The 204,506-nt window shown below is 37.9% G+C and overlaps 2 protein-coding genes across 3 annotated transcripts; both read left to right on the top strand.

Moving 5' to 3' along the window:
- Positions 1-36,813: 36,813 nt before the first annotated feature.
- On the top strand, positions 36,814-64,612 carry EIF3B (eukaryotic translation initiation factor 3 subunit B). The gene is made up of 19 exons (XM_007498332.2): positions 36,814-38,850; positions 45,882-46,074; positions 48,213-48,332; positions 48,444-48,501; positions 48,701-48,829; positions 49,170-49,327; positions 50,993-51,124; positions 51,213-51,279; positions 51,631-51,677; positions 52,745-52,955; positions 54,839-54,911; positions 56,449-56,571; positions 58,658-58,736; positions 59,547-59,685; positions 60,218-60,343; positions 60,944-61,021; positions 61,669-61,777; positions 62,173-62,291; positions 64,096-64,612. The coding sequence occupies exons 1-18, from the start codon at positions 38,286-38,288 to the stop codon at positions 62,274-62,276; spliced, it is 2,511 nt and encodes an 836-aa protein (XP_007498394.1). The 5' UTR covers positions 36,814-38,285; the 3' UTR covers positions 62,277-62,291; positions 64,096-64,612.
- Positions 64,613-70,466: 5,854 nt separating this feature from the next.
- Positions 70,467-194,317, top strand: LOC100029348 (kinesin-like protein KIF19). Of its 2 annotated transcripts, none has more exons than XM_056806488.1 (20): positions 70,467-70,889; positions 71,777-71,857; positions 90,093-90,203; positions 92,981-93,068; positions 102,230-102,366; positions 105,131-105,256; positions 110,358-110,552; positions 120,634-120,786; positions 124,015-124,137; positions 124,885-125,035; positions 126,372-126,543; positions 127,583-127,748; positions 139,536-139,806; positions 156,320-156,441; positions 159,974-160,110; positions 167,028-167,136; positions 170,800-171,222; positions 189,046-189,199; positions 192,452-192,551; positions 193,033-194,317. In XM_056806488.1, the coding sequence occupies exons 1-20, from the start codon at positions 70,785-70,787 to the stop codon at positions 193,043-193,045; spliced, it is 2,937 nt and encodes a 978-aa protein (XP_056662466.1). In that variant the 5' UTR covers positions 70,467-70,784; the 3' UTR covers positions 193,046-194,317. The 2 variants fall into 2 exon arrangements, with proteins under 2 accessions (XP_056662466.1, XP_056662465.1); XM_056806487.1 differs by having other exon boundaries at positions 126,369-126,543.
- The last annotated feature ends 10,189 nt before the right edge of the window (positions 194,318-204,506 follow it).

Here is a 204,506-nt window from a genome sequence, read left to right as displayed (position 1 = left end):
TATGAGCTCACTTTTTTTTTAAAGCCCTTACCTCCTGTCTTAGAATACTATGTATTGATTCTAAGGCAGAAGAGCAGTAAGGGTAGGTAAAGGAGGTTAAGTGACACTATCACACAGCTAGGAAGTGTCTGAGGTCACATTTGAACCCAGGACCTTCCATCTCTGCACCTGTCTATCAACCCACTGAGCCACCTAGCTTCCCCAAGTTCACTTTCTTATTTGCACTGACAGTTGATGACTTCCCTCAGGGCTCCAAAAGAAATCCTGAAATTTTCAGGAATCCAAAATTGTCCCTTATAAGCCCCCTTCTAGTGTGTCCCATTCTCAATTAACCAGTGGAAATCTCCCCCAAAGTCCGAGACACATTCTACCATAAGAATATCCTTTATCCAGGGTGGAATACATTCAAACTTTAGAAAGCACGTTGGGCAAAGGGATAACTCATGGATCTTCATCAGAATTTCTAGTTTATCAATAGCTCCAGAGGCAATTGCTACTAGAAACCACTGCTGTTCTTCAGACATCTTACCCCTGCCAACTCTCAAAGTTGTCGAAGAGAAGGAAGGAGTCCCAGATTCTTTCCTTCCTTACTGAATGCCCCTACCTCTCTCAGGAAACAAGTCCCTATCAGGGAGTAGGCTATACCTGTTCCATGACTAAACTAACCTACAATACTGGATTCTGAATTGTCTTATTGTTTTATCTAAACTCCACTAGGGCATGATTAATTCTCTCCAACCAATCCCAATAAACTCCCTATATAGCATCATCTCATTTCTTTCTATGGTTTGAAGCATTTCTCTCCTTCCAAATGAAGGCCTTTTTTCTACACCTACTTTGTGTCTTTGACTGATTAACTGATTCAAAAGAGTCCTCTAGGAACTGTTCACCCAGATGTTATACTTTTAATTGATTCTGTCATTCAATAAAAGAGGTGTTCTCACCTGATAAAGGTATCAGGGTGAAGATCTTGTTAGTTACATAATTGGCACCCTTCACATTCCATTACTGTGCTTGTCTTGAAGTAGCCACTTGATAAGGAATTGCTAAATGCTCTCCACAGTCATGGCAGATATCCTAGTTGGAATCTAGCTGAATTAAAATTTTCCTGTAGATGCTGAAGTTTGCCAAACACATTCTTACTTCTTTTTGGCTAATGTTCAAATGCACCAAGTCCCAGAATACTCCCTCCATACAATTCATTGCTATTCAAAAGAGATCAGTCTAGCAATCTTATACAGGAAAGGCTGTATAAAGACTGTATATTGTCATATGATCAAGAAAGTTATATGACCAAAAAAGACCGGTAGCAAGAGCAAGGAATAAGAGATAGGGAATCTTTATGCTTAACTGTTAGCCAAAAAAATGTTAAAAGTCCTAGGAGAAGGCTTCCAATTTAATTCAATTCGATAAATATATATTAAGTAACTAATGTGTGCAAAAAACTATGAATATGAAAAGTTTAAGAAAAAAATAATGAAGACCCAAGAGACTTTGACTTCAGGGTACTTATATTTTATGGGGTAAAAAATCATGTTTACCTAGAAATGTAACAAAAATATTACATGTAACAAATATAAAGGGCTTTTTTGTTTTCATCACTAATGTCCTAATCTCTGTAACCCAGTTTGGGGTTTTCTTGTGTGACATGGAAATCAATTTAAAAGACTGATATATATTCATTTAAGGTCGCCAAGGAATTCAGCTATGTAATTCCTAAATGAAAACTCAAGTCAGCAGTCAACTTTTGGAGTTTTTAATTACAAACAGGAGGAAGTATGAGAGAGAGAGAGAGAGAGAGAGAGAGAGAGAGAGAGAGAGAGAGAGAGAGAGAGAGAGAGAGAGAGAGAGAGAGAGAGAGAGAGAGAGAGGGAGAGAGAGGGAGACAGAGACAGAGGAGAGAAGGGAATAGGACTTAAATACCCCCTCTCCTTAGATAGCTGAGGCAAAGAAAAGAGATCAGTCCCTATCACTCACGTGACCAAAATGGAGAAACAGTCTCAGGGGCCTCCACCTCCAGACTCCTTCAGAGCAAAACCTCTCAGAGCAAAACCTCCTCAGAGCAAAACCTCTCAGAGCAAAAAACTCTTCTCCCTCTGTCCTCAGACCCCGCTATCTTTAAGGAAACCATCTAAGTTCCCTCCCCTCAGTTCTCACATCTACCAATCACTGTCAATGTCTCCCCTGTGCCAATGGTGGCTCTAGTTTAACCCAGGACCACCCAGAGGTCTGTGGCTTTGCACATGTCTGTTGAAGGTCATATTCTCAAATAATTAAATCTTGATCTTTGCTGCAGCCCTTCCTAAATTCTGTTACTCTGAGTAGGGTGGAGATTGTAAGTTCCAAGACCTGGTTCTGTCATTCCAAGTATCTCTATTGTATCAATTCTAAAATCAATCATGACTCAAAGAACTTCCTGTTCTATGCTTAAGCATAGGTCAAAGCCCTTTCCATTGTTCAGCAAAAGGTTTCTGTCCTAAAGTAGTCTTAAGTAGGGAGGAAAAGGATCCTCCCATGCCAAGGAGTTTCACATTCCAATAGAGTTCTTACTATCAGTAGGAAATATTTCAAGTATGAAATTTCCCAATGGGGAAATTTCCTACATTCATAAGTCTAAGAAATTTTAAGGTTTACACTTGGCAAAGACAACAGAGTAAGGGCAGCTAGATAGCAAAGTGGAGAGAGTGCTAGGCCTCAAGTTGAGAACATCTGGGTTCAAATTTGATCTCAGATACTTCCTAGATGTGTGATCCTGAACAAGTCACTTAACTCCAACTGCCTAGCTCTTCTGCCTTAGAATTAATACTAAGAAAGAAGGTAAAGGTTAAAAACAAACAAACAAATCAAAAATAATGGAGTAGTTTGCCATTTGCTTCTCCATCTCATTTTATAGATGAAGAAACTGAGGCAAACAAGTTAAAGTGACTTGTCCTGGGTCACATAGGCTAACCTTGAGGTGTAAGGCTGAACTAGAGCTCATAAAGATGAGTCTTCCTGACTCCAGGACTGGAATTCTATCCACTGCACCACTTAACTGTTTAATAAAGGGCTTATCTCCCTCATGTAATATATGACTAGGGAAGCTAGTCTTGTGGGTCTCATATATAAGTCTGGTCTCATTGGTCTTATTTATCCCGTATGTGGCTCATTTTATACATATTTGCTTGTGTATTGTCTCCTCCAAGAGGGCAGGGACTGTCTTTTGCCTCTTTCTTCTGTCCCCATTGCTTAGCATAGTGCCTAGCACATAGAAGGTGCTTAGTAAATTGATTGATTTGTTGTTAAGCACATCTTATTTGCCAGACATTTTGCAGCATACTAGGAATATAAATATAAGCACAATGGAAGATAATCTTTACTCTCAAGGAGTTTACATCCTAATAGGGGTAGATAAAACATAAAAGGAAGCTGAAAGGTAGGGTAAGAGGAATAACCAAGTAGGGCAAAATATAAAAGTTAGGAGAGGCAAAAGAGAACTAAGCATGACTGCCCTGAATACTTCTTCAAAGGGAAGATCTGGGCAAGAAGTCACTAGTTGGAGGAGGGGAACACTACAGCAGAGGTATCCCCAGGGTGGATTTAAAGTATATTTATACTATTCTAAAACCTACCTTCCTTGCTCCAACCTCTCTGCTGACCTCCAAACTCACATCTCCAACTGCCTTTCATGCCTCTTAAAATAGATGGCTGTCTAGTAGACATCTTAGATTTAACATGCTCAAAATCAAACTCTTATTTTTTCCATTCCATTTCCATTTCTTATTTTTTTCATTAAATAAAACTTCTCTTTCCCCCTAAACCTTTGCCTCCCCCAAACATCTCTATTATCATCAAGGGCACCACTATTCTACCAGTCCCCAAGCTCAAATTTTATAATCATACTGGACTCCTTATCTCTCCCATCCCCTCATATACAAGCTATTGCCAAGGCCTGTCAATCTCACCATTGTAATATCTCCTCAATACACCCCCTTCTTTCCTCTGACATCATCACTAATTTAGTGCAGGTCCTCATCACCTCACACCTGAAGTAATTCAATAAGCCTGAGGGTGAGAGATGGAATGCTATATGCAAGGAACAGCAAGTCTGCCATTTGGGCTATTCTGTAGAGTCTATGGAAGGCAGTAAAGTGCAAATCTGATAGATGTATAGGCTGGAACCATATTGTCAAGGGGTTTTAAAACCAGGTAGATGAGTTTGTGTTTGATCGTCAAGGCAAAAGGAAACCACTTCAGTTTTTTGACCACAGAAACGACATCGTAAGTTTTAGGCTTTAAATACATAATTTTGGAAGTTGTGTAGAAGATGGGCTGAAAAAAAAGAGAAAATTTAAGCAAAAAGATCAATGAGGAGTCCAGGAGAAATGTGATCACAAGAGATGCAGAATAAGGGAGCAAGAGATGTTGTAGGGGTAGAAACTGATGTAAGTTGACAACTGATTGGACATGGGGGTAGGGTGTGTGATGGAGAATGGAGAATCCAGATGATCCAGGGAAGAGAAGGGTGATTCTGAAGCTGAAAATTTAGGTAACTGAAAGAATGACAGTACCCTTGACATAAGAAAGAAGTTTATAAGAATAGTGGATTTGGGAGGAAACATAATGAGTCCTGGTTTAGATGTAATAATTCAATAACAGCAGCTAGCATTTATATAGCCCTTTAAGGCTTACCAAATGCTATCTCTACCATATGCTTGATCCTCACATCTCCATGAGATGGGTGTCATTATTGTACTCATTTTACAAATGAGAAAATTTAGGTGGAGAGAAGTTAAGGGACTTGCGCAGGATCACACAGCTAGGAAGGGTCTGAAGTAGGATGTGAACTCAAGTCTTCCTGATTTAAAGTCAGTACTCCATACACCATAGCCATTGATATGATGAGTTTGAGATGCTATGGAACAAGCAGTTGAAAATGTCACATAGGCAACTGGTGATATAGGACTGGAGTTCTGGAGGGAGACTAGGGCTGTAAATAAAGATATCAGAATTGTCTGAAAAGACATTAGCAATTAAATCCATAGGTACAGATGATGAAATCACTGATAAAGAAAAAAAAAACTTGGAGCAATTAGGGTTTAGGAGCAGTTAGGGGGTTAATTTGAATTAATTTAGGGATACTAGGAAACTAAAATTAGCTAATGAATTCTAGGCATGTAGTACCATCTTTGCAAAAAGAAAGAGGCAAGAGATAAAATGTACAAGAAATAATTTGTCATATATTTTAAATGAATGAATGTATGAGCTAATGTAGCATTTATTTTTTTTTAAACCCTTACCTTCCATCTTAAAATCAATACTGTGTATTGGTTCCAAGGCAGAAGAGTGGTAATGCTAGGCAATGGGGGGTCAAGTGACTTGCCCAGGGTCATATAGCTAGGAAGTGTTTGAGGTCACATTTGAACCCAGGACTTCACATCTCTGGGCCTGGTTCTCAATCCACTGAGCTACCCAGATACCCCCCCTACTTCATTTATTTAATTTATTTATTAAGCACTTATAATGTAGAAAGTTCTGTGATAAATTCTGGGGATACAAAAAGAGGAGTTAAACATTTCCTGACCTCAAGGAGTTCCCATGCTAATAGGAAAGACATCTTACATGGAAGATTTTAGCTGAAGTCAGATAAAAAAAAATCCCATGGTCCTTAGGGAATATTAGCAAAGCAGATGGAGTTGCCTCTTTTTAATGTCATTTCTACTGAAAAAAAAAATCATATCAGTTTCTAATCATATCAGATAAACTGTTTGACAGCGCCAAGAACTTTGGTGGCAACAACTTTTCTGGGTCTTCAGTGTTTGAGGCTGTAGCATCAACAGGAGTAACTGCCAGTCTGCATCTTGACAGGGGTTGCTTCCCAGGATAATGCTTAAGGGTATTGGGCTGGGAATATTCCTATTCTCCAGACTCCTGGGTTCAAGGTCCTAGGATGTCTCCATCAGGATCTGAGGGGAGATGGTAGTCAACATGGTGGTTGTTTGACTTGCCTGGGATATGCTGCCTCCTCTCTCTCCCTCAGAGGACTTTGCTGCTTGGGCTAGGTTGGCTTGATTGGGAATTGTTAGAAAGGGCTAGTCCTTTATCCCACAAATATTGCATTTCTGGAGGATGATTATGAAGGAAGTTTTCAGGGTTCCTATGCCTATCTTGTAGGTGTCAGTTGCTTACTAATTGCTGCCGGTGGTAATAAGGAAGTTGGGGTCCCTCTTCATGATTTTTCCCCTCAATGGGGAACAGACACTGAAATATTGTATAATTATTATCTAATAATCAACTGTGAAAACTTGGCAACTCTTAGCAATGCAATGATCTGGGACAGTCCTGAAGGACTTATGATGGTAATGCTATCCACTTCCAGAGAAAAAACTATTGGAGTTATCTTTCACATCTTTCACATCAGTGTATTCATCATTTTATTTCAGGGTTTTGGTTTTATATGAGTGTGCTCTTATAACAATGACCAATAATGGAAGTATATTTTGCATGATAATATCAATTTTTTTAAATTTTTAAAGGACAGTGGAGGTTGGGCTGACAGCAGGTCTACTAGTTCCCAAAGGTTTGAGGTTCAAGGTCTTGCGCCGTCTTCATCAGGGACTGAAGGGAGATAGTGGCCAAGTTGTTAGTGGTTGTTTGACTAACCTCAGGAGGCCTTGCTAATTCAGCCAGCTTGCCTGTGTATGGTTTGTGAGCTTGTGTTTCTCTAGAGCAGCGGTTCTCAACATGTGGTTTGTAGCAATTAGAATACATAATGCATATCAGGTATTTACATTCTGAATCATAACTGTAACAAAATTACAGTTTTGAAGTAGCCACCAAAATAATTTTTTGGTTTGGGGTCACTGCAACATGAGGAACTTTATTGCTGGGTCATGGCATTAGAAAGGTTGAGAACCACTGCTCTAGAGGACAGAGTTTCTCTAGAGTTCTCTACCTCTTACATGGAAAGATTGAACCAGTAGCAGATTACTAGAGCCAGCTGGGAACAGAGAGAATGGACCAGTAGGGAACAACACAACTAAGAGCAATAGATACCCTGAGAGGAGGGAGCTTTGGGAACTCAGCCTCTCTGACTGAACTGACCCTGGGAACCTAGCAGAGAGAGAGGGAAAGAACATGAATCATGTAACCATGGAAAAATATTTTTAAAAAAATAAAATTAGATTAAAAATAAGAAAGTTAAACCTAAAGGGAACCCCACACATACTTTATAATGGGACAAAAGAACTTCAATAACCAGGACTTCTGAGTTATATTTCTTTGTCATACATTCTCTCTTGCTTTTGAACTTCCAACTCGTGCCCATTCTCCCCATGTATCTGTGGGAGAGTGTATATAGTCAAACTTGTACTTTAAGAATATCAAGGGGGCAGCTGGGTAACTCAGTGGATTGAGAGCCAGTCCTAGAGATGGGAGGTCCTAGATTCAAATCTGGCTTCAGACACTTCCCAGTTGTGTGACCCTGGGCAAGTCACTTGACCCCCATTGTCTAGCCCTTACCACTCTTCTGCCTTGGAGCCAATACACAGTATTGATTCCAAGACGGAAGGTAAGGGCTTTTATTAAAAAAAAAAAAAGAATATCAAGTTAACAGAATGTGCAGTACAGCTTGGTGGGGAATGCCTGGAAACTAATTAAAGAACCCTTTTAAATAGGGAGAATTTTAGATAATGTAAAACCAAAATATATCAATAAGAATACATTTCTATTTTATTTTTCTTTAAACACTTACCTGCCATCTTAGAATCAATATCGTGTATTGATTCTAAGGCAGAAGAGCAGGAAGTGTGGAAGGAAAGCTGAAGCAAGTTTTGGACTTTCTGCCAATGAGATGGAACAAATAGCAATTGGAATGTTAGAGAGAAGATATTGACAAGAATGACAGTTGGTGGGGGGAGGGGCAACTGGGAGTGGCAGTTGGTCCCCTGATACTCTCTTTCTGGTCCTTGGACTAGAAGGAGCCTCTCTACCTGTGTCTGGATAGAAGTTCCTTTATTCCTGATTTTCTCAACTGTGTGCTCTACCTGGATTCCTGTGATCGTGTCATCGAACAAAAGGACTTAAGGGAAGCATTTTGAACTGTAACGTTGGTTTTTAGGGGCATCAGCCTGAGGAAACAGGCCCAGCCAGCTCTGAAGGTCAGAACTTTTCTTCCTCTTGCTGTCTACTGCTAAGACTTTGAACTTAAGAAAACTAGCACAGATTAACACAGATAGGAATAAAAGAAACCCTCCACCAGCCTGTGAGGCCTGGCCTCAGCTCAAAAGCTGAGAGAGACTCAAACCCAATCTAAGGAAATCCCGATTCCCTCTTCCCTGATACCTCCCAATCCAAATTTGTTATTAAGATTCATCTTTATTTAAATAACTGCAGCTAGATAAGAGGACTATCATTTCAGGTGGACATAGAGGGAGCTGAACCTCAGGACAGTCATTTAACCATAGATGGTCCTCACTGGACCCCTGCTGGGTTACCTTGGTCTGGGGGAAGGCTTGTCCCTCAGGAGGATCCTTGCTTACCTGCTCTGGGGTATCTTCAACATCAATCCATAGAGAAGACATCTCTTCAGGCTATCATAAGTGGCCCATTTGTTGGGAACCCCATTTTTCAAAAATAGCCTCTCAGCAGGGGTCATCTCTCTCCTTCTGCCTCACCAGCAGCCATATTCCCTCTCTCCCTTCAACTACTCCATTCCCTGTTATAAAACCTTCGTTATGCCCTGTTCTTCAATCGCCTACACATTTCCCCATAAATATTACAGAAGGGCTAGGCAATGTGGGTTAAGTGACTTGCCCAGGATCATAGAGGATGAATTTGAACCCAGGACCTGCCATCTCTGGGTCTGGATCTCAATCCACTGAGCCATCTAGCCTCTCTCAAAAATGTATGCTTTTTTTTAAAAAGAAATTTACAATTACCAATCTCAATACAGTACTAAGGATGACAGAAAAATGGTAGTGGAGAGTAAGATATAGATATTATGTGATCATGTATCTGATATGATTATGTATGTGATCAATAAGCAGATATGAGTTAGGGATTATGTCAGCTGATGTTGAAGTAAACAGTCTCAGCCTAGAATCAGGAAGACCTGAGTTCAAATTGTCATCTTGCACAATCTCTGTATGACTCTGGGCAAATTCCTTAAACCTTTGTCTGCCTCAGCTTGCTCAACTATAAAACAAGGCTTATAATAGCCCCTACCTTCCAAAGCTGTTGTGAGGATCAGATGAGATGATAATTGTAAAATGCTTAGCACAGTGCCTGATATAGTTTATATACCATAGCATGTCAGTTATAAGTTATTGTTAGCATATGAGCTATGTAAATGTTAACTATTTGTTTTATTTTTTTCTTTATGTTAATTGGCCACAGGAAGGATTTTATTTTTCTTGGAACTGGTCAGGGAGAAGAGCATTGAGGATGCATTTTAAAAAAACTCTTAGTATTTGTTCCAAGGCAGACAAGTGGTAAGGGCTAGGCAATGGGGGTTAAGTGATTTACCCAGAGTCCCACAGCTAGGAAGTATCTGAGGCCAGGTTTGAACCCAGGCCCTCCCATCTTTAGGACTAGTTCTCCATCCACTGAGCTACCTAGGTGTCCCCTAAGTATTCATTCCACTAAGTACCTCAATGGATGGAGAGCCAGGTCTGGAAATAAGAGGACCTGTGCTCAAATCTAGCCTCAGACACTTCCTAACTTGGAGACCCTTGGCAAACCACTTAGACTTATTGTCTAGCCCTTATTGTTCTTCTCCCTTAGACCCAATATATGGTTTTTAAAACATGCATAAATCTAAACGGGAAATTTGGAGGGAAGTACCAACAGGCAGAACATGCTGAGTTTAGCATATGCAGGGTATGTTCCAAGAATCTTAGTGCAATTTTAAGTTTTAATACCTATCATTCAGCTCTGCTGGTCAACTTGCCATTCTTCACAGGCCCAGAATCTTCCACTCTGCCCCTTAGAATTAAACCATGGCTTGTGCAGGTCTTTCTTAGTTATCCCTACTCCAATACTTTACTTCTGAAATAAGCTTCCACTGACATGGTATTTATCTTGTATGTACATAATTACTCTTATGCTGTCACCAATCAGAATGTTCCTTGAGAGTAGGTAGCCTTTCTGAGTATCTCTAGCACTTAGCACAGTGCCTGGCACATAGTCAATGGTTAATAAATACTGTCTGACTGACTCATTTATAATTAACGTTTATAAAACACCCATTATGGGCAAGATGTTGTGCTGGACACTGGGGACAGTTACAAAAACAGTCCTTGCCCTCAGAAAGCTTACATTTTATCAGGGGATGGGGAGGGGAATGACGATGACTATTAATTTATAAAAATATAGAGAAAATAAGTACATGGTAACATGAGAAGTGAAGACAGCAGCAGCTGGGAAGATTAGGAAAAGCTTTATGTAGAAAATAGGTTGAATTTTGAAAGAAGCTAGAGTCTAACAAGAGGAGCATTCCAAGCATGGCAGACAAAGACATGGATGCAGAGGGAGTTTCATGTTCAAGGAACAGTGAGAGTTTAGTGACACCATAAACTATAGTACAAGGAGCAGTGTATCACTAATGTGTTCTAGATATTCTAAAGTAAGACTTTCTACTTTTCTCCCTTAGAGTTCCGGGAGCACCGTTGTGTGGTAGGCTAAATATCTTAATTCCTGCGCCCATGCAGGTTGGATTAGTTTTTCCTTAAAAGGTATTGCAAAAAATCTGGTTGACTCAGGAGATGAAGGGCTCAGACTGTTGTCATTATTTCCTCATTAACTGTGTACAAAAGCAGTCACAAAGCAAAAGAAGGGAAGGGAAAATGGAAAAGAGAAGGGAGAGAGTCTTTCAGATATTTGACTGGTTGATCGATTTTGGGGTGAGCCAGTTGAATCAATTTAAGGTATCTTCTTTGCCACTGCACCCTAAGAACCATGTCACCTTTCCATCTGACTTGCAGTTGAATCTTCTATTTGAATTGTTTTCCCATTAGAATCTGAGCTCCTGGGGAGCAGGGGCTATTTAACTGTGTATTTGATTCACCAATGATTAGCACCAAGTTTTGCACATAGTAAACCAATAATAAATGTTTCATTCATCCCTTCATTTATTCAAGTAAATCTCATTTTGGTAACTGCTGATTGATCTAGTAGTATCTTATTCTGTTTCATTATCAAAAATTAAACCAAACTACTAGGGGACTACCCTGAGTTCTTAGAGGTTAATTTCTTCCCCTAATGCCACTGGCTGAAGCTTGAATTCAGATATGTTCCTTCCACTGTTCCCACACAACAGCTCAGTTCTTTTTTAAAAATTAATTAATTTATTTATTTTTAAAAGTTATTTATTTAAAATGTTGTTTTCTTGAGACTTCCAGGTAATCATGGCTGCAATCTAGACACCACACGCTTCCTCTCCCCGGCACCGAACAAAATAGACTACATCAAAGGAACATAAAAATCACCTTTGGAGGAACAGAAGGACACCCCAGTACTCCCAGTACTCCACAGAGGCAAAGGTACGTGGGGTTTGAACATTTCCACACTATAATAAGGAGGAAAAGCTTGCACAGAAAAGTGAACTGAGCCGCCCTTCCCCCACCCCACCTCCCCCACTAAACCAGAGTGAGCTACCTGAGAGCTCACAGGGACAGCGAGTGAGTGGGGAACGTCTCTATCTGGGGGGCACTCCAGGGTCCTTGGGATCTGGGGACTGCCAGGAAAAAACGTCTCAGGGCGGTTTCACTGGAGAATCCAGTGCTTCAGCGGAGCTGTACTTGGGGCGGCTGCGCAAAACACCAGGGGTGGACCACACATTGATTATCTGGGCGGAGCTGAACACCTGGGCAGTGTGGCTGTGATCAGGGACCCAGTGCTCTAAGAAACCTCAGAGGCTGGGAAGAACTAGTCTGAAGCAACTTAATTCACAGAAAAACCGCCCATATAACCCAGATCCCAGACCAAAAAGGAAAGGGGAATAAAACCACCAAAGGGATGGCTCACATGGCCCAAAATCAAGCCTCCAGGAAGAAAGGGGAAAAAGTGACTATTGAAAACTTTTATGGTGGAAGTACCCAAGGAAAAGAGGAGAATGAGGAGGAAATCCAAAAAAATTCAGAACATGCCTCCCAAAATGGAAACTATCAACAAGCTCTGGAAGATCTCAAACTGGAACTTATCCAAAAGATGGAAACCTGGAAAGAAAAATGGGAGAAAGAGATCAGCTGTCTGACAGATAAGAATGCTCAATTGGAAAAAGAACTTGAAGCATCCAATAGAAGGGCAGACAAGGCTGAAAAGCAAAACCAGTCCCTAATGACCAGAATTAAGCACCTCGAAGAAAGCGAGATGATAAAACAGCAAGAATCAATAAAGCAAACCCAAAAAAATTAATGAATTAGAAGAAAACATAAAATATCTCAGTGAGAAGGTCACAGATCTGGAAAACAGAGGGAGAAGAGAAAATCTCCGAATTATTGGTCTCCCAGAAAAACCAGAGATAAACAATAAACTCGATATTATTCTACAGGAGATTATAAAAGAAAATTGCCCTCATGTTCTGAAGCAAGGGGGCAAAATAGAAATAGAAAGGATTCATAGAACACCTTCTATACTAAATCCCCAAAAGACAACCCCTAGGAATGTAATTGCCAAATTCAAGAGCTTCCAAGTAAAGGAGAAAATCCTACAAGAAGCCAAGAAGAAGAGCTTCAGATATAAGGGGGCTCCCATAAGGATCACACACGACTTAGCAGCTAACACACTAAGAGACCGCAAAGCATGGAACACGATATTTAGAAAGGCAAGAGAGCTGGGTCTCCAACCAAGAATCAACTACCCAGCAAAACTGACTATATACTTCCAGTGGAAAGTATGGGCATTCAACAAAATAGAAGATTTCCAAGCATTTGCTAAGAAAAGACCAGAGCTCTGTGGAAAGTTCGATATCCAAGTACAGAAAGCAAGAGAAACATGAAAAGGTAAATATGAAAGAAAGGGAAAAGGAGATAAATCTTATCTTTTTCTTTAAGTCAAACTCTCTTCTATAAGGACTACATTTACATCAAATTATATATATTAATATGTGGGGAAAATGTTTTGTGTAACTCTCATAAATTGTATCATCATAAGAGTAGTTAGAAGAAACATGCATAGGGAAAGATTGGGGCATTAAGAAGATTTCGGGAAAGTGGGGGCAAAGAAAGGAAAAGGGAGGGGGGAACCGCGATAATACTAAGATTAACTTCAAGAAATAGGGGGGGGATCAATAGAATAATCTTTCTCATATAAAGATACACATGGGAAGGGGAGGGGAAGAACTCTCATATGAGAAGGAGAGGAAGAGAGCGTGAAGTGGAATTACTTAAAGCTTACTCTCAGTGAAATCAAATCTGAGAGGGAAGAACATCTAGATTCAGTGGGATCCTGAATTCTATCTTATCCATTAGAGCAAGAAAGAAAGGAAAATTAAGGAGGGGAAGGGAGGAGGGAGTACAAAAAGGGAGGGAAGGAGAGGGGGGAGGGGAAGGGAGCATAAAAAGGGAGGGGCTAGAAAGGGAAGCATATCAAGGGAGGGGACTAGGGGGACTGACCTAAAGTAAATCACTGGTTCAAAAGGAGAAAGCTAAAGAAGAAAGGTCAGAACTAGGGGAAGATATCAAAATGCCAGCGAATCCACAAATGACAATCATAACTTTGAACGTGAATGGGATGAACTCACCCATAAAACGTAGACAAATAGCAGATTGGATTAGAACCCAAAACCCTACCATATGTTGTCTTCAAGAAACACATATGAGACGGGTTGACACTCACATGGTTAGAATTAAAGGTTGGAGTAAGACCTTTTGGGCCTCAACTGATAGAAAGAAGGAAGGAGTTGCAATCATGATATCTGACAAAGCCAAAGCACAAATAGACCTGATCAAAAGGGATAGGGAAGGTAAATATATTCTGCTAAAAGGGAGTATAGACAATGAGGAAATATCACTAATCAACATGTATGCACCAAATGGTATAGCATCCAAATTTTTAATAGAGAAACTAGGAGAATTGGAGGAGGAAATAGACAGTAAAACCATATTAGTGGGAGACTTGAACCAACCACTATCAAATTTAGATAAATCAAACTAAAAAATAAACAAGAAAGAGGTAAAAGAGGTGAATGAAATCTTAGAAAAATTAGAGTTAATAGACATATGGAGAAAAACAAATAGGGACAAAAAAGAATACACCTTCTTTTCAGCACCACATGGCACATTCACAAAAATAGATCATACACTAGGTCATAGAAACATGGCACTCAAATGCAGAAAAGCAGAAATAATAACTGCAGCCTTTTCAGATCACAAGGCAATTAAAATATTGATCGGCAAGGGTACATGGAGACCCAAATCAAAAATTAATTGGAAATTAAATAACATGATACTCCAAAAACGGATAGTTAGAGAAGAAATCATAGAAACAATTAACAATTTCGTTGAAGAAAATGACAACGGCGAAACATCCTTTCAAACCTTATGGGATGCAGCCAAGGCAGTACTTAGAGGAAAATTCATATCCCTGAGTGCATATATTAACAAATTAGGGAGGACAGAGACCAAGGAATTAGAAATGCAAATCAAAAAACTTGAGAATGAACAAATTAAAAACACCCAGAAGAAAACCATACTAGAGATCCTAAAAATTAAGGGAGAAATTAATAAAATAGAAAGTGACAGAACTATTAAGCTAATAAACAAGACTAGAAGCTGGTACTTTGAAAAAACAGACAAAATAGACAAAGTACTGGTTAATCTAATTAAAAAAAGGAAAGAAGAAAGGCAAATTAACAGCATCAAGGATGAAAAGGGGATCTCACCTCCAATGAAGAGGAAATTAAGGCAATCATTAAAAACTACTTTGCCCAACTATATGGCAATAAATATACCAACCTAGGTGATATGGATGAATATTTACAAAAATATAAATTGCCTAGACTAACAGAAGAAGAAATAGTTTTCTTAAATAATACCATATCAGAAAAAGAAATCCAACAGGCCATCAAAGAACTTCCTAAGAAAAAATCCCCAGGGCCTGATGGATTCACCAGTGAATTCTATCAAACATTCAGAGAACAGTTAATCCCAATACTATACAAACTATTTGACATAATAAGCAAAGAGGGAGTTCTACCAAACTCCTTTTATGACACAAGCATGGTAGTGATTCCAAAACCAGGCAGGTCAAAAACAGAGAAAGAAAATTATAGACCAATCTCCCTAATGAATATAGATGCAAAAATCTTAAATAGGATACTAGCAAAAAGACTCCAGCAAGTGATTAGAAGGGTCATCCACCATGATCAAGTAGGATTTATACCAGGGATGCAGGGCTGGTTCAACATTAGAAAAACTATCCACCTAATTGACCACATCAACAAGCAAACCAACAAGAACCACATGATTATCTCAATAGATGCAGAAAAAGCCTTTGATAAAATACAACACCCATTCCTACTAAAAACACTAGAAAGCATAGGAATAGAAGGGTCATTCCTAAAAATAATAAACAGTATATATCTAAAACCATCAGCTAATATCATCTGCAATGGGGATAAACTAAATCCATTCCCATTAAGATCAGGAGTGAAACAAGGATGCCCATTATCACCTCTATTATTTGACATTGTATTAGAAACACTAGCAGTAGCAATTAGAGAAGAAAAAGAAATTGAAGGCATTAAAATAGGCAAGGAGGAGACTAAATTATCACTCTTTGCAGATGACATGATGGTCTACTTAAAGAATCCTAGAGATTCAACCAAAAAGCTAATCGAAATAATCAACAACTTTAGCAAAGTTGCAGGATACAAAATAAACCCACATAAGTCATCAACATTTCTATATAATTCCAACACAGCTCAGCAGCACGAACTAGAAAGAGAAATCCCATTCAAAATTACCCTAGACAAAATAAAATACTTAGGAATCTATCTCCCGAGACAAACACAGGATCTATATGAACACAACTACAAAACACTTTCCACACAACTAAAACTAGACTTGAACAATTGGAAGAACATTAACTGCTCATGGGTAGGACGAGCCAATATAATAAAAATGACCATCCTACCCAAACTCATCTATCTATTTAGTGCCATACCCATGGAACTTCCAAAAATTTTTTTTACTGATTTAGAAAAAACCATAACAAAGTTCATTTGGAAGAACAAAAGATCAAGGATATCCAGGGAAATAATGAAAAAAAATACAAAGGAAGGCGGTCTTGCAGTCCCAGATCTCAGACTATATTACAAAGCAGCGGTCATCAAAACAATTTGGTACTGGCTAAGAGACAGAAAGGAGGATCAGTGGAATAGACTGGGGGCAAGCAACCTTAGCAAGACAGTCTATGACAAGCCCAAAGATCCCAGCTTTTGGGACAAAAATCCACTATTTCATAAAAACTGCTGGGAAAATTGGAGGACAGTGTGGGAAAGATTAGGCTTAGATCAACACCTCACACCCTACACCAAGATAAATTCAAAATGGGTGAATGACTTGAACATAAAGAAGGAAACTATAAGAAAATTAGGCGAACACAGAATAGTATACATGTCAGACCTTTGGGAAGGGAAATACTTCAAAACCAAGCAAGAATTAGAAAGAGTTACAAAATGCAAAATAAATAATCTGGATTACATCAAATTAAAAAGTTTTTGTACAAACAAAACCAATGTAACCAAAATCAGAAGGGTAGCAACAAATTGGGAAACAATCTTCATAAAAACCTCTGACAAAGGTTTAATTACTCAAATTTATAAAGAACTAAATCAATTGTACAAAAAATCAAGCCATTCTCCAATTGACAAATGGGCAAGGGACATGAACAGGCAGTTCTCAGCCAAAGAAATCAAAACTATTTATAAGCACATGAAAAAGTGCTCTACATCTCTTATAATCAGAGAGATGCAAATCAAAACAACTCTGAGGTATCACCTCACACCTAGCAGATTGGCTAACATGACAGCTATGCAAAGTAATGAATGCTGGAGGGGATGTGGCAAAGTGGGGACATTAACTCATTGCTGGTGGAGTTGTGAACTGATCCAACCATTCTGGAGGGCAATTTGGAACTATGCCCAAAAGGTGATAAAAGAATGTCTGCCCTTTGATCCAGCCATAGCACTGCTGGGCTTGTACCCCAAAGAGATAATGGACAAAAAGACTTGTACAAAAATATTCATAGCTGCGCTCTTTGTGGTGGCCAAAAATTGGAAAATGAGGGGATGCCCCTCAATTGGGGAATGGCTGAACAAATTGTGGTATATGTTGGTGATGGAATACTATTGTGCTCAAAGGAATAATAAAGTGGAGGAATTCCATGGAGACTGGAACAACCTCCAGGAAGTGATGCAGAGCGAAAGGAGCAGAACCAGGAAAAAATTATACACAGAGACTGATACATTGGGGTACAATCGAAGGTGATGGACTTCTCCATTAGTATCAATGCAATTTCCCTGAACAATCTGCAGGGATCTAAAAAAAAATACTACCCACAAGCAGAGGATAAACTGTGGGAGTAAAAACACCGATGAAAAGCAACTGCTTGACTACAGGGTTGGAGGAGATAAGACTGAGGAGAGACTCTAAATGAACACTATAATGCAAATTCCAACAACAGGGAAATGGGTTCGAGTCAAGAACACATGTGATAACCAGTGGAATCATGTGTCAGCTATGGGAGAGGGAAAGGCGGGGGAGGGGGGAGGGGAGGAAAAGAAAATGATCTTTGTTTCCAGTGAATAAATGAAAACGACCAAATAAAATAATGTTTTTTTTTTAAATATATTTTATTTGATCATTTCCAAGCATTATTCGTTAAAGACATAGATCATTTTCTTTTCCTCCCCCCACCCCCCATAGCCGACGCGTAAGTCCACTGGGCATTAGATGTTTTCTTGATTTGAACCAATTGCTTTGTTGTTAGTATTTGCATTAGAGTGTTCATTTAAAGTCTATCCTCTGTCATGTCCCCTCAACCTCTGTATTCAGGCAGTTGCTTTTTCTCGGTGTTTCCACTCCCATAGTTTATCCTTTGCTTATGAATGGTGTTTTTTTTTCTCTTGGATCCCTGAAAGTTGTTCAGGGACATTACACCGCCCCTAATGTAGAAGTCCATTACGTTCGATTATACCACAGTGTATTAGTCTCTGTGTACAATGTTCTCCTGGTTCTGCTCCTCTCGCTCTGCATCACTTCCTGGAGGTTGTTCCAGTCTCCATGGAACTTCTCCACTTTATTATTCCTTTGAGCACAATAGTATTCCATCACCAACATATACCACAGTTTGTTCAGCCATTCCCCAATTGATGGGCATCCCCTCGTTTTCCAGTTTTGGGCCACCACAAAGAGCGCGGCTATGAATATTTTTGTACAAGTCTTTTTGTCCATTATCTCTTTGGGGTACAGACCCAGTAGTGCTATGGCTGGGTCAAAGGGTAGATATTCTTTTGTCGCCCTTTGGGCATAGTTCCAAATTGCCCTCCAGAATGGTTGGATCAGTTCACAGCTCCACCAGCAATGAATTAATGTCCCTACTTTGCCACATCCCCTCCAGCATTCATTACTTTCCTTTGCTGTTATGTTAGCCAATCTGCTAGGTGTGAGGTGATACCTCAGAGTTGTTTTGATTTGCATCTCTCTGATTATAAGAGATGTAGAACACTTCTTCATGTGCTTGTTAATAGTTTTGATTTCTTTATCTGAGAACTGCCTATCCATTTCCCTTGCCCATTTATCAATTGGAGAATGGCTCGATTTTTTGTACAATTGATTTAGCTCATTATAAATATGAGTAATTAAACCTTTGTCAGAGGTTTCTATGAAGATTTTTTCCCAATTTGTTGTTTTCCTTCTGATTTTAGTTATATTGGTTTTGTTTGTACAAAAGCTTTTTAGTTTGATGTAGTCAAAATTATTTATTTTACATTTTGTGATTCTTTCTATATCTTGCTTGGTTTTAAAGCCTTTCCCCTCCCAAAGGTCTGACATGTATACTATTCTGTGTTTACCCAATTTACTTATGGTTTCCTTCTTTATGTTTAAGTCACTCACCCATTTTGAATTTATCTTGGTGTAGGGTGTGAGGTGTTGATCTATTCCTAGTCTCTCCCACACTGTCTTCCAATTTTCCCAGCAGTTTTTATCGAATAGTGGATTTTTGTCCCAAAAGCTGGGATCTTTGGGTTTATCGTATACTGTCTTGCTGAGGTCGTTTTCCCCCAGTCTATTCCACTGATCTTCCTTTCTGTTTCTTAGCCAGTACCAAATTGTTTTGATGACTGCTGCTTTGTAATATAGTTTGAGGTCAGGGACTGCAAGGCCCCCATCATATGTGTTTTTTTTCATTATTTCCCTGGATATCCTTGATCTTTTGTTCTTCCAAATGAACTTTGTTATGGTTTTTTCTAAATCAGTGAAGAAGTATTTTGGTAGTTCAATGGGTATGGCACTAAATAGATAAATAAGTTTGGGTAGGATGGTCATTTTTATTATATTGGCTCGTCCTATCCATGAGCAGTTAATGTTTTTTCCAATTGTTCAAGTCTAGTTTTAGTTGTGTGGCGAGTGTTTTGTAGTTGTGTTCATATAGTTCCTGTGTTTGTCTTGGGAGATAGATTCCTAGGTATTTTATTTTGTCTAAGGTGATTTTGAATGGGATTTCTCTTTCTAGTTCTTGCTGCTGAGCTGTGTTGGAGATATATAGAAAAGCTGATGATTTATGTGGGTTTATTTTGTATCCTGCAACTTTGCTAAAGTTGTTGATTATTTCAATTAGCTTTTTGGTTGAATCTCTAGGATTCTTTAAGTAGACCATCATGTCATCCGCAAAGAGTGATAACTTGGTCTCCTCCTTGCCTATTCTGATGCCTTCAATTTCTTTATCTTCTCTAATTGCTACTGCTAGTGTTTCTAGTACAATGTCAAATAGTAGAGGTGATAATGGGCATCCTTGTTTCACTCCTGATCTTATTGGGAATGCATCTAGTTTATCCCCATTGCAGATGATATTAGCTGTTGGTTTTAGATATATACTGTTTATTATTTTTAGGAATGACCCTTCTATTCCTATGCTTTCTAGTGTTTTTAATAGGAATGGGTGTTGTATTTTATCAAAGGCTTTTTCTGCATCTATTGAGATAATCATGTGGTTCTTGCTAGTTTGCTTGTTGATGTGGTCAATTATGTGGATGGTTTTCCTAATGTTGAACCAGCCCTGCATCCCTGGTATGAATCCTACTTGATCATGGTGAATGATCCTTCTGATCACTTGCTGGAGTCTTTTTGCTAGTATCCTATTTAAAATTTTTGCATCTATATTCATTAGGGAGATTGGTCTATAGTTTTCTTTCTCTGTTTTTGACCTGCCTGGTTTTGGAATCAGTACCATGTTTGTGTCGTAAAAGGAGTTTGGTAGAACTCCCTCTTTGCTTATTATGTCAAATAGTTTGTATAGTATTGGGGTTAACTGTTCTCTGAATGTTTGATAGAATTCACAGGTGAATCCATCAGGCCCTGGGGATTTTTTCTTAGGAAGTTCTTTGATGGCTTGATGGATTTCAATTTCTGATATGGGATTATTTAAGAATTCTATTTCCTCTTCTGTTAGTCTAGGCAGTTTGTATTTTTGTATATATTCATCCATTTCTCCTAAATTGGTGTATTTATTGCCATATAATTGGGCAAAGTAATTTCTAATGATTGCCTTAATTTCCTCCTCATTGGAGGTACTGTCCCCCTTTTCATCTTTAATGCTGTGAATTTGCTTTTCTTCCTTCCTTTTTTTAATTAGATTGACCAGTACTTTGTCTATTTTGTTTGTTTTTTCAAAGTACCAGCTTCTTGTCTTATTTATTAAATCAATAGTTCTATCACTTTCGATTTTATTAATTTCTCCCTTAATTTTTAGGATTTCTAATTTGTTTTTCTGCTGGGGGTTTTTAATTTGATCGCTTTCGAGTTTTTTCAATTGCATTTCCAATTGATTGATCTCTGCTCTCCCTTGTTTGTTAATATGAGCTTTCAGGGATATGAATTTGCCTCTGATTACCGCTTTGGCTGCATCCCAAAAGGTTTGAAAGGATGTTTCGCCATTGTCATTTTCCTTGATGAAATTATTAATTGTTTCTATGATTTCTTCTTTAGCTAAACGGTTTTGGAGTATCATATTGTTTAATTTCCAATTGGTTTTAGATTTGGTTTTCCATGTACCATTACTAATCATTATTTTTATTGCCTTGTGATCTGAGAAGGCTGCATTCATTATTTCTGCTTTTTTGCATTTGTGTGCTATGTTTCTGTGACCTAATGTATGGTCAATTTTTGTGAATGTGCCATGTGGTGCTGAGAAGAAGGTGTATTCCTTTTTATCCCTATTTATTTTTCTCCATATGTCTATTAATTCTAATTTTTCTAAGATTTCATTCACTTCTTTTACCTCTTTCTTATTTATTTTTTGATTTGATTTATCTAAATTTGATAATGGTTGGTTTAAGTCTCCTACTAGTATGGTTTTATTGTCTATTTCTTCCTTCAATTCTCCTAGTTTCTCCATTAGAAATTTGGGTGCTATATTATTTGGTGCATACATGTTGATTAATGATATTTCCTCATTGTCTAGAGTCCCTTTTAACAAAATATAATTACCTTCCCTATCCCTTTTGATCAGGTCTATTTTTGCATTGGCTTTATCAGATATCATGATTACCACTCCTGCCTTCTTTCTATCAGTTGAGGCCCAGAAGGTCTTACTCCATCCTTTAATTCTGACCTTGTGGGTGTCAACCCGCCTCATGTGTGTTTCTTGAAGACAACATATGGTAGGGTTTTGGATTCTAATCCATTCAGCTATTCGTCTACATTTTATGGGTGAGTTCATCCCATTCACGTTCAAAGTTATGATTGTCATTTGTGGACTCCCTGGCATTTTGATTGCCTTCCCTAATTCTAACCTTTTCTTCTTCGGCTCTACCTTTTAGTCCAGTGATTTACTTTGAATCAGTCCCCCTTGTCCCCTCCCTTGATGTTTCCCTTTTTAGTCCCTCCCTTTTTGTTCCCTCCCCCTCCCCCCTCTCTTTCCCTCCCTTTTTGTTCTCCCTCTCCCCCTCCCCCCCTTGGTTTTCCCTTCTCCTTACCCTTGTTGGGTAAGATAGAATTCAAGATCCCAATGGATCTGGATGTTTTTCCCTCTCAGAGTTGATTTCCCTGAGATTGAGGTTTAAGTAAACCCCCTCCCCCCTCTCTTCCTCTCCTTCTTATAGGAGTTTTCTTCCCCTCCCCTTCCCCTGTGAATCTTTGTGTGAGAACCATTATTCTATTTGGTCTTTCTTTACCCCCTATTTATACATTACATTTTCCCCACATATTAGTATACATAGGTTGATATAAATGTAGTCCTTATAGAAGAGAGTTTGAGTAAAAGAAGATAACATTTTTCCCCTTTCCTTAATATTTACCTTTTCAGGTATTCCTTGCTCTTTGATTTTCGGTATCAAACTTTCCACAGAGCTCTGGTCTTTTCTTTGCAAAAAGTTGGAAGTCTTCTATTTTGTTGAATGCCCATACTTTCCCTTGGAAGTATATAGTCAGTTTTGCTGGGTAGCTGATTCTTGGTTGGAGACCCAGCTCTCTTGCCTTTCTGAAGATCATGTTCCATGCCTTACGATCATTCAGCGTAGAACTTGCAAGGTCTTGTGTGACCCTGATTGGCATTCCTTTATATCTAAATTGTCTTTTTCTGGCTTCCTGTAGGATTTTTTCTTTTGTTTGATAGCTTTGGAATTTGGCAATTACATTCCTGGGAGTTGTCTTTTGGGGGTTTAGTGTAGAAGGTGTTCTGTGAGCTCTGTCAGTGGCTGTATTGCCCCCTTGTTCTAGAATCTCTGGGCAATTTTCTTTGATTATATCTTGTATCACCATGTCCAGTTTGGTGTTTATTTCTGGCTTTTCTGGGAGTCCAATTATTCTTAAATTTTCTCTTCTCCCCCTGTTTTCCAGATCTATCACCTTGTCGGTGAGATATTTTATGTTCTCTTCTAATTTCTTGGTGTTTTGGCTTTGCTTTATTAGTTCTTGCTTTAAAGCCTGGTTTTCTTTTACAGTTTGGTCAAACTGGTTTTGTAGATGCGTGAATTTCTTTTGCATCATTTCCCACTTTTCCTCCCAGAGGGCTTCCATCTTTTTGGTCCTTTCTGATTCAAATTCTTCATGGGTTTGTGGAGAGTTTCTATTTCCTTTGGAAGATTTTGGAGAATTTTCTTGTATATCTTCTTCTATCTGCTCTGTATTTTGTATTTTGGCTCCATAGAATGTGTCCAGAGTCGCCCCTTTCTTCTTATTTTTCTTGGTATTTTGGGGCTTCTGTGCTTCTGTGGAGTTTGTCATCTCTGAACGTGGAGGATTGGCTTTTCTTGTCTTTGTCTGGTGATCAGAGGCTTTAGTCCTGGGCAGATGGTTCTATGACTTTCCCTGGGTTAAACTGAATATGCCTCACTGGAACTGGAATGGAAGGGTCGGACCACGAGGCCACACTCTCCCCCTGGCTCGATTTCCGGAAGTTGCCTTCAGAATCGCTGGCCGTGAGGCTGTTTCGTCGGCCTGCGGGGGGATGGGCTGCCGCTTCCCCAAGCTCCGAGAGCACAGACTTTCACTGAGACTTGGATAGCAGGATCCAGCCCGTGAGGCTGTCTTGCCCGCCCTGAGGGTTGCTGTTGTTTTGACCAGCTCTCTGCAGCGGAGGCCCCAGGCAGTAACTTTCACCCGGACCGAGCGGCTCTTTGCAGCGGAGGCCCCAGGCAGTAACTTTCACCCGGACCAACTGGCTCTTTGACCGACAGGCTCTTTGCAGCGGAAGCCCCAGGCAGTAACTTTCACCCGGACTGGGACTTGGGTAGAAGACCCTGAGGGTTGTTGTTCCTCAGACCCTGCTCTCTGAGCCCGGCGCGGCTGCGGCTTCCGGGAGCCTTGGACTCTGCGCTCCTACCCCTGAGGTCCGAGGGATCTCGGGTTCTGGCTTTTAAGGGGAGCCGTACCTTTTGAACCGGGTCCAGGTCCAGGAGGAGGGTTCCCAGGGTCTGTGCTGTTGATCGTTTTGAATTTCGGCGCCTTAGGAGCTTCTAGTTTGAGATCGGTCGGGAAGGGTTTTCCGGAGATCTGAACTTCAGCTTTCTCTAAGCCGCCATCTTCCAAATAAAATAATGTTTAAAAAATAAATAAAATGTTGTTTTCTTTTAAAATTTTGAATTCTAAATTCTCTCCCTCTTTCCTACTCCCTCCCCTACCCACTGAGAAAGCAAACAATATGTTAATTATACATGCAAAATCATGCAAAACATATTTCCATATTAATCATATTTGTAATAAAGCAAAGAAAATAAAATTAGGATATTTTACTTCAATTTGCATTCAGTGTTCATCAGTTCTTGCTATGGAGGTGGATATCATTTTTTTTTAAATAACAAGTCCTTTGGAATTATCCTGGACCATTGTATCTATTAGAGCAGTCACATTTTTCACAGTTGATCATCATCATAGCCTTGCTGTCACTGTGCACAGTAGTCTCTTGGTTCTTCTCACTTCACTTTGAATCAGTTCATATAGATTTTGCCATGTTTTTCTTTTCTTTTCTTTATTTTTTTTACCTCACCTTCCATCTTGGAATCAATACTGTATATTGGTTCCAAGGCAGAAGAGCAGTAAGGGCTAGACAATGGAGGTGAAGTGACTTGCCCAAGGTCACACAGCTGGGATGTGTCTGAGGCCAGATTTGAACCTAGAACCTCCCATCTCTAGGCCTGGCTCTTAATTCACTGAGCTACCCAGCTGCCCCCCCCCCTTTTTAAACCCTTACCTTCTGTCTTAGAATCAATACTGTGTATTGGTTCTATGGCAGAAGAGTGGGGGTCAAAAGACTTGCCCAGGCTCACACACCTAGGACATATCTTAGTCTAGATTTGAACCCTCCATGTTTTTCTTAAATCCTCCCTCATCATTTCTACCCTAGTTCCATTTAACCAATTAAAATCAATTAGCTTTCAGAAAGGGAATGGATGGTTGGTTGGTTGTCTTCCTTTTTACTTAAGAGGACAAAAATGACATCATAAGGTGATGTTGTGACTAGCTCAAGAATTAGATTGAAGTTAGGCAGAATTATGCAAATTCACTTTTTCCATTTTGCTCTCAGGGTTCTAGGCACACTCCTATTCAAGAGGGTAGAGAGCTTCACTCTCTGTTCCAGAGTCATCTATGTCCAGTGGCAAGACAACTGGCGACTGCTCAGGATGTGTTGAATGATCTTAGCTTCTTTGAGTTCTGACCAAGCGCTGTAACAGTTAGTCTCTAGTAAATAAAAGTATTATATTTTTATGAGGTTTATTAAGACTATTAGAAATCAAGGATACAAAATAATAAAACACTTGCCTAGGGCACATTAGCCCATTCACATCTTACTCACTACATCTTGCCATCTTCGAGTACAGGAAGAGAGAGAAAGCTTGGGAGGCAGAGAACCCTTTAAATACTAAATTGTGTTCTCGCACTCAGGTGAGGACTCAGGTGAGATTATAGGGAATTCTGGGAAGTACCAAGGACTTCTGGGGATTGAAGTCCAGGGTTCAAATCTCCATTTTACAGCACCAAACACTCCATCTGTTTCAGCTACCTTCATAGTAGTTGGAACAAACTGTTCTCATCTCCCCATTCATCAGGGGGCAAGTCTTCATGTGCTTGGGGTAGACATCTCTCTCACTCACCAATGGGCTTGAGGCCTGTTGGTTATCCTCAGTCTGGTTTAGCCCACCTGCCAAGGCAGTTTACCTCAGTGTGGCTACTGAGCATGCTATAGCTCCTTGGAGCCACACATGAGAGGGTGGCAGGTGTATACCAAGGGAGGATGAGCAGCCCTGAGAAGGCTCAGCAGGCCCTCACACCAGAAGTACTAGTCTTCCCTGAACACCCCTTACACTCTATTCTATACACTCTGTATTTACTTTGAAGATATAGCAAGAATAGAAGTATAAGCATTTCCCCCTATCACCTAAGGGGCACCCTCCCCCTGTACTGCTTCAGTCTCTACCCTGAATGGGTCCTTTATAATAGCATTGGTCTCAACAAGTTTAGATCCAAATGTGGTATCATTTCATGATTAGTCCTCATCTTAGTTACAGTTGAAATGTTCCTCGTAAGACTAATGCTGCACAAGATCACATATGTAACAGCTGGGAACTGAACCTATATCCTCTGACTCCAAATCCAAAACTCCTTCTACAACAGCTAAGACTGATCTAGTTATTCCTGTCATTTTCTTTGTATCTATTCTATTTCCTTATATATAGCATATTAGAGACTGAGATGAGTCCAGATGTAGTGGTCCAAGGGTCAATAATGATAAAAATAGTTTTTGAGTTGGGCCCAAATGAATAGGAAAAAAATATCAAAGGATTTGTATTTAGAAAATTGCTTGGTATTTTCTATGATTTAAATTGCTCAATAAGCCAAAAACATATTTTTAACACTAAAATTCTCCCCACGGTATTATGGGGCTGAAAGTTCTTAAATATTGAAATTTATTAAAAAATCAATGTTGTATATATATATATATATATATATATATATATATATATATATATATATATATATGTACCTTTTGGTCAAATGATTCTTTGATGGGAAGGGAGAAGAGAGAGGGAGTAACAAACAACCAAATTAATCAATTAAAAAATAAAGCTAGATATTTTGATATTGAATCTGAAGATAATATTGAATCAGGGAACAAAGTTCAAAATGACAATAGCACTTATAAAGCAATTTAAATTTTGCAAAGTATTTTATAAATAAAATCTTATTTGATTCTCACAAAAAAAAAATCAATGTTGTAGGTGACTTAAAGGGCAATGGAAAGATCTATGGTAGGCAAGATTCTATGAGTACCCTTTGGGGCTTGTGATACTTCTCTAATGTTATTGGATCAAACCCTCAAAAGACATGGCTACCCCATCCCTATCTCTATTTAAAAAAAAACCTGTTTGTCACCAGTGAATGACAATCAGGCAAGTTCTAGTTCATCAATTTGCATTTACAAAGGTATATTTACTTTGAAGATATGTCAAAAATAGAACATTTCCCAAATTCCTTGGAATATACTCTTGACTTTAAGAATAATTCTGGACACCTCCTTCATGCTCTTATTTTCTATATCCAATCTGTTGTCAAATCCCTGAGATAACCCTTATTCTCCTCTGACTTCTACCTCTCTAGTGCAGGCCCTCATCATTTCAAGCCTGAACTATTCCAACACCCTGCTGGTAGATTTCCCTGACTTCATTCACCCCATGACAATCCACCCTCTATTGAGTGAGCAAAGGGATTTTTCCTAAAGTGTTGGTCTGATCATTTTATTCTCCTTTTCAATAAACTTCATGACTCCCTATCACCTCAGGGATCATATTGAAATCTTCTTTTTTGCCCTCCATATACTCTACAATCCAGTGACACTGTCTTCATGTTGTTTCTCACACAAAACACTTCATTTCCTGATTCAGTCCTGTATTACTGGCTGTCCCTCTCAGTTCTCTCCTTCCTTATTTCTGCCTCCTGCCTTCCAAGGCTGCCTTTAAGTCTGTGCAGGTGGAAAATATGCCACACCTAAGCTACATTCCCAGCATCCTTTTAAGTTACGCCCTCAATTTATGTACAGAAGTAGAGGCTTGGGAGATAAATTTGGCTGAGACCCATATTTCAGCTCTTTTTGGGAGCCTGTGCTTTTGGTAAAGTGCTGCAGGTTCTCTTTGTCTCTGGTTCTCTTTGCTCTGCTCACTTCACTGAAAGAACCCTTTTTCTTTTCCTTCTCTTTTGATTATTATTAAAATCCTATATGTTTTTAAAATACTAAGAGTATTTATTCATTCTTACTCCTACAATTTTTTGGCAATCATGAAGGGATTTCAGAACTAGAGAAACCAGATTTCTTCTCCTGCCATGGTTTTCCCTCTCCCGTCTTCTTTCACCCTTCTCCCTCTGGGAAACCCTTCAAAGCTTTCTCAGGGTTTCTGCCTACACCTGCCATCAGGAGAGCTGGGTAGTCAGGTCTCTCCCTCACAGAGGCTGTTGCTGCTAACTCCTGCTGCTGTTACTGCTGCTTGCTGTTGCTGCTACTGGTAAGCTTTAAATTCCCTGCCCCAAACTCCAGCCCAGCAGAGGGGAATCCCTTTTCCCTTTTCAGGGGGGTACTGACCCTCTCTCCTAACTAAGTCCTTTTCCAAAACACCCCACCCAGCTTCCTATACTCCCTCTTAGCTAAAAAAAACCTCTTCTTACTCCAGCTAAGAAGAATCCTCACCCCTAAAACCAGCCCATAATCCTTGACTTAAGCCTCCTCACCCCTGCCACTAAAGGCTAGTATTGCACATTCAGTTTTGTCTTTTTATTGAACTGCTAATAATGAATGCTACTCTACAAGAAACCTTTTTGCCTTTCCTTCAATTGGAAACCTTTAAATTTTCAGAATGCCTCCTTATGTTGTTAGGAAATTTTCTTTATCAATTCTTAAATATTAAGGCACAAAAGATTATGATGCACAAAATGCAAGCTAAAATGCAAGCTTACATTCAATTTCAACTGGAAAATTTTAAACATTCTTTAAATGGTCCAATGGAAAATGAAGATTCCATCTAAAAATATATCTGACTTTTTCCAAACCTGTTCCTGAACTACTGAGAGAGGAAAATTCTATTTCTCCTTAAATAGAAAGACCCCTCTCCTATGTCTTGGATGGAAAACCTCCTTTCTTGTATGGAGCAACTCCTGGCTAAACTTCCCTCCCCTGCTCCTTCTCCCGATGTCCCATCCTGCCCTATCTGTTCTCCCACCAAAATAACCCTAATTGAATAATAAACAAATCATGTTAAAATCCTGCAAACTTGCTCCCTGATTTGCCAACTTCTGGAGAACCTTTACACGACTGTACATCTTTGATGTCCATTACTGATAAACCTCATAATGACTTGTTGGACACCCCTTTGGATAATACAGGTTTAATATTATTTACAGATGGTTCTTTGTTTATGAAGGATGGTATGCACTATAGAGTAGCAGTGGTAGTTCTTAAATTTGCCACTCTGTGGTCAGCTTCCTTACCCTTAAAATGTAAGCCCACAAGTTGCAGAACTCACAGCTTTGAAACACACATGTGTCATTACAAAGGATAAGAGTCATTATTTACATGGACTCCTGTTATGCATTTGGCATATGCCACGTCATTGGCATGCTACGCCTTAAGAGGGGATTCTTAACATCAGCTGAAAAATGTATTGCCAACGCAGACCTTATTGCTGACTTTCTTTCTGCCCTCCATCTCCCCAAAGTCATAGCTGTTGTTCACTTCTCTGCCCACACATGTGGTACTGGCCCTGTCTCCAGGGGAAATGAACAAGCAGGTGCCTCAGCAAAGCTAGTGGCCTTGGAAAGGCCTGGAAATTACTGATGATTTGGATCTATCCTTTTCCTACAATGACAAAGAAGTGGGAAAATGGAAGAAAAAATTTAAAAGCCAAACAAATTAATGGAGTTTGGGTATCATCAGAAGGCAAACGCCTGCTCCCTAGAAATTTCTATAACCAAATTTGTCACTCCATCCATAAACATGATCATTTTAGCACTCAAGTCATTGTAGACTCTGTTAAAAAAAAAAGCATGGATAGCACCTGGAATAACTATAATTGCTTCCAAAGTATGTACAGCTTGTCCTATCTGCCAGGCCTTTAATCAGCATCCTTTTCATGGAAAAGCCTTTGGTGGACATCCTCTTGCTTACACACCATTTGAACATTTACAAATTGATTTTATGTCTATACCAAAATCTGGACAGTATAAAATTTTTTTGGTCATAGTTGATCAGATGACCAGGTAGCCCTACTGCTCAGGCCACATTGGTTTTTGTTACCAAAATTCTTTTGAAAGAAATTATTCCTTGTTTGGGCCTACCAACACGAATTGATTCAGATAGAAGAATTCATTTTATAGATTTGGTCTTATCGCCAATTTATTTATGTTTGGGAATAACGCCTAAATTTCATACACCATAACATCCCCAGAGCCTTGGCCAAGTTGAAAAAAATGAATAAAGAACTTAAATCTATGATTGAAAAATTGTGCACAGAGACTCATTTAAAAATGGCCTGAAATTCTACCTCTGGCCCTATTTTATCTCAGAAGCAGACCCTGAAGTGATCTCACCATTTGAGATGCTATTTGTACATCCACCTATTCAGGTACAACCATTTACCCCTGCCTATTGTTAGGAGGGGATACAATTGCCACATATATCATATAATTGCTGCTTTTCAGGCAGGTCCCATAGACTTCTCACTTCATAATTTAAACCCAGGTGATAGTGTCTACATAAAGAATTTCAAATGTACTGGGTCGACTGAACCTGCTTCTAATGGACTGTTTCAAGTCCTATTAACTACACCAATAGCCATTAAAATTGGGAAGAGGGGCTCATGGATTCATTGTAGCCATGTAAAATGAGTACCTTCTGTTGATAATGAATAATTGACTCTATTGATTTTATTTGACTATTGATTGTGATAAGACGCCCCTATTGCTGGATCTGTATTATTTTGTTGCACTGTATTTGATCCTTCTACTTGAACAAATTGCCCTTATAGAATAATACATATATTACCTCAAAAAAAATCAAACTGTATTAGTGCCCTATATTGACCTGAGGTGCCTTTTTTAAACATTTTGTACCTTCTATAATTTTTTTTCTCTTGAATGTATTATTGCTTCTATACCTCCATTGCTTTATCTACTTAATTTGTACTCATACTGTGTATCATGACAAATTAAAGAGGAAATGAATCTTATTTTTCAGCAAGTAGCCTCTATATTTTGCCTCTGTAATTGTGAAATATATACAATTTTGATATTTTTCATTATTGTTTTTCTTCCTGCATGTGCGAGGTAGTATTTGAGTTTTTCTCTCATTTTTATATTTAAAGCTTATGTCACCAATATGAAAACTATTTTTTAACTGTTTTACTTTTTGCAACAGAATAAGCTAAGAGGTTCATTTGCCAAGCATATAGATGCATACCCAAAAAGCTTTGGACAACCTGCCCCTAACTTATCTCATGAGGCTTTTGCTTGATGAATATATATGAATCAAGGAAAAATGGACCACAAAGGAGCACAGAAGTTGACCTAAAAAGTGACACACAAACACAAAAGGTAAAAACCAAACCAAACCCCTGGGGATTAATGACATTTTGCGCAAAGAGCGCAAGGACTTGATCATGTGTGAGGCTCGAGGTTGTAGAAGTTTAACATGTGTTAAATGCAGGACTTCCTTGTACCACACTCTTTATCAAGTATATAACATCAATTGTTCTGACTCAATTATCCTTAAAAGTGAACAAAAGGGTCAAACTAGGGGATGCTATTTCCCATTTCTTTTGAGATCTAGGTTTTTTTTTCTATTTTCTTTCATGATGTGACAACTTACTGTAGTCCAGACTGCTAAATTGGGTTAGTGAATGGTTGTCATTGCAGGCTTATGGGACATGGATTATGAACTTTAAATTTACTCCACTCTGCTTATTCTAACAAAACAGAAATGTCTACACCCCTACTTAAGGATTAAATATTGAGGAGGATGGCCTATGACAGACATGTTCTAGCAAATGACAAATCAGAAACAACTGACAGACCCCTGGGCCATCCTAAGTCAAGCTTAAGTTACCATTGGTACATGTGAGATGCAGGAAAGTGATGTAAAAACGGTCTATATATTTCACATCACTTCCTCTCTCTGGCCTCTTTTTGTGGAGAGGTGGCTCTGGCAGCAGCGTGCTGAGGGTCTTAGCATCTTGGCGTGGCGGCAGCTGTTGTCCGGGTTTGGTGTTGAGTTTCCTTGATACAATACTGGGAGAAGCTTAGTAGCCTAGTTCAGGTGAGGTATCTTCACTGAGCTCTCTCGGAGTTTAGGCTGATTCTTTTCTCCTTTACCTTCCAAACACTAGCCTCTTAGGAACGTCTCTAATCTTCTACAAAGACCTTGTGGTGGAGGTCTTTGAATTCCCCCTGGAAAAGGCCAGGTGGTAGAAATCCTATACCCTCTCCCTCTCTCTTCTCCTTAATTCCTTCCCCCTATATTAATTAAACCACCATAAAACTTCCAAACTAACTTTGGTATTTTATTTGGGATATTCTCTGGTGACCAAATTAATTTAGATTAAATCACAACCCTAAAATTACCCTTACGGGATTACCAAAAGAATATGCTGTGATTTGTGAATTTTTTCTTTTTTTCCTAGAATTTTTCATGTTTTTGATATTCTTTATTTCAGTCACTGGTTATTTTGTAATTTCTTTGGATTCTTTGATGTTTTTGATAATTGATTCATATGCCTTATGACTTGACCATGTATCCCTGTGTTATTCCTATGTGTATCCCTATATCCTCGGGGGGGGGGGGTATTGATATCCTCCTCAGGGGGGAATGTATTTTTATTTTGTAATGAAAAGTTTTAAGTTCCTTTTGAGAAATTTTTTTTTAAGGGTAAGAAATTTGCTGCCTTCTAGAATCCAGAGACTGAACTCCTGGCAGAAGATGCCATGGAGATGCCCATGAAGACTGTATACTGCTCCAGGAGTTCCTGAGCAAAACTGAATATGCAGAATTGAACTCTGGGGGGTTGAATACATTTGCTTATATGTACTTTGTTGTACCAAAGGGGATTGCCCCCAATTGGTCTTGTTCGTGATTCCCTTTTTGGTTCCTTCTCCCTAAATTGTATTTTCCCTGTGTAAAATTGTATGTGCCTTAGTTAATTATGTTTAAAATGATCTATTGGGGAGACTAGTCTCCCAAAGGATCACGGGGGAATTGCAGGTGGAAAATTTGCCACACCTGAGCTAAATTCCCAGTATCGTTTTAAGTTATGTCCTCATTTTATGTACAGAGGCTTGGGAGATAAATTTGGTTGAGACCCACGCTGCAGGGCTCTTTTTTGGGAACTTGTGCTTTTGGAAAAGTGCTGCAGGTATGAGTCTCTGGCTCTCTTTGCTCTCCTCACTTGACTGAAAGAACCCTTTTTCTTTTCCTTCTCTTCTGATTGTTATTAAAATCCTGTATATTTTTAAAATACTACGAGTATTTATTCACTTTTACTCCTACAAGTCTCAGAGAAAACTATACCTTCTGTAAATAGCCTTTATGGAATCTCTTAATGGGAATGCATTTACACTGAGATTCTCCCTAATTTATTCTCCATATATCTCACTTATACATATTTGTTTGTGTGTTGTTTTCCCCATTAGATTGTAAGATCTGATTTTTCATATCTTACAGGAACTAGTTTTGTTTTTCTTTGGATCTCCAAAATTACCATGGCACTGGCACATAGAACATACTTAATAAATATTTGTTGCCTTTTAAGACCTTTGATAAAGTCAATACTCTTAAGGACAGTCATTTACAGAGTACCACATAAGGAAAATACAACTTGTTAACTCGGATTGCCTCTGACCTCCTTTTTTCCAAGGGAAAGTATATTCCTAGAAATAAGTAGAAAGATTATTATAACCACAATAATAACTAGCATTCATATAGTGTTTCCCATGTGCCAGGGTTGTATGGGTGTTCAAGGAAGTCTAGCACCTCTGGTGTGAGAACTTGCTGAGCCCTTCTCAGGACTGCTCATCCACCTTTTGTATCCCTGATAACCAGCTCTCACTGGTGGCTACAAGAAGCTAAAGCATGCCCAGTAGCCATACCATGGTAAAAACCATCTCAGCAGATGTGCTAAACCAGGTTGAGGGTAACTAAGGTCTCAAACCCATTGATGTGTTAGGGGGATGTCTAACCCAAGAACACTCCCCCTGAGGAATGAGTGGATAAGAACAAATTGTTCCATTAGCCATGAAGGTGGCTGAAGCAGGTATTGTGGAGTGCTTGGAGCTTGGCCAGACATTGCCATTGTTTGAACTCAATAAAAATTGTGCCTCTTATTTGGTCTGAATCCATTTTGGTTGGTATCAGCCCATGTCTGGGCATGTATTATGGGGAAGACTTCAGAGGCATTGTGGCTCCTATTCATCTTAGAGGCTGGTCCCTGTGACTCCTGACATCTGGAAACTTGGGCTCTGACCTAGTCTGAAGACAAATCTGTCCAGCTAGAGATTCAGAATGAGAGACATCATTGGGCATTTTAAGGGATAAAGGTAGAAGGAAGAGCTCTCTCTTGGAGATTCTTGTTGACGATGCCATTTTTGGCTAGCAAATGGAGATAAATGTGGCAAAACTCAGATTTGTTGAGGTCATGTGATTATGTGATTCATTCTGGTTTTCACTAATAATTACAAACTAATTTATATAGTCTCAGGAGAATTTTAATCATAATATCATCCACTGCATCCTGAGCCATCACCAGTTGTCCTGACTTGTCTTGCTGCTGGACTTGGATCATTCTGCAAGAGTGAAGCTAATGACTTGGTATAATTCTGCCTCACTTAAATCCAATTTACAAGCTAATCAAGACATCACTCTATAATAGGTCTTGATCAATGACACATATAAAATCCAGCTTGTTGGTTTGGCTATAGGAGGAGGTAAGGGAAAGAACATGAATCATGTAACAATGGAAAATATTCTTAATTAAATAATATTTTTCAAATTAAAAAAAGACATCACTCCATGATGTCACTAGTCTTCTTCAAAACTGAGGACAAACAAGTATATGCTAGACATTGTGCTAAGCACTTTGAATCTTAATCTGATTTGATCCTCATAACAATCCTGTCAGGCACTATTTTATAATCTCCATTTTACAATTGGAGAAACTGAGGCAAACAGAAGATGCCTTGCTCAAAGTTACGCAGATAGTTTCTAAAGCCAGACTTGAACTCAGGCCTTTCTGCTACCATGCCTAGCATTGGGCCATCTAGCTGCCTCAATGAAAGGGCTATGCAAAAGTCAAAATATTTACGTGGATTTTATTCTTCTCACAAGGCGTGGGGAAGGAGTCTTTTTAAGGGATCTGTGAATTTGGATGAGAAATAATATTACATCTTTATTTTTAATAACCTCTAAGTAAATATTTATCATTTCTTTCAATTATTTAGAAATGTTATTCTGAGAATGGGTCCAAAGGCTTCTGGACTGTCAAAGGGATCCACACACAAAATCAAGTGGAGGAGGTGGACAGGTGGCTCATCAGACAGTGCTAGTGACCTATAGTTAGAAAGACCTGACTTCAAATTCAGCCACAGACACTTGTCAGACATGTGACCTGGGGCAACTCAAGTAACTTTGTCACAATCACTCCACTTTGTAGCAGACTAGTTTCAACTCCAAGGAATAAGATGGCCCTGTTCATCCATTTAAACTCAGTAGCATGCTTTAAACTCTGACTCTGATTGACTGGCACCATCTCCTTTAGTTTCTCCTTCCCTTTGATTAAAACACTGGAGGAGAATTCTGAGGGACTTATGAGAAAGAACACTATCCACATCCAGAGAAACAACTGTGGGATTAGAAAAGCAGAAGAAAAACATATGCTTGACCACGTGGTTCAATGGGGATATGATTGAAGATTTAACTTTAAACAATTATTCTTATTACAAATATTGATAATATGGAAATAGGTTTTGATAAATTATACATACAAAACCCAGTGGAGTTTCTTGTTAGCTCCCAGAAGGGGGGGGGGGGAGGGAAAGAACATGAATCATGTAGCCATGGAAAAATATTCTAAATTAATTAAAAAAAAAAAAGACTGGAGAGCAAAGTAACAAATTTGTCCCAAAGTCTTCCCTTGAGAGCAGAAACTGGACTCACTCCATTTTGCATTTGCTGCCTCATCTGATTTCAACTCCACAGAACCTGATGCATTTCCCTTCCCTTCCCTTCCTCTTTTTATCTGCTGGGCCCCCTTTAGATTGGAAATTCCTTGAGGGCAGGAACTTTTTATAAATGGGATCTCCATCATTTTCATAGTTACTGAGTACTTCATAGACCCTTAGTAGGCACATAGTAGGTACTTAGTCTATTGGATTGGACTTAATTTTTGTCTGCCTGGGGATAATAGTACTTATCTCCCAGGTTCAAATAAGATAATTGTAAAGTGATCAGTATAGAGCCTAGAACATAGTAGGCACTAGATGAATGTTAGTTCTCATTACCATTATGATTATTAGGATCAAATATATAATTGGAAAGTGCTTAGCACAATGTCTGTCACATAGTATGCACTAGATAAACATTAGTAACTATTATTATTCTGAGGATCAAATGATATAATTGAAAAGTGCTTATCGAAGTATCTGGCACAGAGCAGATAAGATATAAATGTTAGTAACAATTCTTGCTATGAGGGTCAAGTGAGATTGTAATTGTAAAACATTTAGCACAGTGCCTGGCAAATAATAGGTGCTATATGATAGAATTATTATTTTGAGGGTCAAATAATATAATAATTGGAAAGTATTTAGCATAATATCTGGAACACTATTATTTAGGATCAAATGAGATAAATGGAAAGCACAGTGCCTAGGTCACAGTAAGCACTATATACACATTACTACTGCTGCTTCTACTACCCCCACCACCATGTGCCAGGTTTTGGGCTAAGCTCTAGGGTAAAAAGCAGACTTTGCCCACAAGGAGCTCACAATTCTAAGGAAGTCTTGACTTCGACTACGAAGGTCCAAGTGTTAGGGTCTGAGTGGAAGTACCCCGCAAAGGAACACGCAAAGACAATGCAAAAAACAGCAGGAAGAGGTTTATTTACTAGCGCTCGAACGGTTCCCCAAAAAGAACCTTGTGTGGGGTAGGATCGGGAGTGCACATATATATAGCAGCTTAAAAGAACAGGATATCTGTTGTAGCCTTGTCTGTTTCAACAGTTGTGGCCTTGGGGAGGACGTCTTACAGTTTTTCCAGGTTATCTGTCTCGACTGTGGCTTTGCAGTTTTTCCCAGGATATCTGTCTTAACTGCGGCCTTGCAGTTTTTCAGGAACTGTTCATTTGGACATAGTGCAACCCCCCTTTCCCTTCACAAGGATTTCAGACAAGCCCCTCCTAGACAGCCGGACCTGGGTTTTCAGCGGGAACAAAGGGAAACTCTAGAAGAGGAAACACCCCTTTCGAGCACGGATCAGCAATTCGATAAATCAAAGGGATTAATTAAATTACTAGTCCCCGGCCTTAGATTCTGAGATGGGATCCTCCCTCCCAGAATAACGTCCCTGCCACAAGGAGACCCTTTAAAAGAATTACGTCATTTCCTCCCGGCCTGACCTGGGGCCTCCAGAAGGGTCTCTTGCTCCACTACCAACTCCCAAGATTCCACACCAACCCGTGCGCTCCAGTTCGGCCCCGGGTCCTGACTGCGGGGAAGGAAGTGTCTAGTGGGCCGTTCCATTCCGGAGAAACCATTGATTGTGCGAGCAAAACGAAGGATAGAGGCAGCCACAAGGCGTGTTAGAGGAAAGGGACCACCACCACCGATCTAACTATTACAATAAATTAAGCAGAATACTCCTTATTGAGGTATTGAACCTTCCTGTCCCGCCCAAAATTCCTTTTTCACTTTGGAATCGTCCATTTCTTTGCCTGGTCAGTAGACAAGTCTAAAGTGTCTCACGCGAAGGGGTGTGTTACAATTATAACCTGGTGAATTTTTCCTTTTGAAGCTAATAGACCACTACATAATACTATTATTGAGTTTTGTATTTCCTCTGTGATTGGTTAGTCGGTTACATTTCCTTTTCTTTGAGTTATTTCAAGAAAGCAACTTCTGCCTCTCCTTTTCAGTCCCTCAAATGGTTCAGGCTATTACCGTAGCGCCTAACGGGAGACGTGCGAGAATGACTGCCATTTTGGACTAAACCAAATTAGTTACAAAAAGGGGGGATTCAATATTGGAAATTATTTGACATAGAGGATTAAGTGACATCAAGGACGGGAAGCCCGCCACTTGTGTCCTTAATGGAGATATTTGAGAAATCTCCCAAGTAGGTTTTGGTGGCTCTGAGGTCTCCCATGCAAGTGGTGGCACACTAGGGCGTGGGACCTTCCCCTCACCGTCGGTCCATTGGTACGGTCCTTCCTCCTGGTCGGGCGCACATGGCCTGGTAGTAGGAGCCGGCGGGCCCCGCGGAGGCACCTGGGAGAGTTGGAAGCTTGGCGGCAGCGGAACCGGGGGAGCAACGAGAGCTGAGCGGTGGTGCCCAGGCCCATGCAGGACGCAGAGAACGTGGCGGTGCCCGAAGCGGCCGAGCAGCGGGCTGAGCCGGAGCAGCAGGCCGCCGAGGAGGAACCGGAGCGGCCTGCTGGGCCCGGGGCCCAGGAAGCGGCGGCGGCCGCCGCTGCTGTGCTTGTGCCGGAGGTGAAGGGAGAAAAGGGAGACACCACAGTGTCTGTAGTCAAGCCGGGGTCTGAGCCCGAGGCAATCGTTAAGCTTCTCGCCGAAGAGAAGGCCGTGGTTGAACCGGCTTCGGCCGAACCGCCGCCACTGGTATCACCGCCTCCGGGCGAGTCTCAGCCGCCACCGACCGATAAGGTTCCGGAGCCCAAGGCTGAACCCCCGGCAGCTAAGGAGGAGAAACGGGAGGAGAAGGAAAAGGCAGAGGAAGGAGTAGGGAAGGAGGAAGAGGAAAAAGAGGAGGAGGAGAAAGGGGGCGAGAAGGAAGACGAAAATAAGGAGGCTGAGGCCGAGCAGAGGCGCCTGGAGAATAGCAACGAAGAGGACGAGATCTCCTTCAGTGATCCCGAGGGCTTCGTGGACGACATTAGTGAGGACGGTGAGAGCCTGGGCCTGGTGGAGTCGAGGGGTACCGCGGGGGGGCCCCAGGGAAGGGCGGATTTCCCTCACTCTCCTGCAGTCCAGCTAACTCACCCTTGCTATAAGCAGTCCTTCTCAGTCTGGAGTAATACTATACTAACAATAAGCCCTTTCTCTCGTAAATGCCTGAGACCCAGGGAATTTGTATGAATTATCCCCTTCTTATAGGGGAGGAAACTGAGGCTTGGAGAGTTGTGACAGTCCAAAGGTTACAAAGTGCCTCTTTCTTTAGCGCTTTAGACTCTTTTGGCAATCCGGTGAAATTTACACAGTGTTTCATAAAGTGACAAAGGAAATTGATCATGCTGAATGCAATCGTCAGTTTCAGGGTTTTTTTGAACATAAGTTTTAAGAGGTTTAAACATCTCAGTAATATAGTCACGATATGAACCTGACTCCATATCTCAGCAGCATTTCTTTTTATCTACTTACTGCTTATTCACATTTCAATTGCTGAAGGAACTCTGGTATATGTAATGAGTGGGTGGGAGGGATTGAGGAAGAAAGTTAGTCAGGACAACCTGCACAAGTTACATTCCCTCAATGCTTCAGTATCCTCTTTTGTAAAATAGTACTGGTTTCATCATCTGCTTCACAGTGGTGAGTATCAAAATAATGTACATTACAGCACTTTACAATTTTTTTAGTGTTTTAGAAATGGGAACTTTGTTCCATATTGTAATTTTCCCCTGGGGGGGGGGGGAGAAAGAGATCTTTAAAAACGGTTTCTCTTTTACACAGATTTGAGTCCCAAATGGCCAAAATGCAAAAGGTCAGTGGTCTAGGTATTTGTTTTCTTTTTAGAAAAAAAAGATTGAATACATTCTGTGTTTTCACTCACAGGGATTTGACTGGAAGAACTATGGTTAAGGTTGCTGCTCCTTTCGGATAATTGGGCATATTTGCTGTGCTGTATTGTTAGTCTTTGGATTTTACAATGGATTCTCCACTTCAAAGGAATACCAGGATTTATGAGTGTCTTAATTTCTTCTTTTTTTCCTTAATAAGATTTTAATTGACACACATTGGAAACCAACTAATTTCAGATATCCATCAGAAGAACTGGTAGAAGGATAAAATTGTTAAGGGGCAGCCATCTGTCAATATCTGCCTTGGTAACCTGCTTCTCTCTCTTTTTTTTTTTTTAAACCCTCACCTTCCATCTTGGAATTAATACTGTGTATTGACTCCAAGTCAGAAGAGTGGTAAGTGCTAGGCAATGGGGGTCAAGTGACTTGCTCAGGGTCACACAGCTGGGAAGTGGCTGAGGCCATATTTGAACCTAGGACCTCCTGTCTCTAGGCCTGGCTCTCAGCTGCCCCCCTTTCTCCTTTTTTAAATTCCATAAATGACATTTCATTTAATAATAATTGGTATTCACATAGGATTTTGTGCTTGCCTTAAAAAGCTTGAGAGTTTAAAAATTACAGGTATAATTATTCCTATTTTTACAATGAGAACACTGAAGCAAAGGTCATAATATGTAAGAGTTTGAAGAGCAGATTAGGGAAATAAGGGTGTAGGATTCCAGTATAGATTTGACCTATGATTTAATAGTTGTTTTATCCTAAGTAAATTATTGTCTTTTTCATGGCCTTAGTTTCCTTGTCCATTAAATGAGGGGATTGGTCCACTCTTCCTTCTGAAATTTCAGCTTTAGATCTATGATTCTATTTAGTGTGTTCAATTCCAAAACTGCTACTTAATAAAACCTATTCGATTTGAGGTATTCTTGACTCCATTGGCTTTAATTTCAATATTTCTACTCTCCCAGCAGGTAATCTATGATGGAAGATAACAAGATCCAAACTCCTCAACTTTTTCCTGATTGTGCAGCTTAAGAAAATTTAAATATTTTTTCTAGTTTAACAAGTTTTTATTTTCTTTCACTCTTCTCCCTTTTCTTTGAACAGGAAAAAAAAGAAAAAGAAAGACTTTGTAACAAATATCCATAGCCAAACATAATACATTCCTATGTTGGCCACGTCTGAAAAATGCCTATCTCTTCAATTTGAGTCTGCCACATCTTTTGGCCCTTTGGAATTGTTATTTGCCTTATATTAGAGTTTTAAAGTCTTTAAAAGTTGTGTTTCTTTGTTATCCAATACCCTCATTTATAGTTAAGGAAACTGATATGGGAAGAGATTAAATAGATTCCTCAAAGTCTCTTAAACTTTTCCTTAAATCTAATTGTTTTTATAACTGACAAATCTTGACTAAAATTAAAAAAAGTGCATTATGCCCAACTATCAAATTTAAGCTAAAAAGCAATTCAAATTCTATGCTATTGGTACTGCAATTGAAATATATCAAAAGGAAATTCTTTTTCATAATACATTTGTAATATTTATGAGTTAAATAAAGGCATAGATGGGGTTGGACAAAGAAGTAGCCAGCATAGCAAAATGTTCAATTGAGTAGCTTTGTAATGCTGATTTGCAATAACCATGAGTTTTAAGGTACTTAGATATTAGGACTACATCTTGGTGAATCCCTTTAAAGTTTGAAAAGTACTTTTTATAAGTCCATCTCATTTGTGAGATTGGTGCTACTGTTATCCCAACTGAGGCAAACAGGTTAAGTGATGTGCCCAAGGTCACTCAGCTACTAAGTATCTGAGTTTGATTTTGAACTTAGGTTTTTCTGATTCTGGAGTACCTAACTCAATGGAGCTAATCCAATTTTGTTCTATAGAAGATGCCTATGAGAATTGGTAATTTATAGTCAACAAGTGTTAATTAAACTCCTACTATTTTTAAGGCCCTTTGCTTTGTGCTTGGAAACCCAGCAGAGCCCTTTGAACACAGATCTTCTGGCACCAGATCTCCTGCTGTCTTTTCTTGAGTTTATTTGGTTATAATAACCTCTCTCGTCAAGTGCTTTTAGTTGCTTGGATGAATGAATATTTTGTGTAAAACTCTTTGCAAACCACAAAAATACTTTATAAATGCTAGCTACTTTAGAGAAACTAAACATTTCTGACTTAATAGTGGAAATTTATTTTCTACACATCTTACACCAAACATTTTCAGTATTTTGTATGACTTTTTCATTGGCCCTTATAAAGCATCACACATTATTTAATAGCAGCTCCTTGAGACTTGCTTTATGCTTTAAGTGCTTAGTTAAGCAAATAGTGATAAAGCTAAGTCTAAATGTTTTCTTTTTAACTCATTGTCTCTTTAATTTTTTGTTTTAAGAATTTTTTCCTTCTATTTTTCCAGAGCCATCTCAGGAAATAGATCATCAGGTATTAGTGGTTGTAACAATTAAGGAGATTTGAGGGACTTGATCTGTGATTTCATTAATATATTAATTGAAACTCTAAGATCAGAAAGTTTTCTACCAGTTCAGGTATCTCACTTGTCTTAGAGCAGAGGTCCTTAACCTTTTTGAAGGGGTCATGGACCACTTTGGCAGTTTGAAACATTTGGACCTCTAAGAAAAATGTCTTTAAACTCAAAATATTTAGAATCACAAAGGAAACCAGTTAGATTGAAATGCAAATAATCTTTTTTTTTTTCAAATAATCCATTCTCCCAGGTGTAGAATCCTAGGGTCACTAAAATCACTAAGAAGTTAAAGGCTTTCTTAGGGTCTCACAGCTAGTATAACTATCCATATTGCTCCACTTTCTTTTCATCTATTACCTTTTTCTTCTCTTCCTTTTTTATTTCCATGAGCTACTTATAAAAATGGCTGGTGCTTATAATGAGACAGTCAGGTCTTTATGATTATGGGAAAAGTTGCATCAGTTTGTATAAAAGCTGGCTTGTGTAAGATATAAACCTTATAAAAGAAAAGCAGGCTGAACAGGCAATTTAATTGTATAGTATGTATGTTTTAAAAATAAACTCCAGGATTTAGTTGTATTTTATGTAGTAAATGTTCCAAGTACTTCTCTAAAACTAAGTGGCATCCTGTTTTATGTCCTTTAACTCTTTCTTTGACCCTAATTTTAACTCTTATTAACAAGTTTTAAATTTAAAGTATAGTGTTAGGAATCAATTTGAAAGGGTACATTTTAGTTATTTGTCTTGAAAGTTTTTAGATGCCCTTTAATTAAGAATAAAGATGTTTTTCCTTTAGTATGTCCTTATATTTTAAACCCTGCCCAACTCTTAGAGAAATATATTTGAAACAAATGAAATTATATCACTCAGTCTTTTTCTGACTTTTGTGATATTTTATGATATAAAGGTTATATGTTATAAAGAGACATTTGAATTTGGTTTATTATAAATATGTTTATGGCAAGCCATTCTTAAAATGTTTTAAAATGTCATATAATCTCAATTTCAATTGATTTACTAATTTGTTAAGCTGAGCTCTTAAATAAAAGCTTTGGCTAGAACTATGGCTGATGATGCCATTCTGTTTGGCAGGCCCCTCTAATAGTTCTGAGGAAGATCTCTTCTAGTACCAGCGCATACTGGCAGCTAGCTAATGGGATTCTTGATTTGTGCTTCAGACATGTCTTCTCTAGTATCAGGACAGTGCTTGTTTTCTGTACATTTTAACAATCCATTTTGTTAATCCACCAGAAGTAGAATTTTTTAAATGACTTTTAAGAAAAGAAAGGATTATTATAAGAAAGTATGTTGATTTCAATATGGAAATAGCAAAGTAGAGTACATAATTTATTGAGATTCTTGCCAGGCCTATTACTTAATAAGTCTATTGCTATTATGCCATATTCCATTTCCATTTCTTCTGCTATTGTAGCACATTACGATTTACAAAACCCTTCATAAGGCTGTGAGGTTGGTGCAACAGATATCCTTATTTTCTAAATGAGGAAACTGAGACTTAGTAACACGTAGTGACTTCCCCAAGGTCACAAAGCTAGAAATAGGATGAAAATGTTGCCTGACTGGCCTCTTTTCTTTCTATGACTACACTGGTAATGAAGCTTTTGTGAGGTTTCTGAAGTTTTAAGGCCTGGAGTTTGAAGTTTGAAGGCTTGGAGAGTTGTGAATGGAGGTTAACCATTTTAAAGCTAGTTAACAGGTGATTACACTGAAGCCTTCATTCCAATTATCAGCTAAACTAACACTTGTCTCAGAATTTACTGAACATCTCTCTTCACTTCTGTATCTTGACTTTCAAAAAAGGGATTATCAGTGCTTTTGTTTGGGGTTTTTATACTCGAGTCATTTTCCAATAACTTGTCCCCTAATAGAATCCTCCCTTCTTAGAAAGAAAAAACCAGCCAACATAGTGACTAATCTCGTGTATCTACAGAATTTTGCATCATTTACCCCGACTCTGCCAAGAGGGTTCTCCTAATACCAAGAATACTTGATCACATTTATTTTGAATTTTACATCTTTCTGTTTCTATTCTAACTTCTTAGCTCTATTTGAGTTTATATAGATATTCCTGTTTGTCTGAATTTATCATTTTTCTTTATGTCTTCTAGCAGTGTAATTCCATTACTTTTTACAAACCACACTGTTTAGCCATCCCTATAGTTGATTCTAATTTGTTTCTAGTTTATCTTTTCCTTTTTTTTGTCTTCCTCTCCCTTTTCATAGTCTGCCTTCTTCAAGAAAGAAAGCTTCTAAATTTGCTATGATTTGAGTGAATTTTAGTGGCTCCTACACTTAAGATCTAGTTAGTTGAACATTTTACATTTCTCTGAGAAAATAAAATGTAAGTTCTCTTAATGTGATAGCCTTAGACAAACTTTCTATAACTCACTTGGACCTTGGTTAAAATTAAGATTTCTTCAGCACTAGACTTAAAGCTCTGCATTGGCATTAACTAGAAATTGTTTCAAATCAGAAACAGAAACAATAAAACTGTGAGCCTAACCCATTACCAGATTAAAGAGAGCTAGTCATCCTAAATGAACAGCAAGGGTCAGGTTTCCTAGTCAAAATGTCAAGAAAGGGCAAGATTATATAGGTCTAAGAAAATTCCCTTATACAGCCAGAAGTTATTTGCATGTTTCACTGCATACTTTGCAATAACATTGTTTTGTTGATCTGGTTACAAAGAACTCTACCCCTGAATACAATAATGTATCTTTTTTTATAAAGAAAATGTATATTTTTGCTTTATTGGTGGAGGAGGAATGAACTCAGTTGAAGTAGCACAGATTGTACCATATGCTACCTCCAACATGCCAGGACCCTCCTTGTTATCCCTCCCTGCTGAAAAATCAAAGCAACAGTCAAAATAAAAGATTTGGTAACAGGCAATGTGGTAATATTTCCAGCATGCCTCCTTTTTCACTATTAAAATATAAATTATTCATGATTAGCTAGAGAATAATTAAAATAACATTTGCTGATTGAGAATGTGATTTCTAGCTGTATAATCCTTATAACCATAGGCAATGCACTATAGCATGGGAAGTCTCAAACCATCACAAATTTTTTACTAATGGAACATTGTAATTCATATTTTTTCCCTATATATAGGTAGTTTGAAATTCAGTTGGTCTGTAGAAGTTCAAAATGTTAGTTTTTTCCTTAGACTTTTGTTCCATATTTATATTACTTTATGTTTCTTTTCTTTCTCTCCTGTACCTTCTGTTTTAGAATCAGTACTAAGTATTGCTTCCAAGGCAGAAGAGCAATAAAGTCTTGAAAATAGTGTGCTACCTTTGTCAGTAATTAGAAATCTGTGTTCAGAGTGTAAGAGTTCATCATACTTTAATAAAAACTAGTGGGGAAACTGGAAAGCTGTCTGACAGGAATGAGATCTAGACTGGCTTATAGACTATACCAAGATAGGCTCCAAATAGGTACACGATTTAGATATAAAGGGTGACATAGTAAACAAATTAGAGGATCATGGAAGAAATTATCCCTGTGGGTAGGAAAAAAGTTCATGATCAAATGAGATAGAGGATCACAGGAGATAAATTGGACAACAAATTCTAGAAGACATAGTAATTATTAACTCTGATCAACACAGTGACTAATCACAGTTCCAAAGGAGAAAGAATGAGAATGAAATTTTTTCATCACTTTATTACAGAATTGCTGGGAGATGTACTCAAAGATAGACCACAGGAAGCTGATGGAATTGATTCTGTGATAGTGGTGGACAATGTTCCTCAGGTAGGACCTGACCGTCTTGAGAAACTAAAGAATGTCATCCACAAGATCTTCTCCAAATTTGGGAAAATAACCAATGATTATTACCCAGAAGAAGATGGAAAGACTAAAGGGTAGGTGATGAAAAACGTTTTTATCCTTTTCAGGGTTGCTTGACAAGTGTATAACATTGTATTTAATCTCAGATTTTAAGGTGAACAACCACCCCTTACCACTCCATCAGTCTGCCAGTGGGCTAGAGGTACAAATTATCAGTGAACCACTTGTCAGACAAGTAACTAGAAAAAAGAGAGAAGGAAATAACAGTGTGGATCTTGAATTATGATTATATAAACTGGTTGATCACTTAACATCCATTTAATGTTTTGTTTTACTGCTTTACTGTTTACAAATACAATTCAAGTATTCAGTCACAAATCCTGAGAAGAGGCTTTCATAGAAATCTAAGTTGGATGACTTAGGAACGCCAAAAAAAAGCCTTATCTTTTTTTTTAAGTAAACAAAAAAATCTAACTACTTAAAGAATATCAAGAAAAATAGGTAGCCTGGTAGTTACTTGAGTATATTTCACAGTGCCATTGAAATGTCAGGTAAATTTGAATAATCTTGCTATCTTTTTAAAAGATTAAATCTTATGTTTTTCCCTTCTCTCCTTCCCCCAACATGAGAACAAAAGAAAAACACAACCTTTGTTTTTGCAAACATGTATGGTCAAGCAAAACAAATTTCTGTATTGGTCATGTCCAAAAGGATTGAGGAAGATGGGCACAGTCAGGACTGACCGACCAATCAGTTACTCTGATCAGAGTTCCTAAGACCTTGTATACATTCTTCTTTTGATTCATTACATCAATTCATGTCATATCAGAATTCTGTCTGAAATCATACCTTCTTAAGAGTCAGACTTGGTGACTCAACTCTGGCTTCTTTCTCCACCTTTTAGCAGGAATTTGATGAATCTGACCTATCCATTGTCCATTTCAAATTCATCTAAATGGGCTGCTTGCAGATGCCAGCATTTGCTGTATGAGTAAAAATTTTCCCTGGCAAATATACATCTCATGTTAGTCTCATAAAACCAGAATAATCCTTCTTTGAAAAGAAATTTGTCCTTGGAGAAGTTTGTATCCTGATAACTAGACAAATATTGGCACTTTTTAGATTGTTGAACCTTGTATGCAAGTTAAAAGCTGTTCCCATGGGGTGTACATTTTAGCATACCTCATACATATCTTTGATCTAAACCCTGATGCAGGCCATTTCATTTTGACAGGTAAGGCTAAGTTAATTTCTGGAGAGAACTGACCTGCAATAGGTCATGGCAATATAGTATCAGGTTGGTTGACACTCTTGACAGCTGTATAGCTTAGTTCCAGAAAGCATCAGATCAAGACGGTATCTAAAGAGCTGATGCTAAGGTTGGCAAGAGTTTATTAAATGTGTTTTACATCTTGCCATGGTCCTAGCAGGCATAATGAATTCAAGCCTTAGGAACCAGTTTTTTGTTTTGTTTTGTTTTTCCTTTCTCCCAACTAGTCTTGGACTCAGAAGACAGAAAAAAACATACTTACTTTGGGAAGGTGGCAAGGTAGGGCAAGGAGAGAACTGTAGGCATTCAATGTTACATATATGGCAATTGCCTTGTAAGGAAAGCATTTTGGGAAAGCCATTGGTTTAAGAAAACTATTACAAAACATTTTTGAGACAAATGATAACATTTGAGGAAGCAGAAGAGAAATACAATCAGTTGATAGACTGAATTTTGAGAGAAAAGATCAACAAACAGTGTATTATAATTAAATTATCTTCTTTTGAGAAATAGGTTGAATGGTCTTCCAATTGTTGGCTGTATTGGTTATATTGTTTCAGTAAAACATCCTTTGAATATCTTAAGTTATTTTATAGCCTGTAATCTGCAAATATTCTAATATTCATCAATTGGCCTTGTTTTCAGTTTATTAAGTATGAACTGTCTGGAGAGCAAGAGTTTTTCTTTGTGTTTCCATTTTTCAAGTTAAGAGTTATGTTCTGATAAGGGATTTGCTCTTGCTGCTTTGGCTATGGTTATCTGTTCTGTATATTGTAAAATTTTCTGCCTTTGGGAGACATCAGATAAATGTATACTTAGTATTTAATCTTTATTCACAGTGTTGAAAGGATTCCAAATGTTCTGCCATAAAAGGTTTAATAATATGTCTAGACATGCAAAAGCCTAGTTTTGACAATTTTTGTACTTTTTATATTTGTACAGTTACATTTTCCTAGAGTATGTCTCCCCCGCTCATGCCCTGGATGCTGTTAAAAATGCTGATGGCTACAAGCTTGACAAACAGCACACATTCAGAGTAAACCTTTTCACTGACTTTGACAAGTAAGTACAGATTTTTGACTAATTTTCTTCATACAAACATACTCATACAGCCCTGTGATCTACTCAGTGAACTCTTAATATTGTTTACTAATAAGTCAGTATCTCTTTCAGGTATATGACAATCAGTGATGAGTGGGACATTCCAGAGAAGCAGCCTTTCAAAGATTTGGTATGATGTTTTGTTTTTTAATTTAGATTCAAAGAGTTAAAAAAGAAGTGCCCAGTAGCTAAATGCTATTTTATTAAATTTTTCAGAGAAAATAAAGGTGTTACTAGACATTTATTTGAACAATTTTTTGTGATTAAATTTGAAAATAAATTTTTTGATGACATGTAATAAATATTTTTATCCCACTTCATTATTCTAGGGAAATCTACGCTATTGGCTGGAGGAGGCTGAATGCAGAGATCAGTATAGTGTCATCTTTGAATCCGGGGACCGTACATCCATATTCTGGAATGATGTGAAGGATCCAGTCTCCATTGAAGAAAGAGCGGTGAGTGTCACCAACTTTGGGGTTCCTAGAGTAATAGTGATCAGGAACTGCAAGACTCTCAAAGAATACTATTATATATAATTCTGAATTTGGGCTATTGGATGGAGATCTTGCTTGTAATACTTTTGTACACTTAAATTTTTTTTTAAGTCCTTAAGTGTCATCATATGAAAGTACTTTCTCAGTGATTAATAACTAACTGTCCATTATAATTCTGCCAAAGTAAATTGGGTCTTTAAAAAATGAAAGTGATTGAGCAGTAATCTTAAATCCTGTAATTCTGTCTTTTATATGATTTTTCTAAATTTTTGCTTGTAAATGTTGGTGCTGATTTCCACAGAGATGGACAGAAACCTATGTGCGCTGGTCCCCAAAGGGCACTTACTTGGCTACCTTCCATCAAAGAGGAATTGCTTTATGGGGGGGAGAAAAATTCAAACAAATTCAGCGATTCAGCCACCAGGGGGTGCAACTTATTGACTTCTCACCTTGTGAAAGGTATGCTTTATAAGATCTGATAAGATTCGTTTCAATGCTGTTGAGGCTTGTGATGCTCTTGTGATAGTGTCTTATCAAATGAGAAATCAATTCTTTCATTCAATATTTCTTTATAAAAGTGCAAGAGATCTTACCTAGCAAAGGAGGATAAAGTTAGATGAAAACATTAAATATGAAAGCAAATGGAAACAACTGAATCTAAAGTAGAAAAACTATTAAGGCCAGGTTCAGGTCCTTGTCACTATGGGCTGTCATGGTCAGAATGTAGTCTTTTTTTGTGTCCTGAATATTTAGGAGGAATGTGTAGTCTTCTTGACCTACTTTCCATTTTCTTTCCTAATTCTTTAAAACCTTACTTTCAGGGCTTCTAGTCCCACTATTTAATTAAGACTCACTTTGGAAACAATTTAATTTGTAAATCATCTGGGAAATTTTCATCTTTAACCTCTAGCATTTGATGTTTTGCTTTCTAATATTTGTAACTTTTTCTTCCCTTAGCTTCTTGGTTATTAATAGTCTCATTTTTCTATACTTTTTCTTTCAGTAGTTTTTTTCCCCCATCCCCTATGTGTGTCCTCCTAGACTCAGTTTTCTATCTCCTGCTCTTTCTATTTTCACTGTCTTACATTGTTCATGATTTTAGCTATTATTTGGGTGCTAAGTGACTCCCAAATTAGTATCTTCAGGCCCAACCTGTCTTAATGTCTCTCCTTCAATGTAGAAACAAGACAAAACAAAAGCTATTTAATACCTCCCCTTTTCTCTTACTCTCCACTGTAAGGATAATTCCACAAATTTTATGGTGTGATATGACTGATTTAGACACGGCTTACATGTTTCAGTTTGGAATATAATTTTAGTGTTTAATAGGGTGAGGTGATTAGTGTATTGGCACAGTTTATATTTAGTAAGGGCGTTCTGACTCATAATAAAGAGGCCTCTCAGAGCATATATGTAGGTAAAAATCAAAATTGCATGCCAAGATGAACCGTGGTTTGGAGTCAGTCCTTAACAAGGCCTCAGGTAGTCCTTCAAGGAGTGAAGCATTCCCTGAAAGTAATGTTTTCCTCTTTTATTTTGTCATCTCCTTTTAAGGAAGCTACCTGATTTCAGGGTTTGTTTTTTTGCTATAAACAAAATAAATAGGCTCTCTGGATATAGACAATAGTATGTGAACAGTCAGGCCTCTAGGCATAGAGGTCTCTCAGCTGATGAATGCTCAGACACCAACCATATTTGACCATCTGTGGTTTTTTACCTTGTTAGTCTTATCAATTCCACAATAATTGAGGTTTATGAGAGTTTTCTTCTTCCCTGGCCTCCAGGGCAGACACATTTTATTTGGATGTCATATTTTTTCATCATCTTAAGACTTCAAAGGAAAACATTTTTCAGTTAGCACTTAGCATCAAGAAAGCCTATTTAGAGCTCCTGAGCCCATCATCTTTGAAGCCCAGTAGTAGTAACTGCTGAAATGTGAGCTGTTCTCTGGCTCCAGTTGGAACTCTTATTGTAAGCAGTGTGGTTATGCCATTTATTTTTTAAATCTCAGTTGCTTCTTCTCTAACTTGGGGATATATAATACCTACTTTTCATGGTTATACACATCAAAGAAAGGAACATACTGAGAAACTTAATAGAGTGTTTTCCTTTTCTCTCTTGTAGGTATCTCGTGACTTTCAGTCCTCTAATGGACACACAGGATGACCCTCAGGCCATAATTATATGGGACATCCTCACTGGACAGAAGAAACGAGGATTTCATTGTGAAAGCTCTGCCCATTGGCCCATTTTTAAGTAAGTTCAATATTAGTAGCAAAGATGGCCTTTTATTAGACTCTTAAAATTGTGGAACTGACAAGACATGTCTGACTTTTTTGCCTAGGTGGAGTCATGATGGCAAATTTTTTGCCCGAATGACGATGGATACTCTCAGCATCTATGAGACTCCAGTAAGTGAATATACTTATCAAGGCAAGGCAGTATTTCATGTCTAATTTTGTTTGATGGTATTTACTTCCATCCTTTTTATCTTTTTAGCTTAGTTAATCCTCTGGTTTCTCTAGGCTCTAACAATGAAGGCTGACCACTGTTTGTTTTCTAGTGTCTGTCATCCAGCAAATTAGTGTTACTTTCTAACCTTTCTTTAGGCAGAACTAATTGAGGCCTTGTACTAGATGTTTTTTAGTGGTAGCTATATTTATATTTTCATATTGTTCCTTATCCTCTGGTTGTATTTGGGTTGACTCATAAGAGAACTGTAATTCTGACAAGTTTTTATTTGACTATCTTTTTCTTTGTAGTCTATGGGCCTTTTGGATAAGAAGAGTTTGAAAATCCCTGGAATAAAGTAAGTGATTTACATTTTCCTATTAGCTTTCTGTCTTTAAAGAAACTTTGCCTCTTGTTCTGATCATTTCCCCCCTTTAATTATAGAGTTAACATTTCCTATTTATTTTATCTTTGAGAATGACAGAAACTTAATGCCAAGCCTAGTAATTATTTTTCATAATTTCATAGTGGATGGTTCCAGAAGGAATCAGGCTAACCCAACCTTTATATTATGGAAGAATTAGTCATACATCATTAAAATTATTTCTCTTTAAGATTACTCAGAATATGACTGTAAAGATGTCATAGTTTCCAGCTTAGTTTCATAGCTCATTTTTGTGGGCACATATTGAACTCTAAAACACAGTTCTTCTTGCTGTTAGTCATAAGGAGATTGGGTGATTTTCTAACTAAGCAAAATCCAGCACTCTACTATTTCAACAAATTAAGATGCATTTCCTGTTAATAATCAGTAACATTTATGAACACCTCAGTACATATTGTCTTCAATTTGTGTTATCCTAATCTCACTTTGCTGCAATGATCAAATACCACTGTAATTGTAGGACATTTGTGGTCAATATTCTCGTCATCTGGTGGAAACATTTTTGAGATATATGCATGTTATATTTGTCTTCACAAATTATTCTTTATAATTACTACTTCTATTTTGAAGAAAATATTGGATAAAATGTTTTATACCATCCATAATTCTTGGGCATCTAGGTTTGTTGTGTTAGAGCTTTTCTTGCTCAGTTTCCTCTATACAATGATGGGGTTGGACTAGATGGACCTTTTAAGGTTCCTACTAGTTTTAGATCTGAGGCCCAATAATGTAAGTGTTTGAGAAATCATCAGATTGTAGTAGGACCTGTCCATTTTTACTTAAACTACATGTTCTGTCAGCTAGCCTTGTGGCTTCTGTATTTACCTTATTTATCTAAATTAATAACTTGACATACCATCTTATATTCTTCAGCAATTTCCTGGAATAGTTAGAATAGATTAAATGATCTTCAGTTGTTATATTCACAATCAATCATAATTACTAACATTCTTTTGATAACATGATATCTTCACTCACAGAGACTTTTCTTGGTCACCTGGTGGTAACATAATCGCTTTTTGGGTGCCAGAAGATAAGGACATTCCTGCCAGAGTGACCTTGATGCAACTCCCCAGCAGACAAGAAATCAGAGTTAGAAATCTGTTTAATGTTGTTGACTGTAAACTACATTGGCAAAAGAATGGAGATTACTTGTGTGTCAAAGTAGATAGAACTCCAAAAGGTACCCAGGTAAGTCAAAATAGAGATCATCTCTTTTCCTTTTACTCAGACATTTCAGTTCAAGTTTAAATAACCCCGTTCCCTATATAGATCTACTATTTTTATTTTGCCTAGATTATCACAAGGGCTTTCTCTTTTAATAATTCATTTATATAACAATTTAAGGTTTATAAACTGCTTTTGCCACAAGATCTTTGTAGATCTTTGTGGCTTTATAGATGAGGAAATTAAATTTCAGAATTTAAATGTGACTTGTTCAGAGAAAGCCACAGTGCTAATAATGTCTGAGCAGAGATTTGATTCCCCCAGGTTTAATGCTAGCCATTTTTCTACTGCATCAGGTTCCCTCTCTGTTAAGAGTAATTAGCACTTTTCTGTTATATGTCATTGAGTTTTGTGATTTAGCAACTGCAGGTGATAGAAAAGTATTTAATCCTAAATGTGTAGCTGCCAGGCAGCTTACCTTTTGTCTTAGAATCAATACTATATGTTGGTTCCAAAACAGAAGAGCAGTAAGGGTTAGGCAATGGGCATCAAATGACTTGCCCAGGGTCACACAGCTAGCAAGTGTCTTGAGATTTGAACGTAGGACCTTCTGTCTCTAGGCCTGACTCTCAATCCACTGAGCCACCCAGCTGCCCCCCAGATTACTACATTCTAGGAGGAGAAATAGTTTTAACAAAAAAGGTTGATTTTTTTTTCTTTCCTTCCCCTTTAAAAAAAGGGGGGGAGAGACCAATACCTTATAACTAAAACTATATAATTAAAGAAAAGAAATTCCTGCATTAGCATATCCAAAAATGTATCTCTCATTCTGAACCCTTAGTCTTATCACCCTGTACCATCCTTCATTTTTTTTCTGGGAAAGGCTATTAATCAGAGTGCTCATGTTGATCAGAGGGGCTTATTTTTATAGTGCCGTTATTATATAAATTATTCTCTTGGTTTTGCTCACACTACCTCAGTACTTACAAGTCTTTCTAGGTTTCTCTTAAGTGTTCCCTTCATTATTTCTTGTTGCATAATAATATACCCTACATTCATCAGCCATAATTTATCCCCTAATTGATGGTCACTCCTACATTTCTAGTTCTTTGGATGAATGAGTAAATAAAGCATTTATTATGTTTTTCTGGGCTGAAGGTCCTAGTAGAAGAGTAAGACAGTTTTTGCTCTGAAGGAGCCTGAATTATAGTACTTTGGCACTATAAAGGAGTGTCTGTTATTGATATTTTTGTATATTTTGTATATATTTGTATATTTGTATATATTCCTTTTGATCTTGCTAGTTAGGTCAAAAAGGACATTGTTCCATATTGCTTTAGTGTTTGGCCCAGTTCACAACTCCACCAACAGTTATTAGTATTCCTAGTTTTCCCACAGCTCTTTTTAGTCTTGATCATTTTCCTTTTTTGCTAATCTGTCAGGTTTAGAGGGGGACAACATCAGAGTAGTTTAAAATTTTTTTTTGTTTTCTCTATTAGTGATTGAAGCATTTTTCACATAGCTTGATAAGTTAGATTTCTTCCTTTATAAAGATCCCTATTCATATTGTTTTTTGGCCATTTGATAACTGGGGAAAAATGTTGATCAAAAACCCCCCACTACTTTAAAACTTTACTTATTTACTTATTAATGATCCATCTTTAAGTTCTGGTCATCCTTTGTGTTTTAGTTGGGCAGATAATATGTACTATTTGGGGGCAAATCACTGAACCTCAGGTTTCTTACCTGTAAAATGAGAGGGCTAGGCTTAAAGTAATCAATCTCTGGCTGAATGTAGAGCTCTTTCCGAGTCATTACAATCATGGTATTATGCTATTTGTTTATTATGTACAGTTATTCTTTTACTAATTACTATTATACTGCTTTATTCCCTTACTTCTGTACAGGGTGTGGTCACCAACTTTGAAATCTTCCGAATGAGAGAAAAGCAGGTGCCTGTTGATGTAGTAGAAATGAAAGGCAAGTTTAACTTTTTTGTGTCATCTTAATAAGGAACAAGCTACTGGCTTTTAAAGCTTAAGTGAGAATTCACATGTAAGCACATGTGAGTCTTCTACAAAAATTTCATTTCCAAGTCATATGTTGAAACCTGTCAAAATGTTTAGGGGGAAGCGTTTCAATGAAAATAAGGTAGTGCTTCATAAGGACTATTAATAGTTCCTGTTTAGTACATGCTGTCTTATAAAAGGAAACTTTGTGGTAGGTTTACCTTAAGAAAAATTTCTTTGTGATTACATTTGACTTTCTAGCTTGAATATTTTTCTTTTTTAAAAAATGTATTGACATGCTTTCTTACATGACAGATTTCTCCCATTTTATCTCTTACCTCTCTCTGAAAGCTATTCCATATAACAGAATATTTCTAAAAAGGAGGGGAAAGCAAAAACAATAGAAAAGGAAGAGAAAAAAAGGAGCAAAATCATTCAGTACTCAGTATTAGTTGTATCTGTGGGTCTCATCTCTGAAGGAATGCAATTGGGAATATAATGTTAAGGACATAATTCCCTTTTTTGCCCACAATGAGTTGCTTGTTTTTACTATATACTTTTTTCTTTTTAACTGTGATTGGAAATAGAATTTTGCTTCATTTCAAGGAGCAAGTGCTACATTTGGGGGACACTTTCTCTTTTTAAATAATAACTAGCATTTACATAGTACATTAAGGTTTGTAAGCCTATTATATATTGCCTGATCCTCCAACACCTCTGTGAGGTAGATGCTCTTATTTCATTTTACATTTAGTAAATTGAAACACTGGGGTTTAGAGACTTGGCAACTTTTAAATGGTTTATCTCCAGTATTGCTAGAAACAATTCCTGGTCTTAGAAAGATTTAATTTCTGTCTGGTTTATCAATCTCCTCTTACAAAAGATTACACATCCATTAATTTGCCAAGTTAAACATCCCATTTTAAGGATAACTATGTCTTTAATTTTGGTTTAACTTGGCAATTATATTGCATAACAGTTTATGCTGTTTTTAAAAATTTTGTTTTTATTTTTATGTTCACATAACAAAGGGCATATAGGTGTAATAGTGAATATAATACTGGATTTTTACTCTGGACATTTTTTTCCTGCCTCAAACATTCAAATCACTGAAACTCAGCCTCATTTTTTTGTCTTTAAAATGGAGATATTTGCAACACCTGCCCTCCCAGGTTTGTGAGAACCAAATGAAATATTGTATGTGAAGTGCTGCACAAGCCTTGAAGTACTTTATAAATACCAGCTATTTTTATTTTCAACTTTAGTTGTATGTCGATATTCATCAGTGATTGCAGAAAACTTGGGTTTGACCTTATCTATACTTAATATCTTCAAGCCCCAGTTTTGTCATGTGCAAAATAGGAATGTTGTTACTGTGTTTACCTCACGTGATTGTTCTAAGGCTTAAATGAAATAATGTTACTCGGGCTGCTGTGAACTTTATATCACTATATAAATACCAACTTTTTTCATGTGAAAGGAGTTGTGACCCTCTTTGTTTCTTCCAGAAAGCATAATTGCCTTTGCTTGGGAACCAAATGGAAGTAAGTTTGCTGTCCTACATGGTGAGGCTCCTCGAATATCAGTTTCCTTCTATCATGTGAAAAACAATGGAAAGATTGAACTTATCAGTAAGTAGATTTCGCTTACCTTTATTGGGGATAGATGCCTTTTCTTTACTGTGTGTGATGTTGTACTGTTTGTCCTTTGTGAACAGTGCTCGTTTTACTTATGTAGGAGCCAGTATTTCCAGCAGCTTAAGTTCATATACTACGATACCCTTTAAATATCTACAAGATAAAAAAAATGGTAAAGAACATTTGTGAAAATCACTGTGGATGAGGAGGGTGGGTTGTTTTTTTTTTAAACCTGTGTATTATGTTTTATAAGATCTGCATATAGAAAGTATAATCAAGTATTCTCAGTCTTATTTTTAAATAAGTGTCTTCTAAGCAATACTTTCTCTTATTCCATAAAATGTTTTTCCAGATAGTCTAGATTTCTTTGCGAAGTCAATATTTGACTTCATAATAGTTGAGACTCTTTAAGTAGTTGAACATATTTATTGACTTGGATAGAAGACAAAAATAAGCTGTTTGGGAGATAGGCAAGGGTACTTTTCTATTATACTTTGCTCATTGCTTGTATGATTTACATATTGTTCTTCCCCAAAGTATTAGTTCAAATGTAAAAATTTTTTTTAGTTCATTTTAGTGAGGTGAACAAATTTAAAGACATCATATGTAACCATAAAGACTGAGAATGTGATCTTTGAAAAAGTTAAGCATTTAAGATTGCCTTTTTAAAAATATACCTACCACACTGAAATCTCTTCAGCCCATAATTTGGCAGCCAGTAATATTGCAGAAAGGAAAAATAATTGGTTAGTCTCTGTCTGGATGCCTACCATCCCTGTTATCTTTGCTTTTTAAAATTCCTCTGTGGTTAGATTCTATCTTTTTGAGAAGCCTTCTCTGATATCCTCTGTCAGAAATTATCTTTACTTCCTCAAATCTCATCTAATGCTTTTGGTTTTTTCCCCAATGTCTATTTTGTCCTATGGTAATTGTCTGAAGAGTGCATTGTGTGCGTGTGTGTGTGAGATATAATCCTTTCTGTCAGTCTTAAGTTCTATGGGGACAGAAGCCACAAATTTATTATCTTTGTGTCTTTCCCAGTGCCTAGAAAAATACTTTGTCATTTAAGAAATGCTTAAAAAAATGATGATTGAATAGATGGATGAATGAATGCTCTGAATTAGAAAACTGTATTGTTTTATTTATTATTGTCTTAGAATTTTTACTAAGTATTGTTCCCGAGGCAGAAGCTTGGTAAAAATAAAGGCTAGGCAATTGGGATTAAGTAATTTGCTCCAAATCACCTAACTAGGAAGTGTCTGAGACCAGATTTGAACCCAGGTTCTCCCTGGTCTAAACCTGGCACTCTTATCCACTGTGCTACCTAGCTGTCCTTAGTCTTATTAACATTATTTTTTAAATTAACAAATAAACTCCATTTTCTAATAATAACATAAAAGGACATGTACTTTAGAGCACAGACATTAGGCATTATTTTGGCTACTAGAATTTGTTTTTGATTATTTTTTATTTATTGATTCTGTTTCAGATAGGTAACATTGCCAAATAAATGCCCTTTGGAAAAATGGTTCTCTGAATTTCAGAACAATATATTTAATAGGTGAATTTGATAAGCAAACAATTTTTATAAATCCAGAAAAACGTATTTGTACTAATATTTAATTAGAAAACAGAGTAGGAAAAAGTTAGCAAAAAAGAAAGTATAAATGGAATTATTTGCCAGGAGTATTTTTTTTTAAGAATTTTCATGGGAAAGTTAAGAGTTCATCAACTTAGGCAGTATTATTAAGGTTTCCAAAATTTTCCCCTTTGTTAAAAGGAATTTTAAAATAATGAATATTAAAATTAATAATAATTTAAAAATAATACATAATAAAAGACTTGTTTATTTTAACTTTCGGTCTTTTGTGAATTTCCTAAAAACTCTATAGACCTTTTTTGAAGCATTCAGAAATTTGTTACAGAACTGATTAGTTACTTTTCTAGTAGATCTGTAGGGGACAGCATAAACTCATCACTGAACCACCTTTGGTTTACCATAATTTGTCATTTTTCTCTTCAGGTAAAGAAATAGTTTTTTAAAAAGTCTTTTTTAACAAAATATTTCCTTCTTTTTTAGAAATGTTTGATAAACAGCAGGCAAACACAATCTTTTGGAGTCCCCAAGGACAATTTGTTGTTCTAGCTGGTCTAAGGAGGTAGGTTTCTCTAATTAAATGCCTTCTTGTCTAATTTGCAATGCATGCTAAAGACAGAAAAGACTTATACTTCCTATTCTTTGGATTCCCTCTTTGTAACATTTGTAATAGTTCTTCCAATTTTCCCTCATTTTGCAGATGGGAAAAATGGGGCTCATGGATAGAATGACTTTCCCCAGGTCACAGCACTAATAAGTGGCAGAAAAAGGAACTAAGCTTTTGTCCCCTGATTACAGATGTCCTTTTTTTTTCTCCTTCACTCTATTGATGCCTTTCTTACTAGGCAGTCGGTCATCAGCATCCTTAGACTTGAGACTGAGAGAAGCAAATTAAAAGTGCTATTTGCAAATGCTAGGAGACTTAACAGACATGGGTACTAAGCTACCATTTTCTTCAGTCATAATACTTTCATAGTTTGCTTTCAGCAATCATACAGTAACTAAAGAGTTCCTCTTCTTTCTTGTCTACATATTTGCCATTATCACAGAAGGTGCAGTGTTGCAAGTAACATGATTGTCATGGCACTTTACATACATATTATTAGAATATACTCTAGTTGTTACTTTGGTTCTTTATTTTAGTATTGATATTTACATATTTGATATTTTAGTTTAATATTAAAATCTTTGACACAATATTAATACTGTGTTTATTGCTCTATGAAGCCATAGACTTACATTAAAAAGAAATTCTACAGGTAAATCTGAGAGATATTAGAAAGGTGCTTTAGTGGTTTATTCCATGTCTTAACCTCTAGCTTTCTCAGGGTATTATAGCTACTCTTAAGCAATGCCCATTTTATCTCCACAGCATGAATGGTGCCCTGGCATTTGTTGATACATCAGATTGTACCATGATGAATATTGCAGAACACTATATGGCTTCTGATGTTGAGTGGGACCCTACAGGCCGTTATGTTGTAACTTCTGTGTCCTGGTGGAGCCACAAGGTAAATACAATTGTTTCTAGGCACTTGAAAACAGGCAATGAGTGACATGGGTGATGATGGACTCCCTTGAATGTCTTGTATTGTTGGTCCAGTGCCTACTTTCCTAAACTATCTAGTACCAGTGAAAGAGTAATGTGCATGAGTTAGAGGTCATTCGTCTTTATTTAATAGAGACCTTTATGCCTTGGAACTTTGAAAATCATATCCTACAGCCTATCGGCAATCTGACACAAAACAGGACTTAATTCTTTTTGGTTGGTTCTTTCAGTGGATAACTATTTCAGTGGAAATTTAGGGAGGGCTACTGCCAACTTTTACTATGGAGGACTGTTGTCTCTAGGCTACTGTTGGACAGAGTTAATAGTACTTTTGATTAAACTCATCATTCTTCCATCACCAAAAATTAAGTGCCGTGTGTGTGTGTGTGTGTGTGTGTGTGTGTGTGTGTGTGTGTGTGTGTGTGTGTAGAGAGAGAGAGAGAGAGAGAGAGAGAGAAAGTCATATATATCACATTTACCATGCTTGTCTTTAGGTAGATAATGCCTACTGGCTATGGACTTTCCAAGGACGTCTCCTTCAAAAGAATAACAAGGATCGTTTCTGCCAGTTATTGTGGAGGCCTCGGCCCCCAACTCTGCTCAGCCAGGATCAGATAAAGGTATATTCTCTCCCCCCTCGAAGATACTACTTTTGCCTTGTATTTTTATTGCTATTTAAGGAATGTGAATGATGGCATTTTAAGATGCCACTCTTAAGAGGGAATTCTTTGTAAACTGATTGTATACTGATTAGATTTTAGGGCAGTGGAATTTGAATTAAGTCTTAGAGGAATATTTAGACTTTTGTAGCTTCTCACTTTAGCACTTTCAAGAGGATCTTGGTGGTTTAAAAGTATGTCAGCACAGTTTGAACAAGTCCTTTGTAAACTGAAATGTGAAATAAGTGTTATGGGCTGTTTAAAAAACTTTGGTGCCTTTTAAAGTGACACTTCTGTAGGATTTACATAATTATAATGAAATGAGTTAGTGATAGTAGGTCATAGCTAAGAGGGAGACTCAGTAAATCCCAGAGCTAGAGAAGAAAGTCATTCTTAATGAAGGGGAAATCTTTTAAAGGAATATAAGATCACTTGGATGCTCAGGGGGAGTGGGTGTCTATTTAATCTTTGTTGGTGACAGTTCATCCTGGTAATTTTGAAGTTTGCTTTGTGATTTAGACTTTGTATGTTTAAATCCTGAGTGATTTGTCTTTGTTTTAGCAAATTAAAAAGGATCTGAAGAGATACTCCAAGATTTTTGAACAAAAGGATCGTTTGAGCCAATCCAAAGCCTCAAAGGTAAGCTTTATTCCTCAATCTCAATACAAAGTTAAAGGCAGCCTTTTCATGGTACAGAAAAATGAGCATGTTAAGTTATTGGGGAAGAGAGCAAGATGACTGCATTGGGAGAAAAGATGACATTGAAATATTTTTCTACCTGGCTGCTACATGTTAAATACCTGTAAGACAGGGTTTGAAGTATTAAAGGGATTTCATCTAACTGATATACTTGAAATGGCTAGTTGTTGGTACAAGAAGGGTATAACCCAATTGTTATTTCAATCCTATAATATAATCAAAATTTTAGTTTTGACCTGACAGTAAAGATGCTTTGAATACAGAAATACTCTTCTGTATGAAGAATCAAGTTACAGCTCCAGAATAAGATTGTTTCTCTTCCCCCTTCCTTAAAACCAAACCAATATTCCAGTAAAGGGAACTATATTCTGAAATAGATGACAATCAAGAAGAGAGAAAGGCATAACCCCAATTTCCTTTTCCCTTTGTTCTCACCTTAGGAATCTTTAGATTGTTCTCACCTTAGGAATCTTTAGTTTTATTTTCTCCGGTTGCAATAACCAGTATTTTTCAGGTGATTATGGTATGTATATGATGCCTCAGGGGTTTTCCAGTTTAGCGACTCACTTTACCTGTACTTTCTCTAGGAATTGGTAGAGAGGAGACGTACAATGATGGAAGATTTTAGAAAATACCGGAAAATGGCCCAAGAGCTTTATATGGAGCAGAAAAATGAGCGTCTGGAATTACGAGGAGGTAAATCATAAATGCTCACTAAAATGCCAATTTCCTGATGCTTAGTAAATTTGTTCTGTGTTATAGAGGTTAATGCTCTAAAGCTTTTGGGTGCCAGGGAATGGAGGCTTAATTTAAAATGTGTTAAAAGCACTGTCTATAGTGTAGACATGCATAGTCTTTCACTCTTAAGTATCTTAGAACCAAAAGTTTGTCATTAATTCTTGTTTGACTATAGAGAAGTGTTTTTATCTGTTGAGCAGTCATGTATTTAAGTCATTAAGTCAAGAAGAAGAAAAGATAAGACTCCCTCCCCCCCCCCCCCATGATTTTATGAGTTCTTTTGTAGCTGTTAGTTCACTACAAGCAACATTGCAGTTGAATATTTATTTAACAGTTTCTCTTTCTTTTTATAGGGGTAGACACTGATGAACTAGATAGCAATGTAGATGATTGGGAAGAAGAGACAATTGAATTTTTTGTCACTGAAGAAATCATTCCCCTTGGAAATCAGGAGTAGTCTGATAGGATCCTGGTAAGAGTGATTCATTTTGTTAAATATTCTTGCCATCTTTCTTCTTTCCCTTTTGAGTCATTATCTTATAAATTGCAATGTAAAATAACTGAGTACATATGACTAGAGTCTATCTGTGCCTAGGCAGTTGGTGTGTGCTAGACCTAGAATAGGAAGAACTGAGTTCAAATCCTGTTTGCCTTAGTTTCCTCAACTGTAAAATGGGGATAACAGTATCTTCTTCTCAAGCTTGTAGTGAAGAGCAAATGAGATAATCAGTGCCAGGCTCCCAGGTTTTCCTTATTTCAGGCCTCTATCCATTGTACCATGGTTCTCTCTTTGTGGCATAATCTGTTTAGAGTATGGTGATTAATTGGATTGAGAACAACTGTCAGAACTTTGATGTGTGAATTCCTGGATGGGTACAATACCCATTTCATAAAAAAAGGTGAACCTACTTGAAGATTATTAATGACTAAAATATCAGTTTTAAGAGAGGCAAATGTAAGGTTTAATGATGTGTTTAAAGTACATGGTGGGGGCAGCTGGATAGCTCAGTGGATTGAGAGCCAGACCTAGGGGTGGGAGGTCCTAGGTTCAAATCTAGCCTCAGACACTTCCTAGCTGTGTGACCCTGGGCAAGTCATTTGACCCCCATTGCCCAGCCCTTACCACTTTTCTGCCTTGGAACCAATACACAGTATTGATTCCAAGATGGAAGGTAAGGGTTTAAAAAAAAAAAAGTAAAATAAAGTACATGGTGCTCCTAGCCAATTTATAAGGCATAGCTCTTGGTGCACTTTTCTACATTTATATAGTTCTTTAAGGTTTGATAAAGGACTTTATTCAAAAGAACCTTTAATTTAGTCATACTGACCCTCATATGGTTCACTGTCCCCTTTTTCTTTTCCCTTTTTTTAAAACCCCCACCTTTTGACTTGGAATCTATACTTCAGAGTGTTGGTTCTAATGGCAGAAGAGTGGGCTAAGTAATTGGGGTTAAGTGACTGGCCCAGGGTTACACATTTAGGAAGGGTCTGAGGTCAGATTTGAATCCAGGTCCTCCTTTCCCAATGTCTGACTGCATTGAGCCACCCAGTTGTCCTTCCATTGTCTCCCTTTTCTAAGGAGGTGTCAGAGAGTTTGAAGGGGTGGGTGGAGCACAAGATCCAGGTATAATTTCTCGGGTAGAAAGCACCTTGCTATGGGCTCCTCTGCCTCTAGAGATCATTGGGGGGACGTTGACTCTGGCAGTGTTGATGTGAGGCTGAGTATCCCTGCTAGGATATGTTGGTATTACTCAGTCTTGAATTCCACGCAGAGTTTTAGTCATTAACTCTGCTTGGAAAGCATTCCTTTCCTTCAGAGACAAGGCTGAGTTATTCAGCATCACAGAGGTTAACTTTATAAAGATTGTTTAAGAACATGTTTGAGTTTCTATCAGTGATAATAAAGCATTTATTGCTTTATTATTGACTCATGAGCAGTCTTGGTTATAACAATGTTTATTTCATGTGATAGACTCCACTTAATTTGGTAACTTCTGATCTTCTAGTGTGTTGAATGAGGTAGTGAGTTTACTACCACCAGAAGCCTTAATGCTGAGGCTGGAAGCTCATTTATCAAAGGTTGTTGGGGATAGCTTTCTGAGAGATTCTGCCATGCATTTCTAAAATTTCTGTAATCATAATTGCTTTTTCTGTTTGGAATATTTCAAGGGAAAGGGAATGACAGTATTTATTGTAATTGCATATAGCCCTTTTTGTAATAAAAAGTACTTTTGCATGTTCAATAAAGCAAATAATTTTTTTTTTAATCATTGCAGCATTGCCATATCTCGTGCCAGGAGTGGAGTTCATCCTTTTGCCGAAAGCCTACACAGCTCTTGAGTTATTTGTGTTTTCTCTTGCTCTCTGGACAGTGGATACACCTGGATCCTTCCATTCTGACACATTTTGTGCCTTTAAACCCCGGTGTCTGCATTGTGGGAGGTTTTTTGGCACGGCTTTTAAATTTTTACTTTGGGGGATTTTTAAAAAAATCCAAGACTTTTATGCAGGGCTACTGGCAGGTAACTTTTGATTACTGCTTTCAGTAGCATTTCGTAAGTGTATCATCCCCACAGTCACACAATGTTGCCATTCAAGGACTCTCTCTATGTCCCAAGTGCATGGACTGGTGTTTTTTTTGTCCTGGAAAAAATCTGCAGGAAAACAGTGTATCATTCATGTTTTAGTGTGCAGAAGAAGCACTACAGCGGGCTGTATCCTCCACCCTTCAGATTGTGATAGGGTTTCTCAACAGGTTGAACATGGAAATAAAAAGCAGACCTATGTTAAAAAGCTGTCTTTCTCATCTCTTTTAAATCTAGAAAACTACTTTAGATTTACTTCTATAATCTCTTTGGAAGTGGAAAATATTTTCAAGGCAGTACTATGTTGGCATGTAGCATTCTGATTCTATTATTTATTCATCATTTTAAGGAGAATGAATGATGAAACAACCTAGAAGTTGTGTACTTTAGGTAAGAGTTCTTAAGAAAGTTCTACTACTACAAATGTTGGTCTAAAATACATTAGTTAGAAAATTTTAGTTTTGTGGACAGTTCAAGTTTTCTCACTTGATGAGCTCCTTCCGACTCAGTCTCAGAGACATATAGGGACTTGATTGATGTTTCATCTTAAAATTAGTTTTCTCTGAATATTTTAATTGCCACATTCATTCTCAAGGGTTAATGTGCAAACCGTTTCACTTTTAAATTGCCTTACTAAATCCACCATAATACATATTCTCCTTGTCCATTTTTGCCTCCTATCAGAAGTTAGGGGTCAAGGGATCTATAAGACTGCTTTGTGTAGGGTTGGCCTGGAATCATCTTAATGGCCAAGCACAGTTTACACTCAAGAAACAAAGTTCTTAATGGTATGAAAAACTGATGGTAGGTTCACCAAGAACTAAATATTATGTGTGGCACAATACAAAAGCAAAATATCCTTGAAATGAAACCTATTGGTGTTGAAAGACATTTTGGGGGTTTCATAATGGACCAGTTTTCTCCCTTTTTTGCCAGCTGCCCTTAGTCCTGTCTAAGGTGACCAGTAATGTTTGTTACTACCTTCTTCTCAAGTACAACAGAAAGCAATAATGTCAGGTGGCTTTTAAACTGTCCTTTTGACTTCCCTTTTGACCTACTACTTACATAAGCCTTTAAATACTTCTGACATCTACTGTTTCCTATATAATTTTGTGATTTATCCTAAATTCTCATAACTGCGATGAATATTCTGATCCTATTTAGTTAGTCTTATTGCTACTTTAGGGTGCATATTTCATAGTCTCTCAGGTAGCCCTTTTTACATTTTTTAGATCTCAGTATGCCAGTACATAATTAGTTTCTTGAGCCTTTCCAGAGAATAAAATGGCATGTTGTCTTATAACTGATGGATTTTTAAAAGGACTGTTCCAAGATTAGCATTTGATGTTTTTTAACTTCATAGTTGTAATTGTTTTACATAATTTATATAAATAAAGAATTTCTGAAATATTTGTGCTTGGTTTAATAAGCTTTCATCCTATTGGATTTTGTAGAGGTTTCCTAGCATTAGTGATAGATTTGTACTAATGGAGCAGGTGACTCCAGAAATTAATAAGTGACCTTATTAATACCAATCTACCAGTTGAACCAAGCAGGTAGGGCCTACTATACAGTGTGGCTGCTCATTATGGGATTTATGTAATAACGGGTGAGAAAACAGTCATTCTGAATGATCATCTGGTCTGCATCTGTTGCCTTTATGCATTCTGCTTTGCCTTTCCAGTGTCCTCCTAAAAACATAGCTCTGACAACTCTGAGGACAGAATTCCATGTGTGGATTGGCCATTGCAGAATGATGGGGTGGCTCCCCTTCTATATCTTCACAACCCGGTGCTTGCCTCTAGTGTTCAACTGATTTCCCATGATTCTATCTCACTTATTCCAGTTCTTGCCAAACTGCCCTATTTGTTATTCTCTGTGTGGCCTATTGCTTTGCACAGGCTGTGCCCCATACCTAGAGTGCTCTCAGACCTCACCTCTGCCTCTTGTTTTGTCTCCCTTCAAGGCTCAACTTATGTCATCCTGTCCTATAGAAGGCCTTTCTGATAAGCCAGTTCCTAGTGATTTTTCCGTCCCCAAAATTACATGGTATTTTATAGGCTTTATATTTTGCTTTACTTAAAAAAATTTTTTTGTAAATTATTTTTTATAAAAACTTTATATTTGCTTACTTATGGACCTGTAGATTGCAAGCTCTTGATGGCAGAAACTTTTCCCTTTTGTAGCTGTATCCTCAGCACTTAGCACTCACCTACCATATGGTTGGTGCATAATAAACATTGTAGTCTTAACTGGTATTTGACACAATGCTGACAATAAACAATTAAACATGATTGGTTCAAATTTGACCTCAAACACTTCCCTAGCTGTGTGACCCTAGGCCAAGTTACTTAACTGCATTTACCTAACCCTTACTGCTCTTCTGCCTGGGTACCAATGAACAGTATTGCTTCTAAGATGGAATATGAGGTTTTGGGGGGAGTGAGGGGGAAGGACACCTGATCAATAAATTGTAAATGTCAAAAAATGTGTACAGTGTACCATATTTTTTTAAGATTTCCCACCTCTACTTATTGGTGGTGAGGGGGTCTTCTCATACCTCCTCTTTGGAGATGTGCTTGCTTTTTGTAATTTTGTAACAGTCACTTTAAAAAAAGATTTTATTTTACTAATTATGTGTAATAATTTTCTACATTAAGTTTTCTGAAGTTATAAGAACCAAGTTGTCTTTCTCCCTTCCCTCTCCCTTCCTGGAGTTGGTAAATAATTTGCTCTAGAATATACATGTATTATCATGTAAAACATTTCCATATTTATTGTAAGAGAATACTCACAAAACCAAAACCCCAAAATAAAAACCAAATAAACTAAAGTGAAAAAAATCATATGCTTTGATCCGCATCTGACTCCCAATAGTTCTTCCTTTGGAAATAGATTATTCTTTGCCATAAGTCCTTCACAGTTGTCCTGGATCATTGCATTATTGATTGTAGTTAAGTCTTTCACAGGTGATCATCCCATAATATTGCTATTACTGGGGATATATTACTGGGTATGCTCTCCTGGTTCTGCGTATTTCACTCTAGCAGTTCATGTAGGTCTTTCCAGCTCTTTCTGAAATCATCTTGTTCATTTCTTACAGCACAATAGTATTCCATCACCATATTCCACAACTTGTTCAGTCATTTCCTAATTGATGGTCATCCCCTCAATTTCCAATTCTTTGCCACAACAAAAAAGGCTGCTATTAATATTTCTGTACAAATAGATCTTTTACCCTTTTTCTTTTTTTTTTAATCTCTGGCATATTATTGGATCAAAGGGTGTACAGTTTTATAGCCCTTTGTGTATAGTTCCAAAGTGCCTTCCAGAATGGTTGGATCAGTTCACAACTCCATCAGAATGCATGTGTCCCAATTTGCCACATCCCTTCGAACATTTATCGCTTTACTGTTACATGGGCCAATCTGATAAGTGTGAGGTGGTACCTCAGAGTTTTAATTTGCATTTCTTTAATCAAGAGGGATTTAGGGAGCAGCTGGGTAGCTCAGTGGATTGAGAGGCAGGCCTAGAGATGGGAGGTCCAAGGTTCCAATTTGACCTCAGATACTTCCCAGCTGTGTGACCCTGGGCAAGTCACTTAACCCCCATTGCCTAGCCCCTACCACTCTTAACCAATACATAGTATTGATTCCAAGATGGAAGGTAAGGGTTAAAAAAAATCAAGAGGGATTTAGACCATTTTCCCATATGATTTATTAATAGCTTTGATTTCTTCATCTGAAAACTACTTGTTCATATCTTTTAACCATTTGTTGTATTCTTATAAATGTAACTTAGTTCTCTATATATTTGAGAAATCAGACCTTTATCAGTGAAATTTGTTATAAAATGTTTTTTTCCCCAGTTTGTTGTTTCCCTTCTAATCTTGGTTGCATTGGTTTTGTATGTACAAAACCTTTTAAATTTAACGTAATCAAAATTAATTGTTTTACATTTTGTAATGATCTCTTATCTCTTTATTTGGTTCATAATTTCTTCCCTTCTCTATAGATCTGATAGGGAAACACTTCCCCTAATTTACTTTTAGTATCACCCTTTATATCTTGTAACAGTTAAAATTTAGGAATTTGAGGAGACAGGGGAGACTGAGGCAGGTAGAGATTAGTTTCTCTCTGCAAGGAGTATTACATTTTTTAGAGGTTTATTGAAAATTAAGGATTAAAGAAAATACAGGATAAGAGACACGTGTCCAGGCCATAGAGAGGCCTAGACACAACCTCCCCTACATTATGAAAAAAAGCCACGCCTGCCCCAAAACGGAAGTCCCAGAGCCCGAAAGAGAGAGACCCTCAAAAGCCTTTGAATCAGCTTAAATACCTTCTCATCTCGGCCCAGGTGAGATTACAAGGCATTCTGGGGAAGTGGAGCAAAGGCTCATGGGGATTGTAGTCTTGTATTCGAGTCTATTTTTTACAATCTAAATCATACCTATTTTGATCTTATCTTTGTATAGGATGTGAGATATTGATGCAACATTCACTTTTTACTTTTGTGGTTGTTCTTCCTATTTGCCCTGTTGTAATCTATTTTCTTGGCACCATTTACTTCCCTGAATCAGATCATGTAAATCCATGCTTTCTAGCTGTTGTGTTAGTAATCTAACAGCATAGTAATATATTCCATTGCATTCATTTACCACAATTTGGCCATTTCCCAATTGATGGGAATATACTTTGTTTCCAACTGTGCTATCACATAAAGTGCTGCTATAAATATTCTAGTGTATATGGGATTTCTTCCTTAGCAAGGCACCCTAAGGGAGAGACAAAAGGCAGCAAGTGCTAGGCAGATAGGCACAGGAGCCTTAGGATTAGCTGCATTTGCCAGATCACTGGTCCTGCTTCCTGTCCAGACTTCAGAGCCCTTATCTAAGGAAATAATTCCTGTAGAAAAGGGGCCAAACATCTCTGCCAATTGCCAAAAAAACTGCCATAGCTAGGGCAGTTCAGCCATCTAGAAACATTGAGGGAAAAAATGAGATGTGCCAGGCAAAACGAACTATCACTGAAAATCTCTCCTCTGCCCCTGATGGAAACAGGCTGGAATCACTGAACTCAATAGCTTTGGGAATAAGAAAAACTTGGGAATAAAGGAATAAGAAAAGACCCATGGCCTCAGCCATCATCCTTGGGAAACCACCTGTGTGGAGACGCAGTAGGTACTAGAGCCACAGAAAAAAGAAAGAAAGAAAGGTTCTTGCCATCAAGGTCTTTGGTGGTGTCAAATAATTCAACCTTAGAAAATGGTATTTTATCAGTGGGAATGACATTTAAAGAAGCATTACCATCTGCCTTGCTGTTGCACCTTAACGACCATGGAACTTTTCCATCTGACACAGCTGAAACCTTCCATGTATACTATCTCCCCCATTAAATGTGAGCTCATTGAGATCAAACCGTCTTTTCTACTTTGTATGCCCAGCACTTACCATAGTGCTCAACACATAGTAACTAATAAATATTTCATTCATTCATTCAGTCATCATCAGTAGCTTCACTGGGACACACACATAGAAATAAAATTTCAGGGTTAAATGATATGGGTATTTTTTACCCCTTTACATAATTTTAAAAATGACTATTGATCAGTATTTCCACTAATAATACATTATTGGATCTATCTTCTAATAATCCCTCTAACATTGACTATTCCCACATTTTTTCATCGTGACCAATTTGCAGGGTGAAACTTTAGCATGTTTTGATTTGCTTTTATTAGTGATTTTTTTCACATGACTTAATAGTTTCCAATGCTTTTAAAAGATTGTTTCTTTTAAAATCAATATTGTATATTGGTTCTATGGCAGAGGGAGCATAAAAAGCTAGGCAATAGGGGTTAAGTGACTCCCTTCCCCCCACCATTTCTTATAGTGGCAATAGTATTCTATCACATTTATATACCGTAACTTGCTAAGCCATTCCCCAGTCGAGGGGTGCCCCCTCAGTTTCCAAATCTTTGCCCAAGAACAGCTGCTACTTTCTACATCTGTTGATCCCACTTCCCTCCTGATATGGCTCATTACTCCATCAGTTCTTGAGTACTGGGTTCGTTCATGGTCGTTCTAACGCGATTATTTAAAAGCAAGGCTGCTCCAGTCCAGACTTAAGTCCTTCTCACTAGGGAAGCCTGTAAAAAGTGAGGCGAGACTCGCGGCTTTCTGCAGTGCAAACCTTTCCCTAGCTGCCTATTGCCGGGTCCATCCCACGAGAACCCCTCGAGACCCCTCGCAGTGATGTCATCCGGAGCCAGCCAGGGATGTGATGAAGCATATCTGTGGGGACTGCAGGATACCCAGAGGCGCCGTCGGTGACTGGGAGGGAACAGGTGTGTGACTCCTCTCCTTGCCCATTCTTCCTATGCTCTCCCGGCTCAACGCGCCCTCGGCGGAGGAGCGTTCATCTCGGGCCAGCAGCCCGGCCATGAAGGAGCTCCCAGCGGAGCCTAAGGACCAGCAGCTCATGGTGAGTCCGAGCCTCGCTTCCTCGCTTCCTCCTTCCCTCAGATCCCTCGTAGGGCGGGGTGGGATTCTGTCTCTGGCCCCCTGCTCCCTTCCCGGCTCTCAGGACTTTCCGAATGTTCCCAAATCCCGCATCCTGCCTGCCTGTCTCTCCTTTTGCGGAGAGCTCTCGGGTAGGCTACTCCATCTTCCGGCTTCTTCGCTTCTTTGACCTCCTCCACAGCTCCCCTATAGGTTTCCCTGTCTCCCCAGCTTTAGCACTCCCGCTATTTCTTCGTCTGAAAGGAAGGGATTTAGGCAGCTTCTCGCTGCCCCCATCCCCCATGCCCAGCCTGGGATGTGGCACATCGCCCTCCACACTTCGGGAAACTCATCCCCCCTTAATGAGTGAAGAAATGCAAAAGCAAATTGAGGGAGCTGGACTATTGCAATAGATTCGGAACGCCCCCTCATGGGCTCTACAAAGTGCACCCAGACTACAGAAAAGCAATGTTCATACCTCTTGGGGGGGGGCACTTTCAGCAGGCAGGGCATAAGAAACTTGGGCACTGAGCAGAGCCACACACCTGTGCCCTCTCAGTCACTGACGGAAATGGAAGAGTAGAATTGGAAAATGGTTTTTCAGCAAATTCACAAAACGGTTTATACTTCCCTAAAAGGCTCCCCACTTTTTTTCGATGAAGATGTTGGATTAGGGTTTGAAGGATTAGTTGTGTTTTTTTTTTTTTACTTGAGGGGGGAGTATCTGATTTCTTAGTATTAAAAAAGAGTGAAATTGGGGTCATTAGATAAATAGTTAATCTTTAAAGTTTAAGGTTTATATAATCAGAAAGAAGGAAACTTGGAAAAATTGTTTCTAAGAAATAATCTTTCTTCTTTCTCTCTATGCAGGTAGCACTTCGGATTCGTCCAATTAATGACACTGAGTTGGATGAGGGAGCTGCAGTCATTGCCCACAAAGTGGGTGATCAGGTGAGAATCAGAAATACGGTCAAAGCAATTTAAAAAGTAGACTTAATTGGATTCTAGTGACTCTACGAGATTAATGATGCTCTTAGGTGGCATCTAGATTGCATAATATAGAGAGAGGGTTGAACCTGGAGACCCAAAGGTCTGAGTTTAAATTTGGCCTCAGGCACTTAATAGTTGAATGACCCTGGGCAAATCGCTTAACCTCAGTCTCCTCCATTTCCTCCTCTCTAAAATAAGGACAAAACCCTTTAACTCTCAGGGTTGTTGTGCAGATAAAATGAGAGAATATTTATTTGCAAACTTTAAAGCACTACATGAATGTTAACTATAATTGCTATCATATCTTGATAAGAAAAAGCAAATATCTTTTGCTTAAATAGTACTATATTAAAAAAGTCCAAAAAAATTACAATTACTTTAAATGCACAGGTGGGGGAGGGGAGCAGCTAGGTGGTTCAGTGGATGGAGAGCCAGGCTCCGAGATAGGAGGTCCTGGGTTCAAATCTTCCTAGCTGTGTAACCCTGGGCAAGTCACTTCACCTCCGTTGCCTAGCCCTTACTACTCTCTTCTACCTTGGAGCCAATATACAGTATTGACTCTAAGATGGAAGGTTAAATAAATATAAATAAATATAAATAAATATAAATATATATAAATATAATAAATATAAATAAATATAAATAAATATATATAAATAGCAGTTAAATAAATAAATAAATGCACTGGTACAGAACTGTAGAATACCCAAGCACCCTTAGTGTCCTCATCCTAAAAATATGAAGAGTAGTATTCTTATCACTTGGTAAGGGAATCAAATATGATCATGGAGGTAATGTGTTTAACATGGCATAGAAAAGCTCATCTTTATCATTGATGCTTGCTTTGACTGGTTTAGAGAGCTGAGAAATGTTGGTTGATGATAATGGTTGTTAACCATACTGGAATTTAGTAATAAAATAGATTTCAAGATAATGTTCCTAGAGCTGAAGGCAATCTCAGGGAAAAAACAGCAGCAAGGGATTTCCAGATTTTCTGTTCTCTGAATTAACTTTTTACTTCTAATTTCACTTTTACATTCTGCCTTGTTTCCTAGATCTTTGTGCCCATCTTACCTCCCTCATTACATTCCATGCCCCACTAGATTAGGGACCATGTGTCATATTCATCTTTTGTGTATGGTACACCAGAAGGAATACAGAATTTGGAGTCACAGGTATTCTGTTCAAATCCTAGACCTGCCAGTAGTCCTGTTTACCTCAGATAAATCACAAAACGTGACATGTGGATGCTGGTTTCTTATCTGTAAAAATGGAAAGGTTGCACTGAGATAACTTCTGAGGTCCCTTCCAGTGTAGCCAGGTGGCACAGTGCCATTACTGGAGTCAAAAAAGATTTCATTTTCCTGATTTCAAATCCAGCCCCAGACATTTAGTAGCTGTGTCACCTTGGGCCTGTCACTAACCCTATTAACCTCTGTCTCCTCATCTGTCAAATGAGCTAGAGACGGAAGTGGCAAATTGCTCCAAGATCTTTGCCAAGAAAACCTGGAATAGGGTCATAAAGAGTTGGCTACAGCTGAAAAAACACCCTAACAACAAAAAAGGTCCCTTCTAAGTCAAAACCTCTGATCTTAGGAATGAAAATATGAACTTCAGTGAATTTTTGCTAAGTGAGACAAACACACACTTCTCCTTGGAGGAATGAGACTATTTTTTTTTAAAAATAAAAACCCTTATCTTCTGTCTTGGAATGAAGACTGTGTATTGGTTCCAAGGCACCAGAGTGGTAAGGGCTAGGCTATGGGGTGAAGTGACTTGCTCAGGGTCACACAGCTAGGAAGTGTGTGAAGTCAGATTTGAACCTAGGACCTCCCATCTCTAGACCTGGCTCTCAATCTACTGAGCTACCCAGCTGCCCCCTGGAATCAGACTATTTCTGCATGATGACCAGACACAAAAATAGTGATGTGGCTGTTTGCAATAAAAATAAATAGTTAATATTTAGATAGTGCTTACTTTTGTAAAGATTAAAATTTAGGGGAAACTGGGAGACTGAGGCAGGTAGAAATTAGTTTCTCTCTGCAAGGAGTATTATATTTTTTTAGAGGTTTATTGAAGATTAAGGATTAAAGAAAATACAGGATAAGAGACACGTGTCCAGGCCATAGAGTGGCCTAGACACAACCTCACCTACATTATGAAAAAAAGCCACATTTGCCCCAAACGAAAGTCCAAGCCCCGAGAGCCTCAAAAGGATTGTACAATACAGGATTGTAGTCCTGTATTCGAGTCTATTTTTTACAGGACTACAATCCCCATGAGCCTTTGCTCCACTTCCCCAGAATGCCTTGTAATCTCACCTGGGCCGAGATCGAGGAGGTATTTAAGCTGATTCAAAGGCTTTTGAGGGTCTCTCGGGCTCTGGGACTGGCGTGGCTTTTTTTCATAATGTAGGTGGGGTTGTGTCTAGGCCTCTCTATGGCCTGGACACATGTCTCTTATCCTGTATTTTCTTTAATCCTTAATCTTCAATAAACCTCTAAAAAAAATAATACTCCTTGCAGAGAGAAACTAATTTCTATCTGCCTCAGTCTCCCCGTTTCCCCTAAATTTTAATCTTTACACTTTGTGCCAGGCACCATACTAAGTGCCTTACAAATATTACCTCAGCAGATCTTCACAACTACCCTGGGAGGTAGGTGCTCTTATTATCTCTACTTTACAGATGTGGCAAACAGGGGTTAAATGACTTGCCCAAGGTCACAAAGATAATATATGCCTGAATCTGCATTTGAATTCTGGTCTTCCTGCTCTCTATTGTGCCACCTAGCTGTCTCTATCTTGAGCAGCTAAAGTTACTATTCATATTTGTTAACTTATACATCTTTGAGTGTGTGATATGAATAGAGCACATGTGTATAGTCATTTAAAGAACTTTTGACTATCATCTGTATGCAAGGCTTTGTTCTAGGTTCTACAGGATATCTATCTCTATCTCTATACACACGTGTGTATGCATAAACACAATCCTACCCCCAAGGAGTATATGGTCTCTTATATATGTCTCTATATATTTAAGGATATATGTATAACATATCTTCTGTAATAATGTCTATATATGTATGTGTGCAGCAGGAAGGAGAGGGAGAGAGGGAGAGACAGAGAGAAAGGGAGAGAGAGATAAACAAGGAGAGAAAGGGAGAGAGAGATAGAAAGAGAAAACAAGGAGAGAGAGAAGCAGAGACAGAGAGACAGAAAGAGGTTGGTACCATCCAATATGTGGAAAGAAGAGCAAGATCAAAGAGATCAAGAGAATGAATAATAGGGGCAGCTAGGTGGCTCAGTGGATAGAGAGCCAGACCTGGAGATGGGAGGTCCTGGGTTGAAATGTGATTGCAAATACTTCCGAGCTGTGTGACCCTGGGCAAGTCACTTAACTCCCATTGCCTAGCCCTTACTGCTCTTCTATTTTAGAACCAAGACATGATTTTAAGAAAGAAGGTAAAGGTTTGTTTTTCTTTTCTTTTTTTTTTCTTAGAGAGAATGATAATAATATCACTTTAGGCTTACAAAGTACTTTGTTCAGCAAATATCTTGTAAGACAGAAGTGTAAAAATCATTATCTCTATTTTACAGATGAAAAAACTAAAGCTCAGAAAAATTGACTTACCTAAGGTCACACTTTTAGAAAGGATTGGAGTTAGGCCTTCAAACCCAAATTCCTGAATCTAAACATAATGATAATTAGATAAAAAGTACCCCCCCTCCCCCTCCCGTGCAAATTTGACTAGCAGCATCATTCTAAGAAGCTGTTTTGTTCACAGTAATTTTGGAAGAACTCTCTTAGAAGTGTGCTTGGTTTTTTTTTAACCAAGGTATATAATGAGTCTGTATATACAGTATGTAATATAGATATGGACCACATCGTGTTTATATGTCAGTTGTTACCCAGGGGATGGTACCCAGCTGTTCTCATTCTTAACTGAATTTGAAATAAAAAGGGCTTCATTTAACTGTCTGGCAGTATGCCTTGCTAAGCACTGAAATGAATTGTGCGTAGACTGAAGCCTCCTCTCTCTTGGTGATCTTTAAGAACAAAAGATAGACCTATTTGGCTGTCATCAATTAGAGGCAGCCTGACCCTTACTACCCGTGCTCCATGTTTCTATAATGAAAAGGTTTTGTGACATCTCCCTGCAAATGGAGGCACAAACTCTTGGCATTGTAAGCTCCAGGTTTGAACACTTTAAAATTAAACTCTTTCTAGAGCTTATTTAGAGGCATTGCCTCCCTTAGTCTATGCAAAACAATGTAGACTTTTTCCAACTCTCCTGTTTTTATTTTATCCTTAGAGCTATTATTGCAGCCTCCTAGGGAGAGATTATATCAGCCATTAGATTTTTTTTTAGCCCAAAGGTTGTTAACTCGGGGTCCACAGATGAATTTCAGCAAGCCCTGAATTTGGATGAGAAAAAAATACCTTCATTTCCAGTGAACTATAAACCGAAATTGAACATTCTTTGTCAAAGGCAACAACTATTATCCTGAGAAAGATTCCATAAGCTTCACCAGACTGCCAAGGGGGTTCAGGACACCAAAAAAAGTCAAGAAACCCTGCTTTAGTCTATAAAACAGTTTTAGGCAGGAAACAAATGCTTCCTCTGTCTCCAATAGAAAGTATGGAATCAGAGGATACTGGATAGAAGTCCAGGTTTTCCACTTACCACTTGTTTGTCCTTGGGCAAGTCACTTAATAACAATACTAAAATAGTTCAAAAATATACATTTTAATATCTGTATCTGTATTTATATCTATAAATTAAGATAATTTATAAATAAATAAAATATCGATATATTTGTATTTTTATATATACGTGTATATATATATGGAGAGAGAGAAATTTATATTTGCATGTACATAGGTAACTGGGTGGCATAATGGATAGAGGGCTGGAGTCAGGATGAACTGAGTTTAAATCTAGCCTGTCACTTAAAATCGCTGTGTGACCCTGGGCAAGTCCCTTAATTTCTCTTTGCTTCAATTTCTTCATCTATAAAATGGAGCTAATAAGAGTACCTATCTCCCAGCGCTGTGGTGAGTATAGAATGAGATAATATTGGTAAAGCACTTAGCTTAGTGTGTGGCATGTAGTAGGCTTTATATAAAGGTTTTCTATTATGATGATGCATATATATATAAATAACATATGATATACATGTAGTTATATACATAGCATATATAGTTATATAATTATATATAATACATATATAGTAGATGTTGTTTTCAATCATGTCAGATTCTCTGTGACTCCATTTGGGGTTTTCTTGGAAAAAAATACTGAAGAAGTTTGTCATTTCCTTTTCCAGTTTATTTAAAAGATAAAGAAACTGAGGCATCAGGGTTAAGTGACTTGTTCAGGGTCACACAGCTAATAAGTGTCTAGGGCCATTCATTTTCTTTTTTCAGTGATCAAAAATCTATTTTCTTTGCCTCCTCTCTTCTCCTAAAGAAGAATGATCAGCAAAACCCTTTCACAAATAAATGCTAAATATACATAGTCAAACAAAAATACCCCCATTGACTGTGTCCCAAGATATATCTCCATCTTTAGCCCAAACCCATCACCTCTCTGCAGGAGGTGGATAACAGGTTTCATTACAAGCTCTCTGGAGTCATGGTAGATTGATCAAAGTTCTTAGGTCTTTCAAAGTCATTTATCTTTTAAGATGTGATTGTTAGTGAATAAATTTTCCCCCTCCTGGTTATTTTCTTCACTTCATTCTTCATTATTTCTTACAATTTACATAGATTATCTCATTCAGTCTGCACATCCTCTCTGTGTGATAAACACTAACCTTGTCACCATTTTACAGAGCAGCTAGTGACTTTTTGTAAAAATTAAATTAGTATCTCTATAATAAAAAATATTTTTTGAGGTTTATTAAGGATTATTAGAAATCACAGATACAAAATAATAACCAGGTGCCCATGGCTGATTAGCCAATTCAGAATCCCTGCTCTTAGCTTACTTACTATATCATTGCAATGGAATGGAAGAGAGAGAGGGAGGCATTACTGCCAGTTAAATACCAATTGTGATCTCGCCACCCTGGGGACTCAGGTGAGATTATAGGGAATTCTGGGAAACACCAAGGACTTCTGGGGATTGAAGTCTGGGGTTCAAAAATCTCTATTTTTACATTTCCTAAGGTCACTGAGTTAATCTGAGGGAAAGTTTGAACTCAGATCTCTCTGACTTGATTTCCTCTACCTTGAATTGTGTTGCTTCCCTCTTTGTCTCTTGACTTTTCTGAGTCTCGATTTTTCTCCTCTGTAAATTGAAGAGAATCGACTAGCTGGCCTCTGTGGCCCTTTCCAAGTATCTGGATTCTCTCTGGGCCCTGCAGGGACCTGCCTCATGCACTCTTTAGGCCTTGGTTTCTTTATAACATAGTATATGCCAGTGATGATGAACCTTTTTAGAGACCATGTGCCCTTCCCCCTCCCTAAACTGAGTGCCCCTTTCCACTCTCCATTGACTGCTGGGCAGAGTGGTGTGGTGGAGAGGGGGAGGGGAACAGCTCCACCCTGAGTCCCTCTGGCTTTCTAGTAACAAATTCTAGTGGGGGACAGTGCATGTGCTCACAAAGAAAGCTCTATGTACCCATATTGGCACACGTGTCATAAATTCACCACCATGGCTATATACTGTTTTGCTTTATTTTCATAACCTGAAACTGACCTGGTTTCCAGTCATCACAAACAAGCCCATAATCCATCAGAAAACAAATTCCAGGTGATGATTTAAGCCTGCAGGGCACCTAGAGAGAAAGTTTGTCTGATAAATCTTCTATCCAATAGAACTGTGTACTTAATAAAGAACCAAAGCATTTAAATGTATTTCACTTTCAGGAGATATTGTTCATCTGAATTTGTAAGAGTTTTTTTTTTTAAATATATTTTATTTGATCATTTCCAAGCATTATTCGTTAAAGATCATTTTCTTTTCCTCCCCCCCACCCCCCATAGCCGACGCGTAAGTCCACTGGGCATTAGATGTTTTCTTGATTTGAACCCATTGCTTTGTTGATAGTATTTGCACTAGAGTGTTCATTTAGAGTCTGTCCTCTGTCATGTCCCCTCAACCTCTGTATTCAGGCAGTTGCTTTTCCTCGGTGTTTCCACTCCCATAGTTTATCCTTTGCTTATGAATGGTGTTTTTTTTCTCCTGGATCCCTGCAAGTTGTTCCGGGACATTACACCGCCACTAATGGAGAAGTCCATTACGTTCGATTATACCACAGTGTATTAGTCTCTGTGTACAATGTTCTCCTGGTTCTGCTCCTCTCGCTCTGCATCACTTCCTGGAGGTTGTTCCAGTCTCCATGGAACTTCTCCACTTTATTATTCCTTTCAGCACAATAGTATTCCATCACCAACATATACCACAGTTTGTTCAGCCATTCCCCAATTGATGGGCATCCCCTCGTTTTCCAGTTTTGGGCCACCACAAAGAGCGCAGCTATGAATATTTTTGTACAAGTCTTTTTGTCCATTATCTCTTTCGGGTACAGACCCAGCAGTGCTATGGCTGGGTCAAAGGGTAGATATTCTTTTGTCGCCCTTTGGGCATAGTTCCAAATTGCCCTCCAGAATGGTTGGATCAGTTCACAGCTCCACCAGCAATGAATTAATGTCCCTACTTTGCCACATCCCCTCCAGCATTCATTACTTTCCTTTGCTGTAATGTTAGCCAATCTGCTAGGTGTGAGGTGATACCTCAGAGTTGTTTTGATTTGCATCTCTCTGATTATAAGAGATGTAGAGCACTTCTTCATGTGCTTGTTAATAGTTTTGATTTCTTTATCTGAGAACTGCCTATCCATGTCCGTTGCCCATTTATCAATTGGAGAATGGCTTGATTTTTTGTACAATTGATTTAGCTCATTATAAATATGAGTAATTAAACCTTTGTCAGAGGTTTCTATGAAGATTTTTTCCCAATTTGTTGTTTCCCTTCTGATTTTAGTTATATTGGTTTTGTTTGTACAAAAGCTTTTTAGTTTGATGTAGTCAAAATTATTTATTTTACATTTTGTGATTCTTTCTATATCTTGCTTGGTTTTAAAGCCTTTCCCCTCCCAAAGGTCTGACATGTATACTATTCTGTGTTTACCCAATTTACTTATGGTTTCCTTCTTTATGTTTAATTCACTCACCCATTTTGAATTTATCTTGGTGTAGGGTGTGAGGTGTTGATCTATTCCTAGTCTCTCCCACACTGTCTTCCAATTTTCCCAGCAGTTTTTATCAAATAGTGGATTTTTGTCCCAAAAGCTGGGATCTTTGGGTTTATCGTATACTGTCTTGCTGAGGTCGCTTTCCCCCAGTCTATTCCACTGATCTTCCTTTCTGTTTCTTAGCCAGTACCAAATTGTTTTGATGACTGCTGCTTTGTAATATAGTTTTAGGTCAGGGACTGCAAGGCCCCCTGAATTTGTAAGAGTTTTAACAGATCCATTTTTGAAAGATCAATAGCCTCTAAAATTTGTTGTAGATTAAAAGAAAAACAACCTTTATCTATTATCATAGTATCGATTCTAATACAGAAGAGGGGTAAAGGTTGGGGAAAATGGGAAATGTCTGAGGCTAGATTTGAACCCAGGTCCTCCTCACTCCAGGCCATTGTGTTACCTAGCTGCCCCCATTGTAATTTTCACTCAAGTAGAAGCTTTCCTTTCTTCTTCTGCCAAGGCATTTTGCTTCAGAAAATCTAGACTAATTAGCCACTTAGTAGACCACAGAGGATACAAAGACACTCAAAGATGATCTAGTTCAATATGCTGCCCCTTCAAGTAGGTATCTTTTTAAAAAAATTTAGGGAGCAGCTGGGTGGCTAAGTGGATAGAGAGCCAGGCCTAGAGACAGGAGGCCTTAGGTTCAAATCTGACCTCAGACACTTCCTAGCTGTGTGACCCTGGGCAAGTCACTTTACCCCCATTGCCTACCCTTTACCACTCTTCTGCCTTGGAACCAATACACAGTATTGATTCCAAGATGTAAGAGTCTAAAAAAAAAATAGATGGAAAAACTTGCCAATACAGGTTCAAAACTGTTCAGATACATTTGATAGATGTAATCAAAAGTATCTTCAGTGATAATGTGAAGTGAAGCTCAAATGTGAACTTTCCTTCAGGGCCAGGCACAAGGACACTAAAGAGACTCTTATTATAAGAATAAAATATTTATTGAAATATATGAGGATAACAAGGATTTCTAACCCTAAGGAATTCCAAATCCACCCAAATAAACTCCCTGGTTCCACAAGGAACCACTTCTCCTGTTTTTCATAGGCTACACTAATCCTCCCTGATCTGACTAACCCAAATTTATACTATTCTAAATAAAAACTACCACTATTATCCTTATAACTCTTAATGAGTAAAAACACAAACAGATGTTATCCCTGTGCATATAACTCCTCCATGACTGGGTGACCTTGATCAAGCCTCCTAACCTCTATGGGCCTTAGTTTTCTCATCTGTGAAATGAAAGGACTAAGGATCCTCCTAGTTCTAAGTATTTCTTGCTCTTCCCTATTACCTGTACCTCACCTCCCCATCCCCAAGTGTCTGATGTCCCAGAATTGATTTGATCTGGAGGAGTGTCTATAAGACTCACCACTAGCATCCCTAGGGGTGCCTCTTCTCCTTGTTCTAACTCTGGACTGGAGTTAGGAAGATCTGAGTTAAATCTACTCTCAGACACATTAGCTTTGTGACCTTGAGCCAGTCATTGAACCTCTATTTGCCTTAGTTTTTATAACTATAAATGAGGATAATTTCAGCACCCACCTCCCAGGGTTGTTGTGAAGATACAATAAGATAATATTTGTAAAATCCTTGGCCTAGAAAAGGTGCTATTTGAATGCCTATTCCCTTCTTCTTCTCCCCTCTTCATATGGGCTGCCTAACTGCTCACAGGACTTCAGTGAGATGGGAATCAGCAATTCTATTCCTTTCAACCAAGTGGAGGACCACCAGGTCTTACCACCTGCCCTCCCTCTCTGCACTGTCATCTGTATATGCAAACCAAGTGCCTCTCCTCAGCCTTGCTGTTGGACTTTCTTTTATGTATTGTTTTCTCCAATTAGAGCGTGAGCTCCTTAAGAAGAGGATTTTTTTTAACAGGAATTCTCACTTTTTTTATTCCTACCTCTAGGTTTTTTTCTGCATAACAAGTTATAATACTTTTACATGTTTCTTCATTTCTTCATCTATGATCAGCTAGCACAGTGCTCAGAAATCTCTCAACTCATTTTCTGTCGTTGAATTTTCTCTAAGATAGAAAATGAGGGTTAAAAAAAAAGACTAGTTTCTCAAATACATAAATAACGAGGACCTTGGGAAATGAGGTGACAAAGTGGATAGAGTGCCAATCTAGAGTCAGAAACACTTATCTTTCTGATTTCAAATCTGACCTCAGATATTTGCTATATGTGTGACCCCGGACAAGTCATTTAACAGTCCGTTTCAATTTCCTCATCTGTGAAACAAGCTGGAGAAGGACATGGCAAACTGCTCTAATATCTTACCCAAGAGTTGAATATGACTGAATATGACTTTCTTTCTTTCTTTCTTTCTTCCTTTCTTTCTTTCTTTCTTTCTTTCTTTCTTTCTTTCTTTCTTTCTTTCTTTCTTTCTTTCTTTCTTTCTTTCTTTCTTTCTTTCTTTCTTTCTTTCTTTCTTTCTTTCTTTCTTTCTTTCTTTCTTTCTTTCTTTCTTTCTTTCTTTCTTTCTTTCTTTCTTTCTTTCTTTCTTTCTTTCTTCCTTTCTTCCTTTCTTCCTTTCTTCCTTTCTTCCTTTCTTCCTTTCTTCCTTTCTTCCTTTCTTCCTTTCTTCCTTTCTTCCTTTCTTCCTTTCTTCCTTTCTTCCTTTCTTCCTTTCTTCCTTTCTTTCTTCCTTTCTTCCTTTCTTCCTTTCTTCCTTTCTTCCTTTCTTCCTTTCTTCCTTTCTTCCTTTCTTCCTTTCTTCCTTCCTTTCTTCCTTTCTTCCCTTTCTCTTCCATCTTAGAATCAATACTGTGCATTGGTTCCAAGGCAGAAGAGCAGTAAAGGTTAGGCAATGGGGGTTAAGTGACTTGTCCAGGGTCACACAACTAGGAAGTGTTTGAGGCCAGATTTGAACCTATGACTTCCCATTTCTAGGCCTGGCTCTCAATTCACTGAGCCACCCATCTGCCCCCTCAATGCTTTCTTACATTAGTGTCACAATTATAAGATGTCATCAAGAGAAACTGACTCACCTTAGCTTTAGTTTATTAACCAACTTCAACCAATATATATTTATGGCACAATGAATCTGCATAGAGTTATGTTTTTGAATGCATAAAATAACAACAGGATTATAAAATAAACCAATTATGCTGAAGTAATGTTATCAAATATTTAAAAAAATTTAGGGGCAGCTAGATGACTCAGTGTATTGAGAGCTAAGCCTAAAAAGAGGAGGACCTGGGTTCAAATTGGGCCTCAGATATGGTCTAGTTTCCCTGGGCAAATCACTTGACCCCCATTGCCTAGCCCTTATCGCTCTTCTGCCTTGGAACCAATATACAATATTCATTCTAAGAGGGAAGGTAAGGGTTTGTTTCTTTTTAAATAAATTAATAAAGTTTTTAAAACCCCAAGTTTCTAGACTCTAGGTTAACGAATTGGCCTCAGTGATCTCTAAGGTCCCCAGAAGTAAAAACAAAGAGATTGGAGTAAATCAGGAGTTCTTAAATTGGAATCCATGAACTTAAAAAAAATCTCTCTATATATATCTATGTTGCAATATATTTTCTTTTACAACCCTATATATTTGATTTTTTTACACGTAAAATGGTATTCTGATGCAGATCAAAGCATGCCATTTTTCATTTGATCTTTCTTCATAAGTTTTTTTTGTGTGTGTGATACGTGTCTTCTTCCACAACATGACGAATATGGAAATGGGCTTTACATGATATGATAGCACATGTATAACCTATATCAAATTGCTTAGCATTTTAGGGAGGTAAGAGGAGAAGGGGAGAGGGAGAGAATTTAGAACTCAATGTTAGAAAAAGAATGCTAAAAATTGTTTTAGGAGCAGCTAGGTGGCTTAGTGTACAGAGAGCCAGACCTAGAACAGGAGGTCCTGTGTTCAATTGTGACATCTCAGATACTTCCTACCTGTGTGACCCTGGGCAAGTCACTTAACCCTAACTACCTAGCCCTTACTGCTCTTCTGCCTTGGAACAAATACTTATATTAATTCTAAGGCAGAAGATAAAGGTAATTTTTAAAAATTGCTTTTATATATGATAGGGAAAAAATAAAATAACTAAAATAAAATAATGAAATAACTAAAAAAATCCTCATTCTTCTGAGAAGAGATCCATAGGGCTTCATAGGACTACCACAAAGGCCCATGATACACACAAGAAGTTTATAAACCCGTGGACTAGAGACTGGAATAAACAATTCTAAAGTTGGGCCTCTGTAAGCCCCAGCCTTCCACGCTTTGGTGATGTAATTCTGGACTATCTGGATGACAGTTCAATGAACAAGTGCCTTCTACTATAGGAGCTGAACTAATGCTACATTTCTCAGCTGTGGAAACTCCTCTCTTGAGTAAACAGCATGTGGATTTTTTTTTTAATCATTTCTCCCTGCCCCCTCCAATTGCACAATTCCCTTTGGAGCAGTTCTTTATGAGTTTTCCCAGCCTCCTGAGGACCTAATACACTTTCCTTCATAATTATGTATTTATGTGATAGAGCAGACTGTATCCCAGGGGATGCCTACAAGTCACTTTGCTAAACAAAACTTGTTTCATAATCTTCAAGTCTGAGTTTTTTGTTCTTTCTTTTTCTCATCTTGGTTGCTAAGGGAGGCCCATAGAGATCAGGTGTGCTGCTTTCAAGGGTGGCTCTGGACATTCCCTGGGCTCTGATTCTCTTTGCTCTGCTTTTGCTTCCAATTATCAACTCAAAAAATATCCTCCTAAGCTTTTTTCTTCTTTCCTTCTTGCCTACCCTTGGTGGTTGATTTAATTTAACAAATAATTTATTGAGGGCCTACTATGTGTAACCCACTATGCAACAACAGAGAAAATAAGTGGCCATATTTATTTATTTATTCATTCATGTTTATTTACTTATAAATAGCTTATAAATAATTAATTTAATAAATTATATATAAATATGTACTACATAATAAAACAATTATATAATAAATACATAATAAATAAATAAAACCTTACCTTCTGGCTTAGAATCAATACGATATCTTGGTTCCAAAACAGAAGAGCTATAAGTGCTAGACACTGGGGGTTAAGTATCTTGTCCAGGGTCACATAGCTAGGAAAAGTCTGAAGTCACACTTGAACCCAGGACCTTCCATCTCTAGGCCTGGCTCTCACTACATTGAATCACCTAGCTGCCTCTAAACTTGGTGTTCTTTTTTTTTTCACCTCTTATTTCTAATCAATTGCCAAATCTCATCATTTCCTTCTCTACACAATCTCTTGCACTCATCCCGTCTTTGTCTTTGCTTATACAGTCATCACCTAGACTCACAATAGGATCATAAATTGGTTCTTCCATCCCAAGCTTTCTCCTCCTCTAATCCATCCTCCACATAGCTGCCAAAATGGTAGCTTTTCTTTTAAAAAGCACAGATCTAGCCATGCTAATCCCCTACTCATCAAACTCTAGCATCTCCCTTTTTGTGAAGTCCTTCACCTGTTGGCTGGTTCCTACTTTTCCAGTCTTCTTGCATTCATTTTACCTGGATGCCCTACTATTCAACCATCCTGGCCATTTGCTGTTCCTCATTCATGACATTCCATTTCCTGTCTTTCTGTTATTTTTTTTTTTCAGTTTAAATTTATTTAGTTGTTACATTAAATTTCCCATGTATTTCCCTCCCTCCCCCCATGAAAGTATGATTTTATATATATATATATATGCATATATATAAACTGTTTCTATAGATCAATTCTTTTTTTGTTTGTTTATCAGTCTCTTTCTGGAGGTGAATATTTACAGTTGTGAGGCAATAAAATTATCTCTTTACAGATGAAAGGATGTTCTATATGGAAAATCCTAGAGATTCAACTAAAAATTAATTGCAACCATCAGTAATTTTAGCAAAATAGCAGGATATAAAATAAACTCACATAAATCACCAGCATTTCTTCATATCACTAACAAAGCCATGAAAAAAGAGATAATAAGAGATACCCCTCTCCTGTCTTTGTGCTGGCTTTTCCCCATTCCTGGAATGTTCTGCCTCTTTACGTTTGCTCCATAAGAATCCCTGGTTTCTTTTAAGACCAGACTCAAGCACCACTTCCTTAGGAGGTCTTTTCTGTTCCTTTCAGCTGCTAGGGCAATCTTCCTTTCATTCTGAATTTAATTTATATATGTTGTTTCCTGCTTTAGAATGCAAGCTTCTTGAGGGCAAGGCTTGTTTTTTTCTTCTTTATATCCTAAGAATTACTCATCTTTTCTTTCTTCCTTTCTTTCTTTCTTCCTTCCTTTTTCCTTCCTCCTTCCTTCCTTCCTTCCTTCCTTCCTTCCTTCCTTCCTTCCTTCCTTCCTTCCTTCCTTCCTTCCTTCCTTCCTTCCTTCCTTCCTTCCTTCCTTCCTTCCTTCCTTCCTTCCTTCCTTCCTTCCTTCCTTCCTTCCTTTCTTTCTAAAAACCTTACCTTTTGTCCTAGAATCAATACAGTGTATTAGTTCCAAGGGATAAGAGTGGTAAGGACTAGGAAATGAGGGTCAAGTGACTTGACCAGGGTCACACAGCTGGGAAGTGTGTGGGACCAGGTTTGAAGCCAGGACCTCCTGTCTCTAGGCCTGGGTTCTATCCACAGGGCCACCCGCTATCCCCTATTGATCTTTTCAATTGTCTTCCGAAAGGCCTTGGGAGGGGACAACACCAGTCTTCTATATTTCAGTGTCCATGAACTTTCCAGATAATTTCCTCCCTGATAAGTGAAAACTGGCAGCAAGGAATACTGGGAACTTGGAGGACCAGATAGAAATAGGCAAAGGAGTATAGGAAGTTAGAGGAAAGAAGAAAGATTCCTCCCAGTTATTCCTTTATTCAGCAAGCATTATTAAGTAAGTACTATGTGCTAGTCAATCTGTTAAAAGCTGTGAGACTGAGACAGAAAGGAAACAATAACTGCCCTCAAGGAGCTTTCATTTTGTGGAGTGAGAGTAGGAAACAACACAAACACAGAAATTTAAATATAAAATTTAGTCCAAAGTTTGTTACTGTTCAGCTGTATCTGACTCTTTGTGACCTCGTTTGTGGTTTTCTTGGCAAAGAGGCTAAAGTAGTTTGCCATTTCCTTCTCCAGCTCATTTGACAGATGCGGAAACTGAGGCAAATAGGGCTAAGTGATTTTTCCCAGGGTCAACCACAATTAAATATCTGAATATTTGAAATCAGGAAGATAAGTCTTTCTGACTCTAGATTGACACTCTATTCATTTTGCCATTTCCTTGCCCAGGTTGAAATTAGATCCTCATTATTTATGAGTTTGAGAAACCAGTCTTTTTTAAAAAAACCAAACCAAACAAAACCCTTATTTTAAGGTCTAGGCAAATGGGATTGAGTTATTTCTTAGCACTGTGCTAGCCAATGGAAGGATTCCAGGTTCATAGATGAATGAAAGGATAGATGAAGAAATGAAGAAATATTTTAAAGTATTTACAACTTGTTATGCAAAAAAAATGGAGGTGGACTAGAAAAAGTAAGACCCCCTGTTTGGAAGGAGCTCATTCTTCTGTCTGAGGTTGGATTTGAATTTGAGTCTTTCTCCTTTTCCTAGTACTCTATCCACTGTGCCATCTAGCTGCCCATATGCCAAAATAGATGCAGTGTTATTTCAGGACTGGACTTGGAAACAGGAAGATTCCTTTTCCTGCATTCAAATCCAGCTTCAGACAATCACTAGTTATGTACTCTGGGCAAGGCAATTAAATGCTGTTTGCCTCAGTTTCCTCATCTGTAAAATTAGATGGAGAAAGAAATGGCAAGCCCTCTAGTATCTTTGCCAAGAAAACAATAAATGAGGTCATGAAAAGTCAGACATGATGGGACAACAACAAACTTTGGTATATATTTTATATTTAATTTTCTGTGTTCATACTGTTTGGCCCCATGTATACTTTAGCAAGAAATTAGCACACATACATCTTCAGAGGTAACTTGGAACATGTGAGGAGCTGACCTTGAACCCTGAGTATCTTTGAAGATATAGATGCTTTAACTCCTTGCTAACGTACCAACAATCTTTGAGGTGGCAAAATATTGGAAACTAAAGGGATGTCTGTCCCTCAATTGGGGAATGGTTGAACAAATTGTGGTATATGATGGTGATGGAATATTATTGTGCTATAAGGAATGATGAACAGGATGATTTCAGAAAGAACTGGAAAGACCTATGTAAATCATGTAAAGTGAAATAAGCAGCACCAGGAAATCATTGTACACAGTAACAGCAATATTGTGGGATGATAAACTTTGTTAGACTTTACTAACAGCAATACAATGATTCTTTAAAAAAAATTAATTAATTAAGAATATTTTTCCATGGTTACATGATTCATGTTCTTTCCTTCCCCTCTTCACTCCCCCTTCCTGAGCTGATGAGCAATTCCACTGGGTTTTACATCTATAACTGTTCAAAACCTATTTCTATATTATTAATATTTGCAATAGAGTGATCATTTAAAGTCAAAATCCCAAATCACATCCCCATCGGCCCATGTGATAAAGCAGTTGTTTTTCTTCTGTGTCTCTACTCCCACAGTTCTTTCTCTGGATGTGGATAGTGTTCTTTCTCATAAGTCACTCAGAATTAATCCTGGGTCATTGCATTGCTGCTAGTAGACAAGTCCATTATATTCGATTGTACCACAATGTATCAGTCTCTGTGTACAATGTTCTCTTGGTTCAGGCAGTTGTTTTTCTTCTGTGTTTCTGTTCCCACAGTTCTTCCTCTGAATGTGGATAGTGTTCTTTCTCATAAGTCCCTCAGAATTGTCCTGAATCTTTAGGTATTGCTACTAGTAAAAGAAGATCATTACATTTGATTGTGCCACAATTAATCAGTTTCTGTGTAAAATGTTCTGGTTCTGCTCCTGATCCAGAACAATTCTACAGGATTTATGAAAAAGAGTGCTGTCTACCTCCAAAGAAAGAACTGTTGGGAGTAGGAATGCAGATCAAAGCATATGACTTTATCACTTGTTTATTTGGGTATATGTTCAGGGGTTTTGGTTTTATAAGATTATTCACTTACAAAAATGAGTAATATGGCAATGTTTTGTATAACCCAGATTGAATTATTTGCCAGCTCTGGAAAGGGGGAGGGGAAAAGAGAGGGAGGCAATATGGATCACATAACTTCAGAAAACATGTGGAACTTTACTAAAATAAAATTATTTTAAAATAAAGCACCAACAATCAATCAGTCAAGAAACCCTTATTAAGCACCATCCCCAAGAATGTTCCATGGTAGTGCTCGCCAATCCATTCCCTGACCACTCTGAAAATTACCTGCAAGCAACAGGCAAATTTAGGAGGATTGTAGAGCCTGATATGAACTAAATCTGAAAAGGTAGATTGAAGCCACATTGTGAAAGGCTTTAAAAAGTCCAATGGAAAAGTTTGTCATTTTCTTTTAGAGCCAAGAGGAAGCCACTTCTGTTTCTTGAGCAAGTAGTTGGCATGATCAAACCTGTTCTTTAGCAATATTAATTTGGCCTCTTGGTTGGAGGATGGATTGGAGAGAGAAGAGATTTGTGGCAAGGGATCAAAATGAAAGGTTATTGCAGAAGCCCAGATGAGAAGTCAAGAAGGCCTAAACTAGAATGATGGCTCTGTGAGTCAAAAGGAGACAGATGCAAAATAATAATGGAAATAGAATCAAGAAAATTTGCCACAAATTCCTTCCTTCTCCTATATGGAAAAGATAATTTCTGTGGGCTAGATGTATTAATCACTCACTCCAATGGTCCTATTAGCTACCAGTTTTGACCTTAGCCTTTGAGCCTCCTGAATCTCCTTCTTTCCCTAGCAGCTCAGAGTTTACTAAACCTCCTTCCATGGTTCCACTCATCCTAGAACCAGATTGTTCACACTTAGAAGATTTTGCTTTCCATGTTAATGATGTCAACTTCTTTTCTTTAAAGATGGTGGTGCTTATGGACCCAGGTGAAGATCCAGATGATGCTTTGAGAGCCAATCGTTCCCGTGAAAAGACATTTATATTTGATATTGTTTTTGATCAGCAAGCTTCCCAGGTGAACTTCTTCCCAGCACATTGACATTCCTTCCTCTCCACACTCCCAGGTTGGAGTGACTTGAATTTTGTTCTATTTTTTTGAAAACCCTTAACTTTGATCTTAGAATCAATACTAAATATTGGTTCCAAAGCAGAAAAGTGGTAAGGGCTTGTGACTTGCCTAGGGTCACCCAGCTAGGAAGTGTCTGAAACCATATTTGAACCCAGGTCCTCCAGACTCCAGGCCTGGTGCTCTATCTGTTGTGTTACCTAGGATTTGGGAAGATGACTGAATTGATATAGTTTACTTCCTACTTTTTCTTTTCTTCCTTTAAAAAAAAAAGCCTTACCTTCTGTCTTAGAATCAATATTGTGTATCTGTTCTAAGGCAGAAGAATGGTAAGGGCTGGGCAATTGGGATTATGTGACTTGCCCAGGGTCACCCAGCTAGGGCGATTCTGAAGTCATATTTGAATCTAGGACCTCCTATCTCTATGCCTGGCACTGAACCACTTAGCTTCCCCTACATATTTACTTTAAAAAAAGTAGCATGATTACTTGTATATATGCCTCATATCCCCAGCTAGAAGGTATGCTTCTTGAGAGGACCAATGATGCCTTATTGAAACCTTGTGTCTTCCCTAGCTCAGTCCTCTGCACTAAGTAGTTAAATAAATGAGCTATTCTCCAAAATCTCAGAATCCAACCAACATTTTGACACAAAGTAGTATTGTCTGAGTTCCTAGCTTTTTTTGCATTTGTTTTTTTTGTTTGTTTGTTTTTGATCTGGGGCAAATTTCATAAAACAAGACCCAAGCAAATAGTAGGAGATTAACTTTTAAAAACAAATCCAGTTGAGGGGAACAGAGGGAAGAAAGGGGGAACAGAGAGAGGCAGAGCCAGAGACACCTCAGGAAGGACACTGGCTCCCTGTAGGCAGAGATCCCAGAAACATAGGGGGCTTTAAGCTAGGCAGATGGTGGAAGCTCACTTGGGGTGAAGCAGCACGAGAGGTGGAAGCCTATACCATCTGGTGGCTTTCCATTTTAATTAATTAATTATTCTTACTAACTAGATGCTAAACTCAATTGTTTTTTAAGGTTTACTGTGGTAGTCTTTCATTTTTCACCACCATCATCATAATCGTAGCTAGATTTATATAGTTCTTTGGGATTTACAAAGCACTATTATCTCATTTGATCCTCAGAACAATGTTGTGAGCTAGATGCTATTATTTTCCCCATTTTACTCATGAAGCTATGGCTGAGAGGCAAAGTGATTCCCCAGGATAATAAGTGTCTGAAATAGGATTTGAATTCTGATCCTGATTCCAAATCCATAACTCTATCCACATAAGACATTTTTAATATACTTTTCAGCTGAGCCCTTGCTTAGTTGTTTCAACACTATTGAAAAGATAAATAGTATTAATGCTCTCTTAATCTTGGCTTTTAGGACAGTACCCTCATCACCCTGTCCTAGTCATGGCTCTGAATGTTAATCTCTCAGAGGAACTCAGATCAATAAAGGTCCATTCTAAGATCCCATTAGTAAAGATATAGTACTTTGTATTTAGATAATGTATATGTCAGAGACCAAAAGCCTTTCCAGGAATTCTCTTCCTTAAAGCTCTAAATCAATGATCCCACAGGATTACAGTCTTCTTATCCATTTATCACAGTTTCACATGAGGGGAAACTGAAGCATGGAGGGATTAAATGGTTTATTTACTGAAAATCAACCATGGAGCATAAGATTTCAGAGAACAGACAAAGGACCTTGTCCAAATATCCCTTGTAGTGAAATCTCAGGGTCTAAGGATATGGACATCTTTGCTACCTTGTTTTCTTAATTCTAAATTGCTTTCTGTAATGCTTGTATTAATTTACAACTTCATTAGCAATGCATTTATATGTTTGTCTTTCTACAACTTCTCAAATATTGAATGTTTCCATCTTTTGCATCTTTGTCAATCTGGTGGATGTGTTGAAAAATCTAAGTGTTTTTTTAAACTTTTATTTCTATTCTTTTTTTTTTTAAACCCTTCCCTTCCATCTTAGAACCAATACTGGGTATTGGTTCTAAGGCAGAAGAGTGGTAAGGGATAGGCAATGGAGGTTGGGACTTGTCCAGGGTCACACAACTGGAAAGTGTCTGAGGCTAGATTTGAATCTACTTTAGGCTTGGCTCTCAATCCACTGAGCTACCTTGCTGCCCCCCCACTCCACCTTCTATTATTCTTAGTGATTTGAAGCATTGTTAAACATGGACATTTTTCCCCATCATCTTTTGAGTTTAATCGTACTTTTCATCCCAAACTTAGACAATAACCACAGTTAGGTACCAATTAGTATAAATGATGATTCACTTGAAATTGTGTGTTTTTGAATTCACACTATTCAAAATTATAATCATGTAAAATATCATAGTTGGTTTGAGCTTGGTGAAAATAAGTAGAACAAATTCAAAAAATGTGATAATTTCAGGGGATTCATTATTAACACCAATGGGACCCAGCTCCAAATCAGGTGGGGAAATTCATAAGCAATCCCCAAAGATCCCTTCCTTCTTTGAAATTTTGTCATTCTATGATCTCTAAACCTTGTTTTTGTCTTGCTAATTTTTATATTACTTTTTATTTCTCCTGGCCTTTTTTTTTTTTGCTGAGGAAGCCAAAAGTAGCAGCAACATTAAGCACAGCTTAGAAAGAGTAGAGCTGGCAATTAAATGAAACACTTGCTGACTGCCACCTTCTTGTCTTTTCATTAGCGTGACAGATTTACTGTTTATTTGCAGGAGGAGGTGTACTGTTCCACAACTCAGCACTTAGTGGAAGGAGTCATTTCTGGATACAATGCAACAGTCTTTGCATATGGCCCATCAGGTACCCATAAAAAATGCTAATCCACAAAGGCTTTAAAATGAGGAAAACTAAACAGAAACTTGCAAGAATTAGTTACTAATGACAAAAATTGTCCAAGGATTCATTGATATGTACTGCTGCCAATCATACTTATCAACCCACAGAATCATTTTAATAACTGGTTTACTATGTGCTTGGAACATAGTCCAATGGCACAAACAAATAGGAAAAAACACCTAATGGGTCCAGACCATCATTTTTAGCAACTTTCTATAGTCTTTATGTATAGCAGGAAGACATGCAATTTTACCAGGAATAGGTGAACATAAAGATTTACCAGTAAAGAACTGCAGTTAGAAGAGCAAGATCTACATCAGGTAAAAAAAAATAATAAAGTGATCAGCAAACATTAAAGGATTTAGCTAGAATTGTTAGACCAGAGGATATATTTATCACAAGTAAATAGAACTGATTAAATTGAGCCAGCAGTTCTTCAGTCACTCAGTGTGTCATATTGCTGCTTAAAATTGCTAGCTGTAAGACTTAGTATAATTTAGGAAAACCTAACAAAATCTAATCACATTGACCTTCCATTAATCCGTGCAATCAAAGCCAATCCAAACCTTATGACGTTAACCATTTACAGTTCACAACAGAGCTATAGGAAGAACAGAAAATTATGCTACTTATAGTTTATCTGAAAGTTTAGAGAATTTCAGTCTTTACATACCACTTGTTTTTTCTATTGTCACCTGAACCCTTTATGTGATGTAGATAATGCTTTCCATAGGACAGAGGAAGAAGCAGTCTTTCTAAAATAAGCCATTCCATCTTATGGTTATTATTTTAAAAACCTTTACCTTCCATTTTAGAATAAATATCGTATATTGGTTCCAAGATAGGGGAGCAGTAAGGCCCAGGCCATGTGGGCTAAGTGACTTGCCCAGATTCACAGAGTTGTCTCTTAATATTATAAGAGAATTACCTCAGAGGAAAAAAATTGACCTGTCATTTAAAAATAGCTCACAAAATATGACACAAAATGTGTGGCTTTTATTTTCATTTATTTATTTATTTTTAAACCCTTACCTTCTGTCTTGGAGTCAATACTATGTATTGGCTCCAAGGCAGAAGAGCCATAAGGGCTAAGCAATGGGGGTTAAGTGACTTGCCCAGAGTCACACAGCTAGGAAGTGGCTGAGGCCAGATTTGAACCTAGGACCTCCTGTCTCTAGGCCTGGCTCTCAATCCACTGAGCTACCCAGCTTCCCTAAAAGTGTGTGGCTTTTTAAAAAATTGCTTAGAAGCCTTAAAAAAAACAACCCTACAATATTGAAACCCATTCTTTATTATTAGTAACTCTCCAGTGTTGTTTTAAATGGAATACTGGCCTTTAAACAAAGCAATAAGAATACAGATTTAATTTTTTTCTTCAAAAATTTTATATACATTTAACCATCTTGTACATATTAAAATACTATGAACAACCATTCCAGTTAACGTATGAGCACATATGAAAAATTTATGGACAACCAGTCTTGTTAATATATGAGCCTCAAGAAATCGTGACAAACCTTTTCCCTAAAGATATGTGTTTTAATATTATGTGACTATAAAAGCTCATTATATGTTACAACAAAGGTTCTATTTCTGGTCAACTTGAGAACCACAAATATTTTCCTTCTCTTTTCCAGATATGTGTACACATCATGAATGTTCCTCTAGTATAGTAGTGAAAAAGTTTCTTGACAATTAAAAACAACTTTATATGTGAGAACCTCAATTCAGTTTGAAACATTATCAAAAGTTATTGAAACATAGTCAAAGACAGTTATTAAAACATATCAAAATCTATTACTAAAATATAAAAAACCTATTACTAAAACATATCCAAAGCCTATATAGCTAAGCATTTGTATGGTATGGATAGGCATTTGTAAATATTAAAATGGTCCAGAAAGAATTTCATTAGTATCCCGTTACTTGTAGGATAAAATGTAAAACATATCATTTAGGACCATCATTCTTGCTCAGCTTTTTTCACTGTTTTTTACTGGTACAACAGTGGAAGTTTTAAGGTTACTAATATGATTATATACAATAAAACAGCTTCAGCATATCTTTTATCCAATGAAATATTTAAAAGTCAATCACTTACCTCCTAGTCATCAAGTAGAAACAATCTAGTTTTGTTGCTTTTGCTACTATTCCATTAAAGGCAAAATTTTTGCATCTTTACCACATTATATCTTTATCCCTCCCCCCCTTGAGGAAACACACATGTACATAAACACATTTATAGCATCCCCTCTTATGTTATGTATATACATTCACATATAAACTCACATATATATATCCTCCTTCAAAGAGGAATAGGAGTCTCTATATGTGTGTACATGCATGTATACATGTACTTTACATGTATGTATATAGTTTTTATATCATCCAGAATGGATATGATGATAGGGATTTAATCTTATACATAAATATATAATTATTAAAGCCAATGAGTAAGTAGAAAGCAAATATAAAAGCTGATTTTCCTTAGTCACCCAGTTTAGGAAACTGAGGCAAGTCACAGATTTAACAGAATACAAACAAAACAATTCAGAACTCAGACCATATTGAAATATAATTATCTCACATTTATCAAGGTCTACCTACAGCCTGGAGCAGGATACAGTTGTTTTTTTATGTTGCAATAATAGTTGATTACCTATTTTGCTATTCAGTCATTTGGATTGTACCTGACTTTAGTGATCCCAGTTGAGGTTTTCTTGGAAAAGATACCAGAATGGTTTGCCATTTTCTTCTCCAACTCATTTTACAGAGGAGGAAACTAAGGCAAACAAGGTGAAGTGACCTGCCTACAGTCACACAGCTGCTAAATGTCAGAGGCCAGATTTGAATTCAGGAAGATGAGTCTGCAATTTCTCAATTTACAGAATATATGGCAAGACAATATATCATATGAATAACAAATAAGTTTTCCCTCAATTTAGGCTTTGGGAAAAGGACTAAGAGCCTCTGTAACATAAAGACTCAAAGTACTTCTAGTCTTGGATAAAAATAACAAATTGTAATAATATAGTATTTCCACAGAACTGGAAAAGTTTCAAGATTTCTGTCTCTGTCTCTCTCTTCCCTCCCCCACTACATATCTCTTTCCCCCATCTGTCTCTTTCAAATTTACAGACATAAAAATGTTCCCATTCTCCCCTGATCACAACGAGATCTAAAACTTCAGGATGCTTTCCTTTCCTTTCTTCTTATATACTTTGATGAAAGCCTTATCAACTTACTCAGTACTTTACTAATTCTTACTATTCTCTTAATCCTTCACATTTGCTATTTCCTAATCATATCTCAAATCTCTTCTCATAACTAGTTTCTTTCACTCCTTTGAATCTCTCTTTTGCAAATGATACAATAACCATGAAAATGAAGCCTTCGACTTTTCTCCCCAAATCAAAACTGAAGCTTCTTGGAGGTTAAAGGAGCAGTTACAGAGTTGTACAAAGAGAGACTCTTCTTGGTCTGTACTTACACAAAATACTATCTTGGAGATCTCCACAATCTTAAAGAGGTCCTGCCTTACCAGTATATTCTAATGAAACTAACTAGAGACCTCCTGTCCCAGGTATCAGGGCTTTTGTAGTGCCTCAGGAATTTTTCTCATAGAAGCAAGTCCATTCCAGTTCCTATTAGATGACTTGACTTTTGCTCCATTTTTTCCTTCTTACTTTTTCTCTGGGGATTCCTCTAGGAAAATATCTCCAGATAGTAAAGACGATGCCAGAGGGAAGACAAAAGTCCTTTTACCCACAAAACCAACTGGGTTATTTCATCATTTTCAAACCACAGCTTCATGAATATTTAATGCATGATAAACAGATTTTCTTTCAGTTAATTTCTATTAAGGGGAAAATCTTCCTCTTGTCTCAGTTTCCCACACCTCTCCCCAACCCTTTACCCTCCTACCCTGTGCAGAATTAGGAGCATAAGGATGAGAAAAATGTCCTCAATCTTTTTTTCCCTACCAGTTTTTGAAATTTTTTTTCTCCCATTACAAGTTATACTAAGGGACAGTAGAAATTCCCATTTTCCTAGAAGATTAGTATTAGAATTGTTGTAACCACAGATAATCAGAACTAATTTACTTACTTACAAACAAAAACAAATTTTGTTTCAGTTTTTCACTTTAATTAAGCTTACATATAAAATTTCAATTTAAAAGATCTTCCTGGGGTCAAGGATATTGTATTTCAGTCCAATCCATACAATGCTTCATTTTTTCTGATAGTTTGACTAGATCTTTCTTGTCAGGAGTAGGTTAGATTAGGAATAATTTAATTTCTGAATCTATAGCCATTTGCCACAATCTAGAATTGCCAGAATTTAACAAGGGTTGATCCAATAATGATCACAGGCAGAATTGAGATTTATGTCAGATTTATAGCCAACTTTACTCAAGATTGACATTAAACTAGATCAGGACTACTCAGTAGTCAAGACAGTATAATAATTACAAATCACACAATCATAGACAATAGACAGGTGACCAGAGAGATCCTCCTCCTGATGCCTGATGTCCCCCAATAAAGAATTGAGGTTTATGGCAGATTTGTATTCTTTTAACCATACTAGAACAGACCATTAGGAATCTTATAATTGATTATTGATTATTCAGGGCAGAATTTTATGTCAATTTTTTTTTAACCAGAGCAGACCAGGGCTATCCATGAATGTAGTAGGAGCATAGCCAGGATAGTACAGTAATGATGAATGACAGACAAATAATTCTCTTACATGTGGGAAAATGAGGTAAAAGAGCAGAGAATTTGGAAAATTCCTAGTCCTACCTTAAATATTCATCAAGATAAAAGGAGGGGAAGAGGAGACCCTCCTAAGGCTCTTGAATTTCTCAGCTCAGCCCTTGCTTTCAACTCCTAAATCATGATACCATACTCATCAGCAAGATTGATGTGGCTGCCACTCTAAGCACTCCAAAATCCAACAGTTTATACCTAATTGATTTTTCAGGCACAAGAGTTGGACAAATAGGCAATACTGCAAAGTACCTAGAAGACTAACCTGTCTGAGATTTTCTAGAAGGAAAAGCAAGTTTACTGTCAATTAAAAAAATGTTCTTAGTTGATTTTTCCACTGCCCAAAACTATCCAGGGAAATTTTACTTGTGCATTCTGGAGGGCTTCTGAACCAGAGGACTCCAGCTTCTGACTATTCCTGTCCCTCCTTGGTCTGCCAATTTGACATAAAATTTATGTATGGATATATTGATTAGTACTACTGCCACAATCATACTAATACAGAGATGTTTTAATAACTGGTATGCTTGGAGCATAGTCCAAGGGTACACAAAACAACTCAGTTGGCACCAACCAACATTTTCAGTAGCCTTTTATACTTTAGTTAAAGCAGCAAGATGGATTCTATAGAACTTACAGAGGGCAGAAAGGGAAGGCAAAGATCTATTTATGAAAAAAACTGCTAGCAAAAGGGGAAGATCTATTTTGGGTAAAATAATAAACTGATCAGCAAACATTAGAGGATTTGACTGGGATTGGGATTTGCAGACTAGTTGTTTCCATTAGAGCTATAGCTAGTGATAGAAAATGCTAATCATAATGTGAAAATTTTGAGGTTTACAATAAGTAGAGTTAATAAAGCCAAGACAGCAGTTTTTCTGTCACTGACTAGTTAATCACTTGAGCTAAAATTTGGTATTTCAGTTAAATTTCTGCAAGAGCCAACTAGAGATATGACTAGCTGTCATTAAGGAAATGGCAGTCATAAAGCCAATACTGAAAAATTCTCTTACCTTACAAGCACAAATATCTGATGTATGCAAATCTAAGGATTTTATAGCTTCGGGGACAAGAAAATGGTGAGTCACAGTGGGTCCCTGAGGACTCATAATCCTAGAATGTCAGAGCTGGAAAGTGTCTTAGAGATTTTCTGGTCCAAATTCTCATTTTCCAGGTTAAACAAACTATGATCTAGAGAGTAGGCTTAAATGAGATGGCATAGTTTATTCTCCTTATCTTAGAAGTGTCAGTGCTTAGACTCCAAAATACCATTGCCAGATTTATTTCCCAAGGTGATCAAGGAAAAAGAAAAAGAGCCTATATGTTCCAAAATACTTATAGCAGCTCTCCTTGTGGTGGCAAAAATCTAGAAATCCAGGGAATGTCTATCAATTGGAGAATGGCTAAATGAATTGGGGCATAAGATTGTGATAAAATACTGCTGTGTCATAAGAAACAATGAGCAGGTTAATTTTTTAAAAACTTGGAAAGAATTATATGAATTAATGAAGAATGAGATGAGTATCACCAAAAAGACATCCTATATAGCTACAGATTTAAAATTCAAAGAATAAGTAAAACAAGGATGCCCATTATAACCTCTATTATTTAACATTGTACTAGAAACACTAGCAGTAGCAATTAGAGAAGAAAAAGAAATTGAAGGTATTAAAATTGGCAATGAGGAGACCAAGCTATCACTCTTTGAGTGGTTATATGATATATATGATGGTTTACTTAAGGAATCCTAGAGAATCAACCAAAAAGTTGAATTGAAATAATCAACAACTTTAGCAAAGTTGCAGGATACAAAATAAACTCACATAAGTCATCAGCATTTCTATATATCTCTAACCCATTTCAGCAGCAAGAATTAGAAAGAGAAATGCCATTTAAAATCACCCTAGACAATATAAAATACTTAGGAATCTATCTGCCAAGACAAACACTGGAACTATATGAATACAACTACAAAACACTTTCCACACAGTTAAAACTAGATGTAAACAATTGGAAAAACATTGATTGCTCATGGGTGGGATGAGCTAATATAATAAAAATGACAATTCTACCCAAATTAATTTACTTATTTAGTGCCATACCCATTGAAGTACCAAAAAACGTCTTTACTGAATTAGAGAAAACTATAACAAAGTTCATTTGGAAGAACAAAAGATCAAGGATATCCAGGGAAATCGTGAAAAAAAAATACAAAGGAAGGAGGACTTGCAGTCCCATATCTCAAACTATACTATAAAGCAGTAGTTATCAAAACAATTTGGTACTGGCTAAGAGACAGAAAGGAGGATCAGTGGAATAGACTTGGCGTAAATGATCTCAGCAAGACAGTTTATGACAAACCCAAAGACCCCAGCTTTTGGGACAAAAATTCATTATTTGATAAAAACTGCTAGGAAAATTGGAAGACAGTGTGGGAGAGATTAGGTTTGGATCAACACCTCACACCCTACACCAAGATAAATTCAGAATGGGTCAATGACTTGAACATAAAGAAGGAAACTATAAGTAAATTAGGTGAACACAGAATAGTATACATGTCAGACCTTTGGGAAGGGAAAGATTTTAGAACCAAGCAAGACTTAGAAAGAGTCACAAAATGTAAAATAAATAATTTTGACTACATCAAATTAAAAAGTTTTTGTACAAACAAAACCAATATAACTAAAATCAGAAGGGAAGCAACAAACTGGGAAACAATCTTCATAAAAACCTCTGACAAAGGTTTAATTTCTCAAATTTACAAAGAGATAAATCAATTATACAAAAAAATCAAGCCATTCTCCAATTGATAAATGGGCAAGGGACATGAACAGGCAGTTCTCAGCCAAAGAAATCAAAACTATTAATAAGCATATGAAAAAGTGTTCTATATCTCTTATAATCAGAGAGATGCAAATCAAAACAACTCTGAGGTATCACCTCACACCTAGCAGATTGGCTAACATGACAGCAAAGGAAAGTAATGAATGCTGGAGGGGATGTGGCAAAGTAGGGACACTAATTTATTGCTGGTGGAGTTGTGAATTAATCCAACCATTCTGGAGGGCAATTTGGAACTATGCCCAAAGGGCGATAAAAGACTGTCTGCCCTTTGATCCAGCCATAGCACTGCTGGGTTTGTACCCCAAAGAGATAATAAGGAAAGACTTATACAAGAATATTCATAGCTGTGCTCTTTGTGGTTGCCAAAAATTGGAAAATGAGGGGATGCCCTTCAATGGGGGAATGGCTGAACAAATTGTGGTATATGTTGGTGATGGAATACTATTGTGCTAAAAGGAATAAATAATAAGGTGGAGGAATTCCATGGAGACTGGAACAACCTGCAGGAAGTGATGCAGAGCGAAAGGAGCAGAACCAGGAAAACATTGTACACAGAGACTGATACATTGTGGTACAATTGAAGGTAATGGACTTCTCCATTGGTGTCATGCAATGTCCCTGAACAATCTGCAGGGATCTAAAAAACACTATCCACAAGCAGAGGATAAACTGTGGGAGTAAAAACACTGATGAAAAGCAACTGCTTGACTGCAGGGATGGAGGGGATATGACTGAGGAGAGACTCTTAATGAACACTCTAATGCAGATACCAACAACATGGAAATGGGTTCGAATCAAGAATACATGTGATACACAGTGAAATTGCGCATCGGCTATGGGGGAGGTGGGGGTGGGGAGGGAAGAAAAGAAAATGATCTTTGTTTCCAATGAATAATGTTTGGAAATGACCAAATAAAATAATGTTAAAAAATTCAAAGAATAACTTGTAAATGTTCATCTCCAGAGAAAGAATTGAGAAGTGGAAACACAAAAGTCAGAATCTATATATCCATAACTGTATGCTGAAGGATGCCTTCTATGGTGTGGAGAAAGGAGGGAAAGGCTGAGCTACTTGGAAATTAAAAAAAAAAAAGTGATAGCCACCATATGAGAGAGGTGGGGTAAGGTGAAGGACAGAGAGCTAGTCTTCTTCAGAATGAGGAGATTTCAAGTACAATCACTGCCACATGTTGGCTGTAGAATACTTCTCAATGTCCCAGGCACTGACTCTCAGGCTACAGATTGCAGGGCAGACGCTGGGCTTCCTTGGGACATTGCATTGGCAACTTTCTATATCAGGAAATCAGAAGTCTGGTAAAACAAACAGGTAAGCAAGCAAACAAACAAAAATAATGCTAAAGCAGCCAAGAGTTGTTTTCCAATTAGCATGGGAAAGCAGCATATGTGAAAAGAAAGTTATTTCTGTGACATCTGAATCTCTGCAGAGAAATAAACCCCCTTGCTAAGTTCTGACAACACTAGTCAATGGTCCTCTTCTCTTTTAAACAGGTGCTGGTAAAACTTACACCATGCTGGGGATGGACTCTGAGCCTGGGATCTATCTCCAGACATTGAATGATCTCTTTCGGGCTATTGAAGAGACTAGTGATGACATGGAATACACAGTTTCCATGTCCTACCTGGAGGTGAGATGGCTGTTATGGCAGAGAAGATCAAATTTGAACCTTTGTTTCTAGAGGCAATTGTTTAAACCTCTGTTTTTAATAAACAAAGGAGATGAGGCAAGTGAGAATTTTTCTTGGCTTCATTTTGGAACTAAAAGAAGAAATGGTAGTCATCAACATACCTGAGGAATCAGAAATTGCAAAGGAAGGGATTAGAGGAGGACGGTGGTTTTTTCATTCTTTTTTTCTCCCTTAAGATTAATGAAATTGAGGGCAAGCCAAATAAAGCCTATGAGATCCTACCCTAGGAAACGGATGCCAAGGGAACCTTTAAGATGCTCTAAGGCAGAGGGTTGGACCAAAACTTGGAAGTCAGCCAGAACTAGATTAAAATATAGTTGGGGGGACAGCAAGTTTGCACAGTGGATTGAGAGCCAGCCCTAGAGATGGGAGGACCTAGTTTCAAACCTTTCCTCAGACACTTCCTAGCTGTGTGACTCTGGGTAAACACTTAACCCCCATTGCCTAGCCCTCATAACTTTTCTGTCTTAGAATTGATATGAAGACAAAAGATAAGGGTGGGGGGGGGAGGGGGAGAAAGAGAGAGAGAGAGAGAGAGAATGAGAGAGAGAGAGAGAGAGAGAGAGAGAGAGAGAGAGAGAGAGAGAGAGAGAGAGAGAGAGAGAGATGGGGAAGGTTGAGATAAAAATGCTTTGAGAAGACTGGAGCATGGTTGATGATGCAGGTGTCTTCCAGGGCAAAAGAACCCCTGGGAAATTGTGGAGAAAGAAGGCAGGAGAGTCATGAGCAGAGCCTGGAGAGGAATGAACCTTAGGGGAAACTTTGTGTTGACTCTGGCTAGCTAGAAATTTTGTCTTTTAAGTTTCTATTTCCTTCAAAGGCACACTGAGTGGCAGTATAGGGTAATAAATAAAACTGGTGTCAGGAGGAATGACCTCAGATACTAGCTCTGGGCAAGTCACTTAACTCTGTTTGCTTCAGTTTCCTCATCTGTAAAATAAAGATAATGATAGCCCCTACTTCTCAAACTCAGTTCTCATCTGAAAAATGGAGATAATAACACTGACCTCACAGGGTTTTTGAGAAGACCAAATTCAACCATTTTTTAAAAGAGTTTTGCAGACCTTAAAGAGCTATAGAAATGGAGGTGCAGCTAGGTGGAATGGTAGATAAGGACCTGGGTTCAAGTGTGGCCTCAGATACTTCCTAGCTGTGTGACCCTGGACCTCGATTACCTAGCCCTTGACCTTCTGTCTTAGAGTTTCTACTAAAACAGAATAATGTTTTTTTTTTTTAAAGTAAGTACTATAGAAATGTAAGCCATTCTTTTTTAAATTTAGAGCTCTTTATTCAATATCCTTTTATTGACTCTGCCATTACATCTGATGATCCTTGTACATAATGGCCTTTCTCTTCTTTTGTGACTATAAAATAGAACACATGGTCATTTCTTAGATCAGAATATTAGTTTATTTCCTAGAAATACCAAAACATTCTATTAAAAATTTACTTTGGGGGATATTTAAAGAATGACTTTTGAAGAACATAATTTCAACAATATCTGTATTCCAAATGTTGACTTATCATCAATACCCTCATATGGGCACACATTGTCTCTTTAATTAGAATATCAACTCCTCCTTATGAATAATTTCATTCTTGGTATTTGTATCTCTGGCACCTAGCATAGGGCCTAGTGTATAATGACTATTTAAAAAAGCATGTTGATTGATTGCTGTGAAGGATACTATGCAGGTCAGAATACTGATAAGAGAGATGGGGGCAGTTAGGTGACTCTATGATTTGAGAACCCCCACCTAGAGATGGGAGGTCCTGGGTTCAAATCTGGGTTCAGACATTTCCTAGCTATATGACCCTGAGCAAGTCACTTAATTCCCATTGCCTAGTCCTTACCACTCTGCTGCCTTGGAACCAATACATAGTCCTGATTCTAAGATGGAAGGTGTGGGTTTAAAAAACAAAACAATAGATAGTACATAGAGCTCTGTATCAACACTTCAGGAAGAACTACTCTCAAATCCTGCCTCTGACACTTACTTACAAGTTCTGTGACTCTGGGCAATGTACATAAGTTTCCTCATCTGTAAACTGGAGATGAGACTATATAATACGGTTATTCTTTCCTCATCTCAACTTCCCCACTGTGGTTTCAACATAGCAGGGGTCAGCTTAAGAAATTAAATGAGAATTTTGGAGTAGTTTTGCAGAAGAAAGGCCAGAAAACAACACAGAAAAAGTTTAGAAACTCAGAAATGCATAAAATACATGTAAAATATTATATAATGTCAACATATTTTGTCTTTTAATATCATAAATATGTACAATTTCTTTTTTAAAATTAAAATAAGTCAAAAGTTACAGTTTGCAAAAAGAATGCAAAAATCAACAGATAACATGCAAAAGACTTCTCTGGTAGGAAGGGGAAGGTCACAACATTTTTACGTGACTTTTCTAGTTTGGGGGTAGAGAGGTTTGGGAAAGGGGCTCAATTCCTCACCCGTTAACCCCAGTGATGCAGAAGGTATTCCAATACTTACCTTACAGTGGGACTCAAATGAAAAAAATAAAACAAAACAAATCTATTTGTCAGCTGTTATTAACATAAAGAAGCCTAGTGCCTGCCCTCAAAGAATGTAGATTTTCTGCTAATTTCAGTTTGATGAGCATTTAAGTCCTTTGTATTTTCCTAGACTTCTTTGGCAGCAGACCTATTTCAACTTTGGATTTTCTTTTCTGCTTACAGATTTATAATGAAGTAATCCGTGATCTCCTGAATCCATCTTTAGGATTTCTGGAGCTGAGAGAAGATTCCAAAGGAAGCATCCAGATAGCGGGAATTACTGAGGTCTCTACCACAAATGCCCAAGAGGTAAATTTCAGAAGCAGCTTCCAGAGGGAGACTTAATATCCCTAGAAACCAAATATTTGCCTTTACTCTGTTTTTCCATCCAGAGCAAATGAAACACAATCAATAAATGCAAGGTAAAATCCATGGGCCATTTCTTATAACCTATTTAGCTGATACAATACAAAAAAAATTTTTTTAAACCCTTACATTCTTAGTAACAACTTTAAGACAGAAGAGCAAGGGCTAGGCAAAAAGGGAAGTATCTAAAGCTAAATTTGAACCCAGGACATTCCAACTCTAGGCCGACTATTCATTGTGCTACCTAGCTGTCCCCTAAAACAAATATTTCTTAAAAGCCTTCTGTATGCTATATGTATTATGCCAGGTTGTGGGGAAAATACAAACTTAGAGATGATCCCAGTTTCATGAGGGATAAAAATAAACACATATAACTGAATACCTAGAGTAAATGTGTCAGAGGATTACAAAACAAGAATGCTACATGAGGTTGATGAAGGCATGTAGAGTTAGGGTTATGCCTGCCACCTCCTGGAGGAGTTGGCCTTTGTATTGTTCTTTAAAGGATGGGTAGAGATTGAAGAAGCGAAGAAAGGGAAAGAGAATATTCTAGGAATGAAGAATAAATAATAAGAACAAAAGGAAGATAAGAAGGTACAGAATGTGTCTGGTAGACAGAAAGTAGTACAGTTTAGCTGGAGCATAAAGGATGGGGAGAGGAATTATATGAAAATAATAATAATAATAATAATAATATTTAGTCATGCCTGATTCTTCATGACCCCATTTGAGATTTTTTTTGGCAAAGATACTGGAGTGGTTTGTTATTTCCTTCTCTGGCTCATTTTACAGGTAAGGAAACTCAGTCAAAACAGGATTAAGTGGCTTGCCCAGGGTGGGTCATACAATTATTGTCTAGAGTCAGAACTTCCTGACTCTAGGACTGAGCCTTCTAGTTTCCATGGGAAGTGGGAAAAAGCCCACTGCTTTATCCACTGTGCCACCATGCTGTTCTAGAACAATAATAGCTGACATTTTTATAGTGCCTTAAAGTTTGCCAAATACTTTACAGATATTCTCTCACTTTAGCCTCACAGCAGCCTTGTCAAGGGGAATCTATGAGTATTGTCATTCCCTTTTGACTGATGAAGAAACTGATGCATGTTTTAAGTGACTTGTCCAAAGTCACACCACTAATGAGGATTAGAAAGAACCACCAAAAATCTCTGTGACTAGGGTAGATCACTAAGATTCATAGATTTCTTGAGTTTGAGAATTCTGAGCAGAAGGAGGGTTAAGACTAATTGGGTGAAAGGACTTTAAAAGATTGCATGCCCATTCATCCAACTATACCAGTACTGGGTTTGTACCCCAAAGAGATAAAAGAATTCAGATCTGTGCTTATTTTGGTGGCAAAAAATTGGAAAATGAGGGGATATCCCTGGATTGGGGAATGGCTGAACAAATTGTGGTATATGATGGTGATGGAATACTGTTGTATTGTAAGGAATGATGAATCAAAGGATTTCTATAAGAACTGGGGAGACCTCCATGGACTGATGCGGAATGAAATGAGCAGAACCAAAAGAACAGTGTGCACAGAAACTGAAAAATTATGGAACAATCAAATGTGATTGATTGCTTCTAATAACAATGCAGAGATCAAGAACAACCCTGTGGAACTTATGAAAAAGAACTCTATCCACATCTAGAGAAAGAACTGGGAATAGAAAAACATGATTTATCACTCACTTATATGGGTATTTGATTTGGGGTTGTGGTTTTTAAAAGATTAATAATAAAGAAAAAACAAGTGTACATAAATATTTATAGCCTTGTTCTTTGTGGTAGCAAAAAATTGGAAAATGAGAAGATGCCCTTCAATTGGGGAATGGCTGAACAAATTGTGGTATATGATGGTGATGGAATACTATTGTGCTCAAAGGAATAATGATCATGAGCAATTTCATGGGAATTGGAACAAATTCCAGGAATTGATGCAGAGTGAGAGGAACAGAACCAGGAGAACATTGTTCACAGAGACAGATACACTGTGGTACAATAGAATGTAATGGACTTCTCTACTAGCAGACCCAGGACAATTTTGAGGGACTTATGAGAAAGAACACTATCCACATCCAGATACTGTGGGAGCAGAAACACAGAAGAAAACCATTTCCTTGATCATTTGGTTTAATGGGGATATGATTGGGGATGTAGATTCTTTTTTTTTTTTAAACATTATTTTGTTTGGTCATTTTCAAACATTATTCATTAGGAACAAAGATCACCCTTTTTTTCCTTCCCCCTCCCATTGGCGATGTGTGATTCCTCTGGGTATCACATGCGTCCTCAAACCGAGCCCATTTCCATGCTATTGGTTTCCATAGTAGGGTGTTCATTCAGTCTCTCCTCGATCATATCCCCTCTACCCCTGTAGTCAAGCTTTTGTCCTTCCTGGGTGTTTTTACTCCACGCGTTTGTCCTCTGCTTGTGGGTAGTGCTTTTTTTCTCCTTGATGCCTGCAGGTTGTTCAGGAACATTGTATTGAGACTAATGGAGAAGTCCATTACATTCAATTGTACCATAGTGTATCAGTCTCTGTGTACAATGTTCTCCTGGCTCTGTTCCTCTCACTGTATATCACTTCCTGGAGGTTGGTCCAGTCTCCATGGAATTCCTCCACTTTATTATTCCTTTTAGCACATAGTATCCCATCACCAACATATACCACAATTTGTTCAGCCATTCCCCAATCAAAGGACATCCCCTCATTTTCCAATTTTTGGCCACCACAAAGAGTGCAGCTATGAATATTCTTGTACATCTTTTTCCTTATTATCTCTTTGGGGTACAAACCCAACAGTACTATGGCTGGCTCAAAGGGCAGACAGTCTTTTATCACCCTTTGGGAATAGTTCCAAATTGCCCTTCCGAATGATTGGATCAATTCACAACTCCACCAGCAATGAATTAATGTTCCCACTTTGCCACATTGGGTATGTAGATTCTAAACCATCACTTTATTTCAAATATTAATAGTATGGAAATAGGTCTTGATCAATGATGATACATGTAAAACCTAGTTGAATTGCTCATTGGTTATCAAAGGGGGGGAGAAGGAGGGGAGGGAAAGAACATGAATCATGTAACTATGGAAAAATAAAAATAAGTTAATTAAAAATAAAAGATTACTCTGTTGCAAATATGAATATTATGGAAATAGATTTTGAGTAATAAAACATGTATAAATCAGTAGAATTGCTTGTCAGTTCCAGGAGTGGTGAGGGAGAAGGGGAAGGTGAGAACATGAATCATGTAATCATGGAAAAATATACTAAAAATATATTTAAAAATTAAATAAAATAAACAATTGGGTGTCCATATTAAGTCCATTATCTCAGGAATAGGAATCCACCAGGATTCTTAAGGAGGGGTAAATCTACCCAGGATAGAAACAGCAGGTCCAAACTTCTAAACTTATCTGCAGTGAGATTGAGTGACTGTACTTCCAGCCTGGGTGAAATAGGAGATCTAGTTAAAAAAAAAATGCTAACTGATTGACTATAGGAAATAAAGGAAGAGAAAGTCTAAGACTGAATCCCAGATTTTCAAATAGAAGAGAATGAGTACCTAGTAATATAATGAAGGAAATAGTGAAGGCAGAAAGAGGAACTGATTTAAGGGGAAAGATAAAAAGCTTCATTTTGGATCATGTGAAGTACTGGTGGGACATCTAAATAGAAAACCCTATAGGTAGTTGGAGGTGGGGCTGTGGAGCTCAGAAATGAGGTCAGGACTCTTTGTGAATCATCTGCATAAAGATGATATATATTTCTAAGAACTGAACATTTTTATTTATTTAATTAATTTAGAATATTTTTCCATGGTTACATGATTCATGTTCTTTCCCTCTCCTCCTCTCCCCTCCCCTTAGCCAATGTGCATTTCCACTGGGTTTTTCATATGTCATTGATCAAGACCCATTTCCATATTATTAATATTTGCACTAGGGTGATCATTTACAGTCTACATCCCCAGTCATAGCTCCATCAAACCATGTGATCAAGCAGTTGTTTTTCTTCTGTATTTCTACTTCCACAGTTATAAAGATGTTGATATTTAAAGGGATGGAAGTGAGTGAATTGTTGAATGGAAAGAGTTTAGAATTGGGATTCTTAATATAGGATTCATGAATTTGTCTTAAAATCAATCTGTTTTCCTTTTAAATTCTAAATATTTTATTTAATTCATTTAAAATCATTATTCTGAGAAGGGGTTCACAGGCTTCACCAAAGTTCCAAAGGGGTTCTGACACATAACACACAAAAAGAGTTAAGAACCTTTGGTTTAGAGAGAGAAGAGGGTCAAAGACAAACCCTTAGGGTTCAATTAGGATCCCTGGGAAGAGGATGACTGACAAGCCCAAGGCATACATTTTACCTGGAGATAAGAATGGAATATTATGACCACTTTATTCCTTATAAAGAAGGAAATTCACAATTCATTCTCTATTGTCTAATGCCTTCTTCCTAATAAGTGTCAGCATTTTGGTTGCTAATTCTCCTCTGATTCCAAGATTCTGTGATTTCATGTCTTAGGACCTTGTCTCATCCTGCTATTTTGAAATTACGACAATAATAGCAGCTAGCATTTATATAGTTAATACCTTAAGGTTTGCAAAGTGCTTTACAAATATTATCACATACAGTGGAAGAGACCTTAAAGATCACTGAATCCAACCTCCTCCTGTTACAGATGTGCAAAATGAGGCAGAGATGAAGTGATTCTCCCAGGTTTACACTGGTAGTGGGTGCCTGAAGGTAGATCTGAACTCTGGTCTTCCTGACTTCAGGCTCAGTACGACTTAACCCACAACTCAGTTCCCTCCTCCGTAAAAGGAAGGAATTGGATTAGGTGATTTTTAGGATTCTTTCCAACTCCAAAGAGCTATGACTCTAAGACAGGGGAACCGTGCTGTTGGGGAGCAGGAACACCTGCCGATCTGTCAAGAAGTCATGCTCATGGCACGAGAGATGCAACCCTCCCCAAGCTAGAGACACTTCTCACCCTTTTCCTTTTCTTTGCTTGTCTTTTCCCATAGATCATGCAGCTGTTAATTAAAGGGAACAAGCAGAGGACTCAGGAGCCCACAGCAGCCAACAAAACTTCTTCCCGTTCCCACGCCGTGCTACAAGTGACCGTGAAGCAAAGAAGTCGGCTGAAGGATCTTTCTGAGGAAGTTCGAGTGGGGAAGCTTTTCATGGTTGATTTGGCAGGATCAGAGAGAGCATCCCAGGTACCTGTTTAGATGGATCCCTCAAAATTAGGAGGCTCCTGGGGTCCAAGGTAATCACAAGTGAAAAATTTTTTTCAACCCTTACCTTCTGTCTTAGAATTGATACAATTAGGGGCGACTGGATGGCTCAGTAGCTAGAGAGTCAGGTCAGGAGGCAGAAGATCTTGGGTTCAAATCTGGTTTTAGACTCTTCCTAGCTGTGTGACCCTGGGCAAGTTACTTAACCCCTATTGTATAGTCCAGCATTGATGAAGGATTGGCATGCATGTTGGACTGATATAAAAGGGGTGACTCTACACTTCCTCTTTCTAGTGCCTGAGGACATTTTTGCATGCCTTGCTCCTTTGTCCAGTCACTCAAAGTGAGCACTTCCTCCTTCCACTGTCTGGGGTAATGGTTAGGGGGCTTACAAGCAGCTTGAAGTTGCAGTTTGGGCATAAAACCTTGAAAACCTTCGCCAACACTGGCCTAGCTCTAACTACTGTTCTGCCTTGGAACCAATACTTAGCATACATTCTAGGATAGAAAGTAAAGGTTAAAAAAAAAAGAATTAATATAACAATTGGTTCCAAGGCAGAAGAGCAATTAGGGATAGGCAATGTATTAAGGGAGTAGCAATTGGGGTTAAGTGACTTGCCTACTCACACAGCTAGGAAATATCTGAGGCCATATTTGTACCCAGATCCTCCCAGCTTCAGACTGGCTTCTCTATCTACTGAGCTACCTAGCTGTCATTCACAGGTGGAATTTAATGAAAATGAACATCACTGTTCATTTTGAAAAAGTTACTAACATTTTTTCAACTTTATTTCTAACTTTTGTTTTGACATTACATTTATTTCTGAATATATCCCTCTCTTCTCCCCTCCTCAGAAAGTAATCTCCTGCAATAAAGCATTTAAAAAAAAGAAAGAGAAAAAATAATAGCATTTCAGGAAAACAAACATTATCAACCAAGTCTGAAAGTATATGAAATATTTCATACCCCAAATCCCTCACCCCTGCAAAGGAAGAAGAAACATGCATTTTTAGATCTCTTCTTTGGGGAAACACTTGATTATTATAACTATAGAGCTTTACTTAAATACATTTTATTCATTTAAAAATTTTAAATCTATTTTCAATTTCAAATTCTTTTTATCTCTCCACCTCTCTACCCATTGAGAAGGTAAGACATGCAATCCCTATTATACATATGAAGTCATGCAAAACCCATAAATATATTTTATTTCAATGCCTTTTTTTTGCTTCCTTTTGTTTTTATACCAGACATTGCAAGATATAACATTCCCCTCCTATAGTATGTGTCTGAAAGACAGAAAGCAGTGACAGCTAGTTGGAGCAGAGTATGATAGTAATAGAGAAAAAATTAAGCAAGTCACTTACCCTTTTTCTGCCTCAGTTTCCTCCTCGGTAAATGCTAATAATAGCATTTATCTTCCAGTACTGTTGTGAAGATCAAATGAAATTATATTTGTAAAACTTGTCACATTACCTGGCACTTAGTAGATGCCTAACAAAAATTTCCCCTTCTTTTCTTATTGAATACTAAATGTTTGTTTGAATAGTTAATGTACTGTTGGTAACACTATGAATAGCATTGAATACTATGTGTTTGCTTCTATTTATTGTCCCACTGATTAACTATTCTGTTTTAACCATTATGAAATCATTTTAGTGATGACTGTTTTGTATACAGTTTGAGATTTGGTACTAAAGACTTCCCCTTCCAGCTTTTTTTTCATCATTACCCAAGATTCTTTTTTTTGTTTGTTTGTTTTGTTTTGTTTTAAACTCTGACCTTTCATCTTAGAATAAATACTATGTATTTTTTCAAAAGCAGAAGAGCAATAATGGCTAGGCAATGGAAGACAAGTGAGTTGCCCAGGGTTACACAACTAGGAAATGTCTGAATCCAGATTTGAACCCAGGACTTCCTGTCTCTAGCTTGGCTTTCAATGCACTGAGCTACCCAGGTGTTCTTAGCCCCTAAGATTCTTAACCTTTTGCTCCTCTACATGAATTTCTTTATTATTTTTTTTCCAGCCCTATATAATAGTCTTAAAAAAAAAATAAAAACCCTTAATCTTAGAATCTTAGAATCATCTTAGATCTTAGAATCATCTTAGAATCAGTACTGTGTATTGGTTCTAAAGCAAAAGATTGGTAAGGGTTAAGGCAATGAGGGTTAAGTGACTTGCCCAGGGTCATACAGCTAGGGAGTGTCTAAGGTCGGATTTGAACCCAGGACCTCCCATCTCTGGGCCTGGCTTTCAATCCCCTGAGTCACTCAGCTGCCCCCTATAACATAGTCTTTTGACAGTTTGATTGGTATAGCACTGAATAAGTAGATCAATTAGGGTAGCAGTATTGTCATTTTATCATTTTAGCAATTAATAATCCAGTTATTTAAGCCTGTCTTTATTTTTTCAGAGAATGCTTTATGCTTGTATTGATATAATTCATAGGTATATCTTGGTAGATAAACTACCAAATATTTTACAACTTACGTAGTTATTTTGAATGGAATTTTGCTTTCTAGTTTTTCCTGTTGGGTGTTGTCAGTAACATACAATTATTCTGATAATTTAAATGTATTTATTTTAACTCTTGCAACTTTGTTGAGGTTATTATTTGAATTATTTTTATTGATTTTTTATGATTTTCTAAGTATATCAAAATCATCTACAAAAATTGTTTGTTTCCTCCTTGCCTATGCTTATTCCACAATTTATTTTTTGTTATATTATTACAGATGTTATTTCTAGAACTATGTTAAAGAGTAGTGGTGAAAATGAGTGTCGTTGCTTTATGCTTAATCTTTTGGAAAGGACTCTTATCTTTTCTCCATTCCATATAATGTTTCCTCTGGGATTTAGATAATTATCATTTATCATTTAAAAAAAGATGTGTTAATTCCTGTGTTTTCTAAAATTTTAAATAGAAATAGGTGCTAGAATTTACAAAAAATCTTTTCAACATCCATTAATAGAATGATCTAATTTTAAATATTTATATTATTAGATATAAATTAAATTTATAATATTTATCATAAAATTCTTATCTTTTTCATCTTAGTTATGCTGAATCACTCCTGAATTATTGATTTAAACCTAACCTGGTCATAGTGTAGTATATTTGCAATATGTCAATATTGCCAATTAAAAAAAATTTTTTTTCTATCAGTATTCATTAGGAATGTCAATCTTTAGTTTTCTTTCTCTGATTCATGTCTTCCTGATTTAGGTATCAATAATATATTCATATCATAAAATTAAGAGAGATACCTACTTTATTATTATTATATAATTTATATAATATTGAATTAATTATTTTTGAATGTTTTATAGAATTGACTTGTAAATTAATCTGGTTCTATAATTATTTCCTTTGGAAGTACATTTATAGCTGGTTTATTTTCTTTTTATAGTACTGGGTTATTAATTTAATTCTTTTTTTTTTTGTTAACTTGGATAGTTTATGTTTTTGTAAATATACTCCTACTTCCTCCAAATTGTCAATTTTGTTAGCATAGAATCAAGCAAGTGGTTTTGAACAATCTCCTTTATTTCCTCTTTTAATCATTGTGAATTCTTCTTTTTTGATATTAGCAATTTGGTTTTCCTATTAAAAAAAAATCAGGGGGGCAGCTAGGGTAGCTCAGTGAATTGAGAGCCAGGTCTAGAGACAGGAGGTCCTAGGTTCAAATCTGGCCTCAGACATTTCCTAGATGTATGACCCTGGGCAAGTCACTTAACCCCCAGTGCCTAGCCCTTACCTCTCTTCTGCCTTTGGAACCAATACACAATATTGATTCCAAGATGGAAGGTAAGGGTTTAAAAAAAAAATCAGATTAGCAAACTTTTTTATTAGGCATCTGCCTCCCACCCCATAGCTCTAGTTTTATTTATCAATTCAATGGTCTTTTTTCTTTCAACTTTATTAATCTCAAGTTAATCTTCTGAATTTCTACTTTGTTGATTATTTGGGAATTTTTGATTTGTTATTTATATTTTTTAATTACTTGCTCCAATTCATTTATTTGTTCTTTTTTCTTTTGTTGATGAAAGTGTTTAGAAATTTAAATGTTCCCCTAACAACTGTGTTCCATTAATTTTGATATTTTTTTCATTATCATAATTTCCTTTGATGGAAATGCCTATTATTTCTATAATTTGTTCTTTGATTCACTACTCAGTCAATAAACATTTATTAAGTGTCTACTATGTGCCAGGCACAGTACTAAGCATTTTACAAATGTTATCCCATTTAGTCCTCACAACAACCCTGGGAGGTAAGTGCTATTATTATCCTCATTTTTCAGTGGGGGAAACTGAAGCAGAAATGGATTAGGTGATTTTCCTAGGGTTGCACAGCTAATAAATGTCTGAGACTGAAATTGAATGTTAGATCTCCCTGACTTTAGGCCTAGTGTGCTTGATCCAATTTGCCATCTAGCTACATGACATCAATTCTTAAAGAATGATGTTATTTAGCTTCCAAATATTTTAAAATTCTTTCTTTAAAGGTTTTTTATTGAATATAATTTATTGCATGGTGACTAGTAAATTATATGGTTAGTATTTCTGTTATATATATTTTTGGAAAGGTTTTTATACTTCAGTATATTGTTTATTTTTTATAAAAATGCCATGTATAGTTGAGAATATGTAAATTCCTTTCTGTTCCCATTTAGTAATTACCAGATACCTACCATCTCTAATTTTTCTAAAGTTCTCTTCATGCCATTATTTTCTTCCTTTTTTTATCTCTTGTTTATTTATTTTAGATTTACATTAAAGGTGCATTAAAGTCTTTCTTTTTAAAAGAAAAAAAATGCCAAAATTAAGAGCACTGATTAGATTCATAGAATGCTTTGGTTCTAAGGAAATAGAAAAGGTTATTATCCCAAATTGGCTGTAGTATTTTCTGGGAGTGTTCTGGGAATATTAGAGCAGTTGATCAAGATTTATAGAATCATAGATCTAGAGCTAGAAAAGATCTTAGCAGAATCTAGTCTAATCCTCTCATTTTACACAGAAGGAAACTGAGGCCTAGCAAGGTTAAAATAACTTGCCTAAGGCAGTTAGAAAGTAGTGAGCTTGAATTTAGACAGGCCATGGTAAGATGTTAGACACTAAGACTTCCTCATCCATAAAATGTTGGATTAATGTGCTAAAAGGAACCTCTAAGATCTCTTCCAATTAAAAAGTTATGCTCCAGTGACCATTATCAGTTGTTTGAGTAAATACAGTCTATCCAGAGATGAGCCTACTTCATTTTCTTCAAACCTTGTATTTTTAGATGTTCAATCCATGGTTTTGTTTTTGTTTTGTGTAAAAACTATTTAAGTTAATGAATGAAGACACCTATAATTAAAAGAGCAAAGGTCCAAGTAATATATCAATGTTAAAGGATTTATCCTTCTTACTAAATTCCCCGAAGGACTGACATTTCTAAAGTGAAAAGTATAAGATTAGATCATTCTAAAATGGCAAAATCAAAGACTTTAGAAGACAGTGATAAATGAAACTACTGAAAATGAATGGGAAATCCAAGAACAAACTAAGAGGAATCTTGAGAGCTTGAAATAACCAAAGAACCATGGGAAATATAGAAAGATAAATGACACATACTGAATGATTCCAACATTATTTCTACATAGTGTTACTATGAAAAAAGTGGGACTAATGTTTGCTTGTTTAAACAAACTCCTGTTGGCTTCAAAAAAATTATCTAGGGGCAGCTAGGTGGCTCGTGGATAGAGAGACATGACTAAAGATGGGAGATCCTGTGTTAACATCTAGTCTCAAACTATGTGTGTGATCCTGGGCAAATCACTTAACCCCAAGTGCTGAGCCCTCACTCTTCTGCCTTGGAACTAATAGTATTTATTCTAAGATGAAAGGTAAGGGTTTTTTAAAAAAGATATTATCTATGGTAGTGATAGGCATAGTATAATGTTATTTCCATTGCTTAGAACAATTTTTGAAGTCCTTTTTGGAATACCTTTCAGACTTTATTTATAAATCAAAACATAAAACCATTCATATTTCTTCATGGCCACATTTCATTTTTTAAAAAACCCTTACCCTCCGTGTTAGAATCAATACTGGGTATTGGTTTTTAGGCAGAAGAGTGGTAAAGGCTAAGCAATGGGGGTTAAGTGACTTGCCCAGGATCACACATCTAGGAAGTGTCTGAGGCCAGATTTGAACCCAGGACCTCCTGTCTCTGGGCCTGACTCTCAATCCATTAAGCCACCCAGAAGCCACCCAGAACCCCCCCCCCCATTTAATTTTTGAGCCTAAATAACATTTCCTAGCTTGATCACTTCCCTTATTCAGTTGACTTCAAGATGTTAAAAAAAAACAAACCTGTTTTCCAAAAGATGGAAATCAGCCATCACTACCCACATTTGAAAGAATTCCACATTTCTAATATAGAGTTTTCAAATCATTTTGTTCAGTGATAGCATTATTCAAAAAAGTATATGACCTCTTAGCATAACTACGTTGAAAGGAAACACTCATTCAAACTTCTTTAAGTCCTAATATTTATTTTTTAAGTAATTATTTTATAGTCACATTTTACAGGAGGAAAACAAGGAATGAAAACTGCTTAAAGAAGTAACAAGAAGACTCAGAACTCTTATTGAAGGGAGATATAAAAATAGCTGAAACTATTGGAGAGCTATTTATATTTTGAGCAGTTTATTTGATGCAGTGGTAATAAATGTATTTATGAAATCAGGGGTCAGATCTTGAGTATTTTTTATATTGGGCTAGTGGTGTTAAGGATGATAATGACTTTGAATAATGATAAAATATTGACTGACCATGACCTCTATATAGAAATCATCTATCCATCTATCTATAGATGATAGAGCAGTCAGTGGGTAAAGAATCAGTCAATAAGCATTTATTAAGCACATACTATGTGCCATACACTGTGCCAAGTCCTGGGGATACAAAGAAAGGTTAAAGACAGATCCTGCCCTTAAAAAGCTTACTATCTAATGAGGAGCCATGAAAATAACTATGTATAAATAAACTATATCAAGGATAAATCAGAAATAATAAACAGAGATGGCAGCTGGGTTTTCAGAGCCAAGCCTAAAGATGGGAGGACCTGGGTTCAAATATGACTTCACACACTTCCTAGCTGTGTTACCCTGGGCAAGTCACTTAAGCCCCATTGTCTAGCCCTTACCACTCTTCTGCCTTGGAACCAGTATACAGTATTGATTCTAAGGCACCAAGTAAGGGTTAAAAAAAAAAAGAAATTATCCACAGAGAGAAGATATTAGAATTAAGAGGTGTTGGGAAAGATTTACTATGGAAAGCAGGATTTTAGCTGGAACTTGAAGAAGGTCAGGGATATTAGATGGTAATTTTGGACAAATTGCAAATGTACAAAGAATTGGTCCCAGAATTTAACATGTGGAAAAAGAGATAGGCCTTAATTGTCTCTGGGAAACTGCAAAATTCTTTTTGATGAACTCAAACTTCTTGAAACACTCATCATTTTAATATCAATGTTCCTTTGGTAATAAATGTCTGTGAGCCATGGACACAACAGTTTTGAAACTGAAAATGTCAAAAGGCAATGGAGAGACCCATGGAGATTATGAGAGGTTACTAAATATTAGAAATAAGCAATTAAACAGAAAGGTATGATTGAATTAGAAGATGAGCTGGTTATAGACTAAGAACAAGCTTGAGATGTTAAGAAAACCATAAGGAAAACCTCCAACATGTTGGGTAGACTCAATTACAATTAATCAATAAACATATATTAAGCAAGTACCGTATGGCAGGAACTGTGCAACATCCTGGGGATATATACATAAATGTGAAACAATCCTTGCCCTTAAAGAGCTTATATTCTGCTAGTGAGATAAGACATGTGTTGAAGAATGGTATCTAGGGAAAGGGGTATTGGTTTAGGCAGTTACAGAGATTATTAAATAGAAAAACTACATGGTAGTAGATTGTTTTGAGATTGTAGATTTGATTTCTTAATTATCCATGGTCTAATGTGGATCCAAACAAAATTATTAATAGATTAGAGTACTGAGCAGCATACCAGTGTTGAAGCAATTCCAAATGAATGTAGATTTCTGGGAAAGTTGAGATGAAGGCCATGGAAAGGCCTGAGGCAGGATCATCCTGACTCATTACCCCATGTTTTGCTTCTCCTTTTTGGATGGAAAAGACTCTGACCTATGGGAGACCACTATGGGCTTGGCTATTACAACCCTTCAATAATGTGAAATTATAAATCAGCTCTGAGAAAATATATAGCCTCTCTCTTTGCCTCCACAGTGTTTAATAAAGGCTTATTGACTGCCTGAATGACTGATAGAGAAGCATCATGGTGTACTGAATAGAGGGCTAGTCTTGGAGACAGGAAGACCTGGTTTCAAGTCCTACATCTGATCTGTGCTAACTATGATTATGGATAAGTCATTTGACTTCTCAGACCATATCTCTCAGATTTTTCTCAGGCTATAAGTTACAGATGAGTAGTTAATATGCATTGGTAAATAGTTTCTAATATCAGAAGTTTTCTACATCAATAAAGTCACAGGTCTAGATCCCCAGAGTCCAATATATAGATGAATAAAAGTACCTCACCAGTAGTTAAGTTGTCAAAGGATATGAAGGGCCTGTGTTCCAAAGAACAAATGGAAACTATCAGTACCCTTCTGAAAGAATTCACCAAATCACAAATCATGAGAGAAATATAAATTCAAATAAACCAGATGTTTGTCTCACACCCATCACATTGGGAAAGAGGACAAAAGATGATAATAATAGAAGAGCTGTGGGAAGACAGGTACATTAATGCATAATTGGTAGAATTCTACATTGGTCCAACCATTCTGGAAAACATGAGGATTATACTAGAAAGGTCACTAAATTGTGCATATTCTTTGAACCAATGATTCTACTTTTGGATATATTCCTTAACAGGGTCCAAGACAAAGGAAAATTTGTTTGTCATCTACACAAACATTTTTATAGCAGTATTTTTCTGGTAGTAAAAGTCTGAAATCAAAGTGCCTGCCCATGAATTAAAGAATGGCCAAACAAATTGTGATATATGAATATAATGGAATATTATTACATTATAAAATGATGAATAAGAAGACATTAGAATTCTGATCACAGAATCATAGATCATAGTGATTTAGAGATAGATGGGACTTTAGAGATAATCTGCTCCTACCCTCCCACTTTATACGTAAGGAAATTGAAGCCTGAAGTAGTAAGCGACCAGGACAATGCTACACAGATAGTATATGGCATAATTATAATTTGAACTCAAGATTTCTCATTTCAAATATAATCTTCACTTGAAAGCAGTGATGGTGAAAAATATTTCCCCTCCACTTAGAGGAAAAGATGTGGAATGAGACATATATGGTCAATCTTGGCCAATGTATTGGTTTATTTTGCTTATCCTTATTTGTCAATTACAAAAAGAGTCCTCTTGGTAGAGGGGTAGTATTAGGAAATGAAAGCAATATTTAAATGATCAATAAGACAATTGTTTAAAGAGAATTGAAGCAATGCCAGTCTTAGAATTAGTGAATAAATTCTTTGTTATGTTTGGTGGTATATCAATTCAGGAAGCCAGTCTTGAAAGAGTAGCGGACTTAGATTATTGATTTCTTTTCTTTTAAAATATTTTATTTTTTTTACAATTACATAAAAAACTTAATTTTTAACATTCTTTTTTTATAAAAATCTTGAGTTCAAAACTTTTTTCCTCCCCCTCTTCTTTCCTCCCTCATTGAGAAGGCAAGTAATTTGTTATACATGTGCATAGCCTATCAAGTTCTTGAGAATTGACTCTGTGACTATGCTTTCAATTCCTAGAGTCCTAGGTATATTCAACAAGTAGTTGGATAATGATAGATTTTTTTGACAAAGGGCTAAATTGAAGTCTAAATTTCTTCCAGTAATTTTGGAGGAGGCTTAAAATAAAAACCTGTGCCATTAATTAAATGATGGCTGTCAGAAATCTCCTAAACTCATTTTTTCTGAATTCATTATATTTGTCTTCCCTTTAGACACAGAATCGAGGCAAGAGAATGAAGGAGGGAGCTCATATCAACCGTTCTTTGCTGGCTCTCGGTAACTGTATCAATGCACTGAGTGAAAAGGGGGGGAGTCGTTCTCAGTATGTCAATTTTCGGGACAGCAAACTCACACGCCTGTTGAAGGTACAATCTTTTCTCCAAAAAAGTTTTATTGATGCCTTATGTCTTTCATACCACTTTCACTTCCCAGTACATTCCCTATCCACTGAATTCTTTCTTTTAACAAAGAATAATAGTTTGGGCAACTAGGTAACACAGTGGATAGAATGCTAGACCTGGAATCAAGATCTGGATTCCATTTTGGCCTCAGACACTTCCTAGTTGTGTGACCCTGGGCAAGTCACTTAACTCTGTCTCATCCTTTTTTTAAAATTTTATTTAGTCAATTTAGAACATTATTCCTTGGTTACAAGAATTGTATTCTTTCCCTCCCTCCCCTACCCCCATCCTTTCCGTAGCCCACTCTGTCTCATTCTTGTTGTTCTTTTGTTTAAAATGGATAAAAAGACAGAAGGTAAAAGGTTAAAAAAATAATAGTTAAGGAAGCCAGAATGGCATAACCAATTCATCTGACAGTGTATGTAGCATTTCACACTCACCCACCTCTCTGCCATGAGGAGGTGAGTGGGCTTTGTCATCTGTTCTCTGGGACCAAGATAGGTCATCAAACTTAATATGCATCTGACAGCTTTCAGTGTTGTTTTCATTTACTTTTATATAGCTCTACATTCTGATGTTATATACTTTGTTCAATCACCCTCAGCAATTTAGATTGGTTAATTTGAAGTGGAACACAGAGGCCCCATGTTCTGAATGTTGGTTACTTCTTTTTTCCTTTAAAGAGGAATCGTCTCAAGATTTTTTGAGTTTTGCATTATTTATATCACATTTAGGAAATTTCAAACTAAATTTGAATTAAAAGTTCCTAGAGTAAAGGTAAGAGGTCATGGTTTTGGCGCACTAAGACTCATTCTTAAGTAGGATTTAATATCATCTTTATTTGGGACGGTGTCCATCAATTGGGGGATGGCTGAACAAGTGATAGCATATGACTGTGATGGAATACTATTGTGTTGCAAGAAATAAAGGAGAAGGTGGTTTCAGAGAAAACTAAGAAGATCAGATAAACTAACACAAAGTGAAGTGAGTAGAAACAGAACATTTTATATAATGAAAACAATATTGTAAAGACAAACTTTGAAAGACTTAGGAAACCTAATAAATATAATGATCAACTACAGTTCCAGAGAACTTGGGATGAAACATACTGCCTACTTTCTGATAGAGAAGTGATGGACTCAGAGGAAGATTGAAGCTTTTTTGGGGGGGGGAGGAAGGGGACATGTCCAATTTGGAAATTTACTTTGCTTGACTATATAAGTTTGTAACAGTTGGGTTTTTTTAACCATGTGTATTTTTTACCCCTTTCAGTTGCAGGTAGGGTGAGAGGGAAAGAAGGTGGATCTCCATGAAAACAAAATAAAATAAAAATTTTAAAAGATCATCTTTGAAGAATAAATTTTAATTATTTAGATTAATTCATCTTGGTCTCTGAGTTGGACAGTCTTTTTACTGCACTCAAAGGATAGGAACGTAGTGTTCAAGATAATATAATATAAATGTTTAAATTCTATCAGGGAGGAACCTGAGGCTTAAAGAAATGAAATGCCCCACAGTAGGATTCTAACCCATGTGGCCTGACTTGAGGCCCAGTTCTCTCTTTGAATTCAATTAAAAAAAATATTTCATTAAGTAGTTACTATGTGCTAGGTGGTACAATGGATAGAGTATCAACTATGGAGTCAGGAAGACTTGTCTGAGTTCAAATCAGATACTTAATAGCTGGGCGACCGTGGACAAGCTACTGCACCCTGTTTGTGTAGGTGTCTTCATTTGTCAAATGAGAGAGAGAAGGAAATGGCAAACTACTCTAATATCTTTGCCAGGAAAACCCCAAATGGGATCACAAAGATCACTGAAGAACAATATAACAAAAAACTTTATGCAAAAGAGGCATTGTGTCCCCAGTTGGTAAAAGGATATGAATAGTAAGTTTTCAGATAAAGAAATCAAGCTATCAATAATCATATGATAAAATGTTCTAAACCCCTCTTGATTAGAGAAATGCAAATTAAAACAAATCTAAGGTCTCACCTCATACTTATCAGATTGGCCAATATGACAATAAAGGAAATTGATAAATGTTGGAGGGGATGTGGCAAAATTGGGACACTAATACATTGTTGGTATAGTTCTGAACTGAGCCAACCATTCTGGAGGGCAATTTTAGGACTATAATACTGTTCATACCCTTTGATCCAGTAATACCACTACTAGGTCTGTATCCCAAAGAGATAAAAAAAAAATGGGAAAGGACTTGCTTGAACAAGCTTTTATTTATAGCTGCTCTTTTTGTGGTGGCAAAGAACTGGAAACTAAAGGGATTTCTGTCCCTCAGTTGGGGAATGGCTGAACAAATTATGGTATGATGGTATGATGGTGATGAAATGTTATTGTGCTCTAAGGAATGATAAACAGGATGATTTCAGAAAGAGATAGAAAGGCCTTCCTGAACTGATGCAGAGTGAAATAAGCAGAACCAGGGGAACATAGTACACAGTAGCAGCAATAGTGTGGAACAATCAAATGTGATAGACTTAGCTACTAAAAGCAAGATCAGAACAATTCTGATGGACTTATGGTATTCACCTCCAGGGAAAGGACTGTTGGAGTAGGAATACAGATGAAAACATATGATTTATCACTTGTTTATTTGGGTATATGTTTTGGGGTTTTGGTTTTATAATATTATTCACTTAAAAATGAATGTAGAAATATATTTTGTGTAATAATACATCTATAACCCAGATTGAATTGCTTGCCAGCTCTGAGAGGGGGAGGGAAGAAAGAAGGGAGACAATTTGAATCATATAACTTTAGAAAACATGTGGGAATTTGTTATTAAGATAAAAATAAATAAAGTGAAAAAAGGGGGAAAGAACCTACTTGTAGAAAAATATTTATAGCTGTTCTTTTTGTGGTAGCAAAGAATTGGAAACTGAAGGGATGGCTATCAAATGGGGAATAGCTAAAAAAACTTGTGGCATATGATGGTGATGGAATACGATTGCACTATAAGATAGCAAGGTAAAGGGGAGGAGGGAAGATCTTCTAGACATGGGAGATCACTTTCTCCAAGACACTGAGGCAGAAGAACATGAATTGATTGAAGAATATGAGGAACTGTATCTTTTCTGCTACACAATGATATAGTTCAGATTTGTGATGTGGTTATATAGCAGATGGACTCTGCCTTTCCAACTTGGTTCCAATAACATTTGCATTATATAGGATGCCTTAGGAGGGAATAGCAGAACTGTGATGATTGCCCATATCAGCCCTGCTAGCACTTACTTTGAAGAGTCCCGGACAACCTTGATTTATGCCTACCGAGCAAAAAATATTAAGACAAGGGTAAGTAAATCAAACCCTTCCATTAAAAAATGTAGCCAAACAACAATCAAGGGCCAGGCTGGAGGACTGATTAAGTTAGAAAAATAACAATTGATAGAATTTGGAGTCAGACAATAGTTTGCTGTTTAGTAGATGATGTAACAAATATGACTTGTCTCTAGAGGGGCTAAGCAAAATAGTATAGGCTTAAAAGGAAAAAAAAATAGGGATGGGGCAGATTTTCTTGATTAATATTGAGGCTAACAATGAAGCATTATGGAAGAACTAAAGAATTATCCATCTGGAAATGTTTATGGAGAATAGAAGAGGTATTCAACCTTTTAAAAACATTTTTCAATATTAAATCACCATAAGCCCACCCTGTCCTAGGGGGTATTTTTTTTCAGGACTCTAAGTTGTTAACCATGTAATTAAAAAATATTACTCTATTTTAAAAAATTGAATAGCTCTTGGGAAACACAAAGTATTTATATGCACAATCATATTCACAGAATCACGGTAGAAAAACGGTAGAATTGGAAAAGAATGTAGAAGTCATTTAGTTCAACATCCAGTTAAAAGAAGAAAGGAAACCTCTCTAGCATCCCTGAAAGAGTTTAAGCAGCCTTCATTTAAATGCTTTCAGGTCCAGGAAGTTTGCTTCCTCATGGGACAATTTATTCCATTTTTGGACAATTAATTGTCAGAAAGTTCTTCCCTATGCTCAGCTGACATTTCACTTTTGGTATTTATATCCTGATTCATTAGGTTAAACGTAATCTACTGAATGTCTCCTATCATATTGCCCAGTATACGGACATAATTTCAGACCTACGTAGAGAGATTGAACATCTGAAGTCAAAAATTGAAAAGCAAGAAAAGGAGAAGAAAAATGGACCTGATATCAGAGATGTGCAAGGTACTATAGAAAGTTGGTTTTATTCTCTTCTATAATTGTAATATTTTCTCTTGGAGTACCTGATAATATTATTGATTTTTTTTTCTGTTTTAGAATGACCCTAATCATGTAGCCCTGTGGCTTTCTTCTTTTAGTAAAGACTTGCCCTTCATTTGTCTTAGGATGAATATTGCCACTCAAAGGATATGGAGTAGTTGAAAGAGTTGCTGAAAAAAAAAGTTACTGGACCAAAAGTCGGAAGAACTGGGTTCTAGCCCAAACTCTTATGATGACTGTGACTGTGGGAAAATCCTGTAACTTCTCTAGGGTTTGATTTCCCCAATCTGGAAAATAAGAGACTGTTTCCTTCCTCTTTTTTTCTCACCTGCTTTTCTGGTTATACTTACTGATTGTATTTAGAGGCAGTTAGGTGGAACAGCAGATAAATGCTGTCCCTAGAGTCGGAAGACCCATCTTCCTGAGTTCACATTTAGCCTCAGCTACTTACTAACTGTATGACCCTGGGAAAGTCATTTAACTTTGCTTATTTCCTCATCCTTTTTTAAAAGCCCTTAACTTGCATCTTAGAATCAATATTGTGTATTGGTTCCAAGGCAGAAGAGTGGTAAGAGTTAGGCAATGGGGGGTCAAGTGACTTGTCTAGGGTCACACAGCTAGGAAGTGTCTGAGGTAAGACATAAACCCAGGATATTCTGTTTCAAGGCCTGGTTCTCAACCCTCTAAGCCACCTAGCTCCCTCTTTCCCTTGAAAATGAGTTGGAGAGTGAAATGGCAAACCACTCTAGTATCTTTGCCAAGAAAACCTCAAATGGGGTCAAGAAGAATCAGATACAACTGAAATAACAACAAAAAACTTGATTTGGGGCAGCTTGATTGCATAGTGGATAGACCACTGAACTTAATCAGGGAAACTCATCTTTTTTAGTTAAAATCTGATTTCAGACACTTATTACCTGTGGGACCCTAGGCAGTTCACTTAACCTTGTTTGCCTCAGTTTCCTTATCTATAAAATGAACTAGAGAAGGAAATGGCAAATCACTCCAGGATCTTTGCCAAGAAAACCCCAAAATGGGATCACAGAAATTCAGATATGACTCGAACGGCTGAACAACTTGGAAAGAATACTAGATTTGAAGTCAAGGAGACCTAAATTCTTATCCTTCACTTCTTTGACTCTTAATTTGCTCATCCACAAAGTGAGAAGCTTGGACTAAAGAGTCTTTAAGGCCCCTTCCATTTCTGAAAATGCTTTTAATTCAACTGCATTTTTATCTCAGGCAGATTCCAATTAAAGTTCTTTTTTCTCTGTCTCTCTCTCTCTCTTTTTAATAGCAGAAGTCCATCATGACTCAGAGGAAGATAGCCGGATGCAGATGAATAAGATTCGGGGACAATTGATCGGTGCATTCAAGGAGCAGATGGAAATGAGACGGAGTCTTATGGAATTAGAAAACACAAATATTGAGCTGCATATTGATACCTCCCGACACCTCTTGACAATAGCAGAGTAAGTATATCTGTGATCCTGTTGTGTACACATGACACACCACTGAATCTAGAATTGTTCATGATACATAGGAGTTTTTGTGAGTCTCAGTGATGATCACAGTCACTTTCAGAAAGAGCAATGGATTTGGCATTATTAGAAAAAAATCTATATTTGAATTCAAACTCTGCTGCACCACTGACAGAACTGAATTAGACAATATATGTAAAGTACTCTGAAAACCTTAAAGGGCTACAGAAATATTTATTTTTATTATTCCTCCTTTCAGTGGTACAGGTCGCAAACTATACAGGGTTATCACAAGGTCATCTATGCCTTCCTCATCCATTGTGACATAAATTCTTTTTGTTTTCCCCCTTTAAACCCTTACCTTCTGCTTTGGGTGATCTAAAGGAAGTCTTCTAATTTAATTTTAATTAAAAAAAAAACCTTACCTTCTGTCTTAGAATCAACTAATAGGTGTATTCATTCCAAGGCAGAAGAGTAGTAAGGGTTAGGCAATGGGGGTCAAGTGACTTGCCCAGGGTCACACAGCTAGGAAGTATGTGAGGCTATATTTGAACCTAGGACCTCCTGTCTCTAGGCCTGACTCTCTATCCACTGAGCCACCCAGCTGCCTCATGTCCCATTAATTCTAAGAGCCTTCTAGCTCTTTGCTGCTGCATCTATAATAGCAATGACATTTATTTAGCACTTAAGGTTTCCCAAGAGTAAGCATTATTACTCTCATTTTATGGATTAACAAACAGAGACCTTTAGAGCTTAGATGATTTGCTTAGGAGCATAGAACAAAGAAACCTGGAAAAGAGATTGCCCCTACATTTCTCCTGATTGCCAATCCAGTTCTAATTCTAGTACACTTGTTTTCTGTCATGCTACACTTTGAGGCAGTTAGATGACACAATGGATAGAAGGATGAGCTTGGAGTTGGGAAGACTTGAGTCCAAATTCTACATCCAACACTTAAGACTGCCTTGTGCTGCTTTGGTGCATGCTGGGTTTAGTCTTTTTTAAAAAATGTATTGGTTTTGACTTGCAGCTGGGAACGAGAAAAGGCCCATCAGGCTCACAAGGAGAAAGATGATGAAAATGTAGAAGCTGATGGTGAAGAAGAAGGAGAGACCAATGAACCTCATGAAGTTTCCATAGCCAGAGAGGAGATCAACATGCTCTTAGCAGAACAACGGAAAACGGCAGCCCTAAAGGTAGGAGGATATCAGAGTAATTATGGACTGAGTGCTGTCATGGAATGGCAGTGCCTCATTTTCCTTATCTAGAAAATGAAATGTAGAAGGATATGGCAAATCACTTCAGTATCTTTTCCAAGAAAACCCAAAGGGGGTCATGAATAGTGGAACACAACTGAAATGACTGCCCTCAGGAAGCTTATATGCTCACTGAGAAAACAGAAAATGAAATGAATATGAAAAAGAGAATAATGAAATCTTCTGGCCTCAAGCTCACCAACTGTGATCAGTTGGTCAGTTGGGTCAGTTACTGAATTTCCCCCCAACCTCAATCTCCTCCTCTGTAAAATGAAGTGGGTGAGGTCCCTTTTAGCTCTAGACCCAAAGTGCTAAAATGTCTGATAACAACTACTGGTACAGAAGGCGTTCGGATAGGGAGCAATGAGACTGATGTTGTTCAGGGCAGAGAACAAATGAATAATAAACCTGGCAGCCCTAGAAATTGGATCAGGGAGTGGTGCAGTAGACAGAGCACTGGGCAAGGAGTTAGGAGGACTCATCTTCTTGATTTCAAATCTGGCCTCAGATATGTACAAATCACCTCACTCTCTTTGCCTCATTTTCCTTATCTGGAAAATGAAATGTAGAAGGATATGGCAAATCACTTCAGTATCTTTTCCAAGAAAACCCCAAAGGGGGTCATGAATAGTAGAACACAACTGAAATGACTGAATATAGGGGTCATAGATCCCTAAGAGATCTCAGATGGTGTCCAGTTTAACCTTCTCATTTTACAAATAAGGAAACAGGAGATCAGAATGGTTACATAGGTCATTCAACCTCAGAGGTCAGATTTGAATCCGGGTCTTCTCTGAGTGGATATACTTTTCACTGTACTATGAACTGTGGCTTTCACACTTATTAAATTTTCATGTGTATAGTCATTATTAGCCTCCTATTAGGGCAGTATAACTTAGTAGGTGCTACCTCATTGCGTGGAGCTCAATTTTATCCTATGAGTCTAGGGACTATACAAGTGCATAAAGGGTTCTTCTGCTGCTTTGCATCTAGGATAGAGCATGAGACCTGGAGTCATTGAGGTATGAGTTCAAATCCAGCCTCAGGTCCTTTCTACCTCAGTGTCCTTATCTATAAAATGAGGATTGTAATAGCACCTAGTTCCCAAGATTGTTGTGATGATAAAACGTGAGAATATTTTTAAAGCACTTTACACATCTTTAAGTGTCACATGGGGACAAAATAAATGGATTTTCTACATTGAAGGCTGGTAAAGATTTCATAGCTCTGCCTTGGCCTTAAATCAGGAATTCTTTCTTTTTAGTTTAACTAATTCAGAATATATTTTTTTAAACCCTTACCTTCTGTCTTGGAGTCAATACTGTGTATTGGCTCCAAGGCAGAAGAGTGGTAAGGGTTAGGCAATGGGGGTCAAGTGACTTGCCCAGGGTCACACAGCTAGGAAGTGGCTGAGGCCGGATTTGAACCTAGGACCTCCCGTCTCTAGGCCTGGTTCTCAATCCACTGAGCTACTCAGCTGCCCCCTCAGAATATTTTTTGATGGTAATATGATTCAGGTTATTTCCCTCCCCTCCTCCCACCCCCTCTAATAGCCAATGCATTAGGGTGATTGCTTAGAGTCTACATCCCCAATCATATCTCCATCATCCCATGTGATGGAGCAGTTGTTTTTCTGCTCCCACAGTTGTTCCTCTGGGTGTGGATAGTGTTCTTTCTCATGAATCTCTCAGAATTGTCCTGGATAATTACATTGTTGCTATTAGAGAAGTCTATTACATTCGATTGTGCCACAGTGTATCCATCCCTGTGTACAATGTTCTCCTGGTTCTGTTCCTTTCACTCTTGCATCAGTTCCTGGAGGTTGTTCCAATTCACATGGAATTCCTGCAGTTTATTATTCCTTTGAGCACAATAGTATTCCCTCACCACAATTTGTTCAGCCATTCCCCAATCAAAGGGAATCCCCTAATTTTCCAGTTTTGTTTTGTTTTTTGCCAACACAAAGAGCACAGCTATGAATATTTTTGTACAAGCCTTTTTCCCTATTATCTCTTTGGGGTATAAACCCAGCAATGCTTTGGATGGATCAAAGAGCAGACAGTCTTTTAACATCCTTTAAATCAGGAATTCTTTTTTTTTTTTAATTAAAAAAAATTTTTTTTAAACCCTTACCTTCTCTCTTGGAACCAATACTGTGTATTGGCTCCAAGGCAGAAGAGTGGTAAGGTCTAGGAAATGGGGATCAAGTGACTTGCCCAGGGTCACACAGCTAGGAAGTGGCTGAGGTCAGATTTGAACCTAGGACCTCCTGTCTCTAGGCCTGGCTCTCAATCCACTGAGCTACCCAGCTGCCCCCTAAATCAGGAATTCTTAACTCTATTTGTGTCATGGACTTGTTTGGCAAAGTTATGGAATTTTTAGGATAATATTTTTCATTGTATGTAGGCTTATAAAGAAAATCAGCTGTGTTGAAATGTAATAAGAATATTTAAAAATGTTTATATATGCTAGATTAAGTCCTTGCCTTAAATAAAATCTGTTTACCTTTTTAAAAAGTGTCACGTGAATGCTACTATTAGCTATATGCAAAATAGGAGAAATATGAATATGGTTGGTCAGTTTTTGTGGAATGTTTCTTCTTTCTTTTTTTCTTATTCTTTAATATAAGGGATAACTCTCCGAGAAGGGGTTGAGAAAGACACAGCAGAGAATATAAAGCAAAAGCTGTCAATAAAAGCTTATTTGAAAACTAAAAAGGGACTCAGTAGGAGAAAGGTGCTGGTGACCATGGAGCAATCCCCCCTCCCCCTAGTACACTCTGCCATTCTGCAGCAGCCAATTATAGATTTTAATGAAAAAATGTGAGAGGGTTAGAAAAAGCGAATTCATTTACATGTATGGAATCAACTGTGGTGTTTAGGGAAGTCTTGGTTTCCTACTCTTAGGGTAGTATTTTTTGGGATCCCCTGAGGATTTTGGGTTGACTCATTCAAAGTAAGTGTCTGTGTTCCTTTTGGGAATAATGGCATCTAGGGACTGGTACTAATTATGATAATCCAAGGTTACAGGAAAAGTCATTATGAGAGAGGGCAAGTAAGTAGCTCAGTGGCTTGAGAGCCAGGCCTAGAGATGGGAGGTCCTGGGTTCAAATATGACCCTAAGGTCTTCCTTAGGGTCTTCCTAGCTGGGTGACCCTGGGCAAGTCACTTAACCCCCATTGCCTATCCCTTACTACTTTGGAACCAATATACAGTATTGATTCTAAGATGGAAGGGAAGGGTTTAAAAAAACTTTTTGAAAGGTCATGATAAGAAATCAGAGTGTGGTGTGCTACACAGTATGTAGCTATTACAGAAAGGGTTCTCTTGAACTCTGCTGCCTGGGCTCACGATCATGCATGGACTGACTAAGACCTTTCGCCAGCCACAGGGGAGCACCTACAGCAATAGAATGGAGATATTTAGAGAGGTGAGAAGTGGATCATGTATATGACATGGCTCCTCCCTTCTGACAATGACTATTGCTAGAACCACAGTGTTGAAAGGGACTTTGGAGGGTTTTTGGTAACTATGAGCATGGATCCTTTTCACACTGACCCTCGCAGAGGTTTATCCAGACTCCATCCAAAGTCCCTTTACCTTTTGGACAGCTTTGATGTTTAAAATATGTCCTTTATATTGACTTTGACATGTTCATGTTTGAGAAATAGAATAAGGAGTGTATTAGTCTCTAACATGGATCAGGTGCCTCACATATATTCCTGTCATCATGCAGCATTGGAGAGCCTTTTAGGGATTCTGTGCCCAGATGGCACCTTCAAGCCACCTGTGAGCTCCCCACTTTACCACAGAGAGTGGAGGGAGGAAGTGCTCACATTGGGCTGCTGGTCAGAAGGATGGGTATCCTCAGGAGCAGTGGTGAGTGGGGATGGAACAGCCCCCCTTAGCCTTGGGGGCAGGCATGCCACGTCTTCCCTAACATGAACTGCTAGTTGCATTATCTTTATGCCCCCAGGGAGTTCTTAACTGTGTTATTCCAAGATCCATGTTTTAGGCTCCTAGAGAATCTTTTCTAACCATAGGTGATTAGAGAGGGAGTCCAGAAAAAAGCTTGGTGTTGAGGTGGGGTCAGTGTGTGATCTTTTACCTTGGCTATATTTCATAGTATGTCAAGAGTCCGAGTCAGTGGTCAGTGCAAGATCCCTTCTGTAGGAGAAATAGAATCCCTGTTCTCCATGAAAGGAGCAGGAGCAAAATTTGGAAATGAAGTTGGAATTTCCTTTCCTTTCCTTTCCTTTCCTTTCCTTTCCTTTCCTTTCCTTTCCTTTCCTTTCCTTTCTTTCCTTTCCTTTCCTTTCCTTTCCTTTCCTTCCTTCCTTTCCTTTCCTTTTCCTTTCCTTTCCTTTCCTTTCCTTTCCTTTCTTTCCTTTCCTTTCCTTTCCTTTCCTTTCCTTTCTTCCTTCCTTTCCTTTCCTTTCCTTTCCTTTCCTTTCCTTTCCTTTCCTTTCCTTTCCTTTCCTTTCCTTTCCTTTCCTTTCCTTTCCTTTCCTTTCCTTTCCTTTCCTTTCCTTTCCTTTCCTTTCCTTTCCTTTCCTTTCCTTTCCTTTCCTTTCCTTTCCTTTCCTTTCCTTTCCTTTCCTTTCCTTTCCTTTCCTTTCCTTTCCTTTCCTTTCCTTTCCTTTCCTTTCCTTTCCTTTCCTTTCCTTTCCTTTCCTTTCCTTTCCTTTCCTTTCCTTTCCTTTCCTTTCCTTTCCTTTCCTTTCCATCTTCTCTCTTAGAATAAATACTAAGTACTGGTTCCAAGGCAGAAGAGCAGAAAAGGCAAGGAAATGAGAGTTAAGGACTCACTCAGGTTCACATAGCTAGAAAGTGTCTGAGGTCAAATCTGAACCCAGGACCTCCTGTCTCCAGACCTGGTTCTCAATCCAATGAGCCACCTAGTTGCCCCCTTTGCTAATACTTTCGAGGGCATCCCTATCTCCTAGTCACCTAGGTTGGCAATCTTGGTGTCATCCTTGACTCCTCTCTTCATTTAAAATAAACACTTAGGAATTGTTTGTCAGTTTCAGGATGGGGGAGGGGAGAGGGGTGGGAAAAATCTTGAATCATGTTGCCATGGAAAAATATCCTAAATTAATAAATAAAATAAAATGACTATATAAACTTCTTTTTATTAACCATAAAAACCCAAACACTTAGTTACCAAAAACCTTGTTGTTTCTCTCTCCTAATATCTCCCATATCCTTCCCTTTCTTTCCACCCACACAGGCACCATTGAGGTCAAATCTATATTACCTCTTAGCTGGATTATTGCACCAGCTTCCCTTCTCAGACCCCAAGCCAATCCCTATAACCCATTCCCCTTACAGTTGCCAAAGCATTTTCCCTAAATTTCTGAATATATCCCCCTCTTCATCTTCATCTTCAAACTTCAGTGACTGCCTGGCACTCCTACAGTCAAATCTAAACCCTGTATTTGACTTTTAAAGCTTTTCCCAATCTGACCATGATCCAGCCATACCAGGCTACTTGCTATTCCTCACACATGATGTTCTGTCTTCCATTTTAGAGCCTTTGTACTGGCTAGCACCCATGCCTAAAATGTTCTTCCTCACTTCTGGGAGCCCCTGACTTTCTTCAAGACTCAAAAAATCAAGTGTTATTTTCTGTAGGAGATCTTTTCTGATTCCCTGTCCATGCTAGTACCTTTCCATATGAGGTCACATTGAGTCTGCTTTGTGTTTGTCTCATGAATACCTATTTGGTATATTTTATTTCCCCTGCAAGGACGTCAGTTTCTTGAGGGCAGGGATTGTTTTATTTTTGTCTTTAATTCTCATTACTTGTCATAATGCTTGGTACACAGTAAGTGTTCAACAAATGCTTGTTGATTTATTTGATAGGGAAAGGGTAGGGATACATTCAGAAATGAAGGTATATTAAAATATATATATATTACATAAAATAGAAATATAATATATTTATATACCATAATTTAATTAACATTTTAATCTTAATAATTAATATACTGATAAATAAATGTTTAATTAATGTTTCAATTTTATTTAATTAAAATATAAAAATATATTATATAAAACACAAATATATATTTTAGATGTTTTTATTTAAGAATTTCTATTAATACATATATTAATAAAATATTTTATTTATAATTTAATATAATATATTAATATATATCTATTATATAGGATTATATGATCTAAGAAATATTAGATATAATAAAAATGATATAATATAAAATAAAAAGGCATAAATTAAAACTACAAATAAAAAGTAGAAACTTGATGTTACACTAAAAACATCTTCTTTAGGAGAATTTAGTAAAAATTTCAGAGCCTGTTGCTGGATATTGAGTTTTTTTCAGGCTACCAAGAAGAACATGATGTACTCATCTCTCTCAGTTCAGCCCAGCAGCAGGAACAAAGGATAGCTTTTGATAATCTCCATATGCCCTTTTTGCAAAGATCATGGTCATCCACAGATGAGCCATTTCTTTTGTAGCTGTTATTATTTACTGTTGATGCAGCTTTGGAGAATTACCAAACCAACGCTTAAAAAAGAAAAAAAGTGAAAGTGAAACAAAGATGATGCTTCAGTCTCCTAGTTAAAGTGCTTACAGGGGTGTTTTTAGGAAAGAGAGAAAAGGTTTTGGTAACTTCCTCTTGTTAAAATGGGCAGCTTTTATCTCACAGAGCAGCTGTATAGACAGGTCCAAAATGTCTTGGATTGTATTCGATTCATCTTCAAAGATTTGCAGGTCACAGATTTATTTTTACTACAAAAGCTCTCCTAATATATGAGTTTCACTTAATAATAATAGTAAGACAACATTTATATAGTTTTTTAAGGTTTGCAAGGCACTTTATAAATGTTAATTTCATTTAATCCTCACAACCCAGTGATTTGGGGGCTATTATTATCTCCAATTTATAGACAATGATACTGAGGCAGACATAAGTTAAGTGACTGCCCAGGGTCATATGGCTAGAAAGTGTCTGAGGTTGGAGTGATGCCGTCTATTGTCAATGGACCTCTTGTATGTGCGTTGGAGGAAGGAGAAAAGTGAAGGAGTTATTTTAAGGGGTCTGTGAATCTATTTGTCTACACTATCTACACTAATCTACACTAATGAACAAATAGACATTTTCTGTGCCAGATACATAAAATACCTCACATATATGAATACTTTTCTAATTTAGGCTAATGCTTTGAGATCCATAAAATAGAAATTTATTTAAAAGCATTACTGAAGTCATAACTTTTTTTTGTATATTTTCTTCAATCATATAATCATGGGATCATAAATTTATTTTTAATTGAATTTTGTTTTTTTAATTAATGAAATTCATCCGTACTCTACCACTCTACCCCCACTAAAAAAAAAGAAAGAAAACCAAAACCCTTGCCATAGATAGGCATAGTCAAGCAAAACAAATTACCTCACTAGCTGTATCCAAAAATATACATATCTCAAAGTTCATCACTGCTCTGCCAGGAGGTGGATAGCAGTTGGCCATTTTGTGGGATCACTTTAGACTTTATGGCCTAATCTGAATGCATTGAGAGATGAAAAGGTCCTTAAAAACCATCAAATCCAGCCTTTTCACTTTTCCATATGAGGAAAGTAGGGCATACATAGGTTAAGTGAGTTGCCCAAGGTATCATGGGTAATAAGTGTCTGAGGTAGGATTTGAATTTAGATCTTCCTGATTCCAAATCATGTTTCCTAGCCACTATACAAAATATTCTCATTTCAAAATAGTATTGATCAGGAAGCAAACTAATTTAAAGATAGCTATGCCTGTCACTATACTACTAATTTAAAACCACTTACTATCAATAGATGCTAATGATAAAATTATTATTGTATGCAGGGAGAGGAAGTCTGTGAAATTATTTGATAAATTTAAAAAAGGGAGGGGACAGTAAGAAGGCTCATATAAAATCTCAGCACTAGAAAGGATCTCAAAAGTCATTTAAGACCTCAGTTTTATCTAACCACCCATGTAATAATCCCATCTTCATTATCTATGTCAGTCACTTTGCACTTTGATATTTCCACTCATGGAAGCCTCAAATTGTGTAAAAAAGTCTTTACTGAGTCAAAATCTGCCTTCCTATAAAATATGAAATTAGTTCTGCTCTCAGAAGCTACAGCAAAAAAATCTAATTCCTTTTCTATATGACACTTCTCAAATAGTTAATAAGTTAATTACACTTTGGAAAGGTCAGAAGACCATTCTGAAAAGCTCTCTCTGGCAAGGAAACAGTCAAAACTTACTTTATAGGACTGGAGTAAATCCAAGAAGAGGTTCAATTTCTCCACCACATCATTCTCTTCCTGTTTACCCTAGAAAACAAGGAGATAACCAGCACATCCGTCATACATATAAACCCAGTCAGAAACCCATCATTAAAATTACTCCAACTTACTTGTTACTGAAGCCTCTTTCCAAACCCGATCTGGAGTCAACTCAGAATCATCCTTTAATAAAATTGGAGGTTTAAAACTAGAAGCTTAGATCTTAAGAGATCCTAATCCAATTCCCTCATTTTACAAATACAGAAACTAGGGCCCAAAAAGAATAAGTGACTTGCCCAAGATTATACAGGCAATAGAGGACTTAACATTTGAACCTATATACAACAACGTCAAATCGAGAGCTCTTCTCACTAGACCGCTGCCACCTCAAACTACCATTGAAACATACTATTATCATCTTCAAAAGGTGACAAAAGGCAGAAGCAATGGGGTAAGTCAAAATAGCCAAGAGCGCTATGGCTCACTGACAATATGAACAGTCTTATGTTATATATATGTTATAAGGCTCTTATATATATATATATATATATATATATATATATATGCATACACACATATATATTATAAGGCTCTAAAATAGATGTCTGTCCACTTCTGTTTAAATGCTTTGCTATCTCAGTTTGACATTTCAACTGTTGTCATAATCCCCAAATATCGAAGGCAAAAGGACCTAGAAATAAGTATTTAAATTTCAATCAACTGAGCCCTATGAGAGTAGGGACTATTTTTGCCTTCCTTTGGATACCCAGTATTTAAAAGAGTGCCTAGCACAGAGTGCTTAATAAATGCTTATCAACTTATTTTTTTTTAGAAAAGTAATGACATGAAGCAGCTAGGTAGCAAAGCTTAACTCAAATTGCCTAACCCTTAGTATTGATTCTAAGACAAAAGGTAAGGAATTTTTTAAAAAAGGTATTAACACTGTTATTTTCAGAGTAACACGGGGGGAAAAAGACTTTCCTAGGAGTGATATTTAGTTCAGGCTCAATTAACCAGCCATGGGACCTGAGACATATTAAATTGATACAAATGCCCTAGGTCCCAAACTTTGAGCTGCAATCTAGGCCAATGTTCGGTGCTTTCCAGTTATTTGGAACAAGAGTAAAGAAGAGAAGGGGACAGCACCTGGTACTCCTGATACCTGTACCTGGTACTCCTGATACCTGTACCTGGTACCTGTACATGATGCTCATATAAAAGAATTAGCTATAATATGGCACCTTTCTTCCTAAAACAATGTACATGAAACTGAAGTGTAAAAATGGAGACTTGAACCTGGGACTCCAATCCCCAGAAGTCTTTGGACACTTCCCGGGATGCTTTGTAATCTCACTGAGATCCTCACCCTGGTGGGATCAAAAGTTCTACTTAACTGGTTGTAAAAGCCTACTGAAGTCTTTTCCTTTTTCCGCTTGCAAGCAGACGGGTCTTTCATGATGTAGGTGAGGTTGAATGGGCCTCTCGGCCCACCCAGACACGTGCTTTCTTACTTGTATTCTCTTAAACTCTTAATCTTAAATAAACCTCATAAAATATAATACTCTTTGACAGAGAAACTAATTTTTACCTGCCACAGCTTGGCCCCTAAATTTTAATCCTAACAGAAGAAAGATCTCAGGGAAGAATACTTCCTCTTCTAATCTACACACACCTAACCACAGCCTCTACCTATCACTGGACTGTCCAAAATGCCACAAAACAGACTGAACTATAAGCTCTCTGATGTCCCTTCTACTCTTCAATCTAAAATCTACAATCTTGCTCAAGCTGAATTCATCTAATAAGGCTTAATGGGAAAAGTAAGATGTTAAGAGATATGTAAAACTGAAAAGGAGAGAGCTTGACAGGATGGGGTAGTACATCATATTCCCATCTCACTAAAAAGTGAAAACTTCCTTACTTGCCTAGCAATGATGAGTAATGGCAGTTCTTACTTCCAAACCTACCATTTACAATCATATCCAGTTCACACACCAATGCTTTGAACCTAAAATGTCAGCATGCCAGTAGCCTTTATTCAAATGCCAATTCCATACCAAAAAAATAGGTATATACAACTTTTTTTTTTAAACCCTTACCTTTGGGGGCAGCTGGGTAGCTCAGTGGATTGAAAGCCAGGCCTAGAGATGGGAGGTCCTAGGTTCAAATCTGGCCTCAGACACTTCCCAGCTGTGTGACCCTGGGCAAGTCACTTGACCCCCATTGCCTAGCCCTTACTGTTCTTCGGCATTGAAACTAATGCACAGAATTGATTTCAAGATGGAAAGTGAGGGTTCAAAAAAAAAAAGGAATCCTCTTACTTGAAAAGCTTGGGAATTTCTATTGTAGTCTATATGTCAAGACCTAGTTTCACTGTTTCTTAAGAATCCCAGATGATGTGCTTGTATTGTTGCTACAATTTGTTTGTTTTTTTTGGTTGTTGTTGTTGCTAGACCTATGATTTCATAAGTATGATGAAATACAGGTTTTCCTGTTATATCAATGTTAAACAGTAATTTTTAGTCCTAGAGTGGTTTCTTAACCTTTTATTGTGTCATGCCCTGCTTTGGCAATGTGGTGAAGCCTTCTGGATTCCTTCTCAGAATAATGTTTATAAATAATTGAAGGAAATGCTAAATTTCAGTTCAAAGTTAGTAAAATAATGAAATAATTTAAAAAAAAATCCAAGTTCATGTACCCTCTGACATCCATCCACTTACTCTGGCTAAGGGCTCTTGTCTGAAAGAGTTGCCTAGTGCATGGATTAAGTGACTTGACAAGAGCCACACAACTAGTGAATATCAGAGGTGGGACTCAACCCAGGTCTCCCTGACTCTGAAGCCTTCCTTCCTTCCTTCCTTCCTTCCTTCCTTCCTTCCTTCCTTCCTTCCTTCCTTCCTTCCTTCCTTCCTTCCTTCCTTCCTTCCTTCCTTCCTTCCTTCCTTCCTTCCTTCCTTCCTTCCTTCCTTCCTTCCTTCCTTCCTTCCTTCCTTCCTTCCTTCCTTCCTTCCTTCCTTCCTTCCTTCCTTCCTTCCTTCCTTCCTATCAATTATGAGACAGAAGAGTGGTAAGGACTAAGTAAGTGAAATTAAGTGACTTGCCCAGGGTCACACAGCTAAGAAGAATCAGAGACCAGTTTTGAACCCAGGACCTCCTGTCTCTAGGTCTAGCTCTCTATCCACTGAGTCACCTGCCTACCCCTTGAAACCACCTTTCTCACTCACTCCATCTTCCCCACCCTATCTCTTATTGAGAAAATAACACAACTTACTAAAAACCAAAAAAAAAATTACCAAAATAGGCAGATGATGCCTCCAAGTATGAACACATTTAAACATCCTGACTAGATAATTGAATCAATTATAGTAGTGGGTACAAATCAATAAAATTTACTCAAACTATGCCCTCAGATTTTTTTTTCCAAGCTTGTTTTTTTTCCACAGGCTGGGCTGGAGCAACGCTTAGCTAACACTAAGAAGAAAGCCTCCCAGATGGAGAAACTGTTACCCAAACAAATAATTAACAAGGACCAGAGGGAGGTATTGAGGCTTCTCTGTAAAGCCCATGAGCTTGAGGTGGAGAACACTGAGCTGCAGGCAAACAACTTGTACCAGAAGAACCTTCTGTGCCAGAAGGATTTCGTGATTCAGAGGTACCATCAGCACCGGCTTCTCTGTGAGGAAATCATCCAGCAGCAGCGGGAGCTGATAAAGGGTAAAACTCACACTCGCCGGCTTGTGACACCAATTCAGCATTCTGGCTTTCATTGTACACAGGGCAAGGGTGTTATCAGCTCAGGCAATCTGCATGCAAGTCCAGTCCAGGGCTTTCCTTTCTTCACATTTTAATCTTCGGTTGTTCCAGCTGGGCATTTTTCTGTCTTAATCCTTCTGTTAGTGACCTAACGTTGGTAGCCATGACAACCATTTGGAAAAGATGCAGCAAACCAAGGTCAATGACTTCATTCCCAGAAAATGAACACTTTGGGGAGAGCAAGAGATGGCTCTGTCGGGGAGGGTTAGGAGCAAGGAAAGAAAACTTTTACCATATTTCCCTGCAAAATCATAATAAACTGGGCAAAAGCATAATTTCAAACTTTCCAGGGAATGTAAACTGATAAATTAAGAGCTATTCATTAAGTGCTTTCCTTTTTGGTATGCTCAATTCAGTCCAATAATCCAATGAAAATTCATTAAGCATTTACAAATTACTAGATGACCCCTGTAGACCGAAAGACAAAAAGAAAACCAAATCCTGCCCTCAAGAAGTTTACATTCAATTTGCCCTGTTTTAGTAAAAGATGATCTTTTATTGAATGCCAGGGTCAATTCTAGGCAAACTTCTTTTTTCAAAAAATAGTTATTGGGGAAGCTAGGTGGTAGATTGAGAGCCAGGTCTGGAGATGGGAGGTCCTGGGTTCAAATCTGGTCTCAGACACTTCCTAGTTGGGTGACCCTGGCCAAGTCACTTCACCCCCATTGCCTAGCCTTTACTGCTCTCCTGCCTTGGAACCAATATACAGAATTGATTCTAAGATGGAAGATCAGGGTTTTAAAAATATATTTCATTGTTTTTTTTTAAGTTTTTTTTAAACCATTACATTCTGTCTTAGAATCAATACTAAATATATTGGCTTCAAGTCAGGAGAGCAGGAGAGAGGAAAGTTCATTCTATTTTCAGGTAGTTGTCATTTTGGGGCAGTTTTGGGGGGCAATTTGGGGGGTCAATTTTTAAATTGAATTTTATATATTTCAATCATGAAAATCTGCCTTTTCTCCTCTCTATCTCCTCCCCACACCAATTTAAAGAAGAAAAACAGAATCCCCATTACAAACATATCATCTAGAAAAGCAACTTCCTGAATTGGCCTTGTCCAAAAAACCCTGCATATGTCTCAGTCTATACTTTGACTTTATCACCTCTTTATCTGGAAGTGGGTCTTCTGGAATTGTGGTTGGTCAGTGCATTGATCAGAATTCCTAAGACTTTCAAGTTTTTCTTCACAATATTGTTATTATTGTTTAAGTTGTCTTCTTGGTTCTGCTCACTTCATTCCTCATCGGTTTATAATTTTAGATTATCTTTAAAAAAATTTTATATATTATAATATAATTTATAATTAATAATATATAATAATAATAAATAATAAAAATATTATCAAATTTCTCTGAAACAATCCCTTTCATCATTTATTTTTCTTTTTAAAAAATTCCCTTACTTTATGTCTTAGATTCAGTACTACATATTAAGTCTAAGTCAAAAGAGAGGTAAAGGCTTAGACAGTGGGGATTAAGTGACTTGGCCAGAGTCACACAGCTAGGAAGTGTCTGAAGCTAGAATTGAATACAGGTCCTCTGGACTTCTTGGCTCTCAATCATTGAGCTTCCCCCTTTCATCATTTCTAGTAGCACAATAATGTTCCATCGTATTCTGTAAAGATTAAAATTTGGGGAAGCTGAGGCAGGTAGAAATTAGTTTCTCTCTGCAAGGAGTATTATATTTTTAGAGGTTTATTAAAGGTTGAGGATTAAAGAAAATACAGAATAAGAAAACACATGTCTAGGCCCAGAGAGGCCTAGACACAACCTAACCTACATTATCAAAAGAGCCGCACCTCCTTGCAAGTGGAAACAGGCAAGAAGCACGCAAAAGCCTTTCCAATCAGGTTAAATACCCCATCTTGATTTCAGCCCAGGTGAGAATTCAGTGAGATTACAAAGCATTCTGGGGATTGAAGTCCTGGATTCAAGTCCATTTTTATAATTCATATACCATAACTTGCTCAGCCATTTCCCAGTTGAGGGCATTGCCCTCCCTTCAGTTTCCAGTTTTTTGCCAGTATAAAAGGAAAAGCTATAAATATTTTTGTAATGATGGGGTTTTTTCTGCTTTCTTTTTTTAAAACTCTTACCTTCTATCTTAGTATCAATACTGTGTATTGGTTCCAAGGCAGAAGAGTGGTAAGGGGTAGGCAATGGGGGGTTAAGTGACTTGCCCAGGGTCCGAGGCCAGAATTGAACCTGGGACCTTCTGTCTCTAGGCCTGACTCTCAATCCACCGAACCACCCAGTTCTCCCCCTTTCTTCTTTCTTTGATCTCTTTAGTATATAGATCCATGAGTGGTATTGTTGAGTTAGAAATTATGCACAGTTTATTAACTTTGGAGAGCATAGTTCCAAACTACTTTTCAGAATTGAAATTTTCAGAATTCAGAAGGGTTCTTAGTTCCTCCAACAGAAGAATAAACCTTCCTATTTTCTCACAGCCCCTCCAGCATTTGTTACTCTCCTTCTTCAGCCACTCTGTCAACTATCATGGTTAGAAAGTTCAATGAATTTTACAGATGAAGAAACTGGGTTAAATGACTTCTCCAGGGGGACATAGCTAGGAAGTGTCTGAGGCCATATTTGAATTTAGTTCTTCCTGGATTCAGGCCTGACTACCTCTCTGAGATACCCAGTCTCAAAGGGAAAAAAAATGTACAGAAATGAACACAATTATTCTAGTTATTTGAATCAGTTGATGATTCCTTTATCTGGACACAATGCTTTCTATTAAGAGCGATCTAAGAAAAACAACCAACCAAGAGAAAATGAAACCCGTATAATTGTAATGAGATGACAATATAGACAGATTAATATCTTTCTTAGTCTTTTCTTTGCCATGTTAAGCTTCTCAGAGTTCTCCAACTATTGCTTCTATAGTCAGTTAACTGGAATTTATTAACCTCCAGCTATGTGACAGGCACCATGCTGAGGACAGACTATTCAAAGAAAGACAAAAAGACTGTAAGGAACTCACAATCAAATGGGGAGAAAACTCACAAACTGTGTGCAAACGTATACAGGATAAACTGGAGATAATTAATGGAGGAGATAACTAACCTGAAAATAAAGGAGACAAACTGGAGATAGTTAATTGGCTTTCAAGAGGATCAGGAAAGGCTTCTTGTCTTTACTCGTAATTTCTAGATAATCACCACCCCCTACTCCCTACATATTTTATAGCCTTCCTCTAGATGAACTTTAGTTTGTCAAATGTAATTGACCTGAACCCAGTTATTCTAGTTGTTTGACCAAAGCAGAGTATAGCAGTATCAGGACTTCCCTTTCTCTGGGGAAATATAGTACTTCTAAAAGAAAAGAAAATGAACCCATTATAATGACTGAGTCTTGGTCCTGAAGAGAATGAGGCAGAGACTGTGTTGGAGTTGGGAAGACCTGAATTCAAGGCTTGCCTCAGACACATACAGATTGTGAGACCCTGGTCACTTACTTTCTTGGTGTCCTAGATATCTGTAAGGCTAGAGGTTGCCAATCTGCATCAAAAAAGGATTTCTTGGGTATTGCTCCCTTACACCAAGAAAAATAGAGGTCTGACCCTCTCAAAAATGAAGACAAAAGCATTCTCTTCCATCATAGAATTGTCAAAAGATTTGATAATTAAAATAAAACCAGTTTGTAAACTGTAAAGATGCCCACCAAGATATTGTTAATATCATTAAATCATATAATTAATTATTGGGTTAGTTTCAAATGAAGCTAAATGAAAGACTTTACAAATACCCTTGTTAAAGTTCATTTTCTGTATGATAATGTTTACTTGATCACATCTGTAAGAGCTTTCAAATTAGGAAGATGTAATTTCAGATCTAATCTGACATTTAATGGCTATGTGACCCTGGTCAAGTCCCTTAATGTGGTCTGCCTTACAAATAAGTTTCCTTATTTGTAAAATGGAGACACCAATAGCCCCTTCCTCCCAGGGTTGTTGTGAGAATAAAATGAGATAATATTTGTAAAGTGCTTTGTGGAGTTTAAAGTACTCTATAAACATTATTATTGTTACTATTATTTTAGTACTCTGTGATCTAATTTTTCTAAGTTGTGTAATTTTAAAAAATCCTTCACTTCTGTCTTAGATTGAATATTAAGTATTTGTTCCAAATACAAGATCAGTAAGCACTAGGTAATTGGGGTTAAGTGACTTGTCTAGGGTCACAGAGCTAGAAAATAGGTGAGATCAAATCTGAACCCAGGACCTCCCATCTCTAGTCTTGACTTTCTATCCACTGAGTCATCTAGCTGCCCCTAAACTATGTAACTCTAAAGCAACTAGACAAGTCTTTTTTTTTTTTTTATAGAATGGGTTCAATAAACTTCATTTTTTAAAACATTATTTTATTTGGTCATTTTCAAACATTATTCAATGGAAACAAAGATCATTTTCTTTTCTTCCCCCCTCCTCCCGCCATCTCTCCCCTAGACTACGCGCCAGTCCACTGGGTATCACATGTGTCCTTGCTCCAAACCCATTTCCATGTTTTTGGTATTTGCATTAGGGTACTCTTTTAGTGTCTCTCCTCAATCATATCCCCTCCACCCCTGTAGTCAAACATTTGCCTTTGCTCGGTGTTTTTACTCCCACAGTTTGTCCTCTGCTTGAGGATAGTGTTTTTTCTCCTAGATCCCTGCAGATTGTTCCGGGACATTACACATCCACTAATGGAGAAGTCCATTACGTTCAATTATAACACAGTGTATTAGTATCGGTGTACAATGTTCTCCTGGTTCTGTTCCTTTTGCTCTGCATCACTTCCTGGAGGTTGTTCCAGTCTCCATGGAATTCCTCCACTTTATTATTCCTTTGAGCACAATAGTATTCCATCACAAACATATGCCATAATTTGTTCAGCCATTCCCCAATTGAAGGGCATCCCCTCATTTTCCAGTTTTTGGCCACCACAAAGAGCGCAGCTATGAATATTCTTGTACAAGCCTTTTTCCTTATTCTCTCTTTGGGATACAAACCCAGCAGTGCTATGGCTGGATCAAAGGGCAGTCTTTTATTGCCCTTTGGGCATAGTTCCAAATTACCCTCCAGAATGGATGGATCAATTCACAACTCCAACAGCAATGAATTAGTGTTCCCACTTTGCCACAACCCCTCCAGCATTCATTACTTTCCTTTGCTGTCATGTTAGCCAATCTGCTAGGTGTGAGGTGATACCTCAGAGTTGTTTTGATTTGCATCTCTCTGATTATAAGAGGTTTTTCATGTGCTTATTAATAGTTTTGATTTCTTTGGCTGAGAACTGCCTGTTCATGTCCCTTGCCCATTTATCAATTGGAGAATGGCTTGACTTTTTGTATAATTGATTTAACTCTTTATAAATTTGAGTAATTAGACCTTTGTCAGAGGTTTTTGTTATGAAGATTATTTCCCAATTTGTTGCTTCCCTTCTAATTTTGGATGCATTAGTTTTGTTTGTACAAAAACTTTTTAATTTGATGTAGTCAAAATTATTTATTTTACATTTTGTGACTCTTTCTAAGTCTTGCTTGGTTTTAAAATCTTCCCTTCCCAAAGGTCTGACATGTATACTATTCTGTGTTCACCTAATTTACTTATAGTTTCCTTCTTTATATTCAAGTCATTTGTCCATTCTGAGTTTATCTTGGTGAAGGGTGTGAGGTGTTGATCCAAACCTAATCTCTCCAACACTGTCTTCCAATTTTCCCAGCAGTTTTTATCAAATAGTGGATTTTTGTTCCAAAAGCTGGGGTTTGTCATAGACTGTCTTGCTGACGTCATTTACCCAAGCTGGGGTTTGTCATAGACTGTCTTGCTGACGTCATTTACCCCAAGTCTATTCCACTGATCCTCCATTCTGTCTCTTAGCCAGTACCAAATTGTTTTCATGACCACTGCTTTGTAATATAGTTTGAGGTCTGGGACTGCAAGGCCACCTTCCTTTGTATTTTTTTCCATTATTTTCCTAGATATCCTTGATCCTTTGTTTTTCCAAATGAACTTTGTAATGGTTTTCTCTAATTCAGGAAAAAAGTTTTTTGGAAGTTCAATGGCTATGGCAATAAATAGATAGATAAGTTTGGGTAGGATTGTCATTTTTAATATGTTAGCTCTTCCCACCCATGAGCAATCAAAGTTTTTCTAATTGTTTAGATCTAGTTTTAATTGTGTGGAGAGTGTTTTGTAGTTGTGTTCATATAGTTCCTGTGTTTGTCTTGGCAGATAGATTCCTAAGTATTTTAATTGTCTCGGGTGACTTTAAATGGAATTTCTCTTTTTAATTCTTGCTGCTGAGCTGTGTTTGAGATATATAGAAATGCTGATGACTTATGCGGGTTTTCTTATATCCTGCAACTTTACTAAAGTTGTTGATTATTTCGACTAGATTTTTGGTTGGTTCTCTAGGATTCTTTAAGTAAATCATCATATCATCAGCAAAGAGTGACAGCTTGGTCTCCTCATTACCAATTTTAATACCTTCAATTTCTTTTTCTTCTCTAATTGCTACTACTAGTGTTTCTAGTACAATATTAAATAGTAAACGTGATAATGGGCATCCTTGTTTTACTCCTGATCTTATTGGGAAGGCTTCGAGTTTATCTCCATTGCAGATAACGTTTGCTGATGGTTTTAAACATATACTGTTTATTATTTTTAGGAAAAGCCCTTCTATTCCTCTACTTTCTAGTGTTTTCAATAGGAATGGGTGTTGTATTTTATCAAAGGTTTTTTCTGTATCTCCAATCATGTGATTTGCTTGTTAATATGGTCAATTAAGTGGATGGTTTTCCTAATTATTGAACCATCCTTGCATTCCTAGTATGAACCCTACCTGATCATAGTGGATAACCCTTGTGATGACTTGCTGGAGTCTTTTTGCTAGTATCCTATTTAAGATTTTTGCATCTATATTCATTAGGGAGATTGGCCTATAGTTTTCTTTCTCTGTTTTTAACCTGTGTGGCTTTGGGATCAGTCCCATGTTTGTGTCATAAAATGAATTTGGTAGAACTCCTTCTTGGCTTATTCTGTCAAATAGTTTGTATAATATTGGGAATAGTTGTTCTTTGAATGTTTCATAGAATTCATTTGTGAATCCATTTGGACCTGGAGATTTTTTTCTTAGGGAGTTCTTTGATGTCTTGTTCAATTTCTTTTTTCTGATATGGGGTTGTTTAGGTAATTTATTTCTTCCTCTTTTAGTCTAGGCAATTTATATTTTTGTAAGTATTCGTCCATATCACCTAGATTGCCATATTTGTTGCCATATAATTGGGCATAGTAGTTTTTAATGATTGTCTTAATTTCTTCTTCATTAGAGGTGAGGTCTCCCTTTTCATCTTGGATACTGTCAATTTGGTTTGTTTCATTCCTCTTTTTAATTAGACTAGTACTTTGTCTATTTTATTTGTTTTTTCAAAGTACTATCTTCTAGTCTTATTTATTAAATCAATAGTTCTTTGACTTTCAATTTTATTGATTTCTCCTTTGATTTTTAGGATCTCTAATTTAGTCTTCATCTGAGGATTTTTAATTTGTTCACTTTCTAGTTTTTTAATTTGAATGCCCAATTCATTGACCTCTGCCCTTCTTAATTTGTTTATATATGAACTCAAGGATAGAAATTTCCCCCTGAGTACTGCTTTGGCTGCATCCCATAGGTTTTGAAAGGATGTCTCACCATTGTCATTTTCTTCAATGAAGTTATTTTAATTGTTTCTATAATTTGTTCTTTAACTAGCTGGTATTGGAGGATCATATTGTTTTTTTTTATTTATCTCTCCATGTTCCCTTACTAATTATTATTTTCATTGCATTGTGGTCTAAGAAGGTTGCATTTATTATTTCTGCCTTTTTGTACTTGTTTGCAATGTTTTTGTGCCCTAATACATGTTCATTTTTTGTGAATGTACCATGTGCTGCTGAAAAGACGGTGTATTCCTTTTTGTCCCTATTTATTTTTTGCCACTTGTCTACTAACTCTAATTTTTCTAAGATTTCATTTGCTTCTCTCACCTCTTTCTTATTTATTGTTTGGTTTGATTTATCTAGCTCAGATAGAGGAAGATACAGATCTCCCACTAGTGTAGTTTTCTATCTATTTCATCCTTGATCTCCTCTAGTTTCTCCTTTAGAAATTTGGATGCTATGCCATTTGCTGCAACCATATTGAGTACAGATATTTCCTCATTGTCTATACTGCCTTTTATCAGGATGTAATTACCTTCCCTATCTCTTTAAACTAGATTTACTTTTATTTTGGCTTTGTCAGATATCATGATTGTGACTCCTGCCTTCTTTTTATCAGTTGACACCCAATAGATTTGGCTCCATCGTCTTACTTTCACCCTATGTGTATCTATCTTCCTCATGTGTGTTTCCTGCAGACAGTATATGGTAGGGTTTGGGATTCTAATCCACTTTGCTATTCGCTTGCGTTTTATGGGTGAGTTTATTCCATTCAAATTCAGAGTTATGATTACTAGCTGTGTATTTCTCAGAATTTTGATTTCTACTCCTTTACCTGCCTTTTCTTCTTTCACTATTTCCTTCTACACCAATGTTTGTTTATAATCAGTCCCCCTAGAAATGGTAAGCAACTTGATCTGGGTCACACAAGTATTATCATGTAAAATATATTTTCCATTATTGGTCATTGTTGTAAGAGAGTAATCATATAAAAACCACTGCCCCCCAAATAAAATTGTAAATAAACTAATAGGAAAGTGAGTATCTTTTGACCTGCGTCTGACTCCAACAGTTCTTTCTCTGGAGGAAAATAGCATTCTTTGTCATAAGTTATAAGGTTGTTTTGTTTAAATCATGTATTCATGTTGGAATTGTACTCAAATGTATTCAATAATGTTGTCCATCACTTCATGCTCCTCTTATCCCTGTTCCAGAATCTCATTATCTTCAAGGAAAGGGAAATTTGAAAAACTCTGCTTTAATGAGACAACAATTACTTGTGAGCACTGTGCCTGAAGACCATATTTATTCCACAAATCACAGGACACTTTTCTAGGCATAATATTTGGGAAGTGACCATGTCGTGATGGTGGTGTTTAAGGCCACAGGACGATCAGTTTCGAGGGGAAGGGCTATCGACTAAGCGATTGGACCAGGCCAATCAGCAGTCCTTTGTCTTAATTCATCTGTGTAATCCCATTACCTGGCATAGTCCTGCTTTACCAAATTTGGTTGGACTTTTTGAAGTCCTATAAGTATACAGATTCTGAATATTTTGTTTGATCTTAGAATTTCGGTAGACTTTTGAATAAATTCAATAAAAGGACATGCTCGGATTTAAGGGGGGGGGTGGAGTCAAGATCACAGCCCAGAAGGAGCAGAAGTTCAGACCTCTGAATACCCTTCCTCATCTGAATAAACTGAACGATCCCAGAGGACTGAAAAACAAATTTAACGAAAAGACAGAGCCCTCCTACTGGACTTACTTCAAAAGGTACACCCCCCCCCAAAAGCCGGAATCTGAGAACACTCAGGTTTAAGGGGAAGACAGAAGGAAGGTCCCAGGACCGAATTCCTCTCCCACCCAGAGCGCTGAGACTCCCAGACCCCAGTGGCAGTGGGAACTTCTGGGTGGGCAAAGGTGCTGGTATGGAGGGCATACATTGCAACCAGGGCTGTGATAAGTTCAGAGTCTCCAACACGGATGGTGGGGAAGGAGATAGAGAGGTAGCATAGACCTGGCATCCTGGCCAGAGCTGTGGAGATCCTCCAGGAGAAGGCTCCAGCCTTCCAGGAAGTTTTGGACTCAGAGCACACCCAGCCCAACTAAGCTGAACTTAATCCCATCAAGAGTTTCCAGAACTCAGTGAAGCCCAGGCTCCACACCCATCCTCAGACTGCTGTGTCTTTAATCCAATCACAAGCCTACAGAGGACAGGGAAGCTCAAACACCAAAAACCCTCCACCAGAGACTACACCAAGAGATCTCCTGCTAAAGCTCCAAGAAGGGAGACTGACAAGCCCCCAAACCAAAAAAAAAAACGAGAGTAGCAAGAGCACAGACAAATATGGGGAGTAAAGAAGGGGTGAATTTGAGCAAACAACAGAAAAAGAAGAAAGAAACTACAACAGACAGCTTCTACTCAGCAAACAGAACAGAGGGGGATATATCAGCAAACGATAAATCAGAAATCCCAGCGAATTGGATACAGGCTGTGGAAGAACTCAAAACACAATTAAGAGAGGCTGAATACAATTGGGAAGAGAACTTATGAATTAAGATAAGTCATCTGGAAACAGAGGCACTTGAACTAAAACGAGAAAATAGTGTCTTGGAAGCCAAAATAATCAGCTGGAAAATGAAGCAAAAGAGATGAAAGATGAGGTGAAGAAGATGAAAGATGAGAAAAAGGAGATGAAAGACGAGGTAAAGAGGATGAAAGATGACCTCCAAAGAAAATCAGACCAGAAGGAGAGAGATGACCAAAAATCCAGGAATGAAATCCAGGCTTTAAGAACCAGAATACAACAACTGGAATTAAGTGATATCTCAAGGCAGCAGGACACTATAAAACAAAATGAAAAGGATGAAATTGAGGAAAATATGAAGCATCTCATTCACAAAACAGACGATTTAGAAAATCATTCGAGAAGAGACAATTTAAGAATCATTGGTCTACCAGAAGACCACAACAGAAGAAAAACCTTGTATATAATACTACAGGAAAGTATTCCGGAAAACTGTCCCGATATCCTAGAACAAGAGGGGAAAGTGGAGATTGAAAGAATCCACAGATCACCTCCTGTATTTAATCCCCAACTGACAACACCCAGGAATGTTATAGTCAAACTCAAAAACTATCAGAACAAAGAAAAGATATTACAAGCTGCCAAGAAGAAGCCATTCAGATAACACAGAAACACAGTGAGGATAACTCAGGATCTGGCTGCATCCACACTGAAGGACCAAAAGACATGGAATATGATATTCCAGAAAGCAAGGGAACTAGGTCTACAAACAAGAATAAAATACCCATCAAAACTGACTATATTCTTATAGGGGAAAGTATGGTCATTCAACACAATAGAAGAATTCCAAGCATTCATAAAGAAAAGACCAGACCTGAACAGAAAATTTGATGTCCAAGCACAGATCTGAGAGAATCATCGAAAGGCAATTAAAAAAGAGGGGAAAAAGAAAACAAAATAACAACAAAAAAATTTTTAAGAGGCTCAATGAGTTAAAATATGTATCCCTATAAGAAAAGAGGTCATTGGTAACTCTTAAAAATTGTTGCTATCACCTGGGGATAGATGAATTACACTTAGAGGGAACAATGACAATCTATATAGGATGAAAAAACAAGACATAAATAGGTATATAGATATATGCATGCATAAATACATATACATGTGTGTATATATATATGTACATATATAAATGTATATATATGTATATATATACACACACATATATATACACACAACCAGAACTAAAAAAAAAAGGCTTATACCAAAAGAAATAGGAAAAGAAACAAATGGGGGTAAATTGATATGTCACAAAGTAGCTCATGGCAGGAGGGGGGAGAACATCAGTACACTGGAAGGGTAAAGAGGTTGGAGATAGGAAATACTCGACTCTTACGTGCTTTGAAACTGATGCAAAGAGGGAAGAACAATCAAACCCATTAGGGCAGAGAATATATTTGCGCCCTATAGGGGAGTACAAGGGTAAAAAAACGGACTGGTGGGGAGGGAAGCAGTACAAGGGAGGAAGAGGGTGGGGAGGGAATTTTAAAAAGACTACAGGGGAAAATAAGGGGGGGAATAAGAATGGAGGGGGGTAGAAAGGGAAGAAAATAAGGGTGGGAACTAGGGGGACTGATTATAAACAAACATTGGTGTAGAAGGAAATAGTGAAAGAAGAAAAGGCAGGACCAGGAGTAGAAATCAAAATGCTGAGAAATACACAGCTAGTAATCATAACTCTGAATGTGAATGGAATGAATTCACCCATAAAACGCAAGCGAATAGCAGAGTGGATTAGAATCCCAAACCCTACCATATACTGTCTGCAGGAAACACACATGAGGAAGATAGATACGCATAGGGTGAAAGTAAGATGATGGAGCCAAATCTATTGGGCGTCAACTGATAAAAAGAAGGCAGGAGTTGCAATCATGATATCTGATAAAGCCAAAGTAAAAATAAATCTAGTTAAAAGAGATAGTGAAAGTAACTACATCCTGATAAAAGGCAGTACAGATAATGAGGAAATATCTGTACTCAATATGTATGCACCAAATGGCATAGCATCCAAATTTCTAAAGGAGAAGTTAGAGGTGTTCAAGGAAGAAATAGACAGAAAAACTATTCTAGTGGGAGATCTGAACCTTCCTCTATCCGAGCTAGATAAATCAAACCAAACAATAAATATGAAAGAGATGAGAGAAGCAAATGAAATCTTAGAAAAATGAGAGTTAGTAGACATGTGGCAAAAAATAAATAGGGACAAAAAGGAATACACCGTCTTTTCAGCAGCACATGGTACATTCACAAAAATTAACATGTATTAGGGCACAAAAACATTGCAAACAAGTACAAAAGGGCAGAAATAATAAATGCAACCTTCTTAGACCACAATACAATGAAAATAATAATTAGTAAGGGAACATGGAGAGATAAATAAAAAATTAATTGGAAATTAAAACAATATGATTCTCCAAAACCGGCTAGTTAAAGAACCAATTGTAGAAACAATCAATAACTTCATTGAAGAAAATGACAATGGTGAGACATCCTTTCAAAACCTATGGGATACATCCAAAGCAGTACTCAGGGGGTAATTTATATCCTTAAGTTCATATATAAACAAATTAAGAAGGGCATAGGTCAGTGAATTGGGAATGGAAATTAAAAAACTAGAAAGTGAACAAATTAATCCTCAGATGAAGACTAAATTAGATATCCTAAAAAAATCAAAGGAGAAATCATTAAAATTGAAAGTCAAAGAACTATTGATTTAATAAATAAGACGAAGCTGGTACTTTGAAAAAACAAATAAAATAGACAAAGTACTAGTCATTCTAATGAAAAAAAGAAAGAAACAAACCAATTGACGGTATCCAAGATGAAAAGGAAAACCCCCACCTCTAATGAAGAGGAAATTAAGGCAATCATTAAAAACTACTATGCCCAATTATATGGCAACAAATATGTTAATCTAGGTGATATGGATGAATACTTACAAAAATATAAATTGTCTAGACTAAAAGAGGAAGAAATAAATTACCTAAACAACCCCATATCAGAAAAAGAAATTGAACAAGCCATCATAGAACTTCCTAAGAAAAAATCCCCAAGTCCAGATGGATTCACAAATGAATTCGATGAAACATTCAAAGAACAACTAATTCCAATATTATACATATTATTTAACAGAAAAAGCCAAGAAGGGGTTTTACCAAATTCTTTTTATGACACAAACATGGGACTGATCCCAAAGCCACACAGATTAAAAACAGAGAAAGAAAACTATAGGCCAATCTCCCTAATGAATATAGATGCAAAAATCTTAACTTCAAATCTTAACTTCAAAAAGACTCCAGCAAGTCATCACAAGGGTTATCCACTATGATCAGGTAGGGTTCATACTAGGAATGCAAGGATGGTTCACTATTAGGAAAACCATCCAGTTAATTGACCATATTAACAAGCAAACTGACAAAAAAATCACATGATTATCTCAATAGATGCAGAAAAACTTTTGATAAAATAAAACACCCATTCCTATTGAAAATACTAGAAAGCATAGGAATAGAAGGGCCATTCCAAAAAATTATATATATATGTATATATATATGTATATATATATATATATATATATATTTAAAACCATCAATAAACACTATCTGCAATGGGGATAAACTCGAAGTCTTCCCAATAAGATCAGGAGTAAAACAAGGATGTCCATTATCACCTTTACTATTTAATATTGTACTAGATACACTAGTAGTAGCAACTAGAGAAGAAAAAGTAATTGAATGTATGAAAAATGGTAATGCAGAGACCAAGCTGTCACTCTTTGCTGATGATATGATGATTTACTTAAAGAATCCTAGAGAACCAACCAAAAATCTAGTCGAAATAATCAACAACTTTAGCAAAGTTGCAGGATATAAGAAAACCCGCATAAGTCATCAGCATTTCTATATATCTCAAACACAGCTCAGCAGCAAGAATTAAAAAGAGAAATTCCATTTAAAGTCACCCGAGACAATTAAAATACTTAGGAACCTATCTGACAAAACAAACACAGGAACTATATGAACACAACTACAAAACACTCTCCACACAATTAAAACTAGATCTAAACAATTGGAAAAACTTTGATTGCTCATGGGTGGGACGAGCTAACATATTAAAAATGACCATCCTACCCAAACTTATCTATCTATTTATTGCCATAGCCATTGAACTTCCAAAAAACTTTTTTCCTGAATTAGAGAAAACCATTACAAAGTTCATTTGGAAGAACAAAGGATCAAGGATATCTAGGAAAATAATGGAAAAAAAATACAAAGGAAAGTGGCCTTGCAGTCCCAGACCTCAAACTATATTATAAAGCAGTGGTCATGAAAACAATTTGGTACTGGCTAAGAGACAGAATGGAGGATCAGTGGAATAGACTTGGGGATAAATTACCTCAGGAAGTCTATGACAAACCCCAAAGCCCCAGCTTTTGGTACAAAAATCCACTATTTGATTAAAACTGCTGGGAAGGGGCAGCTGGGTAGCTCAGTGGATTGAGAACCAGGCCTAGAGATGGGAGGTCCTAGGTTCAAATCCAGCCTCAGCCACTTCCTAGCTGTGTCACTTGACCCCCATTGCCTAGCCCTTACCACTCTTCTGCCTTGGAGCCAATACACAGTATTGACTCCAAGACAGAAGGTAAGGGTTTAAAAAAAAAACTGCTGGGAAAATTGGAAGACAGTGTTGGAGAGATTAGGTTTGGATCAACACCTCACAGCCTACACCAGGATAAATTCAGAATGGGTGAATGACCTGAACATATAGAAGGAAACTATAAGTAAATTAGGTGAACACAGAATAGTATACATGTCAGAACTTTGGGAAGGGAAAGGTTTTAAAACCAAGCAAGACTTAGAAAGAGTCACAAAATGTAAATAAATAATTTTGACTACATCAAAATAAAAAGGTTTTGTACAAACAAAACCAATGTAACTAAAATTAGAAGGGAAGCAACAATTGGGAAACCATCTTCATAACAAAAGCCTCTGACAAAGGTCTAATTACTCAAATTTATAAAGAGTTAAACCAGTTGCACAAAAAAATCAAGCCATTCGGAAATGAATAGGCAGTTTTCAGTTAAAGAAATCAAAACTATTAATAAGCACATGAAAAAGTGTTCTAAATCTCTTATAATCAGAGATGAAAATGAAACCAACTCTGAGGTATCACCTCACACCTAGCCGATTGGCCAACATGACAGCAAAGGTAAGTAATGAATGCTGGAGGGGATGTGGCAAAGTAGGAACACTAATTCATTGCTGTTGGAGTTGTGAATTGATCCAACCATTCTGGAGGGCAATCTGGGACTATGCCCAAAGGGCAATAAAAGACTGTCTAGATTTTATCCAGCCATAGCACTGCTTGGTTTGTACCCTAAAGAGATAATAAGGAAAAAGACTTGTACAAGAATATTCATAGCTGCGCTCTTTGTGGTGGCCAAAAATTGGAAAATGAGGGGATGCCCTTCAATCGGGGAATGGCTGAACAAATTATGGTATATGTTTGTGATGGAATACTATTGTGCTAAAAGGAATAATAAGGTGGAGGAATTCCATGGAGACTGGAACAACCTCCAGGAAGTAATGCAGAATGAAAGGAGCAGAACCAGGAGAACATTGTACACAGAGACTGAGACACTGTGGTACAAGCGAACGTAATGGACTTCTCCATTAATGACTTTACAAGGTCCCTGAACAATCTGCAGGGATCTATGAGAAAAAAAAAAAAACCTATCCTCAAGGTGAGGACAAACTCAAAACATCGAGGAAAAGCAACTGCTTGACTACAGGGGTGGAGGGGACATGACTGAGGAGAGACTCTAAATGAGCACCCTAATGCAAATACCAACAACAAGGAAATGGGTTCGGAGCAAGGACACATGTGATACCCAGTGGACTTGCGCGATCACTAGAGGAGGGGTGGCGGGAGGAGGGGGGGGGAAGAAAATGATCTATATTTTCAATTAATAATGTATGGAAATAACCAAATAAAATAATGTAAAAAAAAAGACATGCTCATCTTCGATTAGCTTATAATCTTATCAGAGGATATTCATAGGATGGATGCTTTGATTTTTTTTCTTTTTGATTTATGTCTTATTGGAATATGTTTGCATTTTTGGAATGTGATGAAGGTAATTGGATCCCTGTTGCAGAGCCATTGGAAAAGCGTTATCGACTATACTCTCAAGAATTAGAGGAGGGGACCCTAAATCGTCTACTTCTGCTCCATTCAGTGATGTTTAACTCACTCAGGGTAAGACTGGCTCACTTTTTTTAATATCTGGCTCACTCTTGTCTTAGAAACATGTAGAGCTACAGATATAGCTCCGGTAGTTCAGAGGATGGAGAGATTAGCATGCAGAACTTGAGAGAGGGGTCCTGCTCAGTTAGGGATGGTCATATCCTTTAGGGACAAAGTAAGTGTCTTGATAACAGACTGTCATAGCTTTCTTTATATCTCCAGTGCTAAGCAGAGCTCCTAGAACATAGTAGGAGTTCATTAAGAGTGCATTGAAACTTAAGAGAAAAATGATAGTCAGGAACACATGTCTAAAGCACCTTTTTTTTCTTTCAGAGAATGCTAATGAAGTTCCCCTTACGTGTAACTTCCTTCTAGACTCTGAGAGCTGGTGCTTTCTAGAGTCTAGAGACAGCTTTTCTCTCTGGTGCAAATTATCATACTTCTTAAAATTACTTCCTTCACAGAGTAACTATGTTTGTTTCCTTCCTTCCTCCCCCCCTCCCTCAGTCCTTCCCTCCCTCCCTCCCTTCCTTCCTTCCTTCCTTCCTTCCTTCCTTCCTTCCTTCCTTCCTTCCTTCCTTCCTTCCTTCCTTCCTTCCTTCCTTCCTTCCTTCCTTCCTTCCTTCCTTCCTTCCTTCCTTCCTTCCTTCCTTCCTTCCTTCCTCCCTCCCTCCCTCCCTCCTTTCCTTCCTTCCTTCCTTCCTTCCTTCCTTCCTTCCTTCCTTCCTTCCTTCCTTCCTTCCTTCCTTCCTTCCTTCCTTCCTTCCTTCCTTCCTTCCTTCCTTCCTTCCTTCCTTCCTTCCTTCCTTCCTTCCTTCCTTCCTTCCTTCCTTCCTTCCTTCCCTTATCTTCTATCTTAGTATAAGTTCTAAGTCAGAAGAGTGGTAAGAGCTAGGCATCTGGGGTTAAGTGACTTGCCCAGGGCCATACAACTAGAAAGTATCTACCTAGCTGCCTTGTCCTTTTTTCTGTACATATATTTGTCCTTAGTTTGTCCTCTAGATACATTGTTGGCTAATGGTCCAGGTCTCTCTGATAACATGGTCACTGAAGGGGGAAGGGGGAAGGGAAAGGAGGAAGGGGGAGAGAGAGAGAGAGAGAGAGAGAGAGAGAGAGAGAGAGAGAGAGAGAGAGAGAGAGAGAGAGAGAGAGAGAGAGAGAGAGAGAGAGAGAGAGAGAGAGAGAGAGAGATAGGGAGGGAAGGAAGGGAGGAAAAGAGGGAAAGGGAGAGGGGAAAAGAGGGATAGAGGGAAGAGGGAAAGAGGAAGAAGAGGAGAGAATGCTTTCCAAGAGCAATTTTCTCTCATGGGCTAGATTGCAGCAGAAAATCTGATGTTTTTGAGCTCAAAATTGGACTTGCTACTCTTTTTGTCTGTAGCTCAAGATGTTTCTCCTATGTGGCATCGTATGCTTTCATCCAATGGCCCAAAGTGTTATGAGTCGTTCAGGTTGATTTAGAGTTTGTCCACACATTGTGATGAGATTATAGGAAAATTCCTTATTATCTAATTGACTCTGCTTATTGATTGGTAGCAAATAAGTTTCTGTGCCTTCTGTGATTTCATTAATAGGAGTGTCTGTGGAAGCATTCACCTTTGCACATAGACACAATAAAAACAAAAGAAATCCAAGGCAGTTAACCATAAGGTAGTTGGAGGAGGAAGGTCACTTACTAGTAATTAGGGAATCTGGAAAGTCCTCATAGAGAAGTGGTGATTTGTTTTGAATGAAGACAAAAAGCAAGGAGAAAGTGGACTTTGGGCATGGGAGAGAGTCAGTGAAAAGGCCTAGAGTGGTGACTCAGTGGATTGAGAGCCAGGTCTAGAGATTGGAGGTCCTGGGTTCAAATCTAGTCTCAGACACTTCCTAAATGTGTGGTCCTGGGCAAGTCACTTTACCCCCATTACCTATCCCTTACCACTTTTCTGCTTTGGAACCAATACATGGTATTGATTCTAAGGCATAAGGTAAGGGTTTAAAACAAACAAAGAAACAAATAAAAATAAAAGGAATGGACCACCCAAAACTGATGGGTGTGGTGGGTTTTTATAGGGTTCTTGTCTTGGTCCAGTAGGATTAGGCATTGTGGGAAGGGAGCAAGGAACCTTGATTGGAGTGATGGGAAATGGTCTTTGTAGCATACCAGGCATGGAAGTATGGTTGATGTATTAAATACTTGATCAGAGCAGTTAATGATCAATGTATAGGCAAGAGAATTACTGGGCCTAAACCACAAAGGCTTAGCCCTCACCTTGTCAAACCTCATTCCTCTGAAAAGCACATGATCTTGTCATTATCTATGCTACCAATGAGAATCAACTATGCTTCCTTATGTATTCATTCATCCTCACAATCCACAATAAAGCCTGGGGTGAGCTTGTGGTTCTTCCTCTTGTTTCCTGCAACCTTGGAACTCTCCCTGATCTCTTTCTGTTGATCTTTCCTGGGGCCACTCTTTGCCACATGCTTTCTATCTTGGAATTTTTACTTCCCCGTGTCAGCATATTTCTCACATTTTCCTTTAATTATCTTTCCAAGGAGAATGTCATCAAGGATTCATGCCATCCCTTACTAAAAATTGACTTGTCTGTGTCTCTTATTTATCACCCATTTTCTCAGACTCCTTGCTCCTTCTCGAGCCCAAACCCACTAAGGAAAATTCTTTTTGTTTCAGTCGCTGGACGTCTGTTATAGTCTTGATTCATGTTAGTTGGGATGAAGGAAGACTCTTGGAGAACTGTCAACTAGTTGATATTTAAACTCCAGCTTATGGGTTTGGGGCCATAACTACTGGGCTTACTTTTTTTATTTTTAAACCCTCACCTTCCATCTTAGAATCAATACTGTATATTGATTGTAAAGCAGAAGAGCTGTAAGGGCTAGGCAATGGGGGTGAAGTACTTACCCAGAGTTACAAAATTAAGAAGTCTCAGGACAAATTTGAACCTAGGACCTCTGGTCTTGAGGCCCGGTTCTCTGTCCACTGAGCCACTCAGCTGCCCCCAAACTTGCTTTTACTGAACTACTCAAGGGTTTTAAACTTTCCCAGGGTTGGTTGCTTTGTTTTTTGGTAGGTGTGAGCCTGACTACATGTGTTAAAGGCTAAATGGCCACAGGTGCCCAGGCTAGTTGGGTTGCTGTAGGGTTGATTAGAACACTAAAAAAGGCTGCTGGTCTGAACCATGTACTTCAGGAGAAGTCCATCACCTGGTCGAGGTTCAGAAAGCTTCCTTTGACAAAGGGCACTCCATCAACAAGTGCCTTCTTCTGTGACAAGCAGAGTGGAGAAGCTGGGGAAATGGATAATCTGTGCAAGTCCCAGCTGATTGAACCCCTTCTGCTGAGCCTCTCTTCCTTCCCTCAGTGGCCAGAAAAAGCTCAGCTGAAAGCAAGCCATAAACCTTAATGAGGAAGCTGTTCAGTGGGTTGATTTCCAAAGGTGCTTCATTAGGATAGAAGGAAGGACTTCCCCAGGAGGTACCTGAACTAAATAGTCCATACTGTGTCCACACCTGATCTTACCCAGCTCTCTTTGTGGTCCTAGGATGGCTGTGATCTGAATATAGCTCAACAGGCAGACCTGCATAAGGAGGATACCAGCAGAGACCAGCTTGACAATAGGAAAGACCTTCCTTGGGGAGCAAAATTTGAACTTCCACCTATCGTCATAGAGCCAGACAGGTAATGGAGAGATTTCTATCATTTCCATTGTCAGGGACCATAGCCTAAGAGGGATGTCCAATAATAATTCCTTTCTTGGCTTCTATTTTTAATATTAAAGGGATTTCTGAACCCCAGAATGAATATTTTTTCCTTTAGATGTTAATTATATTATTTTAAAATGTTAATTCTATTCATAGATGCCAGTCAAGTTATTTCTACCAGTCCTGAAGCTATTTAATTTCTGGATCCCTTATCTAGAGCAGAGGTTCTTCACCTGGGGTCCATGAACTTGATTAAAAAAAATAATCCTGACCTTCCTTCTTAGACTCAATACAGTGTATTGGTTTCAAGGCAGAAAGAGTGGTAAGGGCTAGGCAGTCAGTGAGGGTTAAGTGACTTGCCCAGGGTCACCCAGCTGAGAAGAGTCAGAGGCTAGTTTTGAACCCAGGACCTCTCATTTTATGAACTTCAGCTTTAAAAAAATATTTTGACATTCCATTTTTCAATTGTTTATTTGGGCTTAGGTTTCATCAGATTACTCACAAAAATGAACAATATGGAACTATGTTTTACATGATAATACATGTATAACCCAGTTTAAATTTCCTGTCAGCACAGGAAGAGGGAAGGGAAGGGAGGGAGGGAGGGAGATAAATTCAATCATCTAACTTAGGAAAACTTATGTGGAAATTTGTTATAGTATGTAATTGGTAATAAATAAATAAAAAAACATCTTGACAACTTTGTTTTATTAAAATTGGCTTTCCTTATAACTTTGTGTGTTTTATGCCTTTAAAAATATTATTTTGGGGGCAGCTGGGTTGCTCAGTGGATTGAGAGCCAGGCCTAGAGACAGAGGGTCCCAGGTTCAAATTTGGCTTCAGTTAACCCCCATTGCCTAGCCCTTATAACTCTTCTGCCTTGGAACCAAAACACAGTATTGATTCTAAGGCAGAAGGTAAGGGTTTAAAAAAAAAAAAAAATATATATATATATATATATATATATATGTGTGTGTGTGTGTGTGTGTGTGTGTGTGTGTGTGTGTGTGTATACACAAAAAAGATGAAGAATTCCTGATTTAGAGGGTTGGTGAAGGACCTAGTCTACTCTCACCATTTTTATAGGTCAGCTACAAAGTATCTTGAGCAGTGGCTCCCCAGTGGACTAGACTTTCAATAGCCAAAAGATGATCATGTTTAAAAGACTCAGATGTGACTCTCAGTCACAGCTACAACCATAAATGGGAGTTGTGGCATTTGAGGCAAATTCTGTTGCTGGAAAGGGTTAGAAGGAAGTTGAGACCAGTGAGCCCCGTCATTGCTGCCGATCCTGGAAATGTTGCGTGGGGTTGGTTACTGGGCCAGGCAGTCCACACATAGTCCATGGCCTGGCCAAATCTCTGAGGTTTTCTGAAGAGATCTCATCAACAGCCCCAAGGAAGCCACTGTCTACTGTGGCACGATCAAATTCCAGGGAATGATGAAGTCATCATTACTGCCTTTTGTGAAGTTTCTACAATTTCTGTTTGTTCAAAATTGAATCTACTTCTGAATACAGAGGTTGAGGGGACATGACAGAGGATAGACTCTAAATGAACACTCTAATGCAAATACTATTAACAAAGCAATGGGTTCAAATCAAGAAAACATCTAATGCCCAGTGGACTTACGCGTCGGCTATGGGGGGGGGGGGAGGAAAAGAAAATGATCTATGTCTTTAACAAATAATGCTTGGAAATTATCAAATAAAATATATTTTTAAAAAATTGAATCTACTGGAAACAGTGGCAGCTGGGTAGTTCAATGGATAGAACCAAGAAGACTCATCTACCTGAATTCAAATCTGGCCTTAGACACTTACTAGCATATGACCCTGAGTTGAGTCAGTTCACTCTGTTTGCCTCAGTTTCCTCATCTGTCAAATGAGCTGGAGAAGGAAATGGCGAACCACTCCACGATCTTTGCCCAGCCCCAAATGGGGTCACAAACTGTCAGATATTACTGAACAAGAGTAGGAACAAATGATAGAAAGGAAAATGTTGCCACAGGATCATAACAAAATAAAACTAATGATACATTGTATTTGTGATAACTATTGTACACTTTCCAAAGTGCTTTTCTATATACTATCTTATTGCATATTGCATGAGTTCGTATTGTAAGACCAGTGTGACACTTTATTGTTTGTTATGGGCACTGGATACCCTTGGGTTTGGGAAGGATACCTTTGCAAGCATGCAAGACTCCAAAACTTATCTTAAAACAAAAAAGAGATTTATTAACTTAGATACTTGTTGAGAGCGGCCAGGATGATGGCAAGGTGGAACAACAGCAAGATGGGGAGCAGTTCCTTGGGAGCACAGCATGAAAGGAAAGGCTGTTCCCCCATGGGGACAGCATGGATGGAAAGGCTGTCCCTCCGATGACATCAGTTCTGGGGATTATATACTCTTTAGCTGCTATGTCCTGGTGTGGACCTATAGAGTGTTAGTCTCTCAGGCACTTGGTGGGGTGAGGTGGTCAGCTAACTTGGGCCTGCCTGGAGGCATAAAGATTCATCTCTTTGTCCATCTTAAATCTAAAGGACAAAAGAGGGTAAACATCTCAGGAGCCTAGGTGGGGTCATTGGGTGTTTCTAGGTTAAGAGTCACAAGGATGCAAAAGCAAGGGAATTTTCCTGGTAATAGTTGGCCTGGGTTTCTGGGGCACAGTGACTATGTCATGTTGAATGTTATGAGTGGTCTTAAGTTACCATCCTTAAATATTTCCATGTTTGCAATCCCAGAGGATGGCTCTACTTAGACTCTTTGTAATAGTTGCCTGATTCCACTGTCTCATGTCTCTTCTCTGGTCTATTCTTTATGCTGAAGCCAAGTGATTTTCCTGAAGAACAAATTTCAAAAACTAAAGATTAAAAATAAAAAGGAACAAATGGACTGAACAAGTACATCCCCTGACCCGAGGAACTCCTTTACCTCTAAGATCAAATACAAAGTCTTCGGTTTCATATTCAAAGTCCTTTACAATGTATGTCCAACCTACTTCTTCTCATCCTTAAACAATATTCCCTTTCTCACATTTTACATTTTAGCCACTCTGGCCTTTTTGGAGCTAATTCTTGTAGGTGACACTCTGTCACTTGTCTAGTACTGTGTCCAGTACCCATGCCAGGGATGTGCTTCTTCAAGTCTCCTCTGTCTATTGGGATTCCCTACTTGCTTTCAAAACTTAGCTCAGGCTAAACCTTTAAATGAAGTCTTCCCTGATCTGCCTTCTCTCGCTTGCTAATGTATCTCCTCTCCTTATTACTTTGTATATATTTTGTGTATATGCTACATATACTTTTGTGGGCACTTCTTGTTTTCTTTGGTAGATATTTCCTTTCTATCTTTGCATCCCTGTAGGCCTAGTAGTGCTTGGTACATAGTAGGTGCTTAATGAACACTTAAAAAAATTGATTAATTAGTTTGTTACATTAAAATTCCCAAGGGGACAGTGAAGTGGTTCAGTGGATGGAGAGTCATGTCTAGAGACAGGAGGTCCAGGGTTCAAATCTGGCCTCAGATACTTCATAGCTGTGTGACTCTGGGCAAGTCACTTAACCTCCATTGCCTAGCCCTTACTGCTCTTCTGCCTTAGAACCAATACCCACTATTGATTCTAAGACAGAAAGTAAAGGTTTTAAAAAAAATCCCAGGTATTTACCTCCCTTTCCTGGAGGGGAATTTGACAAAAAAAGATAATAATAAATCTATATGTAAACTATGTCTTGTTTGTTTCTATTTATCAGTTCTTTCTCTGGAGGTAGATGTATACAAGTCATTCTGCAAACATTAATTTCTGTTGCTGTATATAAATGTTTTCTTGATTTTTGTTTCTTTCTCTATTCATAATTTCATGCAGGCAGATTTTTCCATGTTTTTTTTTTTTTAATTTACTTGCAAAGATGGCTTCAGTAAAACCTGGAAAGATCTACATGAACTGATGCAGAATGAAATGAGCAAAACCAGGGAAACATTGTATACAATATGAGCAATATTGTATGATGATCGACTGTAAAAGGCTTAGTTATTCTCTGCAATACAATGATCCAAGATAGTTCTGAAGGACTTGTGATGTGTAATAAGCAATGTTTAAAAAACTTTTCAAGTGAGGTGTGCATCCCTTCAAAAGCCACCTTCTCAAGTGACTAGTAAGTTCCTCACTATTTGCCTCTAAACCCATAATTGATTGAGCCATTTCAGAGAGTTGATTGATCTATAAATGAAGCTGGATGTTCCCCTTTATTTTGCATGAGTTTATCAACCCTTGCCCATGCATTAGGCTTCAAGCAACAGAGCTTAATAGCCTGGAGCAAGTCTTCCCTACATTTCCTTAAGTAGGTCATGCTTGTGGGATTTGTAAAATCAAGGTCATTCCTTTGCTCCTGTCAACATGGAATTTAGGAATTCCAGACTTGTTAGCTAGTGAGCTCTGATGAACCCCAAGTTTCAGGACTAGCTTATAGCTTGGAGACCCCCAAAACTTGTACTTGTTCTGTTTTCCGAGGGGAATCTAACCTGAAGGGAATCCCAAATTAGAAGTTTCAGACTGCGTGGGGGACCCTCTGGGGAATGACAATCCTAGTTGGGTGAGACTAAGCATATGCAGACCCTTCTCTTACACCCTAACCTCTAGCTATGACTCCTTTCCCAAGCTTGATTGTATCCTGTCAGTGTAGTTTGACCGCTCCCATTTTCTTTGTAGCTATAGTGATGTCAATCATCTTTCCTTGTCCTTGGACTCCCCAAATGGTATACAGGTTCCCCAAGTTCTTGTGTTCCTCAGAGTCCATCCTGAGTCGATGTCACTCCCAGGGGTCAGTGTCCAGGGCATCCAGGCTCTGTGCAATCTTGGGGAGCAGTTCTGTTGTCACAACTTAGTAGTACTAACCCCTTTTCCCTTGATTAAAGAGTGATTTTGACTAATAGTTTTGCGTTTTTTTTGTTTTTTTTTTTTGTGACACTCCTCTGGGGGCCAACTAGGCGGGTTGTTTTCTTACCTGGTCTTTTCAATGAATTGATTATGCGCATGGGGACTGCACAGTTCAGACAAGAGAAATTCTTCATCTTGGAAATCTGGATCTCTGGTCCTGAAAGTGCATTTGAGTTCTTTCTGAGTCTTAACAGGTTGATCAATACATTTTGGAACCCATTTCTTCAAGGAATCAAGCTCTGAAAACTGTCTATGGGCTTTTGATTGTAACACACTAGTCGTACTTGATAATTAATTTAGTGGCATCCTTTAGTGGAAAAATTTTTTCAGGTTCACTATCAGACTTAGTGTCCTTGTCACTGTCATTTCCCTTTGCAGTAACCTTTGTTTTCTTTGCCTTTCTCTTTCTCTTTGGGTGCACTATCTGTCTGGTCATTGTTCTTGTCCTTAATCTAGTATAGCTCTTTAGCCTTGATCAATTCCTCAAACATGTTCTTAATAACATTTTTCAAGTTAGTATCCACCACCATTATCTGTGCTGCCTTTTGGGGGATTACAAGTCTATTGATATTCTTCAAATAGGTCAGAGTCTGTAAAGCTGCCATAGAAATGATGTAAACTTGAGTCAAAATCTGTCCGAGTATAGTTTTAGTTTGAAATGGCAACTGGAGTATGACAATTATGGCGTTGCCAAGAGAATCCAGAGAATCAAAAATCATGGTGGTCATTTTTCTATAGAGGATGTTATAGACCCAAAATCCAATATGGCTGCAAGCACAGCAGCTCCACAGAGCACTAGTTTAAACATTTTTTCTGTTGTTTCTTAGGGATTGTAAAGTGATCAGTCTTTTAGGGGTGACAAACTGTAATAGATGCTATTGGAGGGTATATTTGATGGATACTAGATAACTAATGGATCAGGTTCCATTAATCTTCTTTTTGCCTACCCTCCACCCTTGTATACCTCCCTTCCTCCCCTTCTCCAATCTCCCTTCCTCCCTTCTTCTTCTGTTAAGTTTCCCCTTCCCCCTTCTTCTTCAGCCTCCTTCTAAGTCACTCAGGGTGAGCTATGATGTTTCAGAGGAAGTAATCATTTCTCTTCTTTATCTCAAGTAAGGGTTTATTGGGGAAAACAGGAAAGCTAGAGGATAAGGTAAGAGGGTTGGGAATTCCCTATTATCTATAGTGAGTGTTAGGTTGGAGGATATTGAGCAAAATGGCAATTCAGTGACTACTATGAAACAGAGCCAGTCAGAGATATAAGGACTATTGTCCTTCTGCCTTCAAATCAGCCAAGCCACCTCCAATTTGATTATCCCAAGGCCCAGAAATGAACCCAGCTCCTTCCTTCAGAGTCACCACCATCAGCCCAAGATCTCAAAACCAGTCCCCATTGTCTTGGCTCCAAGCTGCTTTTCCTGGGAATATTCCAAATAGAATTTTCCTTTGATTCACAGCAGACCCATCTCCAGCTTCTGTCCTTTGCATGCATGCCTCTTCCACAGATGAAAAATGCTATCCACCTCCAGAGGAAGAACTGATGGAGTCTGAATACAGATACTACTTGGCATACTACTTTTCATTTCATTTTATGTTATTTGTGTATGTTTCTTTTGGTGGTGTGGGTTTTATATGAGTATTCTCTCACAACATAAGCAATGTGAAAATATATTTTGCATGATCATACATGTATAGCCCTGATCAAATTGCTTGCTATCTCAAGAAGGAGGAAAGGAGAAAAGGAGACACTATAGATCTCAAAGTTTCAGAAAATGTATGTGGAAAATTGCTATTGCTTGTCACTGGGAAAGACAAATTTTTAAAAATTAACCTGAAAAGACTAATTAAAACGAATACTTGTTGATTGATTGATATTTATCTTTTCCCCTTTCCTTTAAAAAGACTCTGTCCATAGACATGTAGTATGACTTCCATTTATATATGCTTTTGTGTTTCTAGTGAAGGTTACAAGTCATCAAAAGTCACTCCATCTAAAAAACCAGGAAAGAGAGATTCTCTTCTTACTCCCACTTCTTTTCGCCTTCTGATAACTCCTCCGGTTCATGAGGTTGGTATCTCTATCTCCAGGCTCCATGCAGGTCACATTTAGAACCAGTAGAGGAGGGAGTGAGGAATAAATTCTTTGAAGGGAGTCTCTCACTAGCTCTTTGGATAAATAGCAGTCAGATATGCCTGTGGGGCAGAGACTACTTAGTGAGTTGATGCTATTGGATGCCCAGGGAAAGATGAAGTAATTATGAAATAATATTTTCATAGTTAATAATCCATTTAATCACAGTGATATTTCCCCATGAAATAGGATACCATCAAACTACCAGAGTATTCCAGCCAAGCAGAACTTGTATGGTGTCATAGACAAAGACAGTAGAGCAAGCTGTTCTGATGTCAGAGGCTCTAGGAAAGAGCTGAGCTTTCAAAAAAAAATCTTTAAAAAAAAAGCTGATTTTTCAACAACAAAAAAAGAACAAAGCCTTTTTATAGGATCTTGGATTCAGAGTTAGGAATGACCTTAGAGGATGTCTAGCCCTACCCTTTCATTTTACAGGTGAAGAAACTGAATCCAAGAGATAAAATGACTTGCCTATGATCATGTGGGCAGCAAGGCAGCACAGTGGATAGAGCAGCAGGCTCGGAGTCAGGAAGACTCATTTCCATGAGTTTAATCTGGTCTCAGTCTCTGTCTCACTGTGCGACTCTGGACAAGTTACAGGGCAAGTTATCGTGTTTGCCTCATTTTCCTCATCTATAAAATGAGTTGGAGAAGGAAATGGCAAATCACTTCAGTATCTTTTTTTTTTTTAACTAGGCAATGGAGGTTAAGTGACTTGCCCAGGGCCACACAGCTGGGAAGTGTCTGAGGCCAGCTTTGAACCTAGGACCTCCTGTCTCCAAGCCTGGCTTTCAAACCACTGAGCCACCCAGCTGCCCCCTTCAGTATCTTTTCAAAGAAAACCAATAATGGGGTCACACAAGTGAAAAATGGTGGAACAACAACTAAAATGATCACTTAGGGGCAGCTAGATGGTACAGTGCATAGGACATCAGACTTAGAATCAGGAAGATCTGAATTCAAAACCAACCTCAGATATTTACTAGCTGTGTGACTCTGGGCAAGTCACTCAGTCCCTGTTTCTCTCAGTTCCTCATCTGTCAAAAAGTGATACATTGGAGAAGGAAAGGGCATACAACTCCAGAATCTTTGCCTAGAAAACCCATGGGGTCATATCAAGTCAGACATGACTAAACTATTGAGCAACAACAAAAAGGATCATTATGGGGGGCAGCTAGATGGCTCCTAGACCTAGAAATAGGAGGTTCTGGGTTCAAATCTGATCTTAGATACTTCCTATTTGACCCTGGCCAAGAGATTTAAGCCTTATTGTTCTTCTGCCTTAGAAGCAATACAGAGTATTGATTCAAAGATAGACAGAAAGGGTTTGGAAAAAAAAAAGTTATCAAGTGTAGGGGCAGGATTCAAACTCAGTTTCTTTGACACACCATCCACCATTTTCCCCACTATACCACATTGAATCTTACTCTAGACCTAGACATAACTTTGGGAGAAGTCATATGATTTAAGTTTAATGAAGGGCAACTGGCTGACACTAGCTCTTTGTCTATGTCTTTGGTACATAATAGGATTTAATAAATAGCATTTTCATTGATTGACCAATCCAAAAGAAGGCTAACACTGAAGACAAAGGACTGAATTTATAATTGCTGAGAGTAATAGAGCTTTGAAAGTCAATCAACAATCCATGGGATTTTTATGCTCTAGTAATTTTTACATTTTAGTAAGCATGAGGGCACAGGGTAGACTGGAAACCAGGTAAAGTGTTGGTTCGAAGAGAGAGAAACAATTGTATGTAAGATAATTAGCTATTCTAAAATCAGTGGTAGATCTTACATTGCATAGTTCAAGGTATCAGGGTAGCTAGGCTGTCAAAAACAAAACAAAGCAATACTGTATGTTTCCATAATTCCTTTTTTTTAAATAACTCCTTACCTTCCTTCTTAGAATCAATATTGTGTATGTTCTAAGACAAGCGAGAAGGGCTATACAATGAGAATCAAGTGACTTGTCCAGGGACATGCTAGTAAGTGTCAGAGATCAGATTTGAACCCAGGACTTCCTGCCCGCAGACTGGCTCTCAATCCTCTGAGCCACCCAGATGTCCCCATGTTCCCATAATTCCTTGAGGCAGCTAGGTTACACAATGGCTTGAACTCTGGACCTGGACTCAAGAGAATCAGTATTCATACCTTACTTATTAGCTATGTGACCTCAGGCAAGTCACTTAACTTCTATTTGCCTCTGTTTCCTTAACTGTAAAATGGGGATAATAATAACATGAATCTCCCTTAGCACATAGTAGGCATTTAATAAACAATTAGCCCCTTGTTTCCTTCCTCTTGAAAACAAAGTTAATTCGGGTGAAGCTATGCTTTGTATTTTGAATGGTCCTTATTCGATTACTAAGGATATATAGGTACTTAAGCAAAGATAGCACTTGGTTTAAGTACTGCCACTATATTTATTAACTACGTGACTAGGCAATTTTCTAAGACCATTAATTGTAGAGAAGATGCCAACCTGCATTGCTAGAAGGAATTTCCTTCTCTAGAGCTTTTTTGAGACCCATATACCCAGCTCCTAGAACAGAGGTTCTTAACCTGGAGTCTACAGATAGATTGGGGGGCAGCATTCTATCAACTTGAATGGATAAAATGGCATTATTATTTTTTTATTATTTTTTGGTTTTCTTTGGAATCCTATTTATTTTATTTTAAACAATTTACTGATAGTAATAGAGCTTGAAAGCCAACCAACAGTCCATGGGATTTTTATAACCTTGTAATTTTAGCACTGGAATTACAAGGTAGACTGGGAACCAGGCAATATATTGGTTTGTAGGAAAGGGAAGCAACTATTTGTGTGGAAGGGAATTAACCTCATTTAAAATGGATAATAGTTTTTACATTGCACTTGTATATTATATAGTGCATGATATTATATTACATATCAGCATTTATTTTATTTTTTCATATCCCTTACCTTCTGTCTTTGTATCTATTCTAAGACAGAAGAGCAAGAAGGGCTGGGCAAATGGAGTTAAGTGACTTGGTCAGGATCACACAACTAAGAAGTGTCTGAGAGTAGATTTGAACTTGGGTCCTCTTGTCTCCAGGCCTGGTGCTCCCACCACTGTACTTTCTAACTATCCCAGCATATCAACATTTAAAAACATTATTTGGGGGCAGCTGAGTGGCTCAGTGGATTGAGAGGTCCTAGGTTCAAATCTGATCTCAGACACTTCCTAGCTGGGTGGCCCTGGGCAAGTCACTTAACCCCCATTGCCCAGCTTTTACATCTCTTCTGCATTGGAATCAATACATAGTATTGATTCTAACATGGAAGGTAAAAAAGGGTTTAAAAAACAAAACATTATTTTGAGAATCAGTCTATATAGATTTTAGCAGACTGCCCAATGGATTCATGACCCAGAAAAGATGATTTCCTGTTCCAGAATCATAGACTTAAAATGCATTAGAACCAGGAAAGACTTTAAAGATCATTTAGTCTAAAGCAGTCATTTTAGAGTGAGGAAACTGGGACCTGCCCAGGTTGGGTAATGACCTCTTTGAAGTTACTTATTAGTCAAAACAATGCCGAGTCATTTGGTAAGTCTTCTGTGGTGTTTCTTTCCAGAAAGCCAGTTCTCTCAGCATGAAAAAGATGGTCTCCAAGTTGTGTTCTCCCACCAATCTGGATTTAAGCATGAAGAAATCAAGTGAGGATGTATCTGCTACCTCACTGAGTGCAGAGGCCTTGAAAGAGATGGCCGTGAGCACAAAGAGCATCTCTCTGATTGCGGCCAGCAGGCGTTCCAAGACCCATGACCCTGAAGGTGGAAGCAGCCTCTCTACAGTGCATTCCCTGGATGAGGGGGCATCGGAGCCAAAGTACTGGAAGCCCAGCCTTACTCCTGATCTGTCAGAGTCTCAGAGGAAAGCCGAGGCTGACAGGAGGCAATTGTATTCTAGTCCTAGGAGGGGAAGACAGAGAAACAGCTCCTTGGAGAGGAAAGCCAAGAAGAAAAGACCCCCCTCCGGAATTAGAAATGCCCAAATGGTAAGTGTTGAATGGCTGGATTTTTAAAGCCCTTTAGGAGAAGAAACTAAGGTCCAAAGAGTTGGGCCAGAGAGCTTTCTGTGTTCCCTACTGATTCCCATTTCTAGATCACTTAAGGCTTACAAAGTACCTTCTTCACAACAACCTACAGGTGGGTTGTGGTGTTGTCCTTTGTACTCAAAGAGGACCAAAATGACCTTACTAGTCATATCTTTTGACTTGAGCTTAACTTGGATGGCTATGCAGCTGAATGGCACAAACTCATCAGCCTCACTATCTTGTCCAGAATCATTGATCTCCAGTGGCAGGACAAAAGTCAGGACAATTGGTGATGGCCCAGGATGCAGGGGATGACTTTGGCTTCTTTGCTGTCTGACCAAGTTCTAAGCACTCCACAGTTTCTGCTTCCACCGCCTTTGTGGCCCATCTGCTGAGATGGTTGCCCAGAGTGTGGCCATGGCTGCTGAGTATGCTATAGCTTCTTAGAGCCACAGGTGAGACAACTGGGTGGTGGGTAGACATCAAAGGAGAAAAGTCCTCACACCAGAGGTCTCAGTCTTCCCTGAATACTCTGTATTGTGGTGAGAGAGTGGAGGGTAGCCATAGCAATAGTGAAAGGAATGCTGAATTAGGGATCCAGGAACTGGAGTTCAAATCTTGTTTCTGCCACTTATTATTCATCACCCTGGACTAATTATTTAACCTCGCCAGATCTCAGTTTCCTCTTCTATTAAAGTAAAGCTTCTCAGTCCTGCGAGAAGCCTTAAGGTAGGAAGATAGAAAAGGGATAGAAGTTCTGAATGCCGCGAAGGGCATGAGGGCATCCAATTCGAGATGTCAATAATGAGTCAGAGATCAGTTATTATTAATATTTAGGAGCTGCAGCCAAGCCCCGATCAATGCACATCACTGGGAGGCTATATTCCATCCAGAGATCCCAATTTAACACTCCACAGGTCAGAGGATGATATAGCTCAGCTAGGAGAATGAATAGAGACTAATAGAGAGAATTAGAGAATGCTAGGTATTAGCATTGGAAAAGAAAGAGACACCTGGCTGAAGGCCAGGCCTCAGGTAGAGATAGAGGGGAGAGAGAAAGGTGGAAAGACAGTGTTGAGCAAACCTGTGAGATCTCCAAGAAAGGAGCTGGCCACGGCTTCCCTATTTACTCTCTCTGATACGCAAATGAACTCAATACATATTGATACGTTACATAGTGCCTCAATACATATTGATGAGTTACATAGTGTATTGCCATTGGATAATTGCAAATTATGACAAGGTAAAGGTGGAGTTTTTATCCTCAGGTGAGTGAGACAAAGGGAAGCAAGGTTTAGTGCCCTAACAATCCTTGCTTCTCAATTATACATATGGGCTGGACTGCTACATAAAGCTTAAAACAAACCAAGACATTGGGGACATCCTGGTTTTAATAGCTGCCAGTTGTGTTCTGTCAAATTAAAATCTTTGTGGCCCCATATGGGCACTTTTCTTAGCCAAGATACCTGAGTGGTTTATCATGTCCTTCTCTAGTAGATTAAGACAAATACAGGTTAAATAACTTTCCCAAGATCACATAGCTAGTGAGTAGCTGAGGATCGATTTTAACTCTGGTCTTCCTGACTCCTGGTTCATGGAGATATCTACTGAGCCCCAAGTTGCCCTCAAGGCAAAGAGAGGTTAAGTGAGTATCTGTATTGTTGTGGTTCAGTTGTGTCCTACTCTTCATGACCCTATTTAGGGATTTTCTTGGCAAAGATACTAAAGGAGTTTGCCATTTCCTCCTCTAGTTCATTTTACAGATGAGGAAACTGAGGCAAATAGGATTAAGTGACTTGCCCAGGGTCACACAAATTGTAAGTATCTGAAGTCAGATTTTAATTCATATTTTTCTGACACCAGGCCCCAAACTCTATCCACTGTGCCATCTAGAAAATCATTGAACCTTTGTTTCCTTGTCTCTAAAATGGGAATAATAACATTAACATTAGGATCATAGAGTTAGAACTTAGAAGAGCTTTAGAAGTCAGCTAGTCCTTTTCTCTCATTTTATAAGGTGACATGGTTAGTAAGTAGCAGAGGTGGAATTTAGTAAATTAAGTTGAAAACACCAAAATTTTGGGACCTTTTATCAGAAATAGGGTCTGAACTTAGTTAATTAACATTTAACAAGTACCTACTATGTGCCAGGTACTGTGCTAACCACTGGAGATATGACAAAAGAATAAAGACAGCCACTTCCCTGTAGGAGCTTATAATCTAAAAGGGGAGATAAAATGAAAACAATGTTGTGTAAACAAGCTACACATAGGACAAGTTGGAAATCTGCATTTCTGAACTTGGAGTCCGGTGTCTTTTCTATGCTGCCTACAGATCCAAAGTTTGTAACTTGGGGACTAGAAATCTTTTCTTTTTCTTTGTTGATTAATTGATAACAGTTTTCCTCCACAAATTGAAGACTAAATTAAAAATCACAGATGTTCAAATTAGATAGTACCTTCCAGATGAGCTAATTCAAGCTCTTCATTTTACAGATGGGAAAACCAAGGTATATTTTACAAAATTTTAATGCTGTGGTTTTTTACATTCCATTTATTTCCAAATATTTACCTTCACTCTCCCTTACCCAGGGAGCCTTGTAATAATTAAGAAAGAAAAGAACCGGAACAAAATTGTCAACATATTGACCAAGACTGAAACTGTATGCAGTTTCCATACCTGTTAAGTCCCCTACCTCTACAAAGAAGCATTGTGTAATTTCTAACTACAGGAATGCAAATAAGGGAAACTAAGTCTCCAAGCCACAAAGAAATAGGTTTATTGTAAGAGGACTGGTCTCACAATAAAGTCAGACTTCTGATCAAGACCAAAAGACCCAGAGCACTGTGAGAGATCTTCCTATATATCCCAAAGAATATCACAACTTATGAAATCATCCAAGACAGTGATAAAAATAGAGAGATGGGGATGGTTAAAGTAATCAGGAAATACTTCTCATTGGTAGAAGAAGTTACTTGATAGACAAGGCAGGAGTGGGGGAGCCTGAACCCTACTTTCTAAGTCTGATGATGTCAAAGATGACTAGGGTAAGGAGAAGGTGCCAGGCCACCAGGTGGGGCAAAAACTGGATGATGTATACTAGGGAGTATACAAAGGTAAAGGGTTGTCACCAGGCTCTCTGCTAACACAGACCCAGTCATAAGTTCAAGACCATGATTGCTGAGGGTGCATGATATAGCGATTTTGAGGCGCATGATATATAGCAGACTGAGGCCTATGCCAACCACAATGAACTATATTCAAGTAGTTATCTTGCTTTAAAACTTATACTAGAGGGAAGCTAGGGAGCTCAGTGCATTGAGAGCTAGGCCTAGAGATGGGAGGTCCTGGGTTCAAATCTGGCATCAGACACTTCCCATTTATGTGACCCTGGGCAAGTCATTTGACCCCCATTGCCTAGCCCTTACCACTCTTCTGCCTTGGAGCCAATACACAGAATTGACTCCAAGACGGAAGGTAAGGGTTTGAAAAAACAAACAAACAAAAACATACTAAAAGAGTCAAGATGACAGCCTAGGAGGAGCAGAAGTTCAGACCTCTAATACCATTCCTTACCGATCACAAACTGAATGCTCCTAGGAGACTGAAAATCAAATTTAACAACAAGACAGAGCCAAGAAACCCTCCTGCTGGACTTAATTCAAAAGGTATGCCCTCCAAAAAGCCGGAATCCGAGAACACTCAGGTTTAAGGGGAAGACAGAAGGAAGGTCCCAGTAGCACTGAAACTCCAGAGGCAGCGGGAACTTCTGGGCAGGCAAAGGTGCTTGTCTGGAGGGTGTACCTTGCGGGCAGGGCTGTGCCACATTCAGAGCGTCCAACACAGATGGCAGGGAAGGAGCTAGAGAGGGAGCATAGACCTGGCAGCCTGGCCAGAGCTGTGGAGATCCTCCATATTTGCTCCAGCCTTCCAGGAGGTTTTGGACTCAGAGCACACCCAGCCAACTAAGCTGAACTTAATCCTATCAAAAGTCTCCAGAACTCAGTGAAGCCCAGGCTCCACACCCATCCTCATTGACTGCTGGATTTTAACCCAATCAAAAGCCTCCAGAGGAGAGGGAAGCTCAAACCCCAACAAACCTCCACCAGAGACTACACCCAGAGATCTGTTAAAGCTCCAAGAGGGGAGACTGACAGAAGTCCCCAAACCAAAAAAAAAATAAATAAATAAAAGAGAGGAGCAAGAGCACAGACAAATATGGGGAGTAAAGAAGGGGTGAATGAGCAAACAACAGAAAAAGAAGAAAGAAACTACAATAAGACAGCTTCTATTCAGCAAATGGAACAGAGGGGGAGAGATCAACAAATGATAAATCAGAAATCCCAGAGAATTGGATACAGGCTGTGGAAGAACTCAAAACATAATTAAAAGAGGCTTGAAGACAATTGGGGAAAAAACTTAAAAATTAAGATAAGGAAACAGAGGCACTTAAACTAAAATGAGAAAATAGTGTCTTGAAAGCCAAAATCAACCAGCTGGAAAATGAGGCAAAGGAGATGAAAGATGAGGCAAAGAAGATGAAAGATGAGACAAAGGAGAAGAAAGACGAGGTAAAAAGGATGAAGGATGACCTTCAAAGAAAATCAGACCAGAAGGAAAAGGATGACCAAAAAGCCAGGGATGAAATCCAGTCTTTAAGAACCAGAGTACAACTGGAATTAAGTGACCTCACAAGGCAGCAGAACACTATAAACAAAACGAAATGAATGAAATAATTGAGGAAAATATAAAGCATCACATTCACAAAACAGACAATTTAGAAAATCATTCGAGAAGAGACAATTTAAGAATCATTGGTCTACCAGAAGACCATGACAAAAGAAAAAGCCTGGACATAATACTACAGGAAATTATTCAGGATAACTGCACTGATATCCTAGAACAAGAAGGAAAAGTGGTGATTGAAAGAATCCACAGATCACCTCCTGTATTTAATCCCCAACTGAAAACACCCAGGAATGTTATAGCCAAATTCAAAAACTATCAGACCAAAGAAAAGATATTACAAGCTGCCAAAAGAAGTCATTCAGATACCCCAGAACCACAGTGAGGATGACGCAGGATATGGCTGCATCCACACTGAAGGACTGAAAGGCATGGAATATGATATTCTGGAAAGCAAGGAAACTAGGTCTACAACCACGAAAACCCATCAAAACTGACTATATTCTTACAGGGGAAAGTATGGTCATTCAACACAATAGAAGAATTCCCAGCATTCTTAAAGAAAAGACCAGACCTGAACAGAAAATTTGATGTTCAAGCACAGAACTCAGGAGAATCATCAAAAGGTAATTTAAAAAGAGGGGGAAAAGAAAAACAAAACAAAACAACAAAAAATTTTTTTAAGCAAGTCAATAAGTTAAAATGATATGTAACCCTATAAGAAATGAGGTCATTGGTAACTCTTAAGAACTGTTGCTATCACCTGGGCAGCTAGAAGAATTACACTTAGAGGGAACAGCAACAAACTGTATAAGATGAAAGGACAAGACATAAATAGGTATATAGATATATGCATGCATAAATACATATAAATGTGTGTATATGTATATACAACTAGAGCTAAAAAAAGGTTAATACTAAAAGAAATGGGAAAAGAAACAAATGGGGGTAAATATATATGTGTCACAAAGAAACTCATGGTGGGAGGGGGGAGAGCACCAATACACTTGAATTGTAAAGAGGTTGGAGATAGGAAATACTCAACTCTTACGTGCTTTGAAACTGATGCAAAGAGGGAAGAACAATCCAACCCATTGGGGCAGAGAATAGATTTGCGCCCTATAGGGGAGTACAAGGGTAACAAACAGACTGGTGGGGAGGGAATCAGTACAAGGGAGGGAGAGGGTGGGGGACAATTTTAGAAAGACTACAGGGAAAATTAGGCGGGGAATAAGAAGGGAGAGGGGTAGAAAGGGAAATAAAATAAAGGTGGGAACTAGGGGGACTGATTATAAACAAACTGGTGTAGAAGGAAATAGTGAAAGAAGAAAAGTCAGGACCAGGAGTAGAAATCAAAATGCTGAGAAATACACAGCTAGTAATCATAACTCTGAATGTGAATGGAATGAACTCACCCATAAAACGCAAGTGAATAGCAGAGTCGATTAGAATCCCAAACCCTACCATATACTGTTTATAATAAACAAAGATCAGGAAGATAGATATGCATAGGGTGAAAGTAAGAAGATGGATCCAAATCTACTGGGCATCAACTGATAAAAAGAAGGCAAGAGTCGCAATCATAATATCTGACAAAGCCAAAGTAAAAAAATAAATCTACTTAAAAGAGATAGGGAAGGTAATCACATCCTGATAAAAGACAGTATAGACAATGAAGAAATGTCTGTACTCAACAAGTATGCACCAAACGGCATAACATCCAGATTTCTAAAGGAGAAACTAAAGGAGCTCAAGGATGAATAGACAGAAAAACTATACTAGTGGGAGACCTGAACCTTCCTCTATCCGAACTAGACAAATCAAACCAAAAAATAAATGAGAAAAGGTAAGAGAAGTGAATGAAATCTTAGAAAAATTAGAGTTAAAAGACATGTGGAGAAAAATAAATAGGGACAAAAAGGAATGTACCTTCTTTTCAGCAGCACATGGTACAGTCACAAAAATTGACCATGTATTAGGGCACAAAAACATTGCAAACAAGTGCAAAAGGGCAGAAATAATGAATGCAACCTTCTCAGATCATAATACAATGAAAATAATAATTAGTAAGGGTACATGGAGAGGCAAATCAAAAATTAATTGGAAATTAAACAATATGATTCTCCAAAACCAGTTAGTAAAAGGAAAAAATCATAGAAACAATTAATAACTTCATTGAAGAAAATGACAATGGTGAGACATCCTTTCAAAATCTATGGGATGTAGCCAAAGCAGTACTCAGGGGCAAATTTATATTCTTGAGTTCATATATTAATAACTTAAGAAGGGCAGGGGGTCAATGAATTGGACATGCAAATTAAAAAGCTAGAAAGCAAACAAATTAAAAATCCTCAGATGAAGACTAAATTAGAGATCCTAACAATCAAAGGAGAAATCAATAAAATTGAATGTCAAAGAACTATTGATTTAATAAATAAGACTAGAAGCTGGTACTTTGAAAAAACAAATAGACAAAGTACTAGTCTAATTAAAAAAAGGAAAGAAACAAACCAAATTGACAGTATCCAAGATGAAAAGGGAGACCTCTCCTCTAATGAAGAGGAAATTAAAGCAATCATTAAAAACGACTATGCCCAATTATATGGCAATAAATATGGCAATCTAGGTGAAATGGTTGAATACTTACAAAAATATAAATTGCCTAGACTAACAGAGGAAGAAAAAATTACCTAAATAACCCCATATCATAAAAAAAATTGAACAAGCCGTCAAAGAACTTCCTAAGAAAAAATCCCCAGGTTCAGATGGTTTCACAAATGAATTCTATCAAACATTCAAAGAACAACTAATTCCAATATTATATAAACAATTTGACAGAATAAGCCAAGAAGGAGTTCTACCAAATTCATTTTACGACACAAACATGATACTGATCCCAAAGCCAGACAGGTCAAAAATGGAGAAAGAAAACTATAGACCATGCTCCCTAATGAATATAGATGCAAAAATCTTAAATAGGATATTAGCAAAAAGAATCCAGCAAGTGATCAGAAGGATCATCCACCATGATCAAGTAGGATTTATGCCAGGGATGTAGGGCTGGTTCAATATTAGGAAAACCATCCACATAATTGACCACAACAACAAGCAAACTGACATAAAATCACATGACTAGCTCAATAGATGCAGAAAAAGCCTTTGATAAAATACAACACTCAGTCCTATTGAAAACACTAGAAAGTATCGGAATAGAAGGACCTTACCTAAAAATAATAAACAGTATATATCTGAAACCATGCAATGGGGATAAACTAGACATCTTCCCAATAAGATCAGGAATGAAACAAGGATGCTCATTATCACCTCTATTATTTAACATTGTACTAGAAAAACTAGTAGTAGCAATTAGAGAAGGAAAAGAAATTTAAGGTATTAAAATTGGTAATGAGGAGACCAAGCTGTCACTCTTTGCGGATGATATGATGGTATACTTAAAGAATCCTAGAGAATCAACCAAATAGCTAGTAGAAATAATCAACAACTTTAGCAAAGTTGCAGGATAAACCCGCATAAGTCATCAGCATTTCTATATATCTCTAATGAATTTCAGCAGCAAGAATTAGAAAGAGAAATACCATTCAAAAATCACCCTAGACAATACAAAATATCTAGGAATCTATCTGCTGAGACAAACACAGGAACTATATGAACACAACTACAAAACACTCTCCACACAATTAAAACTAGATTTAAACAATTGGAAAAAAACATTGATTGCTCATGGGTTAACATAATAAAAATGACAATCCTACCCAAATTAATTTACTTATTTAGTGCCATACCCATGGAACTACCAAAAACTTCTTCACTGAATTAGAAAAAAACATAAATAAGTTCATTTGGAAGAACAAAAGATCAAGGATATCCAGGGAAATCATGAAAAAAAAATGCAAAGGAAGGAGGACTTGAAGTCCCAGATCTCAAACTATACTATAAAGCAGTAGTTATCAAAACAATTTGGTACTGCCTAAGAGACAGAATGGAGGATCAGTGGAATAGACTTGGGGTAAATGACTTCAGTAGGACAGTCTATGATAAACCCAAAGATCCCAGTTTTGGGGACCTAAACTCACTTTTTTATAAAAACTGCTGGGAAAATTGGAAGACAGTGTGGGAGAGATTAGGTTTGGATCAACATCTCACAGTCTATACCAAGATAAACTCAGAGTGGGTGAATGACTTGAACATAAAGAAGGAAATTATAAGCAAATTAGATGAACACAGAATGGTACATTTGTCAGCTCTTTGGGAAAGGAAAGACTTTAAAACTAAGTAAAAGCTAGAAAAAAATCACAAAATATAAATCAATAATTTTGATTACATCAAATTAAAAAGTTTTTGTACAAACAAAACAAATGCATCCAAAATTAGAAGGGAAGCAACAAATTGGGAAACAATCCTCATTACAAAAAGTCTGACAAAGGTCTAATTACTCAAATTTATAAAGCGCTAAACCAGTTGTACAAAAAAAATCAAGCCATTCTCCAATTGAAAAATGGGCAAGGGACATGAATAGGCAATTTTCAGTTAAAGAAATAAAACCAGTATGTAAAACATGTGAGCTCCTTGGAGAACAGCTCAGTATAAATACAAAATAATATATTAAAATTGAAAAAAAAGAAATCAAAACTATTAATAAGCACATGAAAAGGTGTTCTAAATCTCTTATAATCAGAGAGATGCAAATCAAAACAACTTTGAGGTATCACCTCACACCTAGCAGATTAGCTAACATTACAGCAAACCAAAGTAATGAATGTTGGAGGGGATTTGGCAAAGTTGGGACATGAATGCATTGCTGGTGTAGTTGTGAATTGATCCAACCATTCTGGAGAGCAATTTGGAACTATGCCCAAAGGGCGATAAAAGACTGTCTCTGCCCTTTAATCCAGCCATAGCACTGCTGGGTTTGTACCCCAAAGAGATAATCAGGAAAAAGACTTGTACAAGAATATTCATAGCTGCACTCTTTGTGGTGGCAAAAAATTGGAAAATGAGAGAATGCCCCTCAATTGAGGAATGGCTGAACAAATTGTGGTATATGTTGGTGATAAAATACTATTTTGCTCAAAAGAATAATAAAGTGGAGGAATTCCATGGGGAGTGGAACAATCTCCAGGAACTGATGCAGAGTGAGAGGAGTAGAACCAGGAAAACATTGTACACAGAGACTGATACACTGTGGCCCAATCGAATGCAATGGACTTCTCCATTAGTGGAAATGCAGTGATACTGAACAACTTGGAGGAACCTACCAAAAAAACCACTATCCACATCCAGAGGAAACACTGTCGGAGTAAAAACACCAAAGAAAAACAACTGCTTGAATACATGGATTGAAGGCATATTGTTGGGGAATTGTTGAAGTCTACTTCAAATGAACATCCTAGTGTAAACAACAACATGGAAATGGGTTTGAATCAAGGACATGTGTAATACCCAATGAAATTGTGTTTTGGCTGCGGGAAGAATGGGTGGAGGGGAAGGAGGGAAATAATGTGATTATTGTGACCAAGTAATAATGTTCTAAATTGACTAAATAAACTTATTCAAATGAAGAAAAAAACCTTATACTAAAATAATCCTAAAAGGCCTACTAAGATCATCATTTAGACTACCTTTATTTAACTCTCTTAGAATTGCAATGATTATCTAAAGACTACAGCTAACACTAAAATCTAATCCTCATAGAAGGGGGCAGGGGATTTTTCACTCACAGAAGGAAGGGGGCTACCTTAGCTGATCTCTTCTTCAGAGTCTAGATTCATCATTATAATGACCTTACATGCTTGTATATCTTTAAAAGGTCCATTTTTGTCATCTAACTTTCAAAATGTTTAAGTATTTTGTTAATGAAAATCATCAGTGGATTCTGTTTGGTATTATTTGATTGTGATATGACATCAGAGAAGGGGCAGCTGGGTGGCTCAGTGGATAGAACCAGGCCTAGAGAAGGGAGGTTCTGGGTTCAAATGTGAACTCAGACACTTTCTAGCTATGTGACTCTGGACAAGTCACTTAACACTTTACCTTTCTTTTGCCTTGGAACTGCTACTTAGAATTGACTCTAAGAGAGAAGATAAGGTGTTGGGTTTTTTTTTTTTAATTTACATTAGTGCAGAAAGAGCACTGGCTCTAGAGTCAGAGGATCTATGTTCAAATCCTGTCTCTGAGACTTACTTAACCACCCTATAGTTCAGTTTCCTCATTTGTAAAATAAAGAGCTTAGATGAGTTGGCTTTTGAGGTCCCTTCTAGCCCTAGATATATGATCTAGGGTGTTACTTTTGTACCTTTCCATCTGTGGTTTGTTTTTCAAGCTTCACACATTTTAAATAAGCAAGCCTTTGTAATGAAAGGATTTCCTATTAATACAGGTTTTGAAAGAGGATATGATCCAATTAAAGATATCCTATAGTAAGCTCATGACTGGTAAAGAGGAAACCTGAGAATAGGGGTGGCACTTAGTATATTCCTTTGAAATGTAAATGTTTCTGCTTAAAGAGACATATCCAAAGCTACAGAATAATTTCTCATCATCAACTCTTACCCTGTGCATCTCAATTTTGCATTTCATGATCCACCAAAAATATAATATTTATAGAACTCAAGTGATCTTCAGAATAACACCATGGCCTTATTATTGGGAATAAAAGGTAATGGCTACTAAAGCTTCCCGAGGCGGGAGAAGCTTTAAGGTAGGAAGATAGAGGAAGGATAGAAGTTTTGGATACTGCGAGGGGGGTGGCGGAGCCAAATTAGAGATATGAGGTGGCAGGAATGAGTCAGAAATGCAGGCCTTATTAATTATCAATGAGCCACAGCAAAACTCCCATCAGTGGACTACTCAGAAGGCTTGTACCCATCCAAAGATCCAAACTTAATACCACACAGGTCAGAGAGATGATAGAGAAAAGAAAGTGCCTGGCCGAAGGCCAGGTCCCAGGTGAGAGAGATAGAGAAGGAACGGAATTAAAGATGGAGCTTGGAGGCCAAGCTCCAGCAAGGACAGACATCAGTGGGAGCTGAGCTCCAAGAGGAAGAGAGAAGGCGGAGCTTGCTGTGGCTGCTTTTAATGTCTTTGATATGCAAATATACATGATACATAGGGATGATTATCAATCATTAAGGACAAGGTATAGGTGTGGTTTCTCTTAGCCAGGTGAGCACAAAGAAACCTGTTTTCCCGCCTAACATGGGGGAAGCTGGGGTCAAGGGTCAGAGGCTTTCCTAGCTAAGCGCAAGAGTGAGCATGCTCAAGACTGAGCATGCTCTCTTCTAAGATAATCTGTCCATACTAACTGTTTCCCTTGCCCATAGCTATGGGTGGACTGCTACAGCTACCATGATTTCTCTGAGTATTCTCACTTGAAATTTCATAATGAAACTTGCATAAGGTCACCCAGCCTTGTAAGTGTCTAAGGTCAGATTTGAACCCAGATCTTCCTGACTCCAGGCCCAGTGAAGTATCTAGTTGCCTCTAACAGCTATATTGTTGGTTTTGTTTGGTCATTTCAATCCTGTCTAACTCTTCATGACCCTATTTTGGGTTTTCTTGGTAAAGATACTGGAATGATTTGTCTTTTTCTTCACCCCCTTTGCCTAGCTCTTACCACTCTTCTGCCTTGGAACTAATACAGAATATTGATTCTAAAAAAGAAAGGTAAAATTCTTTTTAAAAAAAGAACTTAGAAGGACCTTAGAAATCAGCTACTTGAGGGGGCAACTGGGTAGCTCAGTGGATTGAGAGCCAGGCCTAGAGATGGGAGGTCCTAGGTTCAAATCTGACCTCAGACACTTCCCAGCTGTGTGACCTTGGGCAAGTCACTTAGCCCCCATTGCCTAGCTCTTACCATTCTTCTGCCTAAGAGCCAATACACAGTATTGATTCCAAGATGGAAGGTAAGGGTTTAAAAAAATAAAGAAATCAGCTATTCGAATTCCCTCGTTTTATAGGTGACACAGTAAGTAGCAGAAGTGGGAATTGATTTATTGTTCAGTCATTTCAACCATGTCCAACTTTTGGTGACTGCTTGTGGGGTTTTCTTGGCACAGACACTGGAATGTTTTGTCATTTTCCTTCTCTAGCTCATTTTACAGATGAGGAAACTGAGGCAGAGTTAAGTGACTTTCTCAGCGTCGCACAGACACTAGTTTGAGTCAAATTTGAACTCAGGAAGATGAATCTTCCTGACTCTAGGCTTAGCACTCCATTCCCTGTGACACCTTGGGATTTAGTAAAGCTTACAAATGCTCATTAAAATTTTTAAAAAATTTAAATTAAAAAGATTTAGATTCATACTGACTTAAATTTAGTAAATCTTGGTATGAGATTATTTGTATGTTTTATGTCTTGGTAAAGAAAACTGGATTTTAGGGGCAGCTAGATAGGCCAGGTCTAGAGGCAGGAGGATCTAGATTAAAATCTGGCCTTGAGTCAGGATAACCTGGGTTCAAATCTAGCCTCAGACACTTCCTAGTTGTGTGACCCTGGGAAAGTCATTAACCCCAATTCCCTAGCCATGACAAATCTTCTATTTTAGAATTAATTCTAAGATGGAAGGTAAGGGTTTAAAAAAAAAAAAGAACATTAGATTCTGGAGCCAATATACCTTTATTCAAATCCTAGATCTGTCCCTGACTAGTTGTGTGAATGAATGGACAAGTTCCTTAATCTCTCTGAAGGGTCAGTTTCTTCAGCTTATCTTTAGGGAGATAAGATTTCCATGTGGGCCCCTGTAAGTATAGAGACATGGTTTGTGGTTGGCACTGCTAGATATGATCTGTGTCTGGCCCTCGGTATCTCCAAGAGGAGGCTGGAATAGATGACCTCTAAGCTTCTTTTCAGTTGTAAGTCTAGACATATTGTGCAGACATTCTCATTAGAGAGAAGAGAACTCACTTGCTTGATAGTACACATAAAACCCAGATCCAGTTGCTTGCCTGCTCCAGGAGGGGGCAGAGAGGAAGGGAGGGCGACAATTTGGATTCTGTAACTTTGAAAAAATTATTATTAAATGAAATTGGTAAAATAAAATATCTTTATAATAAAAAAAATTTAAATTCAAATTTCAAATGTAAATTTAACAATTAAATTTAAAAATTTTAAAGTATTTTTTTAAAAGCGATAAGAGAATGAAGGCTTGGTGACTTGCTTTTGGCCACACCTCAAATAAGTATCAAACAATGAGAGGGGCAGCTAGGTTGCACAATGGATATAACACTAGGCCTGGAATTGGGAGGATGTGGGTTCAAATGTGACCTAAAACATTTCCTAGCTAGGTGGCCCTGGGCAAATTATTTAACCTCACTCCACTAACCCTTGCTAAAGATGGGAACATCATAGGTTTCCAGATCCCAAGTCTAGTATTTTTATGCTATGCCAAGTTAGATGGCACAGTGGATAGAGTGCCAGGTCTCATCTTCCTCAGTTTAAATCTGTACTGAGATATTTACAAGCTGTGCAATCCTGGGCAAATCACTTCACCCTGTATGCCTCAGTTTCCTTATCTGTGAAATGAGTTGCAGAAAAAAATGTCAAACCACTCCAGTATCTTTACCAAGAAAATCCCACATGAGTTCATGGAGAGTTGGACATAACTATAACAACTAAATAACAAAAACAAAAACCTACCCAGAGACCTGACAATGATGTGCTGCTTGGATACTAGGTAAGATGAGACAGGAAGGTCTCTTGAACTCAAAATATAAAATATTTTTTAAAAATCATAGACTAATAGACTTGTAGGTTGTTAGAGCTGGTAAGGATCTTACAAAGGATCTAATTTGACTCCTTCATTTTACAGGAAATTGAGCAAATGCATTTTTATAATATTTTGAAATTCTATTATTATCTACTATCATTAAGAATATTTCACATCACATTTGAATACAGTTACAACAAAAGCCTCATATATTTACTAGCCATGTGACCCTGGGCAAGTCACTTAATTTTATTCACCACAGTTTTCTCATCTGTCAAAAAAAATGGAGAAGGAAATGGTTAAGGGACAGGTAGGTGGCTCAGTGGATAGAGAGCCTGGTCTAGAGATGGGAAGTTCCTGGGTTCATGGACCTCAGACATTTCCTAACTGTGTGATCCTGGACTAATCACCATTCTCTAGCCCTGACCTCTCTTCTGCCTGGGAACTAATGCATAGTATTAATTCTAAGATGGAAGGTAAGGGTTTAAAAAAAAAAGAAGGAATTGATCAACCACTCCCATATCTTTGCCAAGAAAACCTCAAATGGGGTAACGAAGAGTCAGACAGAACTGAAAAAGAGTAAACAACAACAGACATCAAAGGGGATAAACTCAGTTAACAAGAGTTTCTACTTGGGCAGGTGCCACCACTTTGAAGCAGAACATCTACTTTTACAAAATGGTTCTCCTACTTCACTTTTTACCAAATGTTTGCTTTATCTTTAAAAAAACAAACAAGACAGTGCACTCTTCCTATGAATTGTAGCAATTGGCTTCCATTGGTTTTTTAATTCAGACATTTTATTTTCCCAATTACATGTCATAGTAATTTTCAACATGTTTTCCAAAATTTTAAGATACAAATTGTCTCCCTTCCTTCCTTCCCCCACTCTTCTCAGAGCTGGTAAGTCATTTGATCTGAGTTATATTATCATGCAAAACATACTTCCATATTGCTCATTGCTATAAGAGAAAATTCATACAAAACCAAAACAAAACCATAAATAAACTAATGTGGAAGAGAGTATGCTTTGATCTGCATCTGACTCCAACAGCTTTTTCTCTGGCGGTGATTTCCATTGATATTGTAGGAAGAAAACAAGCATTTATTAAGTGCCTACTATGTGCCAAGACCTATGCTAAGCTCTTTACAAATATTAACTCAGTTGATTCTCACAACTACCCTGCGAAATAGGTACTATTATTATCCCCATGCAGGTTAAGTGATTTGCTCATGGTCACAGTTGGTAAGGGTCTGAGGCTAGATTTGAACTCTCATCTTTATGACTCTAGACTCAGCACTCTCTCCATTGGGCCATCTGGCTACCCCAAATAGAAAAAAGGTCATTTTTTTTTCTCCTCAGTAGACAAAATCCAAAGTCTTCTTTGCTGGTTTTCTCATTCCTTTATCCACAAAAGGTGGGGCTTTCCTCAAGCTCTGTTCTCTCTTTTGTCAGCTCTTATCTATCTACATTTTAGAGATCTCATCCCAATACCACAGTTTCAACCACATTTTCTACATAGGTAGCTTCAGGAACTGCTCTCTCTTCTGAGCTCTAAATCTGCATCTTCAACTATACTTTGGCTCTCTCTGACTAGAGGCTTTTCCTTCTCAAACTCAGTGTTTCCAAAACCAAAGCCATCATAAATTCTCCTCTCCTCTATGGCTATCAATGGTGTTTTTGTTCTCCAATCAACAAAACCAAGAACTTTGGTATTTTCAATTCAAAATTCACTTCTCATAGTACTTACTCATTGTACGAACAATTCATATAGTATTTTTATAGCTTTAAAGTAATTTGTTTACCTGCTTCTCCTCCCTATTAAATGGTAAGGTGCTCCATCCAAATCACAGCCATTTATCTTGGCATCTCTTATAGGGCTATGGCAATATCTTATAAATGTAGGAGCTGAATAAATATTTATTGCATTAACAGATGGCCCACATTCTCCAAAGCTCCATTTCTAGTCTTGTCCATCACTAAGCCAAATTGCTGAGTGTGGACAGGTGAGTATAAATAATAGCAGATTTAAAAATACTCATTGTACAAAGAGATTAGTGGTTTGGTTGTTTTCCAAATTTTCAGAGCCATTTTGTGGGACTAATGCCCAAGATAGGGACTATAGTTAGCATAGAGGATAAAATACAGAATCCTGTTTGGCTTTCAAAACCAGGTCCCCCACCTTTCTAGGTTTCTTATACCTTATGTCCCTCAACATACCCTGAATTCTAGTGTCACCAGTCTCCTTGCTGCTCCTGACTGGGCATTTTCAGGGGCTATCCGCCATGCCTTGAAAGCTCTCCTTCCCTGTCTCGTCCTCCTGGCTTTGTTGCCTTAAGTCTCAGCTGAAATCTCTTCCTCCATAAGAAGCTTTTCCCATGCCCCTTAATACGCATGCCTTCCTTCTATGGTCCCATTTATCTCTTATCTATATCTTGTTTGAATATACTTATTTGCAAGTTGTGTACCTCATTCATTTGTGAGCTTCTGGAGAGCAGAGACCATATTTTTACCTTTCTTTGTGACCCTGGGGCTTAGTATAATGCCTGGCAAATGGTAGATGGTGGATAAATGCTAGTTGATGTAATTTATTCAATTGAAAATTGTTCCTTTGTGAGGACTAAGCCAAAGGAAAAAATGAGATAGAATCCTTTGGAAAGCAAAATTGTCTTTCAATATGGTTTGAGTTTGAGACTACTCAACTATTTAAAGATAACACTGAAGAGTGGTAGAACAGATCTGAAGGGAACTTAGGGATTATTTGGGCCAATGCCTCCTTGGCTCCCACCATCCAACAATACTTTTTTATTTTTAACAACCCTTTCCTTCTGTCTTAGAATTGATACCAAGTATTGATTCTAAGGCAGAAGAACCATAGGGGCCTCACCTTTAATTCAAGCTGCCTGTGAGCCCCAGATTATTGGAGAGAGTTGAGGGAGAAAGTGCTTGCTTTGGGCTGCTGGACAGAGGGGTGGGATATGAAAAAAATGTCCTCAGGAGTTGGGAAGAGGGGGAATGTAGCAGCTCCCTGAGTGCTGGCTCTGCATGTGTGCCATATCTTCACCAAGGCTGGTAGATAATTGTGGTTAAGTAACTTGCCTAAGGTAACAGCAACTAGCAAGTGTCTGAGGCCAGATTTGAACCCTTATCCAGGCCTTGTTCTCTATTGACTGAGTCATCTACCTGCCCCCAACATTATTGATGACTGAGACCAATAGAGGGGAATTATTTGCCCAAGGCTAAAAAGGTAGCCTTGAATCCAGTCTTGTGACTCCAAATATAATCCTCTTTCTACTCTCCTGTTCTGTGTCTTCTTGAGCTGCTCATATCCTTATATCCTTTATTGTGCTTTCTTTATTTCTTTTTCATTTAGGGCACCGAGAAGCTCCCAATTCCCATGATAGATCACCCTTCTGAAAAGCAGTTATCCCAAACTCACCTCATGCAGCATTCTAAGGCCACTAAGACCCTGTTTCCTGCAGTTCCCGCAGCCACCAAGACCAAATTTCCCACCAGTCTCCATGCAGGTACAGTATTAGAAAGAGCTCAACAATGGCTATAAATTGAAATTATCTTCATAAAGCCTAAGAAGAACAGAGCTCCCTGCAGAGCTATAATTCATGGAGTAATTTTAACTGGGACTTTGGGTGCCATAGGACACTGGGAGAATTACTACCTAAAATAGTGGGGAAAAAAATATGGATAGATGGTGTTATCCACTATGGGAAACTGGGTTAGACACTTAATGGGCTGTCTATATCTCGGTTCCCTATGGTGAAGGGAAGGCAAAGTGAACCTTCCTTCACTAGGCGAGTGCACGCAAGTCTTAGAGACTAATTTGTAGAAAAGTAACTTTGTTTATTTAGAAAGCAAGGGTAAACTTTGAGGATTGAAACACAAGGATGCCTTGTCTCTAATGTCTATACTGTTCCCCAGCCAATCTAAATCCCTCTCACGAGGGATGCTTCTGGTCTTCAGGTTACACTATTTCCTTCCTGACTAACTAACTACAACCTTCAGGTACTGGTTTAATTAATTATCTCAGACGTTGTCTCCAAAGTTACTCAGAATGAACCCAAGAGCAGAAGAAGGTAACCTCCAGAGCCCACCAAGCAGGTTCTACAGGTAAAACTTCTTCTTAGGCAGTGTTGGTAAGCCAGCAGGTATAGCTATATCTTATGAATGATGTTCTCTTCAGTGAAACAGGAACCTCCAAAAGCCATTTACAGATTTCTTCTCCCACAACAGGTTGAGGTAGGAAAACTCAGGAAAGCAGCCTTCCTTTTCCAGCTCAGGACAGGAAGTGACAGTTGCTTCTTCCAGCTCCCTGTACATTCCAAGATCTCTTCCAGGATTCTTGGAATGGGCTCATGCTAGTAGCTCTGGAGACAGCATTGACTGTCCTTAACCTTATTAAAGTTTATCTTTCTATAATCCTACTCTAATAATAGAAAAAGCACAAACATTTCTTTTTTCAGAACAAGCCTGAGGGTTTATATTTCTGTCTTTAAAAAAGAATAAGTGTATGTTTTCTTGCAGGAATGAGATAACACACTTGAGCTGAGAGTAACAGATGTCTCCTTTCTCAGAAGTTGTTACCATTTGAAGCTGAAAGCAATCTTTTCCTGGGAATCATAGTGTCATGAGCTAACAATGTTTCTTGAGGATTGAGTTCTCCAAGAGGGTTTGATCATGGAACCTAAAATCTTTCATATTAGGATTGCTAGCTACAAAGGATTATAGTAACAATGTGCTTGCTGTTTCATAACATGAGCAACCGAATTGTTCTTAATTCGTTCCTCTGTGTATGCCATTTAGGGTCATCGGTGACCTCTCCTTGATTTGCTCCCATTTATGTAGACAGCTGCCCGCCCCATCCCCACCCCCCAGAAGTCAGGACAACAATGGAACATAGTTTCTGCTACTTCTATTCTCTTCATCATCTGTTAAATTATGGGAGAGCTCTCCACAATGCTAACTCTCCAACTGCTGTTAGAGAAAAACTTATTTTGCTGAATTAATTGGCTTTCATAAAAATAACAGATGCTTCCTTACAATCTGGGCTGGGGTAGATGGGACTAGAGGAAGGAAGCTCTTTTTCCTATTATGACTCACAGAAAAAAAAAAGCCCCAACCCCAGAATCAAAGAATTTTTGACTTGGAAGGGACTCTAGAGATTATCCAATCCCATCTTTCATCATTGGGACAATGGAAAACAGAAATGTGATGTAACATAGAAGGTGACACAATGATTTAGAAGCAGAACTGGGAACAATTCCCAGGACTCTTGACTCAATTCTTTTTGTAATGATAGTGTGAAATAAGGGAAAGAAGATTAGACATGGAATCTTTTTTTTAAAACCCTTATCTTTTGTCTTAGAGTTAATACTAAGGATTGGTTCCAAGGCAGAAGAGTGGTAAGGGCTAGGCAATGGGGGTCCAGTAACTAGCCCCAGGTCACACAATTAAGAAGTATTTGAGATTAGATTTGAACCCTGAATTTCCCTCCTCAGGCATGGAATCTTAAAACATTGGTTTGAGGGGGCAGCTGGGTAGCTCAGTGTGTTGAGAGCTAGGCCTAGAGACGGGAGGTCCTAGGTTCAAATCTGACCTCAGACACTTCCCAGTTGTGTGACCCTGGGCAAGTCACTTGACCCCCATTGCCTAGCCCTTACCACTCTTCTGCCTTGGAGCCAATACACAGTATTGACTCCAAGACGGAAGGTAAGGGTTTAAATAAAAAAAAAAAAACATTGGTTTGAGTCCTCTGTCCTGATACTTATTAGATGTGAGATCTGTAAATATAAGTACATATTAAGTAAAATAAATTAATTTGTTTTACCATCAGATTCTTCATCTATAAAATAAGTATAATAATAGTTGTACTGCCCACTTCACAAGGTTGTTGTAAAAAGATATGTTGGAAACTAAAACTGTGTGTGCCATTATTAACACTACACCATGTTTTATTTCATTTGATTTTTTTTTCTTTTAAGAAAAACACATAAAGGCTAAACTCCATTTTAAAATTCAACTTTATTCAATGAGTATTTTAATGACACATTTTCAGATTTCTCCAATTCATAAATACAGAAAGAAAGAGAGGCAAAGCAAGAGAAAAATCACATCTAGGGCAGGCAACTTAGAGAAGAGGATAGAACATGGAACGGGTCAGCTGTGTGAGCCTAGGAAAGTCATTTAACATCTGTTAAATGAAGAGATTGGACTCCGTGGTCTCTAAAATCCCTTCCAGCTCTAAATCTCAGATTGTGTGATTTTGGAAATAAGTAATCTGAGTGCCTTTTATCTCTGCTGCTAAGGGTGGCTGAGATTAGTGGATCACTTGAGCAACAGAGGGCTAAAGCTGACAAAGTAATCTGAACTCAGACCTGCACCAATATGATGAACTCCCAAGAATGGAATGGCTGTCTAAGAAGAGCCAAAGTGGCTAAATCTGGGGAACAGAGCGACCAATGAGTGGCCCTAGGAAAGACAGAGAAATCATTCTCAGAGAAAAGAGGCAATTTCAAAGAAAAAAGAGAAATGACAAAATAGAGGCTAAGAAAAAGAAAAATAATCTAAGAAGGGAAGAAAGAGAAATTTAGAACCAGGGGTTGGGGCAGAGTGTAGATGACTAGAGAACCACATTAAGGGAAAGAGCAGTACACTTGCAACCTTTGCTTTGCCTCATCCTTTGTTTAATACTATCGCCAATATTTACTTGTTTCCTAAATGCAAAAAAAATAAAAAGTCTTTTGTGTTTACTTTTTAATGTTAAGATGAAAACACACTGCAGGTACCTGAAATCAGCTTCACTTTTCCTAGTGCCATCTGGCACAGGACAGAATTGAAGACCAAGCCTCCCCAGAGAAGTCAAAGGTCAGTCGGCGCCTTCCTTCTTTTTTTCTTTCTGATTATAGTTTAGGGCTGGTCCACTTTAATAGGAGAGACTTGGGGGGAATGAATGGGTTGATTTTTCAAATGTTTCATGTCCCACAAAGGGTTTTCCTGCCAGTCATAGAAATATCTTAAATCTGTGAATGTTTTTTTCTGGCATACAAGAGAGAAGAAAAGGCAAAAAGGTGTGGAGATGGGAGTTTGGCCAGTATGAGTGTGGTTACTGGGTACAGTTAGCTTGTTAGTGCTGCCTTAGTGCTTTGATCTTGGGCCTTAGTAGCTAACATTTTGCAATTCAACCAGCATTTAGTAAAGTCCTACTATGTGTTAGACATTATCCTAGGTGCAAATTTACTACATTATTTTGTTAACCCAGTTGTGGTCTTCTGCCTGCTGCAAGAAGAGTTAAAAAGAGAATGAAGTAGAAATTGAGAAAGAATAAAACTTCTTTCCCCCAAACCAGGATCTGCAGATAGCGGCACTGGCTTTCATAGCTCCTTGCATCCTGGAATCACCCGAAAGCAACTAGGAGGAAGTGAGAAGAAACAGGGGAGACCAAAATAAACTGCCCATGCTAAAGGAGAACAGCAGCTACTAGGAGAAATTGGGTATAAACAAAGCTTTGCTTGCATAAATAAATTTGGGGAAAGGAGGGAGGAGGCAGTGAAACTTGGGAGGCCCGTGAAGTATTTATCTAACTTCTGCTCCTCTTCTACACAAATCAGAAAAAAGAAAAAAAACAATTTTCTTTGACTTTTAAAGACCAAATTGGTGATTAACCTACTGACAGTCTTTTGAAGAAAGATCTAATCCTTGATGCCTTAGTAGAATTTTCCCCAGGCTTCCAACAACAATGTTCATAATTATCTTTAGGGTCTGGTGAATGTGCCCCACATTCTGGGGCATAGCATCTTGCCAGAGTGTCAGCCGGTGAGGAAGAAGAGGCCAAAGCACTTCTTGTTCTAGGAAGCTGAGTTGGATTAGGTTGATTACCAGATCCCCATAGTTCTTTCTCCTATATTTTTATTTAATGTAGTAGACAGACTGTTGGGCTTGGAATCAAGAAAACCTGTGTTCCAATCTTGCCTCCAAAATTACCAGCCCTGTGACCCTGGGCAAGTCTCTTAACCTCATTTATATCTTTGCTTCCTTCTATGTAAAATAAATGAGTTGGGCATGATGATATCTAAGGTCCTTTCTAGCTCTCAAACCACTATTCTTTTCTCTTACAGTATCTGCTTCCCTTCTCCCTTTCCCCTCCACATAAACTCTCCACAGCACTACAGCTCTAAGATTTGGGGAGAGGGTATCAAGGGGAACCCTTACAGAGGGATTTTCCTGTGCCCTGAACGACAAGACCCAAATCTTTCCTTCCTTCCATATATGACTCCCAAAAATCTTCCCTTTAGGAAGGAGAATGAGGCAATGACATGTCCCACTTTAGGGATTATGGAAGCCTTTTCTCTTCTCTGTGTAGGGGATGACATTTTCTTACAGGAAACACAAGTAAAAATGACTTGGGCAGAGATCTGGCACTTTTATGAATTTCATATCAAAGTTCTGAATGAAGCTTTAGAGGGTAATTTGTACTATGCCAAGTCAAGTCTGGCTGCTAAATGTTTTTCTTTCTAACTTCAAGACTTCCAGTGATATAGAGGGAGACATATTTTGTAAATAAATATGGGGGGTGGGAAATGTGCTGTGTAACACCAGCTGTAAATAAAACATCAGTTGTTTTCACTGAAAAATCACCTCTCATTCTCTCATTGGCACCTTTCCTCTACCCTTTTCTCTTTTGCTGATGAATTGGTGCTGTTAGCACACAGATTTTGGTTTTAGTTATACCAGTAATTTATTACATGACCTGAGGTCTATGGGGAACTTTATTTTACCACAGGAATTGACCAAAGGAATAAACTTCCATTCTAGGAGCTATATCCTGACTTCTACTCCTATTCAAGTAGGGGGTTTTCTTTAAAATGTATTGTGATAATCCTGGAAATTTGGTTGACTGTGTGAACATTCATAACACAACAAAACACAACAGCCAAAGCACATAACATTACACATCTCCTTTGATGTTCACAACAAACCTGGGAAGTAAGTGCTATTATTGTTCCCATTTTAGAGATATGGAAACTAAGGCTGAGAAAATTTAAGTGACTTGTCCAGAATCAGGAAACCAGTAAGTGCGTGAGAAAGTATATTCAGGCTTTCTTGACTCCAAATCCAATCCTCTATCCACAACCCAGCAAAAGCTAGCTGCTCCAAAATAGCCTCTGGCTATTCAGCTCTGGTCTCTTTTGTTTTTTTGTGAAAAGCTAAAGACCACCTCTTTACTCTTTTCAAATTTATCTCCACTATAGAAATGGTGCAGAGCTTTTTTGGGAACAAAGCTGAGAGAGGAGAGAGAGACAGGGAGACAGAGAGAGACAGAGACAGAGAGAGAAAGGGAGGGGGACTGGAGAGGGAGACACACACCGATGTCATAAGGTCATAGATTTAAAACTAGAAGGGAGGGGAAGCCGGATGGGTATTTCCTAGTCGTATGACCCTAGGTAAGTCACATGACTCCAACTGCCTAGCCATTACCACTCTAATGCCTTAGAACCTTAATTCAGAATTGAAACAAAACAAAACTAGAAGGGTACTCCAGCTTCCTTCATTTTATAAGCCAAAAAACAAGACTTAGAAAAGTAAAGAGATTTGCCTGAGCTCAGGATAATAATAAGTACAGGGCTGAGATCTGAATTCTCCTTTGTCTAGTTGGGCAGCCAGGTGGCACAGTGGGTAGTCTGCCAGACCTGGAGTTAGGAAGACTCATCTTCCTCAGTTTAAATTCAACCTCAGACAATAGCAATGTGACCCTGGGCAAGTCACTTAACCCTGTTTGCTCCTGTTTTTTCATCTGTAAAATGAACTAGAGAAGGAAATGGGAAACCACTCTAGTGTCTGCTAGAAAATTCCAAATAGGTCATGAAGAGTTGGACATAACTTTTGTATGGCATAATGGATAAGGGACTGGATTTGGAGTTGAGGACCTGGATTCAAATCGTGCCTCAGACATCTACTAGCTATGTGACTTTGGGCAAGACACTTCACTGGATTTCAGTTTCTGTTGTAAAATGAGGGGGCTGGACTAAATAGCTTCCAAGGTCTCTTCTACTCTCTACATCAATGACCTGAGGACTCCAAACCTAGCATTCTTAGACTGCCTCGTAATCATACATAAGGAATGGGTGAGGAGACAGTGTGCTCTGTGATGTCTTTGAGATGATGTGAGAACTCACACATTTTTCTCCTCATTTTTGAACCTTTGAAAGCAGTTTATATTCTTGCTTTTTTGCGTTACGTGTCCCATCACTGTTCCAAAGCAGACCCACCGCTGCCCTCTTGACATCACAAAGGCGATCACCCCTTTGGATTTGCTGACATCTCAGGCCACCTTTACTTTGGGCTTTATTGCATCCTTTGGTGGTTTAGATCTTCCAAGGGCTGACAACTGACTGATGTGATCCAGGCTTCATACATGTAAAGTTTTTTGTCCACCCAAGATAAAACGTGTGTAATGCATCTTTATGGGGTATCTTTTGCTGAAACCCTCTGACTTTTTACTTCCTGATGACTGAAAGTAAAAAAAGGAGAAATCTAAATGTTAATGTCTGAAGCTTTGGCTGAGCCCCAGCACAGACATTTACAAAGATACTATCTTTGTCTCTTCCTGACTTCTCTCTGCCTCTGTATCTCTCTCTGCTTCTATTTGTCTCTCTTATTGGAATATACTGCTTCAGACCTGACAAATGAATGTGAGTCAGTGAAACTCATCCGAAAAACTCTTAGAATTGAATTAATTAGAAACTAGAAATTAGAATATAGGAATATTCTATATGTATAGAATATAGAAATTAGAAACATTAGGAAAAACTCTTAGAACTGAATTAGTGGGGTTTAGGGGGAAAGAAATGGCAGGGAACAAAAGTCCTTTAAATACATAGGGAATTTAGACTTAAGAAGCTATTTCTTATAAAACTCTTCAGCAAAAGAGAGAGAATGGCTCCTGGTCCTTTGGGTTATAGTATCGAGGATTCTGGCTACTAAGAACAAAAGGGTCCTTAGCTGCAAGATGGAGAAAAGCATGGCGTCAGACACTTCTTAACTGTGTGACCCTGGGCAAGTCACTTAAGTCCCATTACGTAGCCCTTATCATTCTCCTGCCTTGGAAATAATACAGAGTATTGATTCTAAGATGGAAGGTAAGAGTTTAAAAAAAAAAAAAGAGTACTTGGAATTGTTTTTGTTAAACAAAAATCTATTTCATATGAGAATGTATAATCCTTGTAAGTTATTTATTCTTTAGGAAATCTTCTGCAACCTCTGGTGGCCTACAGTTATTGGTACCAAAAAATCAATTACAGCTGATAGAGTAAAAATAAAATTAGATTTAATAGAACTGATTTCAAATTGCTTCCAATTGCCATGACCTTGTCTATTCATTGACTCTCTCTAGGTTTCAATTTCTTCAGCTTTAAAAGGGCAGTTAAGTAATATAGCAGATAGAACACCAAGCCTGGAATTGAAAGGAGTTGGGTTCAAATTTGGCCTCATCTATTTCCTAGCTGCCTGGCCTTGGGCAAGTCACTTAATCCTGAATGACTAGCACTTGCCACTCTTCTGTCTTAGAATTAATACTATGACAGAAGGAAGGGGGTTAAAAAATAAAATAGAGAAGATAAATTTTAGGGTTCCTTCCAGCCCTGCTTATAGGACAACTATTGTTTGAGGCCCAAGGGTATGATTGTTGCTGTGCATTGAGTTCTCAAAAGAAGTCCCCTCTTATCTAGTTTAATCTAGCTAATATTAAAAAATTGACCTACAGAAAATGATTAAAGAGCAGTTGGGTACTATTCAGAATAAGTTCAACAGAAATGCAGAAAAATCATTCTGCCATAAAAAATGGTGTCCACATTGATAAAATGTTTTGAGTTTTGAGTCTGGCCTTTAAGGGTGAGGAGGATTTAGATAAAGAGGAGAGTAACAATTCAGTGTGCATACATGTATGCATGCATGTGTGTGTGTGTGTGTGAAGACAAGACGAATGTAATATTATCCCACTCAACTCTGGAATTGTATCATTACTTGGTTTCAATCAGCTTGTGCCACCATCTTGAACATTATCTGCTTTCAGACCAGAAAGAAAGTCAAATAGCCAAATATTTAATTAGGACCAATTAGCAAATTAAATAATAAAGGATCATAGGATTATAGACATGGTATTGGAAGGACATCAGAGGTTATATGGACTAAGTTCTCAAAGTTGTAACTATTTTCATAATAATACTAAAATGTTTTCTTTTCTAATATAGCAAATATTGGTAAACATATAGCTCACATAAAAGCTTTTGGGGGTTCTTCAATAATTTTATGAATGTAAAAAAAGCAAGATGATCACAAAAAACCCTAGAAAGACTTACATAAAGTGACACAAAGTCAAGTGAACAGAACGAGGAGAACATGTACACAGTAACAACAATGATGCATGATGGTCAACAGTGAATGACAACTATTATTAATGATACAAGGATCCAGGACAATTCCGAGGGACTTCTGGTGAAAAAGGCTACTGCCACAGAAGGAACAGATGGTGGTGAAATGCTGATTGAAACATACTGTTCTTCACTTTATTTCATCTATGATTTTTTCTCTAATTTCAGTAATATGTATCTTAGTTCACATGTTGGTTGTCTCTCGAACCGAGGATGACGATTGTCTTTGTGTTTTTGTGCACAAAGACACTTGTGCATGAAGATTTAAGTGGAAAAGTTGATGCACAGAGACAGTCCCACTCGGCGTTGGAAGCCTGGGTCCATTGGCACAAAAAGTCATTACACCTGGAGACTTCCTCAGCTGCATTGGATGGCCGTGTTGTTTTTTGTGCTCCATCACGCCCTAAGCACTCCACAGTTCCTTGCTGCATCGCCATCTCAGCCGTTGAACCTTCTTATTGGTTTCTTCTGCCTGTTCAGCCGAAGCAGTCTTCACATGCTGGGTGAGCAAAGCCCTAATTCACCAGGGGTCGACGTCGACCCGAGGCTAAACCCTCACAAGGTTTAGCCGGCCTGTCGAAGCCATTGCCCAGGGTGTGGCCGCTGCAGCATGCTAGCAGCTACTAGGAGCCATAAGTGAGAGCTGGGTGTCAGGTGAGGGTCAGAGGCTGGAGAGCTGCCCTAGAAGGGCACGACAAGCCCTCCATACCAGAGATATTACCCCTCCCTGAGCACCCCATACACCCCATCTTAGTTCACATGAAGAACAGGGAAATATGTATTATATATGTACAGCCTATATCATATCATCTATTTTCTTGGGAGGAGGGCAGGAGAGAGTAGGAAAAAAGAATGAGACACATTTTTGGAAAAAGCTAATGTGAAAATTTGTTTCTCTCCTATAAGCATATTTATTATAATTTATTACATGTATAACAAATTACACACATTGTGTTATTATGTAAGAATTGTGTTATGTAAGATACTAGCCATAAACTAATAATTTTATTAAATCAAAAGTGGTAGGATAAAAGATGGAAAAATAAGAGAGAAACATTTAGTTGGCTATTGTATAGCCACCATAAGGGCCCCTAGCCATGCTTACAGGCAGCTTGAGATAGCGACAAACACGGAAGAGATCAAAATTTGCTCTTGCCTCAGTTTTTCAAACTTCTCTGCCCACGAATTCCCATAAGTCATGTCTCAAGAACCAACCACGGCTCTCCATTTTGCCTCTGTCACCTGGGGGGGGGCAGTGCCAGGGGAAATCGCCCTGCTCCTTCTCTCATGACTCGACTCCTTTGCTGTCTTTTTCTTGCTACCATTCTATCCTTGTGACCTAATCTACCCAATGGTTTCCCTTACACAATTCTGGCTTCCAGGTCAATGGTCAGCAAGAGATGAGGCGAGGAAAGAAGAATAAATTTCCTTTTGCATGATCCCCCACTTTGATTCTTTGCAGGACCAGCACATTAAATCTCCTCATTTGGGTTTTCTAGGAGATTAACATGTCAAGTTTCCTCAATGAATCAATCATTCCACATATGTAGCCTATATATCTAAAGATTCTCTTATTAGAAGTGTATAAAATATTGCACCTTACATAGAGGGAATTACAACAATTTTGGGGAATAAGAGGGAAAGAAAGAATAAGAGAGAAAAAATTATTGATAGGCACATTGAGAAAAAAACAATTAGGGGGCACTCCCCTTTGGCATAAGAATTTACATTCAGAATAAATGCTAGGATCAACTCCCTTCAGTTCAGTTCATTATATTCCAAAATTCACTCTGGGTATCTTGATGCAATGTGTAATTTCTGTAGGCATCCTCATGACATTTTCTCCAGAAGATCCACTTTCTTGATTCAGGGTGTTGGTGATTTTCTTTTCCTAAAATTGCTTTAAATGATCTTAAGCCTTGGATTTTAGGATGATTATACTTGTCTTTTATACATGTCTTTTAAAATCCTTTGAATATCATGGTTATTTGTCACAATTTCTCCAGATCTATTTACATAAGAACAACAAGATTGATTAATAAAGGCACACACACCTCCTGATGTGACTGTAAGCATGTCAAGGGCCAGTCAGTTTTGTAGAATTGTTTTTGTTAAGGAGTCAATCTCTTCCTATAAGAAAGAGATGGCCTAAGTAGTTAGGGAGATGAGCCAATCAGTCTCATCTGAGATATTTCTAAAAGAGTCTATCACTGACATCATTTCAAAATTTGGCAGGAGTGCCCAGAAAAACCTCTGTACTGCTGATGAGAATGTTACTGAATTTGGCCTTGACCTCTTGGCTCTAGAATGCCACCAAGAACCTAGATTTCTGGCTGTGGACTTGTCTATTTGGCCAATATAGTGATCATGCAGGTGAAATAACATAAACCAAACCATAGGTACCATGCCATCCTAGGGAAAGGGTAGAATAAATTGAAAAGTTACAAACATAGAACTGTCCAGGGGTTACCAAGCCCCATGGAAATCCTTCTTCCAGCAAGATGAGACTGTAACAGTTGTAAAAGACATGCATTTATGTGTCCCATCCATTGAATTTCTAAGCTTTGCTCTAGCACAAATAAATGTAAAGGTAAGGAATGGAATGGTGCAGTTGTACTTCACTTTGTCACCCATATACTTACTACTACTTACTGGAGCTTTACCGCTCATCACACACAAGTCAAAGGCAGGCAAATGATAAGTCAGAGGTAGTGGTGATTCTAGATACCTAAAAATACTTCTGCAGACCTGTTAAAAATCAACTGAGATCTTTAGTTCCTTAAATTCCTCAAAGGTTACTGATATAGGTTGTAATCATTTTGATGGGAACCATCCCTCATCATCTATGTGACAACAAAGGTAAAAGGAGCAAAAGGCTGTTTAGGTAATGTGACCTTCCTGTGGTGCAAGCTGTGGTAATGTCTCATTTCTGTAGACTGGAATTGTTGCCCATGACAAAACAGAGCTCTGATGGATCTGGTGACAGACCTAGCATCCATAGGGACCAATGGCTTTGCCATGGAAAATTGTCCAACTTGTTTAGGAACTTTTATAATGGCATTTTCTCTAGTCCAATCATAGGAAGGGAATACAAATAAGACAATGTAAAAGAACATATAGCTAATAATTAAAACATACTAAGTTAAGGTAACGGTGTATAACAGAACATCTTAGATTAATATATAAACTTAAAACCAAAATTAAATCTAAAAAAAAACCCCAAACAGCAGCAAATACAATATATGTGATAAGATAATCACTCAGTTTCAGTAGAGTACCTGTTTTATATGCAAGCAATGAATCCAAGAGTCCTTTTCTCCTATTTTGATAGTTGTTGGAGTAATTAACAGTACTTGAAATAGATCTTCCCAGGCAGGCTGAGTTCCTCCAGTGCATTGGTAATTCTTTATGTATCTTGTCTCCTGCATGTAGATCATAGAGTAAGAAGCCTAGAGATTCAGCCTGTACTGTAGCTCCAGTTTGTGCAGTTCTCTCAATTCGACCTGAAAATTCTGTATATAAGAAGCAAAAGAAGTAAGTGTCCCCTCCTAGTAACGCTGTGTATGCAGGGGGAAAAGGCTTAGCCTATATGGGGGGATGTCCAAAAAGCATCTCAAATGGTGAAATGTGTAGATCTCCCCTGGGCCTGCTGTGAAGATAAAACAGGGCTAAAGAAATAACCTCAGGCCATTTCAAGTTAGTCTCAGTGCACAATTTACCAATCATGTTTTCAAGCCTTAACCATGATCATTGAGAGCATTTCCATGGAAAGGCAAATATATTCCTAGAATTTTCATGGATAGGGATTGAGAAAAATGCTGAGCACAAATCCACCACAGTAAAATATGTGGCTGTGCTGGGAATATATGAGAGAATAGTAAGTGGGTTGGGGAACACAGGGTGTCTTTTTATGACATGATTTTATTTAAAGCCATTAGATCTTGTACAAATGAATAAATAGGTTTTCTATCTGGTCCTGGCTTTGGCATTTTGTTTTTATATAGGGAGGATAGGTGTATTATTTTCAGATTATAGTTACATCTATTACATATTAAAAACAAAAATAAATGGAAACATTGGGGTGTTCAGGGAGGGGTATGGAGGGCTTGTCATGCCCTTCTAGGGCAGCTCTCCAGCCTCTGACACCCACCTGACACCCAGCTCTCACTTGTGGCTTCCAGTAGCTGCTAGCATGCTGCAGCGGCCACACCCCGGGCAATGGCTTCGACAGGCCGGCTAAACCTTGTGAGAGTAGCCATCGGGTCATAGACCCCTGGTGAACCAGGGCCTTGCTCACCCAGCATGTGAAGACTGCTTCGGCTGAACAGACGGAAGAAACCAATAAGAAGGTTCAACGGCTGAGATGGCGATGCAGCAAAGCACTGTGAAGGGCTTAGGGCATGTTGAAGCACAAAAGACAACACGGCCATCCAATGCAGCTGAGGAAGTCTCCAGGGGCAACGACTTTTTGTGCTACTGGACCCAGGCTTTTAACACTGAAAGAGTGGGACTGTCTCTGTGCATCAACTTTTCCACTTAAATCTCCTTCACGCACAAATGTCTTTGTACACACTCATCTATCATAGATGAAAACGCACAAAGACAATCGTCATCCTCGGTTACCGAGAGACTACTACTAAATGGAAACAAAAAAAATATTAAAAGGGTCCTAAGACATTGAGAAATGCTCATCTAAGCCTACACCTTTATTTTACAGATGAAGAAACTAAGGTAAAAACCAGCCAATTCAATTATTCTCAGCAATTCTCCCTTCATACATAAATGGGTACACTCTCCTATAGATTAACACACAGTGAATACAGTAAAGAACTTACAAGCTCAATTTGATTTACTTGTCACTTTGGAGCCATTATAACTTCTTAAGTAATAAAGTGGTATAATAGAATCTGTATTTTAGGAATGGTGATCTTTTTCCCTAAATGGGGTGGAGAGAGGAGGAGAGAGAGAGATTGTTATTAAGTTAACCTGACTAAGTATATAGAGGTTCATTAGAAATAGGCCTGCTTGGTTGGGTGCCCCATCATGCTGGAGGATGCTGCTCTGTTCCCCCTCTTCAAAGCACCTGAGGACATTTTTCACATGCTCCACACTCCTCTGTCCAGCTGCCCAGTGCAAGCACTTCCTCCTTCCACTATCTAGGGCAATGTGGGGGACTCACAGCAGCTTGAAGGTGCAGTTTGGGTACTTGATCTCTAAAAGTTATCAATGCAGCTAGGTGATGAATTTTTTTTCATGATACCCCTCCACTCTGCCCCAAATACAAAGTAGCTCTCAGGTGCTTAATAAATATTTGTTCTCATAGTATTGTGCTATAAGAAATGATGAGAAGAATGGTTTCGTAAAAAACTGGAAAGACCTAGATGAACTGATGAGAACATTGTACATGATCAACTGTGAAAGACATAGCTACTCTCAGCAATACAATGATCCAGGACCGTTTTGAAGGATTTATGACAAACAATGCTCTCCATCTCCAGAGAAAGAACTATTGAAATCAAAATGCAGATCAAAGCATACTATTTTTCACTTCGTTTATTTTTGCTTCTGGGTTTTGGTTTTATATGAGTTTTTTCTTATAGATGTATATGGAAATATGTTTTTCATGATAATATATGTATAACCCAGATCAAATTGCTTACCATCTCTGGGAATGGGGAAGGAAAGGAGGGAGAGAGACAATTTGGATCTTATAATGTCAGAAAACATTATGCCAAAAATTGATATTATATGTAATTGGAAAAAATAACATCTTTAAAAAAATACTTATTCCCTTTCCTTTCTCTTCTTCTCAGTCCTGTGTGGCCTCTTTCTTCTCCAGTAACTGGAGGACAAAAGAATTAAGAATCTGAAAACTTTAAGACTATGAACATTAACTCACATACTCTAAACACAGGATGTATCTGATGGCCAATGAGTTAAGTCAATGCTGGGAGAACAAAGAATATATATAACTTGTTTTCAGTCATACCAAATTTCATTCTAATACGTATCTCTTTAGAAAAAATGTTCTTCTAGTGATATTGTCTCACTGCAGATCACAGAATACCCCAGTCTCCAGAGATTCAAAAGATAATGGAGGAACACATAGAAAGTGTAAGTGGATAACAGTATATTTCCAACAATGAGTTATATTCAAGGTATGATGTAAAATATCACCCAGGATGTGCAGGACTGGAGTCCATTACATACTCCTTCCATATATTGGGTGATGGATATAATGGAGAGATCAAGACTTAAACAAAGGCCTTTAGACTTTTAGATAAATCCATTATGGAAGATTTCTAGGGAGACATGGTCAAATGTCATAAAAGATATGAAAATAATCTCTATGAGTGGAAAAGGTATCCTATGGATGAAATGATGTATAGAAGTA

Source organism: Monodelphis domestica, chromosome 7 (assembly GCF_027887165.1).
Source record: "Monodelphis domestica isolate mMonDom1 chromosome 7, mMonDom1.pri, whole genome shotgun sequence".
NCBI lineage: Eukaryota > Metazoa > Chordata > Mammalia > Didelphimorphia > Didelphidae > Monodelphis > Monodelphis domestica.
The sequence above is the reverse complement of the archived record's forward strand: the minus strand, read 5'-3'. Positions and strand labels throughout refer to the sequence as shown.

Coding starts and splice junctions, on each gene's coding strand:
- EIF3B (XM_007498332.2), top strand. CDS start 38,286: ATGCAGGACGCAGAGAACGTGGCGGTGCCCGAAGCGGCCGAGCAGCGG. Junction 56,572..58,657: donor TGGAAAGATTGAACTTATCA/GTAAGTAGATTT, acceptor CTTCTTTTTTAG/AAATGTTTGATAAACAGCAG. Junction 59,686..60,217: donor TGTCCTGGTGGAGCCACAAG/GTAAATACAATT, acceptor GCTTGTCTTTAG/GTAGATAATGCCTACTGGCT.
- LOC100029348 (XM_056806487.1), top strand. CDS start 70,785: ATGCTCTCCCGGCTCAACGCGCCCTCGGCGGAGGAGCGTTCATCTCGG. Junction 90,204..92,980: donor TTGATCAGCAAGCTTCCCAG/GTGAACTTCTTC, acceptor GTTTATTTGCAG/GAGGAGGTGTACTGTTCCAC. Junction 189,200..192,451: donor TCCCACCAGTCTCCATGCAG/GTACAGTATTAG, acceptor TTTAATGTTAAG/ATGAAAACACACTGCAGGTA.